Below are 273,028 nucleotides of genomic sequence, written 5' to 3'. Positions count from 1 at the left end.
CAGTGCACAGGCGACTGGAGCCCCAAAGCCTACCCAACCCACGACCAGCACTTAGTAAGCACCTCCTGGATCTCTGAATACGCCAGGAGGGTAAGAGACTGCAGGAGAAGGGAGGAGAGGGCCTGGTCAGGCCTGGGCCTCACCTGCATGTGCAGAAGGGCAGCTTGCGCACACAGGGTGCCAGACAGCTGTAGAGACCAGTGGAGGAGGCCAGGCAGAAGATTCCAATGATCACGTAGACTGCGGGGCCAGGCAGGCAGGACGCAGGAACAGCGAGGGGCAGGAAGGGTAAGAAATCAAGGAAGCAGCTATGGCCCCTCGGTCCTTGGGCGGGGCCCCGCGAGTGGGTGGGCGGGGCCCTGGGTGGGTGGGCGGGGCCCGCGGGTGGGTGGCATACCCAGGCGGTCATAGAAGTAGTAGAGAAGCACAAGCATGAAGCAGCACATGACAACAAACACGCAGATCATGACTGGAGTCACGTCCACCGCCTCATCCTCCTGTTTCTCAGGACCATCGTCTCGCTTATGCTTCATGTACCTTCTTGGAAAACATCGGGGTCACCCAGGGCCATGGCTTCCAGGGCTCGGCCCCTCCCATGGTGCCTGGAGTCAGCTGTACTCACTTCTTCACATCATGGCTGCCAGCCCAGTAGCCACCGATGGCGACGGTGCCCACGGCCATGACAAAGATGATGACCATGTTGTAGTCCATCACCGGCTCGCTTGGAGCATACATTGCCACCATTACCTCACGGCCAAAGCGCTGTCCCCGAGAGGAGAGTGGGCTCAGAGGGTGGGCATCACTGTGCCCCAGCTTCATCCAGGACCTACCCAGAACCCTCACGATCCAACCTTGAGTCAACTGCTAGGACCTGCACCCAGAACCCAGATCCTAAGCCCTGTCCACCCAGCCCCGCCCTGCCGCCTACCCTGAAGATGTCTCGAAGGTCCCTGTGGCTCAGCAGGGCCACAGGGATGCTTATCTCCTCATACTGTGTCTTGTTGCCTCCTGGAGGGACCTGAAGTGGACAGGAGTTTAGGGTCACCCAAGCCCCCTGGCTGGACAACTCCAATCCTCCTTCAGGCACCACACCCTGGCGTGCAGAAGGGCAGGAAGGCCGGGGTTCAGGCTGGCTGGGCAAGGCACCAACCCCAGGGCTCCCCAGCACTGGCCCTGCAAGGGGCCACTCTACAGGTCTCTAGCCCCAGCGACTTATCAACCCCAGCTCTGGGGCCATGACTGCATAGACCTGTGCCTCCACCTGTCATTACAGCGTCTCTCACCATGTGGGAGCCAGGGCTCCCCAATGCTTTCCCACCACCCCAGAGGTAAGCGGAGGGAGACCCGAGCACCCTACCAGCTTCTCCTTGCTGACTATCAGCAGCCCGTGAGCCCCACTGCCCTGGGCCAGCCGCACTTTCTCATAGAAGGTACAGTTGCCCCGGGCCACCAGTGCGATTTGGTTGGTGAAGTCTTCTGCAGGGACATCAAGGTAGGAACAGAGCTGGGTGGTGCTCAAGTCTCGAAGCTTCAGGAGAGACTGCGGAGGGCACGGGGTCAGGGCCTCCAAGTCCCCAGAAAAGCCCTGGAGCAGCCCATGCTAACTGTCCCTATCAGTCCCGACACCAAGACAGCAGGCTGCTGTCCCCAGCTGCATTGGAGGCCTAAGGACTGCCGAGGATCCTGTGAGGTGACACGTGTGAGGGGACACAACATACCAGGCTACAACAGGTGCACCCAGGACTCACAAAGCCCTCCCCTCCCTGCACTGCGTGTCCTTCAAATGCCTAGCAAGTGTCCCAGGCCTCAGTAAAGGTCACAGTGGCATGTGTATCACTCAAGGCTAAAAAGGCATGCTGCCCCACTGTGAGCACTCACACAAAGTACACAGAACTCATGCACACCATTAAACGTGGATGGGAAGGGTGGAGAGGCTCACTCAGAGGACAGGCACCTCCCTGGGAACAGACAGGGGGACAGGCAGCCATGGGAGACTCAGAGGGGTGAGATGAACAGTCCTGCCCTAGGCTGTCACTCCTGAGGTGCCCTCTGACCTGGTCTATCTGTCACAGACCAGTAGTCGTGACAAGCCTTGTCTGACTAGGGTCCCCAGCAGACCTGCCTCCCCACAGCCCTCAGCCAGCTGCTCCTCCTGCACATGAGAACTCAGGCCCAGAGGGACAGAGGGCCCACCCAAGGACTCCCAGGTGAGTGGCAGTGTGGCCTAGTGTGACACTTACCACTTTGCTGAGGTCATGTGGCAAGTGGGCCCACTGTGGGTTGTAGAGGATGCAGTAGTCCCTGCTCCGAGTCCTACTGATTTGGGACACCACTCGCAGCACGCCAAACTCACAGGCCGCCTGGAACGACAAGACAGCAGTAAGGACTTCAGGTGTCAGAGGCAACATGGATGCCTGGTCTTGGTGAGGATGCCAGACACAGACAAAGGTGCCTTCCTGAGCAAGGCACGGTGACACAGGCCAGTCATCCCTGCACTCTGGAAGCTGAGGCAAAGGAATTGCTATGAGTTTGAGGCCAGCCTGGGCTGTAGAGACCTTGTCTCAAAGAAGGGGGAGCTCCCTCACTACTGTCCCTTGCACCGCCCTTCTGACCAGGGCCCAGCATTTGGGACAGCCAATGCTGCCAGACCCATACCCAGAGGCAGCAGCGAGTCACAGCCCGGCTCTGGAGCGAGCGGCAGGGCCATGGCTAGTTCCCAGAGCCTGCTGTGGAGGACCAGCGCTTCACAGAGGTGTGCTGCAGCCCTTCACTGGCTGAGTCCTGTCAACTTCCCTGGGCTCCTGAGGCCAGCATCTGTAAGACTGTGTGGGCCTCCCTGCCCCCCCCCCCCGTGGCTTGCTACTGGGGCTTTACAGGGCCTGAAGGGAGCCAGAGCAGCTCTCTGAGCTACAGTGGAGACAGGGATCCTAGAGCAGAAGTGAGGAACACATGCAGCCGGTAAGAGCAGCACATGGGATGGGGGTTAGAACGGGCTGGAGTCAGCTGTGTGGCTTCTACAGAAATATCCAGACTCTGCCGAGGCTCAGCTGTCTGCCCAGGAGCCTAGTGCCGTCTTGTAACCCTGATGTGGCAGGAGCTGGGGCGAGGGAGGCAGATATGGAGGTGCAGGCTAGCTGTACCAGCTGGGAGAGAGTGAGCTAGACCGATGCTAATTAGGGCTTCCCAGGCTCCAAGGCAATCAGACATCGGAGAAGCAGGGGGCTAGGAAGGGGTGACTGACAACCCCAGATCCACCCTCAATGCAGAGTAAGGAGGTAGGCATGGTGGCTTAATGCCTGCACTCAGGAAGAGACCAGCCTGGTCTACCTAAGGAGTTCCACCATGGGGCCTGAGTGGGCAGAGCTCAGCCCCACAGCAGCAGTAACCAGAATGAAGAAAGCAGAGAGGCATGTGTCCCTCCATGCTGCTGCCCCAGCCTGTCCCTGCCGAGGGGAGTGCCACCACAGGCCTGAGCTTGGACCTGGACCTGGGCAGCGAGCTCTTTCTGGTATCCTCGAGAACCACTTAAAACTAATAGGTACTTACTGTCCAGCCTCTACAAAATGGTTCTCAGTACAGGGCCTCAAGGTCACCTGAGGACTGGAGTTCATGGGGTAGGAGACCCCCACACATTGTCATCTGACATCCTTGCTCATTGTAGCATATGCATACAAATACACACAGACTCAAACACAAAATGATTTTAAAATTGTACTTTCATTACATAATGCTAATCCTTGAGAGTCTTACAGAGTCCCACAGGTTTGTAAAACAGGCCATAAAGTGTCATAGCACAGCAGGTCCCTGATGCTGAAGACCCACAAACTGGCTGCAGAAGCCAGAGATCAGGCTGCAAGCTGGCCAAGTCGCTGTGTAGGCTGCTGGGTGAGGGACCCACACGCCAGGGGGACGTGTTGGTGTAACCCCTGCTGCAGCTGTAACCGACTGCTTACGTCACAGCTCACAGGTGGTGTGGAGAGCCTGGGCAAAGGCTTTGGGCTGGGAAGATGACAGTCCACAGCAGGAATGTAACTGCTATTGTTGGCAGGGTCTCATGTAGCCCAGGCTGGCACCTGACTCTGTAGCTGAGGATGACCCTGAGCTGATCTTGTCACATCCACCTCCCGAGTACTAGGATGACAGGTGTGTGCCTGGTTCTGTGATGGCAGGGATGAGGCCAGGGCTTCAGCCATGCTAGGTAAACATCCTACCCACAAGTTAAAGCCCTGATAACTCCTCTGCGGTGCTGATGAGTGCCTGGGATGGCTGTGCCTGTCGAGATACCTTCTACACAGCTGTGTTCTACATCATGACGGCTGTCAGCCTGGCTAGTCACAGAGTAACCGAGCCAAGTGAGTCCTGAGGAGAGCTCACTATTGCTGTGGCACAGTGGCCCCATGGCCACCACTCACCAGAGAAAACAACCATATCTACATCAGGCCAAGGCTCAGGACATGACCCAGAGGAGGGAAGACTGGCAGGGGCTGGAGGTAGCTAAGGCTCAGGACTCTACCATTACTCTCCTAAACTCAGTAAGGCCTTGCCCAGCCAGTGAGGAGCCCTAGCGATGCACCTCCAGGACCTGTGTTCCTATAAAGACATCCCATAAGCTCACCGTTCTCCTGAGCCTGACCTGGGTGGAGTCATTTCCGTTATGTGGGTGACTTATCTGGGGCAAACAGATTTTGTTTACATCTCCCCAGAAGTCACTCGAAACCAGGACCCTCAGAGCTCACTCCTCCTGGCTGCAAACTCCTCAGGGAGAGACTGGGTGTCACCGGAGGACCCGCTTTACAAACAGGCAGGGAGCACAAGATCACTGGCCCAAGACATTGATGGACACCAACCTGCAGCTAGCAGATGTCAGGGTCCCCACCAGAATGCTTGGGTTTCTTGCACAGACCTGGCTTGCCAGCTTTTGGGGGTTGGGATTCCCACTCAGCCTGAAACACTGCAGGAGGCCCTGATCTCAACATGGCAGCATGAGGAAGGCCCAGGTTGCCCCAGTCCTCACTGGAGATGCTGACCACACACAGTGCAAGCAGCTAGGAACCTCATTTTTAAGCGTCCCCTTCAGGGACCTAGCGCTGACCCTACTCCTCTCCAGAGAGAGCTGAGCCCCTGACACCAACTGTCCCCAAGATATTACCCCTGTCTGCCTCTCCAGGCAGCTGTGTGTGCCCAGGAAGGCCCTGAGCTGAAGCCATCACCAGTTCAGGGGAGGGCAGGGGCAGAGGACAACTGAGACCACAGGGCTCAGAGCAGTTGGTCTCAAAGCTACACTCCCACTCCAGCCTCCTCCCGAACCTCCTTCCACTCTGGGAAAAATCAGAACCCACCCCCAAGCACTTCAGGACACCCCCAAGCACCTCCGTGTGGCCCTAGACACCCACCAGCCATGTGCCCCTCCCACAAAGTTCCTTTCATGAGGGATTTGGGGGCCACAGTCCACATCTCAAACTTGCCTGCCTTTTGTGTTTATAAAGTTTTTGCGGCACACAAATAAGTTCAGTCCTGTGACCATGGTTCCCCCCCCCCGCCCCCCAGCAGTGGAGCAGTGGTGACAGGGGCCTGCAGAGCAGAGAGCTTCCCTTGTCAGAGCACAGCAGTGCTGTGTGGACCCAGGATGGGCTCTCTGTGAAAAGTGGCTTTTGTGTAAAACGGAAACGAGTAGAACTGCCTCTCTTCACAGTGATCATTGACCACACAAAGGCACATTCACGGTCACCCACCCCACCCCACCACACACACGGCAGCCTTTCTACTCCGTCACCAAGGGGACAGCACAATGACACTCTTAACAGGTCAGGCTCTTCCAAGAACCAGTTCTAAGGCACTGTGTCCTGGTCACACCTGGAAGACCTGGAGACCAGAAGCCCCGACAGCATCCTCACATAGACACAGCCCCCAGTACCACCTCAAAGGGGTAGGAAACCGGGCCAGCAGGAACAGCATGGGATCAAGTCTTTAAGTCAGGATCACAAAAAGCCCTGGGGTCCTGGACTGCCACCATGCCAGTTCTCACTCAGTTAGCTTTACTCTTGGGCACCAGGACCAGGCTGCAACCCAGCCAAGAATGGCACCCTGCCTGCTCCCCACCAGATATGGGAAAGTAGGTGCATCTACACCCATGCAGGATAAAGTCCAGGCAACACCCATCACCCGCCCAGTAATTCTCCCAGCACACAGGCTCACTGTCCAGCCAGGCCCACCCTTTCCTCCCAAAGCCTCTAGCCCTGAGTAAGAACTGAAGTCTCATCGTTCTGTGGAAACAGCTTCCCCAAGAGCAAGCACTCCCAGCTGCAGGAACAGGCCCCACATGCACACTGAAGTCAGCTCATCCCAGGAAAACACCATCTCTTACACCTTGGGTTAGCACCTGATGCCCACAGCTTCTTTCCTTTCCCGTCCTCAGCAAACTCCTATTCATCCTTCAGAACCTGTCACTGTCACTGTCCCTGAAAGACCTCCATCAGACCAGCAATAAAAGAGACCCACAAAAAAAAGACATGGACTGGCCTCAGGGCAGGTCCAGCCAGAAGAGATGGCATAGCCGGGGGAGTTCCTCCATCAAAAGAGAAAAGAAAAAAAAGACAAGGAGAAACCAGAATAGCCTTGGTGGACAGCACCTGCACAAAGAGGGCAGTTTCCAGAGAAGGACAGTGGCCTGCTAAATATGATGTAGAGAGAGCCCTGGCCCACTGGCCAGATGCAGCAAGCCCTGACACACTTTCAAAAGCTCATGCCCAGCCAAGAACAGGATGTGGGGATAAAAGCAGCCAAAGAGAGATGTTGGCCACATGGTGGAGAGCCCAGGAACCACATGTGTGAGGAATGCCTTAATGCTTAGCCAATCAAGGAGGCACATGCCAGCCAGTTGTGCCAGCACCCGGGAGGCTGAGGCAGAGCTGCAAGCCCACCGCCAGCCTGGGCCATACAGGGAGACCCTGTCACAAAAGTCTGTAATCTCAAAAAGGAAAAGAAAAAGTATTTTTTAAAATGACCTGAGCTCTTGTTCCACAAGACAAGATCGTACACAGTAGCAGGACGCACCGGCCACCCTTCAAACCGGCCTGAGACCCAAGGATGCAGCACTCCAGGATCCACTGGGACTGGAGGCTGGAGCCACAAAAACAAAACAAGAAAGGACTCTACTAAGCCAGGAGTTTCGATGGGGCGCGTGAGATAACCAGGCCGGTGTTTAGCTTTGAGTTCCAGGCTAGCCAAGCCTCACCGGGTGCTCAGGGACAGCCAGGGCAACATGGCAAGTCAGAGCCCAGCCTGGACTGCAGAGCGAGCTGGAGGCCAGCCTGAGCTGCGGAGCAAGTTGGAGGGCAGCCTGGACTGCAGAGTGAGTGTGAAGCCAACATGGGTTACATAGTGAGTTCAAGGCTAGCCTGGACTACCCCAAGTTCGAGACCAGCATGCCACCTCTCTCAGAAAGCAAAGCACACCAGAAGCCAGCCTCCTGCCAGGGCGCACCCTGCGCACACCTGAGGCGTCCCAGCAGAAGCTCGTCCCCAGCGTTCTGCACCGACCCTGAGATGGGGACCCCCTTCCCCCCAAGGTCACAGAGCAGAAGCCGGCGTGCCGGGCTGCACGCACCTCGGGGGCCGCGCTGGACGCCCCGGGGATAGAGCGCGGGGACTCGCCCCATTCTGCAGAAGGGGAAACTGAGGCTGGCAGGGACAGCGGCGGCGGCGGTTGGGGCCCCGGGGCGCAGGGCGGGCCAAGCCCCGCCAGAAGTCTGCGGTGGCAATGAGCGAGTGGACCACAAGGTCAAGGGCACGGTCAGGAGTGGCGGGGCCGGGCCGATCGGCCGTGGCGCTCACCTGGGCCGCGAGTAGCAGCAGGGCTGCGGTCAGCCGCGCCGCCGCCATGTCCGCCGGTCCCCTCGCAGCTCTAGGCGGAAGGTTTCCTGGCAACGCCTTCGGGACGCCGCGACGCGCCTGTGCCGAGGCTGCGCGTGCGCGAAGGCCTCCGCGTTAGAAAGGGGCGGGGCGGCGCCTGCGCAGAGCGACGCGCGGCGACAAGATGGCGGTGAGCATGTCTAGACCGCGGAAAGCAGGGCCGCGGGATCGAGGGGCTGTGGAATCGATAGCACAAAGACTGAAAGGAGAGTGACGGACGCCCGAGAGTAGGGAGACAGGGTGCTGAAGGATGGGAGCCACGTGGGACTGCAGACGGAGGCTATGGGTACAGACCAGGTGACATGGAAAACAGACGACCCACACGAGGATGCAGACGCGGGACGTGGGGGTAGCAGACCAGGCAGACAGGGGTGCGTACAGGAAACAGTGCAGATGGGGGATCCAGGGATGCAGATGAGGACGTGGGCATGCAGACAGAAATGCAGACTCGGGCATAGCATTCAATTTGGCGGACACTGGAGGTGAGGATGCACGCAGGGTTCTGGGGGCCTGAGGTGAAAAGGAGTCCCTGGGTGCCATGCCCAGGCAACAGGGATGTGGGGAGGCTGGACCTCTCTCCTCAGCGCCCCACCTCCCATCAGGACAAAGAGAAAAAGAAGAAAGAAAGCATCTTGGACCTCTCTAAGTACATCGATAAAACCATTAGAGTGAAGTTCCAGGGTGGTCGGGAAGGTGAGTGCCTACCGCAGGGCTCCCTGACACAGAGCTTGGCTGAGGTCACAGCAAGCAAGGGAAGTCACCTAGCACAGGCGTTCCAATAATGGCTTGGGCTGTTGTGTACCATTGAAAGGTATGCCCCTGTTGTGGGTGGGGAAACAGAGCCCCAGGAAAGGAGCCAAGTGAGATTAGCACCCAGACCAGTATGGATGGATCCTGAAGGAAGGGGCCAGGACCCACGAGGAGGTGGAAGGAGGCGATAGGAAGCCCTGTTTTAAGCACCTGGACACAGCAGGAACCCGGAAGGTTTCCCAATAAAAGGATTGAAAGTTCCAGGCCAGTTTAAGTTATGTAACAAGACCTGTCTCCAAGAATCGACCACGGGTGGGGCTGTATGTCTGTGGGTAGATTGCTGGTTTAGCATGGCATGAAGCCCTGAGTTCTATTCCCAATCCCATGTAAACCTGGCGTGGTTGTATAAGCCTGGCATTCCAACACTAGGGGTAAGACAGGAGGATCAGGCTGCCTAGTGAGTCAGAGACCAGCATGGGCACATGAGACCCTGAGGGGGTGGGGGAGAGAGAGAGAGAGGAAGAAGAAGAAGGAGGAGGAGGAGAGAGACTGTTTTGGATTGCATGGATGGGTGACTATAAAGTTTTATTGACACTATCTATAGCCCCCTTCCATACTGGAAAGAAGAGGGTTGGAGTCACAGTGACAAGGCCACCACCACACTTACTTACTCATGAGTTCTGTGGTGGCAACTGTTCCTGAAGCCCCCATACCAGGTTCTATATGTGTTGTGGGGTGGACTGACATTCTCCATGTCTCGCCCATGTTCCTCAAGCCAGCGGTATCCTGAAGGGCTTTGACCCACTGCTCAACCTGGTGCTGGATGGGACCATGGAGTACATGAGAGGTAAGCCGGCTGAGGTTGTTGTAGGATGGTGCTGGGGGCCTGTGGGGTCAGATTACAGCGGATGGTGACTTAGGGTGCAGTGTTGGAACACCAGAGGACTGGCGTGCTTGCCAGGAGAGCCCCCGACTTGAGACTTCCAGCTCACTCTCCTCAGGTATCTGGCTTTGTCCTCAGCCCTCGGGGACAGCAAGAGTGGTGGCCACTGTCCTCGGCCAGGAATGTCTACCTGTGTCAGAGACTCCAGGGCTCATGGGATCTCAGCTCTGTATAAGCAGGCCCACCCTGTAGTGCCCTGAGCAGACCCCCACACACACACACATCAGGTTTCCTGTCTCCAGCCCTCATGACAGTTATGTCTGATTGCTTACCAGCTCCTCCTGTTGCCCACCCTCTCCAGTGCGTCTGCTGCTCAGCAGATGCCCCTTGGTGTTTATGGGGTCAGCATGGGCTCTAGCGTTCTTGAAGCTGGAGATGTCTGGCTCCTCCCTCAGCCACCTTCATGGTTCTGTGGTTTAGACTCTGCTGGTCCAGGTGTTTGAGAGCATCTGGATCTGTCAGTCCCCAGAAGCTGTGAGTGGGAGCTCTCAGGCCCCTGAGGTCCCGGCTGTGGCATGCCTATGGATGGATATGCACCTCAGTCCTCTTGCCTCTCATCCCACCAGACCCTGATGACCAGTACAAGCTGACGGAGGACACTCGGCAGCTGGGGCTTGTCGTATGTCGTGGCACCTCAGTGGTGCTCATCTGCCCGCAGGACGGCATGGAGGCCATCCCCAACCCCTTCGTGCAGCAGCAGGACACTTAGCAGCAAAGGAGGGTGGCCGGGCCCCAGGGATCTTCCTTCTATGGGGTGAACTTCTGTGTGATGTTTTGGTCTTTTGTTCTTGTTTTTTGTTTTGTTTTGTTTTGTTTTTTAATAAAATTGCCCATGTGAGCCTCCCCCTCCCTTCCTGCTCTGTAACTTTGACCTTTGGAGAAGCCAGAGCCGAGTGGAGACCTTGATCAGACACCGTGGTCCAGGGCAGAGCACAGCACAGCCAGGGACTAGCACAGGGATGGGAGAAACCTGGGCACCTGGTCCTGCAGCCCAGCCGGCTTCACCTGGTGGGCTGTGGCAAGAAGACCACACCTAGAACCACCAGAACCTGGTCTTTCTCCATATGGCGTCCCCTTAGCACTGGTCCCTGCCTGTTCTCTCTGCCCAGGGGAACCAGGAGGGCCTGAGAAAAGGACTGGCTAGCAGGGAGCCTAGGCCCTGAGGTTCCTCAGGCTGGGGTGCCTCCCTAAAGCGTCTGCCACAAGAGAAGCAGCCCAGGCAGGGGCCAGGGCAGGACTCTGTGCTCCTGTAGAACAGCTGGGAATTAGGAAAAGACCTGTGTACCCCCTTAGTCTGGCCGTGCAGCCTCTGGCACATGGAGCACGGGACCCTACGGCCACAACCCTCTGACAATCAGCCCACTCTTAAGTTGGGAAGCCTAGCAGGGAGCATGATTCCCTGAAGTTGTGACCCAAGGCCAGAGTCAGGCTCCCTGCTCCTCCTGTAGAGACAACAAGATGTGCAGCTAGCCAGCTCTGCCTAGCACTCCCAGAAGCCAAGCCTTCCCTCAGCTCCCCTAAGTTAGCAAGACTTGTCCATGACCCTTCTCAAAATGGCCACCTCCCCTGCAGGTAACAAACTGTGGGAGATAAAGTCTGTGCCCCCACTTCCTCACGCTGTATAACTTAGGGGAAGTGTCCCACCCTTGCTAAACTATAGTCTTGGAGTGTGGACACCCCAGCCCTGCCACAGAGCAGTGATGTCACAGGCCCTGGAGGCTCAGAGCTCAGATACTGGCATGAAATCACTTCACCCGGGAGTGACTGACCCAGTCCTAGAAACTAACAGCTGCCTGCCCGTCATGGGGGATGATCTGCACACAGTAGGGTGTCCCCTGCTAGGTTCCAAGTCCTTGTAGTTCCTTGTAGACTTCATGCTTGAGTAGGCTGTGCTTATACCAGGTCATGATGGACTGGAAGACTGCCTAGCACTTGTTGCTTGAAGACAGAAAAGTACAGGCCCTTTCTCCGTGGGGCTAGCAAATGTCTGTTGGCCCTGCACTTGGGAGGCCGAAGCAGAAGGGTGGCAAATTCCAGGGCAGCCTGGGCTACAGAGCAAGACCTCACTCAGCCATATATAAAACAGACCAGAGAGGGGGCTCCATGGGTAAGGTGTTAGCTTCCAAGCCTGAGGACCTCAGTTGGGTCCCTGCAGAGCCTACAGAGGAGAAAACTCCTGCAAATGGCGTGGTGCTTGTACTCTAGGATGCAAACACAGAAATAAATAAAATGAAAACCATATTGGACAGCCTCAGCTGTCCAGGAACATGACAATGAATATCTTCGTGCTACTGTGTGGATATTTGTTACACAGCATAACATCGCAGGAACTTGCTGACACAGCCCAGGATCGCGTTGCGGAGTGAAGTACACAATGTGTACGGAAGAATCCCATTGTGGTGAGCATTTTTGCTTGTTTTTCAAGACAGGGCTTTTCTGTGTAGTCCCTGGCTGTCCGAGAATTAGGTCTGTAGATAAGGCTGGCCTTGATCTTGCAGAGATCCTCTGCTTCCTGAGTGCTGGGATTAAAGACCCACCCATAAGTTTTATTTTAAGCTTGAAGTATCACGGGTGCGTGACTGTAAGTTTTGTAGACAATGATGTTCTGTCAAAAAGCCAAAAGGTTGGAGGTGTCTAGAGAGTGACACCTTGTGTCACCTTGGGATGGGAAAAAGTGATCTAAGGCTGAGGAGCTGGGTACAGCTCAGTGTTTTAATATTTAAAAAGGAGACATTTAATATTTAATGTTTTCCTTATTATTACATTGAAATCTTAATATTTTACTAGGAGTCGGAGGGAGAAAGGCAGACAAGGAAGGGGAGACTGTGGAGACTTAGATGAAGGCAGAGGGGGCAGAGCAGCGGGGAGGATCCAGGGCAGCGGCAGGGCAACACACAGGACCCATCTCCATCCCACTCTGATTGTTGACTGGAGGCCCGCCACCACCCCCCCAACTCCCTCCCAGCTTTCACCCCTCCAGCTTCCCAGCCTCCAGCTCAGGCCTCCAGGCTGCATCAGGGGTCTCCTGCTATCAGCCCAGGGGCCCGGCCTGCAGCAGGTGCCTGTCGCCATGGCCTTTGGCTTGCAAAGAGGCCTCGGGTCTTGTGCAGGGAGACCCTACTCTAGGAGACCCTGCCCGGAGACACTGCAGACTAGGACCAACAGCCAGGCCGTAGCAGGACACCCCTGAGCCACCACTCTCACAGCAGGTTCCAGAAGTTTCGGGAAGTGGGCCGGATCCTATGGGTACTTATGGTCAGCGGCTCCTCACCCCACCCGCCTTGTCTGGCTCACCCAGCCTTCCACCAAACCTTTGCATAGTCCCCATTATGCATTTTGATAATGCAGCTGAGGCCCAGAGATAGTAAGACACTCCCACCTACAGTTTTACGTCCTCTACCTAACACAGGCTGCTCACAGTACCTCTCCACTGCGGCACCGAACCCTTCTCTAACTACACAGGACTTGGGGAAACAGATTAGGCGACATAGGATGCTGATGGGGGACATGGGGATGCAGGTGCCACAAGGGGGATCCAAATCTATAGGTCCATCTGTGTCTGTTGCTTGAAGACAGTGCTTGCCGGCATGTAACAGGCTGCACTGGGGCCTGGAAGGCAGGAGGGTTACAACTTTAAATTTAAGGTCATCTTTGACTACAAGGGAATGGGGAATCGGGGAGGGGGAAGCAAGTAAGGACATAGTCTAGACAGGACAATGGAAAAAGGACATCTCTTTCACTACAGGTGCATCCCAGACAGACAAAGGGAGCCCTTGCACCAGCCCTGGTGCAGTCCTGGAAGGACCCAGATGGCTCTTCGTAGAACAGGACCTTCTGCCATCTAAATCCTAACCCACCTGCAACAGAGACATGTTGCTCTCTGCTCAGCAAACTGGACACCTGAGGCCTGACCCAGGCTGGCCATGAGAATTGGGTTCCTCCAGGAAGAATCCAGGCACTGCTGGCTTCTGGGGAACATATCTCTAACCAAAGAAGCAAGTTAGGATGCACCAGGGAATCCAGCCCCACTTCACAGCCTGAAGCTCTGGGATCCCTCAGCAGCTCTTCCAAAGGGGCCCAGTTACCTCCACACTCCCAGTGGGCTCTGCAGCTGTCCCTATGTGGGAGGGGGCGGGGGATCTAGGTCTCTCACACAGTAAAAGACTCTAGTGAGTGAGCTTTAACCCTCTCAGCAAGCTGTGGCCCTCTCCCCACAGCTCACTCCCAGTATCCAGCAGGGCTCACCCTGAGCAGCAGAGACCACAGGCCCTGTAGCCACCAAAATCCTCATGTTGAGCAGCAATGTGAGTGGGAGAGGAGGGAGATAGACAGCTAAGGCAGGAGATGGAAGTCGAGAGGGCCAGACTGGGTAGTGCATGCCTGTGAGCCCAACTGTGGGGGCCACTGAGCCAGGAGGATCACCAATTCAAGGGCAGACTGGGCTGTATATTCAGACCCAGTATCAAAAACAAAAACTGTTTGGCTGGATGGTTAAAGGCACTTGCTGATAACCTGACTTTCATCCCCAGGACCCACATGGTGCTGGAGAGGACTGACTTCCACAAGTTGTCCTGTGTCCTGGACATGAACTCAGTGGTAGAAACCAGATCCACAACTACTTGGGGATCCACCCACACTCCCCCTTCCACCTAGTGCCTCTCTGGCTCCTGCTGTCAAAAATAGGTTTTGTGATTCAGTCATATTCATGGGTCACCTGACACCACTCATCCCCTAACTCCATCCTTCAAAGAGATGCACAATCTACCTACACATACAGAAGAGTAAACCCGGGGCTGGTGAGATGGCTCAGTGGGTAAGAGCACCCGACTGCTCTTCCGAAGGTCCAGAGTTCAAATCCCAGCAACCACATGGTGGCTCACAACCATCCGCAACGAGATCTGGCGCCCTCTTCTGGAGTGTCTGAAGACAGCTACAGTGTACTTGCATTTAATAAATAAATAAATCTTAAAAAAAAAAAAAAAAAAAAAGAAGAGTAAACCCAAGGTAGAAAACCCTAGGGAGCAGGCAGTGGGCGTGGTCAGTATGGAGCCCCACCTGCCCCCAAGGGCTGGGGGCGTGGTCAGAGGTGGAGCCTCGCCTGAAATCCCCAGAGTGGGGCTGGGGGTGTGGTTAGGGTTAGTGCCACCGATGAGATTTACCCAGTCAAGGGCTGGGGGCGGAGCTCCGGGGTGAGCATTGCCTGCCACCTTGGGTTCTTTCCCAGCTTCACAAACCACAAAAAACAAGTTTCCAGGAACTCACGACCCCAGGTCTTTCAGAGACCAAAGGCAAAAGGAACATTTTCCAACCAGTTTGTGAGGTAGGTCCCCTTGTGACCTGGGCATAGCCTTCCACGCTAGCAACTGAACTCAGCCAAGTATAGAGGAGATGCACCTGCCGTTGTCCTGGCTCTTCTGATCACAGGAGTCTGCATCGAGGTCTGAGGCCAGCCTGCAGGACATAGTAACACCGTCTCAGAAAAACCTTTATCCACAGGTAGCCAGGCCTGGTGGACCACACTGGCATCCCATTGAAGAACACTGATGCAGGAGGATGACAAGCTGAAGTGCTATATAGCTAAATCCTGTTCAGAAGTGGGCAGTGGTGAGTCTGTCCCAACCATGAGTGAAGGCACTTGGTACCCAGCCTGAGGCCTGAGTTCTGCGCTGGGACACTCACAAGTTGACCTCTGACCTCTGGGAGTGTATGACCCACACACAAAATAAATGCATGACATAATTTTTAAAATTTGATGCTGAGCCAGGCGTGGTCACATACACTTTTAATCCCAGCACTTGGGAAGCAGAGGCAGGTGGATTTCTGAGTTCGAGGCCAGCCTGGTCTACAAAGTGAGTTCCAGGACAGCCAGGGCTATACAGAGAAACCCTGTCTCGAAACAAACAAACAAAAAGTTGATGCTGGGGGCTGGAGAGATGGCTCAGTGGTTAAGAGCACTGATTGCTCTTCCAGAGGTCCTGAGTTCAATACCCAGCAACCACATGGTGGCTCACAACCATGTGTAATGAGATCTGATGCCCTCTTCTAGTGTGTCTGAAGACAGCTACAGTGTACTCATAAATAAATCTTTAAAAAAAAAAATTGATGCTGGGACAGGCAGTGGTGACACACACCTTTAGTCCTGATACTCAGGAAGCAGAGGCAGGCAGATCTCTTGAGTTCAAGGCCACCTGGTCTACAGAGTGAGTTCCAGACAGCCAGGACTACACAGAGAAACCCTGTCTGAAAAAAAAAATACAAATGTGTGTTTATGTGTGGCCCAGCTTCGAATTCTGAAAAGCCAAAGTCAGGCCCCCATGCTTAGCAGTAAACACCTGTCCCTCCTGAGCTGTGCTCTGGCCCTAAAGACCATTGCTTACCCCCCCCCCCCATTTTATAAATATGTTCATGTTGCCTGCATGTCTGTCTGTGCACATGTGTGCCATTTCTGAGCAGGTCAAATGGGTGTGTCGGGTCCCCTGGAGCTGGAGTTACAGACAGCTGTAAGGTGCCCTATGAGTCCTGGGAACTGAACTCAGGTCCTCTGTGAGAGCAGCTAGTGCTGTAATTACTGAGGAACCCCTCTGGGGTCAAGAGCCCCCCCCCACCTTCCCCCTTTTGTGTTTTGAAACAGAGCCTATATAGTCCTGGCTGGTCTAGAATACGGGGCCATTTTCCTATGTTCCGTTTGGGAGTGGGTGTCAGTCCTACGGAGCACAAAGGATTCTCCATACCACCAGGCACACCCGGCTGTAGTCCTCCATGCCTAGGACTCTCTGTGTCTCCCAGGTACCCTTCAGAAGAAGTGTTTGTACCTTTTTCAATGCCATCACCCTTGTAACTGTCTAAACATTTATTGTTGACCACAGACAGCCTTGGGGATCCCACATACCTGCTCAAAGCCATGGGGCTTATGTTAACCTGATTCACAGTTTATTAGGGCTCAGAGAGGGTTGTCACTGACCTGAGGATGCACAGCATTGAGCCCGCCAACCTGGGGCTAGGCTGAAGACACATGGAACCCGTCGCTTCACACCTTGATATCTGACCACTACCTTCTAGGTACATAGCTGGGGCCACTGGTCAGGAGCTGGGGTGGTACATATGTCCTCTGCTGCTTGGAAGGTGCCACACAACTATGGCAGTCACGATCTAAAAGGGAAGAGACATAGGGCACATAGGGCATTTCATTTCAAAATCCATTCCTGTGTATCCGGGTCCCTACTGAAGTTCGGCATGGGGACCCCCGCCATGCTGTCCCCAGACCATACTGAGCATGCCTGTCCCCCATGCAGTCACTGCCCCCCCCAGGGAAACCCACGCTTCCCCATCAGCAGGAGCCACCCTTTTCACCCAGGTGGTCCATCTCCGTGGCAACATCACCTCCGCAGGTAGTCGTAGCCTTGGCAACCAGGTGCTAACTGCTCCACTGCCTGCAAGGCTGTGACCCTCCTGCAGCTCTCCCACGCAGCCTCCCCACTGGAGTGGCTCAGAAGAGCTTAGGAGGTAGGGGTGGGGATGGGGGAACCTGCCAGGAACGCTGAGCTCAGAGAGGGCAAGAGACATCCCATGGTCACCCAGCAGCTGGACCTGGGGACTTCAAACCCACCACCCTCATCCAGGCCTTACACACAAGTTTATAGTCTCTTATGTGCCGGCTGAATGCATGGCCCAAGCACGTCTCTGTCCTCAGCTGACTCCCACTGGCTGAGAAGAGAGGGCAGGGGATTCCTCGGTCTTCAGAAGCTCACACTCTGCTCAGACCACCCCTGTCCAGTTTGCCATCACTTATGTCGCTAGTTCAAGTAGGAGTCTATTGGATGCCAAGCGTGTGCAGGAAGGCCGTGCTCAGAAGAAAGGGGGAAGGGCAGACATAAATAGGATGAATGAGTAAATTATAGGATATCTTAGGAAATTGCAGGGAGGCTGGGAACGGGGGACAGAAGGCGGCCGGGTGGAGATGTGAGTCAGGAGGAAGCAGGGGCGGGTGGGGCAGACGCTGGGGAAGGCATTCTGCTCTGTAGCCAGAACAGCATGTGCAAAGGTCCTGCGGTGGGAGCCAAACCCCCTCGGCTGTGGCCTTTCTTGCTGCTGCTCTCATCTGAAGAGTAATTAGAGGAAGGTGTATGGAACCCCCTCGCACTCTGGTGCCCCACCCCCCAGTCATTAAAGCTGTAGTCTGCATTGCTAAGCATGGGAGCTCCTTGGTCCTTGGGGGTGGGCTCAGGCTAGATGAGCAGGACCTAGAATGGGCCCTAGGCAGGCGGCCAATGTCCCTGAGCCTCCCTGCATCCATCTCTGGCTTTGGTCATAGCTGTCTCCCCATGCATGGAAATCCTGATATACCATGTCGCCTGTGTGCAGTGGGCACTCAACAACTGCCTGTCCAGGAGTCCCAACCTCAGAGACCCAGAGAAGGGATGCAATCTGCCTGGGGTCACACAGCACAGCAGTACACACACAGGGTCGGCCTGGTGTGGAGTTGGGGTCTACCTCCAAAGATATTGGGGGGGGCACCGGCTTCCTGCCTCTTGGCTTGGGGATGGACGTGTTCTGGGCCTCAGGCCAATGCGACAGTCTGGGAAAGGAGCCTGCTTGAGTCACAGGTGGCAGAGCTGCCTGCCACTAAACCTTTCTGGAGGACAGAGAGGGCACACGAGGGGGGTATGCAGGACATGCCCGGCTCCCTGCAGCTAGGCCTACAGGTCACCCCTCTCCAGGGACAAAGGCAGCTGAGCCTCCAGCTCACTCAGGCTGCTAGAGCAAGAAGGACAGAACCAGATGCAGCAGCTCCATGGAATGGCTGCTCACTGAACCTCTGCACTTGGGGACTGTTACCTGCTCCCTTTCATATCTCCCACCCTGGACCCCAAGGCCTGAACCCCCAACTCAGGAAGTGCTAGTCTGGTTGATCCACACCCCAACTCCTGTTTCCTTTCTGCTCAGGCTGCCTGCCACCAGGGAGCACTGGGTTCCCAGCCTCAGAAGGAGGAAATCACTCTGTAAACCAGGCTGGCCTCAAACTCAGAGCTCCACCTGCCTCTGCCTCCCCAGTGCTGGAATTCGGGCTAAGATTTATCTTAGTTTTAGCTCTGTGCATTGCATACAGAAGTTCACAAGCCAGAAAGAAGGTGGCCTCAGGCCCCCTGGAACTGGAGTCACAGATGGTTGAGAGATGCTATGTGGGTGCTGGGACCCGAACCCTCAGTCCTCAGCAAGAGCAGCCAGTGATTTGGCTGCTGAGCCTTCTCTCTGGCTCCTCCTCTTATGTCTGGGTTCTCTCCATGTCCCCTATGTAATGTATGCATCCGTCTATCTAATAACCACACTAGGTTGTATGTGCCAAAGCGCACAGCGCAGCCCCAGGCACATGGGAGAGGACTGGATGGCAGCAGCCACAGCCGCGGGTGGCAACTGGAGTAAGGCCGGCAGTGGAGCAGTGGGGAGCCAAGGTGGGCTCTGGGACTCACTGAGGAGCAAGGCCACTAGGACTTGGCAGAGCCGGCAGGTGTGCGGTAGAGTGCAGATGGTGGAGGCCTGTCCAGGGAGGGAGGGGACGGCGGAGAGTTGACAATTTCCAGAACGTTCCAACGGGACAAACTGTTGTATCTGGGGGCCCCCCAAGCATTTCTCGGTACTCAGAGTCTGCGGAGGCCCTGAGGACAGGGATGTGCTAGGCACGCGGGGTACCCGGGTGCTGCGTCCCCATCTGCCCCAGACCTGCTTCAACACGTGTTGTCGCGCGCGCCCCTTGCAGCTCGCGCGCACCCTGGCCATGCGCACGGGGATGCGCGGCGGGGACGCGCACGGCGGAGCCCGGGAGGTGGCGGTGGCGGCGGCGGTGGCAGTGGCGGCCGTGGCGGCGGCTGGTGGCGGCTCCGAGCAGCCCCTCGCGCCGTCCGAGGAGGAGCCGCCCAGGTGAGTGACAGCGCTGCAGTCCGGGGACCCCTCCAGGCCCCCCACGCACGCTCCTTTCCAGCCCTTCTGCACCCCCCGGGGAAACTTCAGAGTCTACCCCGCCTCCAGAGATGCAGAGCCTAGGGGATCGAGGGGCGCATGTAGAGGAGCACCCTGGGGGACGTGGAGTGGTGATGCGCACTGCGGCAGGGGGACACCGGTTATGGAGCCGCGGCTGGGCGCCCTGAGATCCCCCGCCAGCCAGTGCAGGGCGATGCGCACGAGGTGAATTGGGGGTAGGGTTGTCTACACGCGGGACTCACACATTTTGGGGGTCTTGATCCCGTGGAGAAGGGCTGGGGTGTTGGGCAGAGCCCCCCACTGGGCCATTGGGCAAGCCTGTGTCCCAGTAGCAGCCACAGCGGTGGGGGCGTCTGTCTATCCCATTCCACAGGCCAGGCCCGGTGTCCCCTGGGCACTGGGCCTGACCAGAGAGGCCACTGGGCCCTATTCAACAAGTTAAGAGGCTCAGAGCTTGGATTCCAGTTGGACACGGTGCAGTGTTCCTACCCTACCTTATGATCAAGGACTCCTAATGCCAGAGTTCCCAAGACACAGGTGTCCCTCCTCCCAGGGGGGACTCAGAACTTGGTGGTCTGATGCATTTGGGGAGCTGTATCGGTGCCAGGAGGCTTCTTGATCTGTGTGGAGGGGAACCCAGAGCCCAGGCAGGGCCTGAGACCCTGTGGCTCCGGATGGCTTGGTGGGTGGGTGGGACATCTGATGCCTGCCTTTGGTGACAGGGAGAGGCTATTAGGGCTTGGAACTTGGAGACTTTTAGCAAGAACAGAAGTATCAGGCTGAGGGTAACCCAGGAGGGCTCCCTGCAGGAGGCACCGGGCTATAAAGGTTGTAAGAAGGGTGTTAAGAGGTGAATGACATGAGGTAGAGAGGCTCAGGTTGGAAGCAACATTCCTCGGGGACTTGAGGGTTCAAAAAGCTCAGCCCTGGTCCCTTCACCTCTGAGCTGCAAGGGAGGCTTAGAATGGTGTCAGTTCCCCCTAGGGTGTTCTTTCAACACAGACACCCAGATGATGCGGAGTGGGAGGAAGAAGACACCCAAGATGGGGTGGGAAACTCAGTGGGGGGGGTCTCCTCAGCTTCCTAATTGCTCTTCTGTCCCTGGTTCCTCCCTACAATTGATACCCATCCCGGCAACCTCCTCCTCCCAGGACCAGGGTATCAAGTCCAGATCCACCCAGGTCCCCACCAGGGAAGCTAGTTGAAGAGTCCCTTTGTCAGCTCCCAACAGAGTGGCACGCATGCGCGTCTGGCCTCAGTGTTTCCATCTGTAGAGTGGGGGTGGCCGCTGCCATCCACCCCCAGTTGCAGCCAGGCACGTGATCGTGCCTGAAGGGTGGGAGCATACAAGGTCCCAAAGCCTAGGTTTTTATGCCTCTTCCCCCGGGCACGCCTGACTCACTCCCAGCTCACCAGGTAGGAAGCCTTTTAGAACTCTTTCTGAGCTACTGCGTTCGATGTGGGCAGCCCGGGTGAGCCGCCCACTACCTCCCATGTCAATCTTGAGCTTGAGAACAATGAGGAGTTAGGATTTAGTAAAAACAGAGCTGGAGATGCTCACAGGTGAGTGAGCTGGGGTGCCCTCCACACAGACACCCAGATGATGTGGGGTGGGAAGAAGGTACCCAGGACCCCAGGATGGGGTGGGAGGCTCAGTAGGGGTCCCCTCAGCTTCCTGGGTGCTCTTCTGTCCCTGATTCCTTCTTACAATTGACACCCCAACCTGGCAACGACCTCCCCCCAGGAGGTCAAGCCCTGATCCCCCCTGATCTCCTTCCCCTCCCATGAAGGACACCATTTCTGTTCTCGGGGCTAGCAGATGAGCAGGCACAACACATATTGGGGATTAAGTGTTTGCCAGTCTAGGACCTTCCTCTCCTTCACTGCTGTGGTGGGCAGTGAGGAACCCACCACTCCCCTCAGGCACAGGCTATTAAGGAAATTGGGTCAGGAGCCCCCCACCCACAAAACAGTGGCCAGGGACCCATGGCAGATGGAGGCTAATTAGGCCTTAATGAATTGTCATGGATTAAAGGCCCAGGAGGGCTGAGATCTAGGACAGAGAATGTACCAGCCCTGGAGGTGGGGGGCTGGGAGAGTGTTCCCAAAAGTGTACCTCAGAGAGGGGGTACTGTATGGGGGTGTGCCAGGCCTGTCCTCACCCCACTTTATCCCTACACTCTTATTGTGGAGAGGGGACTGAGGGGTGAAGGACAGAAGGCCAATGAAGCTTGTCACCCCCAGCACACGGGCTCATCTTTCCCGGACGGGGCCTCAGTGTCTCACAGCCTAGAAGGACCCAGGATTCCACAGCAGTGCTCTGCCTCCCCTTAGGCTTCTTTGTCTGTAGTCAGAGTTCGGAGGCTGGGAGGAGAGGCCTCTGTTTTCCAGACTGTCGCATGGGTGTAGGCCTTGGGGACCTCTAGCTGACCCCTACAGTGTGGCTTTGGCAGGTGTTAGACCTCAGAGCGAGGAGCAAAACCATCCTTCCATCAACAAGAAACAACACCTGGCTGCCAGGCCACATACCCCTCCCTCCTCCAAACCCCGGTGGCTCTGGGCACAAGTTTCCCGGCTGCTGGAAGAAACCACTACCTGCCACATACACACACTCCCTCCTAAGACCCAGGCTGGCCCATGACATCCCCAGCAGTGTCATGGTGTGGAGGTCCCACAGGCCTTGGCTCACAGCCCCTTCTCCCTCCATGGATCCAGGACCACAAGGTCTAGGAGTCTTTCTGCCTCACCTTCCTGCCTGTTTCCTTCCCACAACTCCAAGGTGACACTGGGCCCCTGAGAATCCAGGACAGTCCTCAGCTTGGGCTCATTGGCAATGTCCTGTCTACCCAGGAGGTGACCAATCCCTACCACCATGGTCCCATTTCCATTAAGACTGAGGTCAGCGGTAGGCATACAGCAGGTGTCTACTTAGGGCTTGTTGAATGAATGAATGAATGAATGAATGAATGAATGAATGAGAGTGAGTGAGTTGAAGACCTGCTCCTAAGCAAGGCAGCTCCTGGTGGAAGTGTCTAGAAGCAGGCCAGTCAGAGGACAACACCCCAGCCCTGGGGTCCCGTTTGGTCTTCTGCAAATTGGGAAGCTGAGGCTGGTGAGAGATGAACAGCTTTCTGCCCACAGAGACTTGGATGAGCAGACTCTGACCCTGGGCGTCTGGACTATGTGTGTGTGCAAATGTGAACACAGCCCTGGAGGGCAGAGGATAACTGATTGGAGTCGGATCTCCTCTAATACCGTGTGGATGCAGGAATGGAACTCAGGCAGGCAGGCCTGGCAGTGAGCGATTCATAAAGCGTATGTGATCAGCTGCTCTCCTGCTCTGTATCTCTTCGTGGCTCCCTATTGTCCCAGGCTGAATGGGAATACCTTTGCTCCACCCATGCATGGGACAGGGTGTCCCTATCCCTTGGTGCCACCCTTCACCATCCTGTAGCCCTGAACTCGCTCTCCTCTGAAAGGTTTTCCAAACCTTCAGTTCATTTATTTGTCCGTATTTTTTATGTCTGCTCACCCTCAGGGAACTACAGGGACACAGTAGGCCACCTGGTGTGGGAATACCATGATTGGAAGTGTCCAGAATGGGAGAATCAGATGTGGATTTGTGGGTAACTGGGGGCTGGAGAGTGGGCGGGGTGAGGGAGGAGTCATCTGAGAATGTACTTAGAGGCCCTGCAGGTCTGTGTGAAATCATGGACCCCATCCCAGGGTGACCTGAGCTATGGGCTGGGAGGACAGTGACTGGGCAGGCTGGACCCTGCAATCAGGCCCTGCCAAGGCCGCTGCGGTGGCTTCTCATGCATATTAATGAGTCGTGTCCTTGAAGCCTTAGGCTTGGCTCTTCCTTCCACTGAGTCCATACTGGGCTTGCCAGACCCCTGAAGCCCACGGAGAGCCACCTTAGTGGTGGAAGCATGAGCCAGCCCAGGCAGTCCAGCACCAAGGGTTCCACTGTAGTGGAGTGAGAGAGAAGCCAAAAGATTCTAGATTCTGCTACATGAGGCAGCTATCCTATGGTCAGGTGCACAGTCTCAGAGGGGCCTTTGGAACAAGTTTCCCTTTTAGCCGAGCAATGATGGCGCATGCATGCCTTTAATCCCAGAACTTGGGAGGCAGAGGTAGACAGATTTCTGAGTTTGAGGCTAGACCCCTGACCATGCCCCCAGACCATCACGGGGCATTCCAAGGGGGACTCCACTCGTGAGCCACACTCCAGCTTTCTCTTCCTGTTTTTCTTTCTTCTTCTTCTTTTTTTTTAATTTTAATTTTTAAAACTCAACTGGGGTATGGGTTTTTGTTTTGGATGTTTGGGTGTTTGGGTGTTTGTTTGTTTGAGACAAGGTTTCTCTGTGTAGCCCTGGCTGTCCTAGAACTCACTTTGTAGAGCAGGCTCACAGAGATCTGCCTGCCTCTGCCTCCCAAGTGCTAGAACTAAAGATGTGAGCCATCATGACTGGCTAATTATCCCTCAGATTTATATATTTATTTTATATGTACAGTATGTTGCCTGCATGTCTGACTGTGCACCACATGTGTGTAGTGTCCCAGAAAACCAGAAGAAGGTATCAGGTCCCCTGGAAATAGAGTTTCAGAGTTTGTGACCTGCCACGTGGGTACTGGGAAACAAACCCATCAGAGCTGGCAGAGCTCTGACCACAGAGCTGCCTCTTCAGACTCCTTCCCAGTTTGTTGTTGTTGTTGTTTTGTTTTTCTTTTTTTTTTTTGTGGTTTTTTGAGACAGGGTTTCTCTGTGTAGCTCTGGCTGTCCTGGAACTCACTCTGTAGACCAAGCTGGCCTCGAACTCAGAAATCTGCCTACCTCTGCCTCCCGAGTGCTGGGATTAAAGGCGTGCGCCACCACGCCCGGCTGTCCTTCCCATTTTTTATTTTGAGAGAGGGTCTCACTAAGTTTCAGGTTGTCCTGAAATTCACCATCCTCCTGCCTGAGCTGCTGGGGCAATGGGGTAACAGGTGTGTGCTGCCGCTCCCAGCAATTTGGAAAGTCTCTATTTGATGGAGCTAGCTACCAGCACCTGGTGGGGTATCAGTGGGAGTAGAGAAAAGCAACCCCTTTTCTTGGCTCCCTGTCCCTGGAGGTGGATTTAGAGGAGCCCAGGGCGACTCACATGACACAAGGCCAACAAATGACTAGCCAGTTCTACTGCCTTTCCTTTGTCAGCTATCAGGAGGCTGAGGCAGGAGGATTGCTGACAGTTTGAGACCTGCCTGAGCTCTGGTGTGGCAGAGTCTACAGCAACAACAAAAAAAGCCACACAGTAGTCCAGTCCTCAGTGGGGGACATATTCAACCAGGGCTCAGGACCCAGAGAGATGGCTTTGTGAGTCACCCTCCCCCAAGGCCACTGAGCAAGAGAGGGGACAGAGAAACCAGCCTACCCAGCCACCCCAATTCCTAGTGCCCTGGACACCCTCTCCATGCCTGCGTTCTTCAACACGAGGGGCCAGTGATCGCCTCCAACCCTACAGCAATGCTCAGGCTCCTGGTACTCCTGCCAGGGCATCCACTGTCCCTCTCACTGAGAAAACCCATGGGGGGGGGGGCTCCAGGCTCCCACCCTGACATACCAGTCAGCAAACACCCGAAAGGGGCAGGTAAGGTCCTGCAGGCACACAGCAAGAAGGGTCAGGGTCCAAGCTGAAAGCTGGCAGTGGCTTTAGACAGCTGCCCACTCTTCCCCCTCCCACCCCACCCCTGCAGCTTTTCTGTCACCCTGCAGAGGAGATGACAGGGCCCGGCCTGCCAGGAGAGGTTAGAGTTGAAAAACTAGGTCACCCTTTGAGTGGCCCCTGCTGAGCTGGCTCAAGAGATCTGCTGTCCCTGCCCAGTGGAGTAATTATAGAGAGAGCACTTGCTGGTAGCGCCCTGGAGGGATCTGGTGGCGGAGGTTTGACAAGCCGGGGCTAGAGAGGATGCAGGGGCCTTCAGCATCAGCTGGGGAGGCAGTGGTTCAGTGGTAGCGACCTAGAGACACTTGACTTATCTGTACTAGGCACTTTCTGCCAGACCTGGCTGGTCTTTTCTAAACCTAGCGACTCCAGAGGCAGAAACAAAGATCAGGTGTTTAAGACCACCCACATAGATGGTTCCAGGCAAATCTGGGCTACCTGAAGTCCCACTTCAAAACACATGTGCAGCAAAGTCCACGAGGTGCTCTGGTTCAAGGACTAAGCACTGTGTAGCTTGTAGGACGCTGTGATGGCGATGTATCAGTCATGAGGTGCTGTTGCACAAAGCAGAAGACCTGAGTTCAAATCCCCACAGAGAAGCTGGCACGAGGGCACAGTATTGCAATACTGAAGAAGTAGGAGGACCCCTGGGCTCGTGGCTGAACAGCCTAGCCCAATCATCGGACTTCGGGTCCCACGGACAGACCTTGTCTCAGACAAGGTTGAGGATGACTGCAGAGGACTTCACCTCTGGGCTCCACACAGGTGAACACAGCACAGAAAGACAGAGAAAGCGAAGACAGGATTCAAGGGAGGGACTCCACCCCTGACCATGCCTCCTGCTCCTTACTAGGGATTCTATGCAGGAGCTCCATGCTTGGCCACACCCCTAGTTCCCTCACTGGTGGGATCCTAGGCGGGGCTCCACCCCCTGACCACGCCCCCAGCCCCCTCACAGGGGGATTCCGGGCAGGGGCTCTCCTTCACACCTGTGCCTTCCAGTCCCTCCTCACAAGCCTGGCATACTCAATCGCCAGGGCTGCCAGTCTGCTCGGTGCCGGTAGTCTTGCCTGGGGGGCTTCAGCTGTTAACATGCCATAAATAGCTGCCTGGCAGATGGGAAACTGTGCTGCAAAAGAGGCCAGGCAGTTCAGTCCAGCTGTCCCTCTGCTACCTCGACCCCTGGGTCTGGGCTACAGTCAGGCTGCCTGAAACACTGGTCCAGTCTAGTCAGGCCGACACTGCAAGATGTCTTAGCATCTATTGGCATCTTTAGCCCCCTGCCCACTCCCAGTCCCCACCAGTAGTTCCATTAGCCTTCATTCCTGTCTTAGGGCATCTGGCTATTCCTCCGTCCTAGCTAGAGTATCTATCTCACAGCCACTGAGGGTCATCACGACTCACCAGTTGTGTCTCTGCAGAAGGGGAGTTGTCCTCTGTCACAGTACCAGACTCTGGACAACCAAACACAACAGTGTTCACTAGGCCTGGCTCCTCCGAGGTGTCAGGCAGGAATCTTCCTGTTTCTCAAGTTGCAGGAGTGTCTGAGCAGTCTGCTTTATCACCCAGCTCTGCCTCCATCTTCAAGGGTAGTCTCAGCTACTTACCAACTGGTTTGAGGCCAGCCTGAGCTACAAGGGAACTCGTTTTAAACTTCGTCCACCTGTTCTGGGTGTTTCATGAAGTCCCACTATGTGGCCTTCCAGTCCACATGGTCTCAGTGACCACTACATGGTCTCTCACTGAGCACAGTGTCCTCAAGGGTCCTGCAGATGTGTGTCAGAGCCTCATTCTCTTTCATGGCTGAGTAGTAATACTCCAAAGTGGATGACCCCCACTTGTTCTGCTGTCTATCCATGGGCCCTTGTTTTCTATCATGTGTACTGTCACTGTGGACATCTGTGTCGAGATTTGCTGGGTGTGCTGTCATGGGTCAGGGTCCTTGTGTCTAGCTGGGCGCCGTGGATACTGATAAAGTCTATCTCCCTTCCCATTCCAGCTGTCCTGGACTATGCTGGCGTGGCCCTAGGCCCCACACCTTGCACCATGACCTGCTGGCTGCACATGCTGGGCCTGCACTTGCTGCTGCTGCCCACAGCGCCCCTGGCCGCGGGCTGCCCCGCACGCTGCGAGTGCTCCGCATCCACCCGCACTGTGGCCTGTGGGCGCCGCAGGCTGACAGCCATCCCCGAGGGCATCCCGGCCGAGACTCGCATGCTGGAGCTGAGCCGCAACCGCATCCGCTGTCTGAACCCTGGGGACCTGGCCTCGTTGCCCACCCTGGAGGAGCTGGACCTCAACCATAACGTGATTGCCCACGTGGAACCTGGGGCCTTCGCCAACCTGCCCCGCCTGCGAGTCCTGCGTCTCCGTGGCAACCAGCTGAAGCTCATCCCGCCAGGCGTGTTCACGCATCTGGACAGCCTCACACTGCTGGATTTGAGCGAGAACAAGCTGGTCATCCTGCTGGATTTCAGCTTCCAGGACCTGCGCAGCCTGCAGCGGCTGGAGGTGGGCGACAATGACCTAGTGTTCATCTCCCGCAGGGCCTTTGCGGGGCTGTTGGGGCTGGCTGAGCTCACGCTGGAGCGCTGCAATCTCACATCACTGTCCCCGGAGTCGCTGGGTCACCTGCGGGGCTTGGGCGCTCTGCGCCTGCGCCACCTGGCCATCGCCGCCCTGGAGGACCAGAATTTCCAGAAGCTTCCAGGACTCTCGCATCTGGAGATCGACAACTGGCCGCTGCTGGAGGAGGTGGCCCCGGGCAGTCTGCGTGGGCTGAACCTCACGTCGTTGTCCATCACACACACCAATATCACGGCTGTACCGGCCGCTGCGCTGCGACAGCAGGCCCACCTCACGTGCCTCAACCTGTCGCACAACCCCATCAGCATGGTGCCACGCGGCTCCTTCAGAGACCTGGTGCGTCTGCGTGAACTGCACCTAGCAGGAGCCCTGCTGGCCGTCATCGAGCCGCAGGCCTTCGTGGGGCTGCGACAGATCCGCCTGCTCAACCTTTCGGACAACCTGCTGTCCACACTGGAAGAGAACACGTTCCACTCGGTGAACACGCTCGAGACGCTGCGCGTGGACGGCAACCCGTTGGCCTGCGACTGTCGCCTGCTGTGGATCGTGCAGAGGCGGAAGACCCTGAACTTCGACGGCAGGCTCCCCGCCTGTGCCACCCCCGCCGAGGTGCGCGGCGACGCCCTGCACAATCTCCCCGACTCTGTGCTCTTCGAGTACTTCGTGTGCCGCAAGCCCAAGATCCGGGAGAGACGGCTGCAGCATGTGACCGCCACCGAGGGCGACGACGTGCGCTTTCTGTGCCGCGCTGAAGGTGAGCCCGCGCCCACGGTGGCCTGGGTGACGCCCCAGCACCACTCGGTTACGGCTGCCAGCCGGGGCCGGGCACGCGTGCTGCCTGGGGGCACCCTGGCCATCGCGGACACGCGGCCCCAGGACAGTGGTACCTACACGTGTGTGGCCAGCAACGCCGGGGGTAACGACACTTATTTCGCCACCTTGACCGTCCAGCCGGCCGCCAACCGGACCCAGGGCGATGGGCACAACGAGACGCAGGTGGGCGTCCGGTTCCCGCTGGACCTCACCACCATTCTTGTGTCCACCGCCATGGGGTGCATCACCTTCCTGGGCGTGGTCCTCTTCTGTTTTCTGCTGCTTTTTGTGTGGAGCCGTGGCCGCGGACAGCACAAGAATAACTTCTCTGTGGAATATTCCTTCCGCAAGGTGGACGGTCCGGCGGCTGCGGCTGGCCAGGGTGGCGCGCGCAAGTTCAACATGAAGATGATCTGAGCCGATCCCACGGTGGGCTGTGTGAGCCGGACCGTTCAAACCTCCGTCCAGTCCCAGATAATTTCCACCTATGCATATTTTTCCCAGGGGGTAGGCATGGAGGTGACTGCAAGTCAGCTCACAAGCAGAACTTTCTCATTTTTGTAGACATCTGCGGGACTGTTTTTGAGCAGATCACATCTTTTGCAGTTCCTGAAGTATTTTCTAAGGGTTTCAACGTGTCTTTCCCACCCTCTGCTGTGGCTGCTGTGCTAAGACCCAAAGTGGCTGGGGACACTCAGGGTCCATGGTTTCTTATGCAGGTGCAGGCTGTGGCTCCAAAGTCCAGGGTCCTCCCTGTGCCCTTACTCAGAAGTCACGTCCCCAGATGCCTGGGGACACAGACACACCGTGCTTGCAGTGGCTGTCTCCTCCGCTCATTGTGACCTGTGTCTCACACAGGGCCCAGGACTGCAGTAGGGACCTGGGAATGCACCGGCCCAGCTCCTGTCCACCACTGCTCGGGTACCCAGGGCTACCCCAGACCCTGCAGAGAGGCTCACAGTCACCTCGGGAGCCCTGTTCCCACCACTTTCCATCCCACCAGGAACTTCAGGCCCAGGAGGCCACCTGCCAGGAGAAGCCATGTCCCCATGTCCCCTAGAGGTCCCTCCACCCTGCCTTGCCATACTGGACATCTGCTTGCAGGAGAGCTGGCTGCCCTGGGTCCTAGGAGTGCCTCTCAGGCCACCACATCCACTTTGCTGCTCTGCAGGGAAAGTGGACTGCTGCAGGGGTGAGCAGGCAGGGCCAGTTGATTGTGACAAGGCCAGGTCATGATCCACTAGCCTACCCCATCTAAGTTCCTCCCCAGTGTCACCTCTGCCCGGTCACAGTTAGGACACTGTTGAAAGAAGGGACAGGGGGCACTTTGTGGGAATTGGCCAACTGACCCCCTGGACATATGGTAAGACAGGCTGCAGCTCTCTTCCTACTTGTCCAGCTACAATGTCTGTGGTCCACTGGGACCCTGTGTCTTCCTTTACAGAACAAGTCTGAGCCTGTAGCCTTCGCCCTGTGTGCCCTCATGAGTGTGTCCAGACAGGAAGGAGGCAACCTAATGCAATGAAAGACCCAGATCAAGCTTGGCTAGTCTGAACTGGACTGGGAACACGGGGACCCTTTGGTCTTGCCCCCCCCCGACTTTCCCATCACATACAAACTGATCGACAGGACACGAATGACTGGGTTGATTGGCATTTTCAGACTCTATCCCTGAGCCTGACAAGATCGACCTCTTTGTCCTGGACTGTCCTCTTAGCCCCTGTTGCTATGGCAACCCCAGGGCCCTCAAAACAACAACCAACGAAATCCAAGTGCCTTTAGAGTTATTAAAAGACAGAAGGGGTGCACTCCCGGTAGGGTTAGAGTTCACAAAGTGTCAGAACATTACATCGGGGTTCCCCAGTCCCAACAACCTCTATCCTCACCTGCTGTGTTTGACTGAAATCCAATTAAACAAGCTGATTTAATACAAAAGTCAGACGTTTAGATATTATTATTCCCATAGGAGGGGTGGGGTGGTTGTTGGAGTGGCTGGGTCCCTCCTTTGAGGTTGGGAAGCTGTGTGGCTCTGATAGCTAGGGTGACCTGGGGGAGAAGCTGTGGGCAACAGAGTCGGTCATGATGTTCACAGAGATGCACAGGGCAGCCCAGCACTGGAGGTGGGACAGGTGGCCAGCTTCAGCTATGTAACAAACGGGACTTAGGGCTGAAGCTGGGGCTCACCTCCCATGCAGGAGGCCGATTCTATCCCTAGCACCTCAGACACTTGGTGTTATCAGCAGGTGTGTGACAGTGATTTTTCCCATGGCCACACAGCAGGGCAGGACAGGGCTGGGAAGCTCACTGAGGACAGTCCATGTGCTCTGGATTAGACAGAGGCACCGGGACTTCCTGAGTGGCCCACCAACAGGAACCCAGGGAAGCCAAGGCCCAGGCTGAGCTGCCTCTGCCAGATTCTTCCCTAAATAGAAGTCACTGGAGCACTTGGCTAAAAGACCCCAGCCTGCATTCTTATCATGTATTATTTGAGCCATTATTTTTTAACAGAAATTTATGTAGCCCAGGCTGGTCTCAAACGTACTATGTAACTGAAGCTGACCTTGAACTCCAGATTCTTGCGCTTCCCCCACCCTTTTGGGGTGCTGGATGACAAGTGAAAGCCACCATGCCCATCTTTGCACCCCCCCTTGCCCCTGCCCTACGCCTGCTCACTTCAGAATCTGACCTTCTGGTTTCTGTTTCCACAATGTTCCATCCTCCAGGATGCTAGAGGTGAGGGGTAGCCCTGGGATGGTCCAGCTCCACTCTGGGTCTGGTTTATCTGCCTAAGTCTGGCACTCCTTTTTCGAGGGGGCCTGGGTTGCTGCTACAAGCACTTGCCCAGCTTAGGGGCTGAGTTCTCTGGGACTGAGCCCTGTGTATATATATATATATAGTGGTTCATCTATCTCTACGTGTGTCCTCCTGGTACCCCCTGGGCTGGACGTTGTGTCCCAATCCATCTCAAACTAGTATCCTGAAAGATGCCTGACATTCCTGTTCCACAGGTGAGAAAACAAGCCGGAGTGGGCATGTAGCCCCCCATGACCACACAGCACCAAGGTTCTGTCAGAGATCTTTTTTTTTTTTTAAAGATTTATTTATTTATTATATGTAAGTACACTGTAGCTGTCTTCAGACACACCAGAAGAGGGAATCAGATCTCATTACAGATGGTTGTGAGCCACCATGTGGTTGCTGGGATTTGAACTCTGGACCTTCAGAAGAGCAGTCGGGTGCTCTTACCCACTGAGCCATCTCACCAGCCCCTCTATCAGAGATCTTGAGTCCAGGTGTCACCTCCATCTCAGAGGGTCCTTGGAGCAAACAACTTCAGTTTCCAACCTACTTGTGTACATGCACTGCGTACATGTGCCCCCACATCCCCAGGACAGCAAGAGCAACTCTAGTCACACACAGGTAGCTACTGAAATAGCAGTTCCTTCCTGGCCAGTTCATCTCACCATCTGCAGGCAGCGCTCAGGAGACTGGCTGGAGCAGCTCCCTGGGCCCAGGAAGAAGCCTGGGCACTCACTGTTCTAGGCCAGAAGGCAGATGCTCTGTACAGGGGCACTTTATGGTCCAAACAAGAAAACATATTCCCAACTTGTGGTCCAAGCCTGTTATCCCAGCTATTTGGGATACTGAGGCAGCCCCACCTAGAAACCCCAGCAACGGGGACGGGGCGTGGTCAGAGGTGGAGCTCCCACTTAGAATCCCCAGTGAGGGACTGGGGGTGTGGTCAGTGGAGAGGGCCGGCTTAAAATCCCCTTGAGGAAGCTAGGGGTGTGGTCAGGAGCTGGAGGCCCTGCCTAGAATGCGCCAATGAGGGGTTGGGGGGCGTGACCAGCATGTGAAACCCTGAGTTTATCAGGAGCACAAGTCAAGGGCTGGAGAGAGCTCAAAGGTGAAGTGCACGGTTAAGAGCTCGCACGTTCGGCCAGCTGGAGATGGGTCAGTGGTTAAGAGCACACACAGCAGACTTTGGCCCAACACAAGTCTGTTAACTCCAGCCGCCAGTTGCCCATCGTCTTCTCAGGCAACTCCCTGCACATGGCACACACGTACTTGCACATACAATTAAAAAAAAAAAAATAAAAGAAGCCAGGCATGGTGGTGTTCACCTGTAACTCCAGTACTGGAGAGGCAGAGGCAAGTGGATCTTTGTGGCTATCTTGGTCTACACAGCCAGTTCCATGCCAGTTAAGAGCTACACAGTGAGACAAGACTGTCTCAAGAGGCAGGGAAGTGAGAGATGGGGGCGGGAGTGAGCACAGGGTCTTTTGGTTTTGTTGGGGTGGCCGGCAGTCGGGCTGGTCACTTAGCAGCCTCTTTGCTCCTGCTACCCAATGAGGCTACAGGGCATGTGTCTGCTACCACCTGCTACCACACCTTTTTGGGAGCGTGGCACCTCCCCTGAGACAGGGGGTGACTGTCTCCTACCTGAGGTTTCTGAATGAAAAGGGCTGTCAAGCTCACAGGGCGCTCCTGGTCCTCAGACTATCCTCAAGCCTTTTCGCTTCGCAGTCTGGCTGTGTAAACCAGGCTGGCATGGAACTCAAGCCCTCTAGGTACTGGGAGAACAGGCATATGTCCTTGTTGGTATTTCTGAGAGTGGCCATGGGAAGGGAACACTGTACACTGGGGAATGCAGCTGACCTGTCCCACAAGGCTTCAACTATCAGGTCCTTGATTGGTAAGGACCAATTGGGGTACAACACCCATAATCTGATTGGTGGCTCTTACACAGCTGAGTTCCTAAGACCCTGGCAGCTGCTTTTGGTGTTACAGTGTGACCATGTTGACTAAAATCTACCAGGATCCCCAGGCAACCATACATTACTACTAAATTAAAACAAAAAGAGCTGGGGTAGTGGCACATGCCCATCACCCCAGCACTCAGGAACAGGAAGATTATGAATTCTAGGTCATATTTGGCCACAAAGGAAACTAGCTAAGGCTACCTGAAACAAAACAAAGCAAAAGAGGTTGTGTTGCTGTCCCTGCTCAGGTCTCCATGAAGATAGGCAGCCATTTCTGTGATCGGACAGCAGGATGTGTGATCCCACAGTACCCCCATGTGCACAGGAGGGGGGGGAGATATTCTCAGGTCTGCCTGGCCACTGCAACAGTCTAACCTCAGCCTTCCTCCCACCTCCAACACTCCCTACCCAGCTACTTCCACATGCTTCCTATAACCAAGTTCTCCTGGTATGTCCACTGCTTCCTGTAACCAAATTCTCCTGGTCTGTCCACTTGTCCCTGAGGTTGTGGGCTCCATGTGACACATGAGGCCTGTACACTCAGGATCTCAGTAGCCTAAAATGACACTACAGTGTTGCCTTAGTCCCTTTCTTGGACAGAGCTTATTCTGTGTCCTAGTTTCCCAAACACACCACAGCAATGGGGGTGGAGGGGCTTACACAGCAGCAGCTGTGGGACCTGTCCTATTCCTGAGCAACCCCAGGACTCCAATGCTCCCCCAGGCCTGCCAGTTTACTGGCCCATCTCCTGGTTCATCCATGCTGGCTCTAATTCACTGCAAACACTAATGCCACATCTTAACTCCTATACCCTGTCTGCAACCCAGTTCCACTCCTGTACCGCTCCAGTGGGCAAAGCATCCATGTCTATAGCTCAGGTAGCTGAGCACACACAGCCCCTGGCCAGCCTCTCCCCACCTCATCCCCCGCAAAGGCGATGCTGTTCTACCTCAGCCACTTTTAGCCAGTTGCCTGAGGAGCAGTCACAGACCCCCAAAGCTCAAATGTCCACAACACCCCAGCCCTACCACCCACTTAAGCATAGACTCAGGAGTGACTGAACCCTCTCTGGGCCAGAGCTTCCAGGGGCCCAACCTAGACCCAGCAGCAGGACACAAGACACAGCCAATGAACGAGATCACTTTATTGGATTTGAGCCAGGGGAGGTGACACTATTTTTCCAGACTTCAAAGGAGGCTGCTATAGCACAGGTCACCTGACCATCTTAAACAGCAATAAAAAAGTAAAATAGAAACCTTTATTTAGAATTAAAGCCAACACTTGAGTGTGACAAACACAGCATTCAGCTCGAAGAAGCACCCCGCTAATGGAGTGAGCGTTTATTCTGCACAATCACGACATGTGGACTAACCCAGGAGAGGGCGCAGGGACACTGGGCAGGGCTGGCACCTAGTCCTCCTCACCCGGGTCCTCTCTCTCCAGAGTGTAGACCATGAAGCAAGCGTCGGGTCTCTTGGGGACGAGGGGATGCCCGGGTCTCACAATCTCAAAGCCAAGAAAGCTGAAGGTTCGGAGTAGGGCGGCTGTGGGAAGACATAGGGTCAGAGGTTGGGGTGCCAGAGCTCCCCTCCCCAGGACCCTCCCCAGCAATACCAACCTCTGTCCTCACGGTTCTTGGGGAAGCAGATGAAAACGTGGTCAGCCTGGAGTTGCTCCTCTGCGAACTCTAGGAGAGCTGCAAAACTGAATGAAGCATGGAGTCATTAGCCACCTGTGCCCAGACCCCAGATCCCCTACGGCCCCAAGGGGAAGTGGCCTACCTGTCCTTACTGCCCTCAGGCAGAGGTCCAGCTGGGAGCTCGATGTAGAGGCCACCACCACTCCACACCGCCCTCCAGGTGACCTGCTTGGCCTCCGTGAGCGTGGACTGGATGCTCAGGACCCTGGTCTTGTCGTTAGACGTCGGCTCCTCTGTCACATTCAGCCGCTCGTCCTAGGGGAGCAGGGTTGTCAGGATGGCCAGCTTACTTTGCCAGTGCCAGGCACCCCCGGGCTCTCCACAGGTACTCACGGAGTACAGGATGCTAGCTGAAAGACTGTGATCCCGCTGACTGTTCCCTCGCCCACCTGGGATCTTCAGGGGTGGGTGAGGGACATCAGGAGCACCACCGAGGCCCCGGACCCAGGTTACTACAGCAATTAAGGGCAACCCTAGAACTGCAGGAAACAATGCTCAGGTGGCAGCAGCGGCAATAATTAAGTGCCCGGGCTTCCCAGGGCTTCCCACTCAAGAGCCATTGACAACAGTCAACCCAAGTCACTGCCCCCTCACCTGTGTGGCTCAGCCCCTTTTGTAGCAAGACAGGCCTCAGGCAGTGTCATCTCAACACTCTGGCCCATCCCACTCCATGCTGCCAACCCTCCCTTCACACCAGGTCACTCACTCCTTCCTACCCTCTGGTCAGCAGCTACCAGTGGCCCCAAAGCTCTACCTCACTAACTACTCATGCTCTGGAGTCAAGACAACCCCAAGCCTCCTCTCTTCCCTACTGCCACTCTATAGGGGTCTGCACAGCCTATATCCAAAGTTCCTACCACCTATATCGATGCCCTTCCCAAACTAGTCCCCATTCTGTACCCTTCAAGTGATACCCTCCATCCCACCCACTGCAGACTTTTAACTGCCAAGTGGACCAGGGATTAAGGTCACCTCACATCATACTCACCACACCACACCACCTCCATGTCCCCCAAGATAGCTCTGTGAGCCCCCAAGCCTGACCACTTTCAAGGTCCTTCTAATTCTGACCCAAATCCCTCCAAAGTATTGGAGCCCTCAACACGCAATCACCAAATCCAACCTAAACCTCATCCCAGCCTCCCCACCTGTGACTTCCTAAACCGACACAAGTTTCTTTCTCAACACACCAAATCTGATCCTACTCTCCCACCAAGAAATGAGTCCTCAACATGTACCCAAGTATATAATAGGATTCCTCCCCAACAGCACCCAAAATCCCAGTATTCTGCAAAGAACTCCAACACCGGGACGAGTCCCACCTCTACATAGCATACGATTTATTACCCGAACGCCCTCCATGTAACCACAGACACTTCGCCACCTGACATTAGAACTAGCTCACATATCCGACAGGCAGACCCCAAATTCGAGTCTCCAATCTCTTCTCAGATTCCCTCCCCAAATCTTAGGCTCAACTCACAACCCCCGAATCTGATTCGAACCCAAAATCGAATCCTACATTTTCGCGAAATGTTCCCCGTCCTCCAATTAAACCAAACCCTATTCCTCAACCTGAGACTCCCTAATTCCACTCGAATCCCAAATCCGAGTCCGCGACCCGCTCCACAGGCCCCGCCCCGCCCCGCCCCCGGCGCGATTGTGGCCGCCACAAAGGGGCGGATCTCGCGCTGCCGAGACTTATCTGGCGCCGGAGGCCGACCCCGCTCCGGGCCTGCGCGTCCTGCGCTTCCCTCTGGGGCCTACGCGGACGCTGTTTCTGGAAGGTTCGCGGCAGCGGGGGCAGGGCTCTCACCTCTCGCTGCTGCAGCCGCCGCGGCTGTGCTGACTTAGAAGCGGCATGGTGCGGCTGGCGTGAAGCGTGGCGCTGCGTTTGTCCCCTTCCTTCTCTCTGGCGAAGCAGTGGCTGTTGAGGATCCGCTGCAGGGAGGATTTCACCATCCGGCCGCTGGGGTCCGAAACCAGCAAAAACCTCCGCTGCACTTCCCGCGCCGCCGCCGCTGCTCGCCGTTCGCAAAATGGCGCCGGCGCCGACGCCCACTTTTATATGCGTCGTCACCACAGACCACGCCCCCACACGCAGGCGTAAACGCAGCAGTGTGAGGCGACGGAGGAACGGGGTGGGGCCACAGTGGCAGCCCAAGGAAAAACCAAATGCGTCCAACCTACTCCGGCTTCTGATTGGCGAGAGTAAAAAGACAGACAGAAGGTTTCCGTTGATGATTAGTTGGCGATAGGAGAATCCCGGCCCCGCGTGTTTGCGTCACTCTGTGGGAGGGAAGACAGAAAAAGCCAGACGCGTCCCGCCCCTACTAGGCTCTGATCGGTCAATGTAGAAAAACGGACGTATTGGCCCCTTTGAGGATTGGTTGGAGTTCTGACAAGCCCGCCCTCGAGGCTTTATGACGTGAGGCGGAGGCGGGGCTTCTGTAGTCGCCTCCAGGACGTAAACCCCCGTCTTAGCCCAGGCCCCAAGGCTAGGACTCTCCGCCTCCTCTAGTACCTGTAGCCCTTCAGTTTTGTCATCTGTCACCCTTTCCATCTTAACCATTATGGTCCCACTCATGGGACGCCCCGCCCCAGGAAGACTGTCAGGACATAACTGTCAAGGGTACCTGAGGCTGACCTAGGCGGTTTGCTTGGTGCCCATCCCCCACGAGGCAAAATTATTCTAATGACCTTGTAATAATGGGTATTAGAATGGGACTCTTTGTTTTAAAAGCAACTTGCGATTTAAAAGAAAATCTGTCAAAAGTTAAGTATCCCAATCTAGAGAAATATTTTATGTCAAATTGGAATTTAAACAACTTTTCTCATAGACCCAGCTTGAAGATTTCCTCCATCCCTCCCCCCATCCTCGCTTTTTTGTTGTTGATGTTGTTTTTGAGACAGGGTTTCTCTGTTTGCCTGCCTCTGCCTCCCAAGTGCTGGGATTAAAGGCGTGCGCCACCACTGCCCGGTTTACAATTTATTCTTAAAGAATTTCGTATTCTTTTTCTCTTTATCTCTTTATGGTTTTGGGGTTTTTTTGTTTTGTGTTTTGTTTTTTGTTTTTTGTTTTTGTTTTTGTTTTTGAGACAGGGCTTCTCTGTGTAGCTCTGGATGTCCTGGAACTTACTCTATAAACTAAGCTACCCTCAAACTCATAGATCTGCCTGACTCTGCCAGCTGAGTGTTGGGATTAAAGGCCTGTGGCACCACACCCTGCTCTCTCTCTCTCTAAAGATTTACTTATTTATATGAGTACACTGTTGTTTCTGGTCTTCAGACACAGACCAGAAGAGGGTGTCAGATCCCATTATTGATGGTTGTGAGCCACCATGTGGTTGCTGGGAATTGAACTCAGGACCTCTGGAAGAGCAGTCAGTACTCTTAATCTCTGAGCCATCTCTCCAGTCCCCTCTAATTCTCTTTTTTTGTGAGCAAACTACAGTGTGATACAAAGATCAGAATTCAGTAAAAATCTATCTATGGTTGTGGTGAAAGCCACTCAACCAAGCTGAGGCAGGAGGATTGCTGGAAGTTCCAAGTAATCATGGACTGCCAAAAAATCCCTTGTCTTGATAAAAAGATGTCCCTGTGGTGGTGTCAGAAAGCCTTTAATCTCAGCACTCTGGAGACAGGGCACGTGGATCTCTTCTGAGTTCCAGGACAGTGTGGTCTTAGAGGGTAAATTCTAAGACAGCCAGGACTTAACAGAGAAACCCTGTCTCAAAAAACAAACAAAACTGGCTGTTTTTCCAAACGACCTAGATTCTATTCCCATCCACATGATGATTCATTACCACCAGGAACTCCAAATCTGGGGGTCAGGAGCTCCTTTAGACATCTGTGGGACCTGTTGTTCTGTGCTGGTTTGTTTCTGAGACAAGGTTTCTCAGGCGGTTAATCCTGTGTCTTTTGAGACTAAAATTGATCAAATACTGCCTATTCCAACATCAGTTGACTTAAGCACCATCTTTCACTTCCAGGTTAAAATCAGAAATAGTTTCATCTTTGGAATACAATTTCAATGTGAGAAGCAAACCAACCGAAAGTTTTCGCTGTTGAGTGGGCACAGATCCTGAGTGGAGATTACACCTCTGCCCTTGCCAGCTCACAGCCTCCTGTAACTCCAGCTCCAAGGAACCAACGCCCTCTTCTAGCCTCTGTAGGCACCAGGCAGGCTCCCGATTGGCCGGAGTAGGCTAGATTGGTCAGAGTAGACCCTGTCTCTGGACAATGGGAAACAATGTTAGATCTTTCCACATTAGGGCTCAGGTGAGACAGCTGAGTGGATAAAGGTGCTTTCAAACATGGGTGGAAAGTAGACCTTGATTGCAGGAACCCAGAGAGTGGGAGGAGAGAACTGAGCCCTGACTGTTGCCCTCTGACCGCCACATTTGTGCACACAAACAACAAAGACATAAAATGTAACAAAACAAGAAACTCAACTCAGAATCCCATCGGTTAGTTTAAGGTTTCTGTGTTTGTGTTGGGGGCAGGAGCCTCTGCTGAAATGGGCAACCGAAAGTTGAGAAATGAGGAAACATTTACCGGAAATGGGCTGCTCTCCCTCTCCTCAGAATTTGTTTTCATAAGCACAGTGCCCCAGTTTGCAGGCACTCTCTCCTGCAGCAGGGAGTTTGTGTCCAAGCTCTTAAAATCCCCCAGCTTATGTGCTGCCGGGCATGGAGCCCAGGGTTTTGAGGACTCTAGAAAAGACTTTCATCCCAGCGCACTCCCCTTCACCTCACTGGGGATTATAGGTGGGGGCTCCACTGTTGTCATAGATTTTTTATTTTATTTATTTGTTTGTTTGTTTGTTTGTTTATTTTGGTTTTCCGAGACAGGGTTTCTCTGTGTAGCCCTGGCTGTCCTGGAGCTCACTTTGTAGACCAGGCTGGCCTCCAACTCAGAAATCTGCCTGCCTCTGCCTCCCGAGTGCTGGGATTAAAGGCGTGCGCCACCACGCCCAGCGTAGATTTTTTAAAACTTACTTTTTTAAAAAAATTAGGCATTTTCTTCATTTACATTTCAAATGCTATCCCAAAAGTCCCCCAGACCCACCCCCCTAAAACTTACTTTTTTTTTTAAGATTTATTTATTTATTAAAATGTAAGTACACTATAGCTGTCTTCAGACACACCAGAAGAGGGCGCCAGATCTCGTTACAGATGGTTGTGAACCACCATGTGGTTGCTGGGATTTGAACTCTGGACCTTCGGGAGAGCAGTCAGGTGCTCTTACCCACTGAGCCATCTCACCAGCCCCTAAAACTTACTTTTAATAAGGCTTCTTACATATTTTAACCTCTCTTCTAGCACACCACCCACCTGAGAGAGTGGAAAAGAAAGGTTATTAGGACAAGGGAGGGAAGACCTGTTTAGAAATAGAAATAATTCTTTGCACGCCTTTGATCTCAGCACATGGGAGGCAGAAGCAGGCTGATTTCTGAGTTCAAGACCATCCTGGTCTACAGAGTGAATTCTAGGATAACCAGGGCTACACAGAAAAGAAAAGAAAAGAAAAGAAAAGAAAAGAAAAGAAAAGAAAAGAAAAGAAAAGAAAGAAAAGAAAAGGAAAGGAAAGGAAAGGAAAGGAAAGGAAAGGAAAGGAAAGGAAAGGAAAGGAAAGGAAAGAAAAAAAGAAAAGAAAAGAAAAGAAAAGAAAAGAAAAGAAAAGAAAAGAAAAGAAAAGAAAAGAAAAGAAAAGAAAAGAAAAAGGAAAAAAGAAAAGAAGGGCTGGTGAGATGGCTCAGCAGGTAAGAGCACTGACTGCTGTTCCAAAGGTCTCGAGTTCAAATCCCAGCAACCACAGAGTGGCTCACAACCACCCATAATGAGATCTGCCACCCTCTTCTGGTGGGTCTAAAAACAGCTACAGTGTATTTATATATAATAATAAATAAATCAGCCAGGTGGTGGTGGCACAGGCCTTTAATCCCAGCACTCGGGAGGCAGAGGCAGGCGGATTTCCGAGTTCAAGGCCGGCCTGGTCTACAAAGTGAGTTCCAGGACAGCCAGGGCTACACAGAGAAACCCTGTCTCAAAAAAAAAAAAAAAAAAAAAAAGAAAGAAAGAAAGAAAAAGAAATAGTAGTTCTTTGGAGAAAATCCCATCTGTGTTGTCAGGATATATAACCAGCGGTCCAGTTCAGTAGTGTCAGGATTACTAACAGGAATCAGTAGTGGTGGCATGACCCAGTAGAAACAGTCAGGCCTTCGCTGAATCAACACAACTCAGCAGGAGCAGCCAGGACCAGAGGGGACACCAGGCGAAGTTCTCTGCTGTGCCTTTCTTGACCAAAGAAGCGTTGCAAAACTAGCTATGCAAGCCTGCTGTCACTGTCTGTTGAGTCCTATTTATACCCTTTCCAAACATTATGTGTCTTCCCATGGGTATTGTCTTACCATGTGAATCTGTCTTAGCAAAACTCCATGTGAGTCTGTATCAGCTGACATCACTGTGCCGCTCTGCCAATTGTCAAGAGTCTGCAGAAGCAGCAAGAAGCCCCTAGAACATCATCAGAAGTTTTTTGTTTGTTTTGTTTTTTTCTGAAAGTCTGTCAGGATTTGAACTCAGGACTTCTGTAAGAAGTGGTCAGTGCTCTTTTTTTTTTTTAATAAAGATTTATTTATTTTTATTATATGTAAGTACACTGTAGCTGTCTTCAGACAGCTCCAGAAGAGGGAGTCAGATCTCATTATGGATGGTTGTGAGCCACCATGTGGTTGCTGGGATTTGAACTTCGGACCTTCGGAAGAGCAGTCGGGTGCTCTTACCCACTGAGCCATCTCACCAGCCCGCGGTTAGTGCTCTTAACCTCTGAGCCATCTCTCTCCAGCCCTTAAGAAAACTATTCTTGGGCTGGTGAGATGGCTCAGTGGGTAAGAGCACCCGACTGCTCTTCCAAAGGTCCAGAGTTCAAATCCCAGCAACCACATGGTGGCTCACAACCATCTGTAATGAGATCTGACTCCCTCTTCTGGTGTGTCTGAAGACAGCTACAGTGTACTTACATATAATAAATAAATAAATCTTTAAAAAAAAAAAACTATTCTTAAACAGAAAGGGAGATAGGGCTGGAGAGATGGCTCAGCAATTAAAAGTTCCAGCAACCACATGGTGGCTCACAACCATCTGTAAAGGGATCTGATGCCCTCTTCTGGAGAGTCTGAAGACAGCAACAGTGAACTCATCTGCATAAGAAAAAAAAATCAATCTTTAAAAAAAACATTAAAAAATATTTTCTCTAATAATAATAATCTATATAATAATGATTATTATAAGAACCATCATATGTTGAATTCAAGGCCAGCCTGGTCTACAGAGTGAGTTCCAGGACAGCCAGGACTGCACAGAGAAACCCTGTCTAGAAAAACCGAAAAAAAGAAAAAAAAGAAAAAAAAAAGGAACCATCATATGTGAAATAAATTGGTTATGTACAATGTAGTCAAATAATAGTCTAACATAACAATCTTTAATTTTTTTTTTTTTTTTGAGACAGGGTTTCTCTGTATAGCCCTGGCTGTCCTGGAATTCACTTTGTAGACCAGGCTGGCCTTGAACTCAGAAATCCACCTGCCTCTGCCTTCTGAGTGCTGGGATCAAAGGCGTGAGCCACCATGCCCAGCTCAGTTTTTATTAATATATAATAATTTAAACAAATGACTTTAAACTTTATTAATATATAATAAAGCAAAGACCTTAAATTTCTATTAATATATAATAATTTGAAAATTAATTTCAAATAATATGTAACAATTAAGCAAAATAACCTACCACCTTAGATGATAACAACATCTCAAGCAGCCGAAAGCACCCACCCCAGCCTAAGGGACTGGGACGATGGTCTTTTTATATATATTTGGTTTTTTTTAAGATTTATTTATTTATTATATGTAAGTACACTGTAGCTGTCTTCAGACACTCCAGAAGAGGGCGCCAGATCTCGTTACGGATGGTTGTGAGCCACCATGTAGTGGCTGGGATTTGAACTCTGGACCTTCGGAAGAGCAGTCGGGTGCTCTAACCCACTGAGCCATCTCACCAGCCCTATATTTGGTTTTTATGTTGAATTGGGGCAAAGAATTTTTGTTTTGAGGCCCCAAGGAAAAAAATGGTTAATCTGAGAAAAGCTAGTTGTAGCATTTCTTGTCCGGTCTTTATGTTTATCTAGTCTCTGTGATCGGTCATTATGGTTAGCCCTTTTGAAGTTGATTAGCATGTTTATTTTAGAGAAATGAGTGACTGAGACAGCCTGTGAATCACTTGGTCTGTTTGCTTTGTGAAGACCTCTGTGTCTCAGGTGATAATAGGTTTTTCTTGGTCTGATTTAATTTTTATAAGTTTTGCTGGTAACTGTATTTTTTTAGTCTTTGTAGATACATAAACATAATAACCATGTCTCTGTCTTAAAACTACTGTAGGTTTCTTTTTCTTTTTCTTTTTTTTTTTTTTTTGGTTTTTCGAGACAGGGTTTCTCTGTATAGCCCTGGCTGTCCTGGAACTCACTTTGTAGACCAGGCTGGCCTCGAACTCAGAAATCCGCCCGCCTCTGCCTCCCAAGTGCTGGGATTAAAGGCGTGCGCCACCACGCCCAGCTTGTAGGTTTCTATTTTAATGCCAATACACCTTCATAGTATATAGGCTGGCCTAGTTCAGTTTTTTTGAAAACCTAATTGCTGTTCTAGTTTATCAACATTAAGAAAATTTGGAGTTAGCCGGGCGTGAAAGAAAAGAAAAGAAAAGAAAAGAAAAGAAAAGAAAAGAAAAGAAAAGAAAAGAAAAGAAAAGAAAAGAAAAGAAAAGAAAAGAAAAGAAAAGAAAAGAAAATGTGGAGTTAACAACATATTCTTTAGTCTGTCCCTGGGGGGTTTACATGCCCCTAGCCCCTCACTGGGGGAGTCTAGGCAAGGGCTCCACCCCTGACCACGCCCCCAGCCCCCTCTCTAGGGGAGTCTAAGCAGGGCCACCCGATCCTCATGGCTTATCCCTGAATCTTCAGATGTTTTCCTATTTGAATAAGCACCTCAGGTAAACAGTTTTGCTTTGCCTTTTTAATTATTGCTTACGTCACCCACGCCACGCCACCTGTGTGGAAGTCAGAGGAAGCTCAGATGAGTAGGTTCAGAGCTTTTTGCAGATGGGTCTTGAGGATTGAACTCTGGTCTTCAGACTTAGCAGATAGCATCGCTACCCATTAAGCCGTCTTTCCAGCCTGTATTTGAGGTTTTAAAATATGGTCTACTTTAGAGCCCACTCTGGCTTGAAACTGTCTTTCTGCCTCAGCATTCCAAAGGCTAGGACCGACCCAGGATCCAGCACACCCCCTGGAATCCAGTCTGCAGACCTGCTGAGATGGGTCACTGTGTCAGTGTGTCCACAGACTGGAACCAGGGCGGAAAGAGCAAGGGGCAGAAGCACAGGGGCTTGCTGCCAAGCCTGCTGACCTGGAACTCACATGGTAGAAGAAAACACTGACGCCAAAGTTGTCCTTTGACCCCTCTCTGCCACTCCCCTGGGTGTCTACAAACAAGCACACACAAAACAAACAAATGTCATTTAAACAAACAAGTAAATTGAGATTAAGCATCGCAGCACAAGCTGAGACAGGAGGATTATTGTAAGTTGGAGTCCTGCCTTAACTACAGTGTGAGATTCTGTCTGAAAATACCTAAGAAAAAGAGATACACAAAAAGGCAGGTTGAGGTAGCTCATGTGTTTAATCTATTTTAGGAGGGGGCACAGGCAGATCCCTGAGTTCCAGGGGAATAAGGTCTACATAGTGAGTGGTGCTAGGCTTCAAAAACCAAACCAAAAAATAAAAAAAGTAACAATTCTTAAAAGGGAGAAGGAAGGCTGGGGAGCTGGTTGAGTCTGTAAAGGCTGAGCTCACGTCTGGACTGGTAAGGGGACTGAAGAGGTCATACCTCAACAAGGACTTGATCTGGCTCAGCAAGGCTCTGGCGGTACAAAGGCTTGTTGCAACTGTCCCCACCCACCCCAGACGCTGCTCAGTGATGAAGCCTAGCCCAGCCTTTGCATGGGGAGAAAGCCTGAGCAACTCCACACAGGACAGAGGGTAGTTTTGAGGAACCCAAAGGGAACTGGCAGATCTTAAGTCATCGAGGTGTTTTCCAGTAAACGCTACTATCTCTATTCACAATATTTTATTGTGTATTGTTTTTCTCAGTCTATATAATGGGACAAAAAAAGAGAGAAGCAGGGAGGAGACAGAGAAGCAGGGTGGAGACAGAGAAGCGGGGAGGAGACAGAGGAGTGGGGTGGAGACAGAGAAGTCAGGGGTGGGAGTGGAGGACCAATGGCTGCTCAGCCTTGGAGTTGTCCCTCCCTCACCAAACCCAGCCGCGTGAACCCCATCTTTCCAGTTTTCTTATTTTTTGGTTAGCTTTTTCTTATTTATTTATTTATTTACTTACTTACTTACTTACTTATTTATTTGTAGCAGGCTGGCCTCGAACTCAGGCCCTGCTTCTCTGGGACTGGTCAGGACGCCCTCATCTGCGTTCCAACCACAATCATCCTATCCTAGAGGGGAGCGGATAGGATGCAGCAGCCACAGGCAACCGTGCTGGCTCTGTTCTTAGTTGTTTCCAAACCCTTGCTGGGAACTCAAGCTTGGTTCCCAGCATCCATGTCAGCTGGTTCACAACCATGGGTAACTCCAGCTCCAGGGGATGCAATGGCTCCAAAAGCATCGTCATCACCATCATAATCATCATCATCAACAGCCGCAACAGCAGCAGCAGCAGCAACAACAACACACACACAGTTTAAAAAAAGGGTTTTATTTTAATACTTTTTTTTTAATTTATTATATGTAAGTACACTGTAGCTGTCATCAGACACTCCAGAAGAGGGCACCAGATCTCTTTACAGATGGTTGTGAGCCACCATGTGGTTGCTGGGAATTGAACTCAGGACCTTCGGAAGAGCAGTCATTGCTCTTAACCACTGAGCCATCTCTTCAGCCCCCTAAAAAAAAGCTTTAACTTAAAAAATTAAAAGCGCCGGGCGTGGTGGCGCACGCCTCACTCGGGAGGCAGAGGCAGGCAGATTTCTGAGTTTGAGGCCAGCCTGGTCTACAAAGTGAGTGCCAGGACAGCCAGGGCTACACAGAGAAACCCTGTCTCAAAAAACCAAAATAAAATAAAATAAAAGCATCCGGGTGTGGTGGCAAATATTTTTAATACCAGCAATCGGAGGCAGAGGCAGGAGGATTTCTGTGTTTAAGGCCAGCCTGGGCTACAGAGTGAGTTCCTGAACAGCCAGAGCTACACAGAGAAACCCTGTCTCAGAAAAACCAAAACCAAAAAACAATCTTGTGGGTGCCATGTGACACCCGAGTATTTTCTTCAGGGAACCTGCGGCCCAAGACCTCGACAAAAACATAAAGGACCCAGGGCTGGTTGTGGTCATGTACACCTGTCATTTGTCCTCTTGGGAGGTGGAAGCAGAAGAGTCAGGAGTTCAAGGCTATCCTCAGCTACATAGTGGGTTCCAGGACTGCCTGTGCTACTTGAGACCCTGTCTCAAAACAAATGCTGAAGCCAGGCATGGTAGAGCAAACCTTTAATCCCTTTAATCCCAGCACTCCCAGCCAGGGCTATACAGAGAAACTCTGTCTCAAAAACAAACAAACAAACAAACAAAAAGAAAAACAGAAACACACACACACACACACACACACACACAAACAAATGCTGGCTATGAGGTGAATGCCTGTCATCTGGCTTGAGAGGCAAACATTGCAGGTTCAAGGCCAGCCTGATTCCAGGCCATCCAGAGTTATGGAGTAAGACTCTGTCATCTAGCTGGCTGGTAGCCAGCATCTGTACCCAGGAAGCTCGGTGACCTGAGGTGGGTGGGTCCCTGGAATTCACAGGCTGCAAGGCTAAACCAGGGAACTAGAGCCTACAAGCCATCCTCTGACCTCCACAGATACGCCATAGCATGGGCACGTACACATGAAGTTACACTAAATAAATAAATAAACGTTAAGGAAAAAAGTAACTGTCTAGCAACAGGAGGTGGCCACTTCAGTCTCTATATCCCCTCTGGTAGGAATCTCAGCTAGGGTCACCCCCATAGACTTCCTGTAGCCTCGCCTGTCCCAGGCCTCTAGCTGGTTCCAGAGGTGCCTCCTCATCAATTTCCAGCCCTCATCCCCTCCCCCAACATCTGACCGCCTTCCCATACCCCTCCTCGCCCCCTCCATCCTTCCATCCACCACTAATGTCTATTTTATTTCCCCTTCTGAGTGAACTTCATGTGTTCTCCCCGGGCCCTCCTTTTTAGCTTCTTTGGGTCTGTCCAGTGTAACATCACTCCTGTATGTAATGACTAATACCTACTTATCAGCGAGTACATACTATGCATGTGCTTTTGGGTCTGGATCACCTCACTCAGGATTATATTTTCTAGTTCCATTCATTTGCCTGCAGATTTCATGATGTCTTTCTTTTTAATAGCTGAGTAGTATTCTACTGTGTAAATGTACCGCATTTTCTGTATCCATTCTTCGGGTGAGGGACATTTGGGTTGTTTCCGGTTTCTGAGTATTATGAGTAAGGCTGCTATGAACATGGTGGAACACTTGCTCCTGTGGCTTGGTGGGGCATCTTTTGGGTATAAGCCCAGGAGTGGAATAGCTGGGGCTTCAGGTAGAACTATTTCCAATTTTATGAGGAACCACCAGAGATAAAGCCAACCAGCTATGTGAGACTTCAGGTAAGTGATCACTAGCCACTTCCCCAGTTAGGCATGGGGTAGCAGGCTTAGAAGTATCCAACAGCCGGGTGTGGTGGCGCACGCCTTTAATCCCAGCACTTGAGAGGCAGAGGCAGGCAGATTTCTGAGTTTGAGGCCAGCCTGGTCTACAAAGTGAGTTCCGGGACAGCCAGGGCTATAAAGAGAAACCCTGTCTCGAAAAAACAAAAACAAAAAACAAAAACAAACAAACAAAACAGAAGTACCCAACCATTGAGTTAGCCAAGGCTTTTTAAAATTAACTGGCCTGTGTATGTGTCTGTGTGTGTGTGTGTGTGTGTGTGTGTGTGTTTTCCATTCAGAGCATTCAGAGATCTGAGATAGCTCCTGGGCAGGTGCGTGTGAGATCTGTTGGGAGCGCAAAGTGGTGTAGCCAAAACCTCACCAATACAGTGGGGTCATATTTGTACTTATTCATCATGGGTCCTTTCATGTGTTTGCTATAGCAAAATGTCCTTTCACCTGAGTCTGCTTCAGGAAAACACTCCTTCCCATGTCTACTTTAGCAAGACGCTTTGTCTCCTGTGTGCCCCATCATTTGACATAACTGACTTTCCAAATCAGAAGTCGCCGGGCGGTGGTGGCACATGTCTTTAATGCCAGCACTTGGGAGGCAGATTTCTGAGTTTGAGGCCAGCCTGGTCTACAAAGTGAGTTCCAGAACAGCCAGAGCTATACAGAGAAACCCTGTTTCAAAAAACCAAGAGAGAGAAAGAGAGAGAGAGAGAGAGAGAGAGAGAGAGAGAGAGAGAGAGAAAGCAGAAGTCTCCACTTCAATGCACAGAGACAACTAACCTGGCCCCTTGGGGCTCACAGAGACTAAACCACCACTCGAAGAGCATGCAGCGGCTGGACCTAGGCCTCCCCACACATCTGCAGCAGATGTGCAGCTTGGCCCTCACCTGGGTCCCCTGACAACTGGAGTGGGGCTGTCTCTCTCTCACTCTGTTCCCTGTCATTGGAGCCCTGTCCCTTTCCTGGACTGCCTGGTTGGGCTTTAGCAGGAGAGGATGTGCCTGCTGGGACTAGATGGTCCAGGGTGGGGTGGTACCCCAGGGGGGCTCCCCTTCTCCTCAGAGTAATGGAGGGAAGGATTTGTAAGAGCGGGACTGGAGACGGGCACATGGAGAGTGTAGCTTTAATGTTTTCAAAGCCTACTTTTAATGATGGTCCTTAAACAGTTTACTCTCCCTTCTAGCCCAGCACCCACCGGAGGTAGCGGGAAAGGAAGGATACAGGGGAAGTGGATCTGGGAAAGGAAGGATACAGAGGAAGTGGATCTGGGAAAGGAAGGATACAGGGGAAGTGGATCTGGGAAAGGAAGGATACAGGGGAAGTGGATCTGGGAAAGGAAGGATACAGGGAAGTGGATCTGTTGAAAGGGTCTTTTGGAGCAACTTCCGTCTGTGTTGTCTGAAAATCAGCAATTAAGTTCACAGGATAGCAGCTTGAGCTACTCACAAGCACTTCACAGACACACCCGCAGTCCAGTTCAGTAGAGTCAGGAGAGCAAACATGCATCAGCAGTGATGTATAACTTAGCAGAGTCAGCTACGCCTCAGCCTGGGCACGAGTCAGCAGAAGAGACCAAGGCCAACAGGAACACCAGGAGGTCTCAGCTGTGCCTCTCTCAGAAGCAAAGATCAGTGAAGACTCAAGACGCAGTGTTGCACAGCTAGCTGTAAGGACAAGCCAAGTGCAGCCTCTGTCACTGTCCATGGAGTCCTGTTTATACCCTCCAGTTATCACATGTCCTCCAGGTGTCTGGTCTCAGCTTGTGGTTCTGTCTCGGCTGCCATCACTCTGCCAATCAGTGCAAGTCCAAGGAAGTGGCCAGAAGCCGAAGCACACGTTTCTCTCTATGGAGTCCCGTCAAATGCAGCTCAACCATGCAATGTATGGTGAACCAATACATGCGTGTTGTTATTGAAGAATCCTTCATCACGTGTCTTTTCATGTGCTTGCTTTAGCAGAGCATCCACTCTCCTGTGTCTGCTTCAGTGAAACATTCCTTCACTTGTCTGCCCCAGCAGAACACCATCCAACACTATTGACTTTCCAAAGAAACAGAAAGCTGAACTTTAGGAGAGGGGCTGCGATTGGGATGTGAGGTGAATAAAAATTAAATTGTTGAAAAACAATAATGAATGCCGTTTGCCTGTTTGCCTAAATGGACTGCCTTGTTTGTCCTCAGTAGGAGAAGATGCACCTAGCCCTGCAGCAACTTGATGTGCCTGGGGTAGGGGTATGGGGATGTGTGGGGTGACATCTGGAGGGGGGCTCCCCCTTCTCAAGGAGAAAGGGAGGGAGAAATGGGGGTAGGTTCTGTGTGAGGGGGCACTGGAAGGAGAGGGAGGCTGATATTGGGATGTAAAGTAAATAAATAAATTTTTAAAAAATTTAAAAAGGAAAACAATAAAGTAAGAAATATAAAAAGTGGACTAGAGCTGGGCTGTGGTGGCGCACGCCTTTAATCCCAGCACCTGAGAGGCAGAGGCAGGCAGATTTCTGTGTTCAAGGTCAGCCTGGTCTACAAGTGAGTTCCAGGACAGCCAGGGCTAAACAGAGAAACTCTGTCTCGAAAAACCAAAAAAAAAAAAAAAAGAGAGAGAAAGAAAGAAAGGAAGGAAGGAAGGAAGGAAGGAAGGAAGGAAGAAAGAGAAAAGAAAAGAAAAGAAAAACCAAAAATAAAATAAAATTGGACTGGAGAGTTGACTCAGCTGTTAAGAACACTGACTGCTCTTCTTGAGGTCCTGAGTTCAAATCCCAGCAACCACATGGTGGCTCACAACCATCTGTAATGGGACCTGATGCCCTCTTCCAGTGTGTCTGAAGATAGCTGCAGTGTTCTTATTAATAATAAATACATTTTTAAAATTCCATTTTAAAGAAATATAAAAAGTGGGCTGGAGAGATGGCTCAATGGTTAAGAGCACTGACTGCTCTTCCAAAGGTCCTGAGTTCAAATCCCAGCAACCACATGGTGGCTCACAACCATTCGTAATGAAATCTGACGCCCTCTTCTGGTGAGTCTGTAGACAGCTACAGTGAACTTAGATATAATAATAAATAATACTAAATAAATCTTTTTTTAGAAAAGGAATATAAAAGGCAACCCCGTTGCCATTGACAACAGTAACAATGGTCTCCAAATGGCTGCACTGGGGCGTGCTGTGCTTGTTCACTGATGAAGCAACTCCATGGGCAGATGATAACGTCGTGTATGAACTGTGCCAGCATGGACAGGTTCCTTAGCACATCGAGCTGTGGCAATGCAAAGTGCAGGCTCCCCAGCGCGCAGCCCCATGCAGCAGTGTTCTTCCGGAAAACATCCCTCAGGGAGTGAGCCCTTGGCCGCCTGAATCCCACTTTGCACACGTGGAAACAGAGGTTCTGAGAAGCCTTGAGAGATGAAGCCACAACCGTGCCACTACCTAAAATTTCCATGCTTCGGGAGGGGGTGGGGTGGGGTGAGGGGTGGAGCTCCACCTAGAGTTCCCAGGGAGGGGTTGAGGTCCTGGATTCAGTCTACAGAACATAAAGTAACTCAAGTAGTATAAAGAGAAACCCCGAGTGGGCTGGAGAGATGGCTTAGCAGTGAAGAGCACTGACTGCTCTTCTGTTCTTCCAAAGGTCCTGAGTTCAATTCTCAGCAACCACATGGTGGCTCACAACCTGTAATGAGATCTGATGCCCTCTTCTGGTGTCTTTGAAGTCAGTTACAGTGTGCCTATGTATAATAATAAATAAATCTTGAAAGAAAGAAAGAGAAAGAAAGAAAGAAAGAAAGAAAGAAAGAAAGAAAGAAAGAAAGAAAGAGAAAGAAAGGAAGGAAGGAAGGAAGGAAGGAAGGAAGGAAGGAAGAAAGGAAGGAAGGAAGGAAGGAAGAGGCAGACACAAGCAAATCTCTGTGAGTTCAAGGCCAGCCTGGTCTACCTACAGAGAGCAAGTTCCAGGGAAGCAAAGACAAGAAAAGAAAAGAAAGCATGAAGCATCGGCAAACAGTTGTGAGTGAGCCTGGAACGCAGGGCAGAAGCCTCAGATATGGCTGCTGGAGTCACAGTTGCCCAGGCCCCTGGACACCAGGGCAGCAGACAAGGTCCCCTGGTTTGTTGCTGGAGGAGCAGGCTGTGTACTGAAGTAGGAGTGGGCCACCCCTCAGTCAGCTCTCTGCTCTGTAGCACTGTTGGGGTGGTGGCCACCCTGCCAGTGACTCTGTGGAAGTCCCTCCTCCTGGCTCCCTGGCTCTTTCCAATTGGTGTCCCCAGCTGTCTCTGGCCACCTGTTCCTGTCCATCCCAGGCCGCCCCTCCGTCCACTATCTTGTCTCTCAAGCCCAGCTCGGAGGCTGTCGGGTAAGAGGGGCTGTGGGGAGACCTGGGCAGAGGTGTGGGTCCCTGGCTCTTGGTGTGGGAACCTCTGATGCCCATAAGGGTCTCTAGTTCCTGTGACTGTCACCCCCTACACACACACAGAGGCAGGGGCCAAACTCTGTCTCCTGTGTTTCAGCTCCCTTCCCCCATGCGGAAAACTCTTCCAGGTTTTCTTTTCTTTTTTTTTGGTTTTTCGAGACAGGGTTTTTCTCTGTGAGGTTTTATTTTCATTTCATTTTTTAAATTACATTTTAATTTTATTATTTTTTTTAGTTTTTGGTGTACACGTAGGCACTAGGTGCTAAGGTAAATGCTAAAATGCTAAGGTGCATGTGTGGTTGTCAGAAGACAACCTGAGGCGTCTTGTCTCCCCTTCCAGCGATGGAGTGTGAGTAAAGGGGAATTGAAGGATTGAATTCAGACCATCAGACTGAGCTGCAAGCTCCTTTCCCTGATGAGCCATCTTGCCAGCCCATCCTCTCCCTGATTTTAAAGTGTTTCTGTTTGGGCATGGAGGCACATTAAGAGTGACAGCCAAAAGCCATGGGGACATTCCCTTTTACCATAATAAGCTAGGTCTTGTGTCTGGCTTCGATTCAGCACAGCCTCTGGTCTCAATTTCTCCATGTGCCCTATGGGAAAGGGGGCAGGAAAGCTTGTCTTGTTCTGCAGTGGCTACAGTGAGGGCCCATTGGTCCAGGCTGCTGGGGCTTCAGCCGTGCTCCCCCTCTCAGGTCAGTGAGACAGTCAGTGCTAGGGGAGGATTGAGAGCAAAGGCCTGGGGAGGGGCTGGGCTGCCAGACTCACCCATCTTGCTGGCTTTAGACACTGGATAAAAATAGTTGATGGCCTCAGAGAACATGAACCGGCCCTGGGAGGAGGGCTCCCGCGTGGGCCTCTGGATTTATTACTGTGTGACCTTGAGTGGGCCCTGAGTCTCTCTGAACCACAGCTTAGTCTTTGCTGTGCAGCTAGATTCTGGAGTCCTCCAGTGACTGGGCTCTGGGGGAGGGGTCTTGAGGAGGCTGTGCTGAGAGCATGTATAAAGACAGAGACCACATCCCCATCTTCCAGTCTGTATGACTACCAGAGGCCTGGAGGACCTGGATGGGGGCCTGGGCAGCTGCCTCCCCAGTGATGACCTCCCATTCCTGGAGGAACCACCCTCAGGCCGGCGGCCAGACAGCAAGGCTCGAGGTACGGTGACTGAGGATCACCTGGCAGATCTGAATTGGAATCCATGATGACACATACTGTGTGTCTTTGGACAAAGGTGTCTCTGAGCCTCATACCCCACACCCCTTGTCATCTGGAGTGGAGGCAGAGTTGGGGAGGAGATGGGACAGGATCTGTTATGGGTGGTGAATAGCCCACTGTTTTACCTACAGGGACATCCAGGCGGGCCGACTCCAGCGGCTGGACCCATGTGAGTAGTTGTGGCCCTGGGCAAAGAAATGGCTTTCTTTGGTTCTCTTCTCCCCTGACCCTCTTTTCTTTCTTTCTTTCTTTCTTTCTTTCTTTCTTTCTTTCTTTCTTTCTTTCTTTCTTTCTTTCTTCCTTCTTTCCTTCCTTCCTTCCTTCTTTCCTTCCTTTCTTCTTCCTTCTTCCTTCTTTTTCTTCTTCTTGAGTTAGGGTCTCATATAGCCCAGGCTGTCCTCAAATTCAAACCTCAAGGATGATCCTGATCTCTGAGCCTCCTGCCTTTCCCTCCTGACCCCACACCTGGCTTATGTGATGCTGGGGACAGAGTCCTGGCTTCCTGCATGCTGGGCGAGCTATAGCCCCACAGGCCTTTACAAATCTTTCCCTCATTTTTGTTTTTTTTGTTTTTGTTTTTGTTTTTCAAGACAGGGTTTCTCTGTGTAGCCCTGGCTCTCCTGAAACTCACTTTGTAAAATAGGCTGGCCTCGAACTCAGAAATCCGCCTGCCTCTGCCTCCCGAGTGCTGGGATTAAAGGCGTGTGCCACCCCGCCTGGCTTCTTTCCCTCATTTTTAGTTGATGTCTATGGATGTTTACTTCTATTTTATTTTTATTTTATGAGTTTCGCCTGCACACATGTGTTCCTCATGCCTGAAGAGGTCAGATGCAGACATCTGACCAGGAGCTGGAGTCACAAGTGCTTGTGAGCCCCATGTGGGTGCTGGGAATCGAACCTGAGTCCTCTGCAGGAGCAGCTGGTGCTATAACCACTTAGCTGTCTCTCCAGCCTCTGTGTATTCACACATATATGTATGTGTGTGTGTGTGTCTTAGTCAAGGTTTCTATTCCTGCACAAACATCATGACCAAGAAGCAAGTTAGGGAGGAAAGGGTTTATTCAGCTCACACACTTCCACATTCCACAAAGGATGTCAGAACTGGAACTCAAGCAGGTCAGAAAGCAGGAGCTGATGCAGAGGCCATGGAAGGATGTTACTTACTGGCTTGCTTCCCCTGGCTTACTCAGCTTGCTTTCTTATAGAACTCAAGACTTTAACTCAGGGATGGCACCACCCACAGTGGGCCCTCCCTTCTTGATCACTAACTGAGAAAATGCTTTTCAGCTGGATCTCTCAGAGGCATTTCTTCAAGGGAGGCTCCTTTCTCTGTGATAACTCCACCTGTGTCAAGTTGACACACAAAACCAGCCAGTATAGTATATATGTATATACATATATATGCACATTTGTTTGTATGTATGTATGTATGTATGTATGTATGTATGTATAATGATGTCTCTGTGTGTGAACACATGCACAGCCAGGGATCAGATGCCAAATCCCTAGACTCTGTTTTCTCCTTCCACTAGGTGGGTCAGGGGTGGGGGTATCCAACTCAAGCTGTCAGATTTTTTTTTTTTTTTCGAGACAGGGTTTCTCTGTATAGCCTTGGCTGTCCTGGAACTCACTTTGTAGACTAGGCTGGCCTCGAACTCAGAAATCCACCTGCCTCTGCCTCCCGAGTGCTGGGATTAAAGGCGTGCGCCACCACGCCCGGCTAAACTGTCAGATTTGTAGGCAGCGCAGTCACCCACTGAGCTGCTTGGCTGGGCTCCTCCGTTTTGATTTTTAGAGACAGAGATTCCCTTTGAAACTCAGGCTGGCAACCAACTCCAAGCAATCCTCCTGACTCGTCCTCCTGAGGGTTGGGATAAAAGAGTTTGTACAATTCACTGGTAAGGAGGTGGCAGCCCACAGGACTTCTGGACTGACACTCCTCGTGGAACTGTCTCCGATGCCCTACAGGTCCTTCAGGACCCAGTTGCTGCTGGCGCTGGTGATGCCGGGCTCAAGAAGATGGAAAAAGAGCTAGCGGGCAAGGAGAGCACAGCCGGCAAAGCGGGAACAAGTGGGTCTGCTCGAGGGAGGGTGAGCAGGTGGGGATGGTCTGCACCCTGGGACGGGGTAGGAACCATAGGCGACAGGCGGATCCATGCTTGTCCCTCAGGCCCCCGGATCGTTCCTGCGCGTAGGAAGCCGCAGGCTCCGCCTCCCCTGCAGCCGCCCCCGCCTCCCCTGCAGCCGCCCCCAACGACGCCAAGCGATGACCTGCCCTGGGGAGATCTGACGCTCAACAAGTGCCTGGTACTGGCCTCGCTGGTGGCCCTGCTGGGCTCGGCTCTCCAGCTGTGTCGGGGTGAGCTCCACAGGGCAGGGACTCCACAGCGGTTGGGGGCATTCCCTGTAGCCTTGCCCAGGCTGTGACTCTTCTGCTCCTACAAACTGTATGCTCAAGCGTCTCTACCCCTATTCCTGGAATAGCCAGTCCGCCAGCATGCGAGGCCCATGGCCACACCTGGCTCCTAGTTTTATGGTGTCTACCTTAAGTTTCACAACCAGGCCTAGTTTCCAGATGTTCTGAGCTTTTCTTTCTTTCATTCATTCATTCATTCATTCATTTTGAGACAGAGTCTTACTATGTAGCCCTAGTTGGCTGGAATCCAATATATATTCCAGGCTGGCCACAAACTTAAAGAGCTCTGCCTGTCTCTCCCTCCCGAATGCTGGAAAGTGTGCCACCACCACCCAGACCTTAAAAAAAAAAAAAAAAAAAAAAAAAGACAAAACTCTCAAGAGCTCAACCTCTCTATGTAGCTTAGGCTGCTCTCCTGACACTCCCTACTTTGACCTCCCAAGATCTAGGAATGGCAGGAGTATACCTTGGGCCCTGGCTTTGAATCAAGGGCTCCCTTTACAAAGGCACAAGCTAGCCTGGGTCTCATGGCAATCCTCGTGCCTCAGCATTCCTCCAGCCATGATGACAGACATACACGACTGAGCCGGGTCCTCCCACTCCATCGGAGAAGGGATCTCCACTTCATCCTGGAGCAGAGGATCGCCCCCACGATTATTATTGCTAGTAACCCTCATGCAGCTGGGGGCGGGGGATAGCCACTCCAAAGAGAAAAAAGAGAGGTCTCTAGGAGGAAGTTGGGGTATTCCAGTGGAGTTCTGGAGGGTGAGGGCAAAGAAGAGGTGGGTGGCTGTGCTCATTCCTCCACTTCAGACTGCCTGCCTTTCAGACGCAGTGGCTGGGGAGGTTGTGGCTGCCCCTCACCAATGGGTCCCGCCCAGCTCTCCACCAAAGAAGGAAGCGTCGCCAGCGGTAAGCCTTCTTTCCAGAGATTTCACCTGATGGGGCTGCTCACCAAGGGAGAAGGAGACCGGGCCTGAGCGCGCGGATCCCAAGACCCCACTTTGTCTCTTGGCAGCCTCCGGTTTTGGTGCCTCCATCCGGGTCTCCTCAGCCGAAGCCTGGGTCACCGGCACCCCAGGCACGGATGCAGGATGAGCCTGAGCTCCCCGGGAGCCCTGAAGCTATAGAAACCCGGGTAGAACCTGGAGGGTCCATCTCGGAAGCCTCTGGGGAGGAGAGCGTACCCCTTGGGGACCGAGGGTCCCAGGAGAAGCCACGGAAAGAGAAGCCAAGGAAAGGGGAGAAACTGAAGAAGGAGAAGCCGAGAAGGGAGAAGCCGAGGAGGGAGGATAAGCCACAGGTCACTAGGGAGCCCCGTCAATCACTGCCACGGCGCTGGGATTCGCGGGAAGGAGGCCGTCGGCCATGGAGGCGGGACTCCAGGGACCTCCTCGAGCATGGGAAGCTGCAGGCCTGGGCTCCCCGGCGAAGGCATGACCGTGATGACCGGCCCAGACAGAAGCGAGGGAAGGGGCGTGACTGATCCTGCCTGTGTCCCCTCTCCCTGTAGCACCAGCAAATAAAGGCCGTGCAGTGACAGCAAGATCATCTGCTCCTTTGTGCCTGGACCCTAAGGGTCGAAGAGATGGGGATGGGGCCGGTGAGAGTGAAATGGGTAAAGGCGCTTGCTGCCAAGCCTGACCGCCTGAGTTCGATCTCACACGGAATGAACTCCGCTTAGTTCTGCCCTCTGTAATCTATCTGTACCCTGTGCGCCTGAGTAAACCTGTGCAACCAAGCCTGGCTTTAAGTCCTGATCCTCTTGGGTCCACCTCCAGAGTGCTGGGGTGACAGGTGTGCACCGCTACACTTGGCTGTTTGAAGATCTGGGCGCGTGTATGTTGGGGTGTGCAAGTGTCCTTTGGTGCTGAGCCATTTCTCCAGCTCCCCTGTTTTTTGAAACAGTTTTGCTCTTTAATTTCAGGCTGACTTGAAGCATTTCTCCTGCTTCAACTTCCTTCCGGCCAGACACCTGTTTCTCCCCGCCACACATAACAAATTAATTAACTAATTAAAAAGTGACAGGGTCCAGGAGTTTAATCCCAGCACTGGGGAGACAGAGGCAAGCTGGTCGAGAGAGGAGAGAGAGGAGAGAGGAGAGAGGGGAGAGGGGAGAGGGGAGAGGGGAGAGGGGAGAGGGGAGAGGAGAGAGGAGAGAGGAGAGAGGAGAGAGAGAGAGAGAGAGAGAGAGAGAGAGAGAGAGAGAGAGAGAGAGAGTTAGTTCCAGGACCACCAGGGCTACAGAGAGATCCTGTCTTGAAATCAGAAAAGTGAGAGGGACAGAGAGCTCTCCCACGCGGGAGTTAGGGGCTGGATGGGAAGGACTCAGGCCTTGCATTCCAGAAGGGAGGTTGACAGGAGTTTCCTCCACCCACAGATACCCCAGCTGAGTTTTTGCTGATCTTTATTAGGGCGCTGACTAGGGGCGGTGGGAGGGGAGGAGGAGGACGGGGGGGAGGGGAGGAGGAGGGCGGGCGTCACCGGCAGCCGCACTCGGTGGCTACCATGTTGGGCACGTGGTGCGCGCTGATGCGCTCCTCGGACAGGCTGATGAGCAGCTTGCCGGCGTAGGCAGTGGGCACGCAGCAGGGCAGGCGGCCCAGGGCGGCCCCGCGAGCTTGCATTTTTAGCAGCAGCACCACGTGGTTCCCGTAGCGCGGGTTACGGTCAGACTGCGGCCATGCGCAGGCGCCTTGGCAGTTGTTGGCTTGGTAGGTCTCCGGGATGAGCACTGAACGCTCCGCGCGCAGATCTACACTCAGCTCGCGCAGCGCGCAAGGCCCGTCTGTCCCTGTCCCCGCGCTGCGCCCCGTCCTCCCACGCCCTTCCCGCCCACGCCACTCGGCACGTAAGCCCTGCAGCGCCTTTAGCAGCAGCAGCGCGCGCAGCGGGTCTCCGGAGCTGCGGGAGTCATTGGGACACAGAGCTAGCAGGCGCGCCAGCAGCGGGGGAGCTGTGGATGGCAGACCCGGGAGGTCCCGCAGCTCTGAGGCTGCCGCCTGCAGCTCCACTGCCACTCTGCGTGTCAGGCCCGCTGCCCAGGGAGCAGAAGCGGGGCCGTGCAGCGGCATAGGTTCCCTCTCCGTGGCCGCAGCGGGTGACAGTAGCAGTAATAGGGGTTCCTCCCCGTCGAGCAGGCGTCCCAGTGCTGTGGGGTCTGACAGGTTGACCAGGCCCTGTGGGAAGCTGGCCAGCGCACCAGGGTCCAGGGCCAGATGCGTGTTCGAGGCCTGGGTCAGAGGTCCCCGCAGAGCACGAACCAAGCGAGTGAGGGTCTCTAGGAAGGGGTCGGCACTGTGTGACAGGGCCTCAGGCTCCAGGGACAGTCTGGAATAGAACGAAGTGGGCCAGCTGTGAGCACAAGAGGCTATGGTGGACCCACTACCCCCTCCAACGTCCCAGATCTTCCTCCATCCCTGTGCGCACCCAGGCTGCGGGAAAGGCATGGTGTCCAGCTGGCCGTGTGCTGGCTGTGGTGACGGCTCGGTGGGTGGTAGCAGCACCAGGGTGGGAGTCATCCGTGTGAAACAGCGGGAATCAGAGCCAAACAGAAAGGCCTGCAGCTGAGCGATGCTCAGGGTGGCACCTGTAGAGGGTGGGCACGTGCTGGCTGAGGGCTGGGGTTAAGGGCAGCTTCCTTCCACTCTGTCCCCTTCCCTCTGCCAGGACCTACCTTCTCTGCTTGGTTGAAGGGTTAGGATGAGGCCCGAGCTGCTCCAGGCCCCTGCTGGGAAGTCCACGATTAGCACCAAAAAGCGGGTGTCCCGAGTAGGGCAGAGGTTCTGTGGACACAGGGACTCTTGTCAGCTGGACTGGGGAAGATAGTCAGGCTACAGGCACACCCCTGCCATACTGGGAATAGCCTCCCAGGTGTACTCCTAACCCCACCAACCCTTCCATTTGGCACAACCTCAACCAGAAGGCTGTTAGGGGATGGGCCCATGCCAGTCTCTGGTACCTGTGTGCCCTGCAGTCCAGTCCCTGTGACTGTGACCTGGGGGCCTGGTCCAGGGTATAGCACTAACAGGGCCTGCTCCCTGCGGCTGGCTCCCCCAGGTGGAGGCTCTTTGAACTTCAGCAAGAGCTCGGGCTCCCATATCACTGTGGGCAAATATTGGTTGACTGAGTCTCTGAGGCCATTAGCTTCCTCAAGATCTGTCCTACAGAGATTCCCTCAGCTGGTCTCTTAACTGGGGATCTTCTGGGGCCATGTAGGCCTGAGGGACCCTGATCCAAGGTGTGGAGACCTTGCTTGTAAGGATACAGCAGCTCTGCTGTCATTTGTCTGGAAGGTGTGACCATTGGGGTGTGTTCTGCCATCTTGCCCACTACAGTTCCTGAAAAGGTGTACAAGGTTCTGCCTAGCAATCCAGAGAGCCCCCCCCAACTCCCCCCAACCCCCAGCTTCTGCCCAAACTCACTCAGTCCCAAGGCAGCATGGGCACTGAGACAGAGTCCATCACGTACCTTCAGCCAGATGTAGGACTAGCAACTGCTGTTCTCCAGTCTCCCCTAGCCAGGCCCCAAGGCGCTGCAGGGCAGGCAGAGTAGCCTGGGAGTCAGTGCTGCAGACTCCAAAGGTGGCCAGGTCTTGGGGTCCCCAGCGAGACTCCTGGACAGCCTCCAAGAAGGCATGCTCATAGCTGTTCAGACCCCCCACCACCCTCAGGGAAGCTCTGCTTGTGTTCCCCTCTCCTCTCACTGTCACCAGGCACAAAGGCTCAGGGGAGCTACTGGGGGGCCAGAGCTCATCTTCAAGGAAGATGAGGCCCCTGGCATTGGTGGCCAGCTCTTCAACTGCCTCAGCCTGTAACAAAGCCCCCATAGTCGCTAGCAGCAGTACCAGTGGAGAGAGGTGTGGCCCCTGCATGGTGGTACAGCGAGGTCTGGGTGGCCCTGCTTATATGTATGGCTGAGCCAGATTGCTTGGGAGGGACACCCCTATCAACACCAGAGGTGACCTTGGGGGACAGTGCCTGGCACTTTTCATGCCCAGCCAGTGGGAGGCGGCTGTCTCAAAGGGCTTTCTGTCCTCAGAGCTGGGCCCATAACTGCAGAGGCCTGAGCTGTCCTTGAGTAGCTCCCATCTCCCTGGGGAGCCCACCTGGAGGACGCCCCAGGTCACCACGCCTTCAACAGAGACAAGCAGTATCCACCCGTCCCCACTACCAAATACACAGCAGACAGGGAGACACGGGGGAGGCTGTTTAATAGGCTCAAGGCAGGACAAATAGAAAACCTTCCAAGGACTGGCCATGGGAAAAGACCACAAAGACAACAGAGACTGCTCAGTTGCCTGGGGGAGGGGGAGGCATATTCCCAGGGCCATCTGAGGGGAGTGGGGGCCTCAGCATGGGGGGCATAGGAGCAGGGTGCACCCCAGGATTTGAGGGATGAACCCCTGGAGGCTGAGGGTGGACCCCCGGGGCAGCAGGGTGGACTCCAGGAGGCGGCTGAGGGTGAACCCCTGGTGCCTGAGGGTGGATCCCAGGGGCTGGGGGGTGTACCCCAGGGGCTTGAGGGTGAACTGCAGGAGCAGGTGGGTGTACCCCTGGAGCCTGAGGATGAACTCCAGCTGATGGAGGAGGGTGTACCCCTGGAGCTGGTGGGTGCACCCCTGGAGCTGGTGGGTGTACTCCTGGAGCTGGTGGGTGGACCCCTGGAGTTGGGGGGTGGACACCTGGAGCTGGTGGGTGGACACCTGGAGCTGGTGGGTGCACTCCTGGGGCTGGTGGGTGCACTCCAGGGGTGGGTGGGTGCACTCCAGGGGCTGGGGGATGGACCCCAGATGTTGGTGGGTGTACCACTGGTGCTGGGGGGTGTACCCCAGGAGCTGGGGGATGGACTCCAGATGTTGGTGGGTGTACTACTGGGGCTGGGGGGTGCACCCCAGGAGCTGGTGGGGGCATCTGGGGAGGTCCAGGGGGCCCAGAGGGAGCAGGCCCAGTGGGGGGCATAGGAGGAAGAGGCAGGCCACCAGGTGGAGGTGGGGGCAAGGCATCAGGGAGTGGTGGGCGAGGAGGCAGTCCATTCATGAGTGGGGGCGGTGGCCGCTTGACACCTGGGGGTCCTGCTGGGAGGCTGGGAGGTGCTGGGGGCTTCTCCATCTTAAAGTGGAACTGAAGAAAAAACTGTAGGAGAGAGGGTCAGTGACTGGGGCAGGGCCACTGGGGAGCGCTGAGAAAGTACCCACGCAAGGCCTGTGGAACCTCACCTGCTTGGTTTCTCTGTTCCAGTGGGTCCAAAACTTGCCCTCAGCCTTGTCAATCTCCCGGCTTGGCACCTAGGGAAGAAGTCAGAGGCTGCAGCACCCCAAGGAGGGACCAGGATACACAGACAGCTGAATTTAGCTGCTCTCTCTGTCCTGTAGGGTCATTACCTTGAAAGCAATGGTCTCATAGGGCTCAGCAGCCATGAGCAGGTACTGCCAGCGGCGGTCTGGGGGCTCAATCCTCTGCTCATAGGCAGACATGAAGCGGTGGCGTGGCATGATGCCCTCTGCGATTTCAGGGTAGTCAATCTGTGAAACATGCACAGCACTGTTGGCACCACCACCCATGTGTCTGGTCTACCCCTGACTGGTCCCACCTCACCTGGAAAAGCAGGCTCTGCTGGCCCATCTCTGTGTCCCTCTGCTTGGTCACTGCAACAGAGGGGATGGGGCTGTCATGTGCTGTGGGTGCACAACAGAGCAGGGTTCCTCAACATAAGGCCTGGCTTCTCTGCCTGAGGCCACTGGCTAGGACCTAAAGTGAGGGAGGGCAACCCAACCCAGCACTCTATACAGGGGCAGCTGCTGAAATCTAAGAAGAGTATGAGGAGGGAGGTGCTGTGTCACAGCCTCCCCAGGACCCTGCCTGCCAAAGGGGACTCTTGGCAACTTGGGTCCCTGGGCTCCTGTTGGCCATGTGATTGGTCTTTTCTGGCCAGGCCAGGTCACCCAGGGGCCTCTGCAGAGGGGCTCCAGGAGCAGTGACTGCAACAGCCAGCCTCCCCCTCCTGCTTCTGGAAGTTGCCAGTAGGGATGGTACTTATCAGCACCTGGGGGCTCTTGGCAACACTAAGGGAAAGATGCTTTGAGGACAGAGAAGTCGGCTGTGTGTCCTAGGGACAAGGGTATGTCCGGTGCTAGGGCCCAGGGCTCATTCATTCATGCAGTAGCCCCCCAGCCATAGGCAGGCCATCACACACACTCACACACCTTTGTACCCAGGGCGGCCAATCTTCACAAACTTCTTCACCTCCACCTTGACCTTCTCTGGTGCAGGCTGGGCGGGGGCTTCTTTGGCCTCCTTGGCAGCTCGCCGGGCCCTGCAAACAGACACAAGTGCTTGGGCCCTCCACCAGCCACCAAGGCCAAGCACCAGGAGCCAGAGGCCCTGCCCTCAGAGTTGAGGGAGAGGATTAGGCGGCTCAGCCCTGGGGTACACCAAGCAGGGCAGAACAGGAGAGAATCCTGGCACCACCAATGTCCTTGCCCCTTGGCCATCTGCTCTGTACTGAGACAGTAAGGCTAAACATGGGCTGGGGATGGGGGGAGGGGGTCGAGAAGGTAGATGCAGGTGTCCTCTACCCTTCCCTTCCCTCCCTATTCATCCAGCCAGATTTCCCTCCTGAGTAACAGTGTTGTGGTCCCGGGGAACCAGGGCTGTAGAGACTCACAAGTTAGTCTGATGTTTCTTCCCTTGGGTATGGGCCAGGTAGCTCCCCTGCAAAGAGAAAGAAGACACGCTGCTGAAGGTAGGGAGGGCAGGACGGGCACCTGGCAGAGCAACTCTACCGGCTTAGCTGAGGTCTGGGGCTCGGCCGAGCATGGGAGCCTACAGGGCATCACAGTGGCTGTGGCTGCACTTGGGAGACCTGTGACTAACCTCTGCACCCATCCCTCCCCAGAAATTCCTCTGCAGTTTAGAGCAGCATTCATTGCAAAAGTCTGTAGTGCTGAGTCCACCACTGGGAATGGGCAGCTGTCCAGATGAGCTTCCAACAGAGGCCTGGAACCTAGAACACTGCTCATCACCACCCCACTGTCAACCCGGCCAGACCTGTTCCATCCATGCCCGATCAGTCTGGTCCTCCAGCAAGAGGGGTGGGGAGGGAGGGGTGGGAACTCCCAGAGTCCTTGCCCCTTCAGAAAAAGGGACAATAGCCACACCCCCTTCCTTTAGCCCCAAAATGCAGAAGTGACTCTGCTGCTGCCGGCTGGTATCCATTACTATTTGTAAGGTCATCCCCAGAGCACACCGTCAAAGCGAAAGGTTAAAGGGTAGCTGGTGTCCAGCCAACCTGTGCAGTTATGTTAGAGGACAGCCCGGAGCCAGCCAGCTCTCCACAGTGAGACCCTGCCTCAAGGGCTGACCTGGATAAAGCTCACTGCTTACCTGGCATGGCTAAGCCCTAGGCTGAGCTCTGATCCCCAGAGCTGAGAAAAAAAGGAAGTCAATGAAACCAGACCAATACTGAGTGAGCAGGCTGGCTCTGGGTGGCAGGTCCAAGGCCTACCAATGTCACCTATAACAGTGGAGAGAAAGCAGGGGCAGATACCTCATTGTTATGCAGAGTCAGGCAGAGTTTGCACTCATAGGATCCCAGGTGGTTCTTCATAAAATACGGGTCCTGGGAGTGAATAAATGTATCGTTAGACCGCATGAACCAAGGACTGAGGCATGGTGAGAGCTCTGTGGGTGTGAGAACTCGCACCCCCCTCCCCCACCTTGTTGATGTCGATGGTTTCCAGTGCCAGTTGGCGCAGGCGCTCTCTCCGGTCCCGGTTGCTCTCAGAGGAGGAGGCTACGCCACCACTCCCGGTCTTGCCTCCAGGTCTGTGCTGAAAGTCCATGATGCAGGCCTGGGTGCTTCAGGGGACAGGAAGAAACCTGGGGGAGCAAGGACAGCTAAGGGTCAGAACACTGTACATGATGCTAGGACCAGGAGGTAGCCCAGCAGGCAGGCCATCCCTTCGCTGAACTCCTGATCCTTCTAAGAGCTGTGACCACAGTTGAGCCACCTCTCCCCAATGTTGTTGTTGTTTCTTCTTCTTTTTCTCATTATTATTAAGAGAGGATTCTCTATGTAGTCATGGTTATCTTAGAACTCTCTACATAGATCAGGCTGGCCTGTCCCTGCCTTTGCAGGCATTAAAGGACATGCCCTCCTCCACCTGACACATGGCATATGGAGTGCTTGGTACCAAGGGTCCCACCTTTGAGGCTCAACCAAAGCCTCTAGGCAGTGTCATCTGATGACAGAACACTTTATAGCCCTTGGTTTAAACCTACAGGTAAATGCAGAGACAGCACTCAGGAAACAAGTGGAGGCAGAGGCAGTCCTTGCTAACACTGCTGGAGCCTCCTGTAAACTTGACGTAAGAACCTTGAGGAGCCGGGCGTGGTGGCGCACGCCTTTAATTCCAGCACTCGGGAGGCAGAGGCAGGCGGATTTCTGAGTTCGAGGCCAGCCTGGTCTACAAAGTGAGTTCCAGGACAGCCAGGGCTATACAGAGAAACCCTGTCTCGGAAAAAACAAAAAACAAGAACCTTGAGGGCCAGGTACCGAGTTACCTCAGGGTCACCACAGAGTGTGTCTGGGACAGACAGGACACTGACACCACTGGCTGTCAAAGAGAAAGAGGCTAGAATGCAAAGGATACAAGATGCTCTAGATGCTGAGAGAATGGCTGAAAGATGTATATGGAAGTGGTGGGGCAGAACCAGCTTGTCAGATGTTTCATACTCAGCCACTTAAGGACTGAAAAGAGCATTGTCTACATCTTTGAAAGCTACTAAGAGACACATTCCCACAGATGAAGTTGGCCAGATGCAAGAGCAGAGTGAAGGGTGGCAGCATGGACTTCTCAGAGCAAGAGGGCACCCGCAGCAGCAGGATGGAAAACCACTTCAACCGCTGGCAAAGACAACTTCCAAGAACATAGGACTCTGTGCCTGGCCCCTGCAGGGAGCCTGGGTGTCTAGCCACCGATTTGAGGGTGCAACTCAAGGGTGGAACACTTGTCCAGCATGCATAAGGTTCCCCTAGGGGTGCGTGTTTGAGGTTGAGTGTGCATGGGTACCCACTACAAAAATGCAGTTAGTTCATGAGCTTTGGAGAGAAAACAAACACTAGGACAAAACTGGCCTGGGCAGGCTGGAGAGGTGGCTCAGCGGTTAAGAGCACTGACTGCTCTTCCAGAGGTCCTGAGTTCAAATCCCAGCAACAATGTGGTGGCTCACAACCATCTGTAATCGAACCTGATGCCCTCTTCTGGTGTTTATCTAAAGACAGCTACAGTGTACTCATTATAAATAAATAAATCTTAAAAAAGCAAAACAAAACTGGGGTCTGGGTGAGCACACTGCTTGCTCTGTGGATGGGGCACCAAGCTCTGCAAACGCCCACCAACAGTTCCCAACCTCAGGAAACACAGAAAACATAGGGCATGGTGGTGTTCACTTCTCATCCCATTTCTTTATCCAAGGTAGGAAGATCCAAGGTTAGGTTAGTGTTAGAGACCAAACCGGGCTGTGCAGTGAGATTCTGTCTCAGATAAAAGAAAAAAGGGTGGCGGTAGGCTGGCAAGATGACCAGAAACTCCAGTTCCAGGGCCTCTGACATCCCTTTCTGGACCCTATGGGTACCCCACTCACACACAAAAGCTCCACACAGACACATTAAAACAAAATCTTTAAAAAGTCGGGGAAGGGCATTTATCTGCTGACTACTGCTGCAACACGACCACCATGGCAGACTGCACCTTCATACCATCAGCCAAAATAAACCCTCGCTTCCTTAAAACCAATCAAAACAGCCACGTGTGGTGGCTCACGCTGTAAGCCCCACTACGCGCGAGAAGGCAGAAGCATGGCAATGTCTGTGAACTGGAAATCGGACAGGTCCACACCGAGTTGCAGGTCAGCCCCAGTTAAGCAGTGAGACCCTGTCTGAAATAAATGAAAAGTTGTGCCGATGACTGGAGGGGCTCACACGTGAAACTTGGGACAGGAGGCCAGGACGCAGGGACCGGAGATGCGCAACCTCACGGTAAGATTACCGATGAACGATCAATAAGGACAGAGACGTGGCATATGTTAAGGTAATGGTCTGGGAGGAGGCCTGGTCCCAGGACATATCCCTTTTATGTGCAGATACCGTTATCTTTCAATCCCAGCAAGGGACCTGCTCCGGTGGACAGGAGCAGTGGTCGCCAGGGCCCCGACTAATGAAAGGGGTAATCGGAAACAACCAAAGAGGTCAAAATACACTCCGAGACGCCACTCCGACACCCCGAACCATCCTGGAGGCCACAGAAGCGCCACCCAAGCCAGCAATCACGCGGGGACCCAACGGGCCTCGCGAGAGCGCGCTCTCCCAGCGGGCGCGCGCCGAGCCTGAGGCAAGAGGGCGGCCGCTGCCTCTCCCCGTCCCGCCCCTGGGCTTTCGCTCCCACTTTCAAGCCTCCCCGACGGAGCAGCCGCCACCGACAAACCGTGCAACTCCTCACCAACGCCAAGGCCTCGCTACCCGGGTTTAATCTCCGCCAAGGCCGCGGTTTCGCCGCGCGCGTGCGCACGACCGACAAAGCGATCCCTTCCGGGAGCAAAGGCGGCGGCGTTTCGTGTGTGCGCAGGCCCAGCGGATGGACTTCCGTCTTCGGGAGGCGGGAGAGAAAGGAGCGTCGGGGCGCGGAGTGCGCGTGCTCACTGCAGCGTCCACACAGTTTCGCTCCGCCCTAAGTCTAGCGGCGCCGGCTATCGCGACCAGAGGAAAGCGTTAGGGCTTCGCTCATCGTGGAGTGTTCTGAGTCTAACTTTACACCTCACGCTTAGTGTGTCTGGCGGTTATTTAAGGATTGGCCATCTCCTTCACGTCTGACTCTGTTCAACCGCGCGGACCCACAAACTAGGGCCGCGCAACCAGCCCAACAACGCGCAGGCGCAGTAACCGGGTTGGGACTTCCGAGGTCGCTCTCTGAGACTTTTGTGGCGCTGGCTGCGGCTTCGGGGAAGACGGCGGCCGAGAGGCAGGGCGCGTTTTGGTTCGTGCGGATCCGTGCGGCGGGATGCGGTACAACGAGAAAGAGTTGCAGGCGCTGTCCCGGCAGCCGGCAGAGATGGCGGCCGAGCTGGGCATGCGGGGCCCCAAGAAGGGCAGCGGTGAGCCAGTCGGGGCTGCGGCTGGGGCACTTGGGCGGGCCGGCGCGGTTTCTGGGTGGGCGAATGAGAACAGTTCCGCGCTGACACCGCCCTCTGCCTGCAGTGGCCAAGCGGCGGCTGGTGAAGCTGGTGGTCAACTTCCTCTTTTACTTCCGCCCGGACGAGGCCGAGGTAGGGGCGTGGGGGGCGCGGGGGACCCTCGCGGCCCGGAGGCCGGCGCTCATGGCCGTGTCTCGCGCAGCCCCTCGGAGCCCTGTTGCTGGAGCGATGCAGAGTGGCCCAGGAAGAACCGGGCGGCTTCTCCATCAGTAAGTGCTCTGGTCCCCACTGTTTCCATCCCGGCCTCTGCTCCGCACACCCGATCTTTTACTCCCTTAGGAGCCTCCGTTTGTCCTGGATCCCGCATCCGCTGGTGGCCCAGGACTGGCCCAGCTGTCACTCAGAGTGCCCACTGGGTCTGGTTCTCGCTTAGTTCCTTCTCCGACCCCTCTGACCGTTCCCAGCTGAGAGAGGTGCAGTCTGCGAACGTGGGGTGTATAGCAGGAACAGTCTCTGCCGCCCTCTCTGCCACGGGCAGGGTACTGGCAGGCTTTAAGGCCTGTCTCAGCCTTCTTCCCTAACGAGAACTGTACAGTATCTTTTGGGCATCGTGTCTACCTCTATTATCCAGTGGGGTTCTTTATCTGTACCCCTATTTTCTGCTTCTTGCACGACTGCACACGTGTTTTGGGGTGTGAGTATGCCAGTAAGGCCAGAGGGAAACGAGTAGTTGGTTCTCATCTTCCACTGTGTAGGTCTTCAGCATAAAACGCTGGTCATTGGGCTTGGCAGTAGGGTCCCACATGGGGCTTATTTTTAAGCTGTACTGACTGGCCAGCAAGCCCTAAAAACCCTCCTGTCTCTTTCTTGAGTCTTTCTTGAACACTGACATTACAGGTGTATTCGTTCTGCTCTCTGACACGGATGCTGGGGCTTCATCACCCATGTCCTATTGCCATTCAGTTTAGGGTCTAACCTAATGACCTTCTATTAGCCACTTCCATTCCCAATAACCCAACTTCCCAGTGAGTCCCCTATTTGTGGGTTCAGGGGTCAGGATTCTGGAGGACAAAGCTAGCATGAGACAGGCAGAAGATGACTTGGTGTTAGAATAAGAGGTGTAGTTTGAAACCCTGGTGAGAGGAAGCTGGGACTTGTGGCCAGCAGGATGTAGACCAACTGGACATTGACCAGAGGTGGCTCTTTTCCTTTATCCCTTTCCAGGCTTCGTGGAAGACCTCAGCAGGAAATATCACTTTGAATGCTGTAGCCAAGAGCAGTGTCAGGACTGGATGGAAGCTCTGCAGCGGGCCAGGTGGGGCTTTAGGGACTGCTGGGAGCTGGGTGGAAACATGGGGGAATGTGACCAGTAAGCCCAGTCCTTTCCTCCAGCTACGAATACATGCGACGGAGCCTCATCTTCTACAGGAATGAGATCAGGAAGATGACTGGCAAGGTGTGTGGGGCGGGAGGGAATGGGACAGCTTTCCCTGGCCTTGCTCACAGCCACCATGCCCTCCACAGGACCCCCTGGAGCAGTTCGGCATCTCCGAGGAGGCCAGGTTCCAGCTGAATAGCCTACCTAAGGATGGGCGGACTACTTGTATTGGCTCCCAGTTAGATGTGTTGGACTGACCCTCTCTGGCCCCTGACTACCCTGGGAAGTTTTTTTTTTTTTTAATAGGTTTGAATACATCTGTTCAAAGGTCCAGAGGAGGTGGGCAGGGTCTGTGGTCCTCGTTCTCCATGCCATCTCCCTGCCAGCACCCCTGTCCATTGCCAGGTGAATGTATAATGCTAGATGAAGCTGTGAACCCCCTCCTGCTGATAGAGCAGGGCACGGGTGCTGGCCTCAGTGCTCAGCCTGCTCTTTAATAAAGGTACCTCTTTTCTGAGCCATGTCGGAATGAGTGCAGAAGAGGAGGGTGGGACACAGGCCATGGGCACTTGGGAGGCAGGGGGAAGAGGATCTCAGTTCTAGAGCATCCGGGTCAGAGAACAAAACAGGCAAGCTGGGCTGGTGGCACCCACAGTACAGGTGTAGGCAGGACTTGGGACAAGCCTCTGGCTTGCAGTGTGCCTGACCCTGGGCTGGACACCCTCACTGTGGAGATGTGGAACCATCCTTGGGTTTTGGGGAGTGGTACACATATAAGTGGGAGTTGTAGGTGACCCTGATGGGGAAAGGTGTGTTCTGCCCAAGTTGTAAGGGACACCTAAATCCTGGCTTTCTAAATGTTGTCAAGGGGCTTTGACTCAGTCAGGATTGGATTCTTAAGTGAGACTGGGTCCTCCCAAAGCGGCAATCCTTCAGAGTCACTGTCAGCCTCACAAGAGACAGACAGGCATTCTGCTCTTCCAGTCCAGGTTGGACAGCAACAAACAGGCAAAGAAAAACTGGCACTGAGAACTGACTCATGTGAAAACGGCTTTATTTATTATACTGTGTCTAAAGGCAGCAACAATGTGTGAGATGCCTTGGGGGAACCAAGGGAAGAGAACAATGCACCCGTTAAGTACAGAGGTCATCACAAGACAGAGGGATGCTGCATCAAGTTACAAACAGGCCAGACTGTCAAAAAAGCTGTGTAGGTTGAGGGTGGTAACTGGGAGGTGTGTCCCGTCTGGGCTAGTGTGGGAGTGGTGGTCCCAGTCTGTAGGGCTTTCTATCAGTTCCTGAGCTCAAAGCCCTGCAGCAACCTTGGGTTGGAGTGGCAAGGATGACTGAGGCAGCCTTACCCTGTACTAGGCCCATCAGTCACAGGGTGCCTGGGGCCACTATGCACCATGGTCAGTTTACTGTGGGTTCCTGTTTCTTATGGGCTCAGGAAAGGACTTGCAGTTGTACCCAGAGCACCTGTGGCCCACTGGGCCATGAACATGCTGTTTCTGTCCCCTAACACTCAAGTAAGGTGGAGGCAATGGCCACTGGAGCAGCAGCTGCCAGGATGGCGGGCGGGCGGTGTGTACAGTGTTCACTCAGGTTTTTGTTCCAGGCCTGGGATTTGCTAGCTTTTGTTTCGGCCATCCTGCTCTGCAGCACCTTAGTTAGCTGTGGTGCACAGGAACAGGCCTGCCGAACATGAGCACCATCTCGGGGTGGGAAGGGGGTGGGAGACACCAGCACCGTCTTCACAACTACTTTGGGAAGTAGGTTGGGGTGGGGCGGGGCAACATGGCCTCTCCCCTCAGCCCACCAACCCACAACTGGAAGTGAGCAACATTGAGGGCAGTCAGGACCATCTCAGAAAAATCAAGTCAGCCCTGACCTCTGTAGTCACTCCCAGTGCACCTATCCCCAGGACCAGGAAGCAACTCCTAGACATAGGCAGGCGATGCCCATAGTGACCAGAGGCCCTGGGCAGCCCAGCACATCTGGGCCACACTCCTGCAGGGTCCCTGGCCAGTGCCATTTTTTTTTTTTTTGTGCATTTGAATAAATAAAAGTATTTTTCCTCCTCACTTTTCTTTCCTTTTCTTTAAAGTTCACTGTGCATTATACAATCTAAAAATAAATGCAGTCAAGTCTATGAAATTTATAAATCTCCATCAAATCTCTATAAAATACTGTCACTGATCATGTGACTCTCTTATACACAGATGCCAGGGGACCCACATTGGGCCAGCCCCACGTCACCTGACCAGCATGCCCCGAGCCAGAAAAGCAAAGAAATACAAAGTAAATGCACTTGTCACAGGAGCCACCAAGCCCTGCAGTAGTGGCCCTCACCTGTCAGCACCACTCAGCCCAGCTGGGAACCCCCATTCCTGCCCCAGCCCAGTCTGCACCCACTGCAAAGGCACGCCCAAAGCCACAGGGTTAACAGTGGGGTGTTCACAGTGACAGCAGGCAAGTTCCAAGGAGGGGGAACAAAGGTCAGCCCCCATTGGGCATGCCAGGCGTGCCTTTGGTGTCAGAGCAAGGTGTTGGGGGCGCATCTGAGAACTGTTTGGCCACAGTCCATGTTTGGGGCAGCACCCAGGACAGAGGTGGAGATGGGCAGGCATGGGCTTGCTGGTGAGATAGCACCGGGACGGAGTCAGGAGTCCTTGTGGTGGCCAGCCCAGCAGGCCAAGTCTTTATATTATTCTCTCTCACAGACACTTAGACGTCTCAAGAGGGTGCCTTGGACGACTTTGATGGAATAAAGTAAATCAGAATTGCTTATACTTAAAAAAAAAAAAAAGATAAATACTTTATCTAAAACTATTGACAGTACAAACTGGACCAGTCCAGCACCTCCTGCGGTGCCGCCGCTTCACAGTGGCTCCATGTCCGGCTCCGCCGGCCTGGCAGGCAGCAGTCTTGGTCCACACCGTCCTTGCATAGGTCGTGGCTGAGGTAGTAGAAGTCCTAATTACCTGCAGGGAAGAGGGGCACAGGTTAGGTGTATTCAATATGCTTGCCTCAGCTGAGCTGCCCAGCAGGGCACAAGGGTATGGGGGGGGGGCATTCCTGGCAGGTGCCAGTGGGCCCAGCCCCCTCCAGGTCTGCCTTGCTGAGCATCCAGAGTAGGTCAGCTGGAGAGGTGCTAGCCCTAGGACCTCCAGATGGCAATGGCTAGGCTGCCCTCGCTGCCCAGGCTACTGCCACCACATAGCCAGACCCAATGGAGAAGGCCAGAAGGCTGCCACCTGGCTCTTCTTCACTTACAGGGCTGACAGCCAGGCAGGGTTTCCCAACCTCTGTTCTGGGAGAGGTAGGTGGGCCCAACTCTCAGCACCAGGATACCATGCTACCCCAGGCAGCTTTCTGCCTATGGCCAGCCTAGAACCTCACCCACTGACTAGCCCCGATTTCCTCCACTCAGGACTCAGGGTGGAGGCTGAGAATGCAACCTCAATAGGAACTGCTATGGGCCGGGAGCCTCACGGTGGGTGGAGGCTACCTTGAGCTCTGGTCTACCACACTTGAATCTCATCACTTCCACTGTCCTCTCAGCAGCTGCTGAGGACCAGGTACTCTTGCACAATGGTGGCCCTGCCTGCCTCCCTTAGCCTCCCATCTCTACCACTCAGGACCCCAGGCATCTGCCGAGCCCTGCCAGCCGTCTTCTGGGCAAGAGGAAGGACGGTTTGGCTCTAGCCTTACCTTACAGAACATGAACTGCTAGCTAAGCAAGGTCTTTATCGAGGCTTAACCCCCGAAAGGTGCGCGGCATAAGGAGGCGGCATGCCAAGGGAAACCCACACAGCAGATGGCCCCGAGGTGCTGGCCTGTGGGGCGGCGGGCGCGGCCTGCGCCAGGGCCAGCCGGGGCAGGGGCTGGTGGTGCACCGTGAAGGAGGGGCGGGAGACCTTGTGTGGGAGGGAGGCGAGCTTGACAGATAGAGAGGCATTAGCAGGCTGCAGAGAGGCGGCAGAGGAGGGGGGTAAGAAAGCGTTGTTAGCTGGGAGGGAGGCCAGGCTCTGCAGAAGCACTGGCTCAGGGTTAGAAGCCAGCAGCGCAGGCGGAGGAGGCAAGGCGACGTTAGGAGGAGGGGGTGCATGGAGGACAGGTGGCCCCGCAGGGGGCCGGCCTAGATGCTGAGGAGGAAGTAGGGGAGGTGGAGGGGGCGGCCGAGTCTCGACCGAAGCCGCGGCCTGAAAGGAAGAAGCCGAGGTGCTGGCCGCCGCCTGCAGCGGGCTCAGGCCCAGCGTGGCACTGCTACACACAGCCCCGCTGCCGACACCAGCTCCAAACGGGTGAGCAGAGGCGGAGGGCACCGCGTGGGTAAAGACACCTGTAAACAGGAGAGAAAAAGCAGCTTCAACAGGCGGCACCGTCCAGGCAGGCGAAGCAAGAGGAGTACAGCCGCCAGCAGGAAGAAGCAGAGGACAGCGTGACTCCGGTCCAAGCGCAGGCACAAGCAGCAAGCAGTAGGCTCAGTGTGGGACACTTACCTGCCAGGCCGAGGCCCTGCCCCTCGGGCCCACCTGCCCGCCCCTGCCCAGCCAGCACCGCACCATGCCTGGCCTGTGGCCCAGGCTCCGCTCCGCCCTGCGTCTGAGCAGTCCGAGCAGGCCCTCCTGGACTCATTTCTCACCAGGCCCACTTCCACGGACCAGCCATGAGGCACGTGGGTGGTCACCTCAAACAGGGGAGGCCCCCGAAGAAAGTACTGCCCTAGTTAAGTGCACCGTGGTCTTCTGAAAACAAGAGGCATGTGTTACGAGGCTAGCCAGCAGTTTCTTCCTCATACAGCGTGGCGGCCTACCTGGCCGGGCGCTGACAGCTTGCACTGATAGCTACGAGGCCTTCCTATGGCCCCATAGAGAGCTTGGAAGGTTGGTGGGGAACTGAGCTCCTGCACTGGGGCCACAGGGCGGCCCTTCCTTGCCTACCTCCAACGGTTCCGCCGGCCACCCCAGAAGAGAAGCTGCCCATGGTGTGTGAGTTGGTCAGTCGGGTCGCAGTGGACGACACATGCACCAGGCCTGCAGCAGCTGGCACAGTGCTGAACAAGGACTGCAGCACAGAGGAGCCGGCCACAGAGCCCAGGTTGGCCTGCAGGGACATGGGGCCCAGAGTAAACTGGGGCCCGGGGGCAAAGGTGCTCAGGAAAGGCCGGGGAGCCTGGGCAGTGGGTGTTGCACTGCCCGCAGAAGAAGCCACAGTTACAAGACCAGGGCCACCAAGGAGGCCACCTGGAGGCACGGCTGCAGCAGAGATGAAGAGGTTGTGGCCGCCCTTGAAGTCCAGCTCACGGTCACGGCCTTTGCTGGCCCTGCTGCCATGTGGCAGTGAGGCCTTGTCCGAGGGCCCGCACAGGGGCAGGTTCTCTCCTGACTCCTTGTTTGCGTTGCCCTCACCCTTCAAGCCACCCAGGCCCTCAGGCTGCCGCCTGCTGAGGAAGGGGTTGGCCTCTGTGGTACTGTCCTTGCCCCTCTGGGACGGGAAGCTCAGGGAGGCACTCAGGCCAGTCACATCAGGGCCCTTGTGGGAGAGGGAAGCACCGTCATTGAAGCTGTGTAAACCGAGGTCTGCAGCAAGGCCCCCACTGAAGGCCAGGCCGTTGGGAGGGTTGGTGCCAGGGCTTGGCCCCTCGGCTGCACCCAGAGAGCCCGCAAAGCTTTTCCTTGGGTGAGTGGGGAGCTTGGCCTCAGCAGCAGGCTCCTCCAGGGACGGCCGGAAAGAGAACAGGGGGCTGTGGCTCAGGGCAGAGCCAGCCTGTAGCGGACTGTCCACAGCCTTGGCCAAGCCGAGGTCAGAGATAGGAGAGAAGGTGGACTTCCATTTGCTGCTGTTGATAGGCTCACTCGAAGGGGCTGACTTCCTTCCCACCAAGCCACCACCTGATGGGAAAAGTCAGTGGCCATGAGCAGAGCCTGGGGCCTGCTGCTTCCTGGGATGAAGAGAGCTGAGGAGGGCTAAGAGGTGCATGCAATGTGACACTTCTGTTGCTTAGAACATGAAGGCCTCTGGTCCTGCCCTCCCAACCATCCATGTAACAGATGCAGTCCTGGGCTAGCCTGCCCTGAGCACAGGACTCCCACCACCTCAGGCCTCAGGCAGAGAGCAAAAACTCACCATTTTCCAGTGTCTTCGGGGGAGATTTGCTTTCTAAAGAGATTGTTGCAATTTTTCTCTCAATTCTGTGCAAAGACAATGGTCATTTAGTGAGTCTATGTGCTGAGAGATCTGAGGACTCTTAGGAAATGGAGGGTCCAAAGGCTACCCTCAGGCCTCACATTGAAGGACCCCTGAACAGAGCTAGAGTAAATCTGGGCAACTGGCAGTCCTAAAGTCTGTGCATGGGACTGTGCAGAGGACCTCAGAAGGTCTGCTTGGGCTTTGACAACTATGTATCTCAAGCAGGGTAACCTGTAAGAGCTTGCTGTCCCAAGCCCTGTTGAACTTGGAGCTTAATGCATGATCGAAAACTCCACCATGACATTCAAAAAGTGTGCAGACGGGACCTCATCAATGCTCAACTGGCCTACAGGGCAGCACAGTGTAGGTGGGGAGAGGGGAGCATATATTGGCTCAGACACAGGCAGAGGACCCAGAGGGCCTCACAGATGCACAGGCCCCCATGCAGGCCCCAGTCCCCATTCACCAAGAAAAGCAAAGGTAATGCCCACTCATAACACTACCCGGACCAGGGAGGTCAGGATGGAATGGCTGGGTGACAGAGCCAGCACCTGGTCCAAGACTTTCACCCCACAGAGCAGTTCACTCTGCTCACCGGGCACTGCTGGGCTCGTCCTCAGAGCCTGGCTCCTCATCTGAGGTCAGTGGCGAGTAGTGGGCCCCATTAGTTGGTCCTAGAGGCCGCTCCTTCCTGAGCACCGGAGGCTGGTCATGGTCCTGGTAGGGGGTGGGGGAGCTCTTCAGGGAGCTCTCAGGGGATGAGATGGCTGTGATCTCCAGTGGCTGGTTGATGTTGCTGACCTGTAGGGTCAGAGGAGGGCAGATGAGCCACATGCCCAGGCTAGGGTCTTGGAGAGGCCTTGTAAAAGTACAAGTAGGGAGAGGAGAGAGCCAGAATACCAGCCATTGTCCCTGCCACCCACGCCTAGCTGCTATGTCTCTGGATCTGCCCCACTGGACTATAGCCCCATAGCCCACATGAGCGGCGCTTGCCTACCCTGCCCTACAGGTCCTGCACTTACCATGGAGTTGAGATTAAGAGGAGACCCCGAGGACTGTGTAAAGAGGCCAGCAACAGTTGGCAGAGCCCGGCGCTTAGGGGACACACCCGTGCTGAGGCTAGGTGTTCCAGCTGATGCACGCTTCCTTCTGCTGCGCTTACGACTGTCTTGTCCGTGGCTCTGCACACAGTCCCCTCGGGTGCCAGAAGTCAAGGGGCTATGCCTGGTGGAAGGTGACTGCTTGGAGCTGGCACCAACTGAAATGCTGAACACAATCCTCCTCTTTGCTTCGCTCTCTGGGTCTGAGAAGGCAGGATCAGAAGGCAGTTCCCCTTTGCTGGTGTCTGGCAGCGAGCCCTGAGTGGTCACACTCAGGCGGGGACTGGCTGTGAGTTGGTGGGCAGGAGAGGCAGGACCCGAGTTGCGGGACTGCGACAGGAGAGGTGGGTGTTGTGGTGGTGTGCTGCGAGACCCCATGGTGGCAAAGAGGCTGCTGGGGCCAGAGGATTCATCAAAAACAGCAGATTCCATTCCAGAGGCCAGAGGTGCTGGGCTGCTGGCCAGGGCCCCACTGATGGCCACCGAACCAGCATAGAAACCTATCAATGAAGATACCAGTTTCTTAAGGAAGGCAAGAAAGCCAAGCACACTGGTGGGGGTGGTAAGGACACCTCATCCTGGGAGGGACAACCTGAGGTCAGGAACAGCTTTCTAGAAGAACTGAAGGCTACAGAACTGAGGCTGGCCTCAGAGCACCAGTAGTTGTGGGTGGATCAGACTCAAAGAGGAGGCAGCCTCCTGAGCTCAGTCACCTGCAAACACCAGGGCACACAAGGTGCTCCCGGTGCTGTGAGCTGTGTGAACCTTCAAGGACCGGCTGACCCTAGCACAGGATAGCTTTCAGGAAATGGTCCAGACTTTAAGCATCCCTCAAGAAAAGGTGCCTAGCATGCCCTAGCCCAAAACAAGTCAGCAAGGGACAGCCATATACTAGTCCTCCACCTTCCCCAAACAGGACCCTGGGCTCAGAACCTCAGGGCTACCTGCTGTGTGGCCTCAGTTCCTATTTCTGTCCCAAATGGTCTCTTCCCCAAGGACCATGGCAGGTAGCCGGGAGAAGTACCAATGGGGCGGGGGTGCAAAGTTCACCTGTGGGCGCCACAGCGAGGCTCCTGCTTCCTGCTCCAGCACCCCCTGCACCATGGGCAGAAGCACCAATCTGCTTCTCAAGTGTGGCTGAAGAGTCCCGGGGCTGTGGCACAGGGCTGGGAGTGCTCCTCTGCAAGACAGAACCATCTGATGAGCAGGCCCAACAGGAGGCAATGGGGCAGAAGGGCTGAGGGCAGGGGAGGCCACAGAGGACAGAGCTGGGCTCAGCTCAGGAGTCCAAGCCAAAAGGCCAGGTCACATTCAGTTAACAAGGAGTGGGACAGAGATAAGATGGTCCCAAGCCAAGGCCAGACACAACAACATGTTCAGTTCACTCTGACCTAGGTCAGAGAAGACACTGGCTCGAGTAAAGTAAATGGAGGGGCTACACTGTCTGCAACCCACCCTCTGTGAACAACAGTCACTCATTCCTGACGTTAACTATCACAAACAGCAGCCTGGGCCATGCCTGATCCTGCTGCTTGAGTGACTAAAGCCCTCCTAAGAGGACTTTTCTTTCTTCTCTGCTTCTGCTTCTTACAAAACACACCCAGGACCTAACTACATGTCTGGCAGCAGAATTAGCTGTGGACATGGTTTTTGGCAGTTCCAGGCTCAATCTCAACAGCAGTCATAAAGACTAGGATTGCTCCTGAAACCAACCACAGCCAGTGCCTCTGCCGCCACCGCTGTTGCCGTCTCTGCCGCCGCCAACCGCCACCACCGCCACCACCACCACCTGGTCTGGCAACTCACCGCCCTCTCAGCACGGCTGGGCAGCACCACGCTGGCCAGTGGGATGCTGACGGGCAGCTTGTTGGGCTGCACCGTGCTGAGTGGAATGCTAACAGGTAGGCTGGTGATGGTCTCCCCGTGGCTGCTGTAGGCACGCTCCTTCACACCCTGCCAATAGATAGCCATGTGTCACCCAGACCTGGATGGGAGCTCAGCCATAGACCCACTACACAGCTATATCCTCAGGTCACGGGCTGGTAGCTCCTGCAGGGCCTTGTGTGCAGTTGAGGACAGTGTGAACTTCCCAGATTCTTCTTCCCACCTGTTTGAGACCTGTCACTGTGGACTGCCAAGCCTCACAAGGACCCTGCCCATTCCTCCCAAACTTCATTCCATCTCTGTAAATATAGTGGAGACCCCAAACCCTTGGTCTCACTCCAGATGCCCCAAGCAACATGTTCCTGGAACCCTGTTCCAATGTCCACCAAACCCTTGGTCTCACTCCAGATGCCCCAAGCAACATGTTCCTGGAACCCTGTTCCAATGTCCACCAAGGACACCCGAGGGAGGCTCTGACACACTCAACTGCAACCACATCCCAAGACTGGGGATACCAGTCGCCACCTCTTCCCCAGGGCTCTAGAGTACTCTCCACACATCCTACAGACGAGGACGCCCTTGGGCACAGCGCACTGCAGTTGCCTCATCCACTCCTCACACAGGAAGCTTCTCTGGAGCAGCCCTTACCTTCTCACTACCCTTCTCGGAGGTGAGGGGTGAGGTCGCCGGGGAGGCCAGCGGTGGATCCTGGGGGCTGAGCTTCATGCTGTTGGACAAGCCAGGGCTCTGGTAGGGAAGGCTGCTCTCCTTGGCGTGCTCTGGCCTGCAATGAAAGGCCGGTCACTCTGCCCATGCCCAGCAGGCACATGGCAGCAATGGTGACAGAGCCACTACATGCACTTGTCCTCACCGAGGGTGTGGCTCACTGGTAGCTGCTTTGCTAGCCCCAGTGTGGTCCTGGCTCAGGTGCCGCCTCAACACAATCTTGGCAGGTGACAACCGGGTGTAATCAGGCAAAGCCAGGCCAGACAGCTTTTCTAGCCGAGGCCGGCCACTGTGGCTAGGGGTGCAAGGTACGACCTCCTGGTCCAAGGGAGAGGCCAGGTACTGGGGTGTGTTCTGCTTGGATGATGGCCGACTAGCTGCATTGCAGAGCTCATAGCTGGCAGCATGGCCGTTCATGGACAGCTCAGGGCTCATGCTGCTGAGGTGTGGCAGGGAGATCTTGGCACAGTCCAGCTCAAGGCGTAAGCGCCCAGCGTCAGCCTCCAGCTCTCGGCCCAGGGCACTCTTGCCGCGCAGATGCAAAGACAGAGCATCATCTGGTGGTACACAGGACTTTAACTGCAGGAGCTCCTGCTGGCGCTGGGTCTTCTCGAGCTCCACGATGCTGATCTAGAGGATGGGAGGGGTGGTGTCACAGAGCCACCCAGCAGGGTAGGTGGCACATGGTGGCCCAACAACATGCACACCCCTGCTGTCCACCATCACAGATGCCTTTCTGAGGGTGAAGATGAGGTCTGATGGAACACACCGATACCCTACCTGCAGCTCCAGGCAGTGCCGCTGCTTCTCTGAGATCTGGCTCCGCAGGGCCTGCTTCTCTTTCCGCAGGTTCTCCAGGGACAGTGTGGACCAGTCAAGCCTCAGCTCCTCGCACCGGGCCCTGAGCTGTGGGTACATGAACAGGAAGTCTCAGTAGCCCAAGGGAGCAAGGGCCAGGCTCTCTGGGCAGTGCAATGGATCCTTCCCACAGTTGTAGCACATAGTATCAGTACCCAGCCACAAACAAGCAATGTAATAAAGGCCAGTATGACCTTTACAGGACAATGACAAGATGGAAAAGAGTCCCTAGCCTGATCCTTGCTCAGCCCAGCAAGTCTGGTGCCAGAGCACACCTCTGGGCCAGTGAGTGGGCAATCAAGTCCTCCCTCCACCCCACATGTGCACAGCCAGCAGCGGCAGGCCCCCGCTGCACATACCAGCCGCAGGCTCTGGCTCCGAAGCTCGCTGTTGTCCTTCTCCAGCTGTTCCGACTGTTCCCGCAGCTGCTGGTTGTGGGCAGAGATTTCCTTCTGGGCCTGAATCAGGTCATTGTAGGTCAGTGCCTTCACGCCCAACTAGGGATGAGGACAAAGCATGGTGAGTAGAGTCCCAGTTTATAGGAACAAAAGAGATGACAGCCACCCTACAGCTCTGACCCGAGTATAGCCAAGGCAATTCCATATCAGTACTTTCATAAGGACAAGGGACGCTATCTTTGGTTGCCCCACCAAACCCTGGGTCAGGTGTCTGCTGAAGTGCTGGGCAGGCGGGCGGCCTCATGTCACCTCATCCAGCTTCTGCTGGAACAGCCTGCGGATCTCTTCCTTTTGGGCCTGGCAATGGCCGAAGAGCTGCTGGGCTGTGCCCAGGAGCTGTGTGTTCTTCTCCTGCAAGAGAGGACAGGAGAAGGTGACCACAGAGCCCCCAGGCAGTCCTAAGCTGAGAACTGACATTAAGGCAAAGCCTGCATACCTTCTCCTGGTCCAGAAGCTGCTGTAGGTTAGCCTTGTACTGCGGGGTCTTTGTATAAGCCAGGAACTGCAGGTACTGGATTCTGAAGGATTCTGGAGGCACACACACACAGCACAACATGTAAAGAAAGGCTGGTGCAGGAGTGGGAGGCAGCAGACAAAGGGAGGCTATTGGGCCCTGGCTTGCTGCAGGTCCATTCTGCTGTGATTTCAGCTTTTCTCACAATGTGGGAGGTTTCCTCTTGGCAGAACGGGCAACCCTAAACCCTGAAAGCAGATCTCTCCTTCAAGTAAGGGACTTTGTCAGCCTTCCCTGTGCAGTGAGGTCCTCCCCCCTCCCCCAGACAGGGTTTCTCTGTAGCCCTGGCTATCCTGGAACTCACTTTGTAGACCAGGTTGGCCTCAAACTCAGAAATCCACCTGCTGGGATTAAAGGCGTGCGCCACCACCACCTGGCTTACAGTGAGTTGTTCTATACAGAGCTCCCCAAGTACTGATGGGCCACATAGGTCCCCAGTGTGGTCCAGGATGCCTGAGGTGAGTTGGTCTCATCTACTCACAGGAGCCAACATAAGCCAAAGTAAGCCAGGCCATACAGCAAGTGGGCTTGACTAGGGCCCCACCACTTGCACAGCCCCCACAGAATGGGTTTAAGGTCAGAGCTATGACCCACCTAAAAGCTTCTGCAGCGCAGGTGGGGTGGGTGCCACTAGCAGTGGGTTGGGTGAGTGCAGCTGCGTGCTCGGAGGTAGCTGGTAGAATGGGCTGTGAGGTGCCCTGTATGCATCTGCAGGAGAGAGAAGAGTCCCCGTCAGCTACAACCATGGTCCCACACTACTGTGGGCAACAAACTTGTCAAATCTGAGGTTTGAAACAACTATGGGATCCAAATCCACAATGAGCTCCTCCTGGCTTGTAGTATCAGGCCTGGCACATGGCAGAATCCCACAGTCACATGAATGGGGACTCAGGTGGGCAGGACTCACACCCCTGCAATGCAGAAAAGAAAGAGGCTTACCCTGGGGTGAGGCTGAGGGTGGGGCTGGGGGCGGAGAGTGCAGGAGATCCAGTGTGCTTTGGCTCTTCTTAGACTTGCGCTCGGCACTGGCAGCACTCATTTTCTTGGGCCGCCCACGTTTCCGGCCAGCCATCTTTCTCCCTTTCTTGTTCAGTTTCTTCTTCCGGGCTTTGGAGGGAGATGGCTTTTTGACAGTAGCCACACCTGATTTTTCTTCCTCAGCACCAGAATCCTGGAGAACACAGACAGACAGGTAAGGGTCACAGCAGGAGTGCTCACAAGGCCATAGGCTGAGACACCCCAGCCACCTAGCAGCCCTGTGCCCTGTGCCAGATGGACATGCTGGACAAGGAGCCTATCTCACCGCGGGGGCCTCAGTGGCAGCTGCTTTGCTCTCAGGGACTTTGGTGGGCGTGGTCGCATTGCTCTTGTTCTCTCGCTGCTGCCTTCGCCTAGCTGCCTCCTGCTCCTCCTGAAAGGAAGTGCTGGGTAAGCGTCCAGAACACAGGATGATCCAACTGGGCTCCAGCTCGAATGAAGTAGCCACATACACAAGACACTTGGGAGAGTCAAAATGCATGACTTGGGTCCCACAGCCCCTCTGTGGGGAAGACATGAGGCCACATGGTGTGATGGCCCAGGATTACCCTACACTGACAGCTGCAGGACCACATGGCAATGAAAGCTCATGGGACATGCCAACCAACAGAGAGGCCCAACTGCACCACTCAGCAGGACAGATATGGTCCCCCGAAGAGCTAGGCAAAGCCAAACCACACATTAAAGACCTATGTCCTCTTGGCACAACACAGCCGCTCTGACTTGAACCCAGCTGCTCTGGCCTTCATGAGGTGCACACCTGAATGCCCTTGTGGAATCAGCTGAGGACACACACTGGTTACAGGCACTAGGCTGCTGTGGGATGCACTCCTTGGTGGAGGCGTACCTGCCTGTAAGGTGCCTACACTCCTGTACCACCGACAGCTCAGCACTTCACCCGGCAACAGCTGCTAGAGTGCTAGGCTCTGCTCTTAGTGCCCATGTACAGTGAACACATCTTGGTTTACATCTCCCCAGGGAAAGGCACACAATAGCCCACCTCTATATGTCCCTGAGGAGAGTCTGTCTCAGCTACTCACAGGGGACAACATAAGCTAATGCCCAGCAGCTGTGACTAGAGAAGTACCTGCCATGGAGCACACTGCCCAGCCTTCCAGGGTACTAGAGACAAGAATCCTCAACTGTTAGGACACACCCCTGACTTGGGGACTCACGGCACTAAATGACAAAGAATGTACTGGCACCTGGACTGCAGGACCATCACTCAGAGAATCATGGACATACAACCAGTAACAGAGCTTAGGGCCTTCAGGGGCCATGGTTGGACTTGGGGTCTCTGACCACACACACTACAAACATGCACAACTAGGCACCATGACTCTTGTGTAGGATCAGAGTCAAGAGAGATGCAAACTTACCCTGAGTTTTGGATTTTTCAGACTAGAAAAATAGTTTTCAAGCTAAAGAGGAAAAGAAAAGGCTTTGTTAGAAGTGGGCCCTAGGCATGGACACAGGATGACCACAAAGACATTCTACGTCTCAAAGAGCTGCCGGGCACAGCAGTGAACACCAAGAGTGGCACAGCTGGAGTACCAAGGCAGCTAACCTTGACTCCCCATGACTGCGAAGGACCCTGAGCCAGAGCCTCCCAGGGAGGACGCTGGCTACTACACTGGGACCTGTGTGTGGTGCCACTAGCAACACGGGAACATTCGTGCCTCAGCTGAGGAACCTTGCGTGGCTCACCCTCTTTTCCCACAGCAAGAAGTGCAGGTTAAAGCTGCTGGCTGTCAGCTGCCAGTTCACAGCACTGACCCGGAGGACAGAGAACAAATGCACAATTATCAGCATGCAGCTTCTAGGAGCCCAGAGGCTACCAGGATACCAGGCTTGCACACAAAGAGCTCTGGCAAGGAGGGGAGGCCATGAGAAGACTATGAGGAAAAGGCCAGCACACACCTGGGCAAGTTGGGAATGGGTAACAGAGACCCAAGGCCTTCGAGTAACAAGGCTGAAACTGCTATGGCATCTATTTGTCAGGAAAACCAAGGACCAAGACCCAGAGTTGCCAGGCTCCATGGCCTGTGATTCTCTCCCACTCTGTAAGGTGTCAAGTGAGGACTCACTATGGTGCGGTCAATGGTGTGCAGGTAGTAGGAGACAGGCTTGCCAGTCCACGACACAGAGCCCTTCAGGGGCGACAGCTCCACCACACGCATGATGGTGCCAATGTCTATGGGAAGAGCATCAGATCAGGACTGCAGCCTGAGCTACTGCTCATGTGCCACAAGCAGTCTGTACAGCAGCATCCCCAAAGCCTGCCCAGCCATTGAGATAGGGGAATAACCTGGGGCCCCTCAGGAACAAGGTGGCAAGCCCATACAAATGGGGTCAGGCTTCAAATCAGCCAGAGTCAAAGCAAGCATGCAGACCCTGGGCTGAGCCAACCAGTCGCTTAACAAAGGGAGGCCCACAGGAAGACTGGCTCCTGCTACAGACTCTGCACCCTAAGGTCTTTCTTGTAGTACCATGTCCTCTTGAAGAAACATATTAAAAGGGAATATGGATGATGTATAGTGGTCAAAGGCTGAGGAGCAGCAAGCTGAACACCCTCCTTGCAAGGCAGAACCCCATATGACTGGTCACAGGAAGCCGGATACCCTGTGTACCACTGGGCCCAGAGCTTACCACTCAAGTTCCTGCTGTTGATCCTGAAGTTCAGAGGGGCAAAGGGCTTTGAGGATACAATTCTGCCGCCTGCAACACAGAAGCCCATCACTGCCATGTTTTAAAAAAAAAAAAAGCTACACATGTACACACAACTGCAGTCCACAAACTCAGGCATGGGTTGGAGCACAAGTGAGGAGTGCCAACTTAGAAGATGCTAGTTCTTAGGGAACCCCACTGAAGCTCACCTGACCCTGCACCATGGTAACATCTGTGTACCCAGATCACAGGGTCATGGTGGCATCCAGTCAACAGAGCGCACAAAAGGAGATTGCTGTGAGCCACATTACCAGGATGAGAAGCTGGGCAAATAGACCTGCCTTGCAGCAGTTCCCTTAAAACCCACTGGGAAAAGACTTAACAGGCACAGTGGTTCAGTGGTTTTCCCAGCATTCTGGCAGCTAAGAATGGGGAATTGCAAGAGTCTGAAGACAAAACCTTGTAAGGGTAAGTAGCAATATCCCTGTTTTCAAAACAGGGCTGAGAATATGATTGGTTACTGCAGTCCTTGAGGCTAGGGATGTGACAGAAGCTAGGGCAGGGGATAGGATCAGAAATGAATCCTAAGAGGCTAAAAGAGCCACACCAAATCACAAAGAGTTTAATTACATTCAAACCTCTGACGGCCACACAGGTAGTTTAGGTGTGAAGGTACATGCCTTTATTCCCAACATAAGGCAGAGGTGGGCATATCTCTGAGAGTAGTCTAGCCTAGTCTACACAGAGTTCTATCACCATCAGGGCTATAGAGAGACCCTATCTTAAACAACAAAACCAAGCCTGACTTTCATGAGTGACACGGATTCTTTTCCATATATAAGAAAGCAGTGAGGTGGAGAGGGGAGACTGAGATAAGAGTGAAGCCCAGATAGGCTCTGACTGTCTTCTGTAGTGCAGGCCAGCTTGGGAGTTCTAAGCCTCCTAGATGCTAGAACAGGCCTAAGCTCCACACACTCAGAGACATTCAAAAGACCAGTCTACTCAGCATGGTGGTACATATCTGTCATCTCAGCACTGTTCCAGGAAGCTGAGTCAACACTGTTCTGGGATAGCCTGGAATTTCTCAACACACACACACACACACACACACACACACACACACAAACATATACCAAGCTGATTATATCAGTGCACTGGCCTCTAGCCCTACTCTAAGTCCTGCCCACCAGCAAAAGGGCCCAGGCCAGAGCAAGGTCAGGTTCCTGTCTCTACTATGTGGGAAAACAGCAATGACTAAGGGGTCAGGCAGAAAGGACACAGGCAAGTCTGGCAAGCACCCAATGAGCTTCCCTAAGCAATGATGGGATAACCCAGGAATACCCACATGTAGGTATTTGTGCTGGATAGTTTTTGTCAACTTGACACAAACTAGAGCCATCTAGGAAGAGGGAACCTTAACTGAGAAAATGCCACCATCAGACTGGCCTGTACACAGTGTGGGAGGGCCCAACAAGGGTCCTGAGCAGTGTCAGAAAATGGCTGAGCATGACCTTCAACTTGTCCCAGTCTTCCACCATGGCTCCTGTTTGGAGTTCCTGCCCTGACTTCTTTTGATGATGGACTGTGATTAGCTGTGTAAACCAAAAACCCTGTTTCTCTGCAGGTTGTGTTTGGTCATGGTATTTATAGAGCACAGAGAGCACACGGGGACAAGACTACAGCGTCAATCAGTGGCAGGCAACGTGGCTCTCTGCAGGCAGGGAAGGGGCTGAGGCTGGCTGTGTCATCAGAGCCTGGACGCCCTGAAAACTGGGTTTACTGGCCCTTAGGCAACAGGTAGTAGACAAAGAGTGGATGACTCACAAAGTCACAGGCTTGACCCCAAACAGGCAGCATTAAGACAGAAGCTAATGTGGTAGTGTACACTGTGATCAAGTTCAAGACTGGCCTGGGTCTCAGCTAGACCCTGCCTAGATGGGACCCTATCTCAAACCACCAATGAAGGGATGAAGAAGGGAAATAAGGCAGGAGTGAAGCTCAGTGGGGAGTGCCTGCTGAGAATACAAGGCCCTGGGCTCATCCCCAGCACCCCGAAGTAACTAATTCCCACAGCAGACAGTTGGCCTATCTGTGACAGCTAAGAGGCTGTAAAGTGTGGGTATCCTTGCTCCCTGTGGCATGACAGCAGCGTGCAGTACAGACCACAGTACAGACAGCCCTGGCCCTCCACAAGGGACAGCGTGTGCTATATGCAACCGTTCATTCTGGAGCAGTCACAGGCAACTCTCCACCGTGCAAGATTAATAGGCACAAGCAAGTACAGATACACCATAAGCTCACAAGCAAAGAGCCCTGGTGTAGACGGGGCTGCAGGAGACTGCTTCTGAGCTGGGTTAGCCTTTCAACCGTCTGCTGGCTGCCTGGGATATGTTGGGGCAGAAGTGCCTTTGGCCACCAGGATCCCCACTTTTGCCATCTAGCCCAGGAGCTGGGGAAGGGTTGCTGAGGACCTCTCAAGGAAGACTGATGTGCCTGCATGTCCCTCTGGAGAGGGCGGTGGTACGAGGCCTGTGGATGCGTTACCTTCCTTCATGTTTGCGAATCGCTCCTTCAGCTGGTGATCCACCTCAGGACCAAAGGCAAAGTTATTCACAAATATAACACTGCAAAACAATGTTCCAATTCAGTAAAACTGAGGCTATGCATGGAAGTCCCAGCCTGGACACAGCCTGCCGCCGGTCCCTGCTAGGCACTGCCCCCGCCTGCCCACCCACCTGAGCTGAGCAGAATAAGCAGGAAAGCGGGGGCAGGAGACAGGTACAAACTGCCCCACAGAGGAGACTGCAAGCCCTGGGCCAAAAATTCAGCCCAGCCCGTTTTGAATATTGGTGCTTCTAAAACAAAGAGAGCTCCTGGAAGCACTCCTTACCAGAGTTCAGGGACTGAACTGTCCACAGAAGACAGGGTAGACACAGGGTATGGGCAAAGGGAAACACTGACAGGCAGGTGCAATGAGTCAGGCAGGCACTACTTCCCAATAGAAAACACAGGGGTGAGGCCCCAAATCACCTGGAACCCTGACAGACTGAGCCCATGAAAAGACAGCACAGATACTCAAGGGGACCAGCACAGCTGCTGCACCCCATGTGGGACCAAACAGACAAGAGCAGGACAGGGGCCACAGCCAGGTCAACACCAAGAAGTGGCTGGCACCCTTAAAGCAGCAGACCCATTCCACCCTCCACAGCAGCCACCCAAATCTGAAGAGCAAGTCAGAGGTCCCAGCACAGCCAGCAGCACAGCCCACAGCCGGCCGTACCTCGTGTTGGCGATCCGTTCCCTCCATTCCTCTGAGAGGAAGTCACCTCGTTCCAGCTAAGGAAGAAAGGAACATGTTTACTCACAGGCTTGCTTGGTTCAAACCCAGTTCCCGCAACTGCTGTGAGAGACATGGAATGAGCTGGGTCTCAGGATGGGAAAGTGACCGTGGACAGCCAGTGGACAGCTCTTTAAAAAGCAGGGACTGAACCCCAGCAGGAAGCAGTATACATTCAGAGACAGACAAGAGGGTGGCATGGGTCCAGCCATAGTGCTGTGTGCTTGGCCAGCCAACCCTCCCTGCACCTTGGACCATGTCCCAAGAAGAACAGCATCACACAGGCCATTTGTTGACCCTACAGATGTGACACGTATCTATGTGGTTAAGAAGCCACTGGACCAATCATCCTTGTCCCTTGTCACTGCCCACCATGGCGATGCTTCGAGATAGTGAGGTTGCCTCAGTGTATCTTGGGTTAATACATGTTTGCCACACAACTGACTCCCAAACTGTGGCCTGCCCCCCATGTCCATCAGTACTGATGTCATTCCACCTCCTTTAGGCTCAAGTATGTTGAAGGGAAACAGCTTTTACGCTAACTATCCAGAGCCATGACAGTCAGAGATCCAAGCAATCTGGGCCATGTACTCTGAAGACCACTGGTGCTGGGCATGAGCCCGAGGAAAAACAGTTTGCCCCACATGGAGTGCACAGGACTAGCAGGGCTCACGAAGCCCAAAAGGCAGGGACATCCATGGACAGATGGATGGACATATACAGTATAGTCTGTCCACATGCTGGGAGGACACTTGGCAACGAACAGGGGTAAGGCTCTGATGCACTCACTACAGGACAGTTTGGGATACCATGACAGGCAAATCTACTGACCACAAGTAGATTTGTGAGTATCAGGATTTGAGGGGAGACAGGAATGTTAACCATGCATGAGTCATGGCAGCAGCCCACAATGGGCGCCCCACGTGCTGTGGACGGATGGGGTACTACTCACAGAACTACAGGTTCAGAGCCACTTCCCACCCTGCTAGGACAAAGCTGAACCTGCCCGGGGATAGCTGCACAGCCTCTGAGCACAGTCCCGGCCCAGCCCACCCCTTCACCCCTCAATGACCTTCGGAATCTTCTTTGCTCTGTTGTATAGAACATTCAAGTCCTAGGGAAGGGACTTAAGTCAAGTCCCCAAAATTCAGGGCAATTTCTGGGCCCTAGGGGATCTGGCCTCTGGGACTCCAACTCCCCAACAGGTGGAGGCTTCTAATCTAAACCACTGGAGTCAGAAACCAAGGCCCTGCCCCATTCTTGCAGCACAGCCTGAGCTGATGGACACTGCTGTGTGTCCACTTACACCTTGGGTGCTGGGTTTCAGAATTTCTGGATGAGAACACCCTACCAGTGTGTTTTGAGACTTCTAGGGAGAGATCTACATGCCCTGATGATCTCCCTGGCTCCTCTGTGGGCCTTGCCTGTGGCTGACGGCTGGGTCCTGGCCCTGCAGCTATAGAAATGGCAGTAGGCTGACTCCACTCCAGGAATCTGATGTGTGCCTGCTATAGCCTCTGGAGCCCACTGTCCAGAACGGTCCTCACCCTGCAGCCGTGTCAAGTGTGGAACCAGAATTCCTCCCTCTGCGGAGCCCAGTGCTGTCCTGGCAGGCCAGGCAAGGAAGACAGCTAATCTGTGGCCAGGGACTCTCAAATTCTGGCCATCTGGCCAGGGACACAAACTGTCCTGCAGGGAAGCCTCTCCAGTCAAGAAATCCTTGAAACAAAGCACAGGTGCTGGGCCTTCCCTCCCCAAACATATAAAGCAAGAAGGGTCACTAAGAGACATTGTCACACCAGCCAAGCTGCTGAGCTACCAGGGAGAGGCTCAGACCTGAGCCACCTGGAAAATACACTCTCCAGCCTCACACTGCCTGCAGGCTGTGCAGTACACTCCAGGTTCCCAGCTTTCAGACTGTCACCCATGCCGGGAAGAGCCTTGATGATGCAGCTATCATTTCTGCTCCTCTAAGTAAACCCTCACCCACACTCCTCTAAGTAACCCCCCAAAAACTTAAAAGAGAGTTCACCAAGCTGGTCACTTGGGTCCCTATCTGGAAAACATGTTTCCCAAGGAAGTATCATACACATAGCCACCAGCACAGAAAAGGGGGGCGGGGGGGGGAGAGCACGCAGCAAGTCAGCATCTCTGAAATGAGTGGAGAAGAATGACACAAGCCCCACAGAAGCCTGGGAAAGGCCAGAAAAGGTTACAGTGAATGAGACCCAAGTCACCATGCCGGACACAGATTCAGCCACTCCAAGAACCCATCCACTCAGCCGGGAGCACACAAGAAGGGAGGTGCTAAGACCGAGATACAGTCCCAGGCACACTCCCTATGGGAATGCCTCAGCAGGACTGGCTCCCCATGGGACACTTTGGCACACCCAATTCCTATGATGGGGATGCCTAGGCAAGCTAAAGCCAGCATCCCAGGAATCACGGGCTACTCCACTATCCTCCAGGGTCAGTTAGTCACAGCCCAGAGGCCAACTCTGAGAGGAACTAATCACATACTGTACAACTGTGGCTTCGAGGGTAATGTCACCTGACATCACCAAGCCCAAGAATGTGAAGAGGTACAGTCAGCAGAGATGAGTATGGCCCAATGTCTGCCCCAAACTGGATTAGGGCACTTGGAGGATGGGAGAGAGGAGCCCCAAAAGCCCTGCCTGGAAGCTGGTGTGGGCTGGGAAAGATCCAGGCTCGATTCAGCCACTAGAGGGAGTAGCTGAGCAGAGAAGCAGGCTGAAGCACAGTAAGGCTTGCATGGTGAGTGGCAGCATCTCTGGCACGAGGCAGTTCTGGGCTATTTTTAGGCTCCCCTGGCTTTTCTCCTGCCTGCTTCTGAGTAGCAGAAGGCAGGGCTCACAGCTTGCCAAGCAGACACAGCATCAAAGCCGTAGCACTGTGCAGGCCGGGCAGGTGCTGACAGGTCAGGCAGGTGCCTACACAGCCTTCTGGAAAAGGCTGGCAGTCACTAAAGGTACCATAGGAAGCCAGAGTGGACACAAGCAGAGGCCCACAGTCACTCTCTATTTCTGCTGCCAGTGTGTGTGTTACAGTCATCAAGGCCTCAAGAACCGTCCTTTCCCTTAGTCCTTCTCCCAGCCATAAACCTGAGGCCCATGAGGAACCAACAGCCAACATGACTAACAGCTGCCAGCCACATTGTGGGCTTCAACCACATGAGCCAGGTCATTTAACAATGACAAGCTGAGGAGGAAAAAGTGACCAGGAAGTCACTCAGGACTGGCAGGGTCTTCCTGAAAGCTATAGCAATGACCAACAATTCCTCTGTGGGTGTGGAGCTAACAGGCCCCCAGCAAAAGCACAAGACGTCATCACCGTTAAAGTGCATGAGGAAGGCACAGAAAGTCACTGCAGGTTGCCCCTCCCAGATGGCCCACAAGATGGCCTAGCCAGATCTCTGCATCCCAATGGTCTTAACTCTTACACCCTTAATGCCACAGGCTACACTGGGGTACAGCTCAGCAGAAGTATGCCAGCCCAGTTTGTGGGTCTTGGCTCTAACAAGCTAAGCATCTGCCACCAAGGTCCAAGGTCAGCATGTACTAAGGATGGGTGCCCAGGCCAGGAAAGCAGGGAAGGACAGGACTCCATTAAGGCTCTACAGCCAGCTCCAAAGACTGCACTTGCTGTCACAGAGGGCCATGGCCACAGAAGACCATATACGGTCACTGGGCAAAACTGACAGTGGTTGAGAGAGGAAGGAAAGGGGCTGGGCTGGGACAGAGGCCGAGGGCATGGAGCGATGGCACTCACTGTGTATTCTGCATGCTTTTTTCCATACCATTTCATCCACTTCCTGAACTCTCGGTCCATGGTCTGAGGGGAAAAAAGGCATACAATCTGTTACAAACTCAGGGAGGCCAAGGCAGTGGAAGGTCCACAGGCTCTGCAAGATGACACTGGACAAGATAATGGTACCTATCTACAGAGACCCTGCTGCGGTGCACACGGAGAAGGAAGGGAAGTTGGGGGGGGGGTGCAATCAGAGGCCATGGTAGAGTCACAAGGTTCCCAACCCTTCAACAGAGCCCCAAGATCATCCTCTCCAGCCCCAGCAAGGCTGAACCCCATCCTGGGTGGAACAGGAGTTGGGGGTGGGGAACACATCCACAGGAATGTGCCCTAACAATTCATAGGAGCTCATCCCCTCTCCTGAGGAGGCAGCCATTCCCACCAGGACTACACAGTGTGCTCATGCTGCAGAGGCCACCAGGAACACACAGGTACTGGGTGTCACAAACACAGATGCCCTTGGCCTGGAAGATGTGCCCAGACAGAGAAGCCCTAAGCAGCAAGCACATGTGACTGCTCACCTCCGCGTACTTGGCTGGGATGTCCGCTTTCTCCACTCCGTAGTGATGTTTGCAGTTGGTGGCCGCAGCAACCTGAAGGACAACCTGCCCCACACCTTCAGCCAGAGAGACATACGTCAGAGTCTGTGTGACCTCCACAGAGACCCAGTGGCCTCAGCCACATGACAATGTCCCTTGGTGTCAGAAAGAAAGCCTCTCACCAGAGGATGCCTGTGCCACTCTAGGACTCACAGTGCTATGTGTGAAGCTGCAACCCTCAGCAGTTTGGCAGGGCCTGGCTGTTCCCACATGGCGATGGCCCTCAGAAAGACCCTTCTTCACCTGACTCATCTCCTGGACAGCTGTAACTACTGAGGTCGGCAGGTACCCTGACCTAATATGTCTGCTCAGGGATGGGAAACCCCAGAGGCTGCAAGAGTTGGTGACTGGCACCTGTTGGCCCCAAGCAGAGAAGCTAGTTCAAGGGTCGAGGCTCTGAGAATGCTGAACACCACCACACCCCCTACCACTCCTGCTTACAGACCAATTCCACATTTCAGGCACGGGCCACCTAACTGTCCTGGGCACAATATTTTCAGTAATAAATAGCATGCTGCTAGGACCCACAGGATAGAAAAGCCACATCTGACACACAAGTACCGTAGGAGATGCAGGGCCTGGCTGGGTGTCAGTCGAGTGAGCCTCTAAGTCACAGTGCCTCAGGACAGACTCTCAAAGGTTAGGGACCCAGGAGGCTCAACCCTCACAGCTGGATTAGCAGCTTTTAAAAGAGCTGGAGACAACAACTGTGTCTTTTCCAGCCTCCACATCCTGCTCCATCAGGCACAGGAGAGATGGCCTGTACTTGACAGTTTTATGTCAACTTGACACAAGCTACAGTTATCTGGAAGGGAGGAACCTCAATTCAGAAAATGCCTGTGTCTTAATTAGTGACTGACAGAGAAGGACCCAGAACATTGTGGTGGTCCTGGGTTCTATAAGACGGCTGCAGGCTGAGTGTGGTGGTGCACATCTTTAGTCCCAGCACTCAGAGGCCGAGGCAGGTGGATCTCTGTGAGTTTGAAGCCAGCCTGGTCTACAAACAGGGTTTCAGACAACCAAGGCTACCCAGAAAAAAACCTGTCCTGATAAACCAAGAGAGGGAGGAGGGCATAAAGACAGAAAGCTGACTGAGAATGCCATAGGAGCAAGCCAGTAAGTAATACCCTCCATGACCTCCACATCAACCAGCTGCAGGAGCCGCCTCCAGGTTCCTGCCCCATTTGGGTTCCTGTCCTGACTTCCTTCAGTACTAAGCCAAGAAGCCCATTCCTTCCCAGCTTGCTTTTGGTCATGGGATTTCATCAAAGCAATAAACCCTAAGACATGCCCCAAGAAAAGTGAACACCATCAGAACCACAACCATGCAGGCAGTCCAACAACACTGCTGTCTGTGTATGTGACTGTCTGTCTGTGTCTGAATCAAGTGTGTAGTAGCACAGAGCCATGACCAGACACCTCAGGAACACGATTCTGGTTAAGCAGCCACAACCCAAGAGCCACTAGGTCAAAAGCTGGAGCAAGGGTGAAAGGAGGCCCAGGGCAGAGGGCTCTGGGAGAAGGCTGAGCAGGGGGAGGTGGCAGCTGGAGCCTCGCTCAGTCAGTGTCCTCTGTGAAAAGACCCTTTTGGGACTCATGGGCAGGCTTGGGTGCACTGCATGAGCCAAGGTCGGCTCAAAGACCATGCTGCAAGACACTCACCACTGCCCAGGTCGACAAACAGGTCATCCTCTGTCATCTTGATCTCATCAATCATCTGGGCCACCAGGTCAAAGGAGGTCTCCCCATAAACCTCAGGGGAGAAGGGCTCGTAGTTGTTAAGCTTCTCCGGGTCAGTGACAGAGTGGTTATATACCTGCTGCAGGATGTGCCGCAGGAGTCCATTGGATGGCCGAGTATTCAGCTTCATGGGCTGTGTAGTGCCCTTCCACTGGGGACAATAGTAGACATAACCCATTACACTCAACAGCAGCTAACAGCACCTGTCTGGCATCCAAAACTGGGGAGGTTGGGGCAGGAGGAACACGGTCAGTTCAAGGCCAGCCTGGACTACATGCTAAGATTCTGAATCAAAAACCCAAAAGGTTGCCAGGCACTAGTGTCACACACCTTTAATTCAGCATTTAGGAGGCAGAGGCAGGTGGATCTCTGAATTGAAGCCAGCCTGGTCTATAGCTTGAGTTCCAGGATAGCCAGGGCTACACCGAGAAACAATGTCTCAAAAAACCAAACAAACACACACAAAAGGTGTGCCTTAGTGATGAAGAACATGCTTACTGAGTTTATCCCAAAACCACAAACAGAAAACAACTCACAGCAATGCACAGAGCCAGTTCCCTACACATCACTCCTGGCACTTGGTTCTGGCAACTCACTATAAAGGTCTACTTCTGACTGGACCTTTTAAGTTTCCTGGCCTAAGCCTGCCCCTAAGTTTCAGAAGTCCCACCTGGCTGAAGGCTCCTTAGCAGATATGACCTCTCCCAGTGTGTACCTCAGACCCCCCAGCATTAAGAGAGTCTTTAAGTCACAGGAAAATGAAAGCAGTGAAAAGCTTAGCTCCTGACCACACCCTCAGGTTGGCCCTGCAAGAGCTCTTATCTGACCCGATCCACCAAATCAAAGGAGGGTTCCTGTGGTCTGAATATGCTTGGCCCAGGGAGTGGCAATATTAGCAGGTGTGGCCTGGTCAGAGGTAGTGTGTGACTGTGAGGGTGAGCTTTAAGACCCTCCTCCAGTGGTGGGTCATGTCTTTAATGCCGGCACTTGGGAGGCATTGGATTTCTGAGTTTGAGGCCAGTCTGGTCTACAGAGTGAGTTCTAGGACAGCCAGCGCTACAAAGAGAAACCCTGTCTCGAAAAACAAACAAACAAATAACCGACCCTCCTCCTAGCTGCCTGAAGACAGTCCCGTTCCTGGCTTCCTTTGGATGAAGATGTAGAACTCTCAGCTCCTCCTGCACCATGCCTACCTTGAGGCTGACATGCTTCCCACCTTGATGACAATGGACTGAAACTCTGAACCTGTAAGCCAGCCCCAGTTAAATGCAGTCCTTATAAAACCATGGTGTCTTAGTAAGGAGACAGCAATGAAGCCCTAACTAAGATAGTTTGCCTTAGGGAAGAAGGGTTCTGCCCCCTGGTCTTGTGAACATGGACACTGCCAGCCATAGCATTTGGAAAAGATATGTCAGACAGTATCGGACAGGCCTCAAGCTTCCTGCTGCAGGAACCATAGTACAGCTGGTTTAGCTGGTGTATCCTACAGTAAGGTGGCAAGGCGATGGCATGATCAGCGTCCAGTGGGCTGTACAGAGCTGTACAGATATCTAAGGACTCACACAACCACCCAGCTTCTTTAGATAGCCATGTCCTTCACAGACCCCCAACAAGTCCCAGTGCCAGAGACTCCTGTGCTTTCTGGAATGTTCACAACCTGCATGCATGGTGGCGAAGCTCTGCTGCCTGCATCCAGCTCATCAACTGAGGCAGCAGGCAGGCAGGCAGGCAGACAGACAGACAGACAGGCAGAGCTTTATGCAGTTCTGTTGTAAGCAGGATGCCCCCAGAGCAGAGCTCCAGGTTATGAGTCAGCTGCAGGGCAGAGGAAGGCAGCCTCAGTTTAGGGAGGTGCTGCCTGCCTGCACCTTTGTGGCAGTACACAGGGACAAGCACAGATGCAAGGGTCTGTCTGTGTAGAAGCAATGATCCCCAAGAAGTTACTTGAGGAAGCCCAGTCAATGGCAGCTGGGTCTTGATGTCCTGCCACTTGACTTCCCTGCCTCACCATGTGTAGTGGCTATCTATTCCTGGTTGTCAACTTGACTATATCTGAAATGAATTACAATCCAGAATTGGAAGGCTCACCAGTGATCCTAATCTGGAGGCTGGGAGATACAAGTTTCTGACCTGGATCTTGGTATGGAGATCTTGAGGCATAGTGGCTATGAATTCCAGATTAAAACAGGGAGATCTCCGAGTTCAAGGTCATATGGGATTAAAGGTGTGGTGGCACACACCTTTAATCTGGGCTACACCTTCTGCTGGAGACTACACAAGGACATTGGAAGAAGAAAGGCTCTTTCTCCTTTGCCTGCTTGCCGTGTGGGACTGAGCAACTGCTAGATCCTTGGACTTCCATTCACAGCTCTTACTGACCATTGTTGGGAGTTGGACTGCAGACTATAAGTCATCAACAAATTCCTTTACTATATAGAGTATAGTAAACTACCCATAAGTTCTGTGACTATAGAGAACCCTGACTAATACTCCATGCCAACCGCCCTCCCTACCACTCTTTCACAAACTGCAGGAGGTCCTAGTGCTTGGTTGCCCTGGGAGGCCTAGGAGCCAACACCATGCAAATCCAGTGGGAGTGACCAACCTTGCAAGTGGGGAGCCACTTACCAGCTGGTGGATGCTGTCGATGGCCCGGTTGTATTTGTCACACAGCCGCTGCATGCTTTCAAAACTGAAAAAGGAAGGAGAGAGTGTGTGTGTGTGTGAGTGAGAGTGAGTATGTGTGTGTTATTGGAGGCCACCGGGCTCCAGAACACCAACATGGCTGGCCAGCCAGAGACTCTGCTCAGACAGTCCCTGGACACAGGAACAAGGCCAAGGGCAGTTTGGGTAACTCTACTTCACATGTCAATTCCACAGTCAGACTGTCACTTAGATGAGGAACTTTAAGAGCATGTCATAACTATGACCTAGGCGAGGGCTGGGGAGATGGTTTCAGCAGCTAGTGTGCTTGTTACTAAGTATGAGGTCCTGGGTTTGAGTCCTGAGAACCTACCAAAAGCAGGGCAGGATGAGGTCCTGAGTTCTCCATCCTTCTAAGGAAGAAGGGGGCAGGGTGGCATGTACAGCATTCAAAATTAAGAAACCATCTCAAATGAGGTAGAAGGTAGAGAGACTAGGCTCTCCTCTCTGAGCTGTAAGGAGCATGTGAGACAACAGGTGGGGCACTGGCCCACACTGACAACTCCAGCTTTCAGGAGGTGGAAAGATGCAGAGATGGACAATGTTACAAGTTCAAGCCAGCCAGGGCTATACAGTGAAACCTGTCTCCAAAAAAGAAAACGAAGTTGGAGCATGTGAGACAGCCTAGTATAGCAGTGACAGCAATGGCTACCTCTGCAAGAGTACTCAGGTTCTGTTCCCAGCACCCACAAAGAGGCTCACAACCAGCTATAGCTTCAGCTCCAGGGGATTCTTCTGGCCCCTGTGGGTACTGCCTGCATATGTTGTAGTGACAAACAAATGGGCAAACATTCACACTCAAAGTAAAAATAAATGGAGCCGTTTAAAAAGGAGGCAAGCAGGCATAGTGCCTTGGATTGCTCGGGCAGTGGAGGCCCTGCCAATTTCTGGACTCCAGGCCACCATCAGCCAGGACCAGGTGCGGGGGTATCTAGCTTTTGGACAGGCCTGGGGCAGGACCCCTTAATTAGCTGGTTTCTTTGAGAAGACCCCTGTGCACTTTGACTGCCAGGTAGCAGAAGCACAGTTCTAGGGATGAGAGTGCTACTCCACCACACCCCATATGCTCAGAGATACCCTAAATGCCCAGGAGGAGACCCATGCTGGGGACAGGATGCTCTGGAACACTAAGACACACAGACAGCTTCCTCCCCATGTGAGGGAGTCACACAATGCCACTTGATGCCCCAACACTCTGGTGTGTTACAGTATGAACCTGGACTGGCCCCTTTCTTTCTCTTAAGAGGAATCCAGGACAGCAGCAGCCACAGAACAGAGCATGGCACCCCTGAACTGGGAAAAGCCAAAGCAGGGCAAGGTGTTGGCACACACAACTACAGTCCCAGCTACTTGGAATTTGGGTCATGCGAGCCCCAGGAGTTTGAGGTCACACCAGGTAAGGTAAGAAAGTCTACTGGACTACCAGAGGGGTGGAGGGTTCCACTGCAGGGTTCTGGGTGGGTTCCTCACATGGGAAAAGTCGTTTCCTGGGGTCTAGGAGCTTCACAGAGGAAGTGAGATAGAGGGCTGAAGTTAATTCCAACTCTATAAGGACACAGGCTCCTGCCTTGGGGCAGCACTGAGCTCCAGTCCACTTACACCCAGATGCTAGTCAGAGGGCAAGGGGCCCAGCCAGGGGACTGTCATACTGTCCTGTCCCAGTGTCACTAAGGCTGGCAGGAATCCTTTCTAATAATGAGGTCATAGGTCAAGCAAAGCTTTTTTAGGCAGGCTCTGAGCAGGAGGTAGAGCCTGGGCTATTCTTTCTCAAAGAAAAACAAACCTGGCTCCAGGCAGCATTCCAGGGATGCCTTTGCTTCTCCACCCACTCTGTTCAGAAGGCCTAGGTTGGGGCAAGGATTGGCCTCACCCAGAACCTATGGTGGCAAGGTGGAGGCCCATCAACACAGCACTGGCAGGACCTGCTGCTATAAAAAGGCCAGTAGCTCTCTCACCAGCCTGGTAATTTCCCACATATCAATTCAATGTGTACAGTGTAGGAGTTCCCAGTGATTGCCTCACTCCTCCAGCCAGATACACTCTTCTACCAAAAGAGCTTCCGGAAGAAAGCGTAGCAAGGGTGTAGGCAGCTGGGTAGGCGCAGCCTGCTCCATCCCTTCCTGCTCACCTTTTGGTGTCGTAGTCGATCAGGACATAGTTCTCCATGGCCAGCTTGAGATCTGGGATTTCCTCGCAGACCCACCTGAAATGGAACACAGAGGTGTTGCTGGCCTCAGCACGCTCTCTGGAGTGTGGTGTGTGAGTGTGTGTGTGTGTGTGAATGTTACTGTGCAAGTTCATGAGGAGCTATTGAGAAATCACAGATTTTGAGGCCAAGGTCAGTGTTGGCACTTGAAAAAGAAATAAATTCATATATTATGGTAAAAAACAAAATATTAGCCAGGCTCAGTGGTATAAGCCAGCCAATCCAGCACTGTTGGGTGGGGCTGAGGCATAAAAATTCCAAATTCAAGGCCAGTCTGGGCTACATAATGGGACCTTTCTCCAAGGTGGGGAGGGAGCTGGCAAGATGGCTCAGTGGGTAAAAGCAACTGTGGCACAGAACCAACAACCCAAGTTCAATCCTGTAGCCTACACAAGGAGAAGCAATTTCACAAAGCTGCCCTCTGCCCCCACCATGTGCTGTGGCATGTGTGTATACTGACAAATCAACCACACACAAACATAATAATAATATAAAAAAAAACCTCTGGGGGAGGGACCAGCTTGGGATATAACACCCCACCCCACCCCCGCCCCCAGACAGGATTTTTCTACACAGCCTTGACTGTCCTGAACTCACTATGTATACCAAGGGGCAAACCAAGCTGGCCTCAAAACCATAGAGATGCTCCTGCCTCTGCCTCACAAGTTCTGCTGGGTTCCACTCCAGCCAGATACATTCTTCCACCAAAAGAGCTTCCTGGAGGCTTAGACAGTTGGCAAGGGTGTGGGTGGGCCTTCTTAGGTTAGATATGTATGCACTTATAGATGCACAAGATGGGGTGACACGTGTACCACAGCACATATAAGAGATCAAAGGACATCTGTAGCCAGTCCCCTCCTTCCATCTTCATTCACATGGCTTCCAGAGGTGAACTCAGGTCCCCAGGCTATACCCAACTTAACTGGCCTCTTTACAGCCCTGGCTGGCTTGTAAGTCCCACTGCTTCCACTGCCTCCACCTGTGGCACTGAATGGCAATCTATGAGTCCAGTCTCTATGGTCTGCCAGGGCTTTCCCCAGTAATCTACGTCCACTGAACCACAGGATGCTTCAGAAGGAAGGCTGCAGATCCATCCCAACAGGCAGCTGCCCTGGCACCATGTGTCTGCTGGTGTCACAGGAAGGAGGCCCTACTCATGGTCCTTACAAACTCCCATCTTTCTCCAATCCAAAGGTGGGGACTAGTGAAGGGAAGATGGGGGGACACAGAGACGTCCCAAGTTCCATCTCACAGGAGGTAGCAGCTCAGAGGCTGCACATATGTGAGCTGGCTCCATCCCCACCATGGCAGGGGAAACAAACAACTGAGGTTTTCCCAGACAAGGGTCATGGAGAGATGCCTCTGCCAGGGCTCCTCCTGCCACACTTCCCAGAGGTCCCAGTGAGGACAGTGCAGTGGGGGTGCTGGGAACCTTGGGAGGAAGCTCCGATCCTAGTGCTCATCCCATACAGTACTCACCGGATAGTCTCAATAATCTCATGAGCAGCATCATGGTGTTTGTCCTGAAAGAGAAAAGACTGCACAGTCGGTCCCAACAACCACAGTGACACCCCAACTCCTCTTGTTCTATGATGCACAACCACAGTGACTGGACCCTACAGAGATGGTGACTCAACATATTCCCCAGAGCTAGAGCCTGACTCAGCTCTGTCTCCCTGCACACCTGATGGGTATGGCCAGATCCTACAGAGTCCCACTGGCCAGCATGTGTGCTACGCCTGAAATCAAGCCTTGCCCCAGCATGACCATTCAGGGCCAGCTCTCAAGTCTGTCACTGTAAGATGAAGCATAAGGATGCCAACTACTGACAGAAAATGACAGAGGGAAAAAGAACAAGAAAGCAGAAGGCGCAGCACTCCAGCTTCCCTGGGTTGGCCAGTCACCCTATGAGCTTCATGCCCTTCACATCCACTGCTCATTGACTTTGCACAGACCCAGCTCCACTGGAGAAGTGTGCTGTATGGTAATGAAGGCAACTGTAGAATGATGAAGGCTGTAGGCTTGCCTCATGAGAACTGGACACACAAACACCATGGCTAGGGCCTCCAGAGCCCAGGCTCTTCACTCTGCCTGAGTCCTGGCCATCACCCCTGCTGCACAGAGGACTCAGTGCTGTGTCCAGCACAGCCACAAACTACACACAGATGAGAAGGAAGTCAAGTAGCCCTTGAACACTAATATGGGCTCGCACAATGTGCCCCAAAACCCTAAGTCTCTAGACACAATGTGCCCCAAAACCCTAGTCTCTAGTCTCCTGCTGTGGTTGTCTAGAGATGAGCACACTTACATAGGGGTCACGGGGTGTTCATGGTAGGAAAGCCCATTAAGTCTGAGCTGAGGAAGTGCATGTAATGTCCATGATTCACACGTGCTAGGGAAAGAAGTCTAAACCAGCTGGTGGAGGGAACCCCAAGCTGCCTTTGAGTCACCCACATTCAATAAGTAACCCCAGTGAACTCACAGTTCTCCTAAGCTATGGGATCAATTCTGTGGTTTGTGGTTGGTGCCCAGTCTGGGGTGAAGCTACACATAGGTCTCCCCAGAGAACACACTCAGCAGCTGGGCAGATGTGTTGTTACCACAACCCAATGCTTCACCTCTTCTTCCTCACTGTATAACAACAAAGGCACCAGAGAATGTGTGCATGAATGTATGCCCAGGCAAGCAGACACACACAAACATACTTTCATGTGTGTTTACCAGCTGTGAATACCCAGTGTACCCAGTCTCTTCAAGATCAGCCTTGTCTCGGGGTCACCCCAACCACTCCTGAGCACCCAGGGCCTGGGATATCAGCCTGACTTGCTTTGGAGACTGGGAAGAACAGAGTGAGAATATACTCCAACACTGCTGGAAAGAGGGCCTACAGCATGTGATACCCATGCCTGGGCTACTCTCTGGTAACTTACTGGGAGCTCAACCCAGGTGGTTGTCACAGCTCAGAAAGATCTTAGAAATGCTGTGCAGCTGGAGAGGCAGCTAGGTGGTTAGAGCACTAGCTGCTCTAGCAGATGATCCAGGTTCAATTCCCAGCAACCACATGGTGGCTCACAACAGCCTATCACTCCAGCTCCAGTGGATATGATGCCTTCTTCTGGCCTCCAAAGGCACTGCATGGACATGGTGCAGACAAACATGCAGGTAGCACAACTATACACAGAAAATTAAAAAATTTTTGAAAAAGAAAAAAGGAAGTCTCATTATGGTCTGTTTCAAAACAGAGCAAAGGAAGCTGGATCTGGCGGCACCCACTTCTCATCCTATCTCTCTGCAGGATGCAGGCAGGCAGGCTGGCCTGGAATAAGTAGGACTATCTTTTTTTTTTTTTTTTAAAGACACCTTTAATTCCAGCACTCAGGAGACAGAAGCAGGAGGATCTCTGTGAGTTCAAGGCCAGCCTGGTTTACAGAGCTAGTTCGAGGATAGCCAGGTCTATACAAAGAAACTCTGTGGGTTTGTTTTGGGGATGCAGGGGGATAGAAAGGAGACAGAAGGGGAGAAAAGATTCCCTAGGCCAAGAGCAGCTCTGGATAGTATCAGAAGGGCTCTAAACACACTGCTGGTCTCTATAGAAAGCCTGCTCAGTCAACACAAGGTTCCAGCTCTAGTACTGTCAACAAAAAACACCAGCACTGGTGTGGGGCCTGTGTACTCAGGAGAGAACCCACGGCCTCACCCATGTTCTGCAAGCACTCCAACACCATTCAATAACCCCAATCCTTTCTGAAGTTCTCCTGTCTCTACCTCCCAAATGCTGGGGTTGATTCATTACCTTGTAGAGTTCTTAGGGCTCCCCAACTTACTGAGGACCAGGCCACACTCTTGAGTTTTGTTGGGCCTACTATGTCCACTCAGTCCTGAGCTTACAAACTAAGAGGAGCAGATTCTTCCAGCTTTGTTCCTAGGAAAGGGACAGGCATGCAGGCAGCTGGGAATGAAGGGACTATGCTGGGCACAGCCCCAGGAGCCTGCTTTCATGAGAAATGCTGGTCTCTGTACAGGGACAGCCCACATCTGGTGCAGCACTAGGAATTCACTGCTGAGTGCCTCACCTGCTGAGTGACTTCAGTCCTTTTTGAATTTGTGAACAGGATGATCACTATAGATAACCTGAAATGCCAATCCTGCCCTGGCCTCCTGAGTGCTGCTGGGGTCACACATTTGTGCCACTGCACCAGGCTTGCCTATACTCGTCAACAAACCACAGCAGCTAATTTCTTCCACAAAGCAACACCCAAATGGTATGGGGCAGTGGCACATATGCCTTTAGTCACAGCAGAGACAGAGGAAGGTGGATCTCTGTGAGTTCAAGGCCAACCAAGACTACAGAGAGAGAGGGGGGCCCTGTTAAAGAAAGAAAGAAAGAAAGAAAGAAAGAAAGGAAGAAAGGAAGGAAGGGATGGGAGGAAGGAAGCAAGCAGCAGGCAGGGCATGGTGGTACACCCCTTCATAATCCAAGCACTCAGGAGGCAGAGACAGAAGTTCAAGGCCAGCTTGGTCTACAAAGTGAATTCCAAGACAGTCAGGAAAACATGGAGAGACTCTGTGTGGAAAAACAAACAAAACACTCTTCTGTGGCCGCCAAATACCATTACAGCAAAGGTGTGGAAGGCTGCTCCAAACCCTCCTGAACTTGCCTCAACCCATAACCATCAACTGCTAAGATCACATGCAGGGTGACCAACAGCCAAACAAAGCATTGCCTGTACAAGGGCAAGAGAGGCAGGAGCCTCACACAGAATCCCAGGACAGGTCCCTTGATCAAGGATAAGCTCAAAGGGGTCTACACCTCCATCCCAGTGCCAAAGACCCGTGGGATCCCCCAGTGAGTGACCTTAAAGCGTGCATCCTGCAGAGAAGCCTGAGGAAGCCTCAGACACTAAATCAACCATGACCTCAGTCATTAGCAAACATAGTCCCACACCAAGAACTAAGAACCCTGGAAAAGCCCACACAGGGTTATGATCATATCACATGTACAGTCTCAACCTGATGGGCTCTCCTAAGAATGCACACCACATTCCAAGCTTGGGGTATGCCTGTTCACACGTGTATAAGTACACACACATACACACACAGAGAAAGGAGGAGGAGGGGAAGGGAAACACTCAGTCTATAACTTTCTGGTAGCTTTATAGTGGAGGGTTCAGGCAATCTCTCTGCCCCAGACTCCCAAGCAACTGGGACCACAGACACATCCAGCCTAAAGAACTTTTTTTTTTTTTTTTTTTAAGACTTGACTCTGAACTCAAAAGTCCACAAAGGGACCCAGGGTCTGGCCCAGCTCCAGGGTACTAATTCACAGCACACATGGGGACACCCAGCTTCCTGGCTGCCCATCTTCCTAAAGGCAGGAGGCGAGTATAGGATGGGGACTCAAAGGTTCACAAAAGAACAAGTGTCCTTGCTCAGCTACAAGGACAGAGATGAGGCCAGAGCCAGCCCATTTGTGCCAGCTGCCTGCCCTGCAGCCACAAGGGTTTCTGCTGAACGTTCCATGGAAAGCTGGCCTCTGAGGTGTTCAAAGGGGACTGACACCATCAACCCAGGTCTATTAAGTGATATAGGTTAGTCAATAGATAAGAGTGACTGCATATTCACCATCAGGACACTTTTGTGTCCTCCTTCTTGCAGGCCACTCTTCCCTCAGGGTATGAGAGCAAAGGACAGGGGCTTGGTTACCCTTTGTCCTAGGAGAGCTGGGACAAGCCTTCAAGGAGAGGCAAGGAGCCCTGCCCAGACAACAGCAAGATAGCATGGCATTGCATCTGGGCACTGGGGCGGCTGTGAGTATTGCACAGGGACCAGAGAGAGACCAAGAATTCACAGCACTTGCCCTGCAATCAGAAGGAAAGGAAACAAGTCAAGCAGTTACAGCTCCTGTAACCCCAGCAGGGGTTTGGGGACCGGGGACTGGAGCCAGCTGGCTTCCAGTCTACCTGAGAAGGCAAATCATCAGGTCCAGCAAAGGACCCTGCCTCAAAGGGACAGACAGTGACATAAGAGGGCACAGCATCCTCTTCTGTCTTCTACCCTCACACGTAGTGAATACCTGTGCACAGTAAATAAAATTCCACCTTTTTTGTTTGTTTGTTTGTTTTTTTGAGACAGGGTTTCTCTGTGTAGCCCTGGCTGTCCTGGAACTCACTCTGTAGACCAGGCTGGCCTCGAACTCAGAAATCCGCCTGCCTCTGCCTCCCGAGTGCTGGGATTAAAGGCGTGCGCCACCATGCCCGGCTAAAATTCCACCTTTTTAAAAAAGTTGCCTGGTGTATATGAATGCCCTTATGGATCTTGGTGCCACCCCAGTCTATCCTGTTACTCCACTCTAGCATGGAGGAAACAAGTTCATCTTCCAAAGCCTAAGACCTGGATGTCTGTTTCCACACTCAAATACCACAAGCCAGAGGCAAAGGCAGAAGCACTCTAACATTGGTGACAGGACCACAGTGTATAGCTCGGCAATAAGAGATGTCCAACAGATAATCCTTAAACAGAAAGTTATACTCATGGGCTGGGAACAGATGACTATTCATGGGGGTGATGGACTGTTCTAGAACTAGAGAGCTATAATAGCTGCCTGACCTCTGATTATTCCACAGACCCTGTCAGGTAACCTGTTTGGGTACTGGTTTTGGACAAACCCGGGCCTTCCCACAAGTGGGTAGGTACTCCCTTCTGAGCTGGAATATAGCTCAGTGGGCCTAGCACTCCCTAGAGTGCACAAAGCCTGGGGCTCCATCCCCAACACCGTGTAAACCAGCACTCTGGAGGTAAAGGCAGAGTCAGGAGTCTAGAGACACAGAGAGAGGGAGGGAAGAAGTGGAGGAGGGAGGGTAAGGAAGGAGGCAGATGCTCCAGTAACTGCATGACACTCCCTCCCTGAACAGTCCTACCCTGCCTATGCCCCAGCATACTCACACCACCAGCAGAGCAGCCGGCAGTAGTTTAGCCTGTGTAGGACCTCAGAAGGTTGTCACATCTCAGCCCCAGAGCTGGTGTCCACATACAATGGACGGCTGTGTTTGGGTTAAGTTAGCAACAGACCAACAGTCAGGTGGTTGGACACCAGACAATGTTCTGGAAAGATAACTAGCTTGCCTTGCATAACGAGGACCCCGGGAAAAGAGGACAGGTCTGCTCCAACAGACCACTTATCCAATCTGAGATACGGGGCGGCAGACCTGTGTCTCTGATATCCAGAACCCAACTTGGCAGGGGCCCAGTGCCCAAGTTTTCCCTCTTCCCAATTATGGCAACCACAAATATCACTAGGCATCACCAAGTGTCAATTAAAGACAGACCCCATGGGGCTGGTGAGATGGCTCAGTGGGTAAGAGCACCTGACTGCTCTTCCAAAGGTCCAGAGTTCAATTCCCAGCAACCACATGGTGGCTCACAACCATCTGTAACGAGATCTGGGGCCCTCTTCTGGAGTCTGAAGACAGCTACAGTGTACTTAGATATAATAAATAAATAAATCTTTAAAAAAAAAAAAAAAAGACAGACCCCATGAGAATGGCTGGCTAACCTTTCCATGTGACAGAAGTAATGACACCTGCCAGAGTGTCACATACCCCGCAGGGAGGCCAGGAGAGGTGGTCTGTCCTCACTAGCTTAACCTCATATGTAACTTGAAGCCAGCAGGACATCTCATACCCATATTCATAGCAGTTGAGAGAAGAAGACAGGATTGCTCTAAGTTTGAAGTTAGCCTGGGCTACATGGTGAGTGCCAAACTGCCCTGGGTACAGAATCAGACCATCTCAGAAAAGTCAATTAGAAAAAAAAAAGGGGGGGGGGTAGTCCCATACAGAATCCACCCAGCTGGTGGTTCCCCGGCAGTCCCCTACTCTCATCAGTAAGTGGGTTTGAAAGGCAAGTACAGAGCCAATGTTTCCCTCGGCCACACTTGAAAGCCCACCGTTACCATCCTTTCCCTGCTGGAACAGGTCATTGGCCCACACAGGCAGGCTAAAGGTCAACCCACCTTTGCCCACGTGAGCACAGATTAGCCTGGACACTTATCCAAAAAGGTCAGCAGAAGAAAATACCTTCTGAGTCATGCTGGGGCTGGCTCATTCTACCCACAGCACGACTCACCCAGCCACCCACGGGACTCCTGAACTCATCAGAAGGGACACGCCACCACACATGGCCTACTGAGTCACCAACAGGAAGGCCACCCTAGTCCTCCCTCTCAGGTTTGTCCCCTAAGCTGCATGCTAAGCAAACAGCTAAAAATGACATCTACATCACTTCTGCCAAAGGGATTACTCTGTGAGGTCCCAGAGCCCTAAACTGCTGTAAGGATGGTGTCCCCCTCCCACCTGTCACTTGTCCAAACCTGGTCTCCAAACTGGGTATTTCTGAGTGTGAACACAAGACTACTCAATTCCTCTAAGAAGCTGGGCCACCAGGCCAGGCCCATGACTGCCACACTCAGTTCCTAATCTGTCTGTCAAGTTCCAGAGCCTGCAATGATGAATGTCTTTCTATCCTCTGTGCCCCAGGGACACCAAAGGTATCTTGCAGGTGCTTTTTACAAAGGATTAAAAAGCCAGACCTGGTGGCACACACCTGGCATCCCAGGACTCTGAAGGAGGCAGGAGGATGAAGGCCAGTTGGATTATGCTAAGACTCCATCCGTCCCAAAACAAACAGAATAGACTGGGAAGGCCTGTAGGTGGGTGGGCACACAATGCCTCAGTAATGGGATCACAGCACAACAGATTTTTCTGTGTTTGCCTGATTGGGGGAAGGGACCTGAAACAAGAGTCTGATGTGCCCCAACATGTGGGACAGGCTTGCGTGGAACTCACTATATAGTCAAAGCTGGTCTTGAACTCCTGATCCTTCACTTCCTGGGAGCTAGCATGGCAGGTCTGACACTGGTGTGTGCCAGGTTCTGGCTTCCTAAGAAGCAGAACTCTCCATGGAACATGGTACTAGAATAGGGCACTGTGGAGCTGCTGTCTCTGCTCAGGCTTTGAGAGAGCTAACCACCCCCACTCCCTCCCCCTCCCCACCCTGCCACCTGCTGGCTCCTGGATAGAGAGCAGTATGACAGCCACAGCTGGAAAATGCCTGCAGACATCAGGAGCAGGGCTGGGCCAGCAGAGCCAACCTTGCCAAATGAGATCTGGGCCAGCAAGGGAAAGGCACTGGGCGGTCATTCCCAGCCACCCGCCACTGGAAAGCCAGTTCCCGCCAGGCTCAACTGAAGGCCTGATTCACATGAGAGGGTCAGCGTCACTGGGTGAACTTTCAGCCTTCATCACCAGGGGACAGGGCAGAGGCAAACTAGAAGCACCATTCAAATGGGCACCAACAAGGTTGTGGTAGGTTTTTTTTAACCCTTCAAATGCATATATGACAACTTTGAGGATACAGCCTCTACTCAGTACAGACCAAGCAGCCCATTTCTTGGTCTCCCCAGTGACAGCTTCAGCTTGAACAAGGCTACTGCAGGTGTCTGGAGTTCTAAACTCCCCGCGTCCCCAACACACACACACACACACACACACACCCCACACACCCCACAGGGGTACAAGTCCATCATCCCAACCAGCATCAGCATTTGGGGCAGAAGCAGGATATCACTGCAAGTTCAAGGCCAGCCTGAGCTACAGAATGAGTTCCAGGTCAGCCACTATATAACAAGACCAAAGAAACACTAGAAAAAGAAAACACTGGGCCAGCACAGGCATCCTATGACTAGCAGAACCATCACCAAACTTGGCTTCCTGCCCAAAGGATGCTGCCCAGCTAAAAGAAAAACTAGGGGCAGCCTCAAGCCCTCAAGACAGCATGGGTGGGCAAGCCTCAGACACATTCTCCCGGGTGAACACTGCAGAGTTGCTGATCATTCCCTGGACTTTCTGGAAAAAGCTGATACCAGAGAACACAATGTGACAGCCAAGGAGGTGGGAGGCAAACGACAGAAGGACAGTGGAGAGGAGGCTGAGGTGGCTGAAGTAGGCTGCACCTCGGCTGTGACTATGACCACAACTCACAGAACTGCCCTGCGAAGGGTGGCTAGTCAGAACAGCCAACTCTGAGATGGGAAAGTACTAAAGAGTGCGCTCTTCCACTCTTCCAGACAGCCTCACCAGACAACCTCCCGGACTTCCCAACCTCTCAGACTCCACCAACACCAGGGGACAACTTTTCCCATTTCCCACAGTCCTTTCAGTCGTGGTGAGAAGAAGGACAAGCCTCCCCAATTTCTCAGACTCTTTGTAGGCAGGCCACCAACCAGGAACCCACAATATAGGCCAGGTTAGTTAGGACTCCTCCTGCCTCTGCCTCTGCCTCTGCCTAGTGCCAGGATTAAATGTGTGTGCCACCATGACCAGCATGCACACAAACAGGTATTTCAAAATTCCTATTACATTTGTGAGTGGCTGTGTTTGTGCACACAGTGAGGTCAGAAAACTTGTGGAAGTTGATACTCTCCCTTCTGCCCATGTCCCAAACATGGAACTCAGATTATAAGACTCTGTTACTGAGCCATCTTGCTGACCTCAGGAGAGTTGAGTGGACACTTGTGGGAATGTTCAAGGGCACACAGGGCTGCCTAATGGGAAGAGGCAGAGGACAGATGCAAGGGCATCCTAGGACACACATGTTCCCTGGGACCCCAGTGAGGATGTGAACTCAGCAGCACCAGGGAACCCCACTGCTGTATCTTCTACTCAAAGCATACAAAGGGCCACCAGGGGACAGGACACTGACCTCCGCAGGCCCTCCTGGACTTCAGAACCCACTTGCCTCTGGCACTTCCACTTTAGGGGATAGCACCCCCAGCTTTGCAGAGTCCCACCAGCCCTGCCCACCAGCATGAGAGGACAACCTCCAGACTCCCTAAGTCCCCTCTAGCCATGCCACCAACATTAAGAGACAACTGCTCCAGCATTCCACTGTACCTCCAGGCCAATCCACCAACAAACAACACATGAGGTACAAATTGAGATGACAACCTCTCTAACTTCTCAGGTTCTTTCAGCCGGGCCCCCTGACATGAAGAAACAACTATTCGGAGCCCTCCTACCACTACACGGACGTGGGGGAACAACCCAAACCCAAGGGCCAACCTCCCTGACTTCCTAGGGTTCTTTTTAGCACCTGCCCATCAACATCAGAAGGTGACAACGTGAAAGGGCATAGGGGACAATAGGAGAAGGCAGCACGATAAGAAACAGACGACTGGAAGAGGGCACGTGAGGTGACAACTTGAGGTGACAACATGAGAGGTCGCCACGAAAGGCAAGGCGTCCCCGACTTCCCAGTCTCTACACCCCTGCCCACAAGGTCGGCCCAGACTCAGGTCCTCAAAGGCTGAAGACGCGGGGCTCCGGGCCGGCGGCGGCGGCGACAACGCGACCGGCCGCGTCAGGGCAACGGCAGGCGCGGGCGCGGGCCGGGAACAGCCAAGAACCCGCCGCCGCCGCGGAGCCCCACGACTCCTACCCCCGCGTTCTCCGCAAGTACACTCACGTAGACCGGCAGCGGCCACGGGTAGACGGCGGGCTCGGCGCCCACAGGCGACTTGAGCCTCAGCTCCAGCTTCTCGCCCATGTCGGCGCGCGCGGCCGCCGCACCATGCTAGGCGGGCGGTTGGGGGAGGGGCGGGGCAGCCGGCGGGAAGCCGGGCGGGCGGACACGGGCGAACGCGGGACGGACGGCGGAAGACAGACGGCCCGGCCTGTGCCTCGGCCGCCGCTCCCGTGTGGCCCCAGCTCCCCTCTTTGTAGGAGTCACAGAGCCGGGGCGTCTAGCGCCGCCGCCATCTTGGGCCGGCGTGAGAAGAAGGCACAATGAGCCGGGGGGTCGGGCGGAACCACTCGGCGCGCGCGCGCGGGGGAGGCCGGGAGCCAAGAGGCGGTGCGCGCCCAGAGCCTCCGCCCGCCGCGCCGCGCGCACCACCCCTCGCACGCCACGCCCCCTTGGACTCGCCCTCCTCCGACCGACGCACGCAGTTACGCACGCAGGGGCGCACGCACGTCCTCGGTTGCCCTCCGACGTCGCCGCCAGCCGGAAGAGGGGACCCGGGGAAACCCTGCGGAGGAAAGCGAGAGAGAACAGGCGGGGTCAAGTTCAAATCCCAGTTGTGCAGGCTTGCTTCGCGTCCCTTCGCTTTGCTTTGCTTTTTTCTTTTCTTTCCATTTCCTGTTCTTTTTCTTTCTCTTCCCTTCCCGTCAATTTTTTTTTCTGTTTTTCCGGCTTTTTCTTTTCTTTTTTTCATTTTTCAATTTTTCCCTTTCTTTAGTTTTTCTATTTTTTCACTTTTCTATCCTATCTGCTTATTGTTTATTTACATGCTTTTTTTTTTTTTTTTTTTTGAGACAGGGTGTCCCTGGCTGTCCTGGAACTCATTCTGTTGACCAGTCTGACCTCGAATTGAATTTACCAAAACCCACCTGCCTCTGCCTCCTGAGAGTTGGGATTAAAGGTGCATACTACCATGCCCAGCTTCTTTTCATTCTTTTTGAAGATATTCTCCAACTTTCTATGCAGTTTCATTAACAAAGCCATATATCTATGACCTGTAATCCAAGCTCTTGGGAAACTGAAGCAAGGGATCACTATTCAAAGCCTTCTTGAGCTACAGAGTGAAGTCATTCCTAACAACAAAACAAAAAACATAAAATGGGGGCTGGTGAGATGGCTCAGTGGATAAGAGCACCCGACTGCTCTTCCAAAGGTCCGAAGTTCAAATCCCAGCAACCACATGGTGGTTCACATCCACCCGTAATGAGATCTGATGCCCTCTTCTGGTGTGTCTGAAGACAGCTACAGTGTACTTACATATAATAAATAAATCAATAAATGTAAAAAAAAATTTTTTTAAAAAACATAAAATGGGCTAGAGAGATGCCTCCATAGCTAAGACTGCTGGCTGCTCTTTTAGAGAACCTAGACTCAGTTTCCAGCACTCACAACATGGCTCACAACCATCTGTGATGGAATTCCAAGGATTCTGGCGCCCCCTTCTGGCCTCAGCATGCACCAGGCACACATGTGGTACATAAACATATTCATGCAAAACATTCATACACAGTTTTTTGGTTTGGTTTGGTTTGGTTTGGTTTTTTCGAGACAGGGTTTCTCTGTATAGCCCTGGCTGTTCTGGAACTCACTTTGTAGACCAGGCTGGCCTCGAACTCAGAAATCTACCTGCCTCTGCCTCCCGAGTGCTGAGATTAAAGGCGTGCGCCACCAAGCCCGGCTCCATACACAGTTTTTTAAAGCCTTATAAACATGAAATAGCCAAGGATGGTAACCCACACCATTGGTCCCAGTTAGTAGGCAGAGGCAGGGATCTCTCTGAGTTGGAGACCAGCCTGAGCTAGAGAACAAGCTTCAAGCTAACCAGGGCTACATAAGAAGACCCTGCTAGGGACTGGAGAGATGGCTTAGCAGTTAAGAGCACTGACTGCACTTCCAGAGATTCTGAGTTTAATTCCCAGCAACCACATGGTGGCTCACAACAACCATCTGTAATGGGATCTGATGCATTTTTCTGGTGCGTCTGAAGGTGGCAACAGTGTACTCACATTAAATAAATAAATCTTTAAATAAAATAAGAGAGAAGACCCTGCAATAAGTTAATTAATAAATCATCAGTCAAATTGGACCCTATAGGGCAGAGGCTCTCAATTAAGAGGGCAAAGCAAAGTTATTCTCTGACCTGCCCAGAACTTTACAGAGTCAGGAGCCAAACTTATTCCCTTCTGAGGCCGTTCCGATCTTTCTAATACTTACGTTCCCTCCCCCAAAACCTTCTGAGAAAAAGTTACCTTGAGGTGAGCTGGTGACAGCTCGCCAGTCTCTTCTGGATAGCTGCTTTCCTCTTCCTGACTACATGGGAGTGAATGTAATCTAGGGGAGATGGCTCCCACCCCTCATCCTAGCGCTTGCCAGCCCCAAAAAGAAGGATCCGGAGCTAGAAGCCATGCTGAGCTACCAAGTAAATTCCAGGCCAGCCTGGGCAACTCAGTGAGCCCTCGTTCCAAAACTTTAAATGATGTGGTAAAAGACTCTGTAGCTTGGTGTCTTAGTCAGGGTTTCTATTCCTGCACAAACATCATGACCAAGAAGCAAGTTGGGGAGGAAAGGGTTTATTCAGCTTACATTTTCCACATTACTGTTAATCACCAAAGGATGTCAGGACTGGAACTCAGGCAGGTCAGGAAGCAGGAGTTGTTGCAGAGGATATGGAGTTGTGGTCTTTACTGGCTTGCTTCCCCTGGCTTGCTCGACTTGCTCTCTCTCTCTCTCTCTCTCTCTCTCTCTCTCTCTCTCTCTCTCTCTAAATACATTTTTTTTTCTGAGACAGGGTTTCTCTTCTCTGTGTAGCCCTGGCTGCAGCTTGCTCTCTTATAGAATCCAAGACTACCAGCCCAGGGATGGCACCACTTATAAGGGGACCTGCCCCCTTGATCACTAATTGAGAAAATGCCTTACAGCTGGATCTCATGGAGGCATTTCCCCAACTGAAGCTCCTTTCTCTGTGATAACTCCAGCTGTGTCAAGTTGACACAAAACCTGCCAGTACAGTTGATATGATGTAAGCAGGTCAAGAAACTGCACTTGCCAGGCTTGGTGACACTCAAGAGGTTACACAAGGCTCTTGGGACACAGGCAGAGGCAAGTGGGTAGCCTGGGCCTGAGCCGAGGTTATCCTTCCTTGCAGAAGTCTGCATTGGCTCTTCCTGGATTGCTCTACCGTTTTTATTTCTTGGCTTCTACGGTTTTTGTTTGTTTGTTTGTTTTTTGGTTTGGTTTGGTTTGGTTTGGTTTAGTTTAGTTTAGTTTGGTTTGGTTTGGTTTGGTTTGGTTTGGTTTGGTTTTTCGAGACAGGGTTTCTCTGTATAGCCCCGGCTGTCTTGGAACTCACTTTGTAGACTAGGATATCCTCGAACTCAGAAATCTGCCTGCCTCTGCCTCCTGAATGCTGGGATTAAAGGCGTGCACCACCACACCCGGCGGCTTCTACTATTTTTTTTTTTTTGAGAGAAGATCATTATGTAGCTTTGAAAGTTGATATGTGCAGGGCAGTGGTGGCATGCATCTTTAATCCCAGCACTTGGGAGGCAGAGACAGGTGGATTTCTGAGTTCGAGGCCAGCCTGCTCTACAGAGTGATTTCCAGGACAGCCAGGGCTATACAGAGAAACCCTGTCTGGAAAAAAAATAAAAAAAGAGTTGATAAGTAGCCCAGGCTGGCCTTAAACTCACAGAGATCAGCCTGCCTCTGCCTCCCGAGTGCTGAGATAAAGCCCTAGGGAGGCACCATGCCCATTCTGCTTCGGCTTTGGCTTGGTGGTGGTGGTGGTGTTCTTGAGACAGTCTTCTGTAGGCCAGAATGACCTTGAACGCCTTTTCTTTTTGCTCGGTTAAGGAAATGAACTTGAGCAAATACTGTCCAACTAAGCTAGTCTAAGAGCAGACCTTGACCAGCAGCACCCCAGCCTGCTGCTGCAGTGACAGACTGTGAACGTTCTTTATATCTGACCTACTTCCTCACCCCCTTTAGAGAGAAGGCCAATCTGTTACTCACTCTAGGGGATTCCTACACAGGGCCCTTCTCCGTGTCTTGTGGCTATTACTTTCTCCTTGTGTTGTCCAGAGTGAGGCTCATCTTTCCCTACAAGACAATGTCCCAGCCCGGCGTGGTGGCGCACGCCTTTAATCCCAGCACTCGGGAGGCAGAGGCAGGCGGATTTCTGAGTTCGAGGCCAGCCTGGTCTACAAAGTGAGTTCCAGGACAGCCAGAGCTATATAGAGAAACCCTGTCTCGAAAAAACAAAAAAAAAAGACAATGTCCCAACTTCAGTGGTAGTGGAGAGAATTTCCCAGGTCTCTCACGCTTTCATTGCTAGAGCTAATAGGACATAGCCTGGTGCCTCCTGGAAGCTATGGCCAAGCACTTCCTTGCCAAACATACCCCCAGTCCCTCACAGAGGATTCTAGGCGAGGCTCCACCCCTGACCACGCCCCCACTCCACCGGTTTCCCTCCCTCCCACCCCCCAGGAGGCAGGGCTCACCTCTAACCACGCCCCAACCCCTCATTGGAGGATTCTAGATAGAGTTCCAGCCCTGTCCACACTCCCAGCCCCTCCCTCACTGGGGGTTCTACACGGGAGCTTAAGATTTAGTATCTATCTATATATATATATATATTGCCCAGGAACGTTTTAACTCATCGCCTTCCGGCACCCCAAGTGCTGGAATTTGAAGGATTATGTGCTGGGATATGGAGGGTTCCATGCGGGCACGAGGAGGCTGGGATGTGAGGGGTATGTATGCTCAGGACCTCAAGAAGACACCCCACCCGTGCCCAGATATCCTTTTACTTTTTGTTACCAAACTCAGCTCATCACCCAAAAGAAGCAAGAGAAAGCCTAGGTCCAGAGGGAGGGGGAAGTCCCCTCGCCACACCGTGGCTCCAGAAGGAGCGGGAAGTCTCCCCACATCCCCAGCCTCTGTCTTAGAAGTTCCTCTGCGGCTTCCTGCACCTTCTTGGTTTCAAGGCTGCTGGCCGGTTCTGCTAATTTTGGGCTGAGAGCCCACAGGATCCTGTGAGTCACATCTTAAAATAACCTCCGTTTCTATATGTGTGCGCACTGGGCTCTATTTCTGGAAGTCTGAGTAATAGCCGAGGAAGCCGGGGGTTTGCCATCGGCCACTCCCTCCCAGCCAGCACTGTGCCTGGACTCCCAAGTACTCTTAAGAGTGGGGAGTTTAAGTTCCAGACCAACACCAGATATGGGATAAGTGGGTGGAGAGCTGACCTGGAACGTGGGAAGCACTGAGCTGCATCGCCGGAACAACTCTCATAAACGGGGTGTGGTGAACTAGCCTCTCACCCACCCCTGCACTGGGAGGTGAAGGCAGAGCAGTTGGGAGATGACTGATAAGATCGGTAAAGAGCACTTGCTGCTCTTCCAGAGTTGCTGAGTTCAATTCCCAGCAACCACATAGTGGCTCACAACCATCTACAAGGATATCTGCTGCCCTCTTCTGTCATGCCGGAGATAGAGCACTCATATATTAAATACATCTTTTTTTTTCTTCTTTTCTTTTCTTTCTTTTTCTATTTTTTTAAAGATTTATTTATTTATTATATGTAAGTACACTATAGCTGTCCCCAGACACACCAGAAGAGGGCATCAGATCTCATTACGGGTGGTTGTGAGCCACCATGTGGTTGCTGGGATTTGAACTTCGGATCTTCGGAAGAGCAGTCGGGTGCTCTTACCCACTGAGCCATCTCACCAGCCCTATTATTATTATTATTTTTTTTAAAGAGGGACCTCATGTCCGTGTCTAAGGTGGAGAGAGATGGAGGGAGACGCAGGACTTGAAGCTCAGACCTCCATACACATTGAACACACATACTTTCATAAAGAAAGAAGAAAAGGGCCAGAGGAATGGCTCAGTTGGTGAGGAGTTTGCCTTCAAAGATAAGAATCCTGTTTTATTCCTGGTGCCCACACACAAGTGCCAGGCCTAGGGTGGTGGCATGCCCTGGTGCCAGCCCTGGGGTGGTGGCCCCTGGAATTCAGGAACTGGAAAAGCACAGACAGGAGCCAGCCTAGTCTAATTGATGAGTTCCAGGCTAGGAGAAACTGGCTCAAAAGGAGTAGGCAGCAGTCCCGAGGATCACAGCCCAGGCTATCCTCTGGGGATCATAGCCTAGGCTATCCTCTGACCTCCATGCCCTGCCCACCCGTATATGCACCTGCAGGCACACGCAAACGCACACATACAGAGTAAATAAACTGTTTAAAGAACAGAAAATAGGCCAGGAGTGATGGCACACGCCTTTAATCCCAGCACTCTGGAGACAGGCAGGCTGATCTCTGTGAGTTCAAGGCCAGCCTAGTCTACAGAGCAAGCTCCAGGATTGCCAGGGCTACACAGAGATTCTGTCTTGGAAAAAAAATTCTGTGTGTGTGTGTGTGTGTGTGTGTGTGTGTGTGTAGAGATGGCTCAGAGGTTAAGAGCACTGACTGCTCTTCCAGAGGTCCTGAGTTCAATTCCCAGAAACCACATGGTGGCTCACAACCATCTGTAATGGGATCTGATGCCCTCTTCTGGTGTGTCTGAAGATGTCTGTAGTGTACTCACATATATAAAGTGAATAATTCTTAAACAAACAAACAAACAAACAAACAAACAAAAAACTAATGCCGGGCAGTGGCGGCACACACTTTTAATCCCAGTACTTGGAAGCAGGGCAGGCAGATTTCTGAGTTCAAGGCCAGCCTGGTCTACAGAGTGAGTTCCAGGACAGCCAAAGCTACACAGAGAAACCCTGTCTTGAAAAACAAACAAACAAACCAAAACAACAACAACAAAAACAAAACAAAAAGCAAAACAAACAAATAAACATACTAAAAATCCACCCTGAAATACCCTGAGCAAAGGTGTTGGGACCGGAAGCTTTATTTCATCCTGCAGGTGTAGTGCATCACCAAGAGAATTCAGGCCTGGAACCTGGAGGCAGGCAGGACCTGGGGCATAGGCAATGGAGGAGGACTACAGACTGGCTTGCCCCCATGGCCTGCTCACTCTACTGGACCTCGGCCAAGAAAATGGCCTAGGGATCAATCTGGTTAGGGCCTTTACCCAGTCGATGTTCTATCTTCCAAGATGACTCTAGCTGTCTCAAGTTGATGTAACTTACCCAGAACAAAACCAACCAAGGCTACAGAGATGCTTTAGGTAGAGCTGTTGCTGGCATGCTGGAGTCTGACCAATGGCAATGCTGGCATGCTGAGACCCTGGCAATGGATAGGAAAGAACTGACCTCCACATGCACACAAGCAAGCATGCACACCATAAATAAATAAATAAATAAATAAATGTAATGAAGAGTTGTTTTAAAGTATTTGTTTGCCAGGTGTGGTGGCGCACGCCTTTAATCCCAGCACTCGGGAGGCAGAGGCAGGCAGATTTCTGAATTCGAGGCCAGCCTGGTCTACAAAGTGAGTTCCAGGACAGCCAGGGCTATACAGAGAAACCCTGTCTCAAAAAACCAATAAATAAATAAATAAAATAAAGTATTTGTTTTGAGTCAGGGTTTCTCTGTGTAGTCCTAGCTGTCCTGGAACTCACTACATAAATCAGGCTGGCCCTGAACTTACAGAGATCTGCTTTGGAGTGCTGGGATTAATGGCATTCAACACTCACTACACCTGATTTTTTCTTTTTAAATTTTTTTTAAATAATCAAATCCCAGAGAGCTAGGGACATGGCTCAGGTGGTAAAGTGCCCACCATGCAGGCTTGAGGGTCAGAGTTTGATCTTCAGAACCCACAACAGGCCCAGAAATAGTGGTGCACACTTGTAATCGATCTCAGAGTTAAGGAGGCCGAGACAGGAGGATTCCTGGAATCCCTGGGGCCAGCCAGCCAGCCAAGTCTGACCCAGGAGTTCAAGAGCTGGATGTGATTTGAGGAACCAGATCCAAGGTTGAACTCTGACCTTCACACGTGGACACTTGTACACGCATGCACAGCAAATCTTGGGTTGTCGCTGAGAATCCTTAGGAAACAGGAATTTGCAAGTTCCTTGGGGGTGGGAGGGATGGATGCTTTCAGTGGGGAGACCAGAGCAAAGGAATTTCAGCACCAAGGAGAGCTCCAGACGCTCTCTGTGGGAGGCTTCCTTCATCCACACCGCCTCTTAAAGGGGCTCCTGGGCCAGGGAAATACCAGAGGACCTCAGGGGCTTTTTTCTCCAGGGGCGAGAGGCATCAGGGACTTTTTAAATGGGAAGATGGTTACATTTAACCTGCTTTGTATTTTCTCTTCGATTTATTTATTTTATGTGCACGTGTGTTCTATCTGCATGTACATCTGTGTGCGTCTGGGGTCCATGGTGGTCAGAAGGACTTGGATCCCCTGGATCTGGAGTTATATGTGGTTGTGAACCACCATGTGGGTACTGGGAATTGAATCTCTGTCCTCTGGAAAAGTTTCAAATGTTCTTAACTGCTGAGCCATCTCTTCAGAGTCCTCCTCTAGGAATTCCTTTGTTTTTGTTGCTTTGAGACAGGGGCTCACTATGCTGCTCTGGTGGACCTGAAACTTGCTGAGTACGCCACCGTGACCTCCCACCCACAGAGAAGCTCCTGTGAAGCTGTGGCTCCTGTGGCCCCTGCTAGCCAGTGTATCTCATCAGCTTGCATACCCCCTTACTCCCTCACTGCTCCTTCACAGGCTGAGCTGGTTTTGTTTGTTTTCTGCTTGAACTTGAACCCAGGACATTGTCCATCCTGGACAAGCTTGAGTCTGGGTTTTGTCACCACTCCTGAGCCTCTCTGAACTTCACTTTGTTTCCATGTCTGCTTGCCTGCTTTTCTCAGAACTTTCTTCTTTCTCTAAATGTCTCCTTGATCTTTGTTCATTGCTAAAGTAGGAATACAGTAGATTCTTAGTATGTTGTTGAGTGAATGGATGGGTGGGTGGGTGGGTGGGTGGATGGATGGATGGGTGGATGGATGGATGGGTGGATGGGTGGGTGAGTGGATGGATAGATTGAGTACATAGATTTTATTTTATTTTATTTATTTAGTTTTTTTGGGGGGGGCGGGGGTTCGAGACAGGGTTTCTCTGTGAAGCCCTGGCTGTCCTGGAACTCACTTTGTAGACCAGGCTGGCCTCAAACTCAGAAACCCGCCTGCCTCTGCTTCCTGAGTGCTGGGATTAAAGGTGTGCGCCACCACACCCGGCAGGGTACATAGATTTTGGGTGGGGAGGTGGAAGGACTGCTTATGAATAAGTGAAGGTATTCCGTGTGATTAATAACACAGTCTTGAATCTCTGGCCAGGTCCTCCAGCTCAGGCTGCTGCACCTCTGTGCCTGGTAAGCACTGCCCTCTGCTGGCCACACTGAGGAACGTGCTAGTTCCTGAAGTCCCAGTGCTGTCAGATTGGTCTGTCAAAAGCTCTTCTGCCTTCAAGTAACCCCAATGGCTTTGTTTGTTTGTTTTGGTGTGTCAGGTAGCCCAGGCTGGCCTGAACTATTCCCCTGCTTCTTCATTGAGAACTGTTTAGAAACAGTTCTTTGGGGGCAAGTCCAATCTTGTTAGAATATCAGCAGTCCAGTCCCTTAGCAAAACACCAAATGTGAATCAGCAGCTGCAGCCCAGTCCTCTCGGCCAGCATCACACATGAACCAGCAAGGCCAGTTCAATCCAGAAGAAACTGTAAGGCTCCCCAACCGGCATGAGGCCACAGAAGCTGCAGAAACCGCTTAAGAAATTCTTTGGCAGCCGGGCGTGGTGGTGCACGCCTTTAATCCCAGCACTCAGGAGGCAGAGGCAGGCAAATCTCTGAGTTCGAGGCCATCTGGTCTACAAAGTGAGTTCCAGGACAGCCAGGGCTATACAGAGAAATCCTGTCTCAAAAAACCAACCCCCCCAAAAAGAAAGAAAGAAAGAAAGAAAGAAAGAAAGAAAACAGAAAAGAAAAGAAAGAAAAGAAAAGAAAGACAGAAATTCTTTGGCAAGTTTCTCCTTGGTATCACCACAAGCAGGCCTCAGCAACTCAATGTAAGGTGAACCAAGACATGTGTGTCCTTAGCCAAGGATAGCAAGGCAGAGCAAAGCAAACCAATGCTTGAGCCCCACTGGCTGTGGGGTCATATTTATACTCCTTTATCATGCATTCTTTCATGTGTCTGCTATAGCACCTGTGAGCCCCAGCAAACCATCATTTGACATAACTGACTTTCCACAGAAACCAGAAGTTTCCCTTTCCCTTGGGTGGAACCCAAGACTACTGCCTGCTGGGCACACCCTCTGATTCCACAGTGTGTCTCTATGTAGCTGAGGCTGACCTAAGTCATTATGTACCAGGCTGGCCTCAAATCCACTGAGACTCCTTGCCTCTGCCTCCCAGGGCAGATGACAGGCCCGGGCCATCATACCTGTCTTAATTTAGTCTCAGGTAGTTCAGGCTGGCCTTAAATTCACCTTGCAGCCCAAATAAAACCCAAACTTCCAATCCTCCTGTCTGCATCTCTTCAGTGATTGGATGGCAGGCTAACGTTTTCACCTGGCCTTTCTTATTTTGTCTATTGTGTGTTGCAGTCTCTGATCTTCTTGCCTTGGCCTCCTGAGCCACCACACCCCCATGCTCACCTGACTGAGACACTGTCTCTCTGTTGAGCACTGTGCCCTGAAATTCAGTATGTCAATCAGGCTGGGACCTCCGTGGTCCTTTGCCTAGCTAAAATGTATAAAATACTACTTAAAAATTTTACTATTTATTTATTTATTTATTTATCTATTTATCTGTGTGTAAGTGTTTTGCCGGCACGTATATCCACATCTCCGTGTTCTCCTGTTGGCTGTGGAAGCCAGAAGAGGGCTTGGGTCCCCTGGAACTGCAGTCACACAGTTGTGAGCCTCCACTGGGATCTGGAAATTGACTCTGGATCCTCAGGAAGAGCACTGAGTGCTATCAAGCACAGGGATTTTATGTGCACTATGGTGTGTAATTCCTCACGGAGGCCAACAAAGGGAGTTTAATTTCCTGGAACTGGAGTTAATAAGAAGCTGTGAGCCTACTGCTCTGGTGGCATTGGTGATCAAACTTCACACTTCTGTAAAAGCTGTCCTGTTTTTTTTTTTTAAAGATTTATTTATTGATTATATGTAAGTACACTGTAGCTGTCTTCAGCAGACACTACAGAAGAGGGAGTCAGATCTCGTTACGGATGGTTGTGAGCCACCATGTGGTTGCTGGAAATTAAACTCAGGACCTCTGGAAGAGCATCTCTCCAGCCCCCTATTGATATTCGTTTTTGTTATTTTTTCATTTTCATTGCTGTTTAGGTGTACAGATATGTATGTGCCTGTGTATGGCTGTGGTGATTTGGATGAGAATGGCTGTCATATATGCCTATGCTTGAGTGCCTGGCCCCTGCTTTCTGGGATTATTTGGGAAGGATGAGGTAGTGTAGCCTTGTTGGAGGAGGTCTGTCACACAGAGGAAGGGCTTTGACGGTTCTCACAACCTGCTGTGGTGGCACACACCTTTAATCCCACTCAGGAGGCAGAGGCAGGTGGATCTCTGTGAGTTTGAGGTCAGCCTGATCTACATAGTAAGTTCCAAGACAGCCAGGACTGTTACACAGAGAGACCCTGTCTCAAAACAACAACAATGTCAACAACAAAAAACCAAAATAAAACAAAGACTCTCCCCATTCTGCTCTCTCTCTCTCTCCTTTTTGTTTGTAGCTCAGACATGAGCTCTCAGCTGTCCCTGTGCTGTGCTCTGCCTTCATGGACTCGAGCCTTCTGAAAAATGGTTTCTTCTATAAGGTGATTTAGTCATGGTGTTTGTCACAGAATTCAAAGCATAATGAAGGTGATGTCCCCTGCCCCATGCATGCTTGCACCTGATGCCTGTAATGGTTTGAATGTGCTTGACCCATGGGAAGTGGCACTGTTGGGAGGCGTGGCCCTGCTGGACTAGACATGACTTGGTAGGAAGTGTGTCACTCTGGGGGCGGGCTTTGAGGTCCTCTGCTCAAGCTCCACCCAGTGCAAAGAGAGTCTTTTCCTGGCTGTTTTGGGATCAAGATGTAGTAAGTATTCTCAGCTCCTTCTCCAGCACTATGTCTGCCTGGATGCTGCCATGCTTCCCACCATGATGATAATGATCTAAACTGTAAACCAGCCCCAGTTAAATATTGTCCTTATAAGAGTTGCCTTGGGCCGGGCATGGTGGCGCATGCCTTTAATCCCAGCACTCGGGAGGCAGAGGTAGGTGGGTTTCTGAGTTCAAAGCCAACCTTGTCTACAAAGTGAGTTCCAGGACAGCCAGGGCTATACAGAGAAACTCTGTCTCGAAAAAGCAAAACCAACCAACCAAACAAACAAACAAAAGAAACAGGTAATCTGTCTTCCATATTATTTTTGAATAATATGTTCAGCTAAACTGGCTAATTACCTATTCTCTACTCTTATAGTATAATTATTTACTCTAAACATGGGACCACATTCTTGGATCACATGATCCAGGAACTCGGACCTAACCTAGAATGAATGTCTTCTTTGATCACTAATTAGTCCCAAGCCTATTTTGTCTTTCAAGTACAATTACGTGCTTGTAACACACGGAAGCTCACTGTGCTCCTTATTTAACGTTTGCAGCCAAAGGAAGGGACACATTCTATGCTTAATGCTAACCTTACTATATCTTTCTGGCAAAACAATTTAAACCATCTCTTTAAACTTTCTATCAGCTACCCTAACATCTTAAAACTATTTTAATCAAATAAGAAATTCTATAAAATCATTAATTCATCTATTTTATGAAAGTTCATCTTTATATTAATCTGCAGGAAAATTGCCCAATAGAGTGGGCTGTCTTCCAATAAGCAACCACAGCAGACTATAGGCAGTGAGGGTCTCCCTGCGCCCATTCATATCGTACTAGATACAGGAGGCATATAGCAATGAAAAACATGAGGAGGCACTGCAGCAGCAAGAGGTAATCCAGAGACGAACGCCTCCAGGGCAGTGCCTCTCTAGGAACATGCATCACACCTGTGCAAAACGGTGGACCATCTCCAGCAAACTCACTTGCCCACCAGTTTCTCCTGTATGGTGTTCACCATCCAAGCCTTGTGCTGGTCTTTACAGATAGGGTTTCATTTAGCACAGGCCGGCCAGTTGGATTGCTGGTGTGATTGACTCCTGACACTGGTTCCCAAGTCACCACTTAAATTCAGAAAAGGCTGGGCTGGGTATATTTCCCCAGGACCTTGCAGAAAAAGCTCCACGTGGAGCTCCGCCCTCCTCTAGCCACGCCCACACCAGATCAGACCACGCCCACTGCTGTCAATTCGCGAGTGGGGAGACCTGCTCGCGCTTTTCCCTTAGGGGCGTGGTTAGGACGTCTGTGGAGTTCTTGCTCACCAATGAGGCTGCAAGGCATTGCAGAGGAAGGGGTGGGCTGCCAGGCGTCAAAGGGTGGTGTCTGCTTTCCTATTGGGTGGTGTGTGGTTGTCAAGGAAACTGAAGTGTGGGGCTGGGCTTTTCGGTGAGGCGGGGCTTCCGGGAGGCTGAGGCTCTCCGTCAGCTGACCCACCGCCATCTTGGCCGCCATTTGCGAGCGGCCCTGAGCTGGGAAGGGTCTGTGGAAGCGGGAGGCTTACTGGCTGCCCCTTCTCCTCAGACTGCTCTCCGGCTACAGCCGTCGCTCTGGCCTCCACGGCGTCCCCTCCGCGGCGGCCGGAAACACAGCGGGGCGGTCGCCTGAGGTGCGGTCGCCGGGTCCCCGCACCTTCTAAGGCCGCGGTAGCGGCGTTTCCCTCGGAGGCCACAGCCCACGGGCCGCCGCGATGGCCCTCAAGATGGTCAAGGGCAGTATCGACCGCATGTTCGACAAGAACCTGCAGGATCTGGTCCGCGGCATCCGCAACCACAAGGAAGACGAGGTGAGCCGGCGCGGAGCGGGGCTGCCCGGCTTTCCCCCCATTGCCTCTGGCCCGCCGTGGAGCCGTCTTCCTCGACCCCATCGCCTTTCCCGTCCTGCCTGTTCTGGAGCTGCGGCTCTGCACAGCCTCTCCTTCCCCTGGCCTCAGTTTACCCCCAGCAGCTTGAAACAGGCGCTGTCCAAAATGGCTCAGGTGTCTCGTCTGTTGTAACTGGGGGCCACTCCCTGAACCTCGAAATTGTCCACTTGGAGCAATCGCTGTCCTAAAGGCCTCAGCGTTTTAGGTCTTGCAGTTGGATGCCACTGCTTGAACCTGAGTTTACCTTCTTGAAGAAGATTCACTTAGGCAAAGGTTCTCTCACTTGAGCTTGTTTCTGGATTCCATATGGAGGAATCGGGGACCCTCACAGAAAAATCCTGTCATAGGTCTACGTGTCTCCCATGGAGAAATCCCCTTGTCAGGAAACTACAGGTCCGGGTGGCTGTCTTGGGCTTCCTTGGGAACCCTGCCAGGTTTCCCTGCCCCAGATCCCCTGAACTGTTAGTGTGTGCAGGACCTAGGGGCGTCTTGAAATGGGGAAGCCTGACTTCAAAACTGGAAGCTCAAAGAAGGCAGAAGTCAGGGTGTGGAAGCGATTTTTCCAGAAGTTACACTGAGACTACAAGCGCTGCTTCCTTTCCTCCCCACAGCCTGTGACCTAGATTAAGGAAGACGTGATAGAGTGGCTGCTTAGTGCCTGGCTCAGTAGAAAGACGCAGGCCTCCTCCTGGGCTGGAAGGCCATGCTGAAAGAGGGGGCCTGTCCCTAGCTGGGACAGTCATTTCTCTGTAGCCTTCATCCCTTCTACCCTACCTGGTGTGGTTTGTACCCTCCCTGCTCTCCCTGGCTGTTACTTCAGTTGAAATAGCTGGTTGGCCTGCGTTTTGCTGGGTGTGGACTGCCCTACACGATATTTCCTTTGTACTGTGGCCCTCTTTGCTCTCAAAAGGGCTTCCACGTTCCCCTCTTGCCTTCCCGTACAGAGAATGTTCCCTGGGCAGCTGTTCTAGGACCCTGGGGACAGGTCACATTCTAGTTTGAGTACCTGAAACAGACTCTAGCTAGGGACATAACCTGGGCGGGCTTGAAGCTCATGGTACTCCTGCCTCAGTCTTAGTGCTGGGATTACTGATTTTAGGGTGTGTGTGCCCAGGGCCTCAGGCCTCTGTTACGTTTTGCTCTTCACGTCCCCTACCTTCCCATCCCGCAAGTCTCAAATCTTCATTGGGAATCCGTGTACATAGACTGTGCCTGTCCCACAGGTGTCTGTGGGGTAATGGTGGAGGTGCTTTTTAAAAATTGGTGTGTATTACATTTGATACTGAGTTTCATTGTGCTGTCTTGCATGTAGACTGCAGAAAGCTCTTTCAGTAGTGCAGAGCTAGGCAGGCACAGAAAGTCCTCCAAGCCCTCAGCTTCTATGTGGCTCCTGCTGCTGACTGCTCGGCCATTCTAAGATTTTGGTTGTGACTCTACCTTTAACTGCTGAGCCATCTCTCCCACCATGGCTGGCCAGTCTGTACAAGATACACTGAGACCGCTTGGGTCCTCTGTCCCTCCTCAGGGACACCTTCAAGTTCCTGTGCATTGTTGGGCTCATTGTAGACTGCAGGTACTTGCTCTTGTGGAGGTGCTGGTGTAGTGCAGAGCCTTCTGCCAACCTTGTAGCACAAGTTGCAGTGACCATTCTCTGCTCTACATTCCGGTTGACTTAGGTCTCACTGTGTGACACTGGGAGTTGTAATAATCCTTCTGCCTTACAAGTACTTAAAAAATGCAGGGTGTGCACTCTGGAAGTTTTGTGGGGTTTTGGTTTGTTTTTGGGATGATCCTTTTTTAAAAACTGAAACAGGGTTTCTGTGTGTAGCCCTGGCTGTCCTGGAACTCACTCTGTAGACTAGGCTGGCCTTTAACTCACAGAGATTTGCCTGTCTCTGCCTCCAGAGTGCTGGCATCAAAGGCATATGCCACCACTGCCCAGCTTGAGATGATCTTTTTTTTTTTAAAAAAGATTTATTGCCAGGTGTGGTAGCACATGGCTGTGGATGGTGCAGAGCCTCAAGTCTGTACAGGGAATTAAACCCAGGTCCTCTAGAAGATCAGCAAGACCTCTTCTGCTGTATCTCTGCAGCCCCTTTGAGCTGATGTTACTCTGTAACTTTGACAGGCCAACAACTCACTCTGTAGATCAGTCTGGTCTTGAACTCACAGGCACTCAGCTGCCTCTGCTTCCCCAGTGCTGAGATTGTGGGTGTACAGTATCATGCCCAATGAATTTTTGTCTTTTTTTTTTTTTTTTTAAAAAGATTTATTTATTTATTATATGTAAGTACACTGTAGCTGTCTTCAGACACTCCAGAAGAGGGCGCCAAATCTCGCTGTGGATGGTTGTGAGCCACCATGTGGTTGCTGGGATTTGAACTCTGGACCTTTGGAAGAGCAGTCGGGTGCTCTTACCCACTGAGCCATCTCACCAGCCCAATTTTTGTCTTTTTAGTATTAGTGTATCCATATATATATTAATTTTAAAAAAGACTTATTTTATGTATGTCAGTACTGTTGCTCTCTTCAAACACACCAGAAGAGGGCATCCCATTACAGATGGTTGTGAGCCATCATGTGATTGCTGGGAATTGAACTCAGGAAGAGCAGACAGTGCTCTTAACTGCTGAGCCATCTCTCCAGCCTCCATATATATATTTTAAAGATTACTTTTTCTTATGTGTATATTTGTGTATCTGTGTGTCTGTTGTGTGTGTAGGTGCCTGCAGAGGCAGGTGAGGTCATTGGATCTCCTGGAGCTGGAGTTAGAGGTAGTTGTGAGCCACTGAACATGGGTGCTGTGAATCCAACTTAGGTCCTCTGCAAGAACAGCAAGCTCTGTTAATTGCTGAACCATCTCTCCATCTCTCCACCCTTTAATTTTTACCACGTTTCACTGTCTGACTTCAGAGCCTGTAGACATTGGTTGCACTCTGTTGCTAAGCTACAACATCTTTTTTTTTTTAAGATTTATTTATTTATTTTTATGCATATGAGTACACCACTATTGCTCTCTTCAGACACACCAGAAGAGGGCACTAGACCCCATTACAGATGGTTGTGAGCCACCATGTAGTTGCTGTGTATTGAACTCAGGACCCCTGGAAGAGCAGACAGTGCTCTTAACCTCTGGACCATCTCTCCAGCCCCACATCCTCCATCTTTATTATGAAATAGGCTTCACTATGTAGCTCTGGATGGCTTCCATCCTACTCAGTTCTGCCTGCCTCTGCCTCCTGAGTGCTGGCATTAAAGGCATGTCAGACTTATTCTTCCGCAGTTTTTTTTTTTTAAACACACAATTGATGTTATTAAATAAAAACAGGAAGTATCCTTTCCACTCACCTTCCCCCACTCCTTCAAATCCGCAGCTTCCATGAGTGTTTACAAGCAGCCATGAGGGCCCCTACATCTCTATGCCAGGTACTTGTAGAAAGCTAAAACACAAGCTGAATATCCCTGGTACTGCAGGGGACCCCCTACTGCCCCTAAAGTATGTTTCTCTGCAGTCTGCCATACCTGACTGTGTTTAGCTCAGCATCTTTGCCTGTGCCAGCACCAACCCCTGCCTGGTGTGATCAGCGCAGCCTAGTTGTTTCTGAAACTCTGCTGTAGCTATCTTGTGGGCTTTAGCTGTTCCCCTTTGGTTGGTAACTCCAAGGATCATTTGGAGACCTGGGAACTCAACAGCTGTTCTTGAGGCTTGGGCCCTGAGATGACCTGTACCTCAGGCTGCCTATGTCCTTTGCTCTGCAATGGCCATTCTTTACTCTGTTCATTCTGTGCCCAGCACAAATGGCTCGTGCTCTCTTATTTTTTATTTTAATTTTTTGCTTTTAGACAGTTGTGCTGTGTTGCCCAAGTTGGCCTTTTTGTGGTACTGGCTGGTCTGCACCAATTTTAGGCATATTCTTTACCCCCTGAGCCACCTCATACCCTCAGCCCCTCACTGGGGGGTTCTAGGCGGGGGCTGCACCCCCGAGTCCCACTCCAACCCTCTCTTTACTTTCATTTTGAGACAGGGTTATGCAAAATTGCCCAGTCTGGCCTTGAACTCAAGATCCTCCTGCCTCATCCTGTTCTCTTTGCTCCAGTTACTTGCTTACGCAGAGGCATAAGCTCTTTTTTCTATCAGGTGTTAGTCTTCCTATGCTGCTTTCTGGGCCCCAGGCTGCGATTGGCTTCATTCTAGTCTCAAGAATTCTCCTTACTTTCCAGGCTCCCCAGGCATCCACATTGACTTATCTGTCTTGTAGCTTCTCCTTCTCCTTCTGCCTTCTCTGTTGTAGCCATAGGAACCACAGTTCCTGGCTCATTCTTGCTCTGACTTTGGGTGATATGAGGTGACTTGTGTCCACCAGATGTACCATTGTGCTAATTGTGAGACCTGTGTACCTGTGTCCTTCAGTGGCAGAAGGGACTGTGCAGACTGGGTCAAACTGGGGACCCTGAGTTGGGCATCATTCTGGATCATTTGGACCCATTCTCACCATCAGGTCCTCTAGGGAAGCAGGAAGAGGAAAGAGACAGAGCCTGGGAGACTGCTGCCAGGTCTAGGGGAAAGAAGGAGCCATGAACTTAGGATGTGAGGTTTCTGGATATTGGGGCAAGCAGGATGTGGGTGCTTCCTGAAACCTCAGGACACTAGCCTTGTCACTATTAGACTGAAGTCCAGAGAAGCTCGTACGGCTCCAGATCTGTGAGGATATGCACACATGGGCCAGTTCCTGTGTGTTGTGTCTCTTTACCTGCCACCAATGTGTGCCTGTCTCCCAGAATGTGAGTCGCACTGCTTGCCAGCCCTCCTGCCATGCCTGGTCACGGGCAGATGCTGGAGGTTCTCAGGCACTTGAGTGTATTTTTTGTGTCTTATAACAACACCCTTGCCAGGCTTACCTAGGGACCCAGGATTTTGGCACTCAACCCGGAAGTACCAGCTAGGCGGTTGGTTACTATTTGGCTTCTCCAGGTCTGGCTGCTGCCTTCTTATCAGCCTGAGAAAACAGCCATCTTTCACAAAGCCAGCTGGCATTCTCCTCAAGCCCGTAAGAAGGCCCAGGCAGAATGTTCCACATTAAAGCCAGCTTAAACTACACAGTGAGGCATGTTTGGAAAGGCCAAGGGCTGGGTGGGTAGCATTGTGATGAGCAGGCACTGGACTGCCAAAAGGCTCCCTTGGACTCCTGAAGATAATGTGTCTGCCCTGGGTTGGTTGTGTTTTTCCTTTTTCTTTCACCACCTTCTTTCAGGGGATCAAACACAGGGAATCAGGCTTGGTTTTCATTTCCTTTAGAAACAGGCTGGCCTTGAACTCGGAGACATCCTCTGCTTTTCCCTTTTTTTTTTTTTTTTTTTTTTTTTTTTTTGAGACAGGGTTTCTCTGTATAGTCCTGGCTGTCCTGGAACTCACTTTGTAGACCAGGCTGGCCTCGAACTAAGAAATCCGCCTGCCTCTGCCTTCCGAGTGCTGGGATTAAAGGCGTGCACCACCACGCCCGGCTCTGCTTTTCCCTTTTAAGTACTGGAATGAAAAGGATGAACCTGGAGCCACAGGAGAGACCAGCCCTGCCTTCCAAGACAGAATTGCAGCTCTTTAAGGATGGCCTCAGCTGGAATGAGCTTTTTTTTTTTTTTTTTAATGTCTTGTGGTCTGGAAAGATGGCTTAGCAGTTAACATTTTTTTCTGCTCTTCTACAAGACCTAGGTTTGAGTCCTAGGACCTAGCTTATAACCATCTGTAACTTTGTATCTGTGTCAGTGTCTGTGTGTATGTACATATGCCTGTGTGTGTGCGTGCGTACACGTGCACACATGTAGAAATAAAAAATCAAAGGACAGCTTGCAGAGTTGGTTTTCAGGAGCATATCTTTGTTGTTGGTAGTGTTTTGTTTTGTTTTGTATTTTGAGATACTATACAGCTTTGGCTGGCCTGTAACTTGCTTTGTGAACCAAGCTGACCACAGACTAACAAAGCTCCTTTACCTGCTTCTGAGTGTTTGGGTTGAAAGCAAGTGCCACCATGCCTAGCTGGAAGCTTTAACTGGCTTCTTTAGGCACATGCAGGTGAGAGACTTGTGTAGAAGGAGCTTGCAGAGGAATTGGTGTCTTGTAACCGTCGTGATGAAGACTGCATGTTTGTGCACCATGTGTATGTAGTGCCTGCCTGAGGCCAGAGTAGGACATTGGGTCCTCTGTAACTGGAAGAAGTCTTTGTGAATGGCATGTGAGTACTGGGAATCAGACCCTTGCCTGAACCTGAGTGTCTCAGCTCCTTGCTGTTTCTTGAATTGTGACTTTCTTTTCTTCTTTCTTAATTTTGTTTGTTTTTTTTTTGTTTTGTTTTGTTTTGTTGAGACAGGATTTCTCTGTGTAGCCCTAGCTGTCCTAGAGCTCGATCTGTAGACCAAACTGACCTTGAACTCAGAGAGATCCTTCTGCCTCTGCCTCTCAAGTGCTGGGGTTAAATCTGTACCAGGCTGTTTCTTTTTCAAGATAGGGTCTTGTCTTATGTAGTCTTGGCTATTCTGGTGCTCAATATGTAGCCTAGGCTGGGTTTGAACTCATGGAGATCTGCCTGCCACTGCAGGATTAAGTGTGTGTTTCACCACTCCTGGCTGAAGTGTGAGTTTCTTGTCTCTCACCAAATCTGGGAGTCACTGTTTTGAAACATAGTTTCCCTCTTGTGCTTTCTGTTCCCTTGAGACTGCACAAGCCTCTGCGCCTGTGGTGAGTTACTTTCTTATTTATTTATTTATTATATGTAAGTACACTGCAGCTGTCTTCAGACACTCCAGAAGAGGGAGTCAGATCTCATTACAGATGGTTGTGAGCCACCATGTGGTTGCTGGGACTTGAACTCAGGACCTTAGGAAGAGCAGTTGTCGCTCTTAACCCCTGAGCCATCTCACCAGCCCAGTGAGTTACTTTCTATCAGAGCTCTCACACCTGTGTAAGCACTTGGGTGGGTGTGTACTTGTGCAGCCTGAAGTGGTGTGCATGTGGCAGTCAACTCTTGTCTCAAGCAGTCCCTGCTGTTGCTGATGTGATAGGCTATCTAGTTCATGGCTCCTGAAGCCTCTCTCTCCACCTTCATCTTGCTTTTAGTGCACTGGGATTACCCAGGTCCTCAGTTTGCACTAATAGCACTTTACCCACTAAGCTATCTCCCTAGCCTAGTTCGTTCATTCATTCGTTCGTTCGTTCGTTCTTTCCTTTCTTCTTTCTTTCTTTCTTTTTTTTTTTTTTTTTTTGTGAGCCACCATGTGGTTGCTAGGATTTGAACTCAGGACCTTCAAAAGAGCAGTTGGGTGCTCTTACCCGCTGAGCCATCTCACCAGCTCCTCCTTTTTTTTTTAAAATATTATTTATTTATATATTTATTATATGTAAGTACACTGTAGCTGCCTTCAGACACTCCAGAAGAGGGCATCAGATTTCATTACGGATGGTTGTGAGCCATCATGTGGTTGCTGGGATTTGAACTCAGAACCTTTGGAAGAGCAGTTGGCACTCTTAACCGCTGAGCCATCTTACCAGCCCCCCTTTTTTCTTCTTAATATGGGTTGTTTAAGTCAAGGACTTTGCTGTGTAGTCCATGCTGTCCTAGAACACACCACATAGCACAGACTGGCCTTGAACTTGAGGCGATCCTCTTTCCTCAGCCACCTGTGCTGTGATTTCAGGTGTGCCTATCAGACTTGGTTGTTGAGTCACTTTGGGTTGTGTTTTGGACAGCAGTGTTTCCCTCCTGAAAGCCAGGGCGATATTACAGGGACTTCAAATATCCAGCTCCTGGGTCCTGCTTGACCCCTGGTGGGTTCTGGGCATGTGAGTACTGAAAATCAGACCCTTGCCTGAGACCTTATTTGCTGAATGTCTCAGCTCCTTGCTGAGTACTTGGTTCACTTCTTCAAGCCCTACCCCATGTCCAGCTGAGAATCTGTTCTTTACATAAGTCTGGCCTGAAGTTTGTTTTCTTTTCAGTCATTAACAGCTTGGCATCTTTGAAGAGAGAGAAAGTCATTCCTGAGGATCCCTGGGTGGCATTTAGTTACTTGAGGCAGGTTGTGGTGACATTTGACATTTGTTCCATTGGACTCAGTCTAGATCGTAAAATATTCAGGAAAGTATTCTGATAAGCCAAGCTTGATGGCCTATGCCTGTCATTCCATGAGGGGGGACAGGAGTTCAAGGGCAGCCCAATTGCATGGTGGTCTAGGTTATATGAGACCCTGTCTTAAGACAAAAACAAACAAACAAACAAACAAACAAACAAACAAACTTTTGTCAACGGGGTGCTTAACAGTTGTAGTTTCTTTGACCCAATGCTAGAGACTGGCCTGGGCAGTGATGATCCCACAAGCATCCTTAGGTCCACTTCACAGGGACTTGGGATAAACCCTGATATCCACACTTGCCTGGGGGAGGGCTCTGAGGTGTGACACCTGGAGTGTGTCAGCTGTGGGTCATCTCTGGATTACATTTGAGGAACAGTGACACTTGCTGTCAAAGTCTGGTGATGGCTACCCGTTTCACTGTCAAGACAAGAGAGCTGGAGAGATGGCTCAGCGGTTACGAGCACTGACTGCTCTTCCACAGGTCCTGAGCTCAATTCCTAGCAACCACATGGTGGTTCACAACCATCTGTAATGAGATCCGATGCCCTCTTCTGGTGTGTCTGTAAACAGCTACAGTGTACTCACATAAATATAATAAATAAATCTTTTAAGAAAAAAAAAAAAGCCAAGATCCAGGTTCCTCTCTCTTCACGCAGCACCTGGCACATGGGAGCTGATGTGGTGGTGGTGGGGTCATTCCATGCTCTGGTATACCTCAACACCTACCCCCTGCTCATGCTATCCTGGGGCTAGGCTTGACTTCATTTGTACTTGTCCTGGTAGTAGGGTAGGAGACACTCCCTAGGCCCACATCTGCTCTTCTCTGGACTTTGTGCCTTAATTCTCTTGGATGGACCTGTCTGGCCCAAGAAGTTGTTTGATAGATTTGCTGAGCTCTCACAGGGGGAGGCCAAGGGTGCATGCTAGTGGTGAGCGGGACTATGCAAAGCAGCCTATGGGAGGGAAAGGGGATTCAGTGGGCCCTGCAGCATGGGTAACCATAGGCATCAGGCCATACAGTAGAATGTCATGTGACTGGCACTACTGCTTAGGTCCAAAATAGTTTACCTTCAACTAGCTAAAGGCTGTCACCGAGAGCAGTAGCAGTCACTGTGGTCCCTCAGCTCCACATGTCCACTTCTCACCTTTAAGAGTCTCCTGTTATAGCCATTTCCTATCAGTGGAAAATAGGTGCTTAGTTGGGCTTTGAGAGACAGCTCAGGAGAGCATGTTTGCTTGGCATGCACCAGCCCTGTTTTAGGTCCCCATGCTGCAGTGAGAAGGAAGAGAAAGCCACCAGGTCTCTTCATTCAGGCTGGCTGAAACTGTCGTCCTCCCCATGAGCACCTGCTGACAGTCAGCAGCCAGACCACACCGATTCTTGCACTTCACACTGCTGTCTCCACTCAGGCCAAGTACATCTCCCAGTGCATTGACGAGATCAAGCAGGAGCTGAAGCAGGACAACATCGCTGTGAAGGCCAACGCTGTCTGCAAGCTCACCTACGTGAGTGCCTTTCTCTTGCCTCACCTGCCTGCCTGTCTATCCTCTATCCATCAGACATTGCTGCTGTGCACAGCACAAGGTTCATGCAGAGTCCTGCCTGATGGCTTCTATTGCAAATACAGGCTGGGCATGTGGTGAGGTGCTGGGGATCCCAGTGGGGAGCCTCAGACTCTGAACCATCCTTTTTGGCTGCACGTGTATGTGAGTGTGATTGCCTTCTGCCTCCATCCCTCCTTAGATTGGGAGGCAACGTACCATGCTAGGTTCTCAGTACTGGAGTATGCCACAGGGGTGGGACAGGATACTTCACTCTCTTTCAAAGAAAAACTTGCCTTTTTTTTTTTTTTTTTTTAATCTTGTTTATCTTTGGGACAGGGTTTCTCTGTGTGGTCCTGGCTGTCCTGAAACTTACTCTGTAAACCAGACTGGCTTTAAACTCAGAGATTCCCATGCCTCTGCCTCCCAAGGGCTATGATTAATAGACATGTTTCACCATGCCAACTCTTTTAATTTTCAATTGCATGCCAGCTCTTTCTTTCTTTGCTGTGTATGCAAGTATGGCATGGTGCTTGTATGAAGGATACCTCTCAGGGCCTGGTTCTTTCCATTACTCAAGTGGCAGGACTTAAACTCAGTTCATTAGGTTTGGCAGTAGGTGCCTTTACCTAGCCCTCTTGCTTTTTAAACAGTTCTTGGATTGAATTCAGAGCCTAATACCCCTGAGGCAAGTAAGTGCTCTACCTCTTCACACTAACACTGTTTTTTCTTTTCTTTTTCTGGTTTTTGAGACAAGGTTTCTCTGTGTAGCCCTGACTGTCCTGGAACTTACTTTGTAGACTGGGCTGACCTTAAATTAAACTCACAGAGATCCTTCTGCCTCTGCCTTGCCAAGTGCTGGGATTAAAGTTGTGCATTACTATACCTGACTATTTATTTAAATTTTTAAAAGGTCTGTTTTATACATATTGCTGTTTTGCCTGAGTGTATATCTATAGCATGTATGACCTCAGTTGGCTTGAATCTTCAGTCCTCCTACCTTAGGTCTCCATCATAGACAAGCTCAGATCACAGACAACATAGCTGTGTGCCGTGATGTTGGGACTTCAGACAGTAGCACCATGTTCTCCATTGTGAACGTTCATCATCTTTTAGTGTTCTGTGAACCTGTTCCCTTAGACTTAGATAGTCCATAGTCTTTTTCTTTGGTATTTTTTTTTTAAGTGCTAAATAGGAAACCCAGTCTCTCACACTTGCCAAGCAGGACTCTCCTGCTAGACCATGCACCCAGCACCTCACTGGGGGATGCTAGCCAAGGTTCCACCTTGACCAAGCCCCCTCACTAGGTGATTCTAGGCAGGGCTCCACCCCTAAGGAACTTTCTCTGAACCACGTCCAGTTTTGTCAGAGCCATTTGTTGAAAAGAGGATAGAAAAGTCCCCAAGGGTTTGTGATGGATGAAGTTTCTGTGTTCAGACTGAGTGTATCTTATTCTTCCATGTGTGGTGTGAATGTACTGGTGTGGCTGCAACCTTTGCCCCAGTGTCTCCCGAGTACTAATCACCTTCACCAATCTTTCCTTAACAGTTACAGATGCTTGGGTACGACATCAGCTGGGCTGCCTTCAACATAATTGAAGTCATGAGTGCCTCCAAGTTCACATTCAAGGTGAGGAGCTAGGATGAAGAGCAGGCAGATGTGCTCTGTGTAAGGGAGGAGGGATCCTCCAGCGTGGGAGGATCCTTGAGGGTGTGTCCTCTGGCCAGAGACCCTGCTGTTGAGGTGTGAGACCTCTCTCTGCTAACTGTGTGTTGGGATTAAAGGCGTGTGCCACCCCACATGGCTTAACAGTGGTTTGTTAGGGCAGCAGTTGTTTTCAGTCTCCCACACTGTGGATTGGCTTTGAATCCCCTGTAGCTGAGATTGGTCCTGAATTGAGTGCTAGTCTTCTGTCTCTGCCTCTTGAGTGCTGCGGTAACAGGCTGCACCACTGTACCCAGAGTGGCAGTGTTTGATTGGAGCACCTGGCTAAGGCTGATCAGCACTGCCGTCCCAAGAGTTCTGATAACCTGGTTGTGGGGTCATTGTCATGACTGGTCATTTCCCAGCCTCTGGTTGACAAAGATGGGCACACTGGTCCCTTTAGACATTTTCTCCTGTTACCTGTCCTATTTCATGTGTGTGTGTGTGCCATATAACGCTGAAAGCACGTAGCCCCTAAGCAAGTGCCTTGAGGGATGGAATGGTACATTATGAGAACTAGGGTGCTGCCTCCCCTGTGCATGTGTGTACAGCAGTGAAGCTAGAACTAGCATCTGCATGTGCTGGGAGGGGCAGTAGGGGAGGAGGCCTCAGAACCCTGTGCCCAGTGCTCAGCTGGGGATCCAGGTGCACTGCTGCTGTCACCTTCAGTGTTTCCCAGTGTTTGTTGAATGCTCCTGGTGGGACTTTAGGTAGCTCTGGTTCTGACACTGTGGCTGTTGACTCTACAGCGTGTTGGCTACCTTGCAGCCTCCCAGTGCTTCCATGAAGGTACCGACGTCATCATGCTGACCACCAACCAGATCCGAAAGGTAGGCCCTGATGCTTTCCTGCCACTCAAGTGAGCCACAGAAGATCAGCTAGCTGACCGTCCCACCTGCCTGGGGTAGCTTTTCAAAGCTTTCTCACTCATATCCCCTGTGTCTCAGCAGATGAGAGATCTGGTCTCAGCAAGCATGGGCCTTCACATTCTAGAGGGCTTCAGGCTGGAGTACATGCCCCTCCTCCCTTCCCTGCTCAGTGCACACTGCTACAGCCTGTCCCTGTCCGCACTGGGCTCCTGCCTGCCTGCTGGCTCCCAGGCCTCTAGATGGTCAGTGAGGGAGTGTGTGAGGGACTGAACATGAGGGACTGGGTGTGAGTGTGAGGGAGGAGGGAGTGTGTGAGAGAGTGAGTGTGAGGGAGGGAGTGTGTGAGAGAGTGTGAAGGAGGGATTGTAAGGGAGGAAGTGTTGGAGTGGAAGTGTGAGGGAGTGAGTGTGAGAGAGTGAAGGAGTGTGTGAAGGAGGGAGTGGATGAGTCCTCCTTGACACCATCCCACTCCTGCCTACCTTATGCTGAAAACCACAGGGTGCTGGCTGCCCTTTGTTTCAGCCCCTTTATAATTCCTGTCATAAAGTGCACCCCTCTGTTCTCAAATGCTGGAGCAAGGGCAGGACTCCCTCAGTGTGAGGTGGCAGGTGTGTGTTGTAGGCAACTGTCAGGTGGAAGAGGAATGAATATGGGAGCTACAGTAGCATAGCTGGGCTCATGGTGCTGATGAGGATAGAGCCTGGCTGAGATGGGAGGTGCAGGGCTGTATGGTGTTATGCTGCAAGCCACATGGGCAGTGTCTCTGGGTTATGGGGTCAGGCAGGAGGCCTGGGTGAGCCAGAGCTATTTGGAGGAGCAGATAACCTGAGTTGGCCAGGCCTTTGAGAAGAGCAAGGGTCTGAGTGATTAGGGCCCTCTAAAGGAGGCTCCTGGGTGCTATTCCTGCATGCATGAGCCTTATGAGAAGAAGCTGGACTTGAGTGGCCAGGCTCTGGGAGGACTGGACATGTGGGCTCTAGGAGGAAGGGGAGTGGGATACAGAGGTGAGCAGTTGGGTTGAGGCTGAGGCTGGCTCTGGCCACAACAGCATCTCACTGTCTGTATGCCTGCAGTGTGTGAGGCTGTGGGTCAGGCCTTCCTTTCTAAGACACAGGAGCTCAGCTTCATAAGAGAAGGTGTCCTACTACTGAGGATAGCAGTAACTTGCTGATGTCCTGGTTGGGACCTGGTATATGTGCAGCTGAGATCTCTGCCCACACAGCAGGGCACATGTCCCAGGCCTCTGCAGCCGCTGTGTCATCTAGACCAGCATGGGATCTGGGCATGGGATTCTCAAGGCCAAGCTCCAGGCCATCTGTCCCCTCTGTGTGTCTTCCTGATGTGCTTTCCTAGTAGGGGGCAGTGCTTCCATTGATTCCACTGCTTTCCTTTCTGTCCCTTTGGGAGATGGCACTGCAAATTTTGGACACTGAGGGTAAAGGGCTGATCATAGCTTCTGATGCTGTTTGAGCCCAGGAAAGTCCCTAAAGCTTACAACATTCTGTTAATAATCATGAGGCCAGCACTCTGAGCATGCCCCATGTACAACATAACTGAGGTACACCCTCCTAGCAACAGGCACACTGCCTTAGAGTGGGGAGTCAGGGCACTGGGAAAAAGTTGCCTCAGTCTTCTGCCTTAGGCCGTATACATTAGAAGGATGAACTCCTTCTAATCGGCCCAGAGCATCTCAGATCAGAACAGCCAAAGGACTGTTCCTGGTATCATGAGGGAGTTGCTGAATAGAAAAGGTTCCTATAGCATTGCCAGGAACCAGGAAGTTGTCCAGGAGTTGTGACTTGCAAAGGAGCCTCTGTCCCCAAGGAGCCCAGAGACCTGGTGGCTTCCACACAGAGCTTTCTGTGTTCTCTGCCTCTGACCTGTGTTCCAATTCTTGATGACAGTAGAGGAGCTGTGAGAGGCTTCCTCGTGCTGGGTTACAGACATACAGATAGTCCCAAGGGACTGCCACTGACCCTCCTGTTGTCCCCTTGCAGGACCTGAGCAGCCCCAGCCAGTACGACACTGGAGTGGCACTGACTGGTCTGTCCTGTTTTGTCACCCCAGATCTTGCCAGAGACCTGGCAAATGACATCATGACCCTGGTGAGTTTCTGTGTTGCCTACACCACTGTTTACCTTCATCCAGTGATGCCCGGAATCCAGTATTGAGCCCTTGCTCTGAGGAGACAGAAAGGCCCTCAGAGTGGCTGCTGTGTAGCTGGGGTAATTGGGACAGAGCAAAAGTCAGCCTTGCTTTCTCCTGGGTTTGTTCTCTGGATACTGCCTGGTGGTCTAAAAGTTGAATACCATGAGGGGGCAGAACCCACTGTCACCACCCAGATCTAGCAGGTACCTATTGTAAACAGAGCTCCACTGGGACTCTCCATGCGCATCCACCCCTTTGTGGTGACTGCAGCTGTTGTGACAGATTGCCCAGCCCACCGAGTAGATGCATAGCTTGTGAGGCTTTCCAGATAGTTGCCAGCCCTGTGGACTAGAGAGCTCATTGGATCTGCATGGAAAGCCCCCTGGAGCCTGATGGGCTAAAGGGTAACCCCACCACCACTAGTGCCAGTGCAGAAGCTGTCCTGGAGGAGACTTGAGTAAATAGAGCCACACATTATAACCAGATCAGCTTTCACAGTGACTGCATCTCCCTGTGGGCGTAGCACCTCTTATGGTAGGCAGGTACAGAGGGCAGGGGCAGGGCCTGCTCTAGGTGGGTTAAGAGGGAGCGAGATGTGGAAGAGTCATAGGTGCTGACCAGGTGAGTGGGTCACCAGCCACCCTTCTGTCTCCACAGATGTCTCACACGAAGCCGTACATCAGGAAGAAGGCAGTGCTGATCATGTACAAAGTATTCCTCAAGTACCCAGAGTCGCTGCGTCCTGCCTTTCCCCGGCTTAAGGAGAAGCTGGAGGACCCAGACCCAGGTTGGTGACAGGAAGCTCTGCCCAGCCAGCTCCTGGGAGGATGGGAGGATGGGGGATGGTGGGAACATGGATATGGGTCCCTGTCGCAAATCCCCTCTGATCTGCGCTGGTGATGGGCTGACAGTCACAAGCCATATACACGGAGTCAGTTGAGACTGCCATGGCTCCCAGATTCCTTGTCTGAGTGGATAGTCAGATTCAGCACAGCCAGTTTACTGTGAAGTCAGTAGGGCCCCAGGGGTCCCTGGGAGCTGTGCAGCTGTGGCAAGGGAGCAGTCAGTCTTGCCATCTCCCACCTCTGCAGAGTTGACTGAGTAGGAGGGTACAGTAGACCTTACATCTAGCCAGCCCAGAAACCCTGAGGGGCTTATGAAGGGGAGCATATGTCCTTTGATTAAAGTTGTGGTCATAGCCGGACGGTGGTGGCTCACGCCTTTAATCCCAGCACTTTGGGAGGCAGAGGCAGTCAGATTTCTGAGTTCGAGGGCAGCCTGGTCTGCAGAGTTAGTTCTAGGACAGCCAGAGCTACACAGAGAAATTCTGACTCGAAAAAACAAAAAAAAAGTTGTGGTCTTTTAGGATTTGATCACATGAGCACCTCCCTCTGTGATAACACACAGGTAAACTGATGACTGTGTCCCTCATGGGCTTGTGCTGCCTGGTGTTCTGGAAGCAACATCCTGAGAGACTGTAGCACAACTGTGTGGTCTGTGGTCAAAACTCACTCTCAGGCTGTATGAGTCAGAGAACTGGGAGGAGATGAGTAAGGGGTCATGGTGGCCTGAGAAACAGAAACACCCAGGCCTGCTAAGAGGAGCACACTTCCCAGTAGAGCAGGTCCTGTGGCCTGGGACCACATGTTACAGCAGCCATACAGCCTAGCATAAGCTGGGGGCAAAGCATACCATCAGATCCATGAGACTGGGGTACAAGGGACACACCTTGCATTTAATTCATGGGGCACATGAGTGTTTGTGCAGGTGCTAGGTGTGTTGAAAGTAAGAGTCCTCGTTTCTCAGCCTGCTGGCTGCCACCTAGCTGTCTGTGGAACCAGGTCCCTCCTGGCCTCTTGAGGAATACATGAGGTCCATAGCACATGGCTTGCAGGGAGCACTCCCCCTCAGTGGGCCAGACATCTAGTTCAACTGTTTCCAGCCTGGAAAGTGACAGGGCTCCAGTTGTCCTGGTGGCTCACTCTACTTCGGGTGTTTGGCACAATAATGCAGAAGAACTGTTAGGATGGCCTGGGCTATCGACTGAAAGGCCTTGCCACAGGTAAAAAGTAGAAAAGCAAAGGCTGCGCTCGGTGATAGAATGCCCACCTGGCATGTACGGAAATCTGGACCCCATCCCCAGCACCATAAAGAGCAGGCATGGTAGCACATACCTGGCAGTGGAGGCAGAAAGTCAGGTGTTCAAGGCCAGCCTGGCTCCAGCCTTAGAAAAGTAAGCAGTGACTGAGGCTGGGCATGGCAGGGCCTTCTTCTTGCGGAGGTGGGGCTCTTCATTGCCCTGTACAGCTGCTGAGCTGGCAAGAATTGCTCCTCCCATCTTAGGGAAGCAGATCTTACTGGGACTTCACTAGATAGGACAGATTTGACAACTGGTAAGCATTGGCCACTTGATCTTCCCTGTCTCTAGCCCCTCTATGCCTTGGGCAGTCTTTTTGGTGTCATCCTGAGGCAGGGGCATAGAGAGCAGAGCTGTCACCCTGGAAGTCTCAGAGGCTCCTTGCAGTGGAGGCTAAGGGATTCCAGCAGGGTTGGTATCAGTTTGTGCTTCTATGAGCATGTGAGTGCTGAAGTAGGGTGGCTTAGCCCAGGGCTATGTGAACCTTTCCTTGAGAGAACAAATGTCATCCATGTCCAGTCTGTCCCCTCCCACACAGGGCAGCAGTGACAGACCAAAGAAACAATCCCAGTCAGTAGTGACCATGCACAGAAATACTGTAAGAATGGTTTTGTTTTAATCCCAGGTGTGTGATGTGAGGCTGCTTCTGGACTGTTCATAGCAGCTGGCTATGATTTGCCTCCTGCTCTAGCAGAAGCGTGGTTTTACCAGCTGCAGATAGTTTCTGTGATGTATAATGTTTGGAATTCTGGGGACTTTTCAGAGGTTATATAAATGCTAGGGCTCTGTCTTAGGGTTTTACTGCTGTGAACAGACTCTATGACCAAGGTAAGTCTTATAAGGTCAACATTTCATTGGTGCTGGCTTACAGGTTCACAGGTTCACAGGTCCATTATCATCAAGGTAGGAGCATGGCAGCATCCAGACAGGCATGGTGGAAGAGATGCTGAGAGTTCTACATCTTCATCTGACTGGCTTCCAGGCAGTTAGGATGAGGGTCTTAAAGCCCACACCCACAGTGACACACCTATTCCAAAAGGGTCACATCTTCTAATAGTGCCACTCCCTGGGCTGAGCATATACATCACAGGCCCAGAGAGGAAGGGTGGGTTGTTGGTTGGTTGGTTATTGGCCTCTGTTTGTTATAAAGAACAATAAGATGAAAAAAAATTAGATATCCTGATGGCGAATATCAAACTTGACCCAAGAAACACCATGTTTCTAATCAGGAGGAAGTAAACAAAAAATAATGTCCCCTTTCCCTCTGTCACTTTTTTTTCCCTCCTATCTAGTGTTAGGGGTGGAAAGAGGGTGGAGAAGGGTAGAAGAAAGAAGAACCCACAGAGTAGCAAATGCCGCCTACACCACTCAGGTCTGCCTTAAAAGTCTGAGAGTTCATTGGAGTTGCTTGTATGAACATGGGTAACCTAAGGATGCCTATACCATAGAGAAGTCTCTTTCCCACATCCATACCCAGGAGAAGTACAGCTGGAGACAGCTCAGTGGTTATAGCACTGGCTGCTTTTGCAGAGGACCTAGGTTAAGTTCTCAGCACACCTGCATGGTGGCTCACAGCCATTTATAACTCCAGATCCAGGGGACCTGACACCCTTTTTCAGTCTCTAGGCTCTACACACATGTGCACAGCTGTACATGTCAGCAAATGCTCACAAAAAATAAATCTTGAGCCGAGCGTGGTGGCGCACGCCTTTAATCCCAGCACTTGGGAGGCAGAGGCAGGCGGATTTCTGAGTTCAAGGCCAGCCTGGTCTACAAAGTGAGCTCCAGGACAGCCAGAGCTATAAAGAGAAACCCTGTCTCGAAAAACCAAAAAAAAAAAAAAAAAAATATTTAAAGTGGCAGAGTATAAAAAAATACCATGTTTATACTGGGCAGGAGCAGTGTTTCCTCAGCTCCCCTCTGCTTGGTGCAATCCAGGAACTGTTTTGTGCCACTTGCCTGGGATTCTAGCTAGCCATGTGCATGGTGACAATCTCCAGTGTGTCCTTAGGCTTCCATAGTCCTGTAGCACAGATAGGGAAGCCTCCTTTGCTGTGATAGATGTGTCCTGCTCTGTGGGTATCATTGTTACTGATGGCAACAGTCCCTGTACACAGGGATGCCCTTGTTGACAGAGATACTACCTTGGTAGTAGAATGTTCCACTCTTTGCTGATGTGGACCCCTTTCTTGGTCCTCAGGGGTACAGTCTGCGGCTGTTAATGTCATCTGCGAGCTGGCACGCCGCAACCCTAAAAACTACCTATCTCTGGCTCCACTGTTTTTCAAGCTCATGACATCCTCCACCAACAACTGGGTCCTCATCAAGATCATCAAGCTGGTAAGTGCTGAGGGATGGGGTGTGCTGGGCCTGGGTCCATGGCCTGCAGGCATCCTGGTGACCACAGCACCTCTGTCCCTATAGTTTGGTGCCCTGACTCCCCTGGAGCCCAGGCTGGGCAAGAAGCTGATCGAGCCTCTCACCAACCTCATTCACAGGTAGCTATTCCTTGGCTGCCACCCCTGGGCAGGGACATTGATGCCATTCTGACACGACCCTTGTCCACCATACCCTCCTGTCTCACTGACTGAGGCTACTCTGATTCTTTTTTTTTTTTTGGCACATTTTGCTTCGTAGCCCAGGCTTGCCTGGAATTCACACAACTCCCCTGGGAGCTGGGATTTTAAGTGTGCACCACTATACTCAGTTGAGTCAGCTTTGACCTGGACTCATACTGAGCCCTGCATTCATGTAGTCCTTTACCATCCTGGGGCTCCAGAGCTGAGCTGTGGAAGGGTGGCACCAGAGGAGCTGCAGGCCATCATGGCACACACATGGCACATAAAGGGACAGGGTTGGGGGTGGGAGAAGTCAGTGTTGGCCTGCATCCCCTGCCTAAGAGGAGCCACAGGAGTCATGGTGTCACTGGGCTTTAGAAGGGTGGCAATGGTACTGTTCCCATGGAGCCCAGCAGTGTGACCTGTTTGTGTATGACACTTGGGCTGGGTCTACATTTCTTCCTTTCTCTCAGCACCTCTGCCATGTCCCTGCTGTACGAGTGTGTGAACACCGTAATTGCCGGTGAGTGTGCTGACTGCCCTGCTAGGAGGTGGGGTGGAGTCAACAGTGCTTGCTCTCTGATTGCTACTGAGCTGGGAGAGGGTTCAGTTCCTCCTGCTGGAAGGAGCAGAGAGGCCTGAGCGACAGGACCCAGAGCATCCCCTGGATGAGGCAGCTAGTGTCCCCTTCCCAAGCCTTCTTCTACAGGGTGGCATAAACTCTGCATGGCTTATTCCCAGCCCTTCCTCAGGCCACTTTGCAAATTTGAGAGGTTATCCCCTGCTTGGGGACAGAGCCCAAGACCCACAGGTTTCTGCTTTGCAGGCCACATCCCATTTTCCAGGCCTCCATGCTCCTCCAGCAGAACTGAGCTGAGATAGCTATGTCAACCACAGATCCATAGGAGCAGACCTAAGAGGTGGCCGTGTGGTCACTCTGCAGGCATAGGGAATTGAGTGCACATACAGCACAGGTCAGGACTGGGCTTTGTAACCCTAGCACCGGGAAGCCAGCAGGCAGAGGCAGATCCCAGGAATTTTAGCCAGTCAGTGAGTTCCAGGATCAGCAGGAGAACCTGGCTCAAAAAATCCTGGTAGGAAGGATTGCCAAGGAGGCCTGCTCTTTACCTTTGTCTTTACACACATGCACACGCATGTGCAACACACCTAGAGAGTTAGAACGTGGGCCCAGCACCCTTGGACTTATGATTGAACATGGCCTTCTTCCCCTGATGTCTTGCCTGGGTGGAGGGAACAGTAAGGAAAGAGGGGAAGGTGCCTTGAAGATATGAGCTCTGAGATAAGATCTTAAGGTCACAGTGATCACAGGGGAGTCCGCAGGTCATATGGCTATCCTTGCAGCTGTACCCCAGTGACAGGACCCAGCTGTCAGCCACAGGCAGAGAAGGTAGGGTTTCTGAACCCCTCCCTGGTAGTGAGCTCATTCCATGTTCCAGCCATAGCCTATGATGTGTGGAGTGTTGTCATCTGAGGGCTCCCTAAAACCATGAGCATTCAGGGTTCTTGAGGGGTCTCCAGCCTACTTTGCTCAGCACAGATCTGCACCCCAGATCCCAGAGAGGAATAGTAGCTGTGTGATCCTGTCTTATGTACCAGTACTTTAGGTCTAAGAGCCACTCCTATTAGCGAGGATGGGAGACCCAGGCCAGATCCCCTGGCTTCCCAAGGTCCAACCTGTCCATCTGCCTTCTGAACGTGCAGCGTCAAGCCTCCTGTGAGCCAGTCAGCCAGGTCCCTGTTGGTGGGATGGGTTAGTAGGTGTCAGTGTCTGACCCAGGGCTACTAACCTTAACCTCCATGTGTCCCAGTGCTCATCTCATTGTCTTCTGGGATGCCCAACCACAGCGCCAGCATCCAGGTGCGTCTGTCTCCGGGCCTGTGCTCATCAGCACGAGTGGGGCTCCTCAGCCGGTCTGGAAATGATTGCAGTGGTCACTTCCAAGTTCATTTTTCTTGAACAGCTTGAAGCATGAAGAAAGTCCTCCAGCCCCAGCCCTCCCACAGGCACCTCCTTTCTTCACTGTACTTCCACCTGCCCTGTGGGGACCGAGTCAGCCTGCCTGGGCAGCTGCTATGGACACTCTGTAGCCCCAGTACTTGCTCCCACTTGTCCTCACTGGCGCCTGCCAGTCCACTTAGTCATGCTGAGCAGGGTCCCCAAAGCAAAGGCTGCAGTCACCTGCCCAACCTGTCCCCTGATGCATGCTCTTGGTCAAGGCTGGTGGTGGGTTGCTGGGCATGATGGTGGGGTGCAGACCAGTGTGGCTTTCCTCCTCTCAGCTATGCGTTCAGAAGTTGAGGATACTGATAGAAGACTCCGACCAGAACTGTAAGTCACTGCTGCCTTCCCTGGCTGTCACACCTGAATGCCATGCCTGGGATTCAGAAATCTCACACTAGGGGACCAAATGCTCCTGGGTCCTCAGCCCTCTGCTGTGCTCATGCTGATCCTGCTGGAGGGCTTTGTGGATAGAGTGGTAGCCCTCACCGAAGTCTGGCTAACCTTGCCCTGAGCCCCAGGGAAGCATGAAGCAACCCACTACTGCCTTCCGTATGTCCCTACACTGCTTTCTGCTTAAACCTGTTCCAGAATGGGGGCTGTGTCAGTGTCATCTGATGCTTACCAGACCAAGTGGCAGGCTGTTGTCTACAGTAGAGCCAGGCCTGATAGACTTGCTCATAGGGCCCAGGGGTTCTCAGCCCTACTTCACACCACAGTCTCTCAGGAAAGCATCTCTGGGCCATCTGTTGATGTGACTACCTCAAAACCTGTCACAAGTAAGGCTTCAGGTGCACAGGTGTCATCTGTGGCTCCTGCTTCAGCCTCTCCCTTCATTTTTCATGAGGCCTGCACTGGGCCAGCAGTCACTGTTATTTTGGCTAGCAGTGACCTTTAGAGCTTGTGGACAGGGTCCTCAGACACAGCATCATTGGGGTGCTTTTCTTTCTTTCTTCTTTTCCTTTTTTGGCTGTCCTAGAACTCACTCTATAGACCAGGCTGGCCTAAACTCACAAAGATCTATCCATCTGTCTCTGCCTCCTGAGTGCTGGGATGAAAGATGTACAACACTATTCCCAGCAGGGTTCTTTTTTTTTTTTTTAATAACATGTATGTGTTTGTTTGTTTGTTTGGTTGGTTTTTGGTTTTTTTTTTTTTGAGACAGGGTTTCTCTCTGTAGCCCTGGCTGTCCTGGAACTCACTCTGTAGACCAGGCTGGCCTTGAACTCAGAAATCCGCCTGCCTCTGCCTTCCAAGTGCTGGGATTAAAGGCGTGCACCACCATGCCTGGCGAATAACATGTATTTTTAAGTTATTTGTAAGTTTTTGTCATTCATAATTGTGTGTCCGTGTGTGGGTCTGTGCTTGGGAAGGCCAGTGCCTGTGAAGACCGGAGCTTATAACGCTCTGGAGCTGGGTTTATAGTCCTGTTCCTCCAGTCTCCAGAGGGCTGTGCCTGTAGACATGCTGTGAGAGGCTGGGTACAAGCCTCCACCGTGGCTTCCTGGGTAAGGTGGGGCTTACAAAAGTGGCCATCAGCTAAAGGCAACACCCCTGATATGCCCATGGGTCATAATATTTCACTTGCTGTCCCCAAGCTAATGGCTACTTGGTCTTCACAGTAAAGTACCTGGGGCTGCTGGCCATGTCTAAAATCCTGAAGACACACCCCAAGTCTGTGCAGTCCCACAAGGACCTGATCCTGCAGTGCCTGGATGACAAGGACGAGTCCATCCGCCTGCGTGCCCTTGACCTGCTCTATGGAATGGTATGTGTCCCTGTGACCAGGATGGGGGACCTGTGAAGCTTCGATACTTGGGTCATTCCTATCCAGGCTGGGACAGCAGCCTGAACCTGCTGCGGTCAGTCAATGGCACCTGTCCAGGCTATAGGGGATGGAATTTGATACCAAATACAAGAGTCTCTCAATCTCCCTTGGTCTGATACAGTTCTGCTGTCTGAGGAGGAAGCTATCCTTCTTGGGCTCATGAGTTCCATCTTGGTTGTCAGTGTTCACGGATGGCCACAGCTGCCTGTTCCCCACAGGTGTCCAAGAAGAACCTGATGGAGATTGTGAAGAAGCTCATGACTCACGTGGACAAGGCCGAGGGCACCACCTATCGCGATGAACTGCTCACCAAGATCATTGACATCTGTAGCCAGTCTAACTACCAGCACATCACCAACTTTGAGTGGTACATCAGCATCCTTGTGGAGCTGACAAGGCTGGAGGGCACCCGCCATGGCCACCTCATTGCTGCACAGATGCTGGACGTGGCCATCCGGGTCAAGGCCATTCGCAAATTTGCTGTGTCGCAGATGTCCTCACTGCTTGACAGTGCTCACCTGGTAGCCAGCAGCACCCAACGCAATGGTATCTGTGAGGTGCTCTATGCTGCTGCCTGGATCTGCGGGGAGTTCTCAGAGTGAGTCGGGGCGGCCCTTGGAGGTGGCCTAGTGTGGGGACATGTACGCAGACAGATCCTTTGCCTGACAATGGTCACTTCTGGGCAGCTCTGCCCAAGTGATCTCCTGTCTCCTTCCATGGAGTGGCTTGGACAATTTGGGTCACACTGGCTGTGGAGAGGAGGGTGCCTTCTAGACCGTGAGGCAGCTCACGTCTGCTTCAGGTGACTCAGCATACAGTGCTGATCGTGAGCTCCTCCCGCCAGGCTCCAGGGCTGTTAGGTGGGTGGGCTGGGGTGGCTACAGCACCTCCATTTCGCCTCTTACACCTGCTTAGAGGACACATGACAGTTGTGACCAAGAGAGGTGTAGATTTGTTGTCAGTCTGTCACAGAAATCTCCTGGGGAGCACATTTCTCTGGACAAAACACAAAATTTGCCTAGCACTTCCCTTGCCCCAGAGCTCAGCCCATGGAGGCTATGTATAAGTTGTCCTTTGAGGATCCAGTGGGAGCCTCCTCTTTGAACCTCACAGCACAGCACATGGATGCCAGGAGAAGTTATTGATGAGTATTCAGTTTTTGTGGTGCTAGAAATCAAACCCAGGGTCTCGTTCATATCAGGCAAATGCTTGTTACCAGGAACAAATCAATGGCAGCAAGTCAACCATACAGATCACGTAGGTCCTCTGCCCTGTGTCATCTACTATGGCAGTCACATCTTTGCTATTGTTTCCTTTTCCTTTTTTTAATTTTACGCATACTCACCACTGCTCTCTTCAGACACACCAGAAGGCATCAGACTCAATTGCAGATGGTTGTGAGCCACCATGTGGTTGCTGGGAACTGAACTCAGGACCTCTGGGAGCACAGTCAGTGTTCTTAACTGCTGAGCCATCTCTCCAGCCCTGCTTCTGTTTCATAAACAATGACCCTTTGTGGAACTCACGGTTCTTGGTTTCCCACTTGTGCATAGGAAGAGCAGGTGCCCCAGGGTTGTGCTTTAGCTGAGAAACCTAGCTCCCACGTTGCCTTGCCTGGCCTGACGTACTTGTGATATGGGTGTGTGGGAATGCTCAGTAGCCTCATGCAGCCCCTGTCCCCCAGGCACCTACAGGGGCCCCAGCAAACCCTGGAGGCCATGCTGCGGCCCAAGGTCACCACACTGCCCGGCCATATCCAGGCTGTGTATGTGCAGAACGTGGTAAAGCTGTACGCGTCCATCCTGCAGCAGAAGGAGCAGGCTGCTGACACTGAGGCTGCACAGGAGGTCACCCAGCTACTGGTGGAGCGACTGCCACAGTTTGTGCAGAGCGCCGACCTGGAGGTGCAGGAGCGGGTAAGGCTGCAAGCTGGAGGTTCTGCTCCTAGCTGAGACTAACCTTAACCTGGCAGTGGCTGTGTGTGCTCATGCCCTGTGGGCCCCCACAACCCACACTCCATACACCACCACAGAGGTCCTGCAGCCAGGCAATCTCCTACAGGTACCATAGCTCCCTGCATAGCACATAACCCCAGTGCTGTTACCAGGGACACTCTGGAGACACCCTTGGCCCCCTTCCAAGTCCTTGGTCCCAGCAGAGCCAGTAGATTGAACAGATTTTTCTCCTTTTTCTGAAGTGAGTTGTTTGAGTCTCTATCCTAGCTCTGCCCACCTGGGGCTTGGGGTCAGTGAGCAGGGACTGGGTGTGAATGGACCTGAGAGTCTGGGTAGGAGGTGGTGTGGGTGGGCAGGGCTCTGCTGCTATGTGGGATAGCTCGTTTGGGACCATCTTTGTCTGTCTGTTCTAGAGTAGGAGCTTGTATGTGTCAGGCATGTGTTGTGTCACTGAGTCAACATGCCAACGGTCCTGGGCCGTTGTGACTCAATACCTGAGTATTGGGGCCCAGTGGCCAAGGCTGCTTTTGGCACCCCATGGTAATATAGGCTCTCACCGAGCCAGGTGCCATGTGGCTTCTGATAAATCTCAGGGGACCCTTCTTTGAAGAGGTTAGGTCTGCTTGTGATTCATCCATGGTTGAGCCCAGTGGGAAGTGTGAACCCACACTGAGCCATACCTTGATGTTTGTTGGGATGGATTGGGCGGCATGGTAGCAAGGGCTGCCTTGTACAGAATTAGAGCCAGCACAGGACTGAGTGGCCATAGGTGGCTCTACAGGAGGTGACATTACATGTAGTCTTCTCCATTTGAACTGAGCTTCCTCCTGTTCTGACCCTGATAAGGCTTGTCTTTCCTTGTCTGAGATAGTTACAGACATAAGTAGGTCTATAGCTGATGTACATGGATAGAGGCCAGGGACCAACACTCCATTCTCAGATACCTGTCCGAGTCCTCTCCAAGTGGCTGAGTGGCTCTGGACAGGTATCCATTCTTGGCTGCTGCTCTCCTAGGCGTCTTGCATCCTGCAGCTGGTCAAGCATGTCCAGAAGCTGCAAGCAAAAGGTGTGCCGGTGGCTGAGGAAGTGAGCGCCTTGTTTGCTGGTGAACTGAACCCTGTGGCCCCCAAGGCTCAGAAAAAGGTCCCAGTTCCTGAAGGGTGAGGATTGGGGATGTGGAAGAGAGATGGCTGGAGTCACTGAAATGGTCCCTGATCTAGGAAATTAGAAAAGGGCTTTCATCCCCATGACCTGCCATCAGCCAAGGTGACAAGAAGTGGCCCTGGGACTAGACAGCCTGCCCTTGCTCACTCACATAAAGTCACTCCATCCAGGGATTGTTGCACCCCCTGTTCCCTGGTCCTCTAGGAGTCCCCTTGTCAGATTCCATGGTTCCTGTATTTTTCCTATTCTGTTGTTTCCTCCCAAGCTTCCTACCTTTCCATCTCTGTGTCTCCTGTCAGGAGGCTGTGGCACCCCTGGTTGCTTAATCCCTGGGGTACTGGTGTGGAAAGATGTCTCTTTTGCATGGTGGCCCTCTGCCAAGGATTAATGCTTACAATGGTCATGGTAGGACAACACAAAGGAGACAAGGACACTGTGTGATCCCCTCTGTACTTCCAGCCTAGACCTGGATGCCTGGATCAATGAGCCACCTTCAGACAGTGAGTCTGAAGATGAGAAACCCAAGGCCATCTTCCATGAAGAAGAGCCGAGGCACACTCGGCGCCGGCAGCCTGAGGAGGATGAAGAGGAGCTGGCTCGGGTGAGCATGCCATTTCAGTAGCACCCAGCACAGGGCAGAAGCCTGAACTGGGGTATGTTCACAAGAGTAGCTGATTGTCAGGCTTAGGGGCACCTGGGGCTCAGCTGTGCTGCCACACATAGCCTGTGACACAGAAGCCAGAGGACCTTTGATTTCTACCTTGTCCTCTTGTCTAGGGAAGCCCCCCACCCTCCATGAACTCCCCTTTTTGGTTTTTTGGGGTTTTTTTTTTTGTTGTTGTTGTTTTTTGTTTTTTTCGAGACAGGGTTTCTCTGTGTAGCCCTGGCTGTCCTGGAACTCACTTGGTAGACCAGGCTGGCCTCGAACTCAGAAATCTGCCTGCCTCTGCCTCCCGAGTGCTGGGATTAAAGGCGTGCTCCACCATTGCCCGGCTGATCTCCCCTTTCTGGATGTTCAGCAGGAACACTAGCGTAGGCTTCTGAACCTGCAGGAGTTGGAATGGTGGTTGGAGGCTGAGGCTCAGAGTGGGCAGACCAGGCCATTTCTGTTCCCAGGAGGCAGGAACCTCAGGCAGTCTGCCCACCCGTGAGCTCTGCCCCTGGAGGTGGTTCTCACATTTCCTACTGTGGCGCCTCGCTGCCCACCTGGGGTCTTGGGAACTGGACGGGCATGTCTCTGAGACACATGCTCATGTGCAGTTCTATTCCCACAGCGGCGAGAGGCCCGGAAGCAGGAACAAGCCAACAACCCCTTCTACATCAAGAGCTCCCCATCCCCGCAGAAGGCAAGTGGTATCCTTGAGCATCCCTCCCCAGCTGCCAAGCTGAAGCCTAAGAGAGTGATGTAATCATGGCAGTGTCTTGGGGGGCGGGTGGGGGCTGTGCCTGGGTAGTCCCAGCTGTAGCTGAGCAGGACTGTGCTGCATCCAGGTCTTGATGGAGAGCTCTGAATGGTTTAGATGAGGCCCCAGGGGCAGTGACCACTGCCTTGAGGAAGGCATTCTACCCAGCTGGCTTATTGTACCCACGGGAAGTGCTGGATCCACATGGGCAGGTGCCTGGCCTGTTAGATCCTCATGTTCCTAGGAGGTTTCAGCTTCTGTGGGCGGACCCTACAGTGGTATCGGGTAAAGCCCTTGTGTAGCATGGATGAACCTTGGGTCCCATCCACAGCACCACCTCAACCAAGTGGGGTCATCTCAGCAGTCAGGAGGTAGAGATGGAATTCTCTATTACTGTTGCCCTTGGCTACATAGTTTTAAGCAAAACTATGTGCCCCCAAAATCCCTGTGTCCAAGGAAGGAAAGAAAGAAAAGAGAAAAGACCATCATGGATAGATTTGGCTCTAACCCTAACTGTAGCAAGGTTACAGTTAGCTCCTGCTTCCTCGCAACCCTATGACATCACATTCCAGGGCCCTGCTCTTGTCTGTGAGCCTGCAGCTTACCTTATGGGCAGTACTCCCCGGCTGCACTGGGAGCCTTACTCTCAGGGTCCCCTCTTCCTTCCTCCTAAGTCCCTGAGGTTCACTGACACTCTGTGCTCTTCCTTCAGCGATACCAGGATGCACCAGGTGTGGAGCACATTCCTGTGGTACAGATCGACCTCTCAGTGCCTCTGAAAGTTCCAGGCAAGTGTCTGCTGGCTCTAAGTTCATGGTTAGGACCTGATGGGGTTCTTGGTCCCTGAGTTGTAACCATCCACGCTTCCCCACAGGTATGCCCATGTCAGACCAGTATGTGAAACTGGAGGAGCAACGGCGACACCGGCAGCGGCTGGAGAAGGACAAGAAAAGGAAGAAGAAGGAGAAGGGCAAGCGGCGCCATAGCTCTCTCCCCACGGAGAGTGATGAGGACATTGCCCCCGCCCAGCGTGTGGACATTATCACTGAGGAGATGCCAGAGGTTAGCGCCTTCTCAGCTCTTTTAGCCTTGGTTACAACGAGCTTGTCTGTGTGTCCCTAAAAGGGAAGGCTCCCTATGCGTAGACAGCCACACATTGACCTGTTGCACAAGCCCTCCATGATGGGCAGTATTTTACTCCACTCTTTGAGCTGGCAGCCCCAGCTGTGTGTGCCACTGAAGGCTGAGCTATAGCCCAGGACACTGGGCACCTGGCACATGTGGTATGGATGTGGGTGTGACTTGGCAGTTGTTATTTGGAGCAGAAGGGACAGGAGCCTCCAGCAGAGCCCTTGGTTATTAGTTGACTGAACTCTGACCTCTCCATTGCCTTAGAATGCTTTGCCTAGTGACGAGGATGACAAAGACCCCAATGACCCCTACAGGGCGCTGGACATTGACCTGGATAAGTAAGTGAGGGGTGAGGAACAAACTGCTGAGTGAGCTTGTGCCTGGGGTGGTGAGGTTCCTGTTCCCAGGGCGCTGAGAGTCCTTAGCCTAAGGTGGAAAGTACATGGGCTTGGGAACATTCTGGGGGGCGCGGGGGAGGTGCTGTGTGCTGTGGTAGTGGCTCAGTATAGCACGTACTGTGTGAGCATGAGCACCTGAGTTTATTTCCCAGCACTCACTAAGATCAAACCTAGCAGCTGAGGCACTGAATGATCCCTGGAGTTCATTGGCTGCCAGCCTGGCCAAATTAGGAAGCTCCAGGTTCAGTAAGAGATCCTGTCTCAACAGATAAAGTGGAGAGGGACAGGAAAAAACACCTGACATCCACTTCTGCCCTCCATGTGATCATAGACATGTGTGCAGCAACTTGTACACAGCCACATCCCACATGAGCATGGACATACACTGTCACATACAAAAAAAGTGGGAGGGGGGCTGGTGAGATGGTTCAGTGGGTAAGAGCACCCGACTGCTCTTCCAAAGGTCCAGAGTTCAAATCCCAGCAACCACATGGTGGCTAACAACCATCCGTAACGAGATCTGGCGCCCTCTTCTGGAGTGTCTGAAGATAGCTACAGTGTACTTACACATAATAAATAAATAAATCTTTAAAAAAAAAAAAGTGGGAGGGAACACTGGGGCACTTGGGAAGGGCGCAGGGTCTGGCACAGGCTCCTGGCACCGTGGCTATCGTGGGCACTCGCTGGAGCCTCCGGACCCATAGGGCCAGCTGTACAGGGGTGGGCCACAGCTCAGCCCAGTGACCCCACATCTCCTCCTCTCTCAAGACCCCTGGCTGACAGTGAGAAGCTGCCTGTCCAGAAACATAGAAATGCGGAGGCGGTGAAGTCCCCAGAGAAGGAGGGTGTGCTCGGGGTAGAGAAGAAGAGCAAGAAGCCCAAGAAGAAGGAGAAGAAGCCCAAAGAGAGAGAGAGAGAGAAGAAGGACAAGAAGGTGAGCGAGCACCTGGGGCTCGAGCCTGGCTGTGAAGCTAGAGCTACATGTTGGTTGTGGGGCAAAGCAGGAAGCTGTGAGGAGGAGAGCCAGCCACTCTGTGCATGCCAGGCCTCTGCAAACTCTGGGGGTGGGGGTGGGGGTCGGGGGACTAGGGGGGTGTGCTGGAATCTGTGCACACTACACTCTAGGTGGGCACTTGCTCTGCCACATCCCTGGGCCACGTTTTTTCCAGTAATTTATTTATTCACTTTACATCTGATCACAGCCCCTCTCCTTCCATTTCCCCCTCACACAGCTCTGCCCTTATTTTGTTTGTTTGTTTGTTTGTTTTGAGACAGAGTCTCACTATATAGTTTTAGCCATCCTGGATTCCACTATGTAGACCAGGCTAGACTCAAAATCCACAGAGATCTGTGCCTCTCGAGTGCTGGCTCTCATGCTGCTTTTACGTTGCATTTGAGAGTAGATATCACTAGTTGTTCCAAGCTGGCCTTGAATTTAGAATCCTCCTGCCTTGGCCTCCTGAGTAGGTGAGATAATAGGCCTGGCTAAAATACCATTTTGAGTTTTGGGATCAAGCCCAGGATCCCACTGAGGTGTGGGATCTGAGGTGTGATGTTTGGTGATGTTTGGTCCACTTCTCAGGCTGCACCACCTGCCCACTTCACAGATCCTAGTACTCGGGAGGCTGGGGAGAAGGATTGCCCTGACTTCTAGGCTAGCCTTTGAGAACTTGTCTCAAAACACATACACACTCCTCCTGCTCAGCCCTGCTGCTTTGCCGTGCGTGATACCATTCCAGTCATTAGCTGTCCTCTGCATGGCTGGTGGCTGAAGTGGTGCAGCTGAGCAGCTGAGTGACACAGCATGACTCACCATGGCTGCTGCACAGTGTCAGGCCTGGACTATGATAGGGAGGGGAGAATGGCAACTGACTGGAGATCAGCCCTTGTCCCTGGCATTCCTTGCCTTTGCCAAAAGTCCTTTTCATGTGGCTTCAGGGTGAGGACTTAGACTTCTGGCTGTCTACCACTCCGCCACCTGCTGCTGCCCCCATTCCTGCCCCATCCATGGTAAGTGCCTGCTCCATGTGTCCTCAGGGTCTCATTTGTATCCCCAGGAGCCAGCAAGTGGCAGGCATCCCCTGCAATCAGAGCCACACACAAGTGCCAATAAAAGACTGGAGTCAAGCCTCATGGGCTGGCACTTCTGTACTTTGTGGTCTATGTCTGCTGTCCTGTGAGACTCTGTACTTGCTAGGGTTCAATGACGCAGAGGGGTAGCCAGCAGGACGTTTGTCCCCAAGGCATCCCTTGGAGGATGTCCCCAGCCCTCAAGTGGAACAGCACTGATTATGTGGGAGTCAAAGTTCTCTTACTGCTCCTAAAGCTGGAACCCATGAACAGTCTGGAATACCACTGCACCCCTCCCCAAAAGCTGACCCTGACCCTCCTGACTACAGGAAGAACTTGCTGCAAGCACTATCACCTCCCCTAAGGATGAGTGTGAGGTTCTCAAAGGGGAAGAGCCCCAGGACGAGGAGGACCACGTGGATCATGACCAAGAAAGGGTGAGGCACGAGACAAGCCACCCCAAGGCTGTGGCAAGGAGCCCCTGGCAGGCCTGTGCCTGAACCCCAGGACAGTAGGCCTGCTCACAAGGGGTCACAGTAGTGGTGTCCTCAAGAGATGGCTGCAGTCCTCATGCTTTAGCCTCTGAAAGGGATCTAGTACTTCCAGTGCAGTTTCTAAGCAGTGCACCACAACACCATCTCATTCCAGAACCTTCCATCACCCAGGTCATCTCACATTTACTCGCTGTCTCTGGATGTTCCTGTTCTAGACAGTTCCTGACAGGGAGTCTCACACTCAGTGGCCTCTAACGCCTTGCTCTCAGTGAGAGCCTCTCTTGCTCTTTATTTATTTATTTATTTACTTACTTACTTTTAAAGATTTATTTTATGTACTTGAGTACACTGTAGCTGTATTCAGACAAACCAGAAGAGGGTATGGGATCCCATTAAAGATGGTTGTGAGCCACCATGTGGTTGCTGGGAATTAAACTCAGGACCTCTGGAAGAGTGGCTCTTAACTGCTGAGCCATCTCTCCAGCCCCTTATTTTGTCTTTTTAAAGTTGACTTTGGTTGTTTGTGGTGTAGGATCTGAGGTCCTTGTGATTCAACAGCAAGCACTCTTTTTTTTTTTTTTTTTTTTTTTTTTTTTTTGGTTTTTCGAGACAGGGTTTCTCTGTATAGACCTGGAGACCAAGCTGGCCTCGAACTCAGAAATCCGCCTGCCTCTGCCTCCCGAGTGCTGGGATTAAAGGCGTGCGCCACCACGCCCGGCTCTTTTTTTTTTTTTAATTAGGTATTTTCCTCATTTACATTTCCAATGCTATCCCAAAAGTCCCCCATACCTTCCCCCTCACCCTCCTACCCACCCACTCCCACTTTTTGGCCCTGGCGTTCCCCTGTACTGGGGCATATAAAGTTTGCAAGTCCAATGGACCTCAACAGCAAGCACTCTTAACCACGAAGCCATCAACCTAGCCCCAAGCCCCACATTGAAGCCTCCATGTGTGCTGTGTTGGAGCCTGGCTCCTACTCATGGCCATGTGTTGTTGCTCCAGTGTGGGACTGGGCCTCGTGTCTGTCAGCCAGCCAGCCATAATGCTAGTCCATTTGCCCCTGGATGATACAAATATAGGCACACTGCTGAGTGTTTCTTCCTCGTGGTGTGGCCAATAGGGCTATCCTTCCTGTGCAGTGACAGTCTCGCTGATCTGTGCTGTGCAGTCCTCTTCCCTCTGCTCCTGCCACTCATCTGTCAGCCCCAAGGGTCTAGTGTCTGCCAGGGCTGGCTTCCTCCAGCTATGGAGACTTGTGCAATTCCTGGTTTTGCTGTCCTATCTGCTCTCCTGAGGTCCTCACCATGTAGTATGAGGGGAGACAATGAGTAAAGGGTGCCTCTGTGGGAGACATGGGGCCTGAGCCCAGACTGTGGGAGACATGGGGCCTGAGCCCAGACTCTGCTTCAGAAATCATCCCGGCACAAGAAGAAGAAACACAGAAAGGAGAAGGAGAAGGAGGAGAGGCCACGAGACAAGAAGAAAGCTAAGAAGAAGCAAGTGGCGCCTCTGGAGAATGGTGCAGCAGCAGAGGAGGAGGAGGAGCCTATCCCGGTGAGCATTCTTGACAACATGCCAACCCAAGGGTGCCACGTGGGTTCTGTTTGGAGAGGACCCAGGGGCCTGTGCAAGCTGCTTTGTGACCTGTGCTTGGTGAAGGATCCATGACCTGCAACATCTGGTAGCTCTCATGTTTTGGGAACTGGCCATCCCCAAGCATGGTTCTGTAGCCTAGTCCCTGTCACCCACAACTGACGAGCCTATCTCTCCTCCCCAGCCCATGTCCAGTTACTGCCTTCTGGCTGAGAGTCCCTACATTAAAGTGGTAAGTGACACTTGGGTTGCTGCAGGGAGGGCCATTGGCGGAGCAGACCCATCCTCAGAAGCCTTGCGGGGCTGGCAGCAGTAGCAGCTGGGCACCAAGCTCAAGCATCAGTGTAGGGCACTCTCTGCAGCCCAGCCACAGCTGGAGAGCCAGGCCACCTGAAGACAGCTTTGCTAGCAAGACAGAGCGACCAGCTGGGCAGCATACACCTTGGGAAGAGACAGGGGGATTGTAAGATCAAGGCCAACCAGTGCTGCATTACAAGACTTTGTCTCAACGAGTCAAAAAGACAGGAACTGGGGTGCAGCTTCATGAAGAGTGCATTTTGAGGGCCTGGGGCCCACAGGCAGTTTTCATAGGGGTGGGGTGGAGTCACTGTCCTTGATCTTGGCAGTGAGCTCCCTCCCCTCAGCTGGTCCCTGGCCCTTGACCCTGCCCTTGCTCATGCAGACGTATGACATCCAAGCCAGCTTACAGAAGGACAGCCAGGTGACTGTGTCCATCATCCTGGAGAACCAGAGCAGCAGTTTCCTGAAGAACATGGAGCTCAATGTGCTGGACTCGCTCAACACCAAGATGACCAGGCCAGAGGGCTCATCGGTACACGACGGTGTGCCCGTGCCTTTCCAGCTGCCTCCCGGTGAGCCTACCCTTCGGCCCTAGCCTTCGTCACACCACCTTGGCTCTTCACAATGGACTTAACTAGAGCTCCCAGGGATAGCTGAAGCAAAAGGCCCCAAGCTCTTGATGTCCCATGTCTCGGTGCTACTCTTGGGGCACATGCTGGCTTTCACCTGGGCCATTGGGCTGGGCTGCAGCAGTGCCCATTGTTTCTGTCACTCTAGCATCCCACCCAGCTAGGACAGACACCCCAGGGTCAGTGCTGGCCCACTGAGTGCTGTGTCTCCCAGCAGGCGTCTCCAATGAGGCCCAGTTTGTGTTCACCATTCAGAGCATTGTCATGGCCCAGAAGCTCAAAGGCACGCTGTCCTTCATTGCCAAGGTATGCACTCTATGCTGAGGTCCAGGTCCCTCACGCTCCCCAGGGGATGTCAGGCATCCCAGGAAAGAAACTGCCTGCCTGGAGAGTCTACCCTACAGCTTTTCTCCTTGCAGGATGATGAAGGAGCCACCCATGAGAAGTTGGACTTCCGGCTGCATTTCAGCTGTAGCTCGTACCTGATCACCACACCCTGCTACAGGTGTGTGGCTCCACCCCACCACACAGCTCGGGGAGGGAAGGAGGGGTAGAGTTTGCTGATGTGGGCTGTGAGGCAGGGGTAACATGAGAGTGCTCAGCCATCATCACAGGCGTGGCCTCCACCTGAGGCCACCTCTTCTGGCAGGTGACACTGCAGATGGTTGCCTCTCTGTCCCAGAGGACTACCCTGTGTGCCTGTCACTTTCTGATGCTCCCATGTGCCCAGGCTGCCTTGGAATTTGAAGCTGCCCTCATGCCTAAGCATTCCTAATGCCAGGTGACTACTGACACCCAGGCCCTGCCATCACACACTCTCTGTCCTCCCACAGCGATGCCTTTGCAAAGTTGCTAGAGTCAGGAGACCTGAGCATGAACTCCATCAAAGTCGATGGCATTAGTATGTCTTTCCAGAATCTTCTGGCAAAGATATGCTTCTACCACCATTTTTCCGGTAAGCAATGTTACAGTGATAACACTCTTGGTGGCTTTGTACCAGAAATAACAGACGCTACTTTCCCACCCCTAGTCAGACCCTTGCTGTACCAGGCCTGGGCCTGCAGCCTGAGTGCCTTCACAGCATGGGCCTCAGCCCATGTCCTGGCAGTCCTGGCTGGAGAGGGCCTGCCAGGGAACATGGACCTGACTCCCCTGTCTGTTGCAGTTGTGGAGCGAGTAGACTCCTGTGCCTCCATGTACAGCCGCTCTATCCAGGGCCACCATGTCTGCCTGCTGGTGAAGAAGGTGAGCTCACAGCAGTGCCTGATGCTCTGCAGCCACCCAGGATGCTCTCAACAAGAGGCTGGATTTCCCCTGCACATGCCTCCCTGTCCAGGGCTGTCCTCTAAGGTCCCCATCCCAAGAGTGCAACCGATCTCCCACAGTTAGATGAGGCCTCCCAGCTGTACCAACCCTCACAGTTATACCAGGCCCTCCAGATGCATCTGGTTTGGGAACACAAGGCAAGAGGAAGGGAAGGGTGGGCTCAGAACTGTCTCCGGCCCTGGAGGGCTGTACGCCATACACCTGCCATCTCAGCACTCAGGAGACAGAGGCAGGGTTACTGCATTCCAGGCAAGTTGGGGTTACATACCTTCAAAAAAATAAAGTGAGGTCTAGGCTCCAGCAAGGGTAGGAGAGGTGACATTTGCAGCACCCCCCCCCCCCCCACACACACACACACATACACAAACTCACACATAGGCAATTCGTGCATGTGCCTATCCCCTAGGGCGAGAGCTCCGTGTCAGTAGACGGGAAGTGCAGCGATGCCACACTGCTCAGCAGCCTGCTGGAGGAAATGAAGACCACGTTGGCTCAGTGCTGAGTTGCAGAGTCCAGGATGTGCAACAGACCACAGAAAGATGTGATGCGTCTTACCTCTCCTGTCGTGTGTACTGTCTCACACCCAGCATTAATTTAACACCACCGGCCTCCACTGTGTGACCCTGAGGTCCTATGTTGCATCAACTTTTATTATCCTTTATTCCGACCTGCACTCCTTTGGCAAGGAAGGCCATCCTGACCCTAGCCAGAAAGGGGCTGCTCCACTTCCCATTCTCAAAGGCGGCTGTGGACTGCAGGGTTACAGCAAACAAATTGATGTGGCCCCACTCCTGACCCCATGCTGCCTCTGGAGGAACCCTTCCAGATGCTGCTGTCTACAAATATTCCAACTGGTGGCCTCTGTGGAGAGGTGATAAGACCAGCTGTTAATGCTTCTCCCCACAGCCTGCAAGGTCAGATGGACAAAGTGTCCTTGTGGGTGGCTCCGCAGCTCAGCTGCAGACAACAGGGATGGCCCTTTGATTTTCTTCTGTTCAACAGAATTGTGGTCTGTCTTGGGGTTCTATTGTGGGGGTCAGTGGAAGAGTGCAATGTATGCCTCTCAGTTTGTCACTACACATCGTGGGCTTGTCCCTGCAGCTGTGGAGGGCTGAGTGCCTTGCAGTGGAGGGTGTGCATCCTGGGAGCAGTCGGTGCTTCCCCAGCTGTTCCTGGGTAAGGTGAAGAGACCTCTAACTGGGTAGCTGGGCACAAGCTGAGCCTTCCTCAGAGGTGACAGTGGTCTACAGACATTCTGGCTTCCTTTGAGGACAACTGTCACTTTAGCATGTAGAGTACTCTTACCGACCCCATGTGACCTTCTAGCTCTATGATGTTCCATGATTGATTTGCTGTTGACATTCCCATGTGAAGAGAGATATATCACGCTGCTGACGATCGGTGTCACAATGACCCATTAAAGAGTCAAAAAACATTTGTGTGTTGTGTCCCCATGGTACCCCAGAGCAGTCCCCAGTGTGCCATTAAGGCTTCTGAAGCTCAGGTGGTACAGACCAGTGAGTTTCCCCAACCTCACCAGTAGGTGCCTTGTGTGTGGGGATTACAAGTTTGGTGTGAGTGCAGAGCCGGAAGACAGTTGTCCTGTCTCATTACCTCCCTCCGGCCTCCACTCGCCATGCTAGAATTCAAAATTGTGATAATACACACCTTTAATCCCGGCACTTGGGAGCCCGAGGCCAACCTGGTCTACAGAGCAAGTTCCAGGATAGCCAAGGTGACACAGAGACCTATCTTGAAAGGGAAAAAAAAATGTCTGTACCTTGTTCCAGGAGAAGGCTCTGGGTTCCCTGGAACTACAGCTCCAGGTAGTTGTGAGCCACCCTGTATTGGAAAACCTGGGGTCCTCTGCAAGAGTCTTAACCACAGAGCTACCTTTCCACTCTGCAGCATTCTAACTGCTCCTGTGGCAGTGAGGGGAGAGCAGGAACTTGAGTTGAAAAAGGCCCTTGCTCCATCTCGGCAGCTCACTGCCACTTCGTTAATGAGGAAAAAGGAAGACTCCTTTTCAAGTAAACTCAACTGCAACTGAAGTCCCCAAATGCTGCTGTGCCCAAGGCCTCATCCAGTGCCCCATCTGAGGCCATGCAGCACTCTCCCATTGCTCTAAGCATCCTGCCAGCCCTAGCCATGACCCAGAGAGGTAGTCTTCAGCAGTGGCGGTAGCTACAGTATGCCCATTGCTGTGGTTGATGACTGGCCACAGAGTGCAGCTGGAGTTCCCAACACAACACCCAGTGTCCCTATTCATCCTGTTCAGACTGCTCTGTCCAGTCCATTGGAGGAAGGAGGGACTCTAGATGCTGCCATGTGTAGTCCTTGTTAAAAACTAACTTGTAAGCCGGGCGCAGTGGCGCACGCCTTTAATCCCAGCACTCGGCACTCGGGAGGCAAAGGCAGACAGATTTCTGAGTTCGAGGCCAGCCTGGTCTATAGAGTGAGTTCCAGGACAGCCAGGGCTACACAGAGAAACCCTGTCTCGAAAAACCAAAAAAACAAACAAAAACTAACTTGTAGCCTGTCCCATGAGCAAGAACTGTAGGAATGTGCATGGAGATGCTTCTTCCTGGGGCCAAGGGACATGGTGACAAGGAAACCAAGTGGAGGACACCAAAACAAAAAGGAACCCCTGGGTCTCTTGCATCAACTTCTCCCAGCCAGCCTATCTCTGGTCACCTGCTGCTAGGTGCTCTCTGCAGTGTGGTTCAGCTGTGTCTCTGACCTGGATCACACACTAACCTGCCCCACTTTTACAAACCCCACTGTATCATCCATCCTGAGGCTGAGAATTCAAGGTCAGTCTACAGACAGGCACAGTGCAGGAAGGCCCAGCTAGCACACCTGTCATCCAGCGTAGAGGCAGGACCATCAGGAGTTCAAGTCATCTGCTCCATGGCATGCTCCAGGCCATACTGGAATACTTGGCATTCCACCTCAGCAAGAACTGAAGCGTCCCTTCTGCAACCCTACCCATAGTTACCCAGGGTCCTTGGACCCTGAGGGAGATGTTGCAGGTACCAGCCAGGGTTTTTGGTCCCTTCCTCTGTGGATAGGAGCCTAGGACCCCTCCACACCTGTACATCATGTTCAGGTGAAATGCATGCCACCAGCTACATTACCGACCCAGCCAGATCTCCTGGCAGTTAAACAATTGTTCCTCGTGAGAAATGTCAGGGCATTTTAATCAAAATATCTCAGAGGGCCCTGCCCTGGGGGGTTCCCCACTATCTTACACAAGCCCATCTCCCTGCCCTCCCCAGTCCGGGCCCAGCCTGGGTTCCATGGGAGTGGGAGGGGTAACTTGAGGCAGGCAGCAGCTAGCCTCTCCAGAGGAATAGGCTGCCACAGTGCAGTTGAGTCCTGGCCCCTGCCGAGGCTGGGGGCTGGCAGCCACTGTCAGTGCTGGGTCAGACACTCAGAGACATTTTCCAAGGTCAGGTTGAGCAGATGCTGAGGTTCCAGACACTTTATGTTTGGTGACAGGCTTTGGGGGGTGAGGAGGAGGTGCTCTAAGCCCACTGTCTGCACATGCCCTCCCGCCTCCCTTCCTAGGCTGCCTCCCATAGCCCATTAATACAGTCCAAGCTAGCCCCTAAGATTCTCCTGCCTCAGGCTCCTGGAAGGCTGGGATTATAGGAATGCATTGCTACACCTAGTCCCTGCCTGTTCTTAAATCCTAAAGTGTGCCAGTAGAATAGGGACCCTCCCCAGTACCCACAATGACAGGCCTCGATAGGGCATGAGGGGTGTGTGGCAAAGAGGCCACTTGACTTTGGAATTCTATGTTTTCCACAGGTCACCTGCTTCTTTGTAGCCTTATTCCCCAGCTCACTCACAAGGCTGGAGTGGTTCTGCACATCCAAGTTGAGGCCGCAGGGAAGAAACACAGCATGGTTCAGGCAGTGTGTTGACCACATAGGCAGATGTGACTACAGATGGCCAGTGTGCCCTCAGGCACACAGCCCTGCCCAGCATCCCCTCCCACTCTTACCCACACACCTCCTCACTCCATCCCTCTCCCCACTCCCCATACCCCCCTCCTCACCTCACTCCTCCCTCTCCAGTGGAAGGCCTGGTCTTACCTCATCTTTTCATCCTGTCTGAAATAGAATGGGGCTCCAGTTAGACCCTCCAGGTCTGCCACCACACCAATTCAGGGAAGAATAGGTTTCATGAAGACCCTTCAGCCAGGATGGCTTGCCCACTTCCTCCAGCTGAACTTGGAGACCTTTGAAGGGTGTGGGCAAGGTCCTCCTGAGCCTTGGCAAGCTTCAACCCCTCATCATAAGGCACACACAACCTTGGATTTCAGCAGGAACTTACTTGTGCCAGGTGTTTCTACAATGACAGTAGGTTTTGAGTCAGGGGACCAAGTGGCCTCCCTTGGTGTCTCCCTCTCCACGTCCTGGTACCCAATAAGCCCCAGCTCACATGTATTTCAGAAGGCCCTGTACAGCTGACTCCCACTGTGCCGATGACCTGGGGGGACACAAGACTTGGTGGTGGGGTATCCCCAAGACCCTGGTCCCCTTCCTTGCCTAGGACCCCAGGGGCAGTGGGATTGCTACATGAGCCATACTTGCAGTAGTAGCCAAAGCAGATGACGTGGGAGTCTGTGCAGTTGCTGCAGGAGATGGTCTCGTACTGGTAGATGCCTGCAATATATGAGAGGCAGCCCCAGACTCCCCTGGGCCCTCCCCAGCTTGGGCCACTGCCACTGTGGCCCCTAGCCTGGACCATAGTTCACTTACCACAGTGACGCTGACAGTCAATGCGGCCTGGGGAGGGGAGGACATAACAGGATAGTGCCTTCTGACAAGGCCCAGAGCTCAACACCTCAGCCCCACTTGTTTTTGTAGCCCAGGATACCCTAGCACAGAGATGCCTAGGCTGCGTTGTGATTTGTGGCAATCTTCTTGCCTCATTTCTGAGTGCTGGGATTACAGGCTTGTGCTACATGAGTTTCATGGATGTAGGAAGGGGTCAGTTGCAGTGAAAGATGGGGATAACCTAAGGGAAGGATGGTTCCATTGTTCCTAGGTGCCACCAGGAGACTAGATGACAGAAAGAAGGGGGTGATGGGCATGCTAGCAACCATTTATGCAAAAGGGCCTCCTGCAGAGTCACTCCTCCCTGAGCCCTGTTTCCAGTGCCCCTAGCCCTGAAGTGCCAGGGCCATGAGCATCTTCCCCTCTGTGGAGCCCACTGCTCACTCTCTATGATGGCGTTCTGGATGAGGCGCACTTGCTCCCGGAAGATGGCCCGCAGCTCATTGGGGAAATACCCTGATGTGAGAGTCACAGTAGAGCGGTCAAGTTAGGTGCCTAGCAGCTCGCACCGGCCCCACCTCAGTTTCTCTCTTTACCTGGGAAGTACATCTTCCCCTGGTACAGCTGGTCCATCCTCTGGTACACGGCTTTTGCCACTTGATATAGCTTCTTCTGGGCTAAGGGCAGGAGGAAAAAGAAAGCAAATGAGTAGCCCTGCCCCGGTCCCTGCTGCTCTTCTGACCCTGGAATGGGTTCCGCCACTCACTGATCTCGGCAGGAATGGCCAGATGGAGCTCCTTCATCGTGTTCTGGATCCAATCGGAGAGCAGCATCCCCGACACAGGAATGTCACCCACCCACCACGACTTGAGATTCACGTGGTGACGGTAGAAAGAGAACTTCTCCGCGAAATTGGGGTCGCACTGCAGGCAGCCCCGGGCCAGGGCCGCTGTCATGCCCAGAACCAACAGCAGGGCCATGGCCTGGCCCAGCCTACCGTGACCAAACATCGGCGCTGCCAGCGCCGCACCCTCCAGCCGCGCACCAACCAACGGCGCCTCCCGCGCCACGCCTCACCACGCCGCACCAACCAACGGCGCGCGCTGTGGACCCTGGCCGGGCCATCCCCTGCCCGGGCTTGATCACGCTTCCAACTCTGGTCCCTTCCCGCTTAGACATGTCCCGCCCACCGGGTCTGGTGACGCATGCCTTTAATCCCAGCACTTGGGAGGCAGAGGCAGGCGAATTTCTGAGTTCCAGGCCAGCCTGGTCTACAAGGTGAGTTCCAGGACAGTCAGGGGAACACAGAGAAACCCTGTCTCGGAAAAAAAAAAAAAAAAAAAAGACATGTCCCGCCCACAATTCAGCGCCTGCCCACTGATGGCTCCGCCCCTACCTGGCCCGGCCCCGATTAGACTCCTGTTCCCGGCCTGGTTCCGCCTACAGGCCTGGTCCCGCCCCACGAATGGCTCCGCCCCTTTCTAGCCTGTCACCCCACCCACCCCACCGCCATCCGGACTTCTGTCCCAGGGCTGGCTCTACTGGATCTCCCCAGGAGAGTGTAACTGAATCTCTCCAGTTACAATTGGCAACTGGTAATGCCAGTCTGCCCCCAGGCTCCACCCCATCCACAGCGCCTCACGCATGCGCTTTGGGCTGGCGCCAGTTCCGGAGCCAGCGAGGGAGGGCTCGTCCCGCCCCTCATCCGCTCGACTACAGCCAATTAGCAGCGCCCGTCCTGGTCTCCAAGGGCGCGGGGTGTCGTCTGCCTTTCACACCGGGTTCCTCAGAGCTCGGGCGCCACACCTCCATCCGGGCCGCTTCCCTTTAAGGGAAGTAAATCCGGCTGGCGGGCGCGGCCTGGGCGGGGCGTGCGGCGTGTCCCTCCGCGGGCGTGTCCCTCTGCGGGCGCGGCCGGAGACTGGGCGAGGCGAGAGACGGCTCCGGACAGCCAGGTGGGTCCTCCGAGGGCCAAGGCGGGCGGCGGGCGGCGGGCGGCGGGACTTCATCCCTCAGAGTGACAGTGTGCAGTGACCGGCCCAGAGTGGGCGCTGGGGACCTGGATCTGTCAAAAGGAGGGAGAAAGGAAGCGTCATGGATCAAAAGCGTGTTTAATATTTGAGGTCCTAGATAGCACAGGCTAGCCTCCAGCGGCTGGATAGGATCCTCCGCTGACTCATTTGTTTGAAATGATCACGTTTCTGTTAAACTTCATTGAAGGTCTTGGCTCTTGCTCTGGAGTGAAGCATTTGCCTTGTGTGTAGAAAGCCCTGGGTTCTATCCCTACTTCTGCCTCTTCAGCACTCCTCGGCCTCCCCTAATTAAGCCATTGAAAGGCTGGATGGAGAGACTCAAAAACAGATCACAGAAAGTTAACTTTGGCCGCGGTTTCTTTTTCTTTTCTTTTCTTTAATTCTTTCCTTTTATATTTAGCCCAGGCTATCCTGGAACTCAGAGAGATCACCCTGCCTGTGCCTCCTGAACGCTGAGATTAATTAAAGGTCTGCGCCAATACCTTTGCCTTTTTTCTTCCCTCCTGCCTCCACCCCTTCCCTAGGCTCCATAGAATAAAGTGCCTACAGTCAAGTAGAGGTTGGCCTAGTGTTAAGGCAGGGCAATTATTATTCCAGGGCTCCACGTGAATCCTTGTAACTTTGGTTTCTGATTTGCTACCATTATGCAGATTTGGGAGCTGAGGAACTAGGGGTGGGAGTGGCAGGGGACAGTTAGGTAGGACTCTCAGGTCAGCCAGCTCTTCCTTCAGCATGGAGGAAGCGGTTCCTAGCTCTGTAAGTGATGGGGCTTCAGAGAGGTGCTAGCTGGAGGCAGCAGGATGCAAAAGAGACCACAGACTTAACCACTGACAAAGGCAGAAGCAGATAACCTGAGACACAGCTCTGAGAACTTCCGGAAACCAGGTTTTAACCGCCCCTGTCCTGGGCTTGTTTTTAGAACTCAGTGAACAGCAGAGGTGACAAGGCTAGAGAGTTCCACCCCTGGGGCTTCTTGATGTCTGTCATTTCTCCATCTTGATCCATTCCAGTGCCATTTAAGTTCAAGGGCAGCCTGGGACACTTAGTAAAATCTCACCTCAAAAAGAGCAAAAGGGGGCTAGTGCTCTTCCTAAGGTCCTGAATTCAATTCCCAGCAACCACATGGTAGCTCACAACCATCTGCAATGGGGTCCGATGCCCTCTTCTGGTGTGTATAAAGACAGCAACAGTGTACTCACATATATAAAATAAATGAATCTTTTTTTTTTTTTTTTAAAGAGCAACAGGGCTGGGGGTGTAATCAGGGTGGAGCCCCACCTAGAATCCCCCCAGTGAGGGCTCAGGAGCAGAACATTAATTTAGGGTCTGTATGAGCCTGGGTTCCTCCCCAGTATTGGGGGAGGGGGAATGATAAACACTGCCCCAAAGTAGAATTAATTTCAATGTTAGGGTGGAGTGAACGTGGTAGAAACATGTTTGAATTGAATTTTATCTGTCTGGGACCAGAGACGTGGACTGAGCAGAGCCCCCCTACCCCCCGACCTTTGTGTCACCCCGAGACCAGGACGACACTGCAGGGCACTGTGTGGATGGCATGCCTCTTACCTAGGAGAAATGTAGTTTTACTGTGTGTGTATGTGTGCCACTTGCCTACAGGAGCCTCTTCTGAGGGTGTCACGTGCTGTTGTGAGCTGCCATGTGAGTGCAGGGACCTGAACCCCAGACCTCTGCAAGAACAGCCAAGCACTCTTACGGACAGAGCTATGGCTCCAGCGGTGTACACACCCCAGCTGGCTTGTCACTCCCTCCGTAGCCCAGGGCCGTGTCAAGTTCTCCTGATTCAGCCCGCCAAGAACTAGAACTGCAGGAATGGATATATCCAGTTATAATGGCTTTATAATGGGGCAGAAGCACATCATAAATTAGCAAAAATATGAATATTACTGTACATTTCATCTCTCTCTTTTTTCTTTTATGAGGCTACCAGAAAATTTAAAACTATATTTGGTGCTCATAGAGATCTAGAGGCTTCCAAGACATTTATCCCATCACTCAAAGGTGTGGTGACTCCCTGCTTTTAGGGATAGGGGTTGAGATAAGGTCTCTCTATGTGGTTCTATGTAGCCCTGACTGTCCTGGAGCTGGAGCTTGCTGTGTGGATCAGGCTGGCCTCAAGCTCATAGAAATCTGTCTGCCTCCACTTCCCCAGTACTGGAATTAAAAATGTGCACACCACTGCCCAGCTATTGATGTTTTCATTACTATTACCACTACTTTTTTTTAAAAGATTTTTATTTATTTATTACATGTAAGTACACTGTAGCTGTCTTCAGACACTCCAGAAGAGGGCACCAGACCCCATTGCAGATGGTTGTAAGCCACCATGTGGTTGCTGGGTATTGAACTCAGGACCTCTGGCAGAGCAGTCAGTGCTCTTACACCACTGAGCCATCTCTTTAGCCCCACTACCACTTACTACTACTATATATATATATATATTTGTTTAGCGTGCATGTGCAAGCTATGGCAACCTTACGGAGGTTGGAGGACTCCTTGAGAGGAGCCAGCTCTTCCTTCCATGCTGTGGTCCCTTGGGGTCCCCTGACGTTCGTTGTGTTTTAATTCTTCCTATGTGCCTGTGGGGTGAGTGCTGAGACCGTGTCATGATGTATTTGTTTTTATTTTATGGGTTGCCTGCATGTATGTGTATGGCTGGTGCAGCGGCCACCAGATCCCCAGGGGACTGCAGTTCTGGAGGCTTGTGACCCCAAGCCCCAGGCCTTGCAGGAGCGCCCTGTGCTCATGCGCTGCTCTCGCCACCCCCCAGCACTAGTTTTTTCTTAAGTGTGATGCAAGAGATTTAACATTTTGGTTAGTGGTATTTGTCCTTTTGAGGGAGGGACCAAAGGGCCACCAAGGAAGCAGTCCCCAACTAGGCTGCTTCCGCTTCACTGTGCAGGCAAGGTGCAGGGCCCACTCTCCCACGTGCATGCTGCAGCCAGTGCTCATGCAGGGCTAGTTAGTGACCCTGCTCTCCCCCACCCACTGCTTCCCTCCCCACTTCAGGTGGCAAGGGGAGGCATCACCCACAGCCGCACCAGCTCATGGCAGTGGGGGCAGGGCCAGCTCTCCAGAGCTAATGACCCTCTGGGTCGCTTTCTCGACTGCCACCAGTGGTGAGGGGAGAGGTGGGGTATCACCTCTGCACCTGGGGCACCTCCCAGCAGATGGGTGGCAGGGTTGGCTCCCCTATACTCACGCCCTTGGAGCTGGCTCACCCACACCCCTACCACCAGGGCCAGCTCCACTGGGCTAAGCTCAAGACCCACTGTACCAGAGCTCTACCGAACACTGTCTCCGATGAGAGATGGGGCCAGGTATGGATGGCCCCTGGACATCCACACAGTCCCCAGCAGCTCATCCCCATGGTCTCTAGAGGGAATATGAGCCGTGGACATTGACACTGACCCCTGCCACTGTATGGCCACAGACTCAGATGTGGCCCTTGGGCTAGGACCTCACTCTGGCCCCAGGTGGCAGGGCTGGCCCCTCACAGTAACTCTTAACAGCTCTCCACCTCCATCTCTAGGTTAATCTCCACAGTGCTTACACTGCTCCGCTTCTGTCTCCCCATCTCCACAGACTGGCGCATTGTGGTGGTTCCCCTGACGGCGGGCCCCTGGGTGACATCCTTCATCTGTGCTGGAACAGACGGGGGCCTGTGGCTCTAGTGCCATCACAGGAGGGCAGGTCTGTCTGTCTTCCTCCTATCTGCACTGTGCAGACTGGATTTGATTTGGTTCGGTTTTCATGAGTCCTAGGCATAAAACGGCTTTGGCCACCAAGCCAGGCATCAAGCCAGGATGCACAAAGGACTGCCCTGGCAGATGTAACACCACCAACAGCAAGGGGTCTCACTGCCCACTGTCAGGGGGCTTAGTTTTTAATTTAAAGTTTGTATTTTATGTCCCAGCACAGTAGCGTATGCCTTTAATCCCAGCACCCCAGAGGCAGAGGCAGGTGGATCTCTGTGAGCTCCAGGCCAGCCTGGTCTACAGAGTGAGTTCTATGACAGCCAGGGCTACACAGAGACCCTGTCTCAAAACGAAAGAAAGAGACGTAAAGTAAAGTTACTTACGGCTGAGTACACGTCTGAGTGATGCATGTGCCGCACTTGCTCAGGTGTAGATGGCACGGGATGGCTGGGAGCTGGCTCTCTGTCTGTCGCACCGAGAGTTCGTACACACTGGAGTCAGGTCTGTAGTCTGTTGCCTCAGCAGTGCGAGCCTGGGACTCTAGTGGGGTTAGTTTCTGAGACACAGCCTCTCTGTGCAGTCTTGCACGGAGTTGTTATTTTTAAAGAGGCAGTGTTGTCTTGTCGGGGTCTAGCGTGGCTCAGAGCTCTCAGCTCTCAGCTCTCAGCCCTCAGCACATGCACACACACACACACACACTGCACACACTATACCCAGGCATGATAAGGTTCACTGTAATTGAACCTCTTGCTAAATTATTGTAACTGCCATGGACTCATTCTGTGACCCAGGCTTACCTTAAACTCCTTAAATCCTCCTGCCTCAGCTTCCTGAGCGCCGCCATGGAGGGACAGTTTTCAGTCTGCAGCAAGGCTGAGTGAGTGTGAGGTGAGCTGGCGCTCAGTCACAGAGCAACCCCTCCCTCCATGACCGAGTCTGGAGTCTGCAGCTGGTTTTAGGGCTCACTCTGGGGTCAGACACTGCCTGTCTTGTGGGCTCACTGGGGGAAGGGCCTGGTGTCTGCAGTCCTACCCCAGGCCTCCCAGCAGAGGGGCTTCTGAGGGGCACAGAGTGTGACCACGCCTCTCTCCTTCCAGGATGCAGTGCTGAGGGGCTTATTTTAACCTCAAAGAAGTTTGCATTTATCTATTTGTTCGTTTATTTTGTGCTGGAGGAAGTTGAAGGAGGGAAGAGTTTAGTTTCTTGCCCCGTGTGGATTCCTTCCTGTGGTACTGTTTCTCAGGCAGTGACAGTGCCTTCACCCTTGGAGCTGACTCACTGGCCCCTCCCTCCATGTTGAAAGCCGTAAGACCCTGTTATTCATTTCTCAGAAAGCTTGCAAACTCTCACTTCAAAAGCCAGGCGTGGTGGGGCAAGTCTGTCAGCCTAGCACTTAAGGAAGGGGCAGGAAGACTGTGAGGCTCCTTCTGAAAGCTAAAGCAAACTGAGTGCCAGTTCAGGTCCTCCGCATGTGACCTCGTGCTTTCCAGCAGGTGGGATGGCCCTGCTCACCTTGAACTCCCTGCAGGACCCCCATACTCTGAAAAGTCCCAATGGGTCGTCTCTGCAGCCTGTGCCCCATGGAAACACCTGGGCCGGGCCGGGCTGTGGAAATCCCCTCCACTCTGAAAGTGTGGTTTCACCGAGGGAAGTTCCCAGCAATCCCCAGCAGTCGGGAATGGACCTGGCTTTCTCAGAATGCCCTGCTTCAGATGTCTTAACCAGAAAAGGCAAAACCGGTTAGAGCAGGAGGACTCTGCAGTTGAGTCCCACGGAAGACACGGTTCCCTTTTCTGAGGACCGCACTACGGTCCTTCTTTTCCTTTCCCAAATGGGTCTGGCGAACCGAACACTTGAATACCTGCCAGTCAAGCACCACCCTGACCACGCCCCAGCCCCTCACTGGGGGATTCTAGGCGGGGCTCCACCCATTTCCTTTGGTTATCTGATGATAGTTTTTTCCTTCTTTCTGTATTTAGATCAGAAAGCTAGAATGTACAGCTTTGTAAACAATTCCAAATAAACACTAGGGAGGCAAGTAAGTCCTGTTCTAGCCTGGGCTACACTTTGAGACTTCTGTCTCCAAAACAAAAAAATTGACCATAGTTTCTTCATCTGCCAAATAGATCTGTGCCTACTGCCCTGTAGAAAATGGTCATTGTCAGAGAGGAGCCCCTCGAGGGACCCAGGATGCAGTCCCACCCCAATAAGGGTTCAGAAACAGTGCCAGCATCGACCAGAAGGACAACAGAGGAAGTGTGCAGAGACCTCACTTCAACTTTGTTTTGTCTTTGTTGAGGTGCAGGGTGTGAGATTCAGGCACTGACCCCAAGCCACTCCCAATGACCTTTCCATGTGGGGGTGGCCTTGAGGCTGAGCTATGTTCAGGTTTGGGGCTGCCCTGCCACAGAGTGAGCACATGGAACCAGCTCAGGCCTTGTCCCCAAGGCAACAGTCAGATGTGGAAACCTCCGGAAGGAAGTGGGTGACCCTGGGCTCCTGAGCCCTGCACCCTAGCCTGGGAGGGGTCAGAGCCTTATTACTTAGAGCTCTGTTTTCTTGGTTTGTTTTCAGGAGGGGAAGAAGAGGAACCTATGGGTGCCGGGGTAGGAGAGCAGTCTTAGCTTACCTCATGGTGTCCTTCTAGAAGGTTCTAAGTGTCTGTCATGTCTTATCTGTCAGTAGGACAGCCCAGAGAAGAGGACCGTGCAGTGCTGGCATCCAGTTCTAAGCAGTTGTTGGAAGTCAACTAAGAGGACCTGAGAGGAGGCGCCCAGACGGTGACCAGGGGTTTTGAGGGGAGGAGGGTTACAAGCTGCGGCCAGCCTAGGTGTCTGTGCTGGAGAACGTTTGTTTCTGACAAAGGACAGTTGATTTTAACAGGGATTCTACCCATCCCCATAGTTTGTAGAAAATATTTGCACCAGCAGAAGTGGCCATGCCTTTAATCCTGGCACTCAAGAGGCCATCAAGGCCAGCCTGGGCTACAGAGGTAATTCCAGGACAGAGAAACACTGTCTCAAGAAAGAGAAGAAAATACTTGCTTCTCCAAAAACCCTCTCACTTCCTAAGAGGACACAGGGCTGTGAGGAGGGCCACAGAACGCCTCTGCCACTTCCGTGTCTACAGGTCTTGTAGGGAATACAGGGAAAATGGAGGAAAAGGCCCATAGCAGCCTGGCATGGGGGTGTCCACTCAGCCAGTAGGAGGCTGAGGCAGGAGGACGGAGGCTCAGGGCCAAATCTGAGGCAGTGTCTCAAATAAAACCTAAGAACCAGATAAGTGAAAGAAACTTCCAGAACCTTGTTGGTCTAGGTCCCTGGAGGCATCACCCAGCTGAGAGGGCTGTTCCTTCCTATAGTCCCTTGAGGCCAGCCCCAGGCCTGCGATGTTCCAGAGGAGTCCTCACACCTGCTCATGGTGGCCCCAGCTCCTGCTTGACACAGCTTGGTGACAGCATTGGAGGGACTCCCCAAAGTTTTCCCCAGGAAAGCCCTGTGGCAGATGGATAGCCCGCGGTAGGAGAAAGCCTGCCACAGCAGCCACTGCTCCCGTCAACTGAGACTTGTTCAGAGATGGTGGAGTGTATACACAGTGCCTGCAGGACGACTTGCAAATGCAGAACAGTCACAGTGAAGGTCTGTGGGCCTGACTGCTATGCTGCCTAGCCCTGGACGACCAGGGAGGCAAGATGACAAGATGACCAGGGGTAAAGGCCAACCTGGGCTATTCGAGGCTGTGTCTCAGAAAGACAGGAAAGGAAAAACTGGCTTGCCTTAAGTAATTGCCTCTCAGGGAGGCCCCAGGCTGGTCTGCCTGTCTAAGGGGTCAGAGGCATGGGGTTGAAGCAGGAAGTCACAGAAGCCAGGCGAGCCCAGGGGGTATGTGTCAGTAGGCTCCGTGAGGCGTCTGCCACCTCAGCCTGTACAGTGTGTGTTACAGTCCAGCCTCAGTGCCTCCCACAGGCTGTATGTGTGCCAAACAAGCCAACCATCAGTCTCAGTCTCACACCCGGAGGGCGCTTAGGGCAGGGGATTGCTGCCATACCACCTCTCCAGGGGACCCAAGGTCATTGTGGGGGGGTGGATGGTAATACCCAATGTGCACTGGGTGGGAGGCCAAGGACACTTCCTGCATACCCTGCATGAAGCATATGGCCCAGTGGCCACTGTGGCCGGAGAGTAGTCTGGGGTCAGGAGAACTGTCTGGAAGGCTGTGAAGTACTGGTCAGGTGTGTGATGGCGGTGGGGTGCAGTGGACATGCTATGAGGAAGTTGGGCCGTCTGGTATCCACAGACTCTTTGCCTGTAGGTTCCTGCCTCTGGGTACCCTACCTTGACTGGTGTCCACAGTGACCCCCATGGGGGCTCACTGTCAGATAGTTGTCAACCTCTGTTTGATTTTGACATGGTCTCACTCTGTAGACCAGGCTGGCTTTGAATTCACAGAAATCTACCTGCTTCTGCCCCAGGGTGCTGTGATCACAGGCTTTGCCACATGGGAAGCTCTTGTTTTGTTTTTGTGACAGGGTCTCATGTTTGCCAGGGCTGGTCTGGAAATAGGTATGTAGCATTCAATGGCCTCGAATCCCAGCTCTCCCTGCACCTGGACCTGAACCACACTTGCTTTGTAGGAACAGGCTTATTTCCTAGATACCTTTCCATAGTGGTGTTGCCTCTAAAGTCAGACTTGGGATGTTGAAGCTGACCCAGCATCAGGCCCAGGGAAGCAACCTCTGCTTCTTGTCCCTGTCTCCAGCGTGCGAGAGAGGGGGCAGACCGAGCATTCTCTTGCAGTTCTCGTGACTTCCTGATCTGTGTGCCCTGTGGCTCACTCGCAGGTCTAAGGCACATAGCACAGTGTGTTAAGTTCCGGCTAAGTTGTGCAGTCACCACCTCTAATTCTAGAACATTCCATCACCCTATGAACTACGATGTCCTTCCCCAGCCCTCACATCTCGGCATTTCCCATCATGAAGTTCCATAGTGTGTCGCTTTTTGTCTGGTCACCACACTTCGCTGTCTCTCAGTCTCTTCTTCCTCGTGCGCAAGTCTCAGTCGTAGCCAGCATGCAGGTACCCAGGCTGCGTCTCTCTCCTGTCCATCTGAGGACCCCGGGCTAAAGCTGGGCTCTGTAGTCAGGGTCGTCATAGCTCTGAGTGAAGGTGTGACTTCAGTTCTGTCCACTCTCCTTGAGGGGCCCAGCAGGCACAACACGGCGGCCACAACTATATAAGAAAAAAAGCGGAAGTGCCGAGGACTGATGGGAGAGTTATGAGGGTTAAAAGGGTTAACTATGCGGTGGCCGTGCTTGGTGTCTCATCTCACAATGTGGAGACAAGAGGGTGGGGGACTCAAGGTCATCCCTGCTGCATAGTGACTTGGAGACCAGCCTGGGTCACATGAGACCCTGTCTGTAAAAAAGACACACAAGTTGTTATTGTGAGTGAGGTGAGGCTGCCTCTGGTGGGAGGGGCTAGCCCACACCACATGCCACTCCCCATCCCAGCTTCCCCTTCTGTCTGTGCTGTCTCTCCAGTTTCCTTAGCAACTTGTTTCATCTCACGGGCTACACCCCAAGGTCCAACTCCAGTTGCCTTTCCCTGATGGCCTAGCCCATCTCAGGGAGCACGGTGCAGTGGATCCTCCCTGGCACACTGACCTGCTGAAGTCTAGGTTCTGTCCCCAGCTCTTGAAAGAAAAGACTTGATCATTGAATGGAATGGGGGGCTGCCCGGCTAATCCGGGTGACCTCGTGTCAGGCTCTTCCTCCAGTCTGTACCGAACCTTTGCTCACACAGGTCACACCCGAGGTGCTAGGGACCTGAGCAGTGCTTGCTGCAGGCAGCACCACATGGTTTTGTCACCTCCATGTGCTCCCTCATGTTTCCTGAAGCAGCAGTCACAGCAGTCCCTGGCCTGTGTCAGGACTCGGGAGAACATAGGCCCATCTGAGACCATCATTTTGTGTGATGTTGGTGAAACTGGTTCCTGCCAGAAGTCTGCCTGCGTGATGTTTGTTTCTAGAACAGCTCAGAAAAGTCCCTACGCTTACACAGGTCCTACATCCTTACCTTGCAGCCCAGGCTCATCTACAACTTGGGGCAATCCTCCTGCCTCAGCTTCCTGGGTTTATAAGTGTGTGTTATGAGTAGCCTCCCAGTTGTTCCTGTGTGGCCCAGACTGGTTTAAGTTTGTGATCCTCCTGCCTGAGCATACTGATTGCTGAGATGATAGTCTGTGCACAAGCCCAGCACTAATGCTGTCCTTTCCGGTTTCAGGCCTCTGGGGACCTGCAGCACAGGCCACCATCTTGCCACACTCTCTGCTTCCTGTTCTGAGAATCAGGTGCCACTAAGATGTCAAACCCATTCCTTAAACAAGTGTTCAACAAGGACAAGACATTCAGGCCCAAACGCAAGTTCGAGCCTGGCACGCAGCGCTTCGAACTACACAAGCGTGCACAGGCATCTCTTAACGCGGGCCTGGACCTGCGGCTGGCTGTGCAGCTGCCGCCGGGCGAGGATCTCAACGACTGGGTGGCTGTGCATGTGGTGGACTTCTTCAATCGCGTCAACCTCATCTATGGTACCATCAGTGATGGCTGCACCGAGCAGTCATGCCCGGTCATGTCCGGGGGCCCCAAGTACGAGTACCGCTGGCAGGATGAGCAACGCTTCCGGAAGCCCACGGCGCTGTCCGCACCCCGCTACATGGACCTGCTTATGGACTGGATCGAGGTGCAGATCAACAACGAGGACATCTTCCCCACTAATGTTGGTGAGTCAGGCCCGTACCCTCATCTACCACACCAGGACCACGTCTGCTGAGTACACACTGAGCAGAAAGGGCCAAATGGGCTCTGCCTGGCTTCTTGGTGTGTGTGTGTGTGTGTGTGTGTGTGTGTGTGTATACCTGTTATTTTATGTGTATGTGTAGCACACAACATGCTAGGCTCTGTCCTCAGAAGTAGCAGCACAGCATCCCCAGTCTCCTGCCTGACACCCTTCTATCTCCCTCCCCGCACCCGATGGTGACATTGACCCCTAGATGATCACAGATGACCCCAGCTGAAGGTCTTACCTTGAGCCCACCTATAACTCCCCTCTCCACTGGAGAAGACATGCTTGGACTCTGGGGCCCAGGGTATAGCGATCTTCCTAGTTCAGTGGTTCTCAGCCTTCCTAAGGCAGTAAGTACTAACTAATACAGGTAGTTCCTCACGCTGTGCTGGCCTCAACCATAGAGTTCTCTGTGGCTACTTCATAACTTATTTTCTGCTGCTATGAATCATAATATATGTGTGATATCTGATATGTGGCCTCCAAAGGGTCGAGAGCCACAGGTTAAGAGCCACTGTCCTAGCCTCTTAGCCTGCTCACCTCTTTCTCTAGCTCTGGCCCTGGGGACATCCAGTGACGCTGGCTGCCTTGGCTGTGGAACACACATAAAGTCATACATTTGCTTGCTGTGTGGTTGGTGACTATATAGAAGAACCCCAGGAGTGGGCAGTAACAGGGTGGCATCTGCCAGGCCTGGGAGACTTCCCTGGGGCTTTGGAAAGGGCAGAGCAAGGTGCTCAGAATGGGCTGGGGCCTCCTCACAGACAGGAAGGCTCCGCAGACAAACACCAGCCACGCTTCATGGAAACCAATCTTTGGATTGGCAGGAAACTGGTTCCTAGACACAGGCCATGTGACCTCGAGCCTGGGCCTTGAGCTCTCTGAGTCTCATCTGTTCTCACCTCTGTGGCTCAGGTGGAGCACATCTCAGGCCAGGCTGCCGGGCCCTGACAGGTCTCCTTTCGGTCCCTCTGCCCATCCCCAGGCACACCATTCCCCAAGACCTTCCTGCAGGCAGTGCGCAAGATCCTGTCAAGGCTGTTCCGCGTGTTCGTGCATGTGTACATCCACCATTTCGACCGCATCGCCCAGATGGGCTCTGAGGCGCACGTCAACACCTGCTACAAGCACTTCTACTACTTTGTCACCGAGTTCAACCTCATTGACCCCAAAGAGCTGGAGCCCCTGGTGAGTGGGGATGGGTACCATGACTCCTGCTGGGTGGGGTCCGGGCCACCATTACTCTGCTGCACTGTGTTCTGGGCCAGCAGCCAGAGGGTGTCCTTAGCACTGGGTCACCCAGGTGAGGAGACAGAGTATGATGGCATAGTTGAGAAGGTGCAGGGCCTGGTTACCCCAAGGATCTCTGCTCCCCATGTTAGTAAGGCTCATATACTAATGGTGGGCATAGCCTGCCCCGTGTGCCTGCCCTCCAGAACACAGAAGTCCTAGATGCTCTGGTTCACCACAGCAGAGAGGGTGCCATGGTAGCCATCCCATCCCATGGGCTCACAGTGGGTAGAGCACTGGCCAGAGCAGCGCCCGGGACAGGCAGCCTGTGCTCCACCTCCTGGAGAACAAGGGGTGGATTATTGATTGATTTTCATTTTCTGATCCTTTTCCATTCTATAACCTAGACTGACCTATGATTCACCACATAGTCCACACTAGCCGGGAACCTGAGGTGATCCTCCTGCCTCAGCCTCACAAGCGCTTGGATCATAGGTCTGTGCCATCATGCCTGGTCACAATCAGCTTTAAAATGTTTTGTCTTTCTTTTTTTTTTTTTTCTTTTCTTCCTTTTTTTCTCTCTTTTTTTTTTAAGATTTATTTATTATTATAAGTAAGTACACTGTAGCTGTCAGATGCACCACCAGAAGAGGGTGGTTGTGAGCCACCATGTGGTGGCTGGGATTTGAACTCGACCTTTGGAAGAGCAGTCAGTACTCTTACCTGCTGAGCCATCTCGCCAGCCCTCTTCCTTTTTTTTTTTTTAAAGACTTATTTGTAGCGTGTAATTATTAAAAAAACAATCCACCCTTGAGCCACTCTGACATTCCCGCTCATCCATCCCCTGTGGCTTGTCTGCTTCTAACTTGCTCTAAACCCTGACCCCTATCTAAATTATCAGTCAGATTTATAGCAGTAAATTCTTAATCCCCAAAATGCCCACACAAAGAACTCAAAACTCAGTTGATATTGGCGCAAGCTGCCCACCTCGATTGGACAAATTGCCCTACATTACCTGTCGCTCTTCTTTGGTATCCATAGCTACCTGTGGCTATTTCAAGCCACATGGATCCAGTTCGTCTTCCTCTCCTATAGGTTCCATCTTGTCACCTCATCTCCTTCTCCCTTTGTCTTGTCTGTCTCTCTATACTCGTCTCTAAAACTCTCAGCCCACTTTCTTTTTCCACTGCCCAATCACAGGCTCTAGCCTTATCTTTCACCTGCCCTCACCTGCTTACAGACAGCAATCTACACTTATTTGTCTGTTTGTTTATTTGTCTTGTTAGGCCAGTAGCCCTGGCTGTCCTGGAACCTGGAACTCAGAGATCTGCCTGCCTCTGCCTTCCCAGTGCTGGGATTATAGACCTGGCTTGGTTTCTTTACCTTTTTTTTTTTTTTTTTTTTCTCAAGACAGGGTTTCTCTGTATAGCCCTGCTATACCTGGCTGTAATGAAGATTCTAAGAAGTATACTTTGCTAAGCTTGCCCTGAGATTTCTAACTCTTATCCAGTAAAATACTGTAAGAAAGCATGCAAGACCCTCCACGATATTGCAGGGTCAAATCTGGGGCATTCTAGCTATGAGAATGCCAAGGTTCCAGGAGGCTGAGTTTCCTTGAAACTCTTTGCCTCAGGACTGCTTCCAGGTTTCCAAACCTGTAATGCAAGTCACTACTGGAGTGGATGTAGCAGTGTACAGTGCCACTGTGGCCAGAAGGGGGTGTGAGATCTCCAGAAACTGGAGCTTCAGACACTTGGACTCTGGCCTGTTTCAGAACAGCCATGCACAGAGACTGAGCTGTCTCTCCAGCCTCGTGCTTTTTCTTTTTCTTTCTTTCTTTCTTTCTTTTTTCTTTTTTTTTTTTAGATTCATTTATTATTATATCTAAGTACACTGTAGCTGCCTTCAGATGCATCAGAAAAGGGAGTCAGATCTCACCATGTGGTTGCTGGGATTTGAACTTGGGACCTTCGGAAGAGAAGTCGGTGCTCTTAACCACTGAGCCATCTCTCCAGCCCCGTGCTTTTTCTTTTTAACTTTTAATTGTATTATATTTTTGTTTTTCTGTGTTGTGTATTTCTGCGTGTGAACATGGCTGACATGGCATGCACCTGAAGGTCACAGGACAACTTGCAAGAGTCAGTTCTCTTTTTCCATTCTATGGAACCAGGGACTCAAACCCAAGTAGTCAGGTTTGGCTGTAAGCATCTTTATTTCCTGAGCTAACTCATTGGCCCCACAGCCTGCTTTTGTAGTTGTTTTAAGACAGAATCTCATAAAGCCTAGGCTGGCCTTGAACTCGAGATCCCTCCTGCCCCTACGTCCCGAGCAATAACATGATAGATGTGACCTCGGCTCCTGGCTTGCCCACTTCCCACTTCTGACCTTTCTATCAAGCAGTGCTGGTCCATAGCTCAGGACCAGACCTCAGGTGGACTTAATCACAGCACATCACCCCAGATCAGTGGCACAGGCTCTGACAGTCACAGGGAGCCGCCCCACCCACCATGCCCACTGTTCAGCGTCTGACATGTCTTGGGTTGTATGAGGTCTTTGCTACCTGCTTCTTGTTTTCTGATACCTGCCTGATCTCTACAGAAAGAGATGACATCACGGATGTGTCACTGAGAGCCCCTCCCGTCCGCTGAGACTTGGGGAGACAGCTGTGTGCAGCCCGTGTCTCAGAAGCATGGCACGCACACTCACGCCACTGTCTGAGGAGCAGCAAGACCACAGCTTCCGCCCCTTCTCATGGTGACTGGGGGCCCTGACTCTAACCCGTCCCCTTGCCGGAATCCAGGGGCTGAACTTGAACCTGGACACTGTGCTTTCAGCCACTGGGTTTACACTGTATGTGCCATGGCCTCCGACAGGAGGCAGGATCTGGAACCACTGCTAACCACCACTTGTCCCTTCTCCATGGCTCTCTGCCCAGACAGCTTTGTCCCTCACTTGCCAACCTGGAAGGGGAGGGGCCACCAGATGTCTTCTGTTTACAGCCACATTGTGTGTGGGTGACCACATAGGCAGCCAGCATACCTCCAAAGATGTACTAATGTGCCATGCCACCCCCCCAGCATCCCCAGGGCAGGACTCCCAGTATTGGGTGTTCTGGGGGTCTTTGTAGGTCAGGAAAGGTGCACACACTTCATGCCTGTGATCCCAAGACTCTGCAGGCAGCTGCAAGGGGATTGCTATAAACTTGAGGCCACTCTGACCTCCACAGTAATGATCAGGCCAGCCAGGGTCTCATAACAAGATGGTCTTAAAAAAAAATGTAAAGGAGCCAGGCGGGGTGGCACAGGCCTTTGATCCTAGTCAGGAGACAGAAACAGGCAGATCTGTCAGTTTGAGGCCAGCCTGGTCTATACAGAGAGACCTTGTCTTAAAGAAACAAAACAAAACCAATAAGGGTCTGCACAGTGGGGAGGTGTTTGCTGCATAAGCCTCAGTGCACATGTGTGACCCCCACACCCATGGAGGAGCCTGGGAGAGCCAGACATAGGGTGCCCAGGGGACAGGGAGAATTAGACAGCCATGGGCTACCCCAGTGCGCAGCCACACAAACGCACACACAGACTGGCTCTGTTGTGAACACGGCTGGCTTCATCTCCTTTCGTTTTTTACATTGTTGGTTTGGTTTTGAAACTGGCCTGGAACTCACAGAGATCCTCCTGCCTCTGCATCCCAAGTGCTTTGTTAAAGATGTAAGGTGCCAAACCCAGTATTCAGAAATATTTTTGGTTTTGTTTTGAGACAGACTCTTACTATGTAGGCTGTCCTGGAACTTATTCTGTAGGCCAGGCTGGGCTCGAACTCACAGATCCACTTGCCTCTGCCTCCCAAGTGTCAGCCAGCACATCTGGAGATTTTTGGGATTACTGTTAACCGGTTTCTAGTGGCCACCCTCCTGGGAACAGTGTCCGGTCTAACCTGGGATCCAGTAATGAATTCACTTATGACTACCACCCTGAGATTTGCAGTTCCTGGAAGGTGGTGACAGGAACCTCTCTTTCTTCAGTGGCAGCCTCTTGTGTAGCAAAACTTTGTGTGTTGTGTGGCCCCTGTGGGCCACAGGACCAAACTCCAGCAGGTCCCTCTCTGTCATGCCATGGAGGGTGTAGCAGAATATGACTGTCCCCAGCTCCAACTTTTGAGCCTCATGGCCATTCCCTGAGACCCCTGCACTCTAAAGACCCTGAGGAATTCTGGTTACTTTTCCAGAGGTTGCCACTAAACTAAATGTGTACAGTTTAAGCATGGATGCCTGAGCCCAGGGCTGAGAGACACCCCTGGGTACTTCCTGAAGTCACTGCGCCCAATACCCAGCCCTCAAGGCGTGACTGAATGTATTCCTCACCTGTAAGACTTGGCCACCGTGCCAAATCCCAGCAGCCCAGGGAGGGGTCCACCTGCCTCACTCACTCCCACCTCTGTGCCAGCCTAAGAATAAAGTGGTCCTCTCCATACTGCGGGCTGCTCCTTGTTGTTTCTGCCCAGCTCCCTCCCTGAACTATGGCCTGGTGACAAGCTTTGATAACAGCCTGTTCGACCTCGAAGGGCCCAGGTACTACAAGATAACATGAAAGGACATAGAAAGCAGACTCAGTATAGCTGACAACTCTCTTTCCTTTTGAGATGGGGTTTTCCTTTTGTTGCATGAATGTGTATTTTGTGTGTTGTGTAGCCACTGTGAGTGTGAAGGTCAGAGGACAACTCTCTGCCTTTTACCCCTAACCATGCTCCCAGGCCCCTCACTGGGGGATTCTAGGTGGGGCTCCATCCTGACTGTCCACGCTCCCTGCCCCTCACTGGGGGAAACTAGGGGGGCTCCATCCTGACTGTCCACGCTCCCTGCCCCTCACAGGGGGATTCTAGGGGGGCTCCATCCTGACTGTCCACGCTCCCTGCCCCTCACAGGGGGATTCTAGGGGGGCTCCATCCTGACTGTCCACGCTCCCTGCCCCTCACTGGGGGATTCTAGGGGGGCTCCATCCTGACTGTCCACGCTCCCAGGCCCCTCACTGGGGGATTCTAGGGGGGCTCCATCCTGACTGTCCACGCTCCCTGCCCCTCACTGGGGGATTCTAGGTGGGGCTCCATCCTGACTGTCCACGCTCCCAGGCCCCTCACTGGGGGATTCTAGGGGGGCTCCATCCTGACTGTCCACGCTCCCTGCCCCTCACTGGGGGATTCTAGGTGGGGCTCCATCCTGACTGTCCACGCTCCCAGGCCCCTCACTGGGGGATTCTAGGTGGGGCTCCATCCTGACTGTCCACGCTCCCAGGCCCCTCACTGGGAGATTCTAGGGGGGCTCCATCCTGACTGTCCATGCTCCCTGCCCCTCACTGGGGGATTCTAGGTGGGGCTCCATCCTGACTGTCCACGCTCCCAGGCCCCTCACTGGGAGATTCTAGGGGGGCTCCATCCTGACTGTCCACGCTCCCTGCCCCTCACTGGGGGATTCTAGGGGGGCTCCATCCTGACTGTCCACGCTCCCTGCCCCTCACTGGGGGATTCTAGGGGGGCTCCATCCTGACTGTCCACGCTCCCTGCCCCTCACTGGGGGATTCTAGGTGGGGCTCCATCCTGACTGTCCATGCTCCCTGCCCCTCACTGGGAGATTCTAGGGGGGCTCCATCCTGACTGTCCACGCTCCCAGGCCCCTCACTGGGGGATTCTAGGGGGGCTCCATCCTGACTGTCCACGCTCCCTGCCCCTCACTGGGGGATTCTAGGTGGGGCTCCATCCTGACTGTCCACGCTTCCTGCCCCTCAGTGGGGGATTCTAGGTGGGGCTCCATCCTGACTGTCCACGCTCCCAGGCCCCTCACTGGGGGATTCTAGGCTGGGCCTTCATGCCAGTCCTCCAGCCCCTCTGATTTAAGTGAAAAGCACACAGTTTGTTTGTTTTTGTTTTGTTTTTTGTCTGTTTGTTTTTCGAGACAGGGTTTCTCTGTGTAGCCCTGGCTGTCCTGGAACTCACTTTGTAGACCAGGCTGGCCTCGAACTCGGAAATCTGCCTGCCTCTGCCTCCCAAGTGCTGGAATTAAAGGCATGTGCCACCACCCCCCGGCCTACAGTTTTGACAGCCGTCTGAATCTCCATGTTCATTTTATGGTTGTAGATCCCAACATTAGAGCAACTTTGTTTAGAATAATCCCCTGCTTAGCCCTTCCAGGTGGTTTGAAACAAGCCTCACTGACTTCCAGTTCATGCTGATCTGATCCTCCTGCTTCTGCCTCCCAAATTGTAAGTTTGCCTTGTGTACCCTGCTGGAGCAGCTGTTGAAGGCATCTCTGCATCTCACCTGTGTGTCCTGAGGCAGCTCTCAGAGGTGTCCCTTGCAATGCTGCTTCTCATTCATAGAGGGCGATGCGGCCTAAGGAAGGAAAGTGCTACTGAGTGCTGGCGAAGCCACTGGGCTGGTCCCCAGCTTCCTCCCTGCCTGGCTTCTCTGGCCTTGAGATGAGTAGCTAGAGCTGAACGGAAGAGCACTTCTTTTTTGTGTCAGACAGGTTAAGGAGAAATGTGATGTACAGGAGCCACGAGTGTCCCAGGTTTGGGATGGAGATGGCCTGTGCCTATCACATGGTCGGATGACCTACTTCACTAAGTAATACTGTTGACAGGTACTGTCTTTCCCAAAATCCGAGGTTTTGTAGGTCTTCATTTGAAAGTCAGCCTGTGTTCAATCAATGAGGTTACAGTGACCCATGCTAGAAATCACAGATGCCACCCTGGGTAAGGGGACATGAGCACCCTATCCCGTCACCTCCCCAGTAGATATGATACCCTGAGTCTGGATTTGCCTCTTTTGGGCAGTTCCTGTCATGGAGTCCTCCACTGTGTGGCCCTTTTTATCTGGTATTGTCACTGAGCAGCCTGAATTCAATGCCCCTCAATGTCTTTTCTGGAATGACACCCAGGCTGTGGCAAGGGCACCTGGCCTGGCCTTGATTGGCAGGATCTAGCCTTGGTACACACTGTGTGTCTAGTGTGGGTGTTTTAGGTGACCCTTCTGATGGCCCAAAGGCCACCTGGGGTGCATGGCCCATGTTACTAGATGTTTCTGTGACCACTGCTTTGTTTACCCTGGGATACTTACAGGGACACTGTCCCCAACATGTCCCCAGAGAAGGTAAGGCCACTGGAGCACCAACACACAGCCTTCTCCAGCATCCAGTTACTCGAGGACACAGAATCAGGCAGGCCCTGTCACCTCCATGCCTCCTCCACCCAGCCCACACACAGTGTCCTTTGGGTTGTTGGGAACCTGGCTGTGTAGTCAGGCACCAATGCCTGCTATAGTCTTAGTCTCAGTATGTGACAGGCCTGTGGCCCAGTCCCAACTCAGGCATCTGACCCAGATCACCAGAGAGATCCTCTGTGTTCAGCCCTCTGAATCTCCTGACCCATAGCCCGTGTCCCAGGCTAGCCACATCACTGTTACCCTGGATGAGGCTAAGGACTGTGAATGGTGTTGGTTTGTCCTGTTGCCTAGACATAGCAAGATGCCAGCCAGTGACAAGGATTCGGGCCCCTGGGGCATCTAACAAGACAGATCAGTGCTGTCCACCATCCTATGTCACTCACTGGTCACCCTTGGGATGACCAGATGAAGGATGGAAGAGGTGTGCAGCTGTTTCCACCATCCAGCTCCAGGCTGCTGTCTCTGCACACTGGAGCTCTGCTCGTCTGACGCTGATCCCACCCACCCACTTCTGTCTTGAGGGCTCTGCCAACTCCAGGGACCTCCCATGAACCGTGTGTCCTGTGTCCAGCTCATGCTCCCTGAGTAGTGTGTTCTGGATGCCCTCTCCATAGCTGAGTGTTGTCAATTGACCTTACTGTACATTTCTAGAAATGTAGAGATTTATTTATTATGTCGGACAAGGTGGCACATGTCTTTAATCCCAGCACTCAAGAGGCAGAGGCAGGCAGATTTCTGAGTTTGAGGCCAGCCTGGTCTACAGAGTGAGTTCCAGGACAGCCAGGGCTATATAGAGAAACCCTGTCTTGAAAACAAATTTTTCGTTTTGTTTTGTTTTTTAAGACAGGGTTTCTCTGTGTAGCCCTGGCTGTCCTGGAACTCACTCTGTAGACCAGGCTGGCCTTGAACTCAGAAATCCACCTGCCTCTGCCTCCCGAGTGCTGGGATTAAAGGCATGTGCCACCACTGCCCAGGGAAAACAAAATTTAAAAAAATTTTTTTTTTTTTTGGTTTTTCGAGACAGGGTTTCTCTGTGTAGCCCTGGCTGTCCTGGCACTCACTTTGTAGACCAGGCTGGCCTCGAACTCAGAAATCCGCCTGCCTCTGCCTCCCGAGTGCTGGGATTAAAGGCGTGCGCCACCACGCCCGGCTAAATGTTTTATTTTTAAGTTGTGTGCAAGCATAGGCGGCAGTAAATCCCCAAAGCCAGACCCGTGGGTGGCTTTGATTCACCAGTGCAAGGACTAGGAACTAAACTCAGGCCCTGTGAGAGCAGTATGCGTTTTCTTCTCATCAACATTTAAAAAATATTATATATGAGTTGTATGCCTACATGTGTGTCTGTGCAACATGTGTGTGCCCAATGTGTACTGAAGGCAGGAGAGGCCATCGAATCCGCTGGACCTGACAGTACAGGAGGCTGTGAGCTGCCCTGTGCTTCTGGTGTTGTGGGGGATCCACCAGAGATTACTCAGACACAGGTTTTAGCAGACAAAGTCTTTATGGGCCAGTGACTGCACTACAGTCTCTCTGTGTGTAGAGCCCAGTATAGCCTGGAGCCTTTCTCAGGGTGAGTTTTTAAGCACAAAACCACATCCTGAGGCGATATACCTCAGTTAGCAAGAACAGTTACCCAGATACGGAACTACAGAAGCTAAAAAAAAACCAGGTTAGTACTTGAGAGACTTTCCCCTAACTACAGGCCTTGACGGGTTGGGCCTCTGCTTTAGTTTTGAACTGAGCAGTACTTCCATAATGGAGTCAGATGTGCTAAGGTCTGAGGCCTGTTACATTGGGAGTCTTCTGCGAGAACAGCCAGCATTTTTAATCATGAACCATTTCTCTAACCCTCCAGTTAAAATTACAAAATAAAGCCGGGCTATGGTGGCACACGCTTTAATCCCAGCACTCAGGAGGCAGAGGCAGGCAGATTTCTGACTTCAAGGCCAGCCTGGTCTACAGAGTGAGTTCCAGGACAGCCAGGGCTATACAGAGAAACCCTGTCTCGAAAAAAACAAAAAAAAATTATTTTATTTTATTCTTTTTGTTGTTGTTTTTAGTTTTAGTTTAGTTTTGTTTTTGTTTGTTTGTTTGTTTGTTTGTTTTTGAGATAGGATCTTATTCTGTAGACCAGGCTGGCCTCGAACTCAGAGACCCACCTGCCTCTGCCTCCTGAGTATTGGGACTAAAGGCTTAAAACAATTTTATTAAGATGTTTTATTTATTTATTTATTTATTTATTTATTTATTTAATTTATAAGAGTACACTGTAGCTGTCTTCAGACACACCAGAAGAGGGCGTCAGATCCCATTACAGATGTTTTTTTTTTTTTTTTTAAAGATTTATTTATTTATTATATGTAAGTACACTATAGCTGTCTTCAGACACACCAGAAGAAGGTGCCAGATCTCGTTACGGATGGTTGTGAGCCACCATGTGGTTGCTGGGATTTGAACTCTGGACCTTCAGAAGAGCAGTCGGGTGCTCTTACCCACTGAGCCATCTCACCAGCCCTACAGATGGTTTTGAGTCACCATGATCGTTTCTGGGAGTTGAACTCTGGACCTCTGGAAGAGCAGTCAGTGCTCTTGACTGCTGAGCCTTTGTGTGTGTGTGTGTGTGTGTGTGTGTGGTGTGCAGTGGTTAAGAGCACTAGTTGCTCCTGCAGAGGTCCAGGATTTGGTTCCTGGAACCTGCACTGACCAGTTCACACCCTCCTCTGACTCCAGCTCCAGGGGACCTAACACCCTCTTCTAACTTCCATCTTCTCTGGGCACCTGCACACACGTGGCATACAGTCAGACACACGTGCTTACAAATAAAAAAACATTTAAAATTAAATTAACTAATAGATGAGTATGGTGGTGCACCCCTTTAATCTCATCACTCAGGAGGCGGAGGCAGGTGGATCTTTTTAAGTTCAAGTCCAGCCTAGTCTAGAGGGTGAGTTCCAGGACAGCCAGAGTGAAACACACACACACACACACACACACACACACACACACACACAAATACACACAGCCTGTCTTTAAAAAAAACCAAAAAAACCCAAAAAAAACCCAAAACAATAAAAGTAAATACAAAACTTACTTTGGGGAAATGAAGTTGAAGTTCAGTTCTGAAGTCTCTTGGTTTGATCTTCTGCACCCCCATAAACCGGGTGTTCTGGTGTAACCAACCCCAGTGCTTAGGAGGTGGATGTAGGAGATTGATGGAAAAATCCCATCTAAAAAAATCCAAAAGGAGAGGAGAAATGTAGGCTTGGGGGACCCAAGATTAAGCCAGGAGCCACCCAGTCATGTGAAGAATGGTGTGAGGTTTAGCCTGCCATGTTGACTCCCAGTCCCCAGCTCATACCCTGGTCCTTTGGCAGACCTGCTGACCTCAGAATCAGTCAAGTCAGCCACCTTCTTTAAGAGTGGCTAACGCCGGGTGGTGGTGACGCACGACATGCCTTTAATCCCAGCATTTGGGAGGCAGAGGCAGGTGGATTTCTGAGTTCGAGGCCAGCCTGGTCTACAAAGTGAGTTCCAGGACAGCCATGGCTATACAGAGAAACCCTGTCTAAAAAAAAAAAAAAGAAAGAAAAAAGAGTGGCTAAGGATGCTCAATTAGAACAACTTAACTGGCGAGAGTTGGCTCTGGGCCTCTCTAAGCCCCTATTGGCCCAGCAGCTGGGCCCCACATTCACAGAACTAGAGGTCTGGAATGGCCCGAGCACATGTGTTGCCTGGCAACTGCTGACTTCTTGGTTTCAAGGACTGCAGGTTGGCTTGTAGACCAGGGTGGCAGGGCACGTGTCTATTGTACCTTCCGGGAGACCTGTTACAGTCAGGGGGCAGGGACATCAAGCCAGGATCCACCTCTTGCTAGCTGTCTCAGTTCTTCCTCTATGGCCTGGGCTCAGTGTGGCCAGGCCAACTGCAACAAGTGATTACCAGTTTAGGAGCCAAAATCGGTCATCTTATGTGTGACTAGAAGTCACAAGTCTGACAAGGGTTAAAAAATAAGGCCAGCATGGCTGGGCTGGGCTTTTCCTGTGGCTGGCTCTGGTGCTTGTCCCTGTGTGGAGAGACCTGCACCTTGGTTCCTCCCTCTTCCCCTTTAATCTCCTGACTCTGCTGTGAGCCTCTGTCTCCCTTTGAGGAGGAGCCCACAGTGACACTGGGCTCCCAATGATCCATGACGGTCCCCAGCTCAAGTTTCTTGGCTCAGGCTGCAGGAGGTGAGGTGGCACACCCCTCTCAGTGCCTCACAGCAAAAATTACAGTCCCCATGCAAACTCCAGGTTCTAATGTGTTCTAGGTCCCTGCCAGCAAGGACCCAGTAGCCTCCCGAAGCCACCGGTGTCCTCGGGACTTTGTCAGAGGAGGCAGGGAGGACATGGGACTGACCAGTGACTGGTTCACCAGTCACTAGGACAAGGTGCTGGCTTTGAACAAATTACTGAGCCAGTCCTTCCCAGCTGCACTGTACAGCCTTGTAACTCCCTTAGGGACAGTGAGTGCAGAGTTGGACTCCAAAAGAGGTGGGTCTTGTGTGGTGTGATCTGGTGAGGACAGGGCCCTAAGGCTGCCATGATGTTCACAGCGGTCAGACCTGACAGCCATAACTCCCTGGCCACACCCACTGCTCCCAGGCTTCTCCCAACCCCCAGCATAGGACACTGACAGGACCAGGTTCTGTCCATACTCTGCCCAGTGACTGGAGACAGTGAAGTGGCAAGTTTGGCTTGCTTGCATGCCTGTCACCCCACATGGGCCCACTCGTTAGGGGCACAGTGCTGGATGAGTGCTCTGCCTGGAGGCTCAGAATACATTTACCAAATTCTACTATCTCAGCCCTAGGTGGTTATTCTGAGTGCTAGGTTGTGGGCTCTTCCCAAACCTCCTTGGTGTCCATGGGTCTGTATGGGGTCCCCTGAGACTGGTGTGACAGCTTTACCCCTCCCCCAAGGGTATGTGGGGGGTTGCAGCAGTCCTAGCACCTGCTCCACAAAGCTGCCAAAGGCACGATTCTAGCTTGCACTTATGGTTGTGGACAGAATGCTGAAACCAAGGGAAGAGAAAATAGCACACATGGAGGGGCGATGGGAACAGAAAGCAGGCAACACAGCCAGATAACCGAGGCTGGGAGAATGTGATGGCCATTCCTGTCACTCCAGAGTAGCGATGGCTGGAGCCATGGGAAGCTTGACACTAGACTGAGAGCAAAATCCCTGTCTCAAAACAAATCAAAACAAAAGGTGCTGGGGGCGTGGTCACAGGCGGAGCCCCCGTCTAGAATCCCCCAGTGACGCGCTGGGGGCGTGGTCAGGGAGGAGCCACTGCATAAAAACCCTCCAGTGAAGGGCTTTGGGGCGTGGCTCAACAATGAGTTCTGCCCTAGCAGGTGGAAAGGTCTGGGTTCTGTTCCTAACTCGCTGGCAAGGAAGGAAAGAGACCGGAGGAGCCAGCCTGCTAGGAATTGGGCCAAGCGAGAAGCTGAGGCTGTTGGCCTGGGGCCCCACCTCACTTCCTGTTTTTCTTCCCTCTGTAAGATCTCCCTAAGAATCTGCTTGAACCTACAGCTCTGGTGGTCCCAGTTGGGCCTAACACCTTGGACAGTCCTGAGCCCTTTCCAAGGTTGGCCATGTCCCCTGGGAACCCGGGGTTGGGGGTAAGCTTAGGACCACCTTTCCTGACTGTCCTGGCCATGTCTATCCTTCACTCGGGCTAGACCAACCCCTCACCTGGCCAGCCAAGCCTAGTCTGTAAAGACAGGGGAAACAGAGGGTATCACACGGGCTTCCTGCAGGCATCCCTTGCCAAAGAGCCAGTGACATCCTCCTGGGGCAGAGGCTGAGCCAGTAGGGGAAGTCAGGCCTTCCTGTCACCCCAGCTCCCAACCCCCACACTGGGAGGCCTCTGAGAGTCCCACACCACTGGAAGCCTAGCTTGTAAACAGGCGGCTGGAGGGAGAGACTTGACAGCAGGTTGGCAGCTTGCCTGGGCACGGCAGGGCAGGGTTGAGTGAGCAGCTCCCAGGCCCTGCCTGGTGCCTACAGGGTGAACATCCCCTTCCTGTTCCTACGGCTGCCCTTTTGAGATAAAAGTGTGGTAAAAGGCGGCTCCCTCTGAGTAACCCTGTAGACTCCAGGTGGCCACTTGCAAGTTGGAAGACATACTTGGCTGTCAGACTCACAGAACTTTTTGTACAGAGTGTGTGCAGGGCAGGGGCCACACATCCCAGTTCTGAAGGTTTAGCCTCGTGACTGGTAAGGACTCCAGGAAGAAGTAACCTGTGTCAAGTACAGTTTCCTATCCCCTGAGCTTCCCTGGTTTCCCTATTTCTAACAGGGCACAGGAGGCAGTCTCAGGACAGGTCTGGATTAGGGCACAGAACTCACACCTTTAACGAGGGCTTTGTAATTTGGCTTTTCTTCCCAGCATCTGAACTAAGTTGCAGGAAACAAAATAGATTAGGGCTATTTGCTGCCATCAGTGTGAACGGCTGACCCAGGTGGGCCATGCTTGAATGTGGGTGTAGTGTTTTATTTGAATTGTTAGCCTGAGATAGGATCTGGCTAGGTAGCCCCAAGCTACAGAGACAGGCTGGCCTCCGTGAACACACACACACATGCTACAGCTAGCCACAGGTAGAAGCTATTTCTCTTACATGTGTCCCAGGAATGGGCTCAGGTTATATTTGGTGGCAAACTCCTTTAACAGCTGAGTAGAGACCCTTGTTTGAGTCTGACAGGAATTGATCCCTGACGGCCTTGAACTGAAGTTCTATCCCCTGCCCAAATCTGTCCAGGTAATGAACCTTGTACAGGCATGACAATCTGAATTAGAGACAAACATTTCTGCCAATGCAATCACTAACGATGACAATGAGGCTCAGGAGTCAGACAGAGGACTCATAAGTTAAGCCAAACTTTTACTCTTACAGAGAACCCAAGGTACAGCCCAGCACCCACATCAGGCATCGTGTAATTTCACCTCTCTTCTGACTTTCCAGGCACCTGTATGCATAAGGCACACACACTCACACAGACGAGGACCTGTGTGAGAGCACACAAACACACAAAGAACTGCTTGAGGTTCATGAGGCTCCAGCCTCAGTGGAGGGTGGTGGTAAAAACTGGTAGACAAACTACCCTGAAGAGGGAAAACAACCTCTTTGTGCACGGAAGCAGCCGAGGCAGCAGGCACAACGCAGTCTGACTGTATCCGAACCTGAATCGGGGATCCTAGCCCCTTCTTGTCCCAGCTATCCCCACCGAGGGCTTCAAAGGACCCAAGAGGTTCAAGAAGGATTCATCACGGATTGCAGAGCTGAAGCACAGGCCAAGGGCATCAATATTCAGTAAAATTAGGGCTGGCTTGCCCTCCTTCGGCAGCTGACCATGGCACCCGGCTCAAGGACAGGGAGCAGAACCTGCAGCGCGCAAGCCAGCGGGCCAACTGTGACACAGGAGAAGGCGGCCTCACGGCCCAAACCGAAGCCTTCAGTACCCTTCTGCGCAGGCGCAGGCGACTCGAGACGCTGGTCACCAGCCTCCCCACACAGTCCCCTCCCACCCCCCCAGCCAGGTCACGCGGCTGCAAGTCGAGTATCTTTCCACGCTCCGCCCCCACAGTGGGAGTGCGCAGCCGCACTTGAAGCTTCGCGCCCCACTTCCCTCGGAGTCTCCCCTTCCCCCTGCCAGCTCGAAGTGCGCAGCCGCGTTTAGAGTCGCCAACACGCTCGCTGCGCAGCTCCACTCCGCTAAGCTCCGCCCCTTAAGCGGGAGCGCGCAGCCGTATTCTGCATTCCCCGGCGTGCTCTTCTTGCAGCGGCCTTTGACGCTCCTGGAAGCTCCGCCTCCTCTGTTCCCTGAGAAGGGCGGAGACTGGCGCGGAGGGGCGGGGCAACTTCGGGACCGCGCCTATAAAGGTGGCCGCGCCGGCCGCGCGCGCGGCTCCTCTCGGCGGCAGCGGCCCAGTGGAGGGGTCCGCGGTGGCGGTGGTGGCGGTGGTGGTGGCGGCGGCGGCGGCGGCGGCGGCAGGGGTGGCTGTGGCGGCGCTGTTCCCCGCGCAGTCCTCGGAGCGGGGTCCGGGCTGTGATAGGTGAGGTGACGGCGCTGCGACCCCCGGCCGGTGTCCGACCCCGGTGAGCGCGGCGCCAAGGGCGACATTCTCCGAGGGAGGAAGGAAGCCCGAGCCAGGCGCGGGAGCTCCGCCGAGCCCCGGCCGCCTCCGCCCGGCCGAGCGCCTCTCTCAGCCTCGGTCCTTTGTCTCCTCCGCCCGCAGGGTCGCCTCCCAAGCCGCCCCCCGGGCCCCGCGTCCCCTCCCCCGCTGGTGGGGCCCGGACTGAAGATGGTGCAGAAGAGAACAGCCGAACTTCAGGGCTTCCACCGTTCGTTCAAGGTGAGGGGTCCTATCCGGGGGTCCCATTGCAGTGACGGGTGCGACGGAGGAGCAGAGCCTACTCGGGAGGCTGGTGCAGGGCCTGGGAGGGGTGCTTGCATTGGACTTTTGTGCTGGAGGTGGTGGGGGTCAGCAGGCCGCAGCCCTGTCCCCATCCTCCTAGTAGCTCTCTGTTCTAAGACCCCCACCCCACCCCCAGGCTTGCGATTGGTGGCTCTGTGTCCCTTGCAGTTAGCCCGATCACAGTCGTCTGTTTCTGTGTGTGATCCTAGGCAAATGGAGTGTTTCTGTTCCTTGCAACTTCCAGGCCTGTCTTGTGCTGGTTGGGAGAGTCAGTAAGCTGCAGCCTTGCTTCTAGCTGCCTACTAACTCTTCATGAACTGCCCCAGGCTCCCCTGTGATCTGTGGCTGTGTCCCTAGCAGTTTCTCAGCCCGGGCTTTCCTACCTCTGTATGTGGTCTCTGGTGGACTTTACATTTGTTTCCTGCAGTGTGTGCTTGTTGCAGGCTACAACCTGTCCCTGGCTGCCTAGTAGCTCTCTCTTCCAGGACCCACTCCCACCACTGATTGGTGGCTCTATGTCCCTCACCATCAGCCTGATCTCAGTCTTATGCTCCCCACCCACTTCCTGTATGTGATCCCACACTTTCTGTGTCCCCCCCAGGTTGGCCTTGTTCTGGATGAGAGTACGTCAGCAGGTCATAGCTCTCTCTTTTGTGAGCTCCCCTAGGTTGGCTTGTGGTCAGTGGCTGGATGTTCCTTGCAGTCTCTCAGCCCCGTCTCCCCTACTTCTGTGTATATAGTTCCAGGGAAACCCTGTATCTGTCCACTGTAGTCTCAAGCTGGTTGGTTGGTTGGGATCAGAGGGCCTGAAGCCTTGTTGGGGAAACCCTTTGGCACATGGGTGTGCTTTGCCCCACTGCAACCTCCACACTTGGTGGTGGCCTGTGGAGACCTTCCCTCAAGACACCCCAGGCCCAAAGTGTTATTTCTTATCAGAACAAGAAGTTTCTATAGTGTTATTAAAGGTGGCTGATTGAGTCTTACCTTAGATGAGTGTATCTGGGGGTGGTGGAGGTGGGCAGGGTGCTAGGCAGAGCCCCCTACTTGGGGCCTGGCCTAAAGGACGCAGTGATGTCAGCCTGCCCACCCCACCCAGAAGGCTGGATTATGTAATGGCTTCCTGGGGCAGGGACCTGTTGCCCTGTAGAGAAGGCAAGAGTGTGTATGTGTGTGCCTGCACCCCTGTGGGAGGGGCATGCAGATAGGGAAGAATTCCCAGGCCTGTCCAGCCAGTGCCCCTGGCCAACTGCCCCACCCCTGCCCCAAATGCCTGTTATCCTTGGCCAGCTTGCTTTGGGGCTGAGCAGGAACGAGAGATGGACCCAAGAATGTCACCTATAGTGTTTTTTTTTTGCCCTCCTGGGGCTTTGCTTGAACCTAGAGGGTCAGCAAGGCCGCCAAAGCAAACCCTGGCTTTCTGGATGGTTCGAGCCGCCTCCTGCCAGGCCTGCTGACTCAAGGCCCTCAGCCAGACCCAGGGGAGGCTGGCTGGACCAGACTGGACTGCCCACACAGCACTTGGGACTGCAAGCTGCCCTCTGCGTGGCCACTGTGGGGCTCTGCACTGAGCTGTTAGGCAGCCTTGTAGGTGGCCAGGGACTGGTACCTCGACTCCCTCCTGGGACCCCACCCTATGAGGCTACTTCTGGAAGCCAGACTACCGCTCCTCAGGTAGCCTCAGTCTGCAGCTAGGCAGATAGCACACACACCCACCAGGCCGCCTGCTTTATTACCTGGGTTTCTGGTTTTCTTTCTGGAGTTTTAAGAGGTACTGGTGATGGAGTCTGGGGCCTCATGCCTGCCAGACAGGTGCTCTATGAACTCAGCTAGAGCCCAGCCCTGTTTTCCTGTCTTTAATGTGCAAGCTGGGAGACTGTAAGCTAGCCCTTAGGGATCTCCCTGAAGGGTGTGCTCCAGCCAGCCAATCCCTGTGCTAGGTTCTGGCTGTCCCATGTGTCCCAGTCTTCAGCTAGGGGAACAATGACTGTAATGTCAGAGGTTCTACTGGACCCCTGTCACCCTTGTAAGGTTCCCAGAGCTGGGGACAGCTGCCTCCCTTCCCTGTCTCTCATGACAGTACACCTAGAGGAAGGTCAGCAGGCTGTGGTCATGGAGCAGGTGCCCTGGCTAGCCTTTGGTCTCAAACCTGGTTTACCTCCCCTTCCATAGCTCACCAACCCCCCACCTTGTGTGGTGCAGGTTGATGTCCAGACCTTGCAGGCAGCGAGTTTTATCAGAGCACTGGGGTTGTGTGCCCTGTTCCCCATTTTCCTGCTAGGGTGTCCCCTTTTGTGCCAGTCTCCTAGTAGCGATTCTCTGTTCTGGGAGCAGAACAGCTTACAAGGTGTACCAATGTTGCTCTCTGGCTGTGTGCTGCTGGTCTCCAGGTATCTGGCCCCTTCTGCTGTAGCCCCTTGGAGTCTCCCTAGGGTTTTGTCGAGAGACTTTTCTCCCAGATAACCCTCTTGTCAGCCCCTCCCGCTGTGGATATTAAGACAGGGGTGATTTAAACCACGTTCCCCACACCCACCTGCAGCCCATGCCTTGTTCTCTGGGTGGGTTATTCCCTCTAAAGCTAGAGTTTGCCTTAGTCTCCCAGCTTGCGCACTACACCGGGGTGCCAGCAGCAGCCATCATGAGGAAGTGTTTTGTTTCAGCATGCTCCTGTTCAAACCAGGTTTCTCTGGCCTTCAGCTCCCACCTCTCCTGAGCAGTCTTAAGGTCTTCCACATATCTGGCAGCTGGGTCCTTTGGTGTCCTACTTGAACTATAAGTATGAATTTGAACCCTGGCCGCCCAGAGAAGGACCTTTAGACATTGCAGGTTATGGACTGGGCATAGCCCTGCACACTCATACCATTGGGTGCCTTGTATGTGAGCCCCTTACCAGTGGCTACGTGTACCAAATTGGTGGCCCCTGGAGTAGGCAGTCCTCCAGAGATAGAAGGCTTTGGATACACAGAGCAAATTGAAAGGGTCCCTGCCCCTGACCTCCAGAGCCTCTCCACAGTCAGGTACTGCATTTACATTCCCTGAGAGGTTGCAACATAGGGAGGAGAAGTGGTGTTGTCCCCTGCTACAGGGAAACTGAGGCCCAAAAACCAAGGGTGTGGCCCTGAGATAACCTAGGAGGCTGTGGGAAAACAAGCTGGCAGCCCTGCCCCAGGCTCTCCTGCCAATGCCCCCACCTTTGATCCCACGCCTGTCCCTTAGGTCAGCCCTCAGTCAGCTGGCTGGACAGGCGTTCCCATGCTACCCATGAACAGATGAGGCAGGCCATGTGGTTTAGACTTCCTGTCAGTCAACCCCAGGCTGGAGAGGAAGGTCACGTTCCCCAGTCAGGAGACAGGATCCCTTGGTGTGGTGGGCATGACTGGGTCGTTCTCTGTGGGGTGTCCCTGGCCTCCTCCTACCCCATACTAGTAACAGGAGCAGGTGACAGCCACATGGCCCACTGTCTCCTAGTAAAACTCCTGAGTCAGTATTCTATGGACTCCAAGGGACTCTGCCTCCCTTCCACAGTTCTGTGCCACTGAGGCTCTGAGATGCTCCTGTGAAGCCTCCGTGCTGGGTGAGGAGCAGCCGTAGCCTGCTGCAGCCTGCGTGCCTGTAGGGCAGCCAGCTGCTCTTGCTCTCAGCACTGTGACGGGGTGATCGTTTATACAGGTTGCTGCACATTTGGGGCATTCTGACAGAACCACCCTGAACATGTTCCCCTTCAACAGGGGCAGAATCCTTTCGAGCTGGCCTTCTCCTTAGACCCCGCCCAGCACGGGGACTCTGACTTCAGCCCACAGTGTGAAGCCCGACCTGGTGAGCATCCAGGAGGTAGACTGGACATGGGGTCTCTGGGGAAGTAGACTAAGGCAGACTACATACCATCTGGGTCTCTCTTCTCTACAGACATGCCTTCCAGCCAGCCCATTGACATCCCAGATGCCAAGAAGAGAGGCCGAAAAAAGAAGCGCTGTCGCGCTACTGACAGCTTCTCAGGCAGGTTCGAAGGTGAGCTGCAGAGAGCTGCCAACTCCTCTGGGGAAGGGACACTGGGCTACAGTCCCTTACCTCTCCACTCGCATTCCAGATGTCTATCAGCTGCAGGAGGATGTGCTGGGGGAAGGTGCTCACGCTCGTGTGCAGACCTGTGTCAATCTCATCACCAACCAGGAATATGCTGTCAAGGTAAGCTGGGGTCTGCCCCTAGAGGCCAGTGGCCTTTGAGTCCCCAGATGACAGCCTCAGAAAACCAGTGTCTAAAAATGGCCCTAAGACTTGTGACTGGCCACCCTGGGAATCCAGGTCAGACCTAAAGTCATAGAAAGGCACAATGACAGCTGGCCCTTGATCACTCCATGTTCTGGAGGCTAGCAAGCCCTAGCATGGCTATCAAGAACTGGAAACTTATGTCAGAGGCCATGCTGGCCCACCTGTCCCTAAGGCTGGGCCTCTGCCTCTAAGGGTGACTGGCCTAACCAAGGCTTACAAACCGATGCAGGTCCCCAAGAGAGTCCTGTGTGCCTTTGCCACTCCTGTATATACCTAGAGCCTTGCCGGGCCCTGGTGTAGCCTTCTGACCCTGTAGGGCCAACCAGTCACCCTCACGACCAGGGAAGCCTGGTGCCTGTCAGGGTGGGGCTGCTGCTCTGGATAGTGGCTTCCCAGTCTGAGGGTAACAGGGAGAAGCAAAGGGAAGAGTCGTTTGGAAGTTAGGGTGTCGGAGCAGTGGTCCCTGTCCCTTCAGCCTTGTCAGAAGGACGGTAACCTGAGCTGTGTTAGCTACATGTGGCTTCCCACTGCTGTGAGCCAGAGTGATGGGTTGCAGGGAACTGGGTGGGGGGGGGGGGGGTTCTGGTATTATCCTCAGTGGTCATTGACACCTGGGGCAGTGAGAGGTGATGACAGCAGCACAGGAGAGTGAGGATGGAGGCTGGGGTGACTGGAGGACATTAAAACCACCCAATGGCATAGATCCCAGAGGGAACCCCAGGGAAGGCCATTCTCTGCCAGGAGGGATAGCGGTTTCTATGGAGCTGTCCCCAGCCTCTACAAGGGTGGGGGTGAAGTATTTTAGTTTGATCTACAGTGTTTGTGCCACCCTCCACATCTGGCTCTTAGTGATGGAAGGCTCCTTGGTGGAACGGGTATTTATTACAAGATAGGCAGGACAGGATCCTGGCAGTGGGAACCTGCCCCTTCCACCTGCAGAGTTAGGGGCAGTCAGGGTGTCCACCTGGGAAGGGAGAACCAGGGGTCCTGGGACTCCTCTGAGAGCAAAGGTTCTACAAGGACAGTGCTTTCTGGGCCTTCTATGTACCGGGTGCAGTGGAGCTGCTTCTTGAAGTTTGAGACCACTGGTCTAAGCCAAACCTAGGCCCATGGTGCCAGGTGCCCAGTCTGGTCTGGAAAAGAGAAGGCAGATCTTGATGTGGTACCGGCTGGGCCAGCATCCAGGTGGCAGAGTGCCACCTTGTTGCATGGGTCATGTGAGAGCTGAGACTGCTTGGCCCTGCCTTGCTGGGGTAAAGGCAGCAGCTACCTAGTAGAGGGGACTCCTGGGTCAGGGTGGAGACCTGGCTGCTTCCTCTCTCTTTACCTGAACTACCCTGACCATGCTAACACTACAGTCTGACTTCTAGCAATTTCCAGGCCCAGGGCATTCACACAGGGTCCAGGTGGCCTGTGGGGGGCTTGCTGACACCTTGCAGGTGGCATCTGGGCAGCTTCTGCAGGTGCCGTGTCCCTCCCTACATTGTAGATCATTGAGAAGCAGCTGGGCCACATCCGCAGCAGGGTGTTCCGGGAGGTGGAGATGCTGTACCAGTGCCAGGGACATAGGTAAGGTGGCCTGCCCAGGCTATCTGGCCAGAGCCCATCACCTCAGCAGGCCACCGGCTGGGTTCAGCCAGGACAACAGGCTTTCTGTGGCCTCATGGCTCCGTGAGGGAGGGTGTCACCTCCCAGGCTGGGCAGCAGGTGCTGAGGGCCTCAGGGTGACTCAGTTTATTTTCCCCCTTCTCCCAACTCAGGAATGTTCTAGAACTGATTGAGTTCTTTGAGGAGGAGGACCGTTTCTACCTGGTGTTTGAGAAGATGCGTGGCGGTAGGTGTACTGGTCAGGTAGGACTTGGGGTGGGAGCTGCAGACCAACAGGAAGTGCCATCCAAGGGCCCCAGCTTTGATGTGGGCACTGGGGCTGTGTACCTTCCTGTCCCAATGGCCACGGCCCAGTATTGGACCCAAGGAAGCCCTGGGGCATCCCTGATGGACTGAGGCAGGGCTAGGAGCTGGCTGGTGGAGGTGACCTAGCTCTCCCTGGCCTGCACAGGATCCATCCTAAGCCACATCCATAGAAGGCGCCACTTTAACGAGCTGGAGGCCAGCGTGGTGGTACAGGACGTGGCCAGTGCCCTGGACTTCCTGCATAACAAAGGTGTGGCAGGGACTGTGGGGCACCCCCCAGGCCTGGTTGCTTTAGAGGTACCCGCCCCTAACCTCCCTGTTCCACCTCGCTAGGCATCGCCCACAGGGACCTAAAGCCAGAGAACATCCTGTGTGAGCACCCCAACCAGGTGAGGCTGCCTGACCAGCACCCCACTCGGGCCCTGCCACTGCCTTCCCCTGCCAGGCATCAGCGATTGGAGCGTGTGCAGGCTGGGTTCCCACACTGCCCATCCCATCCCCAGGTCTCTCCAGTGAAGATCTGCGATTTCGACCTTGGCAGTGGTATCAAACTCAATGGAGACTGCTCCCCCATCTCCACGCCAGAGCTGCTCACCCCGGTGAGGGCAGTAAAGGCGGGGCAGGCAGACACTGGGCTCAGATGCCAGGCCAGCTCTGCAGCTTTCCCCTGCCAGCTTGGCTTTCCGCTTAGCAACAGCTGCTGGTTGGCTGGGCGGGGCTGAGGGTATAGTCAGCGTGTGTCACCTGCTGGTCTGGGGATGCATCAGTAGCCTTTGATTGGCTGGAGCTGCCGTCCCTTCTGACTTGTGCCTGCCCCGCCCCACAGTGTGGGTCAGCTGAGTACATGGCCCCAGAGGTGGTGGAGGCCTTCAGTGAAGAGGCCAGCATCTACGACAAGCGCTGCGACCTGTGGAGCCTGGGCGTCATCCTCTACATCCTGCTTAGTGGCTACCCGCCCTTCGTGGGCCACTGTGGCAGCGACTGTGGCTGGGACCGTGGGGAGGCCTGCCCTGCCTGCCAGGTATGCCCTGCCTGAGTCCCCTCCCCACCCTTCACTAGGCCTTGTTTCTGAGCTCCCTGGGATGAGAAGTGGGGTGCTAAACCAAGGGACCCCCAGGCTCATTTGTTTTTCTTTCAATGAGTGTTCTGCCTGCATGTATGAACATGCACCATATGAGAGCCTGGTGCCTGCTGAGGCCAGAAGTGGGCATTAGGTACCCAGGGAGTGGAGTTAGGAATATGGGCAGCCATGTGGGTGCTAAGAATGAAACTTTGGTCCTCTGTCACCTGTGTGACTGTCTCTATTGTCCCCACACTCTGCCCTGTGCATATCACCTCCCCACCACCCTCCTTAGGCATCTAGATTGGGCCAGGTCTGTTTTGGGGTGACTCTTTCCCACCTCTGCTCCTAGAACATGCTGTTTGAGAGCATCCAGGAGGGGAAGTATGAGTTCCCTGACAAGGACTGGTCCCACATCTCCTTCGCTGCCAAAGACCTCATCTCCAAGCTGCTGGTCCGAGATGCCAAGCAGAGGCTGAGTGCTGCCCAAGTCCTGCAGCACCCCTGGGTGCAGGGGGTAAGCCTTGGGGTCTGAGGAGGAATGCAGGGGTCACCCATACACTCCATCCCAACTCTTGCTAGGCACAGGGTTTCAGAGAAAGCATACAAGAAGGGTCTAGCATTGTGGCTGAGAGTAGTTCCCAGTGGGGCTTGTGAGCCCCCTCCCTGCCCAGCTGAGAACTCAGCCTTCCCTGCATGGCTCACACCCATTCTGGGGACAGTCTGCAGGGGGCATACAGACTGTGTGGGTGGGATCTGTTTATTATGAACACTTGGGCTGGCATTAGCCAGGCCCCTCAAGTGCTTTCTGACCCCCTGACGTCTTCTTGCAGTGTGCCCCAGAGAACACCCTACCGACACCCTTGGTTCTGCAGAGGTGAGGCCTGGGACCTTAGGACATGAATGTGTTTGGGCTTTTATTTTCCTGGGCTGCTAGAGCTCCTAACCCACAGCCCTGCAGTTTCCCAGCAGGTACTTAGCACTGAGCCCCTGGGCCTAAGTGGGGACCAGGCTCCTGAGCACTGTGATGTAGGAGGTGACCCAACAGCACCAGTTTGGTGTCTCAGCTCCTGGAAGGGCTTGCAGTTGGGGTGGACACCTCTGGAGGGCTTCAGAGAAAGATACACTCTTGTGACAGTAACCCATCCTATCCCCAGGAACAGCTGTGCCAAAGACCTCACGTCCTTTGCGGCTGAGGCCATCGCCATGAACCGGCAGCTGGCCCAGTGTGAGGAGGACGCTGGGCAGGACCAGCCTGTGGTCATCCGAGCTACCTCACGCTGCCTGCAGCTGTCCCCACCCTCCCAGTCCAAGCTGGCCCAGCGGCGCCAGAGGGCTAGCCTGTCGGCCACCCCTGTGGTCCTTGTGGGGGATCGTGCATAACCCCCACTAGCTCCTTGTACATATGCCCCTGCCCTGCGGGGCCTGAAGGCTAGGGACCTGGACACCCCACCCCTTGCCATTCCAGGTGCCAGTTCAGCTGGGTCCTCTTGGGGTGTAGGGATCTGTTAGGGGTGTCTCCTTTTCTCCCTGTCCTTCCCCTGCCCTGCCCACTTGGCTTTGTTTTGTTTGTTTTTCTTTGCCGCTATTGAAAGCAAGTGCCCGGAGGAGGGCGGAGGGCTCAGGCCGCCCAGCCTGCACCCCACGATGCTCACCTGCCAACTGTGAAGGTCCTGCCACCTGCGCCCCCACCTCCACTCCAGCCACTCTGCTGTCTTCCAGGGTTGGGGATCCCGCAGGGTCAGCACCCCACACCTCTCCCAGCCCTCAGTGTTGTCAGGGACAGGCCCTCCTGGTGAGCACAGTGGTGGTCACATCTCCTCACCAGAGCACCTTTGGGTCTGGGGTGGGGGCAGGGCTCCCTGTCTTGGATAGAGACCTCTGGGGAGCAGGTGGATGGGGACAGTGCACTTGATTGACCCCTAGTCCCCATCATCCACCTGCAGTGTCCCTTGGAGGGTTGACAATCAGAAACCCCTCCCAGGCTGCTTAGCTCCTTGCCCTGGGACAGACCTACTGCTCCCAACCCCACTTCCCAGGGGCAGAGCTGCACCCAGCTAGCTCTACCACAGCAGGAGAGGTGCTGGACCAGGCTTTCATCAGCAAACATGGGGTTCCCACATGTCTCCCCACCCAGGGCACCTGAGTGCCCCTTCTCAGGGCTCAGCCTGACCATGGCCACGTCCTGCCCCTGAGGTTCCTAAGCTCTCCTAGCTGCTTCTGTTAGCCAGAGCTGAGGCCATACCCAGGGCTCTCACCTTCCTGTTGCCCCCAGAGGGCAGCGGCTCAGGCGTGCCTGCTTTCAGGAAAGGGAGGCTGGGAAGGGATGTGGTGGCCCTGCGGTGCCCAGACCTAACTGCCTGAGGCCTGTAGACTGTTCCTAGCCGAACTACTATGCAATACGAGTTCCCATTTTCTCCATGGCCCTGCTGGTCGGGGGCGGCTGCCAGGGGCCAGGCCACCCTGCCCTGCAACTGCTCAGGTGTCTACAGGGCAGCCCCTGGCCTCAAAAATCCTTGGTCAGGATTGTTTGTCGAGTTTAGTTTAGGCTTCTTTTTTTTTTTTTTTTTTTTTTTTTTAAGAAATAATTTGACTTGCTTCCCTGTTCTTGAAGAGTACTTGAATGTCGGGGTCTGGTGGGTGGGGGCCTGGAACACCCACTGCCCAGCATCCTCCACCCCCTCCTCCGTAGTCTCATAGGATCGTCACAGTGGAGGTGACATGCCTTCTCCAGTCCTGCCCCACCTGCCTCTGTGGACACATTTCCAAAGAACCCCTGGGGGTGGGGGCTCCCCCATCAGTATGACTCAGCTGTTGGCCACCTGAGGACTTGGCCCCCCTGCAGGTTCCTGAAGCAACCTGACTGGGCAGTGAGCAGCATTGACCCCCACACACCCCCAAAACAGGGCTGTGATTTCCTTAGTCCCTCCAAGCCCGACCTGGAGGATGGGTCAGACCCCTTAACTGTGAATGAGACATGATCCTGGGCTGGCTTGGCCACAAACCATGCAGAAATCTAAAAAGCGTGTTGTAGAGTGGGGGACATGCAAGCACTTTTAACTCCATCGTACCAGGTGAACTGACCTCCGGACTCCTTTCCCACCAACTGTCAACGCCAGGATTTTGTATTCTGTTTTGTAAGGATTTAATAAAAGTCATTTAAAAATTTCTGTGCAGTGACAGCAGCAGAGGAGGTCAGCTGCCCGCAGGTCCTGAGTCCTTGGTTCTTTGGACTCCTGCACACCCCTCTGGATGTGTCCCAGGGAGGTGACATCACCAGAGCGGAAACACAAGCCTAAAGAAAAACAAGCATGGGGCAAGGCGGGGACCCGGAGGGGCGTGGCTTCGTTCCCGGAGGAGGGTGGTCTGGGGGCGTGACACTTAGGGTGTGGCTGGATTCCGACTCTTCAGAAGCTTCAGCCTGGCCTAAAACTCTTGTGTACATGATGAGAACCTTAAATTTCCATTTCCCTTTTACTTCCAAAGCGCTGGGGTGAACAAGGTCCAAGATGACCAACCTTGCCCCAGCATGCAGCTCTGGACCTACTTGTCACCAGAGGTAGACTCAGGTGGCAACTCCGCCAGAGGCCTGCAGCCCTGAGCACCACTCCCGGATTCTCCAACACCAGGATTTTCCTGTCTCTCCGTAGTCAGACGTAGAAGAGGGCGGGCGCCGCCGGCTTCGAGAAAACCACAAAAATAAATTCTAGTGCAACCTCTCCTAGGACGAGCTGTTCCTGGCAGGCGGCAGAGGGCAGAGAGCGGTCACCGCCCAAGCTGCCCGGGCCTGCTGGGGCGTGGTGCCACCTGGGAGGGTTAGAGCTTGGCATGTGGCCCCTGAGCACAGGGAGATTGGGAGGGGCAGGGTCTTGGCACAAGCCCGCTCAGTGGATAGAGCTCTGCTCGGCAAGGCTGAAGCACTAAAACAAAACAGAAGTGGGCCTCTGATTGGCTACGTAAATGACCACCTCAGTTTGATTTCCTGGCCTCCAGAAATCATCCGGTGACCTCCATACCCACATTCACTTTCAGCATTAAGTAAATGAAAATCATAAGTGTTTTCTGCTGGGTGGTGGAGAGGCAGGCGAATCTCTGTGAGTTCCAGGCCAGGCTGGTCTACAGTTAGACACTGTCTCAGAAAACAAATTAATGCACGTGGTGGCGCATGCCTTTAATCCCGGCACTTGGGAGGCAGAGGCAGGCAGATTTCTGAGTTCTGGTCTACAGAGTGAGTTCCAGGACAGCCAGGACTACACAGAGTGACCCTGTCTCCAAAAACCAAACCAAACCAAAATAAAAACAAATTAACAACAAAAAAAAAAAAAAAAAAAAAAGGGTACATTGAGAAATTATTTGAGACTGTGAGGACTCTGAGTGGGGACCCCCAACACACCTGTAGACTCAGGGGTGGGTGCCACACCTGCAGCATGCCAATGTTTCTAAGGCAGCTTGCAGATCAGCCAACCTGACACAGTATCAAATGACAAAGAGGTCCTGCCTGGAGCAAGGGGGAAGATAAGCAAGAACAACCAAGGTTGTTCTCTGATGTCCCCGGCACCTGCCTGAAACACACAAACATGTGCGAACACCTGCACTGGTCAGTAAATAGATAAATGTCACATGACAGACCAAAGACACTCAATAGTGCCATCAATGAGACAAACTGATATTTCAGGAGAGGTGACAAATGGTCATGACTGGCAACATGGTGTTCATGGACAGGTCACCAGAGGAAGATTCTCCTTTGATGACTAAAAGTGCTTCAATGACAGAGGATGTGGATGGAGATCAGAGTGGAAAGAGTAAGTAGGTAGTTAGGGAAGGTGTTTTGGGGCTCAGGAAGGCTGAGGGCCCCAGGAAGAAAGTGGAGGGTGGAGTCTTGCAAGAAGAACTGAAAGGCAGGATGGTCTGTCGACAGTGCAAGTCACAGCCTGTAAATCACAAGCTAGTAGACCCAGTCTGCCTGCAGGCTTCAGGCAATGGGGGGTCATGGGAGTTAACAGCAGAGCTAATGAGCAGAGCATTATAATGAGAAGAGTCTTCAGTCACCAAAAGGAAACTGGGGGCAGAAGGGACTGGAATCTGGGGTTCTGGTGGTAATGAAGATCACAGGAGGGAGGGGTACAGAGGCATCAGGCCGTAAGAGAAAGATAGATGGGAGAGAAGGCCCCAGGGCTGCAGGTGGGGCTGCAGGGGCTTAAACAAAGAAACCAAGGGGAAGTAGATGCTGGAGTTCAATGGTTGGTCACTCCTGATTCCATCTCTGAGGTACCCCCTAGTAAGCAAATATCCGGAGCTGGGGAGATAGTTCAACAGTTAGAGGACTGGCTGCTCTTACAGAGGACCAAGGTTTTATTCTCAGCACCCTCATGGTGGCACACAACCTTGAGTAAATCCAGGCTCGGGGGATCTGATGCCCTTGTCAGCCTCCTTGGACACTGCACACAGACAAAAATGAAGGCAAAACATTTTAAATTTTTAAATAGGATTGGAGGGGTGGCTCAGCAGTTAAGAGCAATGGCTGCTCTTCCAGAGGTCCTGAGTTTAATTCCCAGCAACCACATGGTGGCTCACAACCATCTGTAATGGAATCTAATGCCCTTTTCTGGTGTGTCTGAAGACAGCTACAGTACACACACACACACACATAATTTTTTTTTTTTTTTTTGTTTTTCAAGACAGGGTTTCTCTCTGTAGCCCTGGCTGTCCTGGAACTCACTCTGTAGACCAGGCTGGCCTCGAACTCAGAAATCCGCCTGCCTCTGCCTCCCGAGTGCTGGGATTAAAGGCGTGCACCACCATGCCCGGCACACATAATCTTTTTAAAAATTAAACAAGCAAGCAAAAGCCACTGGGCAGTGGTGGTGCACATCTTTAATCCCAGCACATAAGAGCTAGAGGTAGGGATACCTCTGTGAGGCCAGCCTGGGCTACAGAGTGAATCCCAGGCCAGCCTGGGCTACAGAGTGAGTGCTAGGACAGCCAGGGCTACACAGAGAAACCCTGTCTCAAACAAACAAGTAATAATTATAATACATTAATAAACAAAAGCCAGACATGATGGCTCACACCTTGATTCCCAGCACTCCGGAGACTCAGGTGGATCTATGTGAGTTCCAGGACACCTAGGGCTACATAGAAAGACCCAGCCTAGCCCATTTGGGAACTCCAGGTTCCATGAGACAGTGACTGCTCACGTTGCCCTCAGGCCTCCATGTGCACACACACACAATTGTCCTTCCTTTTTTTCTTTTTCTTTTTCTTTTTCTTTCTCTGTCTGTCTCTCTCTCTCTCTCTTTCCCGCTCTCTTGAGCCCTTGTTGTCCTGGAACTCACTATAGATAAGGCTGTCTTTGAACTCAGAAATCCACCTGCTTCTGACTCTTAAGTGCTGAAATTCAAGGCATGTGCTACTACCACCAAACAAAAATTTATTATTTATTTTAATTCTAAAGTGGTTTACTTGCATGTATGCCTGGTACCAGGTGCATGCCGTTCATGGAGGCCAGAAGAGGGCATCAGATCTTCAGACTCCGGAGTTGCAGATGGCTGTGAGCCATTATGTGAGTGCAGGGAATTGAACCCGGGTCCATGGGAATCTCCTAGTGTCTACCTTAAAAGGATGGAGTAAGGTGTCTGGAGGGATGGCCCAGCAGTTAAGTGGCTGCTTTTCCAGAGAACTCAAGCAGGCCAGCTCACTACTGTGTCTAACTCCAGCTCACTACTGTGTCTAACTCCAGCTCACTACTGTGTCTAACTCCAGCTCACTACTGTGTCTAACTAACTCCAGCTCACTACTGTGTCTAACTCCAGCTCACTACTGTGTCTAACTCCAGCTCACTACTGTGTCTAACTCCAGCTCACTACTGTGTCTAACTCCAGCTCACTACTGTGTCTAACTCCAGCTCACTACTGTGTCTAACTCCAGCTCACTACTGTGTCTAACTAACTCCAGCTCACTACTGTGTCTAACTCCAGCTCACTACTGTGTCTAACTCCAGCTCACTACTGTGTCTAACTCCAGCTCACTACTGTGTCTAACTCCAGCTCACTACTGTGTCTAACTCCAGCTCACTACTGTGTCTAACTCCAGCTCACTACTGTGTCTAACTCCAGCTCACTACTGTGTCTAACTCCAGCTCACTACTGTGTCTAACTAACTCCAGCTCACTACTGTGTCTAACTAACTCCAGCTCACTACTGTGTCTAACTCCAGCTCACTACTGTGTCTAACTCCAGCTCACTACTGTGTCTAACTCCAGCTCACTACTGTGTCTAACTCCAGCTCACTACTGTGTCTAACTCCAGCTCACTACTGTGTCTAACTAACTCCAGCTCACTACTGTGTCTAACTCCAGCTCACTACTGTGTCTAACTCCAGCTCACTACTGTGTCTAACTCCAGCTCACTACTGTGTCTAACTCCAGCTCACTACTGTGTCTAACTCCAGCTCACTACTGTGTCTAACTCCAGCTCACTACTGTGTCTAACTCCAGCTCACTACTGTGTCTAACTCCAGCTCACTACTGTGTCTAACTCCAGCTCACTACTGTGTCTAACTCCAGCTCACTACTGTGTCTAACTCCAGCTCACTACTGTGTCTAACTCCAGCTCACTACTGTGTCTAACTCCAGCTCACTACTGTGTCTAACTCCAGCTCACTACTGTGTCTAACTAACTCCAGCTCACTACTGTGTCTAACTAACTCCAGCTCACTACTGTGTCTAACTCCAGCTCACTACTGTGTCTAACTCCAGCTCACTACTGTGTCTAACTCCAGCTCACTACTGTGTCTAACTCCAGCTCACTACTGTGTCTAACTCCAGCTCACTACTGTGTCTAACTAACTCCAGCTCACTACTGTGTCTAACTCCAGCTCACTACTGTGTCTAACTCCAGCTCACTACTGTGTCTAACTCCAGCTCACTACTGTGTCTAACTCCAGCTCACTACTGTGTCTAACTAACTCCAGCTCACTACTGTGTCTAACTCCAGCTCACTACTGTGTCTAACTCCAGCTCACTACTGTGTCTAACTCCAGCTCACTACTGTGTCTAACTCCAGCTCACTACTGTGTCTAACTCCAGCTCACTACTGTGTCTAACTAACTCCAGCTCACTACTGTGTCTAACTCCAGCTCACTACTGTGTCTAACTCCAGCTCACTACTGTGTCTAACTCCAGCTCACTACTGTGTCTAACAACTCCAGTTCCAGGGCACCTGGGATCCTCACACAGACACACATACAGCCTAAACACCAATGTACATAAAAAAATAAATCTTTAAAAGAATTCAGAATTTTGAAAGAATGAATTATATCATATAAATGCCTGAAACAGAGTTTTATGTCTGCATACACAGTAAGCATTCAATAAATAAATCCTGTTTTATGTTTTTGGGTTTTTTACTGCATCTATGTCTGTGCACCACAGTGAACAGTACCTGCAGAGGCCAAATTCCCTGCAATGGGAGTTACAGGTGTTTGTGAGGTGCCATGACGGTTCTGGGCAATAAATCTGGACCCTCTGAGGGAGCAGTCAGTGCTGTAACCCTCTGGACTACGCCAGCTCTGACAAGGAGAGAAGCCTGAGCCCTTAGCCCTCCCTGGGTTTCATTCCCTCCTCCTCCTCCTCCTCCTCCTCCTCCTCCTCCTCCTCCTCCTTCTTCTTCTTCTTCTTCTTCTTCTTCTTCTTCTTCTCTCTCTCTCTCTCTCTCTCTCTCTCTCTCTCTCTCTCTCTCAAGATTTTTTTTTATCTATATGAGTACATTGCTCTCTTCAGACACACCAGAAGAGAGCATCATATCCCATTACAGATGGTTGTGAGCCACCATGTGGTTTCTGGGAATTGAACTCAGGACCTCTGGAAGAGCAGTCAGCACTCTTAATCGCTAAGCCATCTCTTCAGTCGTCCCCCCCCCCCGCCCCGCACCCCCAATTCTTTTCTCTTTAGAGTTGTTTTAAGTGAACTACGATGGAGTCAACTTAGAGTAGAGGAAGGACCATCCTCACTGGTCAAAGCATGGAAGAAATGAACTTAGGTTTGACCAGAAACTTCAGGTTGCTTGGCAAGAGTCACCTGACCTAGGTGACCCACTATCTAGATTTTGGATGGTTGGTGGGACCTAAGGTCCTGGGTTTCAGTCTATACCTATTCTCTGTAAGGCACCCTTCTGCCAGGCTGGCTATGGAGTTTTTGTAACATTTATTATTTATTTCCTTTAGAGGGAAGGAAAAGTGCCCTTGAACCATGCCTGGTGGCACAGGCTCACTGTGTCATCTACCAGGTGACTGAAGCAGGAAGGTTGTGAGTTTGAGTTCAGCTTGGGCAACTTAGTGAGACTGCTTCAAAATCAAAGGTAAGATTAGGTCTAGGGTAGTGAGTGCCAGGACAGCCAGGGCTACACAGAGAAACCCTGTCTCGAAAAACCAAAAAAAAAAAAAAAAAAAAAAAAGATTAGGTCTAGGGGTGTGGCTCAGCACCCAGCATGGGCAAAGGCCCTGGGGTCTGCTCTACACCTCACATGTTACCACATGTGAGCTCCCAGGGAGTGTTCCTCACACTGCATGAGGATGGAGTTCAGAATCCCAGTACCCAAGTAAAGCTCTGACTTAGTGGCACACCCCTGTAACCCCAGGGCTAGGAGCAAGGGACAGGAGGGTCCCTGAGACTTTATAGCCAGCCAACCTAGCTGCCTCTGTGAGCTCCAGTTTCACTGACAGACTTCATCTCAAAAAACAGGGTGGACTGCATTGGTGGCAGGAAGCAGACTAGGCCATTAGGAGCACTTGCCGCTCTTTCAGGGACTGGAACTGGCTTTCCAGCACCCACACTGGACAGCTTGCCGCAGGGACATGTCACCCAGCTCCAGGGCATCCACAGCCTCCTCCTGACCTCCTCGTGTGCATATGCATAAATAAGACATAAGTGTGCTTCTTAAAGTGAGTCAGGTGGAGAGTGCCTAGCAAGATGGCTCAGTGGGCATCAGAGCTGGCCCTGAGGCTCCCATTCAGAGTTCAATTCTTAGAGTCCACATGGCTCCCACAAATTGTCCTTTTATGTCATTGTCACATTTGTGTGTAGTCAGGAAGTGCTGCTTTAATCCCATCCATATTCAAGAGGCAGAGGCAGAGGCAGAGGGGCCTCTGAGTTCAAAGCTAGTCTGGTTTACAGAATGAGTTCCAGGGCAGGCAGGGCTATACTGAGAAACCCAGTCTTTATAAAAATAAACAGACAGGCAGACAGACAGACAGATATTTTCTTTTTTTTAAAGATTTATTTATTTATTATATGTAAGTACACTGTAGCTGTCTTCAGACACTCCAGAAGAGGGCGCCAGATCTCATTACGGATGGTTGTGAGCCACCTTGTGGTTGCTGGGATTTGAACTCTGGACCTTCAGAAGAGCAGTCGGGTGCTCTTACCCACTGAGCCATCTCACCAGCCCCAGATATTTTCTTTCTTTCTTTTTTTTTTTTTTTAAAGATTTATTTATTATATTATATGTAAGTACACTGTAGCTGTCTTCAGACACTCCAGAAGAGGGGGCCAGATCTCGTTACGGATGGTTGTGAGCCACCATGTGGTTGCTGGGATTTGAACTCTGGACCTTTGGAAGAGCAGTCGGGTGCTCTTACCCACTGAGCCATCTCACCAGCCCGAGATATTTTCTAAAAAGAAAAATAAAGTCTCAGGCTGGCGTGATGGCTCAGTGGTTAAGAGCACTGACTGCCCTTCCAGAGGTCCTGAGTTCAATTCCCAGCAACCATATGGTGGCTCACAACCATCTGTAATGAGATCTGATGCCCTCTTCTGGTGTGTCTGATGACAGCTACTGTGTACTCACATATAATAATAAATAAATAAATCGGGGGGGGGGAACATGAAGAATAATGAAGACTACCAAGAAAAGAAAAGAAAAGAAAAGAAAAGAAAAGAAAAGAAAAGAAAAGAAAAGAATCCCATGCCAAGTTGCAACCAAACTTTTCTAGGTACTGGCCTAGACCCCTCTCTTCTGGCAAGACAGAGGCTGCTGGAGGGTCAGGAAGAGACGTGAGTCTTCTTTTCGGTTCAAGCACCAATGCATGTCTCACTGAGGAGATTTCCTAGAGTCTCAGCCGTGCTTCTGGAATGTTCTGGAATATTCTAATGTCTGAGAGGCATGTGTGGGTGATCCAACTGAGCAATTCCCTGGCATGCAGAAGGTGGAGACCAGCAATAATATTTAACACCTGAGTGGCGCAGGTCACCTCAAGAGCAACCAGCATAGCGTTCACATGGCAAAAGGGGGCGCTGTAGCAGTTGGGGGAAAGGAGGAATCTAATGAGGCAGAATGAGGCAGCTAAGGAAATGGGGGCAGGCAGCTCCAGCAGGGTCTCTTAGCTTGCATCCCTCAGGTCTCACCCTTGCCTTCCTGGTCACAGGCAGACATCACCATGCCTTGCTGGAAACAAAGTATTTTCTTTTCCATCTAAAGTTTAGTTGCTGGACTCCTGGGGTTTAAGCTGACAACAGACAACACATGAGTTTGTAAGCTTTTGTTTGCAGTGTTAGAATATGCTGATAGCAGATGAAGACCTCACCTCTGAGCCATGTACTCACGTCTCCCTTCGTGTCTTTCTATACTCTTTTTCACTTTATTGACTTTTTTTTTTTTGGTTTTTCGAGACAGGGTTTCTCTGTGTAGCCCTGGCTGTCCTGGAACTCACTTTGTAGACCAGGCTGGCCTCGAACTCAGAAATCCGCCTGCCTCTGCCTCCCGAGTGCTGGGATTAAAGGCGTGCGCCACCACGCCCGGCTCTTTATTGACTTTTTAACATTATTGATTTTGAGCTGGGCAATGGAGGCACATGCCTTCAATCCCAGCACTTGGGAGGCAGAGGCAGGCAGATTTCTGAGTTCAAGGTCAGCCTGGTCTACAGAGTGAGTTCCAGGACAGCCAGGGCTATACAGAGAGACCCTGTCTCAAAAAAACTAAATAACTAACTAAATAAATATTTAAAATTATTGATTTTGAGCTAGAGAGATGGCTCAGCAGTGGCTGCTCTTCCAGAGGACCTGAGTTCAATTCCCAGCAACCACATGGTGACTCTCAACCATCTGTAATGGGATCTGATGCCCTCTGTGGTGTGTCTGAAGACAGCTACAGTGTAAATAAGTAAAATCCTTAAAAAGAATTACTGAGTTTTCACTCCTTAATTTTATGTGCTTTGGTTGTTTGGCCTGGTGTCTGAGGAGGGCCAGAGAAGAGTGGGGTCCCCTGGAGCTGGAGGAACAGAAGAGCCACCCATGGGTGCTTGGAGTTGAACCCAGGTTCTCTGCAAGAGCAGCTGGGATCACATGATTTATTGATTTATTTATTTTGGTTTTTCTTTTCTTTTCTTTTCTTTTTTTTTTTTTGTTTTGTTTTTTTTGTTTTTTCCAGACAGGGTTTCTCTGTATAGCCCTGGCTGTCCTAGAACTCACTTTGTAGACCAGGCTGGCCTCGAACTCAGAAAACCCGCCTGTCTCTGCCTCCCAAGTGATGGGATTAAAGGCGTGTGCCACCACCACCCGGCATGATTTTTTTAAAAGAAATGAAACAAGAATCTGGTGGAGTGGCAGTGCCTGTCAGTCCACCTGTGGGAGGTAGGGCTAGGAGGATGTGGATGTGGAGGCCATTTTGGCTGCATAGTGAATCCTTGGATTATTGGGGCTACCTGAGATTTTGGGGGGGCTGGAGAGATGGCTCAGTGGTTAAGAGCACTGACTGCTCTTCCAGAGGTCCTAAGTTCAAATCTCAGCAACCACATGGTGGCTCACAAACATCTGTAATGAGATCTGACGTCCTCTTCTGGTGTGTCTGAAGACAGCTACAGTGTACTCACATATAATAAATAAATAAATCTTCGGGCAGGAGTGAGCGAGGTCTGTGAGAGCAGGGCCTGAGTGAGAAGAAAAAAAAAAAAGACTAATTGTTTTTCGGCCAGGTAGCGGTGGCACATGCCTGTAATCCTAGCACTTGGGAGGCAGAGGCAGGCGGATTTTTGAGTTTGAGGTCAGCCTGGTCTACAGAGCAAGTTCCAGGACAGCCAGGACTGCACAGAGAAACCCTGTCTCGAAAAACCAAAAAAAAAAAAAAAAAAAAAAAAAAAGACTAATTGTTTTTCTAATTCTATTCTGTCATGGATGTTTTGTTTTCTGCATTAAATGAATGCATTAAAAGGAATTCCACACTGATCGTGTAATTCTAACACAAAGAAGCTCTGCAGCTTCCGGTCCGAATGCCTGCTCTGACTCTATACTGTCCTACTTGTAGAGTTGTACAGACTTCGGTCTGCTTAATTTTGGTATGTAATGTTTTAATTTATTTGTAAGTATTTAAAATATATAATAAAGTTTATTTATAAAAAAGCAAAATTAAAACCCGGGAAAGCAGAGAGCACGTTGGTGTAGTGCTCCCTCTAGCGGCCATGAGATGGGCTGATTACAGGATAGAAGAGAAGACTCTGGAATTCACAAACACCCTTTAAAGACGTTGGCAAATGGCCTGGAGGAGGTGGTGGCCTTTAATTAAAGGCGTGCTGCCTGTAATCACAGCGCTAGGGAGGCAGAGGCAAGAGGATCTCTGAATTCCAGGCCAGCCTGGGCTACAGAGGTTGTTCAAGGACAGCCAGGGCTGTACAGAGAAACCCTTGTCTCAAAAAAACAACGATGAAACAAACCAAAAAAGTGGTTGGCAATGAAGCCTGAAATTCTGCCACATGGGAAAGTGAGAGGTTTGCTCTGAACCTATATAGACACCTTCTGTGAAAAGAGCAGAGGTATAATGATTCCTATTAGTGATGCAGCTCAGGGGTGGAGCTCTGCCGAGAATCCCCCAATGAGGAACGGATGTGGGGCATGGTCAGGGGTGGAGCTCTGCCGAGAATCCCCCAATGAGGAACGGATGTGGGGCATGGTCAGGGGTGGAGCCCTGCCTAGAATCCCCCAATGAGGAACGGATGTGGGGCATGATCAGGGGTGGAGCTCTGCCTAGAATTTAGCTCTGCATTGAGCTCCACACCCATCCCTTCCACAGATGATCAAAGTCTGCACCCTAAAAATAAGGAAGAAATACAAAGGTTCTTTAAAGGGAGGAGGAATGAGCATAAAAGGAATGTTCCGGGATCACAGAATCAGGCTGCTGTTTGAAGTGGGCCAACCACCTAGACATTTTCCTGCCCATGCATCCTGTGCCTTCTGTGGCCTATTACGCTGTGTTTTTCTCTTTGAATACTGTCTTCAGAAGGTTACTTGTCCTAATGTCAGGTCTGTCTGTCTGTCTGTCCAATTGTTCAGTTTCAATCTGTGTTCACATATGGAGCATGTTGCCCGCCTCATGAAGTGGGGATTCTAGGTTTCCAAAGATGTCCCCCAGGATCGCAGGACCTCTCTGTATGTGTGAGTGTGTGTGTGTGTGTTCGCGCGTGCGCGCGCGTGTAACCCTCGCTGTCCTGGAGCTTGCTATGTAGACCAGGCTGACATCATACTAACAGAGGTCAGCCTACCTCTGCCTGCGAGTGCTGGAACTAAAGGTGTGTATCACCACCACACTCTGGGCAGAATTTACAAGCATGCATCTAATGCTGCCACCATGTGTGTATTAGGACATTCAGTTTACAATCCTTTCCTGTCCACTGCTAACTGGCTGTGAGTCCCCTGACTGTCCCAGTGATCAAATCAGGTGTGTCATAAGCACTTCAGAGCAAAGTCCCTAATGGCAGGTGTTTAAAGATGGCGGCCTAGGAGAGCTGCCTCAACTCCCAGCCTTTGGCTTCAAATACAGAAAAACAGAGCAGACTTGCCCAGAACAGTAAAGGCATTTATTAGCTGTCAGGACAAAAGGCCCTGAGCTATTGCGGCTTGCAGGCAAGGCCAGATCCAGGCTGTTGAAATCTGTTTGGATGGTTTATCCTCGTGCTAGGATACTTTCTTCGCTTTTATTGGTCCCTCTGCTGAGCCTGTTTCCAGATGAGAATTGTGAGACTCAGGACTAAGCCAATCAGTCTCTGTTAATTAACCTGTGGAAACTAAGCTCGCTCTCCTTCCTCTCTTCCCCTTCTGCCTCCCTGAGTAGCCTTGTCCACCTTTGAATTTGTGATCCTCCTGCCTCAGGCTCCCAGTGCTAGGATGGCAGGTGTTGCCCACCATGCCCAGATACATAGTAATTCCTGCCCCTCCTCCAGTCTCTCCTTCCTCAGGCCTGGCTTGGCCTCTCCCTACTCTTTGTACCTCACCCCTCACTCCACTTCTTTCCCTTTCTGGGTTCACAGTCTAGTTTGGGCTATTATTATTATTATTATTGAGACAGAGTTTCTCTGTGTAGCCCTGGCTGTCCTGGAACTCACTCTGTAGACCAGACTGGCCTCAAGCTCAGAAATTCGCCTGCCTCTGACTCCCAAGTGCTGGGATTAAAGGAGTGCGCCACCACTGCCCAGCTAGCTTGGGTTCTTAATGTCCTACAGCCTAAGGCAGAGCCAGGATTGGCTAGGTTCAGGGGCTCAGGAGCATTGTGTGGGTGGGATCAAGGGCCTAAGCCCTCAACATCCTCACTTCCTTCTGTTCCTCTCCTAACCTTCCCGCATTCACCATCTTCATAGGCCTGTCCTTCCTCCTTTTTCCCTCCATCCCTATTCCTCTGTTGGCTTCCATCTAGATAGACCCTGTGGCCCCGCCCTCTAGCCCCGGGGTGCTCAGATGCACCACGCCCCTTCACCTCAAGTCTGGGCCTCTTCCCTCCACTGTGCGATCATCTCCTCCTCCTCCTCCTCCTCCCTGCCTTCTTTCCCTCAGGCCTCCCACCTGTTCCTTCTCTTCTCCCCTCCCTCTGTCCGCCTCTCTCCACCTGTCCTCTGCTCCTAGGCCCCTCCCCTTCCTCCCTTTTCTTACTGCTTTCCTCTGGCTTCTTTCCCTGGTTCCACCACTCTTCTTCCTGACCCTCTCTCTCTCGCTCTCTCTCTCTCTCTCTTTCTCTCTTTCTCTCTCTCTCTCTCCCTCCCCCTCTCACCTTTGGACCTTTGGACTCCGCTCCCTCTTCCCATGGTTCCACTACTCTGGAAGCCCTGCCCCTCATCATCCTAGTTCTCCTCCTCCCTCCTCCCCTCCCCTCCCCACCCTGTCTTTCCTGCTTCTTTCCTCTGCCCTTCACCTCTCCATGCCTTACCTGCCTCTCCTCATCTTTCCCCTCCTGCCCTTGCTCGAATCCAGGGATGGCCTGCGCCTCCATGGCCCCGACTACCTCCCCTAGCTCCTGTCTCTGCTCCTCCCCCGTTATCACATCCTTCTCTTTCCTCCCATTCAACCCCTCCTGTTGCTCTCCTCTCTGTCCCAGTATCCATTTCTCCCTCTCATTTCTCTCTGTCCCCTTTTCCTCTGTTTCCCCTTCTCCTTCCTCCTCTGGCAGTTCAGGGCCCTCCTCTTCCTTGTCTCACCAATCCTGGGCCTAGCCCTGCCACGCCCATCCTCCCTTCCCTCCTCTCTACGCTCACAATCGCTTCTCCCTCTTCCTCTCCTCCCTCCCTCCCCACTTCCCTTTCCAATCTATCCTCCTCCGTAGCCTCGCCCTTTCTTCCTCCTTCCCATCCTCCCGTTGGCTCCTCCCTTTTTGTCCCCTCCCCTCGCCCCTCTCAGGTCTCGGCTCTCTTTAGCCCCGCCCCTCCCGTCCTCCTCTCAGACGCCCCGCCCCATGACCACGCCCTCTGTGGCCCCGCCTCCGCGCCGCAGCGACAAGATGGCGGCGGGCGGCAGCGGGCGCGCGTCTTGCCCGCCGGGGGTCGGGGCCGGCGCGGGCAGCCTGGGTCCCAGCGCCAACGCGGCCGCCGCCCCCAGCAACGCCGCTGCCTGCGCCCCGGTGCCTCCGCCGCCCCCGTCCCCGCCGCCTGGGCCCGGGACTGACGCGCAGGCCGTGGGCGACGAGCGCGACGACGCGGGCCCGGGCGCGCTGCTGCGCGAGCCCGTGTACAACTGGCAGGCCACCAAGCCCACGGTGCAGGAGCGCTTCGCCTTCCTCTTCAACAACGAGGTGCTGTGCGACGTGCACTTCCTGGTGGGCAAGGGGCTCAGCTCGCAGCGCGTCCCCGCGCACAGGTGGGCCGCCGGGACGCGCCCGGACCCTGCAACCCCAGACCCTGCATCCCCGGACCCTGAACCCCACCCAGACCCTGCACCCCAGGAACCAGCACCCTGAAACCCTGCACCCTACCCGGGACCGTGCATCACAGACCATGCACTCCACCTGGACCCCGCACACTCTAAACCCCGTAGTCCACTCAGAGCCTGCACCCCCCTCCATTCTGTTCCCCCCACCCGGATCCTGCACTTCACCTGGACCCTGCACTCCATGAACCAGCACCTTAGAACCCTGCATCCGAGATCTTGAACTCCACCCAGGACTGCACCTCAGACCTGAACCCCCATCCAGGCCCTGCACCCCAGGGTCCTGCATCCCAAATCCTGCAGTCAGACCTTGCAGTCTACTTGAACCCTGCATCCCAACCCTAATCCCAAGAGCCTGGACTGCACCCAGATTCTTTATTCCTAGATTCTGCACCCCAGACCTTGCATCCTAGAGCCCTGCACCCCAAGAATCTGCAATTCACCCAGGATCATGTACCTCAGACTCTATACCCCACCCAGACCTTTCACCACCCCTGGACCCTGAATCAGGAGCCTCAGGCTTTTACCTTAGGATTCCTAACCCCTTCACCTGAACCTGGTTCCCACATCCCCCTTCCCCCACAGTGTACTTCCTAAACATGGGAACCTGGAGGTTCTGTTGGGTCCTGCCTGCCTTGAACCTGGTTCTAGGGCCATTTCATTTTATCCTTAGGTTCTGCTCCGCTCTATCCTGGATCCTCTCTGCTCTCTGAATCCACTAGTCACCCCAACATTCCTCGTTCTCCAGCTTATCCAGTTCTAGGGCCCCCTCTGTCCCCACCCATGACCCCTTAGATCCCCTTCTTACCCCATGTTCACATCTCACACCATCTAACCTACTGGCCCCATCAGAGACCCTTGCCTCTTGTTCCTCCAACCCTGGGCTTCCAGCCTGTCTGAGCCGTCACCCCCAGACCTCACCATGGCCTCAATGAGTTGAGCTCTTTGGGAGTGGGCAAGGGTCTGGCACAGCCTCAGAAAGGATTGAGGCCTTTCACGAGTTCCTGTGCAAGCCGTGGTAGCATGTACCGCCTGTCAGTGCAGTTCTTGGCATATGTCCTTGATTACCATGTGGGGTAGCTTGTCCAGCTTGATGGCAGGAATGGGGAATGTGGACGTGTGTGTGTGTGTGTGTGTGTGTGTGTGTGTGTGTGTGTGTAGTCCTCTGGGAAAGAGAGAAGTGGTCTCTTGCTGGAGGGGCAGAGGTGAGGGGAAGTGTTGACCCAGAGGCCTCTCACTCTCAGGTGGGGGCCGGAGCAAGAAGAATGAGGATGTTGTAGCCCCTTTACAGCTTATGGAGAGTGGGGGGGTCTTGGCAGGTGGTACGGTGGGCAGTGGAGGACTTGGCTTCCAAGTGGCTGAGGTTTCTTAGTGGTGCTGTGGAGGGTTGCTAAGGGGTTGGCGGTCTGACTTGTTGGCACCAGAAAGACCCTTCAGGTCCTTCCTTCTTCCTTCTAGCTCTCTGGGCCTTAGTTTCCCTACCTGTGAACTGGACTCATTTAGATAACCCCATCTGGGACTGCTGGAATGTGTTGCCTCTGTATTGTGCTTGTAACAGTCTCTCAGGGTTCAACACAGACGGGGCAGAAGGTAGCTATGGGGAAGGGCCATGAGCTCCCTGGGCCTGGCTGCCACCCACCAACCATGTAGCTTAAGGTTGACTGTCAGTGTAGAATCCAGGAGCAATGTGTGTGGTGACCCAGACATGAACTCAGTTACTTCTTGGCTGAGGCAGGAGGATTGCAAACTCTACATCAGTCTGGGCAGCCTAGGGAGATTCTGTCAGAGAAACTATAAAGACTCAGGTGTGGTGGCACAGGCCTTTAGTCCCAGCACTTGGGAAACAGAGGCAAGTGGATCTCGGTGAGTTCAAAGCTAGCATGGTCAATAGCAAGTTCCAGAACAGCCAGGGATACTTAATGCCACCCTGTCTCAAAAACTAAAGAAAGAAAGATTAAAGAAAGCTATACAAGGAAACTGAAGGCTGAGGGCATGGCTTGGGAACCCCCAGTGAATGGCTGGGAGTGCGGACACATGCCAACCTGGTTCACTGCCCAGCACTGAAAAGTAAGATTGTTTTAAGGAGGCAGGAGAGTGGCTCTGTGCTGAAGAGGGCTTGCTGCTCTTGCCGAGGACCTTTGGATTCAGCTCTCAGCGGCCACATTGCATGCCGTAAAGCAGCTTGTAGCTCTGGTTCTCAGGGTTCTGAAACCTCTGGTTCCTGGGGCACTCACAGGCCCGGAACTTAAAAGAAAGAATAAAGATTAAAGAACAGCTCCTCCTGGGGGCTGGAGAGATGGCTCAGCAGTGTAAAGCACTGACTGCTCTTCCTGAGGTCCTGAGTTCAATTCCCAGCAACTACATGGTGGTTCTCAACCATCTGTGTAATGGGGTCTGGGAGGATGTCCAGCAGCCTCATGTGGCCTGCACAGACCTGGGTTTCAGAAGCTGGCCTGCAGGACCTATGCATGCCACACACTGATGCTTTCCTTGTTTTGGGTCCTGAGGAAGAACCTAAGGGGGTGCGCAGGTAGCCGAGCTCTCTCCTAAGGCATACCCGGAGTCTCTGGATCCCTGTGGTTTCTGGCCACTGTGTGACCACAGAAGCAGACAGAGCTACTGTAGTCAGAGTGATGGATGATTCAGAGTAAAGGCTCCTGCGGGGCTCCTGGCCGTGCTCCATCAAGGTCACAGATGACAAGGAGCTTTTCAGGGCAGAGGGGTACCAGGTCCCTACTTTGGCTGGGCACCTGGACTGACACTGAAGAAAAGCTCTGTGACACCTGAGGCCACTCAGAAGCAGTGAGACAGGCTGATGGGTGTGTGCCTGTCACCCAGCCTGTGGGAAGGACGCTGAGGCAAAAGGAGCAAAGATTGATCTTTGGGTACATAGTGAGTTAGAGGCCAGCCTGGGCTACATGAGTCTCTGTCTACAAAACAAAGCAGGAATTGAGGAGACAGATCACTAGATAAAGTTTGCACTGACAGAAAATCTGGACAAACAACTAAGGAGATAAGGGGTCCTTGGAGCAACCTAGGGGTTCAGTGAGAGACCCTGTCTCAGTAGAGAGCACTTGTGGTGGACTCCAGTACTTACCTGGCCTGCAAATTCATTGAAAGGACCACACATTAAGAGCTTTCAGGAGCTGGGCGTGGTGGTGCACGCCTTTAATCCCAGCACTCAGGAGGCAGAGGCAGGTGGATTTCTGAGTTCGAGGCCAGCCTGGTCTACAAAGTGAGTTCCAGGACAGCCAAGGCTACACAGAGAAACCCTGTCCCGAAAAACCACAAAAAAAAAAAAAAAAAAAAAAAGAGCTTTAGCTAGGGTTGGATGGTAGCTCAGTGGTGGAGTACTCCTGGGTTCGAGCCCCAGTCTTAAAGAAAATGTTTTGAGCAGCTGTATAGTCTCCTTAGCTCCTGTTGGACTCGGCTGTAGCCATAGGCAGGAGGAGCTTCAAGTGAAATAGTGGCAAGAACCTCTGTGTGTGTTGTGTGTGTGTGTGTGCGCGTCCCCAGTACATGTTCTAATGGTTTTACTATTGTTTTTGAGACATGCTGGCCTGGAACTCTCTAGGAGCTCAGGCTGTATGGAAACTCTTGCAGGACCCAGCCTGGTCCTCCTGCGTACTGGAGTGACAGGCCTGCCCTCCGTGCCCTGCCCTTCCGATAGTTTCTGAGGAGCTACCCACCCACACTGCCTGCCACATGGCTTCTGAAGCCACCTGGGTCCACTTGGGAGCAGTGGGCCTTCTCACCTCATTGCTGAGAATCACAGAAGGCCAGGTGTGAGCACCCCAGCAGGTGGCCAGTGCTGTTGAGAGTGCTGTGTGGCTGGGCGTCTGCTTTAGGCTTTGCGTGGGGGCGTGGAGGCTTCCCTGCAGGGACTCAGTGCTCCCTAACTAGAAAGAGGCACAGGCAGAGAGGCAGGTTATTCCTGGCTTATCACTGCGTGGGCCTGGGAGATACTGTGCTGTGCTGAGCAATCAGGTTGCCCAGCCGTCACACAGGGACTGGGATGGGGACAGGAGCTGGGAGGCTGGAGGGTCGTGACTAAGATGTGTCTTTCCACCGTTGGGACCCTAGAGCCAAGACCCTTGTTTAGGCAGTTACACACTTCCCAAGGCTCCCAGGTGGGTCCTTTTTGGCTGTCCCAACTCTGCTTCCTGCACACAATCCAGTATCTGCCTCAATTTGTCCTCAGCCATCTCCACTTTGATTTTATAGTGATGGTCGTGAAATCTACAGGCATACACATACTACATGGGTGCTATACTGCTGAACCATGCCCCCAGCCCCTCATTGGGGGATTCTAGGCAGGGCTCCACCTCTGACCCATTAGTCTTTTCTTTTTTTCTTTTTCTTTTTTTTCTTTTTTGGTTTTTCGAGACAGGGTTTCTCTGTGTAGCCCTGGCTGTCCTGGAACTCACTCTGTAGACCAGGCTTGGCCTCGAACTCAGAAATCTGCCTGCCTCTGCCTCCCAAGTGCTGGGATCAAAGGCGTGCGCTGCCCTGGCCGGTGCTGTTTTTCTTTTCTCAGGGTTTGAGCTAAGGTCTCATTGACTTGCCCAGTTGCCCTGAGCTCCTGCTTTGGCTCCTGAATAACTGAGGAGATAGAACATCTCCTGCCAGTTGTTAGCTCTATCTTTGTGTCTTTTCATGTTTCCCTCCTGAAGATTCCCGCCATGCATGGGGCCATCTGCCTAGCCAGGGTGTCCAGCTGGAGAGGCTGCTCAGAACCACCCTGTCACCATGGGGACAACTGGGTGGGACACATTCACAGAGCAAGCTTATTCCTATGGACTCAACAGGCATTTCCACACTCGTGCATGACAGGGCTCTGGGCTGGCCCTGTGATCATTGTCTTCTCTTAGAACACAAGCTGTATCCTGAGCCAAGTCACTGGGGGTCTTGAGGCTGGCCACCATCACCATCCATCATGCCTCGGCTCATCTACACTCTTACCAGCTGGAGTGGTCATGGCAGTCACATGACCCCATTGCTTCTCATTTCCTCACAGCACCACAGGCCCCGCTGTCCCCCAAGCTTTAGCGCCCTCCCTGAGCCTGTGGCCTCTGACCCAGGCTGTCTAGGCACTGGGGTTTTGTCTGCCTCCCCATGGTGAGAATCAGCTCCCCAAGCTTGTCGCCAAGGCCTAGAGAAATGAGGGTGGGGAAGGGAGGACACAAGTTCCTGAGAGGGTGCTAGTGCACACCAGTGAGGGAAAGGGCTGAGGGAGGGGTAGGAGGGAGACGCACATAAAGAAGTGGAGGCTGCCCCTCATGCTGGCCGCTCTACAGCCTCCTCTTTCCGGTTCCCTCCTAGAAGGACCCGAGGCCTGGAAAGGCCTCTGCCAGGGTTGGCAGGAGTCTCTGCAGGCAGGTGTGGCAGGGGACACTGGCTAGCCTAGGGGTAGAGGCCACCAGCAGGACTAATGGACGGATACCCTCTCTTCTTACGCAGGTTTGTGCTAGCTGTGGGAAGCGCCGTCTTTGATGCCATGTTCAATGGTGGGATGGCTACCACGTCCACCGAGATTGAGCTGCCTGACGTGGAGCCTGCTGCCTTCCTGGCGCTGCTCAAGTACGTATCCAAGTGTTTCTGATCGTGGTGGGGTAGTAGAGTGAGAAAAGACAGACAGACACCTAGGGATGCCTGCTGAGCCCACCCAGGGCAGCGTGCTAGAGCTTTCCTGGAGAAGAGACAGAGTTTTTAACCTCACGGCTTCTTGGAGTACTTTATGGGAGAAATGGCAGTGCCCCAGCATTCAGGCCCCACCAAGTTCCAGGGGGTTCGACACCCTCTGGCTCTTCAGGCTACACTCTTTACACAGTGCACATACACACATTGTTTTTAATCTTTTACAAGAACACTTTTAACTTTGTTGGTGTTTTGAAATAGCCTGTATCTAAAAATGTCAAACATGCTATGTGCTATGCCTAAGCTGTGGTGCTGAGATGGAATCCAAGGGCTGGTGCCCACCTAGCCCGTTGACCAGTGTGGTGTAGATAACCATGCTGTCTCCACTGGGGCCTGAGGTCCATCAGCCTGCGATTTACCCATGAGTGCCTACGCTCGGCCTTTGTTAGCCCAGGGCCACCTGTGCGTGGGCATCTCCTAGGTGACAGCCTGGCCTTACCAAGGGGCATCCCCAGGTCAGCAGACAACAGACAACGACAGATGCCAACTCTAGGAGGTTCCTGAACAGTGCTTTGCAAACCTGTGGTGCCTGGCCAAGCAGAGTGGCTGTGGTGGCCACTCTGTCACAATCTGTGTCTCCTGCAGGTTCCTGTACTCAGATGAAGTGCAGATCGGGCCAGAGACAGTGATGACCACACTGTACACGGCCAAGAAGTACGCAGTGCCCGCGCTAGAGGCCCACTGTGTGGAGTTCCTGAAGAAGCACCTGCGGGCTGACAACGCCTTCATGCTGCTCACACAGGTGGGTGTGCTCTGAGAGGCGGCAGCAGCTTCCGGACTCTGCGTGGGGCACATAGGTACCTGTGTGACCACACTGAGGCTGGAGGCTGCCACCTGACCCAGCTGCTAGCTATCTTTCCTCTCTCCCTTCCGCTCCCCTCCCCTTCCCTCCCCTCCCCTTTTCTCCTTTCCTTTCTTTTTTCCTTCTTTCTTTTTTCTTTTTGTTATTGTTTTAGTTTTGGAGATGGGGTCTCACTGTATAGCCCTGGAACTCACTACATAGACTGGAATAGCCTGAACTCACAGCTCCTCCTGCCTCTGCCTCCCCAGTGCTGAGATTAAAGGTGTGCTCACCACACCCCTCTCACGCCCTGGGCCTTTGCTTTAGTTTTTCATTTTGTGCATGTGTGTGTGCACGTGTCTCCAGAAGACACCAGGCTTCTCTCATGCTGGAGTTCCGGGTGGCTATGAGCCACCAAACCATGATCTGGGATCTGAGCCAGCTCCTCTGCTCTACTCTGCTCTAACCTCAGCCCTCTGCCTGGCCTGGAGCGCAAACTAGGCTACCTGTGTTTACTACTATGTGTGTGAGCGTGGGTGTGGTTCAGGCCCATGTGCTGGGCAGAGGACATTTATTTATTTATTTATTTATTTATTGGTTTTTATGAGACAGGCATTCTCTGTGTAGCCCTGGCTGTCCTTGCACTCACTTTGTAGACCAGGCTGGCCTCGACCTCAGAAATCCGCCTGCCTCTGCCTCCCGAGTGCTGGGATTAAAGGCATGTGCCACCACAGCCTGGCGCAGAGGACATTTTTGCATGAAGTTCTGTCCCTACCATTGGAGTCCTCAAGATGGAACTCAGGCTTGGCGGCAAGCACCTTTATCCACTGTGCTATGTCGCTGGCCTCATAGCCAGCTACTTGTGTGTACAGGATCCTCTCCTGAGCTGTCTCCCAGGCTCTTCTGTGGCTTCCATTTCTGATGTGTGTGGATGTGAGAGAAATCCTTGAGCTTTCTCTTCAGAGCTAAGTTCTGGGGGTGGGCTCACATCCCAGGCTTGGTGACACCATTGTCACCTGCTAGGAGTGGTCTCCTGATGCCCTCCATCCCCCTGCCTCAGCCTCCTTGTGCTAGGGTGTTAGATACCCATGGCTCCATGCTGGGCAGACTGGCAGTGCATGTGGTGACAGTGCTGACCTCTGCTCTCTCTAGGCACGGCTCTTCGATGAGCCCCAGCTGGCCAGCCTGTGCCTGGAGAGTATAGACAAGAACACAGCGGACGCCATTGCTGCCGAGGGCTTCACTGACATTGACCTGGGTGAGTGAGTTCAGCGCATGCCAGTGTGAGGCTTGCACAGGATGGGAAAGGGCAGGGCTTGGGTCAGGTTGTAGATTCTGATTTGAAGATGACAGGAAATCCACCTCCTGAGTGACGTGACATAGTGGACCTGGGTGGCACAGACACAGTGGGACTTGGTAGCAGGCCTTGGCCTGTGTCTGAGGACCTACCCTCCTGTTCTGGGATCACTGTGATTCCTGCCTAGGGAGACTACCTGGCCCTCTATGGTACCATCTGCAGATGCCTTTAAAAGGCTCTTGTGGCTCTTGCTGATGGCTTTGTAGGCAAGATAGTTTCTGGAAAGCTTCTACATTGTTCCAGGGTCAGAACCAGAGTAAATAATTGCAGGATGTTGGGATGCACACCTGTGATCCCAGTACTCAAGAAAGAGGCTGAGGCCGGGCGTGGTGGCGCATACCTTTAATCCCAGCACTTGGGAGGCAGAGGCAGGCGGATTTCTGAGTTCGAGGCCAGCCTGGTCTACAGAGTGAGTTCCAGGACAGCCAGGGCTATACAGAGAAACCCTGTCTCGAAAAACCAAAAAAAAAAAAAAAAAAAAAAAAGAAAGAGGCTGAGGCAGGAGGATTGTTGTGAGTTGCAAACCTTCCTGGACTTAGCTGACTTGGTGGCGTGCTTGACTGGCATTTGCCAGCCCATCATCTCCAGGAGGGAGGCAAGGAAAAGGAAAAGGAAAAAGGAAAGGAAAAAGGAAAGGAAAAAGGAAAGGAGAGCCGGGCGTGGTGGCGCACGCCTTTAATCCCAGCACTCGGGAGGCAGAGGCAGGCGGATTTCTGAGTTCGAGGCCAGCCTGGTCTACAAAGTGAGTTCCAGGACAGCCAGGGCTATACAGAAAAACCCTGTCTCGAAAAACAAAAAAACAAAAACAAAAAAAAAAAAAAAAGGAAAGGAGAAAGGAAAGGAAAGGAAAGGAAAGGAAAGGAAAGGAAAGGAAAGGAGAGACGGTGCTTAGGGAGGGCCATGTGCCAATAAAACATCATTGACAAACATGGACAGAGGACTGTGATTTTGGAGCCCTGGCTCTAAGGTGGATCCCATGTGGGGCGTGTCTGCACATGGCTCTGACAAGCGCGGGTTCACAGCCTCTCTCTACCACAGACACACTGGTGGCGGTGCTGGAACGGGATACCCTGGGCATTCGTGAGGTTCGGCTCTTCAATGCAGTCGTGCGCTGGTCTGAGGCTGAGTGTCAACGGCAGCAGCTTCAGGTGACACCCGAGAACAAGAGGAAGGTGCTGGGCAAGGCCCTGAGTCTCATCCGATTTCCCCTGATGACCATCGAGGAGTTTGCAGCAGGTAACAGACTTGAATGGCAGCCACTCAGGATTCAGCTTTGGGCTGGGACTCCGTCGGCATGCATAGGTTTGGGGTCGGCCCTGGAAAGGCTTTAGGAAGCTGCGGCGTGATGAGAGACTGGCTGTGAAGTAACCCGCTTCGGCCTAGGAGCCTGTGCATGGACAGGCAGGGTACAAGCTCTACCCAGTATGAAGCAAGGGTGTTCCACAGCAGAGGTCTAAAAAGACTCACACACGTGGGAGTCTGCCAGCCCAAAATGCCAGGCAGAAAGATATCATGGTGGATCCCAGGAAGGTGGCACCCCTCTACTTAGCCAGGTCCTGACAATGAGATACCCCACCCTGAGGCCAGGTCCTGAGTCTGCCTTCCCTTCCTGCTGTCAGCCAGCCCTCTGCCCGCAGGCCCGGCACAGTCCGGCATCCTGGTGGACCGGGAGGTGGTCAGCCTCTTCCTACATTTTACTGTCAACCCCAAGCCGCGTGTGGAGTTCATCGACCGGCCCCGATGTTGTCTGCGAGGCAAGGAGTGTAGCATTAACCGGTTCCAGCAGGTGGAGAGCCGCTGGGGTTACAGCGGCACCAGTGACCGCATCAGGTGAGAGCTTGGCAGCTTAGGTGGGGGCAGGGAGGTTGTTGAGACCCTTGTGCGCAGCAGGAACTGCCCATGCGTTAGATGAGGCTTTGGTCCAGAATGGGCAATGTGACCTCCCCACAGCTCCAGGCTGCTCCATGGCCATTGTAGCTGCTCAACTTTATGGGCTCAGGACATTGTTCCACTCAATTCCTTCTGCAGGTTCTCGGTCAACAAGCGCATCTTTGTGGTGGGTTTTGGGCTCTATGGATCTATTCATGGGCCTACTGACTACCAAGTGAACATCCAGGTAGGTCACCAGCCCCTTCCTCGAAGGTCCCTGGCCATGCAGCCAACCTGCCTCCTGGCCACACCCACAGCCTGGTGCTGTCCCATCCCCTGCATACCATACGAAGGCAGCCACAGCTGGACCTCCGATGCACCCTGGTCCCACATGTGTCTCATCAGGCTTTTTTGCCATGTCCCTGCCACGCCCATCTTGAGAGCATGCCCAAGTACCCAGGCCACGTCCTCATCAGTCCCTGTAGCCCCTGCTTGCCCAGCTCAGACCCTGGCATCTGAGCAGCCTCTGTCCCCAGATCATCCACACGGACAGCAACACAGTCCTTGGTCAGAATGACACAGGTTTCAGCTGCGACGGTTCTGCCAGCACCTTCCGTGTTATGTTCAAGGAGCCCGTGGAGGTCCTGCCCAATGTGAACTACACCGCCTGTGCCACGCTGAAGGTGGGGCCTGCACTGCAACCCAGGGCTTGTTCCTGGTCCCTGTGGACTTGGTCTGTGGGTGCCTCTCTGTTGGTAGTAACAGTCCTGGGGCATCCTGACCTCACTCTGCCTCCCACCTCCAGGGCCCAGACTCTCACTATGGCACCAAAGGTCTACGCAAGGTGACCCACGAGTCTCCCACCACGGGGGCTAAGACCTGCTTCACCTTCTGTTATGCGGCTGGGAACAACAACGGCACATCTGTGGAGGATGGGCAGATCCCTGAAGTCATCTTCTACACCTAGGCCATCCACCCAGGTCACCCTGGCCAGCCACAGGCCTGCCTCCCTCCCCACCACCTCCCACATCATCATGGAAGGGGCTGCCTGTGTCCACAGTGACAAGTGTGACCACCTGTCCCAAGGCACTGAGGAGGTGGTTAGGCCATGGGCTGGGCCCCGTTGAGACAATCCCTCAGTCTTGGGGGACAGAGTGGGACTAGCCTTGGATGGACAGGGCGTGGTGGGTCACAGTCCCTGAAGCTCAGGGCAGCAGGCCAGCTCCGAGCCCCAGTGCTGCCCTGCTCCTCCGTTCTCTTCAACTGCACACTGCAATGCATACAAGCCCACACTCAGCTGGAGCCCTCGGCAGGCCTCTCCTCCAGCCAGTGGTCAGGGTTTCATGTTCCTTTTCTTCTCTGCTGCTCCCTGGGATGTCCCAGGTCCTGACCTGCGTGCACTGCTGCCCCCTGAAGCCCTGGCCTGCTGGGCATGTACACAGAGCAGCTGGGAGCTCTGCCCCAGGGTAGGTGACATGTGGCCATGGTTCCTACTTCTCACAGCAGCGCAAGTGCCCAGTCAGCACTGTCCACCCAAGGCGGACAGAGTCCTCACAGGTGTAACCAGCAGAGCTCAGCCTTGAGACTGCAGGCCCATCAAGATGCACTGGGCACCCAGCTGGCCTGATGTGGCTCCCCGGGGGTACCACAGAACACCCCTGTACATACCACAGCCCTGGCCCTCTAGGTCACCACATCACCCCATCCAGTGATGTCCCAGAAGGCGCAGTCTCCAGTTTGGGGTTCCACTTCCTCATATTTCTGTACCAGTGACCTCCTGCCCAGAACCCATCCCAAAGCCATGGGAGGTGTGCCCTCCACACTGTGTCCCCAAATGATTTTTTTTTTTTTTTTTTTTAAATAAAGGAAAACATCTGCCTTGAATCACTGAGTGCTATGTTGTCTGTTACATGGTGGCTGAGAGGCAGGCGTCTCAGCCACCCACACTGTTCCCCGAGGACACCTTCGCAGTACCACTAAAGCAAATATGCAGGCAGCCAGGCTGGCTACCAGCCAGATGTGGTCTGCCATCTTAGGCCCTAAGAAGCAGATAGCCTAGGGGTACATGACACCTGGCTGGGCAGTGGTGGCGCACACCTTTAGTCCCAGCACTTGGGAGGCAGAGGCAGGCAGATCTCTTGAGTTCGAGGCCAGCCTGGTCTACAGAGTGAGTTCCAGGACAGCCAGGGCTACACAGAGAAACCCTGTCTCATACCAAAAGAGCTAAAGAGATGGTTTAGTGATTAAGAGTGCCTACTGCTCTTGCAGAGGACCTGTGCACACTCAAACTTTGCTTTTCGAGACGGGGTTTCTCTGTGTAGCCCTGGCTGTCCTGGAACTCACTCTGTAGACCAGGCTGTCCTGGAACTCAGAAATCCACCTGCCTCTGCCTCCCAAGTGCTGGGATTAAAGGCGTGCGCCACCATGCCCGGCTTCCCCTTATTTTCTTAAGGAAAATTCTCCAACTTCCATCTTCCCTTCTCCTAAGAACCCTTTAAAAATTATTTTATTTATATTACAGTCGATGTCTCCAGACACACACTAGAAGAGGGCATCAGATCCCATTACAGATGGTTGTGAGACACCATGATGGTTGCTAGAACTGAATTCAGGACCTCTGGAAGAGAAGTCAGTGCTCCTAACATCTGAGCCCTTTTAGAAATGTTTCCTGGGTGGTACCTGTATAATCATGAAGTCCTGGAGTCCACCCCCACCCCCATTTCCTTTCCACTTGGGCAACCTCCTCCCAGCTCCGCTAATCTCCCACTGCTCAGGGCTTGGCTTCTGAGGCAGCTTTCAGTCTGCAGCCACACTGTGCAGCCCCCTGCCCTCGAGGTGTCCACCTTATATGGGCTGTGCTCAGACCCAACCTGTCCATCTGCTTGGGGACTTCTGGATCCCTCAGGTTTGGAAGCAGCAGCCTTCCTCTCCCACTGCATCACCAGTCTCCTCCGTCTTTCCTGGGGCAGATGGTGCCCAGCTCCCTCGGGATTCCCATGATCCAGCTGGGTCCTTGTCAGTTCCCGATCCTAGACTTGAATTGTCCTATGGATGGTAAAGCCCAGGCCAACACTCTGGGATGTTTTTCTTTTCTTTTTTATTTTTTTTTAAAAAAAGCCCCTAAACTCTACGGCTTCAAGGAAGCGCCAGAGAAACATAAGTTCATTTCTGTACACGTCGTAAAGCAAGAACTCAGTTCCCACGACCAAGGCCTGGCCCTCCTGTGGGACCGCCTCTCTGCTGCCCCAGGCCTGGCGTTAAGGCGATTCTGTCCCGTGGGCCCTGCACGCAGGGACACGGATCACGGCCGCCCTGGTTCTGTGTGGCCCATACCAGTCCCTATGCGGTGACCATCCCGCGCTCCACCCTGGCTTTGGTGCAGCATTGTGGAAGTGCACGCGCCTCCCCTTTGATGGCTGAGGCCTCCCCGTGTGACACCCATGCCCCGGGCCTGCCCCCCTCGAGAAAATGGCCTTTGGATTGAGGGGACAAGCTGGACTTTATGAGCTAACAGGGGCGCAGCAGGGACGGCGCAGCGCTTCTCTCCTGGGTTTAAATAGTTAATGCTCTCGAAGGGGATGACGAGACACGGGTGTAGAGATTTCCGCCAAAGTCCTGTGTGAAGGAAGTGACCCCAAGTCCTGAAAGATGTTGCTTGCAGGTGGGCCAAGGAGCCCCACACCACCAAGGACACTGCCAGTTTCCTAGACACCCGCCTGGGGATCTTGAGCGGCTGCACCCACCCTCACTTATGTCGCTGCAGCGATTTTCTCTTTCTCCTCTTGAAGAAGCAGCAGCACCTGCATGGGTGACAAGGGCGGTGATACGGAATGTGGGGAATGGTGGCCCAGCGGTTGATATGGGGCAATGGGGTAAGAGGTGGTGGCCCAGTGGCCAGCACAGGCGGCCTCTCAGCCACTGCACACCCTGAGCCTTACTTTGTTTCATCCGCCACCTCTACTTCTGCAGGGGCCGCGATGGGGGCGTTGGAGTGGCCCGCGGTGGGGTCGTCTGTGTTCAGCTCTCCATTAGTGGAGTTGAGCGCCTTGAAGAGCAGTGGTTATCAGGTTAGCACCTCTTGCCCTGCAGAAATGTCGCAGGAGCCTCCATCCCCTCTAGGACAGGCCCCCACGCCTGGCCAGCCCTCACCTGGTTCTTGGTGTGGAGCTGAGCTTTGTCGCGATGTGGTGGCTGGGAGGGCACGTCAGGGTGGACGGTGCCGATGGGTGTCGGCTGCGAGAGCGGATGTCAGGACAGGATGGAGCCGCAGGTGTCGCTGCAGCCCCAGGACAGTTCCTGACCCGTGCCCTGGCCCCAGCCGCCCCTCACTGTGGAGAGGTCGGCCCCTCCCACCAAAGTTCCCACCCACACCCTACTGTATAACCAAGGTCTGTGTCACCACCTGCACCCCTTCAGCTGTGAGCATCTCAATCTGAACACTTTCAACTATGGGGTTCCCAACCTGGGGTACCTTCTTCACTTATAGGGGTACCCATGCAGATTCGCCTATGGAGATGCCCACCCAGTGCACCCCTCACACACCGAGTCCTAACCCGGAGCTCTCACATCACCTGCTCGTACCAGGGGCTTGCCGGCCCAGTCATACTCGTAGTCAAACACGTAGCCGCTGCGGTCGAAGAGGTCGGTGAAGAGCTTCCTCAGGTAGTCGTAGTCTGGCTTCTCAAAGAAGTCTAGGCGCCGCACATAGCGCAAATAGGTGGCCATCTCCTCTGCAGAAGAGGACCAGGGGCGTGGTCACATGGAGGAACCCAGCTTGGAGGATGGCTCTATAGGCGTGGCCACATGATGGGGCAGAACTAAGGGGGTGGGATGCAGTCGGCTCCTTACCGGGGAAGCTCTCACACAGCACCTCGATTGGTGTGGCACGCTTGGTGTCTCCAATCTTCTGGTAGCGCTCCTTCAGCGTGTCTGCCTGCGCGATGTGACCTTGGTCTTAGCTTTAGCCGGACTCAGCACCCAGCATCCAAGCCCACAGCCCATCCCCACACTGGAAAGGCCACACCCACCTTGAGCCCCTGCCAGGGCAGACTGCCGCGCAGGAAGTACATGAACATGTGTCCCAGCGCCTCCAGGTCATCCCGGCGGCTCTGCTCTGCGGGGACAGCACGGGTTCAGAAGCAGCCTCCCCGGCGCCCGCCCCTCTCCGGCCCCTGCCCGTAGGGCTGCTCACCCTTGCCCAAGTGCGTGTTGATGCTCATGTAGCGCGCCGTGCCTGTCAGGCTCTTGTGCTCGCGGTATGGGATGTGCTTCTTAGTCTCAGGGTCGATGTACTCCTTGGCCAGCCCAAAGTCGATGATGTGGATGGAGTGCTGCCGCTTGCTGCCCGGCCGCCCAACCAGGAAGTTCTCGGGCTTCACATCACGGTAGATGAGGCTCTTGGTATGCACGTACTCCATGCGCGTGATCTGCGAGTGAGCTGAGTCAGGTGGGGGCTCAGCACCTAGGCCCAGCCCTGCTCACCCCACCCTGCAGGCCCCAGCCCTCCACACCAGCTGGATGGCGATCATCAGCACCGTCTTCAGCGTGAAGGTGCGGTCGCACAGGTCGAAAAGGTCCTCCAGGCTGGGCCCCAGCAGCTCCAGCACCATGGCGTTGTATTTCCCACAAGGGCCGAAGTAGTAGACCTGAGGGACGCCCTCTGCGAAGGAAACATCCATGCTGGGTGTCCGGAGCCGCTGCTGGCCTAGGAGTGCTGGCCCCGTACCCGAGTCCGCCTCACCTGTCGTGCTGAGCTGCTTGTAGAAGCGGTACTCCAGGTGCAGCTGTGGGGCCCGGGACTTGATGGGCTCCTGCGGGGCAGAGAACTGTTACCAGGCCTTCTTCCCAGCAAGGGCACAGGGAAGGGCAAGGGCAGGCAGGGCACACTCACCAGCTTGATAGCCACGTACTCATTTGTATACAGATTCTTTCCTGGGGAGGCAACAGAGACTGTCAGGACTGTGGCCCACCCAGACCCCAAGGAGGCCGTCTCCTCCTCGGAGCACAGCTCGCAGAAGCCCGTGGAAATGAATCCCCTCTTGTCAGCTGTTAAAGTGCCTCTGGCCACAAGCGCCAACTGCCTAGGCATCCCAGGCACTACACCTCTCCACTTGCATGCAGTCATGGGGAGATGTCTCTCTGGGACACAGCGGTCACAACACAGTCCATCCTCACTTTGGAGGCAGCCCCACAAAACCACACATACTACCAAGATGGCTGGTTGAGGGGACGTAATGCTCACACCCCATGCTGCTGACCCCCACCCTGGTAAGTCCAGCAGTAGGCTCAGCCCACTCCGTCAGCCTTTCCTTGCAGGCAGGGCTCCCATCTGCTGTCTGAGCACAGCGCAGGCCTGCCTCAACATCACTAGTCACAAAGACCATCATCTCCAGGGCCACCCCCAGCGGCTGCACCTGCCACGCCTGCAGGGAAAGGCCCCGACTACTGCAGCAAGTAGAGCCACTGTGACAGGATCTGTGGCCAGGTTGTCTACAACCACCTCAGCCTGTTGGGGCCTCTATCCCCAGTCAAAGCCAGCCACCAACTTGTAAAGAGTGCCCCCAGGCTGAGGCATAGCTAGCCCTTTGGGGTGGTCTCCATCACTCTCCAGCAGTCATGGACATCAGCAAGCAGCCTTCTCTGATACCAGGCCAAGTTCAGAGCCCACTTGTAGGCTGGGCCTGTTTCTCTTTGACAGCGATGGCTTCCCACCTCCTGTGCTCTACCAGGGTATGCCAGGTTATATAAGGTGAAACACCATGAAGTTTCTTCCAAGAGGTTGGCTCGGTGACAGTCCAGGTCACCATGGGTCTGGTCTCTACCCTACACCCTGCAGGCACCTCAGATCTCCTGGGGGAGCAGCCAAGGACTGCCCCTTGCAAGGGAGGTGGGGCCTACACAGTGTTAAGCCAGCTCTCCTCTGGGAGGGTTTGTTCAGGTCTCTCTGGAGCCATGGCTCTCACATGCAGGAAGTCAAAGTTACCCAAGGGAGCTCAAGTCTCCTCGGCTGCAGTTGCAAACACCTGCTTATGAGCAGATGTCTCTAACTTCAACCACCTCAGGGTCACTCCTCTCCTGTGGCCACCTCCCCTGGGGTTTTCACTGATCCAACCCTGCTCTACTGCTGGCCTCTCCCCCCCCACACCCCACCCCCGCACCTGAGCCAAGTCCTTGAGAAAGCAGGTTCCCTATGCTAGGCACTGGAAGTCTTGAAGGATGTCAGAACTGGCAGGCTGATGGTGCAGAAGCCCCTGTCATGTAGGCACGGCCATTCTGAGCCCACAGTTTACAAGTGTGCCCTATCTTAGTGGAGAGCACCTGCATGCAAGCAGCCAGCCTCAGTCCAAGCCCGAGTTCCCAGAATCCACAGAAAGGAGAGCAATGAGACTCCCCAAAGTTGTCCCTGACCCTCACAGGTGTGTGTGTGTCATCTCTGCTCCTCAACATACACACATTTTGATTTTTTTCTTAAATGTGCTAGGGACTGGGGAGACAGCGTAGTGGTTAGGAGCTTCTGGCTACTCTTCCAGAGGATCTGGGCTCAGTTCTCAGCACACACATAGAGGCTCTCAACAGTACCTAATTTTAATTCTAGGGGACCAGGCGCCCTCTTTCAGACACCCCAGGCAGGTACACACTGCAGCAACATACACACAGACAAAACACCCATACACATAAAACAAAAATTAAAAAAAAAAAAAGTGTGTGGGAGGGCTAGGCATGGTGGCAAACACCTTCGATCCCAGAACTTGGGATGCAGAGGCAGGCAGATCTCTGAGTTCTGGTTAACCAGGTCTACAGAGTGAGTTCCAGGACAGCCAGAGCTACACAGTGGGACCCTTTCTTACAAAGAAGAGGGAGAGGGCACACACACAGGGAATGTGGCCCCATAATCAGAGCAGGAAAGCTGCACAGACGAAGGGCTTCGACTTCCCAATTTCATCAACAATTACTGCTATGCAGATCCAAGGCGCTCAGTGGCCTAGCCAGCCAGGTCACCAGACCTCATAAGGAGTAGGGGTGGGGTAGAGGGTGAAGGTTCAGGCAAGGAAGCAGCTCACACTCTGAGAAATCAGCACCTTCAACGCTCACTCTGTGTGGGGGCAGGGAGAACAGGGAGACAGGAGACAAGTTCTCACTGTGTAGCCCAGGTCTGCCTCTTATGAAGAACACCGTCCTCAGCATCCTGAGCGCTATGAAGCTGGTTCTCAGTTGGGGCTGGAATACTGGCCTGGCTCCCACCAAGCACACCTTACCCCTGAGGTGCTAGTTCTAACCTAGGTTAGGGTGTAAATAGCTGACAGGGACTCTGAACTCCAACAAAGGTCAAAGTGCACAAACTGGTGGCACAAGCTCCACTCCTAGCAGGGAGAACAGGAAGCAACAAGCACTCACACGCAGCTTCCCACAGACAGCTCCTGCACAGGATGCAGTTGAACCCTTCTAGGACTCACACACCTAAGTGCCCGCACGGGATCTGTACAAGGACATGAGCTGCCTTAGCTGCCTGAGGTCAGGACCCCAGGAGGACACTGCAGGCCATGTGCACATGCATGCATGTATCAGGGCTGCACTTTCTTTTTTTTTTTTTTTTTTTTGGTTTTTCGAGACAGGGTTTCTCTGTATAGCCTTGGCTGTCCTGGCACTCACTTTGTAGACCAGGCTGGCCTCGAACTCAGAAATCCGCCTGCCTCTGCCTCCCAAGTGCTGGGATTAAAGGCGTGCGCCATCACGCCCGGCTTGCACTTTCTTTTCTTGGTTTTTCAAGACAGGGTTTCTCTGTGTAGCCCTGGCTGTCGTGGAACTCACTTTGTAGACCAGGCTGGCCTCAAACTCAGAGATCCATCTGGCCTATCTCTGCCTCCGATTGTTGGAGGAATTAAAGGCGTGGCCATAATGGCTGGCTTCAAGGTTGCAGTTTGATGTCTTACTGTGTAGGAACTATCTTTGAGCTGTGTGTGCCTTAGGAGGCACTGAAGCCATGGGCTGCAGGCAGAGGGCTCAGACACCCAAGGCCATAGAAAGTGCAGCCCTGTCACAGGGCTGCAGAGGCTTTGCACCAGGACAAGGCCTGTGCTGGTCTGCTGTCCCCTCAGCATGACCAGATTCTGTCCTCCACAGACTGTGGTCCTCACTGGCCCATGATCTGGTTTACCATACAGCCAAGCCTCGGGCTGGGGGAGGGAGGGCAGTGTGGGCCCTGGGAGCACTTCCCTCATAGGACCACTCTGAGCAAGATCTGGGATCTGAGGTGCCTGATGGGTACCCAGAGCCGGTCTCCTCCTTCCTCCTGAGGGGCCTAGTGATGGACTGGGGACGAGATATACAGACTCACCTAGGCGAAGCTCCCCGAAGTTCCCGCAGCCTATCTTCTTGCCGACTCGGAAGTTTGGGCCCACCATCAGGACCCCTGAGCTGGTCCCCGAACTGCGGACGCCGTGGTTGCTCCGATTTGTGCCGGTTTTGGACATTCTCCTGCCCTCCTCCAACTCCCCCTTCCCTCCTTTCTTGTCAAAATCCATAAGTTTGTGGTACCCTGGCCTCTCCACGGTGACTCTGCCGTGAGATCCGAGTGCGAAACCTGAGCTCGCGCCCGGCCTAGTACACCATGGCTCCCGGTGGCCCCTCAGCTCCCGGCTATTGACACCCGGGTGCGCTCGCAGGCCGGGCTGGGGTGCTCATCTTGGTGGCTTCAGGGTTGCTTGCAGAGAGAAGACATTCTGCCAACAGGTCCCACTGCCCTAAATCTTGTGGTGCCCAGCTGTGAAGAAACAGAGGCACAGGTTAGAGGGCAGAATACGTGGTCTGGTACAAAAAGGTCTTTGCAGGTCTCAACAGGATTGGTAAGATCCCTGCCTGGAGGGTGCACCTCTCTCTGTGGGAAATGTCCATGCCCTGTCACCCTGGGATAGGCCAGAGACTACAGCAAAGGCTCCCATGGTGTGTCCAAATGGAAGCTGAGAGCAGTTAGAGACTGGATGGAGTGGCTGTGTGCCCCAATTTGCTACCAAGTGGCAGAGCAGAGGACACTGGAAGGCTAAAGCCAACAAGGGGGATCCAGGTAAGAGGTGACCCACAGTCTAACCACAGGACCAGCCAAGACGAGGAAAGTGGCAGATGGCAGAATAAAGAGTGCCCACATAGGGACAGGAGCCACACCTGACCTCAGAGGGCAGGCAAAGCGACTCCAACTATGCTCGGTGGAGGGGCACAGCATGCAGCGCTGGTTGAACAGGGAGGGGCTCTGGAGGCCCCAGGCAGTGAGCTCAGCCCCAATGCCCTGGCTTTTGCCAGGCCATCCACACATGGGCACTACAGAACTGCCCACAGAGGGGCAGACAGAGCGGGGACAGATGGGAGGCCTGGAGAATGCAGCGCATTCCACCCCCCCAGTTTCACCCCCTATCGCTGGATAGGAGAGAAAGGGAGAGAAAGGAAGAGAGAGGGAAGAGAGCTAGATCCCTAAATCTAACTTCTTTCTTTTTTAAAAAAAAAAAGATTTATTTATTATTATATCTAAGTACACTGCAGCTGTCTTCAGATACACCAGAAGAGGGCGTCAGGTCTCATTACAGATGGTTGTGAGCCACCATGTGGTTGCTGGGATTTGAACTCAGGACCTTCAGAAGAGCAGTCAGTACTCTTAATCACTGAGCCATCTCTCCAGCCCCCATAACTCTAATTTCTTTCCTTTTATTTTTTCTTTGAGCAAAACCACCAACAAACCAAAGTTAACCCCCAAACGGCCAACAATCACTGACTGTGTCTTTGGGCCCTCACATTTAAATACCTCTCCGAAGTCTCCAGAATTCCAAACATCACACAATCACAGAAACTATCTGCAGCTGGCAAAACCACGCCTCCACTAGAGCACTAGGCAAATCAGTCTGAAGCAGCCCCATGTCCCCACACCTGGGATTAAAACAAAAATATAGTCTTTAAAGAAACCAAATTTCAGCCGGGCGTGGTGGCGCACGCCTTTAATCCCAGCACTCGGGAGGCAGAGGCAGGCGGATTTCTGAGTTCGAGGCCAGCTTGGTCTACAAAGTGAGCGCCAGGACAGCCAGAGCTATAAAGAGAAACCCTGTCTCGAAAAACCAAAAAAAAAAAGAAACCAAATTTCCCGATTTCTCATATACACGGTGGCAACACTGACCTTGCTGTCCGACTGTGTGGACAGGTGTCATTTATCAAGACTGTCCTATTTCGAATCAAAGCCTCTTCCTGAATAGGTTACAGAAGTCCTTCTGTTTCTACCTCCCTGGCATGGGGACTATGAGCTTGGGCAGTCACACACTTTTGCTGGCCAACAACTCACTGTGTAGCCCAGGCTGCCCCCAATGTCACAGAAATCTGATGGTCTCTGCCTCCTGAGTGCTGGGACTGAAGGTTTTGTGGGTGCTGGGGTCTCACCCAGGCTTGGGTTCGGCAGACACCTGTGCAAGCTTTGCTCCTGGACAAGGTCGTACTCTGCAGCCCAGGTCAGCCTTGGGCTGAGTTCTTAGGTTCATGCTCCCACAGGCAGCCATGCAGGGGTATGTGGATGTGTGTGCTCTTGGGCACATCTGAAGGGTGCCAGCCTGCTGCCCAGCCCAGTCTTGCAGCAATTCCAGCCCCATGGGCAAGAGAGGGCTTGGGGTCCTGCCCCCTTCCAGCACCCATCTGGGCAGTGATTTGGGTGCTTGCTGTTCACACCCATTTCTCTGCTGGGCTGTGGCTGCAGTGAGTGAGAGGCCACAGTGGCCATCACGCCATCCCACTGACAGTGTTCCCCAGACCTTGGCTCTCCCACTAGGGAATGAGGGAACCGGCAGCCTGGCTCTGCAGTGTGAAAGTCCAACAACCTCCTTGAGCATCAATAGGGACTCTCCTCAAAATAAAGGGGACCCCCTAGAGAAACCCAGGAGGTATGGGGTCCTCTTCCAGCTCAGATTCATACTACAGGGGCGTTGACCCTATGGGGTTCATGTGTCCCACAGCAGCCCTTACCATGAGACTCTACAGTGTAGACAGCTAGCTATAACACAGGCCACCAAGGATCTGCACCCCACCTAGGACACCCACAAAAATACCCTAAGACAAAACAAGCCATTCTCAGGTCCCATTCTTCCTCACCATGGAGCTCAGGGGGAGGGGCTCTCAGAGATTCTGCACAGTGTCAATGGCTCGCCTGCTCCTGTCCCTCTCTCACCGGGACACATCATCACATCAACAGCACAGGAGCTGGAAGAAGGCACACCTGAAGACGGGCTCCATGAGGTGCCAGCACTGTGGCCTTAAAGATGAAGAGGAGACAGGTATGGACTGGGGCCTGCCCAAGGACCTGTGTGGCTTCCAGGTGGGTGCAGATGCAGGAGACTGGCAGGGCTATGCCCAGGCCAGAAGAACCTGGTAAAGGTTACAGAGCAGAGAAACGCATCTGCCCTTCATTCTCACCCAGGTATCACTCAGAACAGCCCCTCAGAGCCTGACACATGACGACCTCCTATGGCTTCTCTTCCATTAGGAAGGACTAAGAGGGCAGAGTGCTCGCCACTGTACACTGGGTCCCATCTCTAATACAGAGACAAAACATGGAGGTGCACATTCAGCATGCCAACATGCAGGAGGATCAGGAGTTCAAGGCCAGCCTGAGCTACATAAAACTCTGTTCACAAAAACATCAAGGGTCAACAAAATGATGGCTCATCAGGGAAGGCTGCCTAGGCCTTGTCCCCAGGATTTACACTGTGGAGATAACAGATTCCCAGTTATCTTCTGACCTCCAAACACAGGGGGTAGTATAGACACACTACCCTTATGTGTACTAAATAAACATAAGGAGGTTTTCAAAACTGCAAGCACACAGGTACACAGAGATGTTCTCAGGGTCTAGCACCCTGCCCACAGCATCCCTGCATCCATCTGGAGGCACCATTCAGGGATAGAGACCAGGACTCTAGTGTCACCTCAGGGAGATCAACTCACACACAGGGAAGGGTCAAAGAGGGTTGGAGGGTTTGGAGCAGCCCCTCCCAGCACTTGTGTCCTGGTACAGAACTGCACACACCTCAAGTCTCTAGACAGGACATCACCTGGTGAATGGGGTGTGCTTCCCCATCCCACAGTGCTCAGTCTGTGCCCAAGTGCACCCTTCACCACCTACAAGCAGAGAGGCCACCATGAGCTGGGTAAGGGGGTGCGTGGGGCAGTGGCATCAGAAGACTCTAGAGTGTGGACACCTTATTGTGTCAGATCCAAGGACCAGCAGAGAGATGTCAGCGTCAGGAAAGCGAAGCCACCTGCTCATCACACACCAGCATGGAGCACCCTAGGTCACTAGAAGCAGCAGGGCTTCTGAGGTTTGGAGAGAAAGTACCCAGATGAAGCTTGGCCCCTCAGAGTCCCCAGCAGCAGAGGACACCATCCTTTGTTCTGGGGAGGACAGGGATGGCCCACTGTATTGTCCTCAGCCTGGATGGATGGCTGCAAACCATGTGGCATGCAGAGCTGCCCACACAGGCCCAGTAGCCCACCTAGGATGTGTGGAGGGGAAGACCCAGGTGGCAGACACGGGCAGCAGCAACGAGCAGCACGGGCCTGTTGTAGGGGCTCAGGCCAGCTAGGATGTGCACAATGGAAATGGGGCACCTGCAGGGCCACACTGGTGGACGACAACAAATGAGAGGCAGAGGAAGTGCTGCCCACATCCGGAGTGGACACGGCAGCCAAGGAACACCAGAGAGTCACCTGTGCATCTATTGTCCCCATGCATCCTACAATACACTTGGGGACACTACAACAGGCACTGACTGTATTGTCAGCCCATGGGGCCAGGGGAGGTGGCTAAGCCAAGGAGACCATGAAAACTGCCATGAGACAGGGACATGACTGTGTAGAATGGTGGGCACAACCCGAGGTCACCATGACCACCCAACACATGGACCACTCCTTCTCGATCACAGGAGGAGCCAGGCTGACATGGGCTATGTAGCCATCAGCAGTGCCCAAGAGAGTGAGCAAGAAGTGACAAGAAGGCTGTCACTCCAACACAGAGGGCCAGGGAAACAGGCAACCCTAGTTCCAGGCAGCTGTGCTGTCTCAGGCACACCTGAGCATGTGTGGTGTGACCTGAGACCCCAGAGAAAAGGAAATGCCTCTAGCCCTGGTCCTAGTTGAACCCTGGAGCTAAAAATAGAGCCCTTGGAAGGAGGGCAGGGCTCCCTTGTCCTAAATAAACCCTCCCTGGCCTGACCCACAATGCCCAGAGCCTGATTCTTTCCCCAAGTGAGGCTGTCTCCAGAAGTGAGCCCAGGCTCAGGGGAAATGCTGGGCTGGCCTGAGTGAAGCTAGGCCACAGAGCCAGCTGCATGGTGCCCACTGCTAAGGGAGCTGGCTGACAGCAGGCTGGACTCCCACCAGAGACACACAGCCCTCCTTGCAAGGCCCCAGCACGCACCTGCCCTGTTCTTTTTGGGGTCCCCCATCTTGCTGGGGCCCTGGCTGCTCCTCTGCCAGAGGTCCCCAAGTCCCTTCTCTGCATCTCCACTTAGTGATGTCACAGTCCCTGGCTGACGTCACTGGCAGTTCCCAGGCTAGACCTGACACCCGCCTAAGGGGACAAGCAGGATCAAAAGCCACCATGAGAGAGCCCTGCAGTGGGTGGGATTCTGGGCTGCAGGCCCAGAGCTTAGCACACGAGGACTTCCAGCACTGAGTATCCTGGAAGACAGCTGGAGAAATCTGGGGATCAAGCCAAGCTAGGAAAGGAGCCCAATCAGAAAGGGGCTGGTGCCACCTGGCCAGTGGGCAACAGAGCTGTGCATCAGGTCAGGATATGAAGACCAAGAGATATGTGCCATCCCACAAGGATGATGGCAATGGCAGAGAGAGACCTGGAACGCACTAACACAACTTGGGTCAGCACTGACACAGGACAGCACATGGACCGACAGTGCTGCAGCCCAGTGCTTGACAGCCAGTGTGCACTCTGTACACCAAAGAGCCACTACCCTGCTCTCTGCGCCTCTGACGAGCAGACATTTCCTCAGCATAAACCACAAGAAGGTGAGGACAGGCAAGAGCACTCAGCTCATCTACTCCTCGTCAATCAAATCACAACGCCCCCACACTAGAGCAGATGGCGTCCCCCAGAGACACCAGGGTCGGAGAGACTGAGGACCTCATACCCTCTGCACCAATGTGGGTTGCCATAGGTGATGTGGGACCCAAAGCTTCAGGTTCTGTGAGATCTCCTGACCCACATCTCAGCAAAGCTGACTCTGCTCCTAGGAAACTATGGGTCATGTCTGGGGACACAGGGTGGCTCAACATGGTAACATGAGGGGGCCCAGCATGGAATAGAGGACCAGGGTGCTGCTGCTCAACACCCACAGAGCCTAAACCATTCAGTATCTACTAGTAGGGAGCCAGGCACAAAGCTGGGCAAGGGGCCTGGTACCATGGATGTGTGGAAAGACACGCTGTGGGGCCAGTGAACACACATAAAAGGACGTGCACAGCCATCCACCACTGACCACGGCCTAATGTGCTAGCCCCATCAATAGCATACAACAAAGGATAACTCAGCCACAGGTCCCTACCCAGCAATAGATCCTAGGGTCAAGGGGAGTTATCCACTGGGAATTCTGGAAGTGTCAGCAGAAAATTGATTTTCTTTTTGAAACAGAGTATGTAGCCTAGACTGGCCTTGAACTTGCCTCCTGCCTCAGTTCCTAAGCACTGGAATTACAGGTATGAGTCAGGGTAGACTGATTTATATTTTCTGAGTTTGTATTTGTGTGTGTGTGTGTGTGTGTGTGTGGCCTCATATGCCAGAGGCTGGTGTCAAGGACTCTCCACCTTATACTGAAGCCGTGTTTCCCTGCTGAACCCACTTTAGCTACCACAGCCAGCTCAGTTTGAAAACAGGTCCACAGGTGGTGAGAGTGCCCAGGCAGGCATCTAAGTGAGCACTGGAGACCTGAGCTTAGGCAATCATTTACCCACTGCCTCCCCCAACACTTATACCCAAGCTGGCCTTGAACTCACCATCCTTAGTTTTAACATTTTAAACTGAGGGGTGAGGAGGGGAGCCCAGAACTGGCCATTCTTATATAGGTAAAGGTGACCACAAACCTTAACTGAGGGGACACATCTGTCCAGGAGGCACCTCCCCTAAGTCCTGCCATAGTCAGCATATGGAGGGACAAGCACACAGCCCTGGCCTCCACTAGGTAGGGTCAGGTCAGCACCAAGTGAAGCACAGGCTGACTGCACACAGCTGCCCACCCGGAGGACCAGAGTCTGCTCTGCCTAAGCCACGCCTCCTCTCAGGGGCCCAACTGGACAGCCAAGGGCAGCATGGAGATCTCCCAGGAGCCCACAAGGGCATGCCCTGACAGGAAGCACAGGCTACAGACACAGTGAGTGGGAGAGGACAGGATAGAGCCTGGAGATGCACACCACCTGCCAGCCCTGTGGGTCTGAGCCACCCAGAGGCCAGCTCTTCAGTGCCTGGGGCAGCTGCAGACTCGGACTCCTGGCAAGGCCTGCCCTGTGTTCCTGCTTCCCATGTCCCTCCCATAACCCGTATACACACCTGAAGACCCTACACGGGCGTAAGCCTAAGCTACAGGTTACTTTAGCTGCCCCAGGAGTACCTTCAATTTTTCCCACGGTAACCCCAGGAGAACATGCACAGATTAAATCCCAGGAACCAAGATGTTCAATGCCATCCTCAGCTACATGGAGGTCAGCCCAGGCTACCTGGGATGCCACATCAATAACCTACAGTAGAGTAAAGGACAGTTTCCCTGGGTGTTGTGCCACAAACCTATGCCCCAGCATTCAGGACACTGAAGGAGGCATGTGTTTAGGGCCAGCCTGGTCTATATGGTGAATTTAGGACCAGCCTTGGCTACAGAAGTTGTAATCCTATTTCAAAAAACAAAACAGGTCTGCTGGGTTGGAGAGATGGCTCAGCGGGTAAGAGCACTGGCTGCTCTTCCAGAGGTCCTGAGTTCAATTCCCAGCAACTACATGGTTACATGGTGGCTCACAACCATCTGTAATGGGGATCTGATGCCCTCTTCTGGTGTGTCTGAAGACAGCGACAGTGTACTCATATACATTAAATAAATAAATAAATAAATAAATCTTTAGCCGGGCGTGGTGGTGCACGCCTTTAATCCCAGTACTTGGGAGGCAGAGGCAGGCGGATTTCTGAGTTCGAGGCCAGCCTGGTCTACAGAGTGAGTGCCAGGACAGCCAGGGCTATATAGAGAAACCCTGTCTCGAAAGGGAAAAAAAAAAAAAAAGGTCCTGAGTTCAAATCCCAGCAACCACATGGCCCTCACAACCATTCATAATGAGATCTGGCGCCCTCTCCTGGTGTGTCTGAAAACAGCTACAGCGTACATAATATTAACAATAAAAATCTTTTTTTTTTTTTTAAAGATTTATTTATTTATTATATGTAAGTACACTGTAGCTGTCTTCAGACACACCAGAAGAGGGTGCCAGATCTTGTTACAGATGGTTGTGAGCCACCATGTGGTTGCTGGGATTTGAACTCTGGACCTTCAGAAGAGCAGTCAGGTGCTCTTACCCACTGAGCCATCTCACCAGCCCAACAATAAAAATCTTAAGAAACAAAACAAAACCAAAATAACCGGGCTGCTGAGTTTCACCGTGCAAATCTGTCAGCCTGTATCAAATGTGGAAGAAGGAGCCTAGTCCAGGCCAGCCAGGCTACACAACACAGAGCCCTTGTGTCAAAACCAAAAGTGCGAGGAGAGAAGCAACCTCCCAAAGTTGCCCTCTGACTTCCACAGGCACCCATCCACGTATACACCTGAGCTACAACACAAGATCCTACATCAAAAGAGCCAGGCTCGCTCGGTGACCACCGCACTCAGGACCCACAGCAGGAGGATCTAGTGTTTGAGACCATCCTAAGCCATGTGAGCCCTTGTCTCACAAATCTAAAGTTAAAAAGAGCAAGATGGGGTTTCTTCCCACCTGGTGCCCTGGCTGGAGACTCACACCTATAGGCCTCCCTCTGGCACAGACAGTTCAACGTCCTTTAGTCCCCTGGTTTCCGGCTTTCACTGCAGATTCAATGTGACGTTGCATGCTGCCACTGGACTCTGACCCATGTCAGAGACTTTGGAAGATCTGTCTTTTAACAGGATGTGACCTCAATCTGTCTTGCCCTGGTGACACTGAGCTATTCTGAGGGGCGAGGGTGTGGTAAGAGGCCCAGGGCAACCTGAAAGTCTGCTCCTTCAGGAGGGGAATGGAGGCTAACCAGAAAGAATGGCCCCTTGACCACTAGGTCCTAAGTGAGACCAATTTCCAAGTCTCTTTCAGAGCAGCAAGGATGGGGAGCCACCCACAATACCTAGCCTCTGATGGGAGCGCCCAAGGGTGTGGCCTGGGATCGTAGTGAGCAGAGGGCGGGAATGCCAAGCATCATGCTGTCCTCATGCTGTCACCAGGCACTAGGGGAGTCCCCTCAGGACTGGGGACCAGGGCCTGCTCCTCTGCCATGTTTGTGTATGGACATAAATATAAAGCCAGAGGACAGATCTGACAGCTGTGGGTCCCAGGCGTGGCGCTCTGCCCAGAACAGAGCCTCTTGGTGACAGTGCAGTGGGGCAGAGCACAGAGGGACGGAGGAGTCCATAGAGTCTGATGGTCCCATAGGCCTAGGGAACCTGTCCCACCCAAGGGTAAGCAGCCAGAGTGTCTCCTCAGGTGACCAGGTATGTTTCTGCATTTCAGGAGCTGAGTGGAGACCTGCTGAGGTTCCCCAACACCACACACCTTGAGATCAAGACACCTCCCAGGGACCAGGACGGGGACAACTTTGACCCACTGAGGTCAGAGCAATTCATGGGCAGGTTCCCACACAAGCACTGCTGCCCAGCTCTGAATGTAACAGGTGACAGGGAGTGGATAGGATAGCAAAGGCACAGATGTGTCCTAACCCACAGGGCCATGCAAGATGGGCTTCCTCAGAGTGCACCCATCCCGGCCTTCACCAGCATATCCTCTGGGCCCAGGGTTACTAACATCAGGTGGTCCTCCTCTATGGAACAGGTTACCCCTCTATAAAAGGTGCTATGGCCACCTCACGGACACCATACCACACAAGCCCCAGATTTAGGGTCTTCTCAGCTCACCAGCTCTCAGCTAAGTGCAGAGACACCTCTGTGAGCTTCATGCCTATGGCTATGCCAACATCAACTAACAGGCTCTCAGGCAAAGACTGCCCAGGGCGCTGACTGGCAAGTTGATATCCAGCCTACAAGGACAGAGCTTGGGGTCCAGCAAGAGCATGTACACCAAGCCCCTGGACATGAGATGTGTGGGGAAACCTGAATGAAGTCCTACCCACTTCTCCACCATGATGTAGCTCCAGGCTAGGGCTCTTTCACGTGGCCCCATTTGTCCCCCAGATAACAAGAAAGCCACTGTCCTGTTCTGTACCATCTTGACACCAAAGGCTACACTACAGGACACTTAGCACTACTTTTCCTCACTCCTTCCACCTGGCTTACCACACAGGCAAGAGCAGGGCCTCACCAGCCCCCACCCCCTTGTAGAAAGGATGCTGGCTGCTGTGGGTGGAAAGGGCCTAGGTGGTGCATCTCAGCAGGAAGGAGTCACACAGAATAAAAACTATCCACCATGCAGCACAGTTATCTGTCCTGCCACTGAGTGAATACACATCTCTGCACAAGCATCCCTCATTCGTAAGCTCCCCAGGAACACAAATGGTCCCCTGCATTTATCTGGCACATCACTGTCTGTCCCAATTCACAAATGGGCATGCTGGCTTCCTCAAAGCTGCGGATGGGCTTGTGGGAGCAGTTCAACTACCAAACATCTTACCTACATCCTCTGCCAGAGGCAGTGACTATATGATTACAGAAAAGCCACAACAATCCCATGATACTACAAACCATGGTGGACAGCACTGGCTGCCTGGCCTCTTGGATGTGACCACTCCAAGGTAAAATCAAAGCAGAGGAGAGGCTACCTCTCCTGAGCAAGCAGGCCCAGGAGTAAGACGCATGCAGACACTACATCTCACCCCACTAGCTTGCAGCAGGCCCTGGCGCCTAGGCTGGCTTTAGAGCCTCTAGATCTGGCCCTCCCTAGGGTACTCAGTGCTCTGCTCAGTCCATCTAGTTCCCCCCATGTCCCCTGGCTCCCAGGGTATGAGCAGGGCTCAGCCTTTGTAGGAAGGGTAGGGAATGAGCAGTGTTAGTTCAGGCCTGGGAGACACATGGCAGGCAGACAGGCACTGCATCCCTGTGATCTGGGGGTTGGGAAAGGAACCCACCAGCCAGTACCACACACCTCTGGTGCAGAGAGACACCTGCAGACACCATACTCCTCTACACCCAAGCAAATCCCCTGGGGCAGGCGAGGGGCCCAGACAGTGTTCACCCTAGTACCTGACTTGGTCAACACAATCTCTGTAGGCTGCTGGGGTTTCTCCTACACCAACAAGGTCTTTGTGCCTTCCACCCACCAGCTCCCAGAGTCCCCCTGGACAAAGATCCCCATCTGCCTCCAGAGCCCTGAGGGATGAGCCTGGAGAGGATACAGACAGGTCTCCACCTACACGCCACCTCCCAGACTGCTTCCTGCAAACTGCCATCAGGAGGCCACCAAGATGAAAACCATCTGGCCCCAAGTCCAGGACACCACAAACACCGCTCTCTGCAGACATTCTTTCTAATCCCATCTCTTATTGAAAAAGTCACCCGTGCACAAAGTTGAGGCAGAGGGGGACCAGCAGGGGATCCAGCAGCCTGCTCGGGCATCTCACCCCTCCCGCCTTGAACCGTGTGTTTCCGGAAAACAAAGCCGGTGGCCAGAGCGGAAGGGGGAGGGCGCAGGCAGCTGGGCCTAGAGTTCCCAAGCAGCTCTCAGCAACAGGTCCTCTTCCACCTAGACAGGACCCTCTGTCCCTGTCCCTAAGACCCCCAGCTCTTCTCCCTCAAAAAACCATCAGGGCCACAAAGAGTAAAGAGTCAGCATCAGGAAGAAGTGCTGGGTGTGTGGACGGACAGGGAGCCGAGTCCAGATGGCAGGAGGCCTGGTGACCAGGTGTTTAGGGGGATCTGGGGACGAGAAAGGGACATCGGGGGACACGGAGAAAAACGTGGGAGGGGGTTGCAGGTGAGCTGAACACCTAGGAAGGAGACACAGGAAACTGGGAAGTCAGAGCGCAGGAACAAGAATGGGGTCAAAGTGAGATGGAACAGAGGCAGAATGCGGGGTCTTGGGGGAGGGTGACCGGAAGTGGGGACGCCTGGGTGTCGCAGGTGAGCTGAGCACCCAGGAAACAGTGCCCATTCGAACTCAGGGACCAGAGAGCCAGAGCAAAGGTGGGGTCAGGGACAGTGAGAGATACTGAGGCAGGGTGACCGGAAGTGGGGGTCGCCGGGTGCAGAACCCCAGTCAGGAAACGCAGGGTGCAGACATGCTCGACCCGGCGCGGAGTGGGGTTATCCGGGGTCAGTGGGAGTCACGGGGTCCCGACGCGGCGGGGGTGGGGCACGGCCGACCCTGCGCGCGCAACATTACCTGCGCCCCGCCTGGGGCCCGCGGGCGGCGGTGGCCGAGCTCAGCAGCGCGGCGTCCCCCGCTCCGGGCCCCGCGCACGTTCGCGCTCCGGCTCGGGCCCCCGCTCCGGCTCCCGCGCTACCGGGGCCGGCCTCGGCATGTTCGGCGGAGAGGGCCGGGCTCCGCCGCTCCGCCGCGCCCGCTCCGCGGAGCCCCCGCGCGCCTTACGCCGCCAGCGTCGGCCAGCGGGGGGCGGCGGCCTGCGCGCTCCACTGCGCAGTCGCAACCCGAGCAGCGAGAGGCGTGCGCGTTCTACGTCACAGCGCGGGGCGTGGCCTTAAGGAACGGAACGCGGCTTTACGACAGTGTGGGTACGGTATGGGGGGGGGAGCGCGGCGCTTTACGACGATTAGAGCTGTGACTCTGAGGCGAAGGTGGAGCTTTACGACAGTGTGAAGGCGTGGCTTGAAGATGAGCGCAGTATTTTAACCACAAGGTAGGGGAGTGGCCTAGAGGCAAGTTGAGCGCTTTACGATGATTGTGGGCGTGGCCTGCTGGTAGGGCGTAGCTTTACCACAATAGGTTGTAGGTGGGAAAAGGGGAGCGAAGCTTTATCAAAACGTAGGGGCGTGACCGAGAAGCGGACACGCCATTTTGCGACGGCGCCTGTTGGTAAGGATTCGCCGCGCTACGGCCGCCGCGCTTTGCGGACAAGCCGAGGCCGCTGGTCTGCAGGTCCCGCGGGACACCAGAGACTGGTGGCTACGGGAGCGTACCTGAGCTGTGACTAGGACCAGCAGCGGACCCACCCTTGTCGGGGCGGGGTTTACGCAATCCGCCAGGCAGCACCCTTTCGTTGCCATGGAGACGCGTGGCGGTCTCCCGGGCGCCAACCCACAACCATGTCTGTGACGTCACTGTCTCGCCACCTGACGTCACGGTGGGCGTTATAGAGGGGCGTGATCTCCGTAGTGGTTGAGGTTGGCGCTGGATCCGGAAGTTGCTTCCATAAAAGAAGATACTATTCTAAAATTAATGGTCCGCACCGCAGCAAAATGTCGCTTTTGGTTAGCGGCAAGTGGTCAGAGTCAGCGTTGCCTGTCTCGGTTTCAATTCTTTAAAATTTTATTTTGATTTTTTTAATTTTAGAGACAGTCCTACTATGTCGTTAAGGCTGCCCCCCAACTCTTCGTAATCCTTTTTGCCTCATTCATCAAGTGCTAGGATGACAGACATGATCCCCTCATCCTTAGTTTTTCTCTTCGTTCTTTTGCATGGCCATATCTTCCCAGGTGCCAGAACCTCTGGGATCCCAATCCTGCAGCAGGTCAACTGGGGCCAAATGGCAGCTCCCCTGCCAGCCTCCTGCGCCTAGCACAGGCTTCGCTTCCAACTGGCACTCAGTCGGTGCACCTTTCAACCTGCTTGTTCATGCATCTCGATAATAAAGGCGGCGGGGGGGGGGGGCGGCTGAGCAGGGTCCCTGTGTGAGTCCTGTGCTGCCCAAGACCCTGCTGTAAGGAGGCTGGCCCCATGAACCTTGCAGCCTCTGCGGTGGACATATTATGTTGAAGGCGACAAATCTAGTTCTAAATCCTCAGTCTCCGAGACTAAAAACGGTGAACTATCCAGGGAGTCCTCAGACCTGGGGGAGGGGAGCCCAGGTGTCAGATGATGGCATGGGTGGTGAAGTCCAAGAGAATGAATTGCTTTGGCCAGATAGCCCCTGGAAAGGCCAGACCCCATCTTCTCCCTCATCGCTTAGGGCTTAGAAGAAAAATAAAAAGCAAGGGGTGATTATGGTGTCCCCCGGGAAAGCTGAATCTAGCGTTTCAGTAGCTGAGCACACCCCCAGAAGTTGCTGGCTGTAGAGAAGTCCAACTGCAGCCTCTTTTCCTTTTCTTGCTACATGATTCTCTCCTGAGCTGTGATGTGATGGTGTATTCTCCTCTCAAGTCTGTCTTCCGGAGTCAGAGCACGAGTGTGCACACAGTGGGTACTCAGCCAATGTGCAATGACTGCTTGAATGGATCAGTTAATGAACACAGCCTCACAGATGTTGGAGAAGTCAGACTTTAACTTCTGCAGACATCCTGACCTTACTGTATCCCCCTACTCTTCAGGAACTCCTCCTTGGATGGGCGGGCTGGTGACTTACCTCTTCAAACCAGCAAGTGGCTGTGGAGCTGAAAGTATACAGAAGTTGAGGCCGGGATTAGAGCCGGTCCAGGCAGCAGCCACACATGTGACTGTAGACCAATCGCTCTCTCTGGTCCTCTACTGTCTTCCTCTAACTTTAGGTTAATGGCAAGGCCTGTGAGTACATGGTGGGAATCCAAGAGCAAATGAAATACTGCTAGCTATCTTCCCAACTAGGTACAAGAGACTGTTCTTGGCAGGGCAGCCCCTGCAGAACTTGGACCAGCCCCAGGTTGCCTGCTGCAGGCTGGGGAGTCTCGGTTTCCCTCATTTAAGACTCCCTTCTATATTCCGATATAGACACTGAGGGTTTCAAGAAAGACTATGGATTCATCTAACAACACCCTGTTCCCATGCTTCTAAGTGGTGGATACCACAACCTCCCAATGTCAGCTGTAGTGGGGTGGAGTGTCCCCAGACCATCCGTTTCAGGGCTGCAGCTAAGGGGGTGGTATGAGCTCAGGTGGGGTGGGGAAGGAACAAGATGGGTGAAACCACAGTTCTTGCTTTTGTGAAGCAGTGAGGGCCAGTGAGGTAAGAGGGAGAAAGAAGGGGACACCTGAACAAGGAGCTTTTGGAGTACCGACCTCCTGGACCTCAGGACCACCCAACCTACCTTATTGGACCAACACAATCCAATCAGATCCTCCCCTGGGATAATTTAGCCCGACCCTCTTGCCCACTCTGATTGGCCAACCCTGAGCGGATGATCCTCCCCTGACAACCATGAGGTTGTCTGGAATCCACTTCTAGTCAAGTTGGAACCCAGAGACTCTAATCTCACACTGACGAGGAGGATAGCCTGGGCTACAGAGGCCGCGTCACAAAGTCTTTTGAATGGCAGAAAGAGCCAGTGAAGTCGGCTGGAACTATTCCTGCTTATGTGCAGCATTGAGCGGGCTGCTGGCTCAGTTGCTTCTCTGAAATGCTGGTGTTTTCTCCCGTTCTTCCTGCACCTACACTGTTTGCTTGAGCTTGACTTTGTTTTGATTGGCACTGTGCTGGTCCACACTGGCCTGAGACACACTCTCTGTGGCCCAGGTGAGGTTTAGTTTGTGACAATTCACCAATCAGGTGTTGGGACAACAGCTGATACATGGTCCTTCTCAGCAGATATTAGAATATTTTAAGATTTTATTTTGTATGTGGGGTGTGTGTGTGCCACAGCACACATTAAGGTAATGGAGCCCATTTCCCTCTGCCTTGTGTAGGGTTTGAGTATTGAACTCAGGTCGCCAGGTCATCCCAGCAAGCCAAGAAGTTTTTGTTTGCTTGGTGACTGTGTGTGTGTGTGTGTGTGTGTGTGTGTGTGTGTGTACAGGATTCCACTGTGTAGTCCAGACTGACCTGAAACTTTCTATATAGTCCTGGACTCACAGAGACCCTCCTGTCTTAGCCTCCCATGTACTATTTATTTATTTTTATTTATTTATTTTTTGAGACAGGGTTTCTCTGTGTAGCCCTGGCTGTCCTGGAACTCACTTTGTAGACCAGACTGGCCTTGAACTCAGAAATCCACCTGCCTCTGCCTCCCCAAGTGCTGGGATTAAAGGCATGCACCACCACTGCCCAAGATTTTTTTATGTTTATTTTTATTTCATGTGTATTGGTGTTTTGCCTGCGTGCATGTCTGTGTAAAAGTGTTGGGTCCCCTGGGATTGGAGTTTCAGACAGTTGTTAGCTGTCCTGTGGTTGCTGGGAATTGAACCTGGGTCCTCTGGAAGAGCAGCCAGTGCTGAGCTCTCTCCAGACTCCAAGATTTTTTATTAGTTTTTGTGACAGGGTTTCTCTGTATAGCCCTGGCTGACCTGGAACTCACTCTGTAGATCAGGCTGGCCTCGAACTCAGAAATCTGCCTGCCTCTGCCTCCCGAGTGCTGGGATTAAAGGTGTGAGCCACCACACTCGGCCTTTTTTTTTTTTTTTTTAAATCAGAATCTCATGGTCTCAATCCTTGTATGTAGCAGAGTGTGACCTAGAACTCCTAATCTCCTGAGAATGTGTGCTAGGTGAGTACGACCCGCTGAGCCTCCCACCCAGACACCAGGGTAGAAAGCTCCCGCAGACCAGGTGACTTCATCACTTGCTTGTAAGTGGAGCTCTTGGTAGTTGGAGGAAGCAGAGGCAGCTCAGCCTGACAACATCCTGTCCCGAGCAAGAGGCACAGGATGCTGAGCGAGCAGATGACAGCTGCCCTCACCCTGCACTGGTATTCTTGGAGACTGTGGTTACAAACGGCTTCCTCCTAAGAGTGGCAGGATGCCCAGCCCCCCACCCCACCCCAGCCATGGTAGTTTCCCTCTAAGGGGACAGGATAGTCTGGGTCATCCAGCAGGAACCGGCCTTGGAAGACTCAATGCTGTTTATTTCTTGATGTTGCTCCTGGAGCTAGGGATGCGTGTGAGAGCCGTAGGCGCTGCCCTGCCAGAGTTCACCTTGTTTTAGGATGTGCCTGCGCAAAGTCCTGGGCCTCAGCTTCATGTCTAAAAAGTGGAGTTGGAATTGAGCTGCCATGTGCTTTACTTTGGATGCCACTTGACTTGATCTTCCCTATATGTAGGAGGGAGGCCATCACTGACATATTGACTTAATTATTGATGCCTGACCTGTACGCAGAGTGGAAGAGGGCATTACTGACTGTGAGATTAACTGCTAATCTTTGCCCTATGCAAAGAATGGAGGAAGATATTTGTCCATCAGTTAATTTGTGATGCCCACCTTGCCCATAGAATGGAAGGCATTGGCTGGCAGATTGCTTGCTTAATGCCTGTCCTATGCAAAGCATGGAGGAAATCATTTATCAATTGATTGGTGATGTCGGCCCAGAGATTGTTAGAATGAGTGGTTGGTTGATTGGTAATGTCTGCATTGGAGGGAAGAGGCAAGTATGTTTTATCTACTTACCATCCTGAGAAAAGGTAGACTCTGGCAAGGAGCTCTCCCCAACCCCCCAGATTCTGACAACAGTGTTTCTATATATAACTTTCCTCTATTTCCCCATTTTAAAGCATTCCAGTGCTTTCTAAAGATTAGAGGAACCGTCCTAAATGAAATTCCAGGGAGAAACTTCCAAATTAGCGCCCACTGACGGAACCTCTTCCCAAGTTAGAGATGAACATGTTCTGCACTGTGTCCCCAGCATCCTGTCCAGCCAGCAGATAAGGTAACAAGGACACTAGAAATAGAGATGTGACTGGAATGCACCAATAAAGAACAGCTCAGTGCAGAGTGCTCCAATATACCTGTTATCCCAGCATGTAGACAGCTGAGGCAAAAGTGGAGCAGTGGCACTTGAAAGGCAAAGGCAGAAGGACTTCTGTGAATTCAAGGCCAGCCTGGTTTACAGAGTGAGGTTTCAGAAGAGGCAGGGCTACACTGAGAAATCCTGTCTTGACATCCACTACCCCCCAAAAAAGGTGGATACAAGACAATTAAGGTGGATGTAAGACAGTCACAAGTTCAAGGCCAGCCTGTGCTACAGGAGGCCTTGTTTTAAAAAAGCAAACCACCAGGTGTGGTGGTCACATGCCTTTAATGCCTTTAATCCCAGCACTCGAGAGGCAGAGGCAGGTGGAGTTCTGAGTTCCAGGCCAGCCTGGTCTACAGAGAAACCCTGTCTCGAACCCCCCCCCCCCCCAAAACCAACCAACCAACAAAAAATGAGAAAAGATTAAAAAGAAGGCAGAGACTGGGTCACAGTGTGGGATTGTATTAGGGACTTTAGGGACAGGGCTCAGTGTGGGAGGCCAGTGTGAATGGAGCAAAAAGGGACCTGAGCTATTGTTCCAGGAAGGGCACTACTCAGGAGAGGACACCGGGCCACTTGGTCTGAGAAGTCCATAGTGTCCCTTGGTAGCTGAAGGCAGGGTGTCACCATAACCATGGAGAGAGGATGGGGTGGGAACTTTAGAACTTCGGGGTTACTATCCCTGGTCCTGCAGCAACTGTCACTCCTATGTGTGGTAATGGGTTGTGTGTGACACAAGCTTACAGGGGCCAGGTAATGGTGGCACAAGCCTTTAATCCCAGCACTTGGGAGGCAGAAGCAGGTGGATCTGAGTTTGAGGACAGTCAGGACTATACAGAGAAACCCTGTCTCAAAAAAGCAAAAACAACAAAACAAGCTTACAGTAAGCTGGTGCCCTGTGGCAAGCTTGTCTCCATTCTGTGGAACGACACAGAGGGCAAAGAATAAAGAGGGATGGCCCCAAAGTGGCCACTTTGTAGGCAAGTCCATCCCTGCCTGCTTCCAGTAACACATGGCAGCCAACAACCCTTGTCCTTGTAGACACATTGCCCCATCTCCCTGTCTGTGGTTGTCCTCACAGCAGGCACCTGTCTGCCTCCCTGCTTTTTAATGGCATCAGGCAGTTGGGTGTCCAGGACTACCCTAGCAGCAGGTTCAGTAAAGCTCTGCAAAGACCCCATTTCCATGGGTGCTCCCATGAGCACCTGCCTTTTCTGAAGGATTTTTGAGACAGAGTCCCATGTAGCCTAGGCAGGCAGGCTTTGAACTTGTTATGTAGTCTTATTTTCTGGGAGTGTGTATGTCACTAAGTATGCTTAGCATGCAGGTAAACAGTAGAACATGGTGGGGCTTGCCTATGACCCCAGCCCTGGGGAGGCAGAGGCAGGAGGATCCTTGGAGCTCACCGGCCACTTAGCCAAATCTGTGAGTTTCAATTTCAGTTCAGTGGGAGATGGTCTCAAAAGAGCAAGGTGTGTGGCAACAGAGAGCAGCAGTGATGCTGACCTCTAGGCTCCACCCTGCGCATGCTTTCCCATCCACAGATAGAGGCTCTGCTGCAGAAAGAGAATTTATTTCCAGAATATTCTCACATAACAAAACCAACTATGGTGTGTGGTGCCCAGGGGTGGGCAGGGAAGAGCCGCAGGTGGCTGAAGGGTGTCACCTATGGCGGGCACTTGACTCCATCTCCATGACACGATGGGGTAGAGGGCAAGTGCCCCGACAGTTTGGCATGATACTGGCACACGGGCCTGTGGGGAGGCCTGGTGACTTGGCTGGTAACATCTGGTCACAAGGAAGAATATTGAGTCCAATGTCATCAGAGGTGCTGTGGACACTCCAAAACTCAGATTGGGTCTCCTGGCAAGGCCACAGCTATCCTGGGAAGGCAGAGGGTGTGGGGAGAAGTAAAGGTCTCTCTAAGGCACAGATCTATCCCGGCAGTCCTGTGGCTGTGGGTATGGCCTGCCAGGCAGCAGAGCCTGTTCCTCTCCCTCCAGTTGCCCACAGAGAGGAAGGGGGTCTCCCGGCAGCCAGAGCACCCTCAACCAAGTGGATCAGGGCCTGCGAGTGGGCAGAGGCCTATTCAGGATCCTGGGTGGTGGAACGGACAGCAGGTTGTCACTGTCACAAGGGATGGGACAAGGAAGTAGCAGGGTCCAGAGGAGCACGGGTACAGTGGATGGCAGAGCAGAGGATTCAGGCACAACCACCATGCTCCTGACTGTCCACTCACACCCATCTACACAAGCGCTTTGGCTTTATACATCTCAGCAACACAAAGGACAGGCGCTTGGAGGCTGAGGCCTCTCCTTGCACAGGCTGAGGGTTCCTACCCTCTTAACAGGTAGGAGCAGGGCAAACCCAGCCAGGCTCTGGTAGGATGACAGTGGACAATGGTTGTTGGGCAGTGCTTGCTGAGGGCTTGGGCAAGAGATGAACACAGGCCAAGGACCTCCTGGGATCCTTGAGAGATGCTCAGACCTCAGGACCGAGGGTAGTAACAGGAGACAGAGCCATGGTACTGGGGCCAGGCAGCCGCCTAAGGCCAGTGGCCTCCGCTGGATGAGTAGCTGGGGACAGTGGGGTACTCAGGCAGGCTGTTCCCAGAGAAACTGTTAAACTGGGCCTCCCTCGATGGTGGGTTCCTCCAGGTACCAGCGCTCCACTCTGTTTGTGCCTTCTGGAGGCTTCCACCAGCTCCACGGTAGATCCTGTGCACCTGGCAGGGGCAAGGATATAGAAGAGGAAGTCAGTGTACTGGCAGGGACAGGGACCCACGGTGAACTGAGTGACACTGCAGGGTAGTGCAGGACCTGGTGCACTATCTCCACACTGTCACCTGCCTCCACAGCCCACCCAATTCAACAAGCAGTCATGTGCCACCCCACTGTGCCATTTCATTATCACGCATTCATGCATGCACGTGTGTGCGTGTGACCTGTGACTGTATTTTTATGGCCCCCGGGGGAGACAGTAGTGGTGGTGCAGGGTAGGCAGGTGTGCTGAGACATAGTAGACCAGCAGTGTAAGGCAACTCTGGGGTAAACAGATGTTGTTTTTGTTTGTTTCTTTTTAAAAAAAGCTGGGGTGTGACAGTGGTGTCACACACCTTTAACCTTTTGCTCAGGAGGCAGGGGCAGGAGGATCTCTGAATTTGAGGCCAGCTTGGTCTACAGAGTGTTTCAGAACAGATAGGCCTACATAGCGAGACCCTGTCTCAGAATAAAATAAATGAAAACCCAGGCATGGTGGTGCACTTTGAATCCTCATGTGGGAGCCAGAGGCAGGTGGACCTTTGTGAGTTCAAGGTCAGCCAAGGCTAAACCATGAGGCTCGGGCTGGGATAGAGCTCACTGTGGAAAGCATGCGTCCTGGGTTCCATCCTCCCCCGGTGCCACACAAGCCAGGAGCAGTGACACAGCTGTCATCCTAGCACTCCGAGTCAGAGGTAGGAAAATCAGGAGTTCAAAGTCATCTTTTGCTACCCAGTGAGTTAGAGAACCGGCTGGGCTACATGAGACCTGCCTCCCAATTAAAAAAAAAAAAAAAAAAAAAAAAAAAAAAATCAAACAAAAACCTGCAGAGGCCCTGAAGCCAGACTGGCCCAGTTCACCTTCCCAGGCCTGCCTAGCCCACCATGGCCACATGCAGCCTCTCATCCACGTTTGGGGCCCATCCTCAAGAATTCTTCACAGTACCCTGTGTTCCTGGGCTAGCCTGGGATGTGGAGTGGCTCTGTGAAGGGGACCACCTGCCACCTCTAGCTTCAGAGGGCAGCTCTGGTACTTGGACAGTGTGATCTCCAGTGCCAGACAGGGTTGCTACTGTAAGGATGCCATGTGCCATCTTGGATTCCCTCTGTCAGCACTACAGGACCCTCAGGCTTTGCTCTAGGGCCTGGGCTGCTCACTCCTACACACACGGCAACCTCTCAAATGGATAAGTGCTCTGTGCTGGGCAGGGTGGCAGCCTGGAACATTCAAAAGGCCCTGGGCTCATCATGCCCATGAAACAAACAGTAAAAAAAAAAAAAAAAAAAAAGCTTTTAAAAAGGTTTTTCTTGGGGCTACAGAGATGGCTCAGTGGCTAAGAGCATTAACTGCTCTTCTAGAGGTCCTGAGTTCAATTCCCAGCAACCCTGGTGGTTCACAACCATCTGTAATTTGATGCCTTTCTGGTGTGTCTGAAGACATGTGTGTGTGTGTGTGTGTGTGTGTGTGTATTATAAATCTTTTACAAAAGGGGCGGGGGAGCTGGAAAGATGGCTCAGCAGTTAAGAACACTGACTGCTGTTCCAAAGGTCCTGAGTTCAAATCCCAGCAACCACATGGTGACTAATGAGATCTGACGCCCTCTTCAGCTACAATGTATAATAATAAATAAAATGTATAATAAATCAACAACAAAAAAAAGAAAGGTTTATCTCATTCCTTTCAGGCATCTCTGCCAGCTCCACAGCTGTCTATGGCAGACTTGTGCTGTCTCTGGAGGCACGTGTCCAGGGAGGGTTCCTGCAGGTCACTGTGATGTCTGGTGAACCTGGCTGGCCTGGTGGGGCTTCTGCCCTCTCCACAGGGAAGGCTCCTGTGCCTAAACTGTTGGTACCAGGACACTCTTGCCCTCCCCTGGGATCTGAGGTGTGGACACCTAAGAAGAGGGCCATGTGTCCCCCACAAACCCTGTGAATTCCCAGGAAACAAGACTCCCCATCACAGCCTGCAGCTGAAAACATGGGGTATTCTTTGTGGCTGGTGGAAGTTTTAGGATGGAGACAGAGACCAGAGGACTCACCTTCACGATAGTGACAGCCATCACAAGGGCGGACAAGGAAAACAGGATGGCTGGGACCAGCATAACCACAGCAGCCCCAACACTGATCCCAAAGAAGCCAACAGCTGCCAGCCAACCACTGCAGAGGGGGAGAGGGGATAGAGAGTGAGCAGGGCTCAGCACACTGAGAAGGGCCTGCTGTCTTCTACCATATACAAAGAGCTCTAACATCAACAAGGAATCAGTAAATAATGCCTATTCTCCTTCATATGTACAGAGCTCCAACAGAGGGGAAAAAATACCTTTGAAGGAGCCAGGCTCTGTTAAGGACCAGAAAGTGACTGACAAACCCAAAATGGTGGTTACACACAATGTAACCATTTGGCAGGTTTCAGTTCCTGGAACACTCTGTGAACAGGAACCAACATTATGTCAAGGCCTCCATGCCTCCAGCAGATGAGTATGGCGTCTTTCATTCTCCACAGGTTTCTTTTGTTGTTGTTGTTGTTTTTGTTTTTTCGAGACAGGGTTTCTTTGTAGCCCTGGCTGTCCTGGAACTCACTTTGTAGACCAGGTGCCTCGAACTCAGAAATCCACTACTTCTGCATCTCAAGTACTGGGATTAAAAGCATGCGCCACCACTGCCCGGCTATTCTCCACAGATTTTAAGTAAACTAAAACTCAAGAGATTAAATGGGTGGGGCGTGGTGGAACATGCCTGTCGTCCAAGCCCCCAGGTTGACCCCAGAGGATCAGGAAGGAGTTCAAGGTCATCCTTGTGTGTGTATACATTTTGAAGCTAGCCTAGGCTATGTGAAGCCCTGTCTCAAACATTTAACAAAACACACCTGTGACTTTTTTCCTCTTGTCTTTTTGGGACAGCGTTTCTCTGTGTAGCCCTGGCTATCCTGGAACTCACTCTGTAGACCAGGCTGGCCCACCTGGTCTCGAGTGCCAGGGTTAAAGGAGTGCACCACTCCATTTCTGGCTCATTTCTGGCTCATTTGTTTGGTTTGGGCTCCTGCACGAGGGCTGGGATTGCAGACTAGAGGATGTTTTCCTAGGCTTCTTCCCAGTACCAGGCGTGTGCCTGCCTGTGTCTGTGTGAGAAGCTGGGGTCTCTTGCTGTTGTTTAGGGCCTCACTCACATTAGGCAAGCCTTCTGTCTGCTGAACTCACTCCTTATGTAGACTAGGCTAATCTTAAAAGTCACAAAAATCCACCTGCCTTTGCCTTCCTGAGTCCTAGAATTAAAGGCATGTGCTCAGTCATGGGCACATAGATTGGTGAATGGTTGGTTATTCGTATTGGCACATGTGGAAACCCCAGTGTCTTGATGCCCACCATCCACTGGCTTGGGGGGATGGGGGGTCAGGAGCAGCATGTACAGACAGATAGCTAGGAAAAATGTCCAGCTAAAGGCCAGGGCTGCTGGGCGGCCACAGGAGGTAGCTAGGCAGGGCTCCACCCTCAGTATCCCCTTGGATCCATACTAAGACTGCCACCTGCCTATCTAAGTCAGGCACTGGTGGCATGGCCATGTGATGGGGTGGGTGACAGCCTGTTCAATGGTTACAGACTCCAGCTTCCAGGGATAGGGTGGGAGAGCATGGTTCATGAGAAAGGTAAGGAGCTGACAGGCAAGGACACCTGGGGACCTTATCTGGAAACAGAAGAAATGAACACCCAGATACAATTGCACATGCCTTCATCCCAGCACTCAGGAGCTAGGCAGGCAAACCTCTGTAAGTTCCAGGCCAGCCAAGGCTACATAATGAGACCCTCAAAAAAAAGAGGAGGGGATCTAGACAAGCCTGGGAGCAGCTGGGCAGTACCCCCTGCTGGTAGCCTATGGCACAAGCTTTTCTCTTTGCACACTCTCCTAACATCTGTCTGGAAGGCAGCCTCCACGGGCATACCCTGGACCCTTGCTGGCAGAGACTCTTACACACAGGCATACAGGAGACACACATCTTTCTGTTTTCTGCTTACCACGCGCCCCAGCCCGAGAAGCCAATGGCCTGAATGACGGTCAGCACAAACTGGGCTCCAAAGATGAAGAAGAATGCCATGAAGTTAAAGGAGCTGTCGGCTCTGCAAGTGACAAAAAATGCAGGGGTCACCCATACTCCCAGGAGGGAGGACTGAGTGTCAAGGTTCCCTTGTCCCTGATGGACTGAAGTGACTAAGGCTTTCCTCCAAGCACTCAGCCTGGGACAGCCTCAGGGGACACCACAGGCAGAACTGGAGCCCCAGTATCATGGAGAGTGGAAAAAATGCCTTGTCACCGTGAGGGTGAAGGGCCATCGGCAGGCTGCTCCTGCTTGGAAGGAAGGGGGCTTCTGGGAGTGGAAGGTGGGTCTTGCTCTGGGGCTCTCTTGCTCCTGCCATGACTTGGCTGAGCAGATATCTGTTTCTCTGAGGAGCCCTCCGGGCATTCCCCACTCTCAGTCTGTACCTCAGGTGCCACCTATGAGCAAACAACACTCGGAGAGCCAGCTTGCGGGCATCTGCCCATGGACAGATGGTGGACACAGCAGGGTCCATCTACAGGCTAGAGTACTATGAGGACCCAGACAGGTGCAAGGTTCTGGTACGCGCCACAGTCGAGGGACCTTGTACTCAAAGAAACAAACACAAAAGGCTACCAAGTATGTGCCTTCATACTAAGTGTCCAGAACAGGCCAATCCAGAGATAGGAAGCGGATCTGTGGAGGCTGGCTTCCTTTGGGGTGATAGAATCTTCTAGAAGCAAACACTGAAGCTAACCCACTGCACTTTAACACTGAGGTACTCTGTAGTCAGGAAACCACAAGGCTCACTGAAGCCATTTGGAAAACTTAAAATAGGGTAGAGGTGCTGCTGCCAGGCCTAGTGGCCTGACTTTGACCCCCACAACTTACCTGGTAGAGAAAGAACTAACCTGTGACTGCTACAGCTGTGTCATGGCACACACACACTCATGTCTCCGAGTGGAGGCCTACAATGCAGAGGCTGCAGCAGGAAGGGAACTGTGACCATACCTTCCTGCAGGGACACTCCACAGCACCAAGGGAGGGCACAGGGACACATGGCTCACAAGCTGCTTGCCTAGTATCTTACACCCTGGGCTCCATCCCAGCAACCCCAAGACAGCAGTTAGCTGCAGCCTATGGTCATCGATTGCTGACCATGACATAAATGGCCACCCACACTGAATAAGTGGAGGACAACTATTGGTAATGTGGCCGAAACCTATCCTGGATACAATTCTAAGCATGTTCACCCCATGGAGTGGGTCTAAGATTCTGTGGCCTGAGGGCCCCTAGACTAGGCTTACCGGAAGGCCTTGTACGCAGGCCGGAACCAGCACACATAACTGCAGGGAGTGAAGATAACCAGCCAGAGCAAGGCCAGGCCAAAATTGGCACCAGCTCCGCCCGCAATCCACCAGGCCAGGCAGGCCACCAGGTTCACACCCAGAGTGGCACAGTAAACTGGAAGAGGGACATAGATGGGAGAGTAGGAGGTAAGTCACCAGGGACTTCGGATAGGGCCCAGGTACCCACCCTACCAGCACATTAAGAATGAGCCTTGCACATCCCCTGGACCAAATTGCTCCTGTGCTCAGTGGGGACACTGCACTCTCTGAGTTGGGCCCGCCCACCCGGAGAGGCTCACACATCCACAGCCGGTAGATCCTCTTCACCAGCACCTGGTGCTCCACGGGGATCTCATCAGAGAAGTCCTGGTAGAAGCAGGGCTTCAGTGGCAGGAAGCGAGGCAGTGGGGGGAAGTTGTTCTCCTTTCCTGCAGGAAGGAGACCCTCAGGTAGCCTGCTACAGCCAGAAGCCTGCCTGAGCACCCTCCCTGTACTTCAGGCTATAGAGCACACAGCCCTGCAGGATTGGCCATGTCCTCTCTGGGCTGTAGCCAGAGTCACACACCAGCATTGCATATGTTTTGGGGAGTAAAGGGAAGGAAGTCACAGTCAGTATAAAGGCCCAGGGTCGGCACCCAGTGTCCAGTTGTCGGGCTAGCAAGGTAACCAGAAGAGAGAGGTAGCTAGAGGCCTCTCCACAGCCCCTAGGGGAGCGGTCAAGAGTCCTCTCAGCTGTCTAGCCCCACCCCTCCCTCATCTGCAAGCTGGATGATGGTTCTTCGGTGGCCTGTCTGTGCCTCACTGTGGTTGGTACCCAAGGTGGTACAAGGCAGAAGCCAGTGAGGCCTGGTCAGCTCTGCAACCAGCTCAGGAGTCTCACTGGGAGTGGGGAACACTACCTGGGGAACAGGTCAACTCACCTGCCATTTCTGTATCAGCTGACCTGGCACCCAGGCAGAAGGGGCCACCTGAAAGAAGACCAGTGTTAGGACTTTGGTAGCCACCGGGACCAGGAAGACCCTAACCCAGGCCACTGCTGCAGGCTCTGCTGCACAGGCCAGTCAGGTTGGCTGCTGGCTCAGTGGGTGTTGGGCCAGCCACATGTCACTTCTCAGAGCATCCCTGGAAGGGGATGGGACAAGCTACCAGCCGATTCCACCCAGAGCCTTGGAGCCAAGATGTCCTGGTCTCAGTGGCCCCACAGATGGCTCTGAGCGCCTGCTGACACATCCCTCATACACCCATCCTATCAAATCACCCAGAATAGAGCTCCCTGCCATGTGACAGGCACCTGGTCACACAAGCTTGGGCATGGAACTCATCCGTGGGCTCTCATTAGGAGCTTAGGTAGGCCCAAGGGCACCTAGCAGCTACTTTTCACAGTAGCTCAGCTCCCAGGTGCCACCTTCAAGACATGGCCAGATGTGGCCCCATGGGGTTTCAGATGAGAATGTGGCTGGGACACCCTGGTATCCAAGTTCAGGCCCTGCTCAACCAGGTGTCACTGGCACCATATCCCAGTCTCAGGTTCGGCTGCTCACAGGCCTACATCAAAGCCTCTTCCTGCCTCACCCTGCCTCCTGGTCACTGGAGGTGGCCTCAAAAGCATATCTTCCAGGAAGGGTCCCGGATTCCCTTAGAGGAGGAAGGATGGAAGTACTCTGGAGATGGAGACAGAACTCAAGCCCTGCCTCTGCTCTAGGCAGGGCCACACTTCTTGGTTCACCCAGCCTGGACCTTGCCTTTCCTGTAGGTGGCCAGAAGGTGCAGTTAACCCTGTCACCACTCCTACCAAGCAACTAGCATATGCTGGATGCTCCAGCATCCTAAGGACAAGCACCCCACTACCCTTAGACTGACTCTTCTGGAGCTCCCACCTCCCATCCTCCATCACAGAGGTACACAGGAAGGGCATGAACAGCCAGCAGGTATCCAGACACCCATGAATCCAGGAATTCTGGGACAGGCAAGGGTGCCTGCTGGGTTGTTTCTGCCCCTAGAAGCACGCAGAGCCCGCTGCACTCAGCAAGGCTGCCCATTCCCCTTGACAAGCCACAGCCTGAGGCAGATGTCGAGCCCAGCCTGGCACCTGAGTGCAAACGGCAACTTGGTTTGAGGTGTTTTATTTTCACACTCGATGGCTGTACCCTGCCCGAGCCTGGAGGACCCGGGGACTGTAAGACAGCCACTGGGCTTGTAAGCAGAGCTGAGCCCCACTGTCATCGCAGCCAGCAGAGAAGCTGCAGTCCGGAAACTGAGAGGCTCACAGTCTGGCACAGGTGGTCAGTATCCTCAGACACAGAGGGTGAGGCCCCCAGGCCATGGAGCTGCAGGGGACGCGGGCTGGCCAGGAGCAGAGAATGGTCTAGAAGCAGGTCACCAGAACTATGGGTCAGGGTCCAGCTGGCGGCACTGGTCCTCGAGAATGCCGCGGAACACCTGGAAGCGGTGGTTGAGGTCTGCCCGAGCATGGACACGGAAGCGTGTGCCCAAGGCACCATCAGGGGAGGGCGCCCCATAGAAGACTCGCTGGATGCGGGCATGGACTAGGGCCATAGCGCACATGACACAGGGCTCTCGGGTGACGTACAGGTCATAGCCAGTGCACACATAGGGCAGGCTGTCATCATCCAGCTTGCGCACGCTACCGGCTCGGGTGCCTTGAGTGGCAGTGGCCTGTGTAAAGGAGCAAGCCGGGTGGCGTCTGAGGTCACAGGAACCGCGGCCCTGCCCCTGGGCCACCAGGTCGATGCACACCATGACAGCATGCAGCAGGGGGCTGGCTACGCTGCTGCAGTCATGGCCTGTGGCCAACACGCGGTCCGAGGCTGGGTCCACCACGACGGCGCCCACTGCCCGCAGCCCCTGCGCTGCTGCCCTCTGGGCCGCACATACCGCCCGTTCCATGTGGGTTTGCATGGCGGCTCGCGCCTGCGCGGAGAAGAGTTGCCCGGCCAGCGCGCTGGTCACCTGCTTGTCTTCATGGAAGGATGTAGGCCAGTGGGCCCGTGCCTCCTCAAACTGGCTTCTGGTGAGGGGCGGCCGGGCAGGCACAGGCACCAGGAAAGGTGTGCCCAGGCCGCGTGGGTCCACGGCCGGCCTGGGGAGGAGCTCCGCCAGCGAGCGCGGGCCCGCGAAGGGCCCTGCCAGGCACAGCAGCAGATCCGATGACTGCGCACCGCCTGCACTGCGGCTGGGGCGCACCCGCTTGAGGTGGGGCTGGGCAGGAAGTGGATAGACAGCGGACACCTCCCGGAGGAGGCGGGACGTCTGGCGCTTGTCCAGGACAGGTGCAGCATAGGCCAGTACCAGCTCCACGGCCCCCGACTGCTGCTCCGACAGGACAGGGAGGGCTTGCCATTGCGCCGGCTCTTGCTCCTCACTTTCAGCCTTCACAGGCCCAGGTTGCTCTGCAAAGCCTGAGGTGGGCTCCATCCTCAACGGGGCTCGACTGTGGGAGACAGAGATGGAACTGGAGCATCATCCGTCAGCTTCAGTGGGGCGGGGGTCTGTCCTGGGATGCGGTGGGTCCCGCCAGGCCCAGGAATGAGGAGTCCAGAGCGCCAGGTAGAGTTGGCTTATTCCCCGGCCGCATAAGGAATAATCGTGCCGGGCTCTTCAGGGCTCTGACGAGGCCACGTGGTCCCAACAGACGCCGTGTTGAGGACAGTGTGGAGACAGGTATTCATTACTATCAAATCCAAAACCCACCCCATCAGCATGCACAAAGCCCTGGCTTCCAGACCCTGCCCAGTAAGCCAGGCCTGGTAGCACCCTGTCATCCCAGGAGATGTAGGGGCCAGAGGATCTGGAGCACATGGGGATTCTGAAGCGAGCCCTTTGAAGGGCTACATAAAACCTTGTCAAAAAACCAAAAAACAAAAAACACCCCAAAACCAAAAAAACAACAACAAAACCAAAACAAACAAAAATCCAGAACAGCTGCTGACATGCTTTGGTGGCTTCAAGACCTCAGGCCTATAGTGAGAAGGAGGTGAGTTCTGCCTGCTGTGTGGGGAGTGGACCTGTCTAGTGCAGCCCATGAGAGAACAGCCTTATGGGCCCTTGAGTAGGTGAGACCTGCAGAGGATGTGGCCATAGCACATGCAGATCCTGGCTCTGGCCCGGGGGCTGGTGGGCATTAGCATTCCAAACTGCTAAATGTCCCATTTTCTACACAGTGAATATATATATGGGAGAATGGGGTTCAGGACCACCCCCAAAAAGCATACAGTTAGACTGACAGTGTCCCTGGCCCCAGGTGGCTTCTATGGGACATGACCATGGTGATCTACCTGATAGCACACACCTGTCAGAACCTGGGGCAGAAGCAGGAAGGTGGCTGTAAGATGGAGGCCAGCCAGTTAGAGCTACAGAGCAAGACCCCATCTTAACCCTCTGTATCCCCAGAAATAGGTGGTGGCAGGCGTCTGATGCATCCTAGAAGAATGCAGACCCTGCCAAGAAAGGCAGGCACGTGCCCATGACTTAATTCCAGTGTGCTTAGTCAACCCCCTTCCTGCTTCAGTGGGCTAGCCTGGGAACCTGGCTATCCACTGCACCTGAGCTTTCAGTCAATGCTCATGGCCTGCTGTGCAAGCACCCGGATAAAGCTTGAGCTGACAGCTGCTGCCGCCACCACCACCACCACCACCACCACCACCACCACGCTGTTCCGCACAGGAGAAAAGCCAGGCTCCCCAGGCACCCAGCGGAGGCAAAGTTGTGGGAGCAGAGTCTCTTGGGCCTCAGAGGCTTCTCCTTGCTCAGTCAGAGCTAGACAGGGCAGGATGGCAGATCTGAGGAGGAAGGCAGCACCACCTGCCATCCGGTTCCTGCTCCCGAACCCACTCGCCATCCTTAATCCTCAGGTCATCGGCTTGGCTGACAGCCAGCTCTTTCCCACCCCTTGCCCTGACCACTAACCATAACCTACTGGCAACTAGGGTCAAGCAGTCCTGGGAGCAGCGCCTAGAATCCCCCAGGAGGGGATGGGGGGTAGCTCAATGGTGGGAATCTGCCCACCCTGCCCAAACCCTGAGGTAAATACAGAGCACCAAACAAACGAGAAGGAAATAGGGGAGAAAAGAAAAAAGTGCCCACGAGGCGACCCGCAGGGCTGTCTGACCACCATCATACCCATATCCTGCCACCCCCACCAATGTCTACCTGGCCACAGGAACAACCTATGCGATGGACTCAGGTACATCTGTTGGCTTTCAGGGCTCACCCAGCTGCCCAGGTCAACACTGGTCTCTATGGGCTAACTAGAGAGTCACGGGTGCCACTAGGAGCCCTGAGACTAGGAAGGGAGGACAGCACCAAGGGTGTCTGAGGTCCCAGTGTCACCATGGCTGCCCCTGCACAGGCCCCATGGCAGGCAGAGCCCATGAGGGGCGTGGTGACATCTGGCTTCCCAGAGGCATACACCACGCCTACAACGCACAACGCCTGCCTGGGCCACAAAGCACCACTGTCTCCAAGGCAGAAGACACAGCCTTGTTTGTCCCCTCAAGACTACAACAAGGGACAGAGAAAGATGGATGCCTTGGGGACAGACGCCAGCCTGGGCTTATGGGCCTCTGGGGAGGAGTTTAATAGCTATAGGATGGTAGCCAATGCTTGGCCAAAGGGGGCCTTCATGGTCATTGCAATAGAGGCCTGTTATGCATGCTTATTTTCCCGTTTTTGTTTTGAGACCAAGTCTCCCTATTTAACCCAGGCTGGCCTAGAGCTCATCGTGTCTAACAAGCCAGCTTCCTCCTCTGGTCACCACCTCACTCCTGTTGGGACTGAAGTGGACACCAGCATCAATAGCTCCCTTGTTTTAGGTGACAGGTGCCCACTGTACACCAGCATGGGAACAGGTTTGAAAGGGGCTCCTTGTACTACAGACAAGGACCTGTGGTCCACCAGACACTCCCCACCTCTGAGGAACCACACGCCCTCTTCATTCAACAACTGCAGGCAAACAATGGGCATTGGGTCCAGGGTCTAGGGTCCAAAAGAATGGGACCGTGGCTGGACAGGCTATAAGGGACAGGAAACATCAGGTCTGGAAGCTCAGGCCTGAAATACCAGGCACTCAATAAGCCACTAGATGGGAGTTCGGGGCCAGCTTCAGCGGTACAGGAAACCTTCCAAAATAAAAAAATGAAGTGGGCTCGGGGCAGAGCTCAGCAGTGCAGAGCCTACCTATGTCCACCAGTGAGGGGCTGAAGCTTAGGTTAGGGCCCCTTGTGAGGGGATGGGGTGTGGCGCAGGGGTAGAGTCCCTGCCTGGAATAATCCATTGAGGGGCTGGGTACAAAGATTAGCGAAAGCTGGAATCCACTTCTAAAGGGAGGGGAAGAGTAGTCCAGTGCTGGTCTAATATAACCAAAGTCCAGGACTCGATCCCTGGTACCACCAAGATACCCCAAGAAACCCCATAGGGTACAAGAGCTTAAAGGGAAACTGCACACCTGCTGTAAGGATGGTGAATAGATAACCCTGAGGCAGGGGACTGTGATGACCCGGAACATACAACCGGAAGCAGCTGGAAATCACGGGGTTTCCGGAATCAGAAGCAGGGAACACGCGTGCGCCGCAAACCAACGGCATAGGGCGCGGTGGGCGAAAAGCCCTGTGCACACGCGTACTAGCGTTGACTGCTCGCGCACGCGCACTCCTACCGCCTCTCAGGACCCGCAAAACCCTCTCAGGCTACGCGGTCTGCCCCGATAAGGCCTTCTTTCCCTGTCCACCGCCCTTGCCTTGTCGCCATCCCTGGTGCCCCATGGCGGATCCGGAACGGCGAAAGCCGAACCCCTACGGCGGCTGCTCACCTGAGGGACACCCAAGCGAACGCCACGCTTATCCAAGTCCTAGCAACCGGGCCGCCACGCCTGCTACCGCGGGGCACGACGGGAGCGTAGTTCCATGGGCGGGGCCTGCGCGATGCGACTACATTTCCCCTAAGGCCGTGCGCGTGGCTGCTTCACAAGGCCTTGCTGAGTCTAGGAGGTTTTCTTATGTGTGCTGCAGCTAGTAGAATACTGTGGCTTGAGATCCTGGGATAGCACTGAACTCGGCCCCTTTGTGACACTTTGAGACATCAGCAGAGAGAAGACTTGAGGCAGAAGGAGACTCTATGGCCATTAGTCACTCAAAGAGCATCTGCCATCATACTTCTGTAAAGTCCCATGTTGCTGGTGAACAATCACTTCTACTGCTTGGAAAGTGACTGTAGTCTGAGGTTTTAGGTCCACTCAGGCCCTTATTTTCCTCATCTGTACAATGGGTGAAACAGATATGAGAACTTCTGAATAAGTCTGGGGCTGGGGTGGTTCATGGAGTGTTTGCCTAGCACCCAGGCGAACCTGGATTCCATCCATAGCATTCCTGATGGCACAAGCTGGTCATGCCAACACTCTAGGGGTGGATACAAGAGATCAAAAGTTCAAGGTGGTTGGGGCAAGGGCCTTTAACCCCAGCACTTGGGAGGCAGAGGCAGGCAAATCTCTGGGAGTTCCAGGACAGATCCTGTCTTTAAAAAACAAAAACAAAAGATGAAAGAAAATAAATGAACAAGTAATAGAGGCAGGAGAGATGACCTAACATTAATACTTTTTAGTTAATTATTGTTTTAGATAAAGAGTTTCACAGTGTAGCTTTATCTGCCTAACATGTTATTCCCAGGCCAGAGTCCCTGAGTCTCGCCCAGGGCCCTTCTTCCTCTATGGCTTAGGACATAACCAGCAGATTGCCTGGCTGAGCCCTAACCAGCCTGGAAGGTAGAAAGTGGCACCAGAGAGCCTGGGGTTGGCTCCAGGATCAGCCTGTTTGCAATCTTCTAGGCCTGTCTGCCAAACACAATCTTTCTGGAATAAGGAATGTCTTGTGACCAGCTTATCAGAGCACAGTAGGTCCCATGAGATTGGTCTATGGCTGCTTGCAAGACAGATAAGTGGATGTGACTAGCATTACAAAGCTAGAACCCAAGCTGGGTGGTAGTGGCCCATGCCTTTAATCCCAGCACTTGGGAAGCAGAGGCAGGCAGACTTCTGAGTTTCTACAGCGTGAGTTCCAGGACATCCAGGGCTATACAGAGAAACCCTGTCTCGAAAAACAAACAAAGAAACAAACAAACAAAACGAAGCTAGAACCCTTAGGTACAGTGTCTGGCTTCTAGGAAGCCATGTGAACCAAGGGTCTTGGGAAGAAAACCAAGTTTTGGGTCATCACACCAAAACAGGGCCACCAGGAAACCCATGTTGTTTCTTTAATATTTTTTGACTAAGCCCAGGTCCTTAGAAATGCTATGCCAGGAGCTGTAGAGATGGCTCTGTGGCTGAGAGCACTGGCTGATCTTCCAGAGGATGAAGGTTCAGATCCTAGCACCCACATGGTGGCTCACAGCCATCCCTAACTCCAATTCCAGGAAGTCTGATGCCTTTTCAAAACATCAATGCTCATAAATTTTTTTTAAAAAAAGTTATCTTTAAAAGATGTTATACAGGGGGCTGGTGAGATGGTTCAGTGGGTAAGAGCACCGACTGCTCCTCCAAAGATCCTGAGTTCAAATCCCAGCAACCACATGGTGGCTCATAACCATCTGTAATGAAATCTGATACTCTCTTCAGTATTGGTATGCCTTGCCATCCCATCTATTGAGCAGACTGTAGGCTGTGCTGTAGGTTCCAGGTCCTGAATTGTCACCTTTGAGTCTCTTCTGCTGCTGTAAGTAGTCCCTCACCCATGCTCTCATAAGTAACCCCAATAAAACTAATAGTTCACCAAGTTAGACTTTGGTAGTGTCCTTGGTTTGGGCTGTGACTGTTCCTGTTTGAAGTGAACAGATAATTGTTCACTTATCTTGAGGAAGAGTGTCTCATTCTATCCTCCCAGTGGATTCTAGGCAGGAGGTCTACCTCTGAGCCACATCTCAACGCCAATTTGTCCTTTTAACTTTTATTTATTATTATTTTTTTAATTTACCAGGCAGTGGTGGTACTCACCTTTAATCCCTGCACTCAGGAGGCAGAGGCAGGAGGGTCTCTGTGAGTTGTAACTCATAGCCAGGACTACATAGAGAAACCCTGTCTCAAAAAATTGGGAGGCCGGGCGTGGTGGCACACACCTTTAATCC

The 273,028-nt window shown here is 53.1% G+C and overlaps 17 protein-coding genes across 50 annotated transcripts in view; 8 read left to right on the top strand and 9 right to left on the bottom strand.

The window, feature by feature from the left end:
* Sppl2b (signal peptide peptidase like 2B) overlaps positions 1–7,927 on the bottom strand; it is a 12,947-nt gene extending 5,020 nt beyond the window's left edge. For 10 of the 13 annotated variants that reach the window (XM_021174855.3, XM_021174857.3, XM_029482877.2 and 7 more), the window contains exons 1-7: positions 7,833–7,927; positions 2,241–2,360; positions 1,358–1,540; positions 929–1,018; positions 623–762; positions 398–540; positions 144–240 (exon numbers count right to left, since the gene is read on the bottom strand). In XM_021174855.3, the coding sequence (XP_021030514.1) occupies positions 144–240; positions 398–540; positions 623–762; positions 929–1,018; positions 1,358–1,540; positions 2,241–2,360; positions 7,833–7,880 (821 nt within the window). In that variant the 5' untranslated portion in view covers positions 7,881–7,927. Of the gene's footprint in view, positions 1–143; positions 241–397; positions 541–622; positions 763–928; positions 1,019–1,357; positions 1,541–2,240; positions 2,361–7,832 lie in introns of those variants that run through there. The other 3 variants (XM_021174856.2, XM_021174858.3, XM_085843024.1) reach the window with 2 other exon arrangements.
* Positions 7,928–7,959: 32 nt separating this feature from the next.
* On the top strand, positions 7,960–10,446 carry Lsm7 (LSM7 homolog, U6 small nuclear RNA and mRNA degradation associated). Of its 2 annotated transcripts, none has more exons than XM_021174775.3 (4): positions 7,960–8,040; positions 8,513–8,603; positions 9,436–9,507; positions 10,170–10,446. In XM_021174775.3, the coding sequence occupies exons 1-4, from the start codon at positions 8,035–8,037 to the stop codon at positions 10,310–10,312; spliced, it is 312 nt and encodes a 103-aa protein (XP_021030434.1). In that variant the 5' UTR covers positions 7,960–8,034; the 3' UTR covers positions 10,313–10,446. The 2 variants fall into 2 exon arrangements, with proteins under 2 accessions (XP_021030434.1, XP_029338155.1); XM_029482295.2 differs by having other exon boundaries at positions 8,021–8,196.
* Positions 10,447–19,442: 8,996 nt separating this feature from the next.
* Positions 19,443–29,650, top strand: Lingo3 (leucine rich repeat and Ig domain containing 3). Its single transcript, XM_021174784.2, has 2 exons — positions 19,443–19,518; positions 27,283–29,650. The coding sequence occupies exon 2, from the start codon at positions 27,330–27,332 to the stop codon at positions 29,097–29,099; it is 1,770 nt and encodes a 589-aa protein (XP_021030443.1). The 5' UTR covers positions 19,443–19,518; positions 27,283–27,329; the 3' UTR covers positions 29,100–29,650.
* A 4,924-nt stretch (positions 29,651–34,574) lies between these two features.
* Oaz1 (ornithine decarboxylase antizyme 1) lies at positions 34,575–37,199 on the bottom strand. The gene is given in 6 exon segments (XM_021174862.3): positions 34,575–34,989; positions 35,064–35,149; positions 35,227–35,399; positions 35,478–35,564; positions 35,566–35,623; positions 36,961–37,199. Coding segments are annotated over 6 exon segments (684 nt in total). The 5' UTR covers positions 37,107–37,199; the 3' UTR covers positions 34,575–34,855.
* A 16,190-nt stretch (positions 37,200–53,389) lies between these two features.
* Jsrp1 (junctional sarcoplasmic reticulum protein 1) lies at positions 53,390–57,715 on the top strand. Its single transcript, XM_021175340.2, has 6 exons — positions 53,390–53,507; positions 53,699–53,736; positions 55,536–55,638; positions 55,738–55,926; positions 56,813–56,895; positions 57,002–57,715. The coding sequence occupies exons 1-6, from the start codon at positions 53,390–53,392 to the stop codon at positions 57,467–57,469; spliced, it is 999 nt and encodes a 332-aa protein (XP_021030999.1). The 3' UTR covers positions 57,470–57,715.
* A 729-nt stretch (positions 57,716–58,444) lies between these two features.
* On the bottom strand, positions 58,445–60,856 carry Amh (anti-Mullerian hormone). The gene is made up of 5 exons (XM_021174926.3): positions 60,454–60,856; positions 59,945–60,087; positions 59,660–59,768; positions 59,413–59,572; positions 58,445–59,313 (listed from the first exon to the last, which is right to left on the bottom strand). The coding sequence occupies exons 1-5, from the start codon at positions 60,854–60,856 to the stop codon at positions 58,464–58,466; spliced, it is 1,665 nt and encodes a 554-aa protein (XP_021030585.1). The 3' UTR covers positions 58,445–58,463.
* Positions 60,857–61,178: 322 nt separating this feature from the next.
* Sf3a2 (splicing factor 3a subunit 2) lies at positions 61,179–67,707 on the bottom strand. Of its 3 annotated transcripts, none has more exons than XM_021174842.3 (9): positions 67,484–67,707; positions 64,700–64,862; positions 64,531–64,602; positions 63,649–63,695; positions 63,188–63,297; positions 62,580–62,629; positions 62,366–62,506; positions 62,201–62,269; positions 61,179–62,117 (listed from the first exon to the last, which is right to left on the bottom strand). In XM_021174842.3, the coding sequence occupies exons 2-9, from the start codon at positions 64,823–64,825 to the stop codon at positions 61,275–61,277; spliced, it is 1,458 nt and encodes a 485-aa protein (XP_021030501.1). In that variant the 5' UTR covers positions 64,826–64,862; positions 67,484–67,707; the 3' UTR covers positions 61,179–61,274. The 3 variants fall into 3 exon arrangements, with proteins under 3 accessions (XP_021030501.1, XP_021030504.1, XP_021030502.1); XM_021174845.3 differs by having other exon boundaries at positions 67,469–67,631; XM_021174843.3 differs by lacking the exon at positions 67,484–67,707 and adding an exon at positions 67,132–67,428.
* Positions 67,708–67,877: 170 nt separating this feature from the next.
* On the top strand, positions 67,878–70,069 carry Plekhj1 (pleckstrin homology domain containing J1). The gene is made up of 6 exons (XM_021174847.3): positions 67,878–68,135; positions 68,239–68,306; positions 68,377–68,443; positions 69,399–69,489; positions 69,567–69,630; positions 69,699–70,069. Exons 1-6 carry the CDS (start codon positions 68,042–68,044, stop codon positions 69,807–69,809), a joined length of 495 nt encoding a protein of 164 aa, XP_021030506.1. The 5' UTR covers positions 67,878–68,041; the 3' UTR covers positions 69,810–70,069.
* Positions 70,070–70,589: 520 nt separating this feature from the next.
* On the bottom strand, positions 70,590–111,433 carry Dot1l (DOT1 like histone lysine methyltransferase). 3 transcript variants are annotated; one of them, XM_021173753.3, is made up of 29 exons: positions 110,926–111,433; positions 100,885–100,928; positions 99,328–99,402; positions 97,125–97,188; positions 94,419–94,647; positions 92,679–92,773; positions 92,119–92,181; positions 88,273–88,328; positions 87,537–87,616; positions 84,975–85,043; positions 84,413–84,519; positions 83,705–83,746; positions 82,591–82,698; positions 82,227–82,458; positions 81,882–81,995; positions 81,210–81,301; positions 81,023–81,124; positions 80,675–80,812; positions 80,238–80,363; positions 79,603–80,087; positions 79,380–79,515; positions 78,654–78,800; positions 77,898–78,027; positions 76,770–77,347; positions 76,343–76,548; positions 75,685–75,749; positions 74,499–75,449; positions 73,267–73,897; positions 70,590–72,536 (listed from the first exon to the last, which is right to left on the bottom strand). In XM_021173753.3, the coding sequence occupies exons 1-28, from the start codon at positions 111,004–111,006 to the stop codon at positions 73,302–73,304; spliced, it is 5,211 nt and encodes a 1,736-aa protein (XP_021029412.1). In that variant the 5' UTR covers positions 111,007–111,433; the 3' UTR covers positions 70,590–72,536; positions 73,267–73,301. The 3 variants fall into 3 exon arrangements, with proteins under 3 accessions (XP_021029412.1, XP_021029413.1, XP_029338251.1); XM_021173754.3 differs by lacking the exon at positions 73,267–73,897 and having other exon boundaries at positions 110,926–111,430; XM_029482391.2 differs by lacking the exons at positions 70,590–72,536; positions 73,267–73,897 and adding an exon at positions 73,907–74,303 and having other exon boundaries at positions 110,926–111,431.
* A 13,093-nt stretch (positions 111,434–124,526) lies between these two features.
* Positions 124,527–161,795, top strand: Ap3d1 (adaptor related protein complex 3 subunit delta 1). Of its 2 annotated transcripts, XM_021173740.3 has the most exons (31): positions 124,527–124,893; positions 134,502–134,597; positions 136,182–136,262; positions 137,087–137,167; positions 139,204–139,311; positions 140,012–140,141; positions 143,692–143,831; positions 143,916–143,989; positions 144,523–144,572; positions 145,879–145,928; positions 146,351–146,399; positions 147,692–147,837; positions 148,116–148,495; positions 149,582–149,813; positions 150,867–151,012; positions 151,476–151,617; positions 152,291–152,362; positions 153,132–153,207; positions 153,294–153,481; positions 153,815–153,888; positions 154,717–154,882; positions 155,887–155,958; positions 156,348–156,455; positions 157,923–158,066; positions 158,290–158,337; positions 158,788–158,977; positions 159,252–159,340; positions 159,454–159,539; positions 159,868–159,989; positions 160,200–160,279; positions 160,767–161,795. In XM_021173740.3, exons 1-31 carry the CDS (start codon positions 124,798–124,800, stop codon positions 160,860–160,862), a joined length of 3,612 nt encoding a protein of 1,203 aa, XP_021029399.1. In that variant the 5' UTR covers positions 124,527–124,797; the 3' UTR covers positions 160,863–161,795. The 2 variants fall into 2 exon arrangements, with proteins under 2 accessions (XP_021029399.1, XP_085699144.1); XM_085843018.1 differs by lacking the exon at positions 155,887–155,958.
* Positions 161,796–163,529: 1,734 nt separating this feature from the next.
* Positions 163,530–166,450, bottom strand: Izumo4 (IZUMO family member 4). 7 transcript variants are annotated; one of them, XR_015048439.1, is made up of 10 exons: positions 165,914–166,450; positions 165,744–165,824; positions 165,592–165,663; positions 165,130–165,156; positions 164,958–165,022; positions 164,810–164,857; positions 164,702–164,716; positions 164,461–164,606; positions 164,215–164,229; positions 163,530–163,862 (listed from the first exon to the last, which is right to left on the bottom strand). XR_015048439.1 is itself a non-coding variant. In XM_021174423.3 (10 exons), the coding sequence occupies exons 1-10, from the start codon at positions 166,155–166,157 to the stop codon at positions 163,775–163,777; spliced, it is 684 nt and encodes a 227-aa protein (XP_021030082.1). In that variant the 5' UTR covers positions 166,158–166,447; the 3' UTR covers positions 163,530–163,774. The 7 variants fall into 7 exon arrangements, 2 of the variants coding, with proteins under 2 accessions (XP_021030082.1, XP_085699145.1); XR_015048437.1 differs by having other exon boundaries at positions 164,958–165,033; positions 165,914–166,446; XM_021174423.3 differs by having other exon boundaries at positions 164,461–164,478; positions 164,958–165,033; positions 165,914–166,447.
* Positions 166,451–166,897: 447 nt separating this feature from the next.
* Positions 166,898–183,427, top strand: Mob3a (MOB kinase activator 3A). Of its 3 annotated transcripts, XM_029482861.2 has the most exons (6): positions 166,899–167,102; positions 170,784–170,891; positions 173,582–173,676; positions 177,177–177,675; positions 178,723–178,925; positions 181,566–183,427. In XM_029482861.2, the coding sequence occupies exons 4-6, from the start codon at positions 177,255–177,257 to the stop codon at positions 181,593–181,595; spliced, it is 654 nt and encodes a 217-aa protein (XP_029338721.1). In that variant the 5' UTR covers positions 166,899–167,102; positions 170,784–170,891; positions 173,582–173,676; positions 177,177–177,254; the 3' UTR covers positions 181,596–183,427. The 3 variants fall into 3 exon arrangements, with proteins under 3 accessions (XP_021029718.1, XP_021029719.1, XP_029338721.1); XM_021174059.3 differs by lacking the exon at positions 170,784–170,891 and having other exon boundaries at positions 166,898–167,102; XM_021174060.3 differs by lacking the exon at positions 170,784–170,891 and having other exon boundaries at positions 166,898–167,102; positions 173,579–173,676.
* Positions 183,428–194,180: 10,753 nt separating this feature from the next.
* Positions 194,181–205,046, top strand: Mknk2 (MAPK interacting serine/threonine kinase 2). The gene is made up of 14 exons (XM_029482731.2): positions 194,181–194,273; positions 194,457–194,573; positions 198,362–198,449; positions 198,540–198,641; positions 198,721–198,818; positions 200,392–200,471; positions 200,663–200,736; positions 200,962–201,066; positions 201,150–201,205; positions 201,320–201,415; positions 201,643–201,837; positions 202,229–202,393; positions 202,710–202,753; positions 203,034–205,046. Exons 2-14 carry the CDS (start codon positions 194,523–194,525, stop codon positions 203,257–203,259), a joined length of 1,380 nt encoding a protein of 459 aa, XP_029338591.1. The 5' UTR covers positions 194,181–194,273; positions 194,457–194,522; the 3' UTR covers positions 203,260–205,046.
* Positions 205,047–218,596: 13,550 nt separating this feature from the next.
* Positions 218,597–230,637, top strand: Btbd2 (BTB domain containing 2). 2 transcript variants are annotated; one of them, XM_029482845.2, is made up of 9 exons: positions 218,597–218,980; positions 224,510–224,629; positions 225,332–225,488; positions 226,680–226,785; positions 227,923–228,120; positions 228,504–228,714; positions 228,913–229,000; positions 229,290–229,436; positions 229,559–230,637. In XM_029482845.2, the coding sequence occupies exons 1-9, from the start codon at positions 218,625–218,627 to the stop codon at positions 229,718–229,720; spliced, it is 1,545 nt and encodes a 514-aa protein (XP_029338705.1). In that variant the 5' UTR covers positions 218,597–218,624; the 3' UTR covers positions 229,721–230,637. The 2 variants fall into 2 exon arrangements, with proteins under 2 accessions (XP_029338705.1, XP_021030478.2); XM_021174819.3 differs by having other exon boundaries at positions 218,598–218,980; positions 228,522–228,714.
* Positions 230,638–232,233: 1,596 nt separating this feature from the next.
* Positions 232,234–250,588, bottom strand: Csnk1g2 (casein kinase 1 gamma 2). Of its 5 annotated transcripts, none has more exons than XR_015048435.1 (12): positions 250,339–250,588; positions 238,088–238,513; positions 234,644–234,684; positions 234,264–234,563; positions 233,945–234,179; positions 233,781–233,866; positions 233,602–233,686; positions 233,335–233,483; positions 232,903–233,029; positions 232,692–232,798; positions 232,497–232,553; positions 232,234–232,368 (listed from the first exon to the last, which is right to left on the bottom strand). XR_015048435.1 is itself a non-coding variant. In XM_085843017.1 (12 exons), the coding sequence occupies exons 2-11, from the start codon at positions 238,272–238,274 to the stop codon at positions 232,499–232,501; spliced, it is 1,329 nt and encodes a 442-aa protein (XP_085699143.1). In that variant the 5' UTR covers positions 238,275–238,513; positions 250,339–250,588; the 3' UTR covers positions 232,234–232,368; positions 232,497–232,498. The 5 variants fall into 5 exon arrangements, 3 of the variants coding, with proteins under 3 accessions (XP_085699143.1, XP_029338535.1, XP_021029559.1); XM_085843017.1 differs by having other exon boundaries at positions 232,903–232,986; XM_029482675.2 differs by having other exon boundaries at positions 232,234–232,553; positions 232,903–232,986; positions 234,264–234,412; positions 234,494–234,563.
* A 6,731-nt stretch (positions 250,589–257,319) lies between these two features.
* Scamp4 (secretory carrier membrane protein 4) lies at positions 257,320–270,799 on the bottom strand. Of its 2 annotated transcripts, none has more exons than XM_021174877.3 (7): positions 270,726–270,799; positions 264,820–264,867; positions 264,199–264,327; positions 263,858–264,014; positions 262,531–262,632; positions 260,560–260,677; positions 257,320–258,487 (listed from the first exon to the last, which is right to left on the bottom strand). In XM_021174877.3, the coding sequence occupies exons 2-7, from the start codon at positions 264,824–264,826 to the stop codon at positions 258,308–258,310; spliced, it is 693 nt and encodes a 230-aa protein (XP_021030536.1). In that variant the 5' UTR covers positions 264,827–264,867; positions 270,726–270,799; the 3' UTR covers positions 257,320–258,307. The 2 variants fall into 2 exon arrangements, with proteins under 2 accessions (XP_021030536.1, XP_021030535.1); XM_021174876.3 differs by lacking the exon at positions 270,726–270,799 and adding an exon at positions 270,363–270,666.
* On the bottom strand, positions 264,877–270,782 carry Adat3 (adenosine deaminase tRNA specific 3). 2 transcript variants are annotated; one of them, XM_085843015.1, is made up of 2 exons: positions 270,363–270,487; positions 264,877–267,525 (listed from the first exon to the last, which is right to left on the bottom strand). In XM_085843015.1, the coding sequence occupies exon 2, from the start codon at positions 267,332–267,334 to the stop codon at positions 266,285–266,287; it is 1,050 nt and encodes a 349-aa protein (XP_085699141.1). In that variant the 5' UTR covers positions 267,335–267,525; positions 270,363–270,487; the 3' UTR covers positions 264,877–266,284. The 2 variants fall into 2 exon arrangements, with proteins under 2 accessions (XP_085699141.1, XP_085699142.1); XM_085843016.1 differs by lacking the exon at positions 270,363–270,487 and adding an exon at positions 270,726–270,782 and having other exon boundaries at positions 264,911–267,350.
* Positions 270,800–273,028: the final 2,229 nt, after the last annotated feature.

The sequence above is a fragment of the Mus caroli genome, unplaced genomic scaffold (assembly GCF_978045245.1).
Source record: "Mus caroli unplaced genomic scaffold, Mus_caroli_1 scaffold_9, whole genome shotgun sequence".
NCBI lineage: Eukaryota > Metazoa > Chordata > Mammalia > Rodentia > Muridae > Mus > Mus caroli.
This window is presented reverse-complemented; position numbering and strand designations above follow the sequence as displayed.

Coding starts and splice junctions, on each gene's coding strand:
- Scamp4 (XM_021174876.3), bottom strand. CDS start 270,501: ATGCCGTTGGTTTGCGGCGCACGCGTGTTCCCTGCTTCTGATTCCGGA. Junction 264,328..264,819: donor AGCTGATACAGAAATGGCAG/GTGAGTTGACCT, acceptor TCCTTCCTGCAG/GAAAGGAGAACAACTTCCCC. Junction 258,488..260,559: donor TGGCTGTCACTATCGTGAAG/GTGAGTCCTCTG, acceptor TGCCCCTGCCAG/GTGCACAGGATCTACCGTGG.
- Btbd2 (XM_029482845.2), top strand. CDS start 218,625: ATGGCGGCGGGCGGCAGCGGGCGCGCGTCTTGCCCGCCGGGGGTCGGG. Junction 218,981..224,509: donor CAGCGCGTCCCCGCGCACAG/GTGGGCCGCCGG, acceptor CTTCTTACGCAG/GTTTGTGCTAGCTGTGGGAA. Junction 225,489..226,679: donor CCTTCATGCTGCTCACACAG/GTGGGTGTGCTC, acceptor TGCTCTCTCTAG/GCACGGCTCTTCGATGAGCC.
- Mob3a (XM_021174059.3), top strand. CDS start 177,255: ATGTCAAACCCATTCCTTAAACAAGTGTTCAACAAGGACAAGACATTC. Junction 177,676..178,722: donor CATCTTCCCCACTAATGTTG/GTGAGTCAGGCC, acceptor GCCCATCCCCAG/GCACACCATTCCCCAAGACC. Junction 178,926..181,565: donor CCAAAGAGCTGGAGCCCCTG/GTGAGTGGGGAT, acceptor TGATCTCTACAG/AAAGAGATGACATCACGGAT.
- Csnk1g2 (XM_021173900.3), bottom strand. CDS start 238,274: ATGGATTTTGACAAGAAAGGAGGGAAGGGGGAGTTGGAGGAGGGCAGG. Junction 234,564..234,643: donor AGTACGTGGCTATCAAGCTG/GTGAGTGTGCCC, acceptor TCTGCCCCGCAG/GAGCCCATCAAGTCCCGGGC. Junction 233,867..233,944: donor CAACACGCACTTGGGCAAGG/GTGAGCAGCCCT, acceptor CTGTCCCCGCAG/AGCAGAGCCGCCGGGATGAC.
- Ap3d1 (XM_021173740.3), top strand. CDS start 124,798: ATGGCCCTCAAGATGGTCAAGGGCAGTATCGACCGCATGTTCGACAAG. Junction 153,889..154,716: donor CTGGACATTGACCTGGATAA/GTAAGTGAGGGG, acceptor TCCTCTCTCAAG/ACCCCTGGCTGACAGTGAGA. Junction 159,341..159,453: donor CGCTGTCCTTCATTGCCAAG/GTATGCACTCTA, acceptor TTCTCCTTGCAG/GATGATGAAGGAGCCACCCA.
- Lsm7 (XM_029482295.2), top strand. CDS start 8,161: ATGGGAGCCACGTGGGACTGCAGACGGAGGCTATGG. Junction 8,197..8,512: donor ACTGCAGACGGAGGCTATGG/GTACAGACCAGG, acceptor ACCTCCCATCAG/GACAAAGAGAAAAAGAAGAA. Junction 9,508..10,169: donor GACCATGGAGTACATGAGAG/GTAAGCCGGCTG, acceptor TCATCCCACCAG/ACCCTGATGACCAGTACAAG.
- Jsrp1 (XM_021175340.2), top strand. CDS start 53,390: ATGACTACCAGAGGCCTGGAGGACCTGGATGGGGGCCTGGGCAGCTGC. Junction 53,737..55,535: donor ACTCCAGCGGCTGGACCCAT/GTGAGTAGTTGT, acceptor GATGCCCTACAG/GTCCTTCAGGACCCAGTTGC. Junction 55,927..56,812: donor GGCTCTCCAGCTGTGTCGGG/GTGAGCTCCACA, acceptor CCTGCCTTTCAG/ACGCAGTGGCTGGGGAGGTT.
- Izumo4 (XM_021174423.3), bottom strand. CDS start 166,157: ATGTTTGGTCACGGTAGGCTGGGCCAGGCCATGGCCCTGCTGTTGGTT. Junction 165,664..165,743: donor GGGGAAGATGTACTTCCCAG/GTAAAGAGAGAA, acceptor CTCTCACATCAG/GGTATTTCCCCAATGAGCTG. Junction 164,858..164,957: donor TGCTTTGGCTACTACTGCAA/GTATGGCTCATG, acceptor GTGTCCCCCCAG/GTCATCGGCACAGTGGGAGT.
- Adat3 (XM_085843016.1), bottom strand. CDS start 267,334: ATGGAGCCCACCTCAGGCTTTGCAGAGCAACCTGGGCCTGTGAAGGCT.
- Dot1l (XM_021173753.3), bottom strand. CDS start 111,006: ATGGGCGAGAAGCTGGAGCTGAGGCTCAAGTCGCCTGTGGGCGCCGAG. Junction 83,747..84,412: donor ACACCATTGACCGCACCATA/GTGAGTCCTCAC, acceptor TTTCCTCTTTAG/CTTGAAAACTATTTTTCTAG. Junction 75,750..76,342: donor GACGAGCCCAGCAGTGCCCG/GTGAGCAGAGTG, acceptor GTCTTTGCACAG/AATTGAGAGAAAAATTGCAA.
- Mknk2 (XM_029482731.2), top strand. CDS start 194,523: ATGGTGCAGAAGAGAACAGCCGAACTTCAGGGCTTCCACCGTTCGTTC. Junction 198,450..198,539: donor ACAGTGTGAAGCCCGACCTG/GTGAGCATCCAG, acceptor TCTTCTCTACAG/ACATGCCTTCCAGCCAGCCC. Junction 198,642..198,720: donor CTTCTCAGGCAGGTTCGAAG/GTGAGCTGCAGA, acceptor CTCGCATTCCAG/ATGTCTATCAGCTGCAGGAG.
- Lingo3 (XM_021174784.2), top strand. CDS start 27,330: ATGACCTGCTGGCTGCACATGCTGGGCCTGCACTTGCTGCTGCTGCCC.
- Plekhj1 (XM_021174847.3), top strand. CDS start 68,042: ATGCGGTACAACGAGAAAGAGTTGCAGGCGCTGTCCCGGCAGCCGGCA. Junction 68,136..68,238: donor GGGCCCCAAGAAGGGCAGCG/GTGAGCCAGTCG, acceptor CTCTGCCTGCAG/TGGCCAAGCGGCGGCTGGTG. Junction 68,444..69,398: donor ACCGGGCGGCTTCTCCATCA/GTAAGTGCTCTG, acceptor ATCCCTTTCCAG/GCTTCGTGGAAGACCTCAGC.
- Amh (XM_021174926.3), bottom strand. CDS start 60,856: ATGCAGGGGCCACACCTCTCTCCACTGGTACTGCTGCTAGCGACTATG. Junction 60,088..60,453: donor AGTCCTACATCTGGCTGAAG/GTACGTGATGGA, acceptor ATTTGCCCACAG/TGATATGGGAGCCCGAGCTC. Junction 59,769..59,944: donor CTGGACTGCAGGGCACACAG/GTACCAGAGACT, acceptor CTGTGTCCACAG/AACCTCTGCCCTACTCGGGA.
- Sf3a2 (XM_021174842.3), bottom strand. CDS start 64,825: ATGGACTTTCAGCACAGACCTGGAGGCAAGACCGGGAGTGGTGGCGTA. Junction 63,696..64,530: donor TGACTCTGCATAACAATGAG/GTATCTGCCCCT, acceptor TTCTCTTTGCAG/GGGAGCTACCTGGCCCATAC. Junction 62,630..63,187: donor TGGCCGCCCTGGGTACAAAG/GTGTGTGAGTGT, acceptor CCTCTGTTGCAG/TGACCAAGCAGAGGGACACA.